General features: G+C 47.2%; 7 protein-coding genes and 3 long non-coding RNA genes across 17 annotated transcripts; 6 read left to right on the forward strand and 4 right to left on the reverse strand.

Moving 5' to 3' along the window:
• Positions 1-17,076: 17,076 nt before the first annotated feature.
• Positions 17,077-35,146, reverse strand: LOC114602648 (uncharacterized). The gene is made up of 3 exons (XR_003707959.2): positions 34,619-35,146; positions 27,235-27,514; positions 17,077-17,367 (listed from the first exon to the last, which is right to left on the reverse strand). It is a non-coding gene; the product is annotated as an uncharacterized LOC114602648 (long non-coding RNA).
• On the forward strand, positions 27,316-31,090 carry FIGLA (folliculogenesis specific bHLH transcription factor). Its single transcript, XM_028741101.2, has 3 exons — positions 27,316-27,531; positions 29,331-29,483; positions 30,860-31,090. The coding sequence occupies exons 1-3, from the start codon at positions 27,316-27,318 to the stop codon at positions 31,088-31,090; spliced, it is 600 nt and encodes a 199-aa protein (XP_028596934.2).
• Positions 35,147-35,328: 182 nt separating the features above from the next.
• Positions 35,329-123,828, forward strand: ADD2 (adducin 2). 3 transcript variants are annotated; one of them, XM_028741093.2, is made up of 16 exons: positions 35,329-35,668; positions 89,294-89,504; positions 90,618-90,753; positions 93,512-93,663; positions 95,456-95,536; positions 97,316-97,465; positions 99,643-99,786; positions 100,269-100,367; positions 103,939-104,115; positions 104,948-105,199; positions 106,305-106,424; positions 106,834-106,923; positions 109,100-109,256; positions 110,330-110,446; positions 111,352-111,385; positions 115,269-115,284. In XM_028741093.2, coding segments are annotated over exons 2-16 (1,893 nt in total). In that variant the 5' UTR covers positions 35,329-35,668; positions 89,294-89,321; the 3' UTR covers positions 115,270-115,284. The 3 variants fall into 3 exon arrangements, with proteins under 3 accessions (XP_028596926.2, XP_028596925.2, XP_028596927.2); XM_028741092.2 differs by lacking the exon at positions 111,352-111,385 and having other exon boundaries at positions 35,330-35,668; positions 115,269-123,828; XM_028741094.2 differs by lacking the exons at positions 35,329-35,668; positions 90,618-90,753; positions 111,352-111,385 and having other exon boundaries at positions 89,396-89,504; positions 115,269-123,828.
• LOC114602643 (transformer-2 protein homolog alpha-like) lies at positions 61,137-62,609 on the forward strand. The gene is given in 3 exon segments (XM_077931235.1): positions 61,137-61,607; positions 61,609-61,821; positions 62,114-62,609. Coding segments are annotated over 3 exon segments (897 nt in total). The 5' UTR covers positions 61,137-61,275; the 3' UTR covers positions 62,466-62,609.
• On the reverse strand, positions 105,778-108,079 carry LOC114602645 (uncharacterized). The gene is made up of 2 exons (XR_003707958.2): positions 107,746-108,079; positions 105,778-106,973 (listed from the first exon to the last, which is right to left on the reverse strand). It is a non-coding gene; the product is annotated as an uncharacterized LOC114602645 (long non-coding RNA).
• A 1,734-nt stretch (positions 123,829-125,562) lies between the features above and the next one.
• On the forward strand, positions 125,563-131,183 carry LOC114602644 (uncharacterized). Of its 4 annotated transcripts, XR_013393564.1 has the most exons (3): positions 125,563-126,470; positions 126,667-126,806; positions 126,986-131,183. It is a non-coding gene; the product is annotated as an uncharacterized LOC114602644 (long non-coding RNA). The 4 variants fall into 4 exon arrangements; XR_013393562.1 differs by having other exon boundaries at positions 125,563-126,806; XR_013393563.1 differs by having other exon boundaries at positions 125,563-126,806; positions 129,011-131,183.
• A 761-nt stretch (positions 131,184-131,944) lies between these two features.
• On the reverse strand, positions 131,945-137,915 carry C7H2orf68 (chromosome 7 C2orf68 homolog). Its single transcript, XM_028741098.2, has 4 exons — positions 137,419-137,915; positions 135,982-136,097; positions 135,576-135,727; positions 131,945-133,163 (listed from the first exon to the last, which is right to left on the reverse strand). Exons 1-4 carry the CDS (start codon positions 137,898-137,900, stop codon positions 133,041-133,043), a joined length of 873 nt encoding a protein of 290 aa, XP_028596931.2. The 5' UTR covers positions 137,901-137,915; the 3' UTR covers positions 131,945-133,040.
• A 1,757-nt stretch (positions 137,916-139,672) lies between these two features.
• USP39 (ubiquitin specific peptidase 39) lies at positions 139,673-153,982 on the forward strand. 3 transcript variants are annotated; one of them, XR_013393561.1, is made up of 13 exons: positions 139,673-139,924; positions 142,923-142,992; positions 143,472-143,566; positions 144,598-144,734; positions 145,094-145,246; positions 146,696-146,921; positions 147,790-147,867; positions 148,624-148,691; positions 149,698-149,886; positions 150,623-150,765; positions 152,689-152,861; positions 153,019-153,105; positions 153,506-153,982. XR_013393561.1 is itself a non-coding variant. In XM_028741095.2 (13 exons), exons 1-13 carry the CDS (start codon positions 139,726-139,728, stop codon positions 153,554-153,556), a joined length of 1,632 nt encoding a protein of 543 aa, XP_028596928.1. In that variant the 5' UTR covers positions 139,675-139,725; the 3' UTR covers positions 153,557-153,982. The 3 variants fall into 3 exon arrangements, 2 of the variants coding, with proteins under 2 accessions (XP_028596929.1, XP_028596928.1); XM_028741095.2 differs by having other exon boundaries at positions 139,675-139,924; positions 152,689-152,824; XM_028741096.2 differs by lacking the exon at positions 147,790-147,867 and having other exon boundaries at positions 139,674-139,924; positions 152,689-152,824.
• A 2,150-nt stretch (positions 153,983-156,132) lies between these two features.
• SFTPB (surfactant protein B) lies at positions 156,133-171,645 on the reverse strand. The gene is made up of 11 exons (XM_028741099.2): positions 171,569-171,645; positions 169,406-169,539; positions 169,096-169,167; positions 166,155-166,280; positions 164,900-165,049; positions 163,355-163,462; positions 162,234-162,417; positions 159,459-159,619; positions 158,037-158,117; positions 157,195-157,299; positions 156,133-156,338 (listed from the first exon to the last, which is right to left on the reverse strand). The coding sequence occupies exons 1-11, from the start codon at positions 171,612-171,614 to the stop codon at positions 156,303-156,305; spliced, it is 1,203 nt and encodes a 400-aa protein (XP_028596932.2). The 5' UTR covers positions 171,615-171,645; the 3' UTR covers positions 156,133-156,302.
• Positions 171,646-176,001: 4,356 nt separating this feature from the next.
• On the forward strand, positions 176,002-226,755 carry SNRNP200 (small nuclear ribonucleoprotein U5 subunit 200). Its single transcript, XM_028741091.2, has 45 exons — positions 176,002-176,177; positions 177,719-177,882; positions 181,220-181,391; positions 182,645-182,837; positions 183,972-184,027; positions 185,461-185,559; positions 185,832-185,984; positions 187,234-187,333; positions 188,301-188,437; positions 189,843-189,926; positions 190,146-190,319; positions 192,031-192,168; positions 192,323-192,478; positions 193,567-193,737; positions 193,931-194,124; positions 196,300-196,423; positions 198,550-198,699; positions 199,126-199,236; positions 199,800-199,931; positions 200,107-200,295; positions 202,010-202,207; positions 204,921-205,073; positions 205,587-205,667; positions 206,047-206,130; positions 207,208-207,314; positions 208,161-208,279; positions 208,533-208,687; positions 208,915-209,104; positions 211,106-211,279; positions 212,811-212,971; positions 213,400-213,627; positions 214,992-215,183; positions 215,428-215,606; positions 216,910-217,061; positions 220,210-220,318; positions 221,179-221,287; positions 221,523-221,712; positions 221,950-222,114; positions 222,242-222,363; positions 223,409-223,552; positions 223,746-223,922; positions 224,048-224,208; positions 224,539-224,620; positions 224,781-224,873; positions 226,305-226,755. The coding sequence occupies exons 1-45, from the start codon at positions 176,133-176,135 to the stop codon at positions 226,446-226,448; spliced, it is 6,411 nt and encodes a 2,136-aa protein (XP_028596924.1). The 5' UTR covers positions 176,002-176,132; the 3' UTR covers positions 226,449-226,755.
• Positions 226,756-227,486: the final 731 nt, after the last annotated feature.

Below are 227,486 nucleotides of genomic sequence, written 5' to 3' on the forward strand. Positions count from 1 at the left end.
GTGAAGAGGTTTCATGAATACCTCTATGGCAGGACTTTTGACCTCATCACTGACCACAAGCCACTCCTGGGCCTCCTCGCCGGTGATCGTCCAACTCCACCGGTCCTCTCACCACGCATGCTGCGATGGACTGTTTTCCTGGCTGCCTACCACTACCGGCTCATCCACCGCCCGGGGAAATTGATGGGCCATGCCGACGCCCTCAGCCGTTGCCCTCTTCCAGCATTTGTGGAAGACCCGGCTCCAGCTTCATCGCTCCTTCTGATTGAGGATCTTCCGGCAGCGCCTGTGTCGGCTGCCACTGTGGCCTCCGCATCTGCCCAGGATCGCACCATCAGCCGGGTGCTCAACTGGGTGTGGAGGGGGTGGCCACAAGGGCCCTTTGCATCGGAGTTCCAGCCCTTCGCAACCAGACAACATGAACTCTCAGCTCATCGCGGCTGTCTGCTGTGGGGAGACCGCGTCGTGATTCCCCAGGGACTCCGTCAGCGCGTCCTGGAGGCTCTGCACGTTGGCCACCCGGGAATTGTCAAAATGAAGGCGTTGGCTCGGTGTTACGTCTGGTGGCCTAATATGGACGATGCCGTCACTGCCTGGGTGTCCGCCTGTCAAGCGTGCCAGGAGTCGAGGCCTGCACCACCGGCAGCTAAGGGATACACGTGGGAGACGCCAAAGACACCCTGGTCGAGGGTGCACATCGATCTGGCTGGCCCCTTTCACGGCCGGACCTTTATGGTAGTGGTGGACGCCTATTCCAAATGGCTGGAGGTCGCCCTGATGCCCTCCACCACTACCGAAGCTGTCATCCGGGTGCTGCGAGGCCTGTTTGCAACGCATGGGTGTCCTGATGTCCTTGTCTCTGACAACGGACCGCAGTTCACATCAGGCACGTTTGAGCGGTATCTTTTGGGACTGGGCATCCGCCATGCCCTAACGGCACCCTTTCATCCATCCAGCAACGGGCAAGCGGAAAGAATGGTGCGCTCGACAAAAGAGGCACTGGCGCGCCTGGACCGGGGAGACTGGCAGGAGCGGGTCGCCGAATACTTGTTCGCGCAACACATCACCCCTCATGCGGCCACAGGGAGGAGTCCTGCGGAACTGCTTATGGGCCGCCGCCTCAGGTCACCGCTCGACCGGCTACACCCAGACTTTGCCGTGGCTGAACCCCCAGGCTGTGCCAACGCACCACGGTCATTTGTCCCAGGAAACCAGGTCTTTGCCCGGAACTATGTGGGGGACATCCCTTGGGTGCCAGCCACAGTAGTGGGAGTCACTGGACCTCGCTCGTACCAGGTGGCACTCGAAGACGGGCGCTTGTGGCGACGGCACATAGACCAACTTAGGCGCAGGGTTGGGGACTTGGACACTACCGAGGTGCCCCCAACTGCGCTTGCGGCTCCAGAAGAGACACGTACAGATGGCGAGGCCCCACCTACACCTCCCTCGCAAACTGCCAGCGTGGAGCCGAACCAAGCCGTCTCAGAACAGACTCAGACCACTCCACTTGCGGAGGCTCCACTCACAGCAGCGGATCCAGGGGAGTTGGTTCCAACGCCACCTAGGGTCGCACCACAGCCTCAGCGAGAACTGTGTGGCCCTCCGGACTTGGCTACCAGTCCCCGGCGGTCTGGCAGAGTTTCCAAGCGCCCAACTCATTTAAAGGACTATGTTGTTGGACAGGTATCACTGTTGGTCTAAGTATGGGAAATGTAACCGATATGCTTTTGTGCCTAATTGAACCATTACGCGTAGTGCTGTATATAAGGAACCATTACGATTGTAACTAACGCCTTATCTCGGTGGGGAGGGGTGTTATGTAGTGTAGTTTCACCCTGGGCCAACAGGGGGATACTGTATATAGTTTTCACTCAGGTCTGTAGATAGTTTTCACTCAGGTCCGCGGCAGTTATTTTAGGCGGGAACTCTGGGCTGTTGTGGTTACAATGTGACAGCCGGCTGCCTATAAATACAGGCCGGCTGAGCTGTTCACTGTCAGTTCTATTCCAGCTTACCATAATAAAGAGCTACTTGAAGAGATCGCTGTGCCGGCTGCTATGTCAACCCACGACTTAACAGTTTTTATATATGTTGGAGTCCCAGAGTCCCATGGACTGCAAGAAGATCAAACCTATCCATTCTGACGGAAATCAGCCCTGAGTGCTCACTGGAAGGACAGATCCTGAAGCTGAAGCTCCAAGACTTTGGCCACCTCATGAGAAGAGAAAACTCCCTGGAAAAGATCCTGATGTTGGGAAAGATGGAGGGCACAAGGAGAAGGGGACGACAGAGGACGAGATGGTGGGACAGTGTTCTCGAAGCTACCAGCATGAGTTTGCGGGAGGCAGTGGAAGACAGGAGTGCCTGGCGTGCTCTGGTCCATGGGGTCACAAAGAGTCACACAACTAAATGACTAAACAACAACATATATGCTGGAAGCCACCCAGAGTGGCTGGGGCAACCCAGTTAGACGGGTGGGGTACAATATTATTATTATTATTATTATTATTATTATTATTATTATTATTATTATTAGGCCTGGCCAATGGCCCATCCATTTCAGCATCCTGTTCTCACAGTGGCCATCCATATGCCTGTGGGAAGTCTGCAAACAGGACCCAAGCACAAGAGCATCCTCCCTTCCTTCAGCAGTTTCCAGCCACTGGTATTCAGAAGAATTCAGAAGCACTGCTCCTTCCAGCTGTGGAGGCAGAGCAGAGCCATCCTGGCTAGGAGCCATTGACAGCCCTGTCCTCCATGAATTTGTCTAATCTTCTTTTGGGAAATGATATACAATGAATTGAAAAGGATGTTTAAAATAACCGTTGTAAAACATACCAGAAGCTTTTCTTTGGGGGATTATAGGGACAGAACTACCTAAATGGTACAGAATTTTTTTTTATGTATGTGATTACAGCAGCAAGAATGCTACTCGTCCCAAAATGGAAAGAAGCAGAAGTCCTAGTAAAGGAAGAATGGATACAAAAACTTACGGAATGTGCAGAAACTTACTGGAAGACTAAGAAATCAAGATAACAAACTCTTTATAAAAGAATGGAAATGGTTTATTGAATATTTACAGATAAATTACAAACAGATAAAAACATTCGCAGGATTATGGTAATAACCTGCAGTTTCATAAGAGTGTATATTTAAAGTAGATAATTAAATGAGCAAATTTAATGAATTTGGATATGAAGAAGATATGAATAAGGAACCGCAGAAAGAGGGAGAAGGAAGTCAAACTTTGTAATGTTAAAATGATTGTAAAACTAATGAAATGTATGAATTTGAAAAGTATAAGTAAAACCTTTTTAAAAAAATCTTCTTTTATAGCCATCCAGGTTGGTGCCCCCCCGCCTCCTGTGGGAAGGAGTTCCATAGTTTAATAATGTGCTGCATGAAGAAACCCTTTCTTTTATCTGTCCCGAATCTTCCACCATTCAGCTTTTTTGGATATCCACGAGTTCTAACATTATGATGGAGAAAACTTTCCCTCTATCCGCTATCTCCCTGCCATGAATTATTTTACCAACTTCTATCATGTCACCTCTTGCTTGCCTTTTCTCTAAACTAAAAAGTCCCAAATGCTGCAACTGTTCCTCACGGGGGTGTTGCTCCACCCTCCAGATTATTTTGGTTGCCCTTTCCTGAACCTTTTCCGACTCTGCAATATCCTTTTTGGGGTGAGGTGACAGTAATTCTGCCCAGTATTCCAGATGCAGTTGAGCCCTAGAGTTGTATAAAGGCATCATGAGATCAGCAGGTTTATTTTTGATTCATTTGTGGTCCTGATCCAGATGGAAGTGGAGAGTCCAAGCACAGCACCTTCGTGGGGTGGGGAGCAGCCAAAGAAGAAGGCCTGCTTCTGCGATGTTTGGGAAGAACAGGAAAAAAGAGGTGCATGTGCCAAGCACACACACACCTTCCTCTGGGAAATTTTTGGGTTTTGTCACCTGTGTCGCAAGAGTCTCTTTCTTGCTTCTGTTTGCTGCTTATGCCCCACAAACATGATGCACCTGGCAGTGCTGGCCCTACCATTAGGCAGACTGCGGCAGCCGCCTCAGGCGGCAGATGCTGCAGAGTGGCCAGCAACGGGGAGGCATTTGAGCATATGTCACACAGCCAGCATCTCTTGGGTGTAGCAGAGGATGCTGCCCCCTGTATGGTGTTGATGTGAGGTGCAACCTGGTTGGCTTTTGCACATTGAATGGGGAGATTGGGAATCTCTTGTTCTTTGCCACAGGCAGCAAAATGTATTGGGCTGGTCCTGGCACTCGGGGCCCACAGGCAACCTTCAGCTCAGTCCTAGGTTGTATCAGAGCTCCCTTTGCCCCCTGCCAAGCTGGGAGGGTTAGGTGGCCCATCCCTGCAGAGTGCCTCTTCCCTGAGTGCAGGCCAAGCTCAACAAAGGCAATCAAAGTTGCCTGGAAGGGACCTCTGCCGTTGGGAAGGTTACCTCAAAGATCTCTGACATTCCTGCTGGTTCTTCTCCCAGTCCCAGGAGGAAGCGCCACTCCCTGCTCTGCTAAGTTATTCACAAGAGGTCAGAGACAGGCAGCATTTGTGTCACCAGGCCAGCTGCCATCAGGCTGAAGAGGTTGCCTATGGTGCAAATTTGCATATGTTGATCTATCTCTGGGCAAATTATGGTAGTGGGTGGATGAGGCTTCAACAGCACTGTGTTTTGCACCTGGTGAGTAAGAGTTCTTTTTAGGAAGAAAAGGAAAGGGGCACAGCACAAAAGACTTTGGGGCCACCCCCTAACAGCCCCTGTGTAAATGTGATCAGACAAGAAGGAGGAGTTAGCTCCAGTGCCTTTAATACCTCTGCTGAAGTGAGAATTTTTGCAAGGGATTGGTCTAGATGACACTTGAAGTCCCTTCCAACGTGACAATTCTATGATTCTGGGATTCTCTGTGTGTGTGTAATAGGGACAGTTGAAGTCCAAACTATTGGTCCAGGCAATGTGGGCTTGGGTTTCCCCTGTGTTATGTCGTAATCACTCGCCATCTCATTTCCTGCATCTTTGCAATTGCTGCCTCAAGCAGCAACACCATTTACTCTAAATAAATACCTATTTTATTTGCATTTATCTTAACATGTATTGGATGTCGCGGATTTTGCCAAATAAGCCAGATGGTATTGGCGTTATTGCCTAAACTGCAAGAAGGAACCCCTGCAGCACACAGCAAAATCCAAATTAAAGATCCTCCAAATTGTGCTTCATGGGTAGACGAAGTGTAACCTGAGAGGTCATGGGGGTTGGGCTAAATGACCCTTTAAAAAGGTAAAGGTAAAGGGACCCCTGACCATTAGGTCCAGTCGTGACCGCTCTGGGGTTGCGGCTGAGGGAGCCGGCGTACAGCTTCCAGGGCATGTGGCCAGCATGACTAAGCCGCTTCTGGTGAATCAGAGCAGCGCACGGAAAGGCTGTTTACCTTCCCACCAGAGCGATACCTATTTATCTACTTGCACTTTGACATGCTTTCGAACTGCTAGGTGGGCAGGAGCAGGGACCAAACAACGGGAGCTCACCCCGTCGCGGGGATTCAAACCGCCGACCTTCTGATCAGCAAGCCCTAGGCTCTGTGGTTTAACTCACAGCACCACCCACATCCCAAATGACCCTTTGGGTCCCCTCTAACACTACAGTTCTATGATTCTAGATATACTTGCAAAATAAGGACACAGGCGAACCTGCTAATGCCCTCAAAGGTGCGATATCCCTTCCTAGGGACCCTGAAGTGCAACATGTTCCAAAAGGCTGATGCTATTTTATCTATTTGTTGAAGAGATTTGTATTCCTCCCTGCACAGGCTTCTCAAGGCAGCTTATGAGAATCCACAACAGCAGTAAAACAAATGCCAGTGCCAAAGTCAGCTTGCCGATTCCAACTCCAAACCCCAAGATGCAAAGCCCTAGCCTTGGATTCCAGGAGAAAGCAGGTCATTTCAGGGCAAGGTTGACCCCAGGGAAGATGGGGAAGGGAGGAAGCAGAGGAGCCAGGGGTTCTCAGCCCAGTCCGGCACCAAGAGCAAGAATGTCCGCTAAGGAAGCCTGAAGGCTTGCAAACATCACAGGCACTTTCTGTCACAAAGCAGCCTGTTTCGAAAATGTTTAGTCCTCCTCTTCCAAGAAACTTTCTAAAACAGAAGTTTTCTATTCTGGTTTTTATCTGCACTGGCTTAGAAAAAGAAGTGCTTATTTTTATTTTGTTTTATTCTTGATATTGTTATTGTTAAATTACTTTGCCAGGTTTTATGGGAAACGATTCATAAATGAATAATAAAATAACTAACAGGGAGCTCCATCACCATCATCCAGAAAGTGACAAATGACCCTCTCACCTGGCTGTTTGGCTGGATTTTGCTTCCCAGCTAAAAACCTCCCCACAAAATGAGCCTCAAATTGCAGCAAACATCCAGCTACTTCCATTGCCTCTTTCCCAGCTGGCAACCCAGGGTTGGATGGCATGCAAAAGAAGACTTGTGCTCCACTAACTTGTAGCCAGATGTGCTGCTTTTAAAAAAAACACTTTTTAAACTCCCCCCAAAGTGCATTTTCCAAATGCAATCAGAGCAAAATTTGCATAATTGACAGCGTGCATAGTATGCAAATTAGGCTCTCGGGGTTTGGGCAACCACCATTAGGCAACCCGCTACATAGAAGATGTCAAGGCAATTATTTCCCTTCTCTTTTTTACAACCTGCTCGATGCAAATCGTAAACGCTCTAGAAAGGTGGCACATACTTCTTGGAAATGATTTCATAACAGGAAGGGGTGTGCTAATCGTGTAATGCAAGAGCAAACTTGCCCTCAGCTTGCTAGCAATGCTGCAGCAGCACCTGTGTTCTGAACTGTTGCCCAGCCTTGCCAAAGGGTGTCAATCCCTGGATGATGACGGAAGGCCAGGAGGAGCTTCTTGCTGAATCTAATCACATCCTATTCCTGCTTCTCACCTCAAGCTTTGACTGGGCAATTTGGGAATTCTGGGGTGCGGTAACAATGGACTTCCCTGTGCTCTTTCTCCACCTCCAGTCAAGACACTTAAGCAACTGAATGTCTTGTACAAATCAGTCAAGCTCACAAGGAAATCTGGGCATTGCAACACTGACCTGCTTTCTGAAATAGGACAGTGTTATCTGTGGTGTATCACAAAGTTCTGTCAAATAGTTTTGTGTTGCCTTTAAGAAACAACTCTGTGTGGTGGGGCTGTCCTTGAAGGCAGTCGAGAGATAATGAATGGTGCAAAATGTGTCAATCAGAGCCAGTGTGGTGTAGTGGTTAGAGTGTCGGAAGAGGGCCTGGGAGACTTCAAATCCCCACTCAGAATAAAGCTCACTGGGCGACCTAGGGCCAGTTGCTGCTTCTCGGCCCATCCTACCTCACAGGGTTGTTGTGAGAATTAAATGTGCCTCCTTGAGCTCCTTGGAGAAAAATGGTGGGATATAATTGCAATGAATAAAATAAATAAATAAATAAATAAAACTATTGACAGGCCAAACAGCGCTAGAACAGCAGTCCTTAAACACTTGCAATGGTTGCCAGTTTGTCACTGGGCTCAATTCAAAGCTTTCACCTTGAACCCATGTATCCTGCCTTGTCCTGCCTGCACTCTGAGGTCAACCAGGAAGGTCCCGTTAGTGAACTACCTTGGAGCGGGCTTTAGAGCTCTGGGACTTGCAAGAGACCCTTCTTGGCAATGGTACCCTAGGCTTGGATCATCCCTACACCTCGTCTGGAGCTTTGGCTGGCACCTTCTTCTCCTTCTCTCAGGCCTATGGATAATAACAGCATTTAAGTCTGCTTGGCATGCTTCCCCCCTCACAGAGTTACAGTTTCCAGCTGTAGTATGCAGTGAATTTTTTTGTAGGGGAATATTAGGGCCAGAGGTGCCAGCTTACGAGGGTGATTGGTGGGCGGGTTCAATGTTGTGTGTGTGACATTGCACACATGAGCATCGCACCTTCTTCCCTAAGCCGGGCAGAAGTTTCCCAGGCTTTGGGAGGGAGGCGTTAGGCATGTGACAGCCTCTGACACCTTCCCAGCAACCCTTAACAAACTATGGCACCCAGGATTCTCTTAGGGAAATTATGTGCTTTAAAGACAGAATGTGAATGGGGAAAACACAGGAGGACAATGATCTTGTAGGAAGGGGCATAAGAACGTAAGAACTGCCTGCTGGATCTAGCCTGGATCTAGTCCAGTATCCTGTTCTCACAGTGGCCAACCAGATCCTGTGGGAGACCCGCAAGCAGGATTTGAGTGCAAAGGGCATTTTCCCCTTCTGTGGTTTCTGGCAACTTTTATTCAGAAGCAAATCCCTTAGTTTAATTAGGTCCTGTTGCTCCGCCATGACCTCCCCGCCAATTTCGATACAATAAAGGAACTGGAGGCCCCTCGACTGTCCTCGGGTCCAGTATTGGACCACTTTGACCGGATATCCCCAGCCGATGTGGACAGACTCCTCCGAGCTGGAAAGCCCACCACTTGTCCTCTCGACCCGTGCCCGTCCTGGCTGATTAGGGCGTGTCCAGACGAGGTGCGGGCCCCCCTGGGGGATATCATCAATTTGTCCCTTGGCACCGGGACATTCCCAGGGGAACTGAAGGAGGCAGTGGTGCGCCCGCTTTTAAAGAAAACATCATTAGATCCCTTAGATCTATCCAATTACCGCCCGGTTTCGAATCTTCCATTCCTGGGTAAGGTGATTGAGAGAGCGGTTGCGGAACAGCTTGGTAGGTTTCTGGATGAAACATCGGCTCTGGATCCATTCCAGTCCGGCTTCCGCGCTGGTCATGGGACCGAGACGGCTCTGGTCGCCTTAACAGATGATCTCCGTAGGCAGCTGGATCAAGGCGGGTCGGGGCTGCTGATTCTTCTAGACCTGTCAGCAGCCTTCGACATGGTCGATCACGAACTCCTGGACCACCGCCTTGCCGACGTGGGGATCCAGGGCACAGCCCTTCAATGGCTGCGCTCGTTTCTCTCTGGTCGGGGACAGAGGGTGGCGCTTGGGGGGGAATTGTCATCCCGCCACTCCTTGGTGTGTGGAGTGCCTCAGGGTGCGATTCTCTCCCCGATGCTTTTTAACATCTTTATGCGCCCCCTTGCCCAGCTTGTCCGGAGTTTTGGGCTGGGCTGCCATCAGTATGCTGATGACACCCAACTCTATCTGTTGATGGATGGCCATCCTGACTCGGCCCCAGACACACTGATCAGATGCTTGGAAGCTGTGGCTGGATGGTTACGTGGGAGCCGGTTGAAGTTAAATCCTTCGAAGACAGAGGTCCTCTGGCTGGGACGGGACGATATGAGATTGAGGGGGCAACTCCCTTCTCTTGCGGGGGTGCAATTAGTGCCAGCACCGTCCGTTAAGAGTTTGGGTGTAATCTTCGATACCTCCCTCTCCATGGAGGCGCAGATTGCAGCTATAACAAAGGCGGCATTTTTTCATCTCCGCCAAGCTAAGCAGTTGGCTCCTTACCTCTCTCGCCCTGACCTAGCCACTGTGATCCACGCGACGGTCACCTCCAGACTGGATTATTGTAACTCGCTCTACGTGGGGCTGCCCTTGAGACTGACCCAGAAACTCCAGCGGGTGCAGAATGCCGCAGCGAGACTCCTTACGGGGTCTTCGCTGCGAGATCACATTCATCCGGTGCTATACCAGCTGCACTGGCTCCCGGTGGAGTACAGGATCAGGTTTAAGGTGCTGGTTTTAACCTTTAAAGCCCTATACGGCCTAGGACCCTCGTACCTACGGGACCGCCTCTCCTGGTATGCCCCACAGAGGAACTTACGGTCTTCAAATAAAAACATCTTGAAGGTCCCAGGCCACAGAGAGGTTAGGCTGGCCTCAACTAGAGCCAGAGCTTTTTCGACTGCGGCTCCAACCTGGTGGAATGCCCTGTCGCAAGAGACAAGGGCCCTGCAGGACTTGACATCTTTTCGCAGGGCCTGTAAGACAGAGCTGTTCCACCAGGCCTTTGGTCAGGGCGCAGCCTGACTCCCTCCTTTGGCAATCTCTACAAAGCTTTAGTCTATGGTTGCCATCAATTTGTATTTTAATTAATTTTTAGAATGTATTTATAATGTTGTATTGTTTTATTGTTGTTAGCCGCCCTGAGCCCGGCTTCGGCTGGGGAGGGCGGGATATAAATAAAATTTATTATTATTATTATTATTATAATTGAACTGCACGAAGAAGTACTTTCATTTATCTGTTCTGTATCTTCCAACATTCAGCTTCAGTGGATGTTCATTGCTGAGTCAAATGATTGGTCCATCTAGCTCAGGATGGTCCAGACTGACCTGCCAGTGGCTTTCCAGGGTTCCAGGCTCTTATGTACTGAAGTTCTCACCCTGGGCCAGCAGGGGGATACTGTAGATAGTCATGCAAATGAAGGATCGAAAGTGACGTTCAGTGATTGGATAGTTTTAGAAAGTTGCTACAGTAACGTTGTACTGGAGCTCTATATAAGCAGGCTGACTGAGCCCTTCAGTTCAGTTCTGTTGTGGCCTCTGAATAAAGAAGAGCTGTTTGAAGAATCGCTGTGTTGTCTGATATGTTCACCCACAACTTAACACAGGCAAGGATCTCTCTACTTGGAGAGGAACTTATCCGCGAAGTAAAAAGAGAGTGGACAAGACATGGCTCCCTTCCGGTAAATACCTAACGGGGAATCAGCTTTTTGAGCTGTTGGCCCAAAAGCAAAGCCTTGTAAGCAATGCCATCACAGTGTTAATTGTGTTATAGAAAAATTTGGGGTTGGCTTTTGCAGCCCAAATCTCCACCAAGGGGTTCAGTGCCCTGCAGTCTGTTATCCCTCAGAGGAAAATGAGTGGAGGCAGGAACCAGTAGAAGGAAAGCAAGAGCTTTACTCCTGTTACAACAAAGTCCCGTCTCCCGCCTTGCAAGGAGGTGAGGGCCCAGAACAAAGGTGTGTGACAGCCCAGCCCCTTAGCCAAAGACCACCCAAAAAGCATCACAGAAAAAGGTGGTCTACACAGAAATTTGAGAGTGCAGTTTGTCTCCTGTTTGTCATGATACTAGATAATGCTAGCTGACTGCATTATCCTGGCCAATCTGGACCATTTTTTGAAATGGTAAATTCCCTAGTTTTCGAAACCATTCCCACAGACATCCCCTATTCATACACAAAATAGGCTCTTTTGACTGGATTTGAAGGATATTTAAGTGAAAAGAACTATTGGGAGAGGTTTTTCCAATATATTTATTTCTGCAGAGGAAATATTTGGGGCCATTCGGAGTCAAGACGGCTTCAGGGTTGCTCTCTTGTACTATTTCAGACTTATGGATGTGTGTTTACCTTGTGCACTTATGAACATTCATTTACTTTATGTCATCTTATAATTCTTATAACAGTTGCAAGAGGACTTCCTGTGCCTTCATTATGATCATGGATCTGGAGCAGGTCATTAATGCGCCTCCAGTACTGGATGAGTGCCCATTTTAAAGTAGGGAAATCATTCTAAAGAGAAGGTGTGGGGGGAAATGAAGACTGTGGATAAGCAAGTGAAAATATCACATTGCGTGTGGGCTCTGTAAATTAAAAAAAAAATCAGTTTTGATACACTTTTGACAGCTGACTTTTTCAAAGTGTAGAAGTTCCTTTGTGTCAGGGTGTAATTCCTCCAGGTCCACAGAAAAGACTATACATGCTTTCCAGAAGTAAGTTCTCATGAGCAGAAGCCACTGAAATGAATGGGAGCTGTGCAAGATTCAGATCTCATGACTCCGGCTCCAAATCTTCCTGGCTTCCGAGATTTCACAAGACTGCAAATTTTATTGCATATTAATAATAGGAAGGAACTTCTGTGGTTTAGAAAACCCAACCAGGACATTAGGGGTGCTGGACTCCGTGCTCGATACTGTCACACAATAGGTGACGTGTTGCAATCTCCAGAATGGTAGGATATTCCCAGAGAGCCTTTTCCCCAGGGTTGGTCCTTCCCAGCAAGAACTGGAGGCTTATGACACCTTTAGATCATTGTATTATGTGTCCATTCATAATAACAGGGATGGGCAACCTTTTTCTGTCGAGGGTTACATTCCTTTGTGTTCATTCCCTACTTGGGGTCATGTTCCAGTTGTGGGTTAGCCCAGAGTCAAAACATGGGTGAGGCACCCTTTTTCTTGCTCCCTTTCCGCTATTCTCTCCCTCCCTCTCCCTTTGGTCTCACTCTGCCACTCTTCCTCTGACCCAGTCCTCCCCCATGTCTCTCTGTCACTTAGGCTGAGAAACAATTGCAGCCCCTTCTCCTTCCCCATTTCCCCCACTAAGGTTGCAACTCAGTTTTAACTACAACCTCTCCCTGCTCCTTTGGACAACTTGTAGGTAGCTCTTCCTGAAAATTCGAAGGGTGTGACATTCTAGCTGCTGGAAAGAGCTGTTACAAATGGATTCTCTCTTATCAGATCCCAGTTGATGCAAAAGCCATGTGGAATCTTTGTGGCTAATGAGCCAGATCCTTATCACTCCCTGCTCTACCTTGGACAGGTGGGCGGGGCCACCCAACTGTCATTAATACGATGTCATATGTCTGCAGGTGATTGATTGGCAGATGGCTGTCCAACCCCTACATGAAAACCTCCAAGGAAGGAGAGTCCGCTATCTCCCGAGGGAGACTGTTCCACTGTCAAACAGCTCTTACTGTCAGAAAAATTCCTCGCGATGTTTAGTCAGAATCATAGAACTAGAGATTTGGAAGGGCCCAAAGAGTCATCTAGTCCAAACCCCTGCAATGCAGGAATCAGAGTTTTCAATTTCACAAGCACTTTCTCCAGTGGAGACAGGTCACACAAGGTCTAAATGGGAAGAAGCCACCAATTTGCAAACCATTTGCAGCCCCTGACTCACATCTAACTCTTTCACATCCCTATTGGGCAATCTGTTCTGACTAGCTGGTCAAAGTAACATTCCCCCTCCCCTTTCTCACTGAGCAAGATAAAAATGAATTGAATAATCTAGCAAATTACACCCTACAATCTTACATAATGATGATCCAGGAAGTCAATCCGATTGCAAGCACTCTGGGGGTGGGGAGGGAGAGAGCGCCTGGCCTGATCTGCTCAACTCATGAAGCAGCAATTTCACTGCGAGTGATGTGAGTTTTCTGTATTAACTACTTCGCTGTCCCAGATACCCAAAGATGGAATCAAATTCCAGCTCACTCATGGACCGACTGACTCAGTCAAGATAATGCTGGGCAGTTTCCACTCCCCACCTTTAGAATAGCAGCAAAAGACACCTGACACAGACCTGGTTCACATTTTAAGGAGAATGCCCATTTTGACCATCAAATCTTACAGAAACTCTGTAGTTAATAAAAACCAAAGGCAGCCTTGTGTGAATGAGCCTAATGCAAGCAGTCAAGTTTCTTGCAAGCCTGGCTCTGCCAGCTGGGTGCATCAGCTCACTGCCTGACGGGGGACGCCAGGACACGTGACCTCAGGGTGCTCCAGGCAGCACGAGGAGCTGCATGCTGAAAGCAAAGACCAGAGAGGCTCCCTTTCCCGCTGGCACATCATGGCTGTAGTTTGACTTTGCCCCAATTAGAACCTTCCGCTTAGACACGTGTCTCAAGGGCAAGAAAAACATGCATCCAGCAAAGAAAGGGAAAGGAAATTAATTGGTCACTCTGCAAGAAGAGGGAAAGGAAGGAGATGATCCAGGAGCCAGGGCTGGTGGTGTGAAGATTTCCCCATCATCATCATCTGATGCAGAAGATCCCCAAGTGCCGTTTGTGCTGCAATGCATTGTCAGAAGCTGGAGTCAGGAGTAGGTCAGCGGTGTCAGTGAAGTTGACTCTTTATTCAAAGAAACCAAAGGAAGCAGTGAGGACTGAAGGTCTCTACCTTCCCACAGTTCTCTTAAGTTTCATCCTCCCCCCCCCTCGAGTCCTTCCCAAGCAATCTGAGGCTCCATCGGCTTGTCTGTTTTTGCTCCTCCCTCTTCATACCTCGTCTGGTTCTGGGAGAACAGGGGAGAGAAGAGCTGGTCACAACAGGAGGGGGAGACAGCCTGCATTATCTCTGCCTCCTGCCTCTGATTCTGGACTGCTCTCTGCCACAGCCTCTTCCTGCTCACTACACCCAGTTGCCTCTTCAAATTTTGACAGCGCTTCTCCCTCTGACCACTTATCATCATCCCACCACCAGTCTCCTGGCTCTGAGCCTTCTTCCCCAGGGGGTTCTCTTGGGGGTTCCCTGGCTGGTGCCTCCCACCACTCCTCTGCATCCAGCTAGTCCATGACATGCATCAGCAAAAAGCCAGAGAAGGGGAGATGATGGGCTGGTGGAGAGGACCATTCAGCCTGGAGTTGCCAGTTGGAATCCCTGCCCAGGTCTTCTCCTTGTCCTGGTTGCTCTGATAATGATCAGGCAGCCTAAGAACATCAGAAGAGCTCTTCTGGATCAGGCCAATGGCCCATTTAGTCCAGCATCCTGTTCTCATTCTTCATGGCCACTGCACACTGGGTTGACATCTTCACTGAGCTATCCACTACGACCTCAAGGTCTCATTCCTGATCTGTCTCATGGCCAATTCAGACTTCATGAGCATATCTCATAGAATTGTAGAGTTGGAAGGGACCCTGAGGATTATATTTGTTGTCGGCCTGTTGTTCCCACCGTGGGGAAGGGCCGCAGCTTAGTGGCAGAGCATCTGCTTTCCCTACAGAAGCTCCCAGGTTCATTCCCTGGCATCTCCCTGTAGGGCTGGGAGAGAACCCTGCCTGAAACCCTGCAGCCAATCACTGCAGACAATACTGAGCTAAATGGATCAATGGCTGGACTTTGTGTAAGTCCTATGTTCCATGTGCAAGATCCAGTTGTTGTTTTTAATACTCTGCTTTTCCAAGGACGCCTTGTGGGGCACAAGAGGATGGCAGCATCAAGGGAGACGTGTCTGTGTGAAGGAGCTACTGTAGCTCACAGAAGGTACCTTCATGTCACCTCACAACCCACTGAACACAATCCTTTCCAAGGACACCTCCTCACATGTTCCACTTATACCAGCCCAGATCGCACATGTATGAGCTCTTCACTTGAACATCAGCAGCTGAGTACGTGGACCACAAAAAACATGGGAGATGAAATTTTAGTGTCACACAGGGAGACACGGCTGAAATTTGAGAAACCAAAGCATCTCAGACCAGCCCCATGGATGTCTTATGACCAGCAGCAGCTTTTTGCATGTACTGCTAAGCCCAACCTGAGCTTTGGGTTTACTTTGTTTTATTGCCTGATTGCAAAGCTTCCTGTTTGTCTCATGTTGAATCACATTTTGTTAGTTTTGGTGCAGTTTCTGTTCTACCCTCCTAGTTTTGTAACACCTGCAGACTCAATGAGGGTTCTACCCCCTTGGTCAGTGGATCATTTCACAATCCTGCAGCTCCACACAGAAGCCAGGTTCGAGACTGCAGCACCATAAGAACCTCACCACACAAAACTTTTTACTCTTTAGGAAGTTTGAGGAAGCTGCCTTATACTGAGTCAGATCATTGGGTCCATCTAGCTCAGTACTGTCTACACTGACTGGCAGCAGCTGTCCAGGATTTCGGGTGGGAGTCTCTCTCCATCCTGCCTGGATTAAGCCTGGGACCTTCTGCTTGCAAGGTTTTGGAGGCAGGATGGGATGAGTAAGTGAGACAATTATTTACGTTTGCTTGAAGCATCTCTAGCCTGTCCTGGTTCTGCCACTTGCATGCTTGCATCCAAGGCAACTTCAGAAATCATGTATTTAAATAGGCCATTTCCCTTCTCTTTCTCTGCCTCAACTGCAGCTGCTATTTTTTAGTGAGCAATTTTGCAAAACAACAACAACAACCCACAACAACCTGGAAAAATCCCTTGACATTCTAGAGTGTTTACTATCTCTTGACATTCCAGAGTGATTCATTCAGTCCCCTCTGGTCTTGGAGTCCTCCCTGCCTTCTTCAAGAGCTCCCAGCAACATTCCTCTAGGTGCCTCCAGTAGGATATTGTTTCCTTTGCCTGTTTGCATTTCTTCAGCCGTGAGCCAAGAGAGCTGCTTGCTCTGCTCCTCCTTTGTTCAAGCGAACAGCCCTTCCACTTTCCTCCAGGGATCAAAGGAAAATATAGCCGCTGCCCTCCCCTGCAAAATGTGTTGCAAGCCATGGGGGGATGGGGAGAGAGAGTAGCAACTGGGGATTCTTTAGCTGTGTTTCCTGCATTGCAGGGGGCTGGGCTACATGACCCTTTGGGTACCTTCCAACTCTACGATTCTGAGATTCAAGATGCAGCTGCAAAATGCATTTATAGGCAACCATCCAATGAACCTGCTGGGGAAATGATGCGGGATGCTGGTGGTGGCAACTTATGGACAGCAGGAAGCGGGGCTTGAAAAGGAGTGGACAAATGCCTGCAGAAGATTACTAGCTCCAGAGTATCTGCCATGGCAGCAAAGTGCAGCCTTTCCCAACCAGCTGCCCTCTGGATGTTCCGAACTGCAACTCCCATCAGCCGCAGCATCTCACAGCCCCGCTGACTGGGGCTGGTGGGAGGTGTCAAATACCCAGAGGGCAACAGGCTGAGGAAGTCTGGCTAAGTGAAACCACCACAGCCAGGAGCAGTCTACCCCTGAGTACCAGTTGCTGGAGGGCAAACAGCAGGAGGGGCAGCCGTTGTCCCCATGCCCTTTGCCTGGGCTTTCCGGCAGCGTCTGGCTGACCCTTGGAAGCAAAAGGCTGAATCTGGTAGGCGCACCTTGATGCGATTTTCTTGTAATGGCAACCAGAAACCATTCTGTCCTGCAGTTTCAACATGACAGCAAGTGGATTCGTATTGGCAAATCTGTAGGAGACGGGCTTATCCATGGCTGTGGGCAAGAATAGCAAAATGGAGGCGCCATCTCTCTCCCAAAGGAAACATTCAGCGTAATACATAATACTTTCCCACCGTATGTTGAACTTATTTTCTCCCTCCCTTAATTAACGGTAACCAAGAAACTACTTCCAGAAAGAGGTCCCTGGAGTAGAAGAACTAGTAATTAAGCCTGGAAAGCATGAGATGGATATGATGAGAAGTTGGTGATTATTTATTTATTTGTGTGTAGCCATTTCCATATGACTTAAAGCAATTTACAGACATAACATACAAACAGCTGAAATAGCTTTAAAGAGAACAAGAAACAACTGAGGGGTTTGAAAACAATACAAAATGTGCACCAAAGGCTGAGAAGAGACATTTTCATTTAACTGGATAAAAACATCTTCCTTGGTTTCTGTAAAGTCCTGATATTGTGTGCCTGGCATATCTCAACGGGGGATGCTGTTCCACAAGAGGGGCCATCACATTGAAAGCCCTGCTCTGCATTCCTGTGGAGAAGGCAGAGATAGTTTGGGGACTTTAAGCAGAAATTCTTCTGCAGAAAACAGTGGCGTCTTAGGTATTATTTATTATTTATTGAATTTATATACCACCCTATACCTGGAGGTCTTGGGTTTAGAAAGAATAACACAGTGAACATACTGATACATACATTTATATGTAGCCCATAAATGAAGAGATATAAAAGAGAGAGTTCAAAAGGATATCGGTAGGAGAATCTACCTTTTCAGACTGTATTAAGAAAGTGTCAAGAAGTTTGTGTAGGCAAACTCAGCCTTGAGCCAAACTGAGCGAAAGCAGGGACTGAATTCTTCCAATTTAGGTATGCTTTTCCTCTGAGAATGTAACTTAATTTCTGAGCATGGGTAAAGCTAAAGCAAGGGAATGCTTCTATATAAGCCTGTGCAATTGATAGTCCTGTGGACACCCCAACAGCTGCTGTTATTCTGACCAAATAAAAAGCTGTCTTAAACATTGCAACTGGAGTGGGTAATTGAAGAAAATCCACATCAGCATTTTCTCAAGAGATGCCAGCAGAAGGACCTTAGCTCATTAGCTTTGCATGAAGCAGTAGTGTAGGGGGGGCAGTGGCCCCAAGTGCAAAATTATGAGAGGGGCGCAACCAGGCTCCCTGCTGTCTTCCGAAGCTGTGGGGAGGCAAGCCACACCTGGGCTGGGCCTTTGCACTTCGGGGCTGGGGTGGTGCCTCCTTCTCCTCAGACACCCACATGTACGAGGGCTCACCTGGTCTGTGAGGTGGCAAGGATGGAAGTGGAGGGGTCTGGGGAGTGTTGGGCGCAGTGGCTGAGGCTCAGGCCAGGGGGGAGATTGCACCTGTGGAGGGGGAGGGCAGCAGCGGCACCCCCTTGGAGGAGGAAGAGGAAGGCAGGAAAGCGCCCAAGGGAGGAAGCCCCCTCCCAGTGCACGTCTCCCCCCAGCTGCCCTGTCCACCAGGGGGCACAACACTTGTCCCACCCCGGGTGCTGCAACCCACGCTATGCCACTGGCATGCAGAAAGCCCCAGGTTCAGTCGTAGGACTCAGAATGCCCTCTGCCCAAGACTCTGAGAAACGGCTGCCAGTCAATGTATACAATACTGAACTAGTTGGTCCAATTGTCTGACAGACTATATAAATCAGCTTCCTGTAAGGAAGAGTCCAGCTAGGAGTGTCCAGTGTCACAAGAGCAGGACACTCCTCTGCCAAACTGCTTCCTTCCTCTCCAGACTCCAGTGTCCCGTCCCCCCCGGACTAGTGGCCTTCTCTGTGCTCCAACTCCATCACCCAGGTCCAACTCCCTGAGCTCCTCCCGATCTGACCACCCTCTTCATGACATCTCCTTGGGACCTGTGGCACTTGGCCATTTCTTTCTTTTCTTTAAAAATATATGAAGGGCGGACTTTGGTGACCTTCTGGGCAACAAAAAAGGAAAGCTGATATTCAAAGAATGCCTGACCACCACCGCTGTGTCAAAGCTCTTGGATAATGTTTTCACTTAAATGGCCCAGAGGAGGCCGAGTAGACCCTAATCTTTGCCCTTTACTTAATTCTTATCTAGAAGATAAGGTTCACCATTTTATGGCTGTATCCAGCACTTGACACAAACATAATTTCTTTGAAGGAGGAAACCCAAGGACAAGTGGGGGGGGGGGGCGTTAAATCTTTGCTCTACCTACCATAACCTCTGACAATGTGACCACCCACGTTCTATCTGTCGGGAAGAGCACCTGCTGTTCAAAACTGGCCACTATCCCACTGGAGTGCGCCAAGAGAGGGGAGGTCCTTTCCTGTTAAATATTAGGCAAGGAAGCACCAATGGAAGACCTCCTTCTGTCTTCAAAGCCTTTTAAACACAGTGGTACCTCAGGTTACGAACTTAAACTGTTCCGGAGGTCTGTTCTAAACCCGAAACCGTTCTTAACCTGAGGTACCACTTTAGCTAATGGGGCCTCCCGCTGCTGCTGCGCAATTTCAGTTCTCATCCTGGGGCAAAGTTCTCAACCTGAGGTACTATTTCTGGGTTAGTGGAGTTTGTAACCTGAAGGGTTTGTAACCCGAGGTACCACTGTAGAGATACCTATCCCAGGTTAAAACAAAAAAAAATCCTTCCAGTAGCACCTTAAAGACCAACTAAGTTAGTTCTTGGTATGAGCTTTCGTGTGCGTGCACACTTCTTCAGATACACTGAAACAGAAGTTGCCAGATCCTTCTATATAGTGAGAAGGTGGGGAGGGATATTACTCAGAAGGGTGGTGGGAATGGGTGATTGGCAGATAGCTGTGATGAGCCTGTTGACGACTCTTAACGACTGCAATAGGTCTTACAGGGAAAAGCAAGGGGTGAGAAGGTGAAAAATGGCTTTGTCATGTATAACGAGATAAGAATCCAATGTCTATCCCAGGTTGCATCTGTATCAGACTTGAGATTGTTTTTATAGGTTCTATTAATCCTAGAATTGCAGAGTTGGAAAGTTCCCCAAAGGGTCATGGAGTCTAACCCTCTGCAGTGCAAGAAACCAGGGAGGAAGCCGGGAATTGGGGCGGGGGAGGGGCAGGAAACCCTCCTGTCACCATCCTCTGCCTGGCTCTGTCCAGCAGATTCGGAATGAAATGTCTCGACAACAGTTGTTTTAAATTACTTTCTTTTGACCCCAATTGCTCAGAAAAATCTGTCAAAATCTTTCATAATTGGAAGACCAGGAAGTTAAATAAAAAACTAAAACCAGGCAGTACCTTTCATGCAGTTAGTGAGTATATTTTGCAAAATTATGAAGAATATGCCATTTCCCATCTTATTTTTAAAAAATCTAAACTAAAGGGTTTGGGGGGGGGGGTTGCTGAAAACCTTTCCAGCATTTCCTTCCCAAATTCCTCCTCTTTTCCAATGCAGTTTTTCTGCGCACACTCAGTACGCAGAGCCCATTGAGATGCTCCCCTCTCATCATCAACCTTAGCCAGGTCTTTACTCTCCAAAAGGTACTGACTGACTGCTCTTTGGTACTACAAGTGTCGCATGGCTGATCAAGAGAGATGAGCAGAGCCTTTTCCGTGGTAGGGGAAAAGATTTTCACCTCTTTTACTAGGTCTGCTATGTTCCTTATGATTATTCCTAAGTGACATCCCTATTGGAATTCATGTTGCCATTAATCACTTTGGGATGTTTCGCGGAAAGCAATTCATAGCTTTTTAAAATGTATTTATTCCATTTATATCGCACGTCTCCCCCTGGGAGCTCAAGGTCTCCCCTCTTCATTTTGTCCTCACAACGACCCTGTGAGGTAGGTTCAGCTGAGAGATTGTGCCTGGCCCCCATCCCGTGAGCTTCCAGGCTCTGTGGAGATAAGTGAAGTAAATAGAAAAGTGCTCCCTCCAACGTGGGGAAAAAGCTGGGCTGTCCAGGCTGCCCCAGCGGGGTTTGGGCGAAGTCATGATTGTGACTGTGTGAACTGCACACCTGAGCTGAGCTCATATTTCTCTCTCTGCTGGGAAAATGTTCGCCTGCTTTTTTCTGGAGCTTGACCCTCTCTTAAAGGCGCAGGACAGGCTCCCTCCGAATCAGCCGGCAGGCCTGGCCACGCACAATTGCCCTGTCCACAGTCCAACTGTCTCAGAGCAGGTTTCTCGTCCTTACAGGCTTTTGTGCGGGGTGGGGCACAAATCCCTCTGCAGGACCATGCGCAGCACAGAAAGGACCCCGTCAGCATCCGCTGCGCCCCCCCCCCAGTCCCCCCCAGGGAGAAGAGGCGCGTGCAGGTCGGCATGCCTGAGAGATGCGATGAGCTGAGAGAATCGGAGAGGCGCGTTTGCCCAGAGATGTCCTACTCCGGCTGAAACAAAGGCAGTTATATAAGCCCTTGCGACAGCTAAGCGCACTCCTAGCATGGGCAACGCGCTGCTGCCCCCTAAGGTGCGATCTGCTCAAAATGCAGCTGCAGCACCAGGCAGAAACCTGGCTAGGGCCACGATGTGGGGAGGCGTCTCAGAAGGTGCCTCTTCTGCCACTCTTTCTCAGGGAGAATCTCTGGGGGGCTTGCTTTCCCCGCCACTGAAACAGCATGCTGGGGCGCTCTCCCATTGTCCCTGGCAAAGGGCTGCCATTCAGCCAGCCAACCCTCCCAGCTGCCATCGCCTCCCCAGAAGGACAGGTCAGACTTTGCCCACCTAGTGCCCCCCCAGATGTTGGGCTACAACATCTGGGGCTGACAGAAGTTGCAGCTGATGTTGAGGCAGCTCAGTGCATTCTAGCTCAGCTCACATCTGTGGGTCGCAGCAAAGGCTATATTGCGCCCCAGCAACAGAAGCAACAACCCAGGGGGCAAAGCTGGTGGGGGCAAAGCTAGAAGAGGCTACCTGAAGTCTCCTGGTCCTTTAACAGAGAAAGCCTCAGGTGTGGTTATTCCCAACACAGGTTTTCAGTGATTTGGAAGCCTTCATTAGGGCAAGCAAGCAATCACCTGAGATATCCTGGACTGGGCTGAGGAAAAAAGGGAGCCAAGGGGTCTGCTGGTCTCTTCAAGTCTGTAAGTACAGGGTCCACTTCAGGGTTTCCGAATGCCTGGCAGTGGTGGTAAAGTACTTGTCGACTTCTCTTGAAGTATGTAATACTAATAATAATAATAGTATTTTATTATTTGTACCGCGCCCATCTGGCTGGGTTTCCCCAGCCACTCTGCAGGCCGAGACTCAGCAACAGAGAAAGGAGATGTTATTATTGTTTAGCCCTGGTAGTTAGGATTTAGAGAGAGACTGGCCCCATCTATGTGTTTATGTATTCTGTGCCCTTTGTTAAGCTCTTGCAAGAATGTGCAATTGTAATGAAAATTATTTAAAATGGAGCAACACCACAGGCCAGCCAAAGATTAAGATTGATAGAGAAGACCTTCCTGCAACTCTTGGAGGGGGGGGGGGGGTTAAGAGTGCCTTCCCAGTAGGACTCCCTCTCCAGAGGGGTGGGGGGGTACTTTTTCTTTACAGCTTCCACTGGCTGCTCAAACTGCACCTTTTGAAAACTGAAGAATTGTATTTTGGTGTTCTCCCTGTAATGTGTAGTATGGAATTACTGTTTTGGGGCTAGAGTGTGGAATTTTGTTTAACTGTTTTAACTGTGTCACATACCTGGGACTTTTCTGGGGTAGGGAAGGTATCAGTACAAGAAGAAACCAGCAGAGAGAAGCAGGCTGGATGTAAAAGTCTGGGAAACTGAGAAAGTCTTTGGCACTGATGGGACACCCAAGTAGTAGTTTTGCTTCCTTCCTAATGGTGGAACTCATGGACATCTAGTGATGCTGATGGTTGCAAGATGCAGGACAGTTAAAAGGAAGTCTTCCTTCACTCAGTGCACGGTCAAACTATGGAACAGGCACCCACAAGAGACAGTGATGGCCACCAATCTAGATGGCTTTAAAAGAAGATTAGTCAGATTCATGGAGGGCTATTGATGGCTGCCAGCCATGATGTCTATGCTGTGCCTCCACAGTTCCTGCTGTTGACAGAAATGCTTCTGAACACCAGTGGAAACCACAGGAGGGGAGGGTGGTCTTGCATTCAGATCCTGCCTGCTGGTTTCCCACAAGCATCTGGTGGAAAAGTCTTTATCAGGTGAAGCTGAGGGGCCACCACTGAGAAGCCTCATTCTGTGGTAGAAGTCATGCAGGTGGGCAATCTAAGGGGAGACCCTCTTTGTAGATGGCATTGCTTCATGTCTTTCAAACACCAGTGTGCCAATTCTGCTGCATTTGGGGGCACTCCTGCCGAGTGAAGCCACAAACTTCTGCCTTAAAGTGTGGCCCAAGCAGCACTATTGCCACTTGTCATGGCTAGGGCATGTTGAATTTTTCAGCTTTCAAATCCTTAGAACGAGGGGTGCTAAAAAGTTGGAACATGACTTGAGAACTCAAAAGATATTTTGATTAAATTAATATAATTTAGTTTTGCTTAGTAAATGCGTAAAATTACATAGAAAAGATTAAAAATGATTGCAAATTACTTGCAGCTATATTCTATATTAATTTTATTTATTTATTATTATTTAGTATTACCTGACATTTTCAGAATGTAAAATTATAATTATAATTCTTTGGTTTTCTGAAAGCAGTTGATGTGCTTCTTCATCAAATGTAGAACTTACCAAGCTAAATGTTGCCCAATCACAAAAATTATAGCAGATTTGGATTCCTCACACCCCAAAGCATATTTTTAAGACCACACCTCATGCAGTTTGGAGACCCTGCACAATGTGTTCTGTTGAAGATCTTCATGTGTGGGAAAGTGGTCCAAAGCTTTAAAGGTCAAAATCTACACTTTGCATAGAGCCCAGAAATGAACTGGGATCTGATGCAGTTGGCATAGTGTTAGTGCCATAGACTCATAATGCCTGGCCCCAACCTGACACCCTTGCAGGTGTCCTTTGGCCTAAAGTTCAGTTTCTGAACCATCTTAAAGAGCAGCCCCATGTACCCCACATTACAGCAGTCTAGCCAGAGTATGAATGACTGATGCCAGGCTACCTCTGTCCAGGAGTCACAGCTGGCAGTAAAAGGAATTGGTTGCACATGGGCAATCTGTGCCGCCAGTATAATAGGTCAGTGGTTCCCAAAGTGGATGGGGAGGATTACGGGGGGGGGGGGTGATGCTAAGAAGCAAGGGGGCAGCGTGGGGGCGCTGGAGGTGTAAATAACTACCAGACTTTGAAAAGCTGGTATCGTTGGGTCAAGTTCATCACTTTTCTTGAATTAATTAAACTAAACAGTTTTAATTGGATTTTGAATAAATGTGCAATTCATTGTTACTCCTTTGAATGTTACTATGCTAATATCTTCCTTAGTGGGTCAGGAAAACCACTGTTCTTAATAATGCTTTTTATAGAGTATGGTGCACTGGGGGTGAGTCTATGGAACCAAGGGGGCAGGGGCCCCCAGAGGTTTGAGAACTTCTGACATAAATGGTCCCAGGATGGACACACACACCAGATTCCAAACATGGGAGTGCAGCCCTGCCGACGAAACCTCAACGGGCAGTTTCCTCCCTATATGTTAAGAAGGGATTACAGTGGTGCCTCGCAAGATGAAATTAATTCGTTCCGTGAGTTTTGTCGTCTTGCGATTTTTTTTCGTCTTGCAAAGCACGGTGTCGGGAAAGTTTTGGAAAAGCTTCAAAAATCACCAAAGTCTTTAAAAACCTCAAAAAAGGCTACCACACCGCGTTCTATGAGTTGCTCCTTGAAGTCAAGTCGCAACTGTATTAACGGTGTTAAGAAAAAGGAAACAAACTTGCAAGACGTTTCCGTCTTGCGAAGCAAGCCCATAGGGAAAATCATCTTGCGAAGCAGCTCAAAAAACAAAAAACCCTTTCGTCTAGTGAGTTTTTTGTCTTGCGAGGCATTCGTCTTGCGAGGTACCACTGTAGTTAGTGCCCTGTGTGAGCTCAATATATCAGTAAGTTTTCAACCAGTGTGCTGTGGCACCGTGGGGTGCCTTGAATGATGGTCAGGGGTGCCACGGGCAACACTGGCCTCTGTCCCCCTTTCCTTCCCTCCCTCCTTTGATTCCCTCTCACATCTCTGCCTCCCAAAGGCTTGCACAGCTGTTTGTTGCAGCAGCCCTGGCTACAAGCTCCCCAGGCGAATGGTGCCTCTGGGGCTGGCCAGGGGGTGCTTCCCAGGCCCCTGTGGGGCAGTGTGAGGAGGCACCTCTCTTTTGGATGGGGGTAGGGGTGGGGCGTGGGGAGCTGCTAAGAGGCCAAGGGGCGGCAGCAGTGACTGCCGAGAGGACTCTTAAGGAGAGGAGGCTGAGGGAACACTCCATAAGGGAAGGTGTTTGAAAAAGGGTGAGATGTTGCCAGCTCGGCAGGCATGGGGTGACATAACTGGGCTCCTGAGCCCCACAGGGGAGCTACAGAAAGAAGGTAGTTGGTTAAGGGAGCCATGGGCCCCAAAAGCTTGAAAACCTCTGCACTATATAAATACTGAAGGGTTGAGCAGCAGTCTCCTAGTGACACCTTCAGGAGCTTGTCATTCACTGCAGAAACAGGACCACTGAAAGGCAGCGTTCCCTGCATCCAAGTCACAGCTCGTCCAGACTTCCTTTGGTGACACACTTCTAGGTGCCGGTCCAGCCTTTAAAACTCCATGTTTGAGCATTCGGGGGGGGGGTGTCCCTGAACTTTGCCCAGTTAAACCTGTGTTTTGCTGCTGAATCAGAGCAAACAGCAATAAGGTTTTCCGTGGATTGCCATTAACTCAAATTAGGCGGTGAAATTCAGATTTTCCTGTGGAAAGCGCTGCCGCAACAACAGCAAAACTGCTTGGACACAAGGCTTTAAAGCCTGGACAGCACAGCGCAAAAGGAAGTCTGGATGAGCCCCCAGACTCTTATCCTGGAAGACACCAGGAGATCCATCTGGTCAGACCAGCCTCTGGGGCTGGTCAGACTCAGGGGTCAGCAATGAGATGCATTTTAAATAAAAGGACACATTCTACTCATGTAAAAACACACTGATTCCCAGACCGTCCGCAGGCAGGATTTAGAAGGCGATTGGGCTGGATCCGGCCCCCGGGCCTTAGTTTGCCTACCCATGGACTAGCTGAATTCCCCCCCCCCCCAACACTCATCATTCCTGGAGCCTAACTGCAATGGGCCAAGATCGGCTTTCCTGGGCCTGCTGCAACCCTCACCAACCACAGCCAGCACAATGGGGGAGGGGGGGGAGAAGACCCCACCCCCGCCACCCCCGCCCAGCCTTTTCCCCTCCATTCTGAATGTTCATAGGCTTTCTTCTTCCTCTTCTGTCTGTCTTCTTCAGAGCAGAAAAAGAATACGCAGCAGAGGTGTGGGTGTGGAACACCTACACATGTAAACATGGATGATTTATCCTTATTACTCGGCACTTGTTGGTTTGAACTGGTTTGGATTTAAACACTTGTTGAACTCATTAGCAAAAACAGAGCTAAGGTGTTTTTTTTAATAGCTTTAGTTGAGCTAAGTTCATTTTAATTAACAGAGAGAAGAGATAAGGCCAATCATTTCGTGCAGCTAAGAAATACATTGGTTAGATGCCTCAATGATGAAATTAAAAATGTTGGCGTGAATAAAGCAGCCTTATCTGACAAGTTGACAATAAGGGAAAGCTGCATTTAAGAATTTATAATAAAGAGCCAGTGTGCTATATTGGTTAGAGTGTAGGGCTAGGGCCTGGGAGACCAAGATTCAAATCCTCGGTAAGCCATGGTGAAGCTCACTGGGTGACTTTGGGCCAGTCACTGTTGTGAGGATTAAAGGAGGAGGGGGTGAAACATGTATATGCCACCTTGAGCTCCTTGGAGAAAAACATGGAATGTAAATGCAATAAATGAATATATATAAACAATATAGCTGGTCGCTAGGGATGGAAGGGTCAAGTTTGGTTCTGTCAGAGTCTCATTTTTCTATTCTTAAATTTTGTTCTCCATATTTCTGCAATTTCAGAGTTATTTCCCCCCTCCCCCGAAAAATAGCCCCCTGAAACTTCATCAGCATTTCACTGCAAATTTGTCCTAATCAGCACATGTTTGGATGCAGCTTTGCATACAAACTAATGCACATATTTTTTTAAAAAAAACAATTCCTCCTAATATATTCACATTTGGTTTGTTCTGACAAATATATTTGTATGCAGACTTTCCCCTAATTTGTGTGTTTTCATAAATGTTTTTTAGCTGGAGAACTGCATTGCAAAATGTGGAAAAGTGCAAATTCCAAAAGTTAGCTGTGTTTTGGTTCTCTTTTTTTTAAAAGTGTGGATTTAAACATTAAGTGCTGCAACTTTCTCCTCCATCCCTGGCTGGTCCCCCCTCCCTGAAATGTGGCAAGGTGGGTTTTACCTGCAGCTGGTGACTCTCTTGCCATGACGAGGCTGCTCCTGATGCTCATCAGCTCTGCTTTGTCATCTCCAGGGAGTGAGGATGGCGAAGCAAGAAACGCAGCAGCTGCCTCAGCTTGCCCCGGCACCTTCCGCTGTGATCCTGGGTGAGATGCTGAATGAACACTTTGGCCCCATGCCTGTCAAGGCCCCCATCACCCGAATGAAGAAGAAGTCCTCTGGTGTCTACCTTCCCACGGTGAACCAGGATCAGGTCCTGGGAAGGAGGCAAGCAGCGAACGCTAAAGAGAGAGAGAGGGTAAGCAGACACAGAGACTGAGGTTTGAGAGTGAGCCCTATTGAACACACAATAGAACTTAATTCCAAGGAGCTGTCCACTGTATGAAGCCACAAGAGTTTCTGACCTCCTAGTTACAGAATAATAGGATAGTAGAGTTGTGCCATCTAGTCCAGGCTCCTGCAATGCAAGAATCCTGCCCAAAGCTGTCCCCAGGTGGGCTCAAACCGCCAACCTTCTGGTTAACCCATTGCACCACCTGCAGGAATCTCAACTAAAGCATCCATGACAGATGGCCATCTAACCTCTGCTTAAAAACCACCAATGAAGGAGAGTCCACCAACCTTCCAAGGAGGTCCATTCCACTGTCAAAGAGCCTCTTCCCCTCAGAAAATTCTTCCTAACGTTTTGCCGGAATCTCCTTCCATGCCATTTGAATCCATTGGTTCAGTCCTACTCTCTGGAGGAGATGGTCATTGAAGCCTTGCAAGCTGTATGGAGTGGTCATTGCATTTTACAAGTTGATTCCTTGGGGCTTGGTAGGGAAAGAGATGTTCTTTTTCTGTACCCAGATGGCCATTCCTCGGTTGCCACCAGCCAACGCTTCCTGGAATATTTTGTCTTCTGGGGGAAGGACTGTTTCCTTCTGCCAATTCCTCCAGGAAAGCTGTCAGGACACAGCAATAAAATAGCTTTTATTCTCTTAGAGAGCATTCTTATCAGAAAATCAGCCATTGCTAACTGTTTACTCTAGATAGCTTGGGTAAACTTTGAGGTTAGTTCAGCAACCTGGTTGCATCAGACTTTGGCAGAAGGCAAATGGCAATAGCTTTTGGGGAGTTGAAGGGAGGCTGAAAGAGGCTCATAATGTCATACTCATTCCACTTCTGTCTCTGGCAGGTATTTGTGTTGTGTCAAAAATTAAAGACAAAACCAAGGCAAAATCTATTTAATTAAAGACAAAAACAGGGGGGGGGGTGCGCACGCACACGTGCAAAGAGTTGTTTTAAACTGTGTTTTAATTGTTGTAACTGTTCTGGGGCCTTAGAGTGAATAGCAGGTAATTAGAATACTAGAATTGCAGAGTTGGAGGGGATTCCAAGGGTCATCTATTCCAGCCCCCTGCAATGCAGGAATCACAGCTAAATAATCCTAGACAGGTGGCCATCCGACCTCTATTTAAAAACATCAAATGGAGACACTACCTTCCACTCTCGAACAGCTCTTACCGTCAGAAAGTTATTCCTAATAATAACCATAGTAATGTGAAGTGAAACCTCTCCCAAACCACTTTCATCTCTCTTAAAAACTCTGCTGTCGTAAGTGTTGTTTGACATCCCCAAAGCTGCAGCAATTACAGCAACAGCAACAGGATTATTAAGCATATGGCAAAACTGGAGTTTGAATCTCTGTCCCTCTGCCCTCAGGCCAAATCTTGAAAGTAAACAGGGGTGTCTATTGTGGGCCTCCAGGTGCTTTTGAGGCTCCATCTCTCATCACCCCGATGGTTGGCCAAGTTGGGCTGGTGCTGATGGAAAGTCAGCCCAGCATCTGGAGAGCCACAGGTTAGCCACCCCAATATCATCTCCAATTAGCAGGCAGCCAAAGTGAAGAAAATGAGTCATAATTTGGTTTCATGAACAGGTTAGTAAAAATGCACATCTGGAAGGACAGGTGATGGGAGGGAGGGGGAGCTCTTCCCAACTGCTCATCACAGGATGAGTGCAAAGGAAGGAAAAGTTTCTCCGGCTTGAAGGGCTCAGGAGACACTAATCTCTCGGCTTTAATTGCTTGCTTTTAAAAAAAAACCCCACACACAGATAAAGAACTTGAACAGTTGCTTTTCCAAGCTCAAAGCTATCGTGCCACTGATTCCGAAGGACCGGAAGCCCAGCAAAGTTGATATGCTTAAAGCCACTTCTGAATACATTCGCCTGTTGCGCTCAGTTTTGGAAGAAACTGGAGGGTGTGAGGTAGGAGCAAAACTAACTTTGCAACCCCCCCACCCCTGCTGAACTTCCTGTGATCCTCATTTGAGGCCCTTCTTCAAGGGTCTGGAGGGTGGCAACACGAGAACAAGCCTTTTCTGCGGTGACTCCCCATTTGTGGAAGGCTCTCCCCAGGGAGACTCGCCTGGCACCATCATTTTATATCTTTAGGCGCCAAGCGAAAACTTTTCTCTGTAACCCAGGCCTTTGGCCTTTAACTATCTGTGGCCTTTTAGAAATGGGTGAGGTGTTTTAAAAACGTTTCTTTCCCCCCTTGGTTTTAATGTATCTGTGTGGGATGGGTAGATTTCCTTGGGCCAGATAAAGCAACAAAGAACCCTGCCACACGGTGCGGTCTGCTGAAGAACCTCCTGAGTTTGTTGCAAAACCCTGTGCTGTGCGGGTTCCAGGGCATCCCCTGGAATGCACCTGTGGAGCTTGGGCCCTGCTCACTGGGACACCTGTGGCACTTTAACTGCGGCTGCTTCCAAGCAGGTTAAAAAGGTAAAGGTACCCCTGCCCGTACGGGCCAGTCTTGCCAGACTCTGGGGTTGTGCGCCCATCTCACTCAAGAGGCCGGGGGCCAGCGCTGTCTGCAGACACTTCCGGGTCACGTGGCCAGTGTGACATCGCTGCTCTGGCAAGCCAGAGCCGCACACGGAAACGCCGTTTACCTTCCCGCTAGAAAGCGGTCCCTATTTATCTACTTGCACCCGGGGCTGCTTTCGAACTGCTAGGTTGGCAGGTGCTGGGACCGAGCAACGGGAGCACACCCCGCTACGGGGATTCAAACCGCCGACCTTTCAATCGGCAAGTCCTAGGCGCTGAGGCTTTAACCCACAGCGCCACCCGTGTCCCTACCAAGCAGGTTACTGCAACCCTGTCCTTCCCTGGAAAACTACAAGCAGAATTGCAACTGACTTTCCACAATGTGGGGTGATTGATTTGGGGTGGTGGAGGGTATACATCACACTACGTTTTGCCTAAATAAGTGGGTGGGGAAGGTATCTTCCCCACCCCCACCATCATTAATTTTTCCTTGAAATAAATAATTGAATTTGCACTAAAGCACTTATGAGGCAATAGCAAACTTTAGCCATACCTGGAATTGTACAGCGAATACATTACATTCACTGTGTTTATTATTCATCTATTTAATACTTTAATATCCCACCTGAGTTCAAAGTGACAGAGATGGTTCTCTCCCTCCTTATTTAATCCCTACAAAAAAACAGCTAATGCTCTGCCCATGAAATCATCCCAGCTCTTTCCCAAGCACCCCTTTCTTTGCAATTTTTCATATGTATGTGGTCATCCAAGCTGTCTCACTACTGATCTGTTTTCCTTTCTGCTTCCACAAGCTGAAAGATCCAGCAGGTCACGGTCCTTCTGGGCCCTCTTCAGTGCCAGCACCTCTAGAAAAGTGCTCGCCAGCCAGTCCCAGGCCCCAGAGACCCAACAACTGCATCAAGATGGAAAATGGGATGGAAGTGGTGTGGGCAAACCCAGTGGTGCAGAGCCCAAAGTGGGCCTGGGAGGAAACACTTATTCCTACCTATGTGGGAATTTTGGAACTTCACACAACCGGATAGCAGGTTAGGTTTTCTCCAGGGCTTGGTTTTACCTTTTACCTTTTCAGTGGTTCCCAAAACAAAATTTTTTTCCCCTTCCAGTAGCACCTTAAAGACCAACTAAGTTAGTTCTTGGTATGAGCTTTCGTGTGCATGCACACTTCTTCAGATACACTGAAACAGAAGTTGCCAGATCCTTCTATATAGCGAGACTTTGGCTTTGTCACCTTCTCACCCCTTTTTCACCTTCTCACCCCTTGCTTTTTCCTGTAAGACCTATTGCAGTCGTTAAGAGTCCTCAACAGGCTCATCACAGCTATCTGCCAATCACCCATTCCCACCACCCTTCTGAGTAATACCCCTCCCCACCTTCTCACTATATAGAAGGATCTGGCAACTTCTGTTTCAGTGTATCTGAAGAAGTGTGCATGCACACGAAAGCTCATACCAAGAACTAACTTAGTTGGTCTTTAAGGTGCTACTGGAAGGGGAAAAAAATTTGTTTTGACTTTACCTATCTGTAAGTGGTTCCCAAAGTTCGCGATGCCGCCCTCTGTGGGGCTGTGGGATTCGGGGGGGGGGCACTAAGAGGCAAGGGGGCAGCAGCGGGCGCTGGAGATGTACCGGTAAATAACTTTGAAAGGCTAGTATTGCTGGATCAAATGCACAAATTTTGTGGAACTGGCTAAGCTAAACGGTTTTAATTGGATTTTGAATAAATGTGCAATTAATTGTTACTGTTTCGACTTTTATTGTGTTCAGCACCTGCTGAAAACATTCTTGTTTAGGCAAGATGCTACCCAGATGCTTATAAATGCCAATGTGAATTTTAATCTGTTTTCGTATTTTAAGTTTTTGTATGTTTTAAAGTATTGTAAATTTTTCTTGGTTTTATCATTTTTTCCTTTTTGTAAACTGCTTTGAGGTTGGTTGGTTGGTTGGTTGGTTGGTTGGTTGGTTGGTTGGTTGGTTTTTACAAGCAAATGGTGTATAAGTTTTATGAAATAAAACAAACAAATAAATAAGATAAAGAGTAGCTCATGTACTTACCCGGGTAATCCTATGCCCCCCCCCCCCCGAGGCAGTACAGTAGTGCCCAATTTGGAAACAACTGATTTAAGATTATACATTTTATGTTGCTATTTCATTGCTATCCTTTACCTCCTGTTTTCATTTCATTCCAGTTTAATCCTTATCCTATTCTGCATGCTGCCTTCAGAATGCAGGATGGAAAATCAAGAGCGCAGGACTGGAATAAATCAGCAAAGACGCAGATGCACTTCCACACCTGCGAACAATTCGTCTTTCAGAGCCTCCTTTGGTGCAGATGGAGGGTCAGCTCTTCAAGACGCAGCACTTACAGAAAGGAACCCAAACTGGGTGTTCTTGTTTGATGAGTTTTCATTTGTTCTGTTTAAAATTAAATGAAATCTGCCACAATGATGACTCATGCTTTGCATCTTTGCAGTCTAGTCTTTGGACCAAAATTCATTGTGGGGAGCAAAGAGCTTCACAGGGTAACTGAAAGCTTCCCCTAAATATGGGAGGGTGTTCTCGGGAAGGTTCAGTGCAAGAGAGAAGCCAAAGCAGGGAGTTTTGTTTGTTTTTTGCTCCATGGACCTGATCCTTATTAGGAACAGCCTCATGAGCTATTTGACAGTGAAATACACTACCTCAGAAGGCAGTGGAGGTTTCTGAACCTCATTGGAAGTTTTTAAGCAGATGTTGGATGACGGTTGTCTTCAGCTGAGATTCCTGTGTTGCAGGAGGTTCAACTAGATGAGCCTTTGGGTCCCTTCCAATTGGGTCTACAATTCTATGATTCTAAGGTATGTATGGCAATTTAAAGTGGATCCAATGAACCCCAGCCAGGGGGGGGGGGGTGTGTGCTTGCATCATCCTCATCTAAATGGCAGCCCATACTTTCTTCCCCATTTAGTTTACCTTTTCCCGTTCTGCAGATAATGTGATAAGGGAAAATCGTGTTCCATGGGCAAGTGGGTTGGGTGGCCAGGGGTTTTTTTTGGGGGGGGGGCTTTATGTGTGTTGGGAAGTTTTGCTGTGTGCCATCTAGCTCCATGCCCTTCTCTTCCATTTTCGCATCACCTGAGCACAACCAAACCATTTTGTTTCCATCAGCCCCCAAAGAAAGGATGCACCGTGCTTATTCCTGGCATTTGCAGAGAAAGGCACATTTGCTGTGATTTATTTTTACTCTTAAAGCAGCTGTTTTGTACAGAACTGCTCTTCTGCAAAACTGCAGTGGTCAAAAAGAAAAATGGCCTTTGCAGAGGAAAAGTGGGGAAAGAGGAACGGCTAAGGGAGCTGGGCATGTTTAGCCTGGAGAAGAGGAGGTTAAGGGGTGATATGATAGCCATGTTCAAATATATAAAAGGATGTCATATAGAGGAGGGAGAAAGGTTGTTTTCTGCTGCTCCAGAGAAGCGGACACGGAGCAATGGATCCAAACTACAAGAAAGAAGATTGGTAAAAGTTTGTTATTGAAATACTCTGTGAACAAAACCATTTATGAGAAAGGGGAAAAAACCAGGTGTGCATGCACAGGTAAACTAATCCTTGCATACCTGTCCATAATGGACGTCTAGTTCCTGTAACTTCCAGAGGGCAAAGAAGTACTAACTGAGGGTGGGGGGGGGGACAGACAACAACACATAGCATGGAGGCATCCCATCAAGCACCACACACTAGTGTGGGAACATCAAGGCGGATTTCAATGGAAAGTCCTCAGAAGCAGAGAAATCAGAACTATGTGACACAGTTGTGCATTAGCCCCCTGGAGTGTGCACAGCCTCACACCCATACAGCAACAAGGAACACAACACAGAGTGGGATAACAGACTGTCACAATTTGCATGTGGGATTCCATCACATACCAGCAAATTCAGGTTGCCCAATTAGCGCAGAGGGGTTTTTTTTGCCATTTTTTCTGCTTCTTCCCCCTGCCCCAAAACTGTTTACAGGTCAAAAGCGATGGGAGAAACGCCTTTCTGCATATTACCTGTCCAGTAAGTGCAATAACCGGCAGTTGGTACTTCTAGGAGGCTGGAGAGGAGACTCGCCATCATTGCCTTCTCCGACATTTGCCTTTTGCTGCTGTGTCAGCCTCCTCTGGGGAAAGGATATGGGAGCCAGCTGAACCGCATTTAAGCCAGGCTCCTTGGAGAGCGGCAAGAGCAGAAACTTCATCGTTGCTTAACTCTTGTTTTGCTCTGTGGTTATGTACTTAAGCCTGGATGATTGGGGGGTTTTGTGGGCGTGTTTGTAACGTTGAATTTATTCTGTGATTGCCAAATGGTTGGTTTTTGTGATTTCTGAAATCACTGACTTGCTCTGCATTTTGTTTATTTGCATTTCTAGTGCTCTGCATTGTGATGTTTGGCGTGTTTGCTGTAAGCCGCTCTGGGCGCAGCTCACTGGGGAAAAGCGGCATCTATCCGCGCAGCAGAAAAACCCCGAATGAGCGCTCAATAAAGAATCAGTGTCGTGTAACCTCCCCGCGAACTCGAAGCATACAATCCAGTTACTTACTTCCATCAAGGATCTCATCGGGCTGGGCGAGATCGTTTCACAAAAAAACGTGACCCCTGATCGGCAGAGCTGGTCCTGGCTCCTTGCCTCTTCCCTCTCCCGCAGCCGCCCCGCGTCCGAGGCTCCAGTCTCGCGGGCCACAGAGTGGCGCCCTGCTCCTCCCGCGCCAGCGCCAGATGCGCGCTACATTTCAAAGGCAGCATCTTCCCACATGCGCAACGAGGTCTGTTGATCGCCGCCGCAGCGCACCGACTCAGACCGTTGGGTCCCTCGACCCCGTGCTGCCTACACAGACTGGCAGCGGCGGCTCTCCGGGATCTTGGACGGGCGTTTCTCTCCCCGCCCTACGTGGGGTGCCAAGCAGGTGCCCTTCCCCTGTCGACTCCTGAGCAGCAGCCTACTCCTAAGTAACGCCATTAAAAACAAGTGCCGCGCAGCCATATAAAGGAGGGAGGCCAGCTCCATCGCCGGCTTCTTCTTCTCCTTCCAGCCCCTTAAAGGAGAGGGGCGCATCCTTCCGGCCCACCCGGCTGGGGGGGCCTCCTGGTGCCAGCGGCCCATTGCGTCACCGCTCCTCCCTGCAGCAGAAGACGAGGCAGCGCGGCGGCTCGGGGGCCGAGGGACGCGGCGCCTCTGGCTGTGCGCGCAGCCGTCCGGAGGGGGGCGCTCGGGGCGCGGGGGGGAGCCGCCCTTTTGTCATCATCCGAAGCGGACGGGGCGAGGCGGGCAGGTTGCCTCCGCCGCCCGGTTGCTGGGTCTCGGGTCCCTTTTGGATGCTGCTGCTGCTGCCGCCGCCTCCTCCTCCCCCTGCCCGGCATCTTCCCCACCTCCCTGGGCGGATCTCTTTCTCCGCGGCGCGCAGAGCAGCGAAGGCGCCTAAGGAGACCAGGAGGAGGAGGCGCGAGGCGCGGCGAGGGACAGATCCGGAGATCGCAGGATGGGCTCCTCCGGTGGGCTCCTTTGACTGGGAGGAGGAGGAGGAGGAGAAGGGACCGCACTGCCGGGGAGGAAAGCGAATAACCGCCCCTGCAAGGAAGATGCGCTAAACGGGTAAGGAGGAGGCAAACCTTTCGGATTTCACCCGCACCTTCGACAAGTCGGCTTTCCACTTTATTGTCTCTGCTTCTGTTGTTGTTGTTTTTTTAAAGATATAGGTAAAACCAATTTGGTATGAATGTTTTCACCGGTGAATTTGTGAGTCGAAAGGTGCTCCCCACCCCACCCCATCTTGCAGCAAAAAGGAAAACCCCAATGGGCTGGGGTTGCTGCTGCTGCTGCTGTTTTTCGTGGGCTGCTTGCTCCCTCCGCCAGCACGCGAGTGAATTCCGAAGAGCCCAGGTGGTGTTTCTTGAGCTGGAAGCGGAATATAGGTGGGGATGGGGGGTGGAGGTTACTCTCTTGCACGGTTTGCATAAACCAGATTGGCCTGTTTTTGCAACAATTTTAAACCGACCGTGGCCAAAAGCCCTGTATGCTACAACGCAGCAGCAGCCCATTGGACAGAATTGGCTGCTGGTCATCTTAAAGTGCGTGTGTGTGTGTGTGTGTGTGTGTGTGTGTGTGTGTGTACACAGGTGTATTCTGGATACATTGATCCCTACAAATGAAAACCTTCTGATCTGGCTTTACATGCCATGGAGATTCTCTGGCGTTTGATCTCTGGGGATTCCTCTGGTTTCCTAGGCAGCGGGTTCACACATAGATACTTGGCAACAGAGGTGGGTCTTAGCTCTGCACTTTGAAGTGACTGGAAAATGCTGGGAAGTGTCCCTGCGGCGGCTGATACTCTGGGCCGGATCCAGGGTCCTCTTTGTGTCTGTGAGGTTCTCTTCCTCCACCTTGCGTGGGTTAGGAAGGAGGACGGGAGGGAGGACTCCCGAGCCACACTTAACCTGGGCTTGGCCTCATCCCTGCTGAATATTCATCTCTTTCTTTTGTTTTCTCACTGTCAAAGCAAGCTCCTCATCGTGAGGGCTGCTGCAGCCATGGCTCACCCAGTCTCCTCTTCCAGGAGGTCTCGTGAGTCACAGCCCCTGCGAAATAGGCGGAACATGCTCAGTAGGTCTAAGGAGGAGAGAGAGTGTTGCAGCCCTGAGCTTCACTTTGAAAACAATCCTACTTCCCTTTCCCAACTACCAGGTCTGTGGTTGCTCTAGGCGCTGCTGTCTATCAACCAGGGTCATCTGTATTTATGCATTTATTGCATTTATATCCCAACTTTTTCATCCAAAGTCCTCAAGGTGGCATATGTCGTTCTCCCCCTCCTCATTTAATCCCTACAACAACCCTGTGAGGCAGTGACTGGCCCCCAAGGTCACCCGGTGAGTAGGGATTTGAACCCTGGCCTCCCAAGTCTTAGTCTGACACTCGAACCACCATTCTTCACTGGCTCTTGTCAGTACTCAAACTACATAATTCTGTGATGAGACCCCGTAGTCCCTCTTTCAGAATGCTTTGAGGTGGGGGCATCCTTTCACCCCCTCCCTGTTTTCACGAGAATCTTTCCAACCTCTTTCAACCTCTGTGGCTTTGGGCCTGGAGGACGAGGAGTGTCTGCTTTGTTGACTCAGGCGATGTTCTGCTGGTGGGCCATGTTTGAATTACAGGGGAACAGAGCGGGGTCCGGCTGTCCTCCTTAGCCACAGTTTTCAGAAGGTTGTGGGAGCAGCATGGTTTCACTCCAGTAGGAATGAGTCACAGATTGGGGCCCACGGATTGCAAGGACGATACCCTATTCTTTCGCATCTTCCCTGTAATTTGAGCATTGAACCTTCTCTTGGTATTTCACAGAGTAACAGAAGCAAAAAGGTAGGAAAGGGGAAGCCTCTGCCCCAAAGAGCTTACAAGCTAAGTACTGGGGCTAATGGGAGTCGCAGTCAAAAACATCTGGTGGGCATGATGAGACATCAGTAATGTAAAGCACTCATCCTGGCTTCCTGCCCAAAGAATCCTGGGAGCTAAGAGTGGTTAGGCGACACTTAGCAAACTAGGCTTCCCAGGTTACATTATGGGGGAAGCCATTTCTCATAGGGCAGATTCACAACGTGCATTTAAAGCACAGGACTTCTAGGGCTGGGTGATATGTCGCTATATCATCCGATTTTCGGTGTCTGCGTCTGTGCAGACACTATTTCCGGTGCCGCAGAAACGAGTCCGCGCACCGCGCTGTGCCGATTTAGTGCAGCATGCGGGGACTCGCCAAGCAAGCGACTCAGTTTGAGGGCGGCTCGTGGGCCAGTTAAACGACCCCCATGGGCCGCTTGTGGCCCATGCGCCTTAGGTTGCCGACCCCTGGTTTATGCTATGCAAATATAATGATGCAGGAAAAACCGTGAAGCCACCAGTGCCTCTACATAGCTCCATCCTTATTTCAGACATCACTGAAAACCAGATATGACTTCCCACAAAGTATCCTGGGCACTGTAGTTTGTTAAGAATGCTGGGAATTGTGTGTTTATGAGGGGGAACTACAGTTCCCAGTGTTATTTGGGGAAGGCATGTGCATTAAATCTATGTTGGGTATGCTTTAAATCTAGGCTGTGGCTTTGACCAAAGTCTGCTAAATACCTCTTCAAGCATGTCAATGTTTTATCAGGCTAAATTACTGTGGGTGGGCCTGATTTCCTTCACAGGGTGAAGGGAGTTAACCCTTTTTTTGCTTACTACCATCCCCCTTCCCCAACTCTGTTTGCGGCAGGAGGGAAGTCTCTGTGGGTGTCAATGGGATCACTCTCCCTCGACTAACAGCAGCATTCAGGAGAAAGTCCTCATTGCGGGTGTGGGATCAGAGGAAAGTGTTTACTGCCTCTCCCTGCACGCTGCAGACCCAACCCAAACATACAGTGGTACCTCTGGTTGTGAACTTAATTTGTTCCGGAGGTCTGTTCTTAACCTGAAACCGTTCTTAACCTAAGGTACCACTTTAGCTAATGGGGCCTCCCGCTGCTGCCGCACCACCACTGCGCGATTTCTGTTCTCATCCTGAGGTAAAGTTCTTAACCTGAGGTACTACTTCCGGGTTAACGGAGTCTGTATCCCGAAGTGTTTGTAACCCAAGGTGTTTATAACCCAAGGTACCACTGTAGTGGGTTTGGGGTGGGGGCGAGGCACCTACAGCTGCTGCTTATAGTTGTAAAAAGAGACCCTGCCCTTGAACCATTAAGCATCATGTCACGTTTAGCTGCAAATTCTGACAGCGCAGGCAACTGTGAGTCAAAGGTAACCCGCAATGGAATGGGAGCCAATGCCGGTGCATGCACTATCCCTGTGCCTGCCTGTCTCTGTTAGGCATGAGGACTAAAGGGTGCGGGCAGCATCCCAGCGAGAGACGTTGGGTAGCCGGGTCTCCGGGTTTGACCTCAAGTGCCAGGTGTGGGGAAGAGGGGGTAGAACATTGCATCACGCAAGGAAATACCCTCGAACTGATGGAACATAGGAAGCTGCCTTAGATGAGTCAGACCATTGGTTCATATTGTCTACACTGACCGGCAGCGGCTGTCCAGGGTTTCGAGCAGGCGATCTCTTCCAGCCCTATGTGGAGATGCCAGCAGGGACTGAAGCTGGGATGTTCTGCATGTGCGGAAGATGCTACAGCCCTTTCCCTCAGCACTGTGTTGAATACAACACCTTGTTGTGCTCCTTGCTGCCCAGGGCTCCTTTGGGAGGAAAGATGCGTTAGAAGAGGGAGGGAGGGAGGGAGGGAAGAAGGGAAGAAGGAAGGAAGGAAGGAAGGAAGGAAGGAAGGAAGGAAGGAAGGAAGGAAGGAAGGAAGGAAGGAAGGACCAAAGGACCAAACAGTGGTTAGGGAGGCAGGAACCGCTCAGTTAGATCGCTGAGGTGACAGAAGGGAAGATTGCCCTTGTTTTCATCCATGAAAGGTCTGTTATCACCAACTTTTCAGTTTATTTATTGTTTATTTCCTTATCTATTTCATAGCATTTATACGCTGCTTGATTGTTAAATGAAAACCCTCAAAGCGGTATACAAAGAGAATAAAACAATAAAATTATCAATAAAAATCACCCTTTGAAACATTCAAAAGATAAGATCAGAAATAAACTAAAAACATACAGCAACATTTACATGTCTGGATAGACTTGTCTTTAAAAGCTGTTTTTAGCAGGCACTGAAAGGAGTACCGGGAGGACGCCTCTCTGATGTCAGTAGGCAGGGAGTTCCAGAGTGCAAGTGCTACCACAGTAAACGGGCCATGGACTTGTGCAAGCAATCTTCCTGGGAAAACTGTTGACATTGCAACTTCTCGGCCCCAAACACACTGACCAGATGCTTGGAAGCTGTGGCTGGATGGCTGCGTGGGAGCCGGTTGAAGTTAAATCCTTCGAAGACAGAGGTCCTTTGGCTAGGTTAGGATGACATGGGGTTGGGGGGCCAACTCCCATCTCTTGCGGGGGCTCAATTAGTGCCAGCGCCTTCTGTCAAGAGCTTGGGTGTAACCTTTGATGGCTCCCTCTCCATGGAGGCGCAGGTTGCAGCCACAGCAAAGGTAGCATTTTTCCATCTCCACCGTATCAAGCAGTTGGTCCCTTACCTTTCTCGCCCTGATCTGGCCACAGTGATCCATGTGACGGTCACCTCCAGGCTTGATTATTGTAACTCGCTCTACATGGGGCTGCCCTTGAAGCTGACCCAGAAACTCCAGCAGGTGCAGAATGCCGCTGCGAGGCTCCTTACGGGGTCCTTGTCGCAGGATCACATTCATCCAGTGCTTTACCAGCTGCACTGAATCCCGGTGGAGTACAGGGTCAGGTTTAAGGTGCTGGTTTTGACCTTTAAAGCCCTATGCGGCCTAGGACCCTCGTACCTACAGGACCGCCTCTCCTGGTATGCCCCGCGGAGGACCTTAAGGTCCACAAATAACACCACTTTGAAGGTCCCAAGCCGCAAGGTGGTTAGATTGGTTTCAACTAGGGCCAGGGCCTTTTCAGCAGTGGCCCCGACTTGGTGGAACGCTCTGTCACAAGAGACTAGGGCCCTGCGGGACTTGACATCTTTCTGCAAGGCCTGCAAGACAGAGCTGTTCTGCCTGGCCTTTGGTTTGGACTCAGAACCGACCCTTATGTTTCCCTCCCCTTATGGTTTTGATTTATGGGCTACTATTAAAATGAGGCTGCATTTTAAATTGTATTTTAACCTGTATTTTAGTAAATTGATTTTTGTTTGTTTGTTTCCCCCATTATGTTTTATTGTAATTTTATTAGTGTTAGCCACCCTGAGCCCAGCTCTGGCTGCGGAGGGTGGGGTAAAAATAAAAATTATTATTATTATTATTATTATTATTATTATTATTATTATTATGACTATTATTCATTCCTACGCTCTTATTAGTCAGAGGTGGATTTAGGGAAGCGCGACCAGTTCGGTCACACTAAGTGCGGATCCTCAGGGGCGCTGCAACTATGATGTGGATGTTGGTTTCTGCTTTCCTTCACTGTGCAGCGAAAGGGCTTGTCACGAGACAGGTGTTTACATTCCACAGTCTGTACTGTTGGAGTTTCTCACGGGAAAGGGAGACTGGATGTGACGTACACTGGTTTCCTGTTTTTCACTGTGTGTTTCTCTCCAAGCTGTCGAGGAGAGAGGATGCTTTTTCTGCTCCTGCAGAGGCAAGATGTCTTTCTGTAATATAACTGCTTTGAACTGTAAATAAAGCAATATTGAGTATGTAGTACGTACTCCTCATCCTTCCGCTGGGCACGGAACTCTGCTTTACACCAACACGTGGTTATGGGCTCCAGAAGTCGAATCGGAGTGCCGGCAAAGGATCGGAATGCAGAGGGACAGATCGGATTGGAATCTGCTCTGCGCGTAAAAGTGATTGATGAGGTATGTACTACTGCTCCGGGCAGCCTGCCAGCTTCTAGTTAATGGCTTTATGGCTGGACTTTGAACTTTTAAAGCCGTTTTGCCGGGAATAGGCAAAAGGCTCCCAGGCACAAGTTACTATGCTGGGGAAATCGAAAGTAACTTTTAAAAGTGCGCCTTTGGAATAAGGCAGCTGCAGCAGTGACGCAGCAAGATTTAAAGCAGCATATATAACGCTGAAGGCTAATGCCAGAGTCATGATGGCCCTTCAGGATGCTTGTGGAGTTCCTAAGCTCAACAAGAAAAACTATGCGGACTGGGTTCAGTATGCAGAGGCAATTCTGCGGAAAGAGGGTTTGTTTGAGGTGATTACAGAAACCCCCCCAGCTCCAGTTACAGATGCATGGGCAGCTAAAGATTCCAAAGCAAGGGGAACTCTTACATTGATAGTATCCCCAGAAGAGCTCTGTCTATTGCGTGATAAGACCTCAGCCAGAGAAATTTGGGGCGCTTTGAGAGAGGCTCACTTAAGGACAGAAGCTGGATCTACTATGTTTTACTTTAACAAGCTGCATAATATGGCTCTTGCAGAAGGTGGAGATGTGCGTTTACATCTGATGGAGATGCAAAATCTGAGACATGAGCTGCAACAGAGAGGACTCAACTTTCCAGAGGCTGTGTATTCTTTCATGATACTACAATCTTTGGGTTCAGGTTGGGAGTCTGTTGCAACCCAGATTGCTGTGCAGCCAACAGCTCAGCTGACAGTGGACTTTGTTACTGCCGTGGTTTTAAATGAAGCAGATCGCCGCGGTGCTAGCTGCATGGGCAAGGGGGAGTCTTCACAGACGTCGTCCCATAGTGCAGTGGAACCACCAGATGGCGCCAAAGCTTTGAAGGCAGTGAAATACTACTCGTGTGGACGTCTAGGCCATATGAAGAGGGAATGCAAATATCCCAGGGCCAAGACAGAGCAGCGCAGCGAAAGCTCATCGCGTGGAAAAGGCCGAGGCAAAGGCAAAGGTCCGGTGTGTAGGACAACGCAGCACAAGGCTATGGTTTCACGCTTCACTCCAAAGGTTGCAGAGGTCCAGAAGACGTCTAGATCTTTCTTCGTTGTTGATTCAGCGGCGACCCACCACATGTGCAACGATAAGAGACTGTTTGTGTCTTTTACACCGCAGGAAGGTGCGATTCACCAGGCGGATGACCACACTATTCCCAGTAAAGGCTACGGAACTGTTGTTCTTCACAGTTTGGACTTATCGATACAGAATGTCCTTTACGTGCCAGACGCCAAACATAATCTTCTCAGCGTTGGACAGCTAATTGAGCGGAACATTGACGTGTCCTTCAAGAACAAGAAGTGCATCATCACAAAGAAAAATGACTATGTATTGCATGCTGAATATGTTGATTGTTTGTTTGTTTTATATTATGATGATGATGTTGTGCAGGATGACACTTGTTGCATTGCAGGTTCTAACAAAAGTTTGCATGCAGAATGTATTCATGATTTTCATCGAAAATTTGGTCATTTGCATTTTGAGGCAGTATCTAAAATGCCTGCCTTGGTTGAAGGTATGACTATTAAACCCTGCAAGTACCACATGAAGTGCAAAGCATGCGCAGCAAACAAGGTGAAAATGGCTGCGAAAGGTAAGGTGTCTAGTAGGCAAGCTACGGAACCATACCAAATTGTTCATGCTGATTTGGTTGGACCAGTATCGCCCTCTTTGGGTGGAAATAGGTACTTCATGGTTCTCATTGATGCATTTTCTAGATATATTTTTGTGTACAATCTCAAGCAGAAATCAGAGGCTTTTCCTAGGTTCAAGGAATTCTGTGCTTGGTTGGAAAATGTGCATGGTAAGAAGATAAAGACTCTTTTCAGTGATCGCGGGGGAGAATTCACTTCTCAGCAGTTTGAAGCTTTTCTGACTGAGAAAGGAATTCAACACGATTTGTCTAGTCCTTGCTCGCCATGGCAGAATGGACTTGCGGAACGGGCAAATCAGACATTGCTTCAAGGGTTAAAAACCTTGCTGCATGATGCCAATCTTCCAGAGAGTTATTGGGCCGAATCTCTCTCGTGTTTTGTTTACAGTTACAATCGCAGGTTATCTTCAGCGATTGGTTGTACCCCCTATGAGAAGATGTTTGGCAAGAAGCCATACATCAAACACATGAAAATTTTTGGTTCTGACATGTGGGTTCACTCACCACAAAACTCCAAGTTAGACAAGCGTGGATTGCATGGTATCTTTCTAGGTTATCAGAAAGGGTCTTACAGAATAATGATGACTGACTCTAAGACAATTAAGCTCACGAGAAGTGTTGAGTACAATGCAAAGTGGGGGGAGAATGTGGGAATTTTCCAATGTTATCCTGATGACGGTGATGAGACTGAGGATAGTCAAAAGCAACCACAACAACCCACTGATGAAGGTTCTGAGTCTGAATCTGAAACTGAATCAGGTGATTCAGAGGATTTCAAGAGTGCGAAAGCCTCTATGCGACCCTCTGAAAGCTCTGATCAAGAATTGGAGGAACCATTGTTCACAATAGGTCGTTTTTCTCCTAAGAAGGAAGAGGAGAGTGTTGAAGACTTAAGGCTCATTCGTAGGTCACAGAGAGCCACAAAAGGCAAACCTCCAAAGAGATTTGCTGATGAGTTTGCTACGATAGCAGTAACAGCTGTTAAAAGCTCCAAGAAGGTATTTGAACCTTCAAGTTTCCAAGAAATCCAGGGTTTGGATTCAAAGGAAGCTGAGCCATGGTTAAATGCCATGAAGGCTGAGCTTGATTCCTTGGAAAGGAACAAAACATGGGAACTAGTTCCAGTAGTTCCAGGAATGAAACTGCTTGGAAGCAAATGGGTCTTCAAAGCGAAGACAGATCAAAATGGCAAGATAGTCAGACACAAAGCCAGATTGGTAGCCAGAGGTTTTGCACAGGTACCAGGTGAAGACTATCACGAGACCTACTCACCCACAGTGAGGTATGAAAGCATTAGGCTTATGCTCAAGCGAGCTGCAGAGGAAAATCTACACATTAGTCACCATGATATTAATACAGCTTTTCTGTACGGATCTCTAGATGAATCACTTTATATGCTTCCACCTGATGGCGTACAGGTAAAACAGGGATTTGTTTGTGCTCTGAAGAAATCCCTTTATGGTCTCAAACAAAGTGCACGGTGTTGGCACACAAAACTCACTGAAGTATTGTTTTCTCTAGGTTTTCAGCAAGGGAAAGCTGATCCATGTGTATTTGTCAAAGAGGAGGGGCAAAAGAAACTGTACTGTTTGTTTTATGTTGATGATTTATTATTCTTTTGGAAAGATGTCGCATTGTACAATAACGCCCTAGCTCAACTGAAGGAGCACTTTGACATGAAAGATCTTGGTGAGGTAAACAACTATCTATCTCTGGAAATAGAGAGAGATCAAGATGGTAACATTCTAGTACACCAGTCACGGAAAATTGCTGATGTGTTAAACAAACTAAACCTGATGGATGCTAACCCTGTAGACACACCGATGACAACAGGTTATCAGGTAGATGACACTGAAGAAGCATTTTCTGACACTACACTGTACAGAAGTGTGCTAGGCAAGCTAAACTTCATTGCCAGATGTTCAAGACCAGACATTGCTGTTAGCTGTAATTTGCTAAGCAGACAAGTCAACAATCCTAGTGTCAAGGATTGGAAAGCTCTGAAACGCATAGCGCGGTATTTGAAAGGCACTATGCATTACAGACTGAGATTTAACAATCAGAAGTCTGGTGGTCTTGAAATATTTGCAGATGCAAGTTTTGGAAGTGACACTGCAGACAGGAAAAGTATGTCTGGAGTTTGCTACATGTACAATCAGGGTCTGTTTGATTGGTCATGCAAGAAGCAAACAACAGTTAGCTTAAGTACTTGTGAAGCTGAACTGAATGCACTGTCTTATTCACTAAAGGATTGTGAATGGTTGATACAATTGTGTGTTTACCAGGACAACAAAGCATGTTTGGCTTTGCTGAAGTCTGAAGGTTGTAAGCAAAGCACGAAGCACTTGCAATTAAAGTTGCAGCATGCTAGGGAATGTATTCAGAAGGGACTTGTAACGGTGTCCTATATGCCAGGTAATGAAATTCCTGCTGATGTATTGTCCAAGATTGTATCAAGGGATCAACACTGTACCTATGTGCAGAAGTTGGGTTTGTACTGATATTGTACGAACACGCTGCCCAGTGATGTTCACAGAAAGGGGGAGGATGTTGGTTTCTGCTTTCCTTCACTGTGCAGCGAAAGGGCTTGTCACGAGACAGGTGTTTACATTCCACAGTCTGTACTGTTGGAGTTTCTCACGGGAAAGGGAGACTGGATGTGACGTACACTGGTTTCCTGTTTTTCACTGTGTGTTTCTCTCCAAGCTGTCGAGGAGAGAGGATGCTTTTTCTGCTCCTGCAGAGGCAAGATGTCTTTCTGTAATATAACTGCTTTGAACTGTAAATAAAGCAATATTGAGTATGTAGTACGTACTCCTCATCCTTCCGCTGGGCACGGAACTCTGCTTTACACCAACACTGGAATGGAAGGCAAGAGGTGGGACGGTGCCAAATTTTGGTGTTGTACCACTGACTTGGTCTTCTTCTACCTGGTTTAATATTTCTCTTGAAATGGGCAAGAGCAGCCTACTCCAACCTGGTGCCCTTCAGATATTTCTGGACCACAATTCCCATCATCCTGTGCAGTGCTGGGGCTGATGGAAGCATGACAGTGCTGGCTGGAGCTGATGGGAGTTGCGGTCCAAGACATCGGGGTCGGGGCAGGTTAGTTCCATTTAGCGTCTGGTATGCCCAGGTGGTTGCTTAGACCATTTCCTCCTTTTATCTCCTTCCCCTTGTCACTTCTCCCTGAATAAATTGTGTGCCCATCTTTGGAAGCTCTTCCTAATTGCAGGCACATCTCCTTGCTCTTGTAGGCTTTATGTTCCAACGCTCTACGTGGCTTAGAAAAAGCTACATCACTGTTTCCATGGTTATGTTTGGTGTTAAATTCTGCCTCATCCAAGGATGCAGCAGACCGTTTCCAGAATTCTTGGATATTCCCTCTTGCTGCTGCTTTTGAGGTGAGGTTTCTATTTCTGTCAGATGCAGTTGCACAAGCGTTATGGTCAAATAACAATAAGAGAACAAACTAGAGGTGGATGAACCCTCCGAGGCTCTACTCGGAATGGATTGGGATTGAAGGGGCAGGCATTCCTGGGGAAATCCCGGGGGGGACCCCAAATCAATGCAATGATTTGGAAAGGTGCCATCTAGCTACCTCTTCCTTCTCCTTCTCCTTCTCCTTCTCCTTCTCCTTCTCCTTCTCCTTCTCCTTCTCCTTCTCCTCCTCCTCCTCCTCCTCCTCCTCCTCCTTCTTCTCCTCCTTCTCCTTCTCCTTCTCCTCCTCCTCCTCCTCCTCCTCCTCCTCCTCCTTCTCCTCCTTCTCCTCCTCCTCCTCCTTCTCCTCCTCCTCCTCCTCCTTCTCCTCCTCCTCCTCCTCCTCCTCCTCGGTTCAGGGTTAGCGATGGCAGCCATGAAAAGCTATTTTTAATTCCTTGTTGCTTCCTTCCCTTCTTCAGTCTAGAGCCACCTGAATACTAGCTCCATGTAAAATTAAACTTGAAACTAGCATTCTTTTCTGGGTGGCTATTCCCAGGGAGCACATCTATTTATGTATTCAGCTTTCAAGGCATGCTAAAATTAGGATGTGAACAGTTTTCAACACCTTTGCATTACTCCTTAGGCTACAGGCCTAGTCACTACATACTAGGGAGCCAGCCTCATTTAGCTCAATTGGACATTATTATAAATCAGCCTGCATAGGAGTGCATTGCTGGTGGCCCTGTTTGCTCTTATCATGCAACCATTGTTTACTGTGACAAGGACAGGCCATAGTAAGTCTCAGGTTTGCACAGTCCCACTTCCCTTTCCTCTTACTTGGGCTTCTGTTTTAGGTTAAGCATCAATAGGAACCCTAAACGGTGGTTTATCGTAACTGTGGTTTGTCAAAACAAGCCAGCTTCTTAGATTATGGTTGAAAAACAGCTTGTTTTAACAAGGCATATCTCAGGTTAACCTGAAATCTATCAGGTTCAGACAAAACGGCAAACTGTGGTTAATCTAAAACAGAAGGCTGACCAGAGCAAGAGGGGGCAGTAGGGAGGCCTCAAGTCTGAGTCTCACTGCAGCTTGTCCACAGAAAACTAAACTATGGTTTAGTAACTACCTTTAGTGGGGGGGAGCCTTTTATAGATTTATAATATTTATATCCCACCTGGGCCTCCTGGAAGCTGTCAGCATGCAACAGTGGCCACATCCCGGGAACGGCTTCGATTGGCTGGCTAAACCAGGTAGCTTGATGGGTCTCAAACACCTGCTGAGTTAAGGGCTTCCCCTGCATGCAAAGTCAGGCTCTGGCAGATTGAGCAGACGAGACCAATAGTGGGTCCAATGGTCAGGAAGGCAGTTTCTGCATGTGCTGTAGAGGGAAGTGAAGGGCAGATGGGGCTTGTCCACCTGAGAAGGCAGCCAGTCTAGGAGAAGGAAGACTCTGATCCTGAATGTGCAACTCCTTGCAGGACATCTTTGGAAGAAGAAAAGGCTAAGGAGTAAACCCTACACAAAGGGTTTTCTCAAGACAAACGGATGCCCAAATATTTAAATTTTGTGCATTGAATATGTTTTTTAAAATAGATATAAGGCAACATTCTAAATCTAATCTATATAACATATGCTTGTTCTGCATTATTGTGCTTTTATGTGATCCTTAGATGAAGTTAGATGCTTTTATGTGATCCTTAGATGAAGCCACTGCGCCGCTTGGACTTGCCGATTAGAAGGTCGGCGGTTCGAATCCCCGCGACGGGGTGAGCTCCCGTTGCTCGGTCCCTGCTCCTGCCAACCTAGCAGTTCGAAAGCACGTCAAAGTGCAAGTAGATAAATAGATACCACTCTGGCGGGAAGGTAAACAGAGTTTCCGTGCACTGCTCTGGTTTTGCCAGAAGCAGCTTAGTCATGCTGGCCACATGACCTGGAAAAACTTGTCTGTGGAAGCAGACAAACACCGGCTCTCTTGGCCAGTAAAGCGAGATGAGCACCGCAACCCCAGAGTCGTTCACGACTGGACTTAACTGTCAGGGGTTCTTTTACCTTTGATGAAGGGCAGTATAAAAATGTAATTAATTAATTAATTAATTTAAAAAAATAATTAAAAAAATTAATTTAATTAATTTAATTTTCTCCATTGACGTAAAGGTAAAGGTACCCCTGCCCGTACGGGCCAGTCTTGACAGACTCTAGGGTTGTGCGCCCATCTCACTTAAGAGGCCGAGGGCCAGCGCTGTCCGGAGACACTTCCGGGTCACGTGGCGAGCGTGACAAGCTGCATCTGGCAAGCCAGCGCAGCACATGGAAACGCCGTTTACCTTCCCGCCAGTAAGCGGTCCCTATTTATCTACTTGCACCCGGGGGTGCTTTCGAACTGCTAGGTTGGCAGGCGCTGGGACCGAGCAACAGGAGCGCACCCCGCCGCAGGGATTCGAACCGCCGACCTTTCGATCGGCAGGCCCTAGGCACTGAGGCTTTTACCCACAGCGCCACCCACGTCCCCCATTGACTTAGGGTGGCAGAAAATTTCCCAGTTCAATATTTGCCAGAAAACTCACCATCCCTGGATGGCAGCTATTTGCCGCTAAGCCCACTGAGTTCCTCTGGTGCTCTCAGACTCCAGCATCCTTTCCCAAGAGGGTGCTCTCTCCCATCTGCCCCAGCACTGTATGGTCATGCTGGCTGAGGCAGCTGGGAGCCCAAAACACCCAGAGGGCACCAGCTTGGTTGGGGGAAGCTGGGCAACAGTGTCCCTTCTCACCATTTCCAAGGTGAGAATGTTCAGGGTGGCTGCTTCCTCTGCCTGCAAGCCGGCACCGCCAGATACTCCATGCAACAGGACCCACGGCAAGCTTCTTCACCCCCCCACCCCACCCCCTGATTCACCATCTGCATTATGGAGCCACGTATTGTTTTGTGCCTTGCTAGATGTTACTGGAGAGGCAAGAGGTTGCCGCGATCGGTGGAAGTCTGCCCATGGCTGCTGTTGTATCGATTTACATTCTGAGATCAGCTTGATTTATTAAACTGCAGGCAAATGCATCAAAAGTTGAGGTTTCTTTTTACTTGAGTCAAAAATGGTGCTGTCATTAGGGTCAAAATGCACGAAAGGGTGAGGGGTGGCTGGTTGGTAACCTGGAGAGTGGGTAGGAAAGAGACTGGCTTTATTTTATCTCTGTGGTGCATCTCAAAAAGAGATACCGGAGCAGTAGGGCCTGTTAAATTGTTCAGCTGTCAACTTCCAAAAATGAGGGGTGCTAAGAAATTGTAACATGACTTGGGAATTCAAAAGATATTTTGGTTAAATAATTATATAATTTGGTTTTGCTTGGTAAGTAGAATGTGTGTAAAATTGCACAGAAATCATTAAAAGTGTGTGCAGTTATATCATATATCATTTATTATTTATTTACTTAGCATTACGTGACACTTTCAGAAGGTACAATTATAAGTCTTTGGTTTTCCAAAATCGTTTTTTGTTTTTTTTGTATTTTATCAAACATAGACTTAACAAGCTAAATGTTTTCCAGTCACCAAAATAATAGCAGATTTGAATACCTCACACCTAAAAACATATTTTTAAGACCCCTCACTAAAGAAATTTGCAAAAATTGTTTCACCCTATAGCATGGCATGCCCTACTGGAACAGCCATTCCACCAGACTTTCTCAGTGGGAGAGATGGGAAACAGAAGACTCATTCGCTCAGCTTCACCAATAGACCAGCTCCACCAGGCACCTCCTACCCCTGAATTGTGCCAGCCGGTCATTTTAAGAACTGTTTCAAGATTGGCGCCTGAGTTTGATTTCCTCCTCTTCCTTCCCTGTCCCTATTCCTTTGTGTGCCTGTCTCTTTTAGATTGCAAGCCTGTGGGCAGGGACCGTCTTGTTTTGATTGCTCCCATTTAAGCCACTCTGGAATTGACTGAAGAGCAGGGTACAAATGCTCTAAATAAATAATACTATAGGCAGCAGTAAGAATAAATCAGTTCAGTTTGCATTTTAATTCCTAAGTCACCCTTTCTGAACCAATAAGCAATCCGGAACACTGTTAATCCTTAAAAATCTGCATTTTTCTTTCTTTGTGTGATGTGATTCTTCAGTGCAAAATGCTATTATTATTAGTGAACGTATCTTACAAAGCTACACTGCATTACGATAAAGGGCTTGCAGGAAAACGTGACTGCGTGGAAAAATGCTCCTAGAAACGCAAGCGGGTTTTCATCCTGACTTTTTGCAAAGAAAAATGTGCAAATAGACGCTGAAAGAGGGCAAGTGGAACTTAGGGCTGGGGAAAATGAGAAACGGAGAAAGAACTGAAATGGACAGATTTACCCATCCGTGGCTGCCAGGCATCCGATATGCTCTAAGACAAGACAGGGAGCTCCACTAATAGCAGAGTGTGTAGAGAGGAAATGTGGGCCGCCTTCCGTACATGATGGAGAGGACATCAGTCTTTGTTTCAGTTAATCTGGTTGCTGTCGTAGATGCGAAAACTCTATTCGGGAATTTGCTCCGAGCCAAATCCACCGAGAAGCCTTTCTCTCTCTACTCCCGCATGATGTTTCATTGTGAAGGTACTCCTAGCACCATATCCCAGAATGCCTCCCAGCCCCAGGCAGAAGTGTCAATTATTCCTCTCGCGTTGGCTTCTGCTGCACAAAATTAGCAGCAGAGTTGCAAGAGAGCTTTCGCTCAGAGTCGCAAGGTGCACAGAGGTTTGTGTTGGGCCGGCTTTGCTCAGCCTCTTGGACCTGAGCTCTGCCAGGCTGACCCTGCCATCCATGCTGACCTTGACACACTGGCTATGACTGTCCTGTCGTCCCACTGCTTTCTGTCGTCCTGTCATCCTGTCGTCACTGCTTTCTGTCGTTCTGTCGTCCTGTCGTCTCACTGCTTTCCCTTGGGGAAACCTGCTCAGAGCTCAGAGCAAACAGCAATTTGGGCTTCCCCCGGATAAGCTTTTGTTCCGATTTATTACTAAAGAGTGGTTTTCCCTTGGAAAGGAGCAGGACAAAGGAAAAAGGGCTCAGGCCAGTGCTTTCCAGGCACGGTAGAAGTGGAAGTGTGGATGAGCCCTCAGAGATCGAAGGAACCAGAAAGCATTGCCTGATGGATCCTGCTCAGGTTGTCTTGCCTGACACCAGAGACATGTGGATCTGTGGGATAAGGCTGGTGGCCTCTTTGCTTGATCCTTGCCTATCCTGGCCAGTTAAAAAAGCAAGATTGGGACTGAGTGAGTGGACCTCTGAGGCGGTTAATCCCTCTTTGAGGGAAGAAGTTGTTCCTGACAACCTGAAGAGGCCACTGGGAAAGTCGCACCTTTAACAAGTCAAACTTGGTCTATCAGTTGTTGTTGTTTAGTCGTTTAGTCGTGTCCGACTCTTCATGACCCCATGGACCAGTGCACGCCAGGCACTTCTGTCTTCCACTGCCTCCCGCAGTTTGGTCAAACTCATGCTGGTAGCTTCGAGAACACTGTCCAACCATCTCGCCCTCTGTCGTCCCCTTCTCCTTGTGCCCTCCATCTTTCCCAACATCAGTGTCTTCTCCAGGGAGTCTTCTCTTCTCATGAGGTGGCCAAAGTATTGGAGCCTCAGCTTCACGATCTGTCCTTCCAGTGAGCACTCAGGGCTGATTTCCTTAAGAATGGATAGGTTTGATCTTGCAGTCCATGGGACTCTCAAGAGTCTCCTCCAGCACCATAATTCAAAAGCATCAATTCTTCGGCGATCAGCATTCTTTATGGTCCAGCTCTCACTTCCATACATCACTACTGGGAAAACCATGGCTTTAACTATACGGACCTTTGTTGGCAAGGTGACGTCTCTACTTTTTAAGATGCTGTCTAGGTTTGTCATTGCTTTCCTCCCAAGAAGCAGGCGTCTCTTAATTTCGTGGCTGCTGTCACCATCTGCTGTGATCATGGAGCCCAAGAAAGTGAAATCTCTCACTGCCTCCATTTCTTCCCCTTCTATTTGCCAGGAGGTGATGGGGCCAGTGGTCATGATCTTAGTTTTTTTGATGTTGAGCTTCAGACCATATTTTGCGCTCTCCTCTTTCACCCTCATTAAAAGGTTCTTTAATTCCTCCTCACTTTCTGCCATCAAGGTTGTGTCATCTGCATATCTGAGGTTGTTGATATTTCTTCCGGCGATCTTAATTCCGGCTAGGTATTCATCCAGCCCAGCCTTTTGCATGATGACTTCTGCATATAAGTTAAATAACCAGGGAGACAAAATACAACCTTGTCGTACTCCTTTCCCAATTTAGAACCAATCAGTTGTTCCATATCCAGTTCTAACTGTACCCTTGTACTAATTTTCCAATTTTGGACAAGGCATTGTTGTGGGCTGTGGCCTTCCAATGCCAGACGGTCTTGGGTGATGCTGATGGTTTAGATCTGTCTTAGTCTGATTTCAGGTAAGGCTTTGGGATGGAAAAGGCATCCTGGTGGGTGACTTATGATGGGAAATAGGCCATGGAGATGCTGCTCTCTCAGTGCTCCTGAAGCTCTTGGTGGCTTTTCGTACGACTGACTGTGGATTGTCTATCAGAGTTTGGCTTAAGGGATAGTGTTTTGAGATGAGTTGGCTAAGTTTGTTGTCTCAAATCACTGTCATTTGGAATTTATTATTCCTGTTGTGGTTCTTAATGGTGTCAGCCGCTTCACCGAAGAGCTGGATATCCAAAATTGTCTGATAGGGAACCTGTTCTCGTATGCCAGCAAAATGGGACTGTCTACTCAGAGAAGTGGAAGGGAACATACCCGAAACCAGCCCAACAAAGACTGGGCATGCTCAGCTACCATGCAATGCTAGCTGGCTGGCTGTGTGTGTGTGTGTGTGTGTGTGTGTGTGTGTGTGTGTAAAAAGAAGGGGGCAACCTGGAAGAAGGCACATCTGGCTATACGACTGGAATGTTTCGGACTACATCTCCCATTAGCCCCAGCTTCAAACAGCCTTGCAGGCGGAGGCTGGTGGGAGTTGCTGTCTAAACTGCCTGGAGGGCACCAGGCTGGGGGAGGCGGACTTATATTCCATAATAAATTAGCTGCTTTTTAAGGTGCTGTTGCAAGACTCTTTGTTGTTCTTAACTGAATCACATGCATTTGGAACTTCTGACATTTTGTGTAGATAAAAGCAAAGATCGCATGATTTTTTAAAAAATGGGTTCAAGTAAGTGTCTGTGAATTGGGCATTAACTCTGTCCCCACCCCCACCCCAACACAAACACACACACATGAGCAGAGAGCACAATGGTTCTCTGCAAGGTGACTTGGCTGCCTGCACTCAGGGGCAGTTTGAAATGACGGGTCTGTGGGAATGTTCTGGGGTGCAGGAGAGGATATATTGACTAATTATATCCTTATCCAACTTGTGCTAACAAGTTCCCAAAATATCAGCAGAGTTTATAAACATTCCCCTTTAAGTGCGCAACGGTAACGTGTGCACAGGTTCGCTAGAACCTCTGTAATAATTACTCTGGTAATTTCCCCTTTTGTTCCCTCTTAAAATACAAGACACGACACAGTCTTTATAAAAGTATAAAAGAGTTTACTCACGTTCTGTTCACAATATGATCCCAGAAGGCAGACAGGCTTAAAAAGGTTACATACATTTAGAATCTATCTTGTAGCAAGATAGTCCTTATCTCCTCTCTTGGCTGGGAGCCAAGAGAGCATCCTTAGATGTTTCCTCATCGAAGGAAGATGGCAGAGAGAGAGAGAGTGGCTGCCTGCCCTGTGCTTTTGTCATTACCTGCACAGGTGAGGCCACACCCACCTCTGGTCACATGCGGAGGAAGTCCGTCCCCAGGAAGTTTACCTGCTTGCTGGACAGACATCCCTCCCCATGTTCTAACATGTACACTCTAGGAATGTTGTCATTGACTGCTCCTGTGTTTACATCCCACAGGGTCAAGTATCAATACTGTATATCTCGCAAGCCATGTTCTCCCAAAACAGCCTCGTCTCCAGGCCCTTAAAATGTCGTGTCTGTCTTCACCCTAAAACAGCAAATCCTTTCCTGGAAAAAAGGACCATCTCTTTCCTTTCTGGCACCAAATAGATTTTCCCCCTCAAAGAGAGCCTCCATATTCCTCATTTAATTTTTAATTTTTTTATCAATCAGGAGAGTACAAGAGAAAAGAGGCCTCCTGTTTTGCAAGATGAAAAGCCTTGTTCCTTCCCAATGAATCAACATTAGCAGTTAAGTGGATTAATATGGCTCTTTTGGCTGGTTTATGCCACGTTAGACCCGGGGATGGAGATAATTCATTCTGTTTCAGGCCAGCTCCTGGCAATTCTTTGATGGGGCAATATTTTTGTGTGGAAAATCACAGCAGGGAGGGTTTTTAAATGACCAGGCCATGACTCCTCCACTTCCCTATCGATCCCCGCTGGCTTCCTCTCTCTCCCATCTGTTTGATTAGGTCACAAAATACATATCGATTTTTCTTCCTCTTTTATGTAACTGACATTTGAGAGATGATTCACAGCTCCATCAGAAAACTGTTGCATCCAAGGGCCAGAGGCAAGGTGAGGCCAAGATGCTTAGATGCCAGAAATGGGACCCTCCCCTCCAGCTGACTGGCTGTTGCAGGAAGGGTACTACTTGGCAGTGCTGTGATTGGTTGGTTGGTTGGTTGCATTTATATCCCACCTTTTTCTCCAAGGAGCTTAAGGCGGTATATATGGTACATGGTTCTTCCTCCTCTCATTTAATCCTCACAACAACCCTGTGAGATGTAGGTTAGGCCAAAAGGTGCTGCGCTGCATCATGGCTCCCTGAGAATTTGAATCTTGGTCTCCCAAGTCCAACACTCCGACCAGTATAGCGCATTGGCTCTTTATTATAAATTCTTAAATGCACCTTTCCCTTATTGCCAACTTGTCAGGTCAGGCTGCTTATCTGACTGCCCTCAAGATAACAAGGCAGTCTTCTTCACCTTGTACACTCCAGATGCATTTTTGTATATTATTTCCACCAATATATGCATTTATGGGCACTAGTACAGGGGTGCCCAAACTTTTTTCAAAGAGGGCCAGATTTGATGAAGTGAACATGCGTGAGGGCCAACCTTTTTTTACGATTTTACTCCAAAGTTGTTGAGCTTTTTCTAGGAGTGAACTTGTTGAGCTTTTAGGATTTGACACCAATACATAAACTGCCACGGGGGCCAGATAAAACCATAAAACCAGTCGGGTGGCCAGATTAGGCCCCCAAAACGGACTTTGGACACGTCTGCCCTAGCATGTGGACTTTTATACACATGATTTGGTTGGAGAACTGCAAGACAAGATTCAGAGGAAGGCTGTGTTTTGGTTTGCGTATTGCTCTGGGAAGTGTGGAAAGGATAAGGAGTTATGTACAAATAAGTTTTAAGTTTTAGGGTCTTTTATGGTAAGATAAGGTTAAAATAAATTAAGATAATTAAATGACAGGAAATAGTGAAAGATGGAAAGGATTTGCTGAAATAATTAATAACTAGAATACAAAAAAGGGAGGTGTGAGGAGGTCGATGAAACAAGTTAATGAAAGATAAAGATATGGAAATATTGGATCTGTTTTTAATTGCTTTTGTTTTTGTTTTTGTTTTGATGTATTGTGTGTTTTGTTGTTTTTTATATGTATTGATTTGTATTGTTGACTTTTTTTCCTCTTTTTTTCTTACTTTTTTCTGTAACTTTAAACTTTTAATAAATATCATTTTTTTAAAAAAGGGGGGAAGTGTGGAAAGGGTAGTTTTGCCTTTTAAGTGTGAAGTTAATTAAATCTGAAGTTATGAACTGTGAAGTTTATTTAATTAGCCATGATTCCTGCATCACAGGGGTTGAACTAGATGACCCTTAGGGTCCCTTCCAGATCTACGATTCTATGATTCTATGACTACAACTCCCAGCCAGAGCCAACGCAGTAGTATGAATCCTGGGACTGATGGGAATTTTAATCCAAAGCATCTGGAAGGCTTATTATAGGGAACTCCCTTCGCCTTCAGCATCTGGAAAGTCTCCCCCCCCCCCCAGATATTCAAAGGTTTGGGAGGAAGTATAGTGTCCTGCCTGTTGTCTTTGTCCATGGAGTTTTCTTGGCAAGGATACTGGAGTGGCTTGCCGGTTCCTCCTCCAGGTGGATCACGTTTGGTCAAAACGCTCCACTATGACCTGTTCATCTTGTGTGCCCTGCTCGGCGTAGTTCATAGCTTCTCTGAGTTCTTCAAGCCCCTTCGCCACGGCAAGGCAGTGAAATTAAAAGACGCCTGCTTCTTGGGAGAAGGGCAATGACAGGCCTAGACAGCATCTTGAGAAGTAGAGATGTCACCTTGCCAACAAAGGTCCGTATAGTTAAAGCCATGGTCTTCCCAGTAGTGATGTATGGAAGTGAGAGCTGGACCATAAAGAAGGCTGATCGCCGAAGAATTGATGCTTTTGAATTATGGTGCTGGAGGAGACTCTTGAGAGTCCCATGGACTGCAAGAAGATCAAACGCATCCATTCTTAAGGAAATCAGCCCTGAGTGCTCGCTGGAAGGACAGATCGTGAAGCTGAGGCTCCAGTACTTTGGCCACCTCATGAGAAGAGAAGACTCCCTGGAGAAGACACTGATGCTGGGAAAGATGGAGGGCACAAGGAGAAGGGGACGACAGAGGACGAGATGGTTGGATAGTGTTTTCGAGGTTACCAGCATGGGTTTGACCAAACTGCGGGAGGTAGTGGAGGACAGAGGTGCCTGGCGTGCTCTGGTCCATGGGGTCACGAAGAGTCGGACACGACTAAACGACTAAACAACAACAACAACATAGTGTCCTGCTGCCTCTTCTTTTAACGGCATTTCGCCTCTCTGATTACATTAAAAGCTGCTTCTTTCAGATCAATGGGATAATTCCATTTGGCCCCATCCATCACAGTGTGCTTAATAGAACCCAGCCCAGTTCATTTGCCCAGAATTATAGGCATATTCATGCTTAACCTTTCTCCCCGCTCTTTGCAGCACAGCTCTGCGCTTTAAAGCTTCATATCTGAGCACCCTTTTTTTTTATCCAGAGCTGTCTCCCCAAAAACTTGCTCTTTAAAGCTCAATCAGAGCAAACAGCTATTTTGGTGTTCCACATATTGCCTTTTGCTCTGATTCAGCTTTCAAAAGCGGGTATTTAGTGTAGCAGCTTGACCCGAGACATGTTTACTTGGAAGTGAATCTTACAGTGGGACTTACTCTGAAGTAAGAAAGCATAGGGTGCATCTTTCACTGCTTGAACTAGTGGCTAAGACTTCACCAGCTCAGCAATGAAGAACCTGGAAAAATCTGCATTTGTCTTTGTGGTATAATAACTTATAAACTTTGTACACATAAATAGTGTGTTGGGTGGGTGGGTGTGAAGGATCCAGAACACGGTTACATCATCCAGGGGGACTTTATTCAGTTTCAAACTCCTGATAAAGGGATGGGAGCAAACCAGACAGGTGTGCTTGTTTGTTTCCTTCAGGTCTAAAGTCACAGCACGCAGCAATTGCTAAGCATCCTGTGCTGGTCCAAAGAGCAAGAACTGTTCTCCAAGACACCCCTGGTTCAAATGTCTCCTCGCCAATCAACTCTCCCTGGCTTGACTGTATGCAAGGAGGTATCTAATGGCTTCAGAGTGCCATCTGCTCTGAGGGAAGGATGAGCTATTTGACCTTCCTTACAGGAATGCACTAGGATTGTTGAAATTATTCACGTGAAGTGGTCCGAGGAGACTAAATGCCAAGAGTGGTGTAGTGCTTAGCCTGTTGGGCAAAGAGTGGGGAATCCGTGGTTCAAATTCTGTTCATTGGGGTGGATGCACCAATCACTACCACTCATCCTAACATACCTTACAGGGTTGTTGTGAGGATAAAATGGGAGGTGGTAGGACCATGCATGTGTGTGCCCGCCCACCCCATCCTTGCAGGAAGAGTAGAATATGAATGCATAATACTATTATTAAGCAGCTTCCCCCTGTTTCCCCCTCCATGCTGTGCTGCCACCCAGTCTGAGTCAGCAGTGGCTAGCTGGGGATCAAGCACGCAGCTGGCATGACTCAGCTAAGATGCCGTAGATGCAAATGCCACATTGACGAAGCAGCACAGCCAACCGTTTAACCTTCTCCTGAGATGTTCTGGTGCTTTTAAATGTAGCTCTGGCATTTCAGTGCCTTGGCATTTTCCCAATGGATGGTTCCATCAGTCATGGCTGGCATGTTGCTCAGCTCAGGACAAAAGCTTCCCACCCAGTGGAAAAGGAGATTGACAAGCTGGAAGGTGTGCAGAGCAAGGCAACCAAGAGGCTCAAAGGTCTGAGAACCAAGCCTTAGGAACAGTTGAGGGATGTTTAGCCTAGAGAAGAGAAGACTGAGAGGTGGAAAAGAACTTTCTGGCAGCAAGAGCCATTTGACAGTGGAACAGACTGTGTCAGAAGGTAGTGGACTTTCCTCCACTGAAGGTTTTTAAACAAGAGTTTGCATTCCCTTCTCCTGCCAATCTAGCAGTTCAAAAGCACAAAGTGCAAGTAGATAAATGGCAGGAAGATAAACTGTGCACTGCTCTGGTTCGCCAGAAGTGACTTAGTCATGCTGGCCCCATGACCCGGAAGCTGTACGCCGGCTCCCTTGGCCAATAAAGCGAGATGAGCGCCGCAACCCCAGAGTCATCCACGACTAGACCTAACGGCCCTTTACCTTTACCTTTTTTGCAGTGGTGGACCTTGAGGTCTCAAATTTCAGTGGTGTCATGTACCATGGCAAAATTTGGCACACGCCCCTCCCTGCCTCTCACCTTCCTTTCTACATTATAGTTGCAGTGCCCCTGAAGTTCTGCACCCAGTGCGACCAAACTGGTCACACTCCCCAAAATCTGCCTCAGAGTTTGGATGGCCTCTACCATGGATTCCTTAACTCTACAATTTTATTATTCTATTTGCAGAGCCTGGCTACACATTAAATGCCCGATTCTTCTACATCTGTGTCTTCTTCGGTTGTTCATCTGCTATGCTGAATTTGGTTTCTTGCAAAATGCCGCTGATCCAGTAGGAGAGATCTCTTTAGAGTCAGACTAATGGTAGCACTTCCTGCGCTTGGCTGGACCTGCTGAGCCGAAGCTGTTGGCCTCCTGCTGGTACCAGGACCAGAGTTGGCATTTGCCACTGGGCAACTCTCTGGCAAGCTGGATTTAGAAGAGGCAGAGGAACCAGAGACCAAATTGCAAACATGCGCTGGATTATGGAGAAAGCTAGAGAGTTCCAGAAAGACATCTACTTCTGCTTCATTGACTATGCAAAAGCCTTTGACTGTGTCGACCACAGCAAACTATGGCAAGTTCTTAAAGAAATGGGAGTGCCTGATCACCTCATCTGTCTCCTGAGAAATCTCTATGTGGGACAAGAAGCTACAGTTAGGACTGGATATGGAACAACTGATTGGTTCAAAATTGGGAAAGGAGTACGACAAGGCTGTATTTTGTCTCCTTGCTTATTTAATTTATATGCAGAATACATCATGTGAAAGGCTGGGCTGGATGAATCCCAAACTGGAATTAAGATTGCCGGAAGAAATATCAACAACCTCAGATATGCAGATGACACAACCTTGATGGCAGAAAGTGAGGAGGAATTAAAGAACTTTTTAATGAGGGTGAAAGAGGAGAGCACAAAATATGGTCTGAAGCTCAACATCAAAAAAATGAAGATCGTGGCCACCGGTCCCATCACCTCCTGGCAAATAGAAGGGGAAGAAATGGAGGTAGTGAGAGATTTTACTTTCTTGGGCTCCATGATCACTGCAGATGGTGACAGCAGCCACGAAATTAAAAGACGCCTGCTTCTTGGGAGAAGGGCAATGACAGGTCTAGACAGCACCTTGAGAAGTAGAGACGTCACCTTGCCAACAAAGGTCCGTATAGTTAAAGCCATGGTTTTCCCAGTAGTGATGTATGGAAGTGAGAGCTGGACCATAAAGAAGGCTGATCGCCGAAGAATTGATGCTTTTGAATTATGGTGCTGGAGAAGACTCTTGAGAGTCCCATGGACTGCAAGAAGATCAAACACATCCATTCTTAAGGAAATCAGCCCTGAGTGCTCGCTGGAAGGACAGATCGTGAAGCTGAGGCTCCAGTACTTTGGCCACCTCATGAGAAGAGAAGACTCCCTGGAGAAGACACTGATGCTGGGAAAGATGGAGGGCACAAGGAGAAGGGGGCGACAGAGGACGAGATGGTTGGATAGTGTTTTTGAGGTTACCAGCATGAGTTTGACCAAACTGCGGGAGGTAGTGGAGGACAGAGGTGCCTGGCATGCGCTGGTCCATGGGGTCATGAAGAGTCGGACATGACTAAACGACTAAACAACAACTCTCTGGCTAGCATGCAATCTGTAAGTCAAGCCAAATGGTCAATGGCTATGGGAGGCCTGACCAGCCTGACAACAGCCATCCCTTAGTTAAAGGCCAAGTTCCCATATTTATCCAGTTCTGAATGTTCAGTTTTATCATGTTGCAGGTGCCCTGGGGGCTGAGGGAATACTGGGTTATCAAAATGTAATTTTCCTGGTCAGGCGCAGACCTTACGGAGCGAGGCGCCATTTTGCGCTGCTGCTGCTGCTACTGCCGCCACCTCCGCCGCCACAAGAGGGTAGCTGGTTGACTGAGGAGGCAGCCTAAGGAGAAGGTCGCGGGGCTCAAATGCTCCTCGCCCGGGTTCCCGCTCGTTTCGTCCGCCTGCCGGGTTGGGAGGAAAGCGCCGCCATGAGTGACATGGAGGAGAACAACTTTGAGGGGAGGGAGTCGCGCTCCCAGTCAAAATCTCCAGCTGGGAGTCCTGCTCGTGTAAAATCTGAGAGCAGGTCAGGATCACGTAGCCCATCAAGAGCTTCTAAACATTCTGAGTCACGCTCTCGATCAAGATCAAAATCCAGGTCCAGGTCAAGAAGGCATTCTCACAGGTGTTACACTCGCTCTAGATCCCATTCTCATAGAAGGCGATCACAAAGCAGATCATAGATCATACACTCCAGAGTACCGGCGTCGAAGGAGCCGCAGTCACTCTCCAATGTCTAACCGAAGAAGGCACACTGGCAGCAGAGCTAATCCAGATCCTAATACATGCCTTGGCGTGTTTGGCCTCAGTTTGTATAAAACTGAGAGGGATCTTCGTGAAGTCTTCTCTCGTTACGGACCTTTGAGCGGTGTCAATGTGGTTTATGATCAACGAACTGGACGATCAAACGCATCCATTCTTAAGGAAATCAGCCCTGAGTGCTCACTGGAAGGACAGATCGTGAAGCTGAGGCTCCAGTACTTTGGCCACCTCATGAGAAGAGAAGACTCCCTGGAGAAGACACTGATGCTGGGAAAGATGGAGGGCACAAGGAGAAGGGGGCGACAGAGGATGAGATGGTAGGATAGTGTTTTCGAGGTTACCAGCATGGGTTTGACCAAACTGCGGGAAGTAGTGGAGGACAGAGGTGCCTGGCGTGCTCTGGTCCATGGGGTCACGAAGAGTCGGACACGACTAAACGACTAAACAACAACAACACTTTGAAAGAATAGATGATTCTAAAGAGGCATTGGAACATGCAAATGGAATGGAGCTGGATGGCAGGAGAATCCGGGTGGATTATTCTATCACAAAGAGAGCACACATGCCCACCCCTGGAATCTACATGGGTAGGCCAACCCATAGTGGAGGTGGTGGCGGAGGAGGTGGAGGAGCTGGCCGTCACCGTGATTCCTATTACGACAGAGGATATGACCGAGGCTATGACAGATATGAAGAATATGATTACCGTTACAGGAGGCGATCACCTTCACCTTACTATAGTCGTTACAGATCATGGTCAAGATCCCATTCCTACAGCCCAAGGCGCTATTGAAGAAGAGAAGCTAGTCACAGTTGCAAATACAATTTTTAAACAGCAAGTTCCGAACTTCGCTTTCCCTATAGATCCCCTGCAGTTATCTGAAACCCTATTAAAAGTTCCTTGGTTCATTTAGAATATATGTGTTTTCAGTTGAAATACCAGTTTTCCATCTCTTCTTATTGTAATACTCCAGGTGTAATTGTTGTAGCTTTATGTACTTAAATATCTTTAAGGTAAAGTAAAGGTAAAGGTACCCCTGCCCATACGGGCCAGTCTTGACAGACTCTGGGGTTGTGCGCCCATCTCACTTAAGAGGCCAGGGGCCAGCGCTGTCCGCAGACACTTCCGGGTCACGTGGCAAGCGTGACAAAGCTGCATCTGGCGAGCCAGCGCAGCACACGGAACGCTGTTTACCTTCCCGCTGGTAAGCGGTCCCTATTTATCTACTTGCACCCGGGGGTGCTTTCAAACTGCTAGGTTGGCAGGCGCTGGGACCGAGCAACGGGAGCGCACCCCGCCGTGGGGATTCGAACCGCCAACCTTTCGATCGGCAAGTCCTAGGCGCTGAGGCTTTTACCCACAGCGCCACCCGCGTCCCTAAATATCTTTAAGTGGAAACTAAATAGGAAACCCAAAGTGGTAATACGTTTTGTGAATTTTTTTTTAAAGCAAGTGGATTTTTGTTGAACGTAATGGGGAAGGAAAACAGAAGTGTGTTAAAGCCCTGCATGTTGTGTTTCAGTAAAAATCTACTATTTTAATGAACTGTTCATCTTTCTGCCTATTACTTTTGGGGAAGAAAGTGTTGTTCTGTATCTTCAGTTATAGCCCAAGTCAGTGCATGCTCTTAAACCAGAGCATTTTCACTCATTTTCTCAATGCAGTGATTTAATAATAATAATAAAAAAACATTGGAGGGAAGTCTTTGAAAAAACAAAATTCTCGTATACTACAAATTTCACCTTGGCATGTGTTTAATATAATCACAGTGTTAATATGGGTGACATTTGAAATTTGGTTAATATTAAATTGACTGGAACACATTCTTATGTTTGCCCCATAATCAGGACAGGCCTAATTTACTGGGCGTAGAAAATATTTGATCTGTTCTCAGCAGTTCTATATGGAAATAAAATTATGGTTAAGCAGGAAAAAACAAAAGAACAAAACAAAACAAAACAAAATGTAATTTTCCTATCCAGTTTCTCTCTCTCTCTCTTTCTCTCTCTCTCTGTGGTACTGGGTCAAACCACTGGATGAAACTCCTAGCCCAGTGCTGACTTTGCTTCAAATCTGCAGGGAGCTCAGGCGTGGCTCATTCCTACTGCTGCTAACTGTGCTCATTTAACAGCAGATGACCAAGACTAAAGATGGGACCTGCTTCCCACAGACCAGGTCTTCAGCTACCATATTCTTCCTCCCCCACCTCCATTGATGAATCTGGTCTCTTATCAGCTATTTTCAGTTTGCTTTGCCATTTTTATCGAGGCAACGATGTGAGTGTGGGGCTTTTGCTACTCGTCCTCAGAGGAACCAGGTCAGCATCCAGTAAAGTGGTACCCCCTGGAACTGAGAAATTGGTTGCCATAGTAACCCCTAAGAGTCTAGCAGGCCTGAGAGTGCTGCGGTGCGGAAGGCAAGTCCACAGAGATGGGCAGCTGGCGAGGAGAGTGAGTGTCTGTTAGGAGAGTTGGAGAGTAGGTTAAGTCATGGCAAGCCTGAGAAATAAGCTCTTGCTTGCATCCCCCTGATTGTAGGCATCTCTCAAGGGCCAGTGGGTTAATTGTGCAGCCACAGGGCCAGGACTGGTTGTGTGGGTCCTCCCCAGAGAATTAGGTCTCCTCCTACAACCTGCAAAGGGCACTGAAATCCTAAGTGTAAGCCTGAGGATCTGCATAGGCCATCAGACAAACTCCCTTCCCTTCTGTGGGGTCTGCCTCCCTCCCGCCCCTCCCTTTAGTGCTACTGATCCACTTTAAACATTTAAGGTTGTGGCAAGGATGCCAGCGAGATAATGTACCTACGCTGGTGCACTGTATATGCAATGCCAAAGCAGAGGAGCAGATGGGGTGAGGGTCAGGCGCATCGTAGAGCCATGAAGCAATAATGTGGGGAGTACTATTCGAACTGGCATGCTCACAGTTTCCTCCAGCCAACACTGGATCTCTTCCGTTTTTCTTTCCAGCTGAGGTCTGTCCACCAGCAGCAGTTTTCCGTGGGTGTATGCAGTTGTGCACTAATCACACAAGAATTCAATTTAAATGTCTTTTTGCTGTTCTTGATCGTAATTATGTAAAGCCATGTTTAAGATTCTGGCAGTCCCCTCAGGAAGAAAGCTACAAAGAAAATGCCTAGGTGCTGCATTGCGACCAAGTCGAGGCAAATTGGAGCCCTGAGGTCTGGGGCAAAATTTGGAGGAGGGGGATATTCAGAATCATCCCTCTGGGTCAGCTCTCAGGGGCCGAACTGCTGCAGAACTGCTACAAAGGGCATAATCCCTGATCTGAATTAACGAGACCCCAGTTTCATTTGCTGTCCTGAACAGTCAATCTCAATCTTTTAAAAAGTACATAAATCAAAGGCTTTGACTTTTCATCAGCTCTTAAGCCAAATTTCCCATTGAGACCAATTAAAAGTGCAGGGCTCTATTCTCAGTGGGTACAAGATATTACCATATAATTAAAGTCAGCTGAGGTACTGAGGCTTGCACTAGACAAAGGTCAGTTTCTGGAAGGATGGGCAGAGATCGTCATTTCTAAGGAGAGCAAGCAGCCAGTATGTCATAATATATATATAATAATATTGCTCTAGCCTACTTTCTGCTCTTCTTCAACTTTTTCTCCGCTATCCATTTAGGCTAGCTCCCCCAACCAGGTGCTGGGTGCGGCTGATGGGAACTGTACTTCAAAACTAGCATGGTAAAGGCTGCATATACCCAGCCTGCTTTGTCTCGTGTCCATTAGCCACCCTGCCTCTTGACCATCCTCCCTGACCCTCTCCAATCCCTGCCCCATAGCGAAGCTTTGCCCAGACAGGTAAACAAACACCTTGTGCCCATGGGCACAAGGGAGCTCAGGTTCCTGGCTTGGAAAACACATTTTTTTGTTGGTGGTGTTTTTGAAAAGTGAGTGGGCCCAGGGAGCATGGCTAACACGGACACGAAATCTTTTGCTCCATGAACTCTTGGATGGAATCAACCTTCCTCATGTGCTTCAGCTATAGAATTGGTGTTTATGTTTCCATGCACCTTATTTAAGGAATGTTACACAGCTCTTTGAAAAGCAAAGGAAGTGTGTTGATGTCATATTTTATCCCAACTGAGCAAGGCGGCCTCGTATCATCTGACAGACCATGATCTGGCAATATGGCCCCCAGCCCACAGAAAACCTCATTCAATGGGGTGCAAGATGGCAAGAACAGCCTCAAAGGGGGACTAGTAGGGGACTAGTCAACCAATTTCAAACATTTGAAAAGGAACTGACTGCACAGTGGGAAGAAACCTTGAAACCTTTGGTGGAAATAAAATGCAGAGTTTGACTCCTGCCTTGATGCTTTGGCAACTTCCACTTTCAAAGCTCTGGACGTCAGCCTGGCCAAACACAGAAGAAATTCAGCTCTTGAGAAGGGAAAAATAAAAGAATTAAATCAAAACTGGAGGAACTCAAAAATTGCAGCCAAAACCTGTGGTTTTGTTTTTGTTTTTTGCAGAAGGAGCAGACGAATATTCTACATCAATTAAAGAATTTGTTGTGGATTGGCTGTGTGCCACATTTCCTGGCTTTGAAATTGTGGCTGAAAATAATTAAATAGACATTAATAATACCATGATTGTATTATTATATGTAAATCAACATTATTATTAATTTGAAAATAGAAGGTCTAAATTATTGTCCAATGTAATAAAAAGAATACAGAAAAAGAGGGTGATTTTGCTCAGTGAACTACAAAGGATAAGCACAGAATTTGGAAATCATGTTAGGGATTTATATACATTGCATCTCATGAATCCTGACACTTTTCAAATATTTTTCTAACTTGTTTTTTTACATGGATGTATTGTGTAAGTCGGAGATTGTTGTTCAGATTTGAGAAGGTGTGTGTGTGTTTTTCTCCTCTTTTCTTGTTAACAAACATTTCAATTAAAAATGTGTGGTTTTTTTAAGTGAGGTGGCACTACTATGCAAACATCCATTTTCATGCCCACAATGAAACGTCTGGCGAGTGGGAAAGTACTCACAGCACAAATTTGCCCCTGTTTGTATGGATGGGAAATACTGAGGTAGATTTGGGAGCCATAAAATTGAAAGCACTCACGTGTGGACAAAGGTCCACGAATGCCTACATGGAAACAGCAAGCCGTGTGCACATTTTTGCCCATGTGTGGACGCAGCTTGAGTGAAGCATAGCCATTCCACATTAAACACTTTCAGGCGGGTGTCTAATGTGGAATTGGTGCCCCCAACAGGGGTTGTTGTTTTTTGCACCGTGCACATGATATCATCAGCATCAATATGCCAGCTCATATCTGCCTCCCCCCCCCCCGGGTTTAATCTAGTTTTGACCATTCCTGAGAAAATCCTGTAAGTTTTTAAAGAAGAAGAAGAAGAAGAAGAAGAAGAAGAGGAGGAGGAGTTTGGATTTGATATCCCGCCTTTCACTCCCTTTAAGGAGTCTCAAAGCGGCTAACATTCTCCTTTCCCTTCCTCCCCCACAACAAACACTCTGTGAGGTGAGTGGGGCTGAGAGACTTCAAAGAAGTGTGACTGGCCCAAGGTCACCCAGCAGCTGCATGTGGAGGAGCGGAGACACGAACCCGGTTCCCCAGATTAAAGAAGGTGTTGCCAACCCACCAGCAACCCATTTCCAGTATTACATCCCCCTTTGGAAGCATCCCTGGTGTGTAAGCAGCCTTACTTTCAGGAAAATGTGCATAGCATTGCAGCCTTAGATTTCCATAGGACACAAATCGCTGGGAAACTGGAATATGGCAGTTCTACTTTGGAGAGCCCTCTGAGCAGCCCTTTCTTGCTCTGGTTCCTTATCTCCTCTGCTTTTCTTCTCAAAGCCTTCCATCGCTTTGCATCAGGGCTCCCAGATCCTTAGCCTTCTTGTGTCCCAGCACCTCTTCCCAGTCCTCAACCCACCCGCTGTGTGAAGTTTGGAATCTCACCCAAACTGATAAGTCCCCTTTCCATTGCAGGAACTGGATTCCAAATCATGACATTCCTTGTGCAGCCAGGCATCATCATCCTAGCAAGGAGGATCCAAGCATAAATTAATGTAGATTGAAAAATATTTAAAATCTGGATTCAACAAACACCCCTCATTCTTAGCTCTCCAGATTGGGTTTACTGCAGTGTCGTTGTTGGGCGGGGCGTGCTAGCCAGTTGTTTTTTTTTGGCCCAGGTAAAGTCTCCAGAGCAGAGCCACTGAGGCTCCCAGCCAGTGTGTGTGTACAGAGATTGGGGGCGGGGGGACTGGGCCTGGGTGAAATAAAGCCTAGTATCGCCCCTGGTTTACTGGTTCCAGTTGTCAGGCTCAGCAAAAAAGAAAGATCCATTCTCTCAAGGCATTTATCCAACTCTGCGTCCCTCCTCATCTCTCTCTTTCAGAAAGCTTTTAGTCTGCTGTGTATTAATTTTTGCATAATGGGGGTGGGGGGGTGGAACTGATTGGATTTGTGATAGCCCCCAGGACAAAAGGAGGAATAAACATATAGAGACTTGAATCTAGAGTGCTATGGAAGACAGATCTTCAGCAACCCAAGTGCTCAGCTACATACAGCCCCAAAAAGTTGCTCCTTGTATTGAGTTACACCTTCAGGCTTTCATTAAATGTATGTACAAATTCTGTCCCCCTGCATTTTGTGGTGCGATGAGATACGAGAAAAGGACCTGTAAGAAATGGCCTTGTGTAGGGTGCTCTTAGTCTGCCTGATTAAAACATGCCCCATCTGACAGCTTCTCTGGCGCTCAGCCAGGGGGCTTTGGGGGGGGGTCTCTCCTGATTTGCATGAAAGGGAGGAGAGCTGCAGCTGTTGCCCTGATCTCTTTCTGTATCTCTTTCCCTCCTTCATTAAAGTCTTGCTGACCAAGATAAATGGATCTTGGTCAGCTGAAATCATCATCAGCGGGGGCTGCCCTGCTGGTTTTTAACCTTAACAAACAAGAGTGAAGCTAGCCAATAATAAAACAGACAAGATATTATACTTGTTGAGCAGTTCCTCCTAGTGTCTTACTTGTCATGAACAATCTCTGTGTTTGTCATTGTTATAAAATTATTGCTTGAGAGGAAATACATGGAAAATAACCCAAGTATCCCGTCCGCAGGACTGGTGTTGTCATGCACGCAGCAGAGGTGTTTAGGGAAGGGGAAAGACCCATATTGTGTGCTTTGGAGGATCCTCCTTCCACCACACAGACCCTGGCCTTCCCATTCACATATTATGATATTTCAGGACACACCGGCCAAGGATGTCACCACGAAGCATCATGATGGACGGCTGACTCCATCTAGTTTCCTCCCCCAAAGTGGCTGGCCTTCATGAGCCAAAAATCACAACCCAAAATCCTCTGTAACGTTGTGAAATGCCTTGAGGTTCCTCTCTGACTGCACCCTACTTCCTCAGGGGCCCCTACAACCCTACAAACTGCCTGTGGGTTTGCACTCCCTGGCCCTGATTGGAGTAACTGTGCCCCTAAAGGACCAGTTGCACAGCCTGGGGGTCATTTTGGGCTTCATGGAGGCTCAGGTCAACTCTGTCCAGGGCAGCTGTTCACCAGCTCCATCTGGTACAATGTCTGAGACCCTACCTTCCTGCACACTGCCTCACCAGAGTTGTGTATGTTCCCGTTACCTCTTGATTAAACTACTGCAATGCACTCTACATGGGGCTACCTTTGAAGGTGACTGGGAAACTACAATTAATCCAGCATGCAACTGCTAGACAGGTGACTGGAAGCAACTGCCAGGACCACATAACACCAGTCCTAAGGGATCTACATTGGCTCCCAGTAGATTTCTGAGCACAATTCAAAGTGTTGGTGCTGGCCTTTAAAGCCCTAAACACTGAGATTCAACTCTGAGTGTCTTCTGGCAGTTCCCTCATTGCAAGAAGTGAAGTTACAGGGAACCAGGGAGAGGGCCTTCTGGGTAGTTGCACCCACCCTGTGGAATGCCCTCCTGTCAGATGTCAAAGAGTTAAATGACTAAATGACTTTTTGTAGACATCTGGAGGCAGCCCTGTTTCAGGAAGCTTTTAATGTTTGATCCACCCCCACCCCACCCCCGGCAGTTTGTTGGAAGCTATCCAGTCTATCTGGAGTAACCCACTCAGGTGGGCAGGGTATAAGAAATAAATATTATCACCACCATCATTTGGTGCTTGCCTAATTTATCAAACTTACAGAACTGCCTATGTGTTCAGAGACAGTTCCGCCCAGTGGCATAGAGCAGCCTTCACCAGTCTGGTGTGGTCCAGATGTTTTGGACTACGACTCACCAGCACCCGTCTTTTGGAAAAGTAATAAGGAATAAACTGGGCATAAATCTATGGGTGTTAGTGTGAAACTTGGATGCGGCTTAACATGTGTGGGATTCTGTCCCCGGGAAGAAAATGTACCTTTTGTATCTAAATAAATAAAGGCTATAAAAAATGAAGTGCCATTCTTGCTCTGCAGTATCTCTGGAGATTGGCTGTTGCAGCCATGGGCAGCCAGCCCTCTGCCTGCCGTCTCCTGCAGGTCCAAGTGGCTGTTTAAATGCCAAGATCAACATGAGGAGGAAAAGCCGGGCTGATGTGTCAAACAGTAATGTTGCCTCTGAAGGCATGAAGCCCACAGACCTTGCTTTGTGTTTCAAGACCTCCCTGTATGACGAGCGGCTCTCCCAATTGAATTGTTCCTCCCACGCATTACCCTTTTGTTAACAGGGTTGGTGCAATGATGGCCTTCGCTTCAGAATATGAGAGAGGAGGAGGAGGAGGCGAGTTCCTGGGGGCTGTTTTTTAACAACATGTACAGGCAGAAAGCTGAAAGTGGCCTCTCTGCAGAGATGGGCTGCTCAAGAGGTTGGATCTGCTTCCTAGTGAAATTTTAGAGCTGGAATAAGAATCACTCCCCCCAATTCTCCTCTGCAAATTTAGATGTTGAATATTTACTGAATATCCCCTGACTATTTCACATCTGAGGACATAAAGAGTGGAGGGTTTAGGAACTGTCCAAAGTACCTGCCTAATCAGGGGCCAAGCTGGATGTTCGTGTTACTTCCAAATTCATTCATCTTTCATTGTCAGTATGCAAAAGTGCACACACAAATACAAAAGCATCTTCACACCAGCTATGTAAACAGAGAATAGGAAAATGGAGCCAGTCTTACTAATTTTTTATCTGGATACGGCTCTTCCCCCTCCCAGAGAGTGGAAGGTGATGGGAACGAAGCATAGTTTCCTATGGTGCGTGCAGCCTTTGTTTTCATCTTGCTGCTGTCTCTGGCCAGTCTGCTTTTGCAGGAGTTTGAAACAGTAGAAAACATGCTTTACTAGAAGGAGAAAGGAAGGGGCACTCCGTAATGCCATCTTAAGCACAAAAGCACCAAGCCCTGTCCCAAAAGCCTGCAAGAATAGTTCAGCTCTAGGTTTGCACCTCTTCCAAGCCAGTCCTGACTCAGCGGCACAAATGCGGCTTCTGGTAATCCCCTGTGTCAAATGGCAAAGTTTTCCAGTACAACTGTTGGCGTTGGCTACTCATTAAATCGACCTTCCCCAGTCTTGTGCCCACTGGATTCTTTGGACCACAACTTCCATCAGCCCCAGCCAGCATGGCCAATGGTGAGGGATGGTGGAAATTACAGCCCAAAACATCTGGAGGACAGAAAGCTGGGAAATCCATCAGCTGCCTGTTGACACTCATTTGCAGTAAACACCTGATGTAGGCAAGTCCTGGACCTCTGGCCCTGTTGATGGCTGATGGCATGAACATAAGAGCCTACTGGATCAGGCCAATGGCCCATCTAGTCCAGCAGCCTGTTCTCACAGGGGCCACCCAGATGCCTCAGGGGGAAACGCGCAAGCAGTATTCGAGCGCAAGAGCCCTCTCCCCTCTTGTGGTTTCCAGCAACTGGTATTCAGAAGCATTGCTGCTTCCAACTGGGCGCAGAGTAGAGTCATCCTGGAGAGCCAGTGTGGTGTAGTGGTTAAGAGCGGTAGTCTCATAATCTGGGGAACCGGGTTCGCGTCTCCGCTCCTCCACATGCAGCTGCTGGATGAACTTGGGCCAGTCACACTTCTTTGAAGTCTCTCAGCCCCACTCACCTCACAGAGTGTTTGTTGTGGGGGAGGAAGGGAAAGGAGAATGTTAGCCTCTTTGGGACTCCTTAAAGGGAGTGAAAGGCGGGATATCAAATCCAAACTCCTCTTCTTCTTCTTCTTCTAATAGCCATCAAGAGTCTTCTTCTCCTCCATGAACTTGTCTAATCCTCTTTTAAAGTCATCCAGGTTGGTTCACATCACTGCCTCCTGTGGGGGCTCCATAGTTTAGCTACGCACTGCATGATGAAGATTCACACATGAAGAGGCAGAAATAATGCTTTTGCAACTTATCTTTTTATGCCACCGTTTCCTTCCCCTCCATTTCTTTCTGTTCACTAAGGAAAGACAGATTGGTTGAGACTTCTGGATGAATTTTTAATAACTGTCTGGTGCGCTGCACACAGTAAACACGCTGTTCCTGCCTTCCAAATATAGAATTCACTCTGCACCAGTGGGAACTAATAGCATCAGATTTTCTTCTTCTCTCTGAAATAGCTCTTGCTATTGATCAGTATGCAGGTGTTGCGCCCTGCCTGTATTGCAATCTGCCACCTAGTCACCACCTGTGTCTCGGCCCCCATAAAAACCATGGCGTCTGCTGACCTTCTCTTTGCTTCCCAGCCCTCGTTCCTCGTTCTCTGGTGCTGTTCCAGAGAAGCTTGCCGGAAGAGGTGCTGTCTCCCTTGTGGTCGCAACTGTGCTTGTTTTGCTTAAGACTGGAGATGCCTTAGCTGATGAGGAGCTTAAGGTTGCAGCACAGATGCTGTGTTTCCATCTCATGACTCCCATTGGCAGGCAGGAAGGGCGATGATGGAAAGGCTCCCAGGAAGACAGAACTGGCAAGGAAGATCGAGGATGCAGATGAGACTAACAGCCCCAGTCAAAGGCAGAGATGTTGTTTCTCACCTGTACAGACAAAAGCCCAATGTGCAGCACAGAGAACAGCGCTGAGTGCCACAATCCTGAGGCCACGGTTGCTGTACCAGGAGGCAGGGTGTGGCAGGTAGGTGATTTGGGGTATCAGTAACAAGCAGAATGGGAGCCAAATCTAGTTGCTTGGGGCACAATTCACCAGGAAGTCTCTCTGTGCGTATTTGTATTTATAACTGTCACAGTGGCTAACATTATAAAACAGTAACATGCAAAATAATAGCAAGCAATGGCAGAGACAACATGTCAAAAAGCAAAAAAAATAATAATGCCAGGGAGATAATGTCGCAGCACTGCAAGTCAGTTGTATCTTGTTTTGCCGGGACTGGAAAAGTGATAGGGATTGCCAGGGCAAGGCAGATCAGGACCTCAGGCACTTCTCAGTGGGCCCTGCTGGCTGTTTTTATTTTTTATTTATTGCATTTATATCTCACCGTTTTCCTCCAAGATGCTCAAGGTGGCATACCTGGTTCTCTCCTTCCTCCATTATAATCCTCACAACAGCCCTGCAATGTGGGCTCGGCTGAGGGGCAGCGACTGCCCCGAGGTGACCCAGTGAGCCTCAGGGCCAAGCGGAGATTTGAACCCTGGTCTTCCAAGTCCTAGTCCAACGCTCTAAGCCACAAAACCACACTAATGGGTGGGAGGCACTGGCTGCTTAAGCACCATACAGGTAAAGCACCCTTGCTCACCCCCAAGAACTCTGGGAACTGTAGTTTGTTAAGGGTGCTGGGAATTGCAGTTCAGTGAGGGGTAAGCTACAGTTCCCAGGATTCTTGGGCAGGGGGCAGGGCTAGCTTTACATGTGTAACCAGAGTCAATTGAAGGCTTTTAAGAAAGTTGGCAGGCTCTTCTCTTCCAGTGGTTCCATCCCCTTGGAAGAGATATAAGCGTTCCTTGAAGGGAACAGTAGCCAGTTCTGTAGCCACACAAGCTCCTTCATGGCTGTGAAACGGGAGAAGCTGCAGGGGAGTCATCATGTGTGAAAACCAAATCTTCTTTTTTTTAAAAAAAAAAAATTTATTAAAGTTTCAAAATTTTTAAAAAGACAAAACAAAACAATACAGTAATACAAACAAAAAAAATAAAAACAGGTATAATTTCAACCCTTATTTTCTTATAACTTACTTCTCCGACTTCCTCATACCTCCCCTTTCTGTATTCCACTTTCTAATTTATTAATTCAGCAAATCCTTTCCCTTATTTTTCATTTAATTTTTAGCCTTTCTTTTCTTTTTTACTTATCCATTACAGCTGGAAACCACATAATTTCTAAACCAACGTCATTCTAACATTCATTAATTTTGCAATATTTCTTAAGATAGTCCTTGAATTTCTTCCAATCTTCTTCCGCTGTCTCTCTTCCCTGGTCTCGGATTCTGCCAGTCATCTCTGCCAGTCCTATATAGTCTATCACCTTCATCTGCCATTCTTCCAAGGTGGGTAGATCTTGTGTCTTCCAATACTTTGCGATGAGTATTCTTGCTGCTGTTGTAGCGTACATAAAAAATGTTCTATCCTTCTTTGGCACCAATTGGCCGACAATACCCAGAAGAAAGGCCTCTGGTTTCTTCAGAAAGGTATATTTAAATACCTTTTTCAATTCATTATATATCATTTCCCAGAACGCCTTAATCTTTGGGCACATCCACCAAAGGTGAAAGAATGTACCTTCATTTTCTTTACATTTCCAACATTTATTATCAGGCAAGTGATACATTTTTGCAAGCTTGACTGGGGTCATGTACCACCTATAAATCATTTTCATAATATTCTCTCTTAGGGTATTACATGCCGTAAATTTCATCCCGGTGGTCCACAACTTTTCCCAGTCAGCAAACATAATGTTATGACCAATATCCTGTGCCCACTTAATCATTGCTGATTTAACCGTTTCATCCTGCGTATTCCATTTCAACAGCAAGTTATACATTTTTGACAGATTTTTAGTATTGGATTCTAACAATTCTGTTTCCAATTTTGATTTTTCCACCTGGAAGCCAATTTTCCTGTCCATCTTAAAAACCTCCATTATTTGATAATAATGAAGCCAATCTCGCACTTTATCTTTTAATTTCTCAAAACTCTGCAATTTCAATTTGTCCCCTTCTTGTTCCAGAATTTCCCAATATCTCGGCCATTTGGGCTCCATATTGAGCTTTTTCCCAGGCTTGAAAACCACATCTTCAAGCCAGAGCTGTAGAGAAGGGGTTGCTGAGGGCTCCCCCTTTGCTTGGGGGTGACTGGGGCATTGCCCGGATCTGACACCTCAGGCCAGCCCCCAATACCCACACTGGCACATCACATGCACACCAGGGAACACCCAGGCACACAGCGTATAATCTTGATGTCTGCCTGCCACTCCCTGAGGAAACTGAGGCACAGGCTCTTTAGGAAAAGGCAGAGCTGGGGGAACAAATCTACTGCTTCCCCCCCTCAATGGATGTGTCAGTTTGCCCTGAGAAAATTGTCACTATAGATCAGCGTTTCCCGAAATTTCTCAGGCCGCTGCCTCCTTGGTTCTACAGACTCATCCCCAGAGCCTGCTAGCCTACCCAAAGCCTTATTCCAAATAGCACTTTGCACAGCCCACTAAGGAAGGCAACAACACAATAAAATAGCAACCATTCATTGCACATTTATTCAAAATTCGATTAAAACTATTTAGTTTAATTAACTCAACAAAATTGATGAACGTGGTCCAGTGAGAACAGCTTTTCAAAGTCTGATAGTCATTTACATCTCCAGTGGCCCCCGCCCCCACCTTTCCTCTTAGCACCCTCTTAGTACCTAGTACCACCCACTTTGGGTACCACTGTGGTGTGGGAAGGGTGCTGGGGGCATGGAATGGGCAATGAACTTGGGGAGGCGTTCCCTTGCTTCCATCTCTCCTGTTTGTCTTCAAGGCGCACCGATGCATTCGGAGGAAGCCCTGCCATGTTGTGTGTCAGACAGCATCTCAGCCTGCCCTTTGCCCAGCTGGGCTGTCAGTTTACCCTGGGACAGATGGGAGGTGCTGATCATATCCCACAGCTGATCTGCCAGTGACCCTGTTTCCTTGTTTCATGGCCTCCACAAGAAATGGAGCTTTCATCCCTCCAGATTTGTTGTCTTAGCATATCTGGAGATTTTAGATGCGTTCTGTCGACATGTTGTAAATTAGCTATTTTTGTTCCCTTCCACTTTGTCACCTTGCTAGACTGGGGGGTTTTGAAGGAGACCATCGCAATCCAGCCATAACAGACTGGGATTGTCATCTTTACATTTCTTTTGTGATCCTGAACCTCTTCGTTTTCTCTGCCCTGATTGCTCTCATCATGTGACCTGCACAATGGCTTTGTTTTGCTGTTTGAAGTGCCACTTAAGAGCGCTAAGCTTATCCATAACAGACCAAGGAGGGACAATAACTATTAGATTAAATTGAATCAAATTGGAATAATCAGAAGAGTGGGGGGGGGGGGGAATCCCTGGTTGTTCTGTAAATGCCAAGGCAAAATTTCACAAAGAGCAAAATGAAAAGGGCAGGCGTGAACTGGCAAGGGAGCCCAGTTGCAGCTTCACGCTTTGAATTCAGAAGATCCCAGATTTTGTCCACAGGATCTCCAGTTAGATGGAGCTGATATGGAATCAGTTGCACTGGTTGTCGGGGGCTTGTCCAGGCCCATTTCAAAGTGCTCTTTATTGCTAGGTTTATTACTCCTTTTCACTTTCACAAAAAATCTGTTTTATGGTATGGTTACCAGTGTGTTGTGTTGTGTTGTGTTGTGTTGTGTTGTGTTGTGTTGTGTTGTGTTGTGTTGTGTTGTGTTGTGTTGTGTTTGAAGCTGAGTAGCAACTGGGAGTCAGTAATGGGGATGGTATGGCCAAAGACCCTGGGCCCAAGCACACATGCATGTTGTATAAATGTGCAAAGCCCTTCTTTCGCACCCTGTGAAACATAAATGTGCCGACCCGTGACTCCCGGGCCTTCCCCGATCTCCTGCCCTCTTCCCCCTTAGTTTTGACAGATTGGGGGAGGCTCGGGAGTCGCAGGTGGGCAACCGTTGCCCAGGAGGGACACCAGGTGCACGGTTTCTCTGCCAGGCAAAGTGCAAAGCTCTTCTTTCACATCCTTTAAAACATAAATGCGCAGAGTTTTTAAAAAACTGGGCAATGGCCACCAACCCACAACTCCTGAGCCTCCCCCATCAGTCAAAACAAAGGGGGAAGGGGGCAGGAGATGCTGTGGCACCCACCATTTTTCCTCACCGGAAGTCCTCATATGATGTGTTGCTCACATGACACATGATATGGGGACTTCCGGCGGGGAAAATTGCAGGTGCCATGGTAGCGAGCAACTCCTGAAGCCAGCCAGAGCCAACTGTGCTACCAGGCTGGCTCCGGGCTGCTGAGGCTGCTGCTGCCATGTTTCCCAGGGACAGATTTTCAAATCTGGAGACATTCCGGGGATGGAATTTATCCGGGGACAGATTTGCAAATCCGGGGACTGTCCACAGGAACCGGGGACGTCTGGTAACCCTATTTTATGGCCTTGTCAGTTTCCCGTTTGTGGAAGCTATGAGACTGAGCAGTAAGGATCCATTTAAGCCAGCTATCTCCCCCCCCCCCAACCATTTCTGACTGCTAAGGAGTCAGACCTGCAAGAAGAAAGAAAAACCTGCTCCTGATTATAGCCCAGAGTGACTCTTGTCAATGAATAATCTCAGCACACCCTAAAACAGCTCAACGTGGGAACGTCAGGAGCACCTTGGAAAGCCATAGCAGAAAGAAATACAAAATGCCTTGGTCTTTTTTTTGCCCGCTTTAAATTGTTTATGGCCCAAATGCCTCCAGAGACCTTTTAATATTCTGCCGCCTGAAAAATAATCCCTCTGTACATTATGGCACTGCAAGGGAGGAGTCTGAGGATGTGATTTGAGGGTGTCAAATCTCTGGCAACAGCTGATGTGGCAGAGAGAACAAGAAGGAGATAGGAAAATAAGGCTTAAAAGAGGCTAACAACAGTGAAACACTCACATAAAAGTGGAAAAATAAAGATTCCCCCCATCTCTCTCTCTCTCTTTTATTAACGCTATCACAATTCATTGCCAAAACTATTAGACACCCTTGTTTCTACAAAATAGAAAGGGGGAAAAGAAAGTGATATTTGATGGGGGAAGGGACTATATATATATATATATAGTGTTGTGAATAAATAAAAATGAAAAAATATTTAGATTTTATCATGAAGATAGTTTGCCAGTTATTCCTTGCCAATCAGTTATGGTGGGGGAGCGGGGAATCTTTATTTTCCCACTTTTATGTAATACAGTGTTTTGCTGTTGTTAGCAGTATTGTAATCAGATGAAAATCAGTACTGATGAACTCGGAGTGAAGTAACCAAAGGAGAGTTTTTTTTTAAGGGATTCTTGGGATATCATCACCTGCACTTATTTTTGTATAATGATCAGTGTTTCTGTCCAGAAAGGTATTTTTTCCCCAACTCCAAAAGGTATACAGTGGTACCTTGGTTTAAGAACAGTCCTGTTTACGAACGATTTGGTTTAAGAACTCCGCAAAACCGGAAATAGTGTCTTGGTTTGAGAATTTTACCTTGGTCTAAGAACGGAATCTAAACGTTGGAAGGGCACCAGCGGCAGGAGGTCTCAGTAGGGAAAGCACGCCTCGGTTTAAGAACCATTTTGGTTTAAGAACGGATTTCCGGAACAGATTAAGTTCATAAACCAAGGTACCACTGTATATTAAATCCTCCTCAATTCTGTTACGCCTAAAAGAAGTTAATTTTTAAGGAACTCGGGGCCAGGCCTGTTTTGCACTAACAGCATCTCTTTCTCTGTGTGCCGAGCGCAGTGTTTGCACTTTCAAGAAACCTTTTGGCAGGAGTGTCTTTTAAGGTGTAAAGGAAATAGAGCTGGGTGTGTGGAGCAAGCAGTTTGTTTCACTGGCAGGTAATCTTTATAAGCAAGCTGGGAGCTGGCAAGGTGGGTCCGCCATGTCAAGAGATGGGCAGACAGTGTGGGAGACAGATCCGACCCACAGGGCACAATCTATGGGGAGCTGGAATGAGAAGACCTGTTTGCCTACCATTGGTGTGGGGATGAGGGTGCCACGCAAGAAATATTCCCGGCTGATTCCTGATTGCTAACCAAAATTAAGTTTTCTGCAGGGGTTTTTTGCAACTAAAGCTCAAACGTCCACCCCTGAGGATGGGGCAGCCTTGCTTCATGTTGTTTTCCTTAGAGTGTAGCAGGACCAGCTTTTCAACAGCACCTGCAGGCTGCTGTGTGTGGCTTTTTGATTGCTCTTGTCTATTGATCTGGGTAGCATCTATCTAGTCTCTTTGCCTCCTCGCCTTGTGTCTTTCAGAGGGGGTGTCTGGCAGATCATTTTACAAATCCCCCTGGTGAAATCAGCTGAAATGCTGAACCCTTTGTTCTTCAACAACTTCCCTCCTTCTGTGCATTTCTGCAACATTCCAAGCTAAGAGTCTCATCTGTTGCTGCTCCCACTGTTTGCCTCTCCCCCCACCCAGCACCGGCATTTGCCCTCACCCACAAAGGACACTGGAAAGGGTTGCTGTCCTGGCCGCTTTACAAGGACAGCTTTTCTTACTCTGCCAAACTAAGGTGCAGTTGATGCTCTGTGCTTTCCTTTGGCCAACCCAGGACCTGTATCCCTCCAGCTGCTGTTGAACTCCAACTCCCATCAGCCCCAGGTAGCATGACCAATGGAAAGCAGTGATGGGAGCTGGAGTACAATAACTCCTGGAGGACCAGCCTAGCAGTTCCTTTGTCAAGATGATGGCTTTGGCTGGCCAGAAGTACTGCCGGGGGTGGGTGGTGGGAGAGGGGTGGTAGCTCTGTGGAGGACACATCATGCTCCATCTTTAGTCCCCAGCATGCACTAAGTTCTCACAAGTGCCTCCTGGAAGCTGTCAGCAAGCAACAGCGGCCATATCCCAGGAACAGCTTTGACGGGCCAGCTAAACCAGGTGAGGGGAGTCGATGGGTCTCAAACCCACAGTGAGTTGGGGACTTCCCCTGCATGTGGAGACAGACTCCAGCTGATTGAGTTGACGAGACCAAGAGTGGGTCCAACAGTCAAGAAGGCACTTTCCACAGTAGAGGGAAGTGAGGGATAAATGGGGCTCATCCACCTGGGAAGGTAATCCATCTAGGAGAAGGAAAACTCTGATACCAAACTTCCACTGCCTTGCAGGACATCTTCAGGAGATGAAAAGGCTAAGGAGTAAACCCTGCCCAAAGCTGGAGTGGAGTCCCTAAGGCAGTTGGAAGGCACCTTGTATGCCTCTATCTGGCAACTCTTGCAGCCAAGCTGGTGCCAAACGCCTTGCTCTGCTTTCCTTTGGACCCCATCAGTGAGGCCAAGAGGGGAGTCTTGTCATCTGAGCAGCCTAAGACCTCCATACACACTGGCCAGGCTTGTGTCCTGGGGAGGTCACTTCAGTGCTGCTGACACAGTGGTTTGATTTCACCCTCAGAGGCACACTCCATTGTCTCTTGAGCAGTGGCGTAGCGTGGGTTGTCAGCACCCGGGGCAAGGCAAGTAATTTGCGCCCCCTAACCCGTGGATTTTAGCACTCGAGTGCGAGTGCGCCCCCCCATGTTGCGCCCGGCCCCCCTGCACCCCCCCACGCTACGCCACTGGGGCTGGGGGCGAGCGAAGGAGCCAAGGACCCCCCCCCCAAAGGCTCAGCAGGAATTTATTAAATTTATTATTTGCGGAGCCCCCGCGGGCCGAGGCAGCCGAAGCCCCCTCCCCTCGGGCGCCTCCCCGCCCCCTCCTCTCCTTGGGCTGTAGGTGGAGCCCGCACTCCGAGGCGCTCCAGATCCGGGCTTGGCGAGCGCCTCTCCTCCTCCCGGCCGGGTCCGGGGGCTTCCAGCCGCGCTCCGTCCTCGCCCCCCCCCCCCCCGCGGCTGAGACTTGCGCTGAGAGCCGGAGCCAGCGGCGCCCCCTTCCGCCGGCTTCCTCTTGGAGGGTTTTGGGGAGCGCAGGACGCGGCGAGGCCCCTCGGAGCTCTCCTCCCTCCCAGTCGGCAGAAGCAGCCGCCGCCTGTGGCTGGGCCGAGGGGATGGCGGCGTCGGCAGGGTGCGGAGGCTGCCCGTGCCCAGCCAGGCGTCGGTGGCGGCGGCGGCGGCGCTGCTGCAGCGGCTGCTCATCCTGCGAGCAGTTAGTGGAGCGCAGCTGCAGCGGCGGCGGGGGGCGCGCGCGCGCTAGGGCGCAAGGCTGGCAGTGGCGGCGGGGAGCCCGGCGGAGGAAGGAACTTGTCCCTTCCCTCTGGACTCGCGCCCCCCCCCAGATGTTGCGCCCGGTGCGGCCGGCACCCCTGGCACCCCCCACGCTACGCCACTGCTCTTGAGACAGGCGGCTGCCAATTCTGCCATTTGTATGGGCAAAGAGAAAAATGGGTGGGCCTTTTCTCACCTCACCTGGCTGGATGCCACCTCATTCTTGGATGGAGAGCAATAGGCGATGCTGGGCTGTGTGAGAATATTGGCTGATGCTGGAATCTGGATACACAGAGGCTTCTCTTGCTCTGTGCTGGACCTGTGCTGACTCTGGGGCTTCCCTGGGAACAGAATGAGGAAACAAGATCTATGAGTGCGCTAATGCTGTGAGCCCCTCCATCCTATGCTCAGGTCGTATGTCTGTGTAAATAAAACCATATATCCTAAAGACACCACAGTCTCCACTGAGCTTCATGCTAAGGAAACCAAACCCTGGGTAAGTGCAGGAACTCCTAGAACCTCTCGCTGCTCAGAGATTGGTGTGCATGCAACAAGATTTTGAACCAAGTTGTAGCTTATCTCAGAGGAGGAAGGAGGTTGCTTTCCCTGACCCTGTAATAGCATGAGGTTTTCAGGGACAGGCAGATTGCATTGACACACCAAAGAAGTGCGCCCTGTGTAGAGGCCCGCTCTGGCTGAGCATGCAGCAATGGTTGTGCATGGAAAGAGACGCATGATTGATGCTTAATTTAATTGCCTTTATTGGTTCGTCTCTCCTGTTTGGCAATTCCATTAATCCACTTTGAGGCCCGGCTCAACTTCAACTTCAAAAAGGCTTACCAATGTTTGGTGCCAAGAATCCTGTCCCTCCAGAGAGGTCAAGCAGCAGAAGGGGGGTGGGGCAGAGGGCAAAAAGAGATTGCTAAATTCACAAGGGAAGGGGAGAGAAGAGGGGTGCCATAAAAGTTGCCTTAAAAATAGATACAGAAAAGAGGAAATGGTTTGTTTTATTAAACCAAAAAAGATGCCTGGAACATTGTATGTTTAGGAAGTTTAGAGCTTCCTCATGCTGCCATGATCTCCTTTTCCTGAGTCTCAAGAGTTGCATTTCTTACGCATTGTCATTAATGAGAAACGGATGTAGGTGCAATTTTGCAAATAGCAAGTTGTTCTCAGCATGAGTAGCAAAAAGGAGGGTTTTTTTTTTTAATCCCCCAAGAAACTCTGAGCTCCCTGAATTTTATTTTGCAACTCCCTCCCCCATTTTTTATTTCCTTCCTTTTGACAAGCTTTCACATTTTCTAACATTACAACTGCAGCTATAACAAAACAGGCTGCTGGAGAGGATTCTAGAATTAAACTCCTTATGAAGTGTGTGTATGTTTCTTTGCATGTGTAGATGCCATCCTGTTATGGAACGGCATCTGTGGAGTTGTTGGTGGGGCAATCCAATAGGGCAGAAAATGAAAGCATGCAGATAACTGAGCCCTATCATTTGCTAAGAGAATCCCAGGATGGGAATCCCAGATTGCAGAGCCCCCGGCTAACCCAGAGGGCCGCGCACTCCCACCTTCCCTAGGGTCTCTGCTTTGCAGACAGAATTTCCGACTCCAGCCGAGGGAAGGAGAAGCTCAGAGAGTCTTCCGGGCTCTCGTTGTTTCCTCGCTCTTTGCCTTCCACCCCCCACTCCCAGGGGACTCTTCTGTAAAAACTCCTGCTCTTCCCCCAGTGGGCAACTCTGCTGCACTGTGTAAGACAATCTGGCTGCCGCCCGCTGCCTGGCACAATGAGATTGCCAAAGCACCATATGCTAGAGCTGGCTCATACGCCAACGTGCCCTGTGGCCCCAGGCTGCTCCCAGCCCTCCTTGCCTGAATGCGCTGCTGTCACACACCCTTCTGGGCTGTGGAAGCCTTTTCGTGATCTGCCTGATTGTCTTCCGTCCACATATGCCATCTGCGGATTCCTCCTGGGTTTTCAAGCGACGCGCGGAGAGAGACTCCTCCTCATCTGGGATCCTTGACAATGGGCCCTTTGTGTCTGGGAGTGGAGGCACATGGTTGCCATGGACAGAACTGGGCAGCCTAGCCATGTTCAAGCTGCCTGGGGTGACAGATATTTAAAAGCTGGGGAGAGCAGCAGCCTGGGTAGCAATGAATTTCTCCTTCCCAGACAGAGCCCCCAAGAGACAGCGGAGGGAGGATGAAGGGGTGTTGGGCCAAAGCAGGGGGGTGTTAGGGCCAGGCTGGGTGCTTAGCTCCAGGCCTGGTGGGGTGCTGTTCCTTCCAGAGTCCTGGAGGCCAGATGCTGAATCCAGAGCTGGCATCACAGGTTGGTAAGGTGGGGCACCTGCTGAGCTGCCACTGCCAAGAACTGCCCATTTCTCCTCTTCCCCATGGCCGCCTGCTTCTTACCTCTCTCAAACTCAACATGTCAGCACCTCCCACCATGCCTCAACCCTACCTTTGGGGCTGCAATTCCACATCTCTCCCCCAAAATGGGGAAGGTGGAAGCAATGCTGGGGAAACATGGAGGATTCCAGGATTAAGGCTGCATTGTGTGGAAACTTGTCACAGTCGGTGCTTGGTGCATTGTTGAGAGGGAGGTGGCCTCATGTCAAGTCTAAGAAAGTTCCACCCCCACCCTGGCATCAGTCCTGGATCTGGCTGCTCTCCTCTTTGTCCTTGCTTCCTCTCCGCATGTGACAGTCCCTCAGCTCCCCTTGCCTCTGCTGCCCCTTCACCCAGCCTGGGTCGCTTGGTCCCCCTTTGTGCTGTGACATCCTGCATCACCCCCTTGGTCTCCTCCCCACATCTACCCTGGAGAGTTGTGGCAACCCTTGGGGCTTGTCTCTTTCCCCCTTAAATAGGGGCACTAATCTATGTGGGACAAGAAGTTGGAACTGGATATGGAACAACTGATTGGTTCAAAATTGGGAAAGGAGTACGACAAGGCTGTATATTGTCTCCCTGCTTATTTAACTTGTATGCAGAATTCATCATGTGAAAGGCTGGGCTGGATGAATCCCAAGATGGAATTAAGATTGCCGGAAGAAATATCAACAACCTCAGATATGCAGATGACACAACCTTGATGGCAGAAAGTGAGGAGGAATTAAAGAACCTTTTAATGAGGGTGAAAGAGGAGAGCGCAAAATATGGTCTGAAGCTCAACATCAAAAAAACGAAGATCATGGCCACTGGGCCCATCACCTCCTGGCAAATAGAAGGGGAAGAAATGGAGGCAGTGAGAGATTTTACTTTCTTGGGCTCCATGATCACTGCAGATGGTGACAGCAGCCACAAAATTAAAAGACGCCTGCTTCTTGGGAGAAGGCCAATGACAGGCCTAGACAGCATCTTGAGAAGTAGAGACATCACCTTGCCAACAAAGGTCCGTATAGTTAAAGCCATGGTTTTCCCAGTAGTGATGTATGGAAGTGAGAGCTGGACCATAAAGAAGGCTGATCGCCGAAGAATTGATGCTTTTGAATTATGGTGCTGGAGAAGACTCTTGAGAGTCCCATGGACTGCAAGAAGATCAAACGCATCCATTCTTAAGGAAATCAGCCCTGAGTGCTCACTGGAAGGACAGATCATGAAGCTGAGGCTCCAGTACTTTGGCCACCTCATGAGAAGAGAAGACTCCCTGGAGAAGACCCTGATGCTGGGAAAGATGGAGGGCACAAGGAGAAGGGGGCGACAGAGGACGAGATGGTTGGATAGTGTTTTCGAGGTTACCAGCATGAGTTTGACCAAACTGCGGGAAGTAGTGGAGGACAGAGGTGCCTGGCGTGCTCTGGTCCATGGGGTCACGAAGAGTCGGACACGACTAAACGACTAAACAACAACAACAACATCCTACTCATGGTCTAAGCACCAGGGTGTAGCTGTAACCATGTAGCCATTTGCAAGCCTTTCAGATTATTATATACTGTTAAGCCCTTTAAGGCTGCAAAGGTGTCAGGAGAGGGCAAGTCCCACAGGGGACACAGGCCTTCCTTCTCCTCATGCATTGGAACAGTACAGTCAGAGGTGGCCTTTGACACTGCCAGTCTCCAAACCTTGCTGGAGGGAGATGGGGTCCAGTCTGAGTTCATAAGGCAGTCATGTGAGGACAAGCTTTGAACTAGTGACCATCCTGCAGTGCGGACTAAGAGCTGTTTGCAGGACAGAGAGGCTTGCAGGCAGCCAGCTAAAAGCAATCTGGGTCGACAAGAATGTGCAAGCGCAGCTCTGTGTCAAGGGCGACACAAAAGAGGGGTTTTGCAGACACAATTCCCCCTGCCGGCCCCTATTGTGGGAAAATTTCTAGCAGTTCTGCTTGCTCAAATGCTGGGGGATTTTATTTATTTGTTTGTTTATTTTGCAAGCATGCAATAACCTTGCATGAAAGTTAGATGATGGCTAAACCATGTGAGCAGACCTGCCCAAGGCATATTTTTTTTTTACTTCTCTGATATCATATATCATGTATATAACCCCTTTTCCATAGTGCCCCTTCCCATCACAACTGGCACCTGGCTGAAAGGCAGGAAGACCTTTCCAGCTTCCCTCCTCTCTTAATCCTACTCAGATCTTTATTTTTAAGTCCTGGTTACCAGGCAACGGTAACATGGCACTGCCTTGGAAGAGTAAGAGGCGAAAAGGAAGTGGTTGTTCTGCAGAGTTCAAGAGAAGTCTCCATCCAAACACAAGCTGACACTGGAGAGGAATGGAAAGCAAAAGTGTTGTCTGAATTCAGGATCCCCAGAGCAGGTCATCTAATGTGCCAGCCTGGGGAATGACATGAGCACCCAGGCTGAGGGGTTCAAAGCAGGGCGGAAAAGCACACGGCAGAGTCATAACTTTTCATTATATGTGCCTCTTACTTTTAAATTCTCAATAGCCTCTTCCATGTGTGTTTTTCAAATCTCGACATTTGTGACTGCAGGAGGTTGGGCTATATGACCCTTGGGATCCCTCCCAACTCGACAATTCTGTGATTACCCACAAATGCATTACACTCCCCAACACTGCGGCTGTGTACACAGTGACTTGTTTGTCACACAAAAATGTAATTTTTTTACTCAATCCAGCATTGTTCATGCTCTTCATCAGCATGCTGTTCTCCATCCAGGTTGAGTCTAGCTCCTGCCATCCACAATGCTGGGTTTGGTGACTTGATAGGCAATAAAAATCCTCCCTTTGATGAGGCTATCCTTGCTTTTTCCATTTGCCCCAGGTGAATAGAGAAGGAAGTGGGGGTTGTGATCTTGGTTTATGCTCACCCACAACATCATTGGGTAGAGGTAGAGACACCCCCCCCCCATTGCCCAAACCACCTACACCTGCCTTCCTCTGTTTTCAAATGGATGTGCTGCAGGGTAATGCAGAATCGAGCTGAGTTCTTATATTAAAAATGAAACCAGTTTCTCAGGAAGCAGTCTTCAGGGGCAAGAATAATGTGCAATATATCTGGATTGTGAACGAACTATGTGGGAAAAACAAGCACTCCGCCTCCATTGATTCTAGAAGGGAATGTGTGAACGCAGCGTGTGTTGGGTTGTTGGTCCATACATCAATGCTAACAGGCAGCATGTGTTCAAATATTTAGATGGAAGAGTGAGAGATGTGCCCCAGACACATACACATGCAAACCCAGAGGCCCAAGGAATGAAATTCTGCTCCATAGTCCTGTCTGGCAGGGGATGTGCTACATAAGGCCTTGTCAGCACACGGCACTGTTGCTCAGGGTCTTGCACTGGCTGCCAGTTTGCTTCTGGGCAAAGTTCATAGTGTTACTATTAGTGTGTGTGTGTGTGTGTGTGTGTGTGTGTGTGTGTGTGTGTGTGTCTCTCTATATATATATAGTATATTAGTATAATAGCTTGGGAGCAGTTTACCTGTGAGATCGCCTTGCCCATGTATGCCCACCTGACCTGACAGCTTCGATTGGCGAGACTGGCTCTGTTACAAGTGTCACTTAAGACCCCTTCTGCATTTGTATGGAACCAATTTTTAGTGCAGCAGCAGTAGCAGCTACCCTCTGGAACTCCCTGCCTCTTGACAGCAGTCAGGCTCCTTCACTGAACTCTTCTCAGCACTTGCTAAAACCTTCTTGGTCAGACAAACCTACCGGGACATTTGGAAAGTTCATACAGGTTTCGATCTGTCTTTAGTCTACTGTTATGTCAACTTTTCAAATGTCTTGCATTTTTGCTGTTAATTCTTCATATTTTGTTCATTGATTTTCAGTGCATGAACACAGTTAAGTCTTCTTACTAACAATGTTGTTGTTTTTTTTACAGTCAAGCAGTATATAAATTTTCTGAAATAAATAAGTAAAACACACCTTTCCTGTTTGCAGCCCTGTTTGTCAGGAGCTGGCCATACCATGAGACCAAGGGAAGCAGACCCTCTCAGCTGGCAGATTATGGATGCCATGAGGGATGGCAGAAGGGAAGGGAGCAAGTCTGACCTAGTGCAAACAAGGGAACAGCATATCCTCCTAGCAGCCTTCACGGACATGGGGCGGGGGGTGACTGTGCTGGATGCTCTGCTGCGAGGGAGAATCATATGTAGCACCAAACACTTAGGCTGGTCCAGCTGCTTCTAAGTAGTGCAATAAGAGCATTAAAGGGTAAAGGGACCCCTGGCCATTAGGTCCAGTTGTGACCGACTCTGGGGTTGCGGCGCTCATCTCGCTTTATTGGCCAAGGGAGCCGGCATTTGTCCGCAGACAGCTTCTGGGTCATGTGGCCAGCATGACTAAGCCGCTTCTGGCGAACCAGAGCTGCACACGGAAACGCCGTTTACCTTCCCGCTGGAGTGGTACCTATTTATCTACTTGCACTTGACGTGCTTTCGAACTGCTAGGTTGGCAGGAGCAGGGACCGGGCAACGGGAGCTCACCCCGTCGCGAGGATTCGAACCGCCGACCTTCTGATCAGCAAGTCCTAGGCTCTGTGGTTTAACCCACAGCACCACCCACAATAAGAGCATTACAACCGTGCAAATAACGTTCTCTTCCTCCCTGACCACATATACTTTGAGTAAGTAATTTGTGGCTTTTTGTTAGGCTTGGTCCCCTGGAGAAGATTCTTCCTCGCCACAGGCGACCAGATGAGTAACGGTTTCAGGTCTCTCTAGGTTTTCTGCCTACTCTTCTTGCTGGAAGGAAGAGACTCACGTGCTTTTGCCTTCAAGCCACATGCCATCTGGGCTCCTTGGTTGTAATTAAACGTTTTTAGCAATAATGAACAGAGAAGATTTGCTGCAATGTGTAATTTACGCCGGGGCTTTCTGTCAGCCTGATGTCCCGATAAAGCTGCAGTTGTTTGTGACTCAGCCTGCAGCTCCCACACACACACACCCTGCCCACTTCCCCCTGTGATCCTAGAAGTATATAAACCCCCTCAAGCATTGTCAAGAGGTGCATTCTGACATTAAAGTTCTGGATTCTGGGAAAGGGGGCTTGGGCAATTTCTTAACATTGCTGTGTTAGACATATTAGAGCTGGAAGGTGTGCGGAGGAGGGTGACCAAGATGATGAAGGGTCTGGAAACCAAGCCTTGGGAGGGAGCTGGGTATGGTTAGCCTGGGCTCATCAATCAGGTTTCCTGTGGGTTGACTTCTGTTCCGATTCAGCGGTAAACAGTGGGTTTTCTCGGGGAAAGAGGCGGGACTAAGGGAAAACCTCTTCGACTTGTGCCTTGAAGTCACGGACCAATGGAAGAAATTGTGGGACAAAGGGAAGTGTGGATGACATACTGTATTTTTTGCTCTATAAGACTCACTTTTTCCCTCCTAAAAAGTAAGGGGAAATGTGTGTGCATCTTATGGAGTGACTGCAGGCTGCGCAGCTATCCCAGAAGCCAGAACAGCAAGAAGGATTGCTGCTTTCACTGTGCAGCGATCCCTCTTGCTGTTCTGGCTTCTGAGATTCAGAATATTTTTTTTCTTGTTTTCCTCCTCCAAAAACTAGGTGCGTCTTGTGGTCTGGTGTGTCTTATAGAGCGGAAAATACGGTAATAGCCACCTTCAAATATCCGAAGGGCTGTGCCACATGGAAGACAGAACAAGTCTGGTTTTTTTGCTGCTCCAGATGGTAGGATTCAAATGACACGGAAGGAGATTCCAACTAAACACAAGGAAGAACTTTCTGAGGGCAAGAGCTGTTTGGCAGTTGGAGGGTGATGGACTCTCCTTCACTGGAGGTTTTTAAACAGAGGTTGGATGGCCATCTGTCAGGGATTGTTCAACTGTGATTCCTGCATTGCAGACATTTGGAGTCCCTTCCAGCTCTGCACTTCTATGGTTCTAGGATTCTAGAGAGAGAGGATGCAAATAGCCTTTCCATCTTTGTTTGTGCAGGCCCCCAAAGTAGACTAGAACATCCAAAATGAGCAGCGAGACCATCCCCGAGGAGGTCTCCTCCCTCCCCACCCAAAGCCAGCATTACTTCGACCGGTTCGCAGAAGATGACCCGGAATACCTGCGCATCAGGAACATGGCTGCCGACCTGCGCCAAGACTTCAACCTGATGGAGCAGAAGAAAAGGGTCACCATGATTCTGCAAAGCCCTGTGAGTATCACCCACCTCAATGGTGCAAGCCAGATTTGACAGGGTGGGGGGGACATTGTGCAGCAAGGCAAGAGCCATTCCCCTCAGGAACAGCAGGGCTCAGCTTGAGCCGGTGAGCATGTCTGACCTTGAGGCAGGGCCACATGACCTGCTCTGGGCTACAGGCAGGGCCAGATTTAGGTTTGATGAGGCCCTAAGCTACTGAAGGTATTGGGGCCCTTTATATGTCCAACTGCCCTTTGTCAACAACAAATTGTCACTGTTTTTTGTGTTGAATATATGCTATATGGTAATTTATGGACCTAATAGGATCTAAAGCCATTTGCACATAACAAAATATGCATTTTATCAAAGTAATTCTTTACATTCTTTTGTTCAAACTTTCCTCCTGTGCTTGATTCAGGACCTGTGCTTATTTGGGTCTACTAGCTGATCTCCTGAGTGATTTGCAGTTGATCAATAAGGGTTTCTGACTCCTGGCAATAGGAAAGCCCCCCCCCCTTTACCACAGACACACGGCTATGGAAACCAATAAATGTTACAATTCCACTTCTCATTTCCCCAAATTATGTGGGTACCTTAAAGATTAACAATGATCCCAGCGCTGTGAAGTTAATTAACAGCTGCAGTGGGATAGAAAGCCATTACTGTGATTGAATCCAGAGTCCTTCAGTGGTTCAGGGATGATTCATCCCATTGCACCATTTGAGGTGAAACAGGAAATGCTACGCTGCCCTGCCGCCAAAGCACCCCTTACCTAGCTGAGCAGAGGTTGGTTCTGGCGAGATCTTGCGGGACGTGGGTGAGATCTCACAAGATCTTGCCCAAAAAAACAGTGGCACCACTTCTCATGGATGGGTCTGCCCTGCAGTGGTTTTACAATGAAGTCTCCCTTTATTGTAAGACAGGCCACTTTCGGACCAGCCAGAGAGTCTTCCTGGGCAGATGAAAGGGTCTCTCTCTGGTTCCTGAATATCCAAATGAATGAAGTGGTCATTCTTGAGCAAACGAATGTCAGAGTTTGAAGGGTACAGAGGAGGAGGAGGAGGAGGAGGACTCAGAGCTGCTGCAGCCTGGATCATTCAGGGTCTCTGTGGGTTTCCCCCACCCCAGTCTTTCAGGGAGGAGCTGGAGAGCCTCATCCAGGAGCAAATGAAGAAAGGAAACAACTCCAATATCTGGGCCCTCCGACAGATTGCAGACTTCATGGCCAGCACTGCCCCTTCCGTCTTCCCACCTTCACCCTTGAGTAAGTTGGCATCCCTTGTATGAATGGCTCTGGTGCCAAAGCACCTTCTCCATCTCCTGAGCCCCTTTCCTCCCTCCTCTTGCCTAGAAATCTGCCTGTGCCTCACATCAACACAAGCCACCTGGCCACCACACAGGTGTCATTCACACCATTACATCTGAAGGAATGTCATACCACTTTTTAAACACATACGGCTTCCCCCAAAGAATATATATGGGGCTGAGTGTTGTGAAGAGACCCCTATTCCCCTCCCAGAACTACAAGGCCTAGAGCGGTCTAATAATCAGCCCCTCTCCACGGAGAACGGTAGCTCTGGGAGGGGAATAGGGAAGGGGTCTCCTAACAATGCTCTTAACAAACTACAGCTCCCAGAAGTTTTTTGGGGGAAGCTGTGACTGTTTAAAGTGGTGTCACAGTGGTTTAAATGTATGGTGTGAATGCGGACCCAGTGACTCCAGCAAGGCCTGACTGTGCTCAGCCTTTTGCCCCACACTGCACCCTGGCCTGGCCGCCTCATGGGACGCCTCCCCCCCCCCCCCCCACACACACTTTTCAACCTTGTTTTGAATTTGGCGGACCCACGCATTGCTCTCAGCATTCACTTCTGCAGAACCCCCCACCCACCTGACACATGAGCCGCCAGCCCCAAAAGGGATCCAGCTCTTCGTTCTGCAGCTACCCCCACCTCAGCCACAATTCCTGACCGCCTTCCTCTCTCTCCATCCTGTCCCTTGAGATACTTGACACCCAGTGAGGGAGGGTCTTTCTCCTGAAATGGTAGGAGGAAGTGATGGTTTGGCCTAGCCAAATGGTTGTAAGGTCACCTGATGGTCCAGAAGGTCAGGATTAAATCCCGCATTGGCTGCTCATGCCTGTTTCCAGCCAGGAACAGGTGCCTGTAACCAAAGCAGCAGGATTTACAGGTGAAACTCGGAAAATTAGAATATCGTGGAAAAGTTCATTTATTTCAGTAATTCAACTTAAAAGGTGAAACTAATATATGAGATAGACTCATAGCATGCAAAGCGAGATATGTCAAGCCTTCATTTGTTACAATTGTGATGATCATGGCATACAGCTGATGAAAACCCCAAATTAACAACCTCAGAAAATTAGAATATTAAATGAAACCAGCAAAACAAGTACTGCAAATAGAGCAATATTGGACCTCTGAGAGGTAGAAGCATGCATATGTACTCAGTACTTGGTTTGGGCCCCTTTTGCATCAGTTACTGCCTCAATGCGGTGTGGCATGGATGCTGTCAGCCTGTGGCACTGCTGAGGTGTTATGGAAGACCAGGAAGCTTCAATAGCAGCCTTCAGCTCTTCTGCATTGCTCGGTCTCATGTCTCTCATCTTTCTCTTGGCAATGCCCCATAGATTCTCTATGGGGTTCAGGTCAGGTGAGTTTGCTGCCATTCAAGCACAGCAATCCCATGGGCATTGAACCAGGTTTTGGTACTTTGGGCAGTGTGGGCAGGTGCCAAAGTCCTGCTGGAAAATGAAGTCAGCATCCCTATAAAGCTCGTCTGCGGAAGGAAGCATGAAGTGCTCCAAAATCTCCTGGTAGACGGCTGCGTTGACCCTGGACTTAATGAAGCACAGTGGACCAATACCAGCTGATGACATGGCTCCCCAAATCAACACAGACTGTGGAAACTTCACACTGGACTTCAAGCATCTGGCATTGTGTGCCTCCCCAGTCTTCCTCCAGACTCTGGGTCCTTGGGTTTCCAAATGAGATGCAAAATCCATGCCACGCCGCACTGAGGCAGTAATTTTCTAAGATTGTTAATTTGGGGTTTTCATCAGCTGTATGCCATGATCATCACAATTATAACAAATAAAGGCTTGACATATCTCGCTTTGCATGTCATGGGTCTATCTCATATATTAGTTTCACCTTTTAAGTTGAATTACTGAAATAATGAACTTTTCCACGATATTCTAATTTTCGGAGTTTCACCTGCAACTCCCTGCCCGCCAGCTGACCAGTGGGGTGGGGTTGAGCCCTGCTCAGTTTGACCAGATTCCATGCCAACGCTTTCCTGATTCAGAAAGTCACCTGCGGCAAGTCCCCGGCTAAATTGAAGTGTTCCCCTCCATTTTAGCAGGGCATCTGATGCCAGCCCCTTCAAGACAGATAAAGGAAAGTCCTCCTTCACACAGCACAGAGTTAAACTATGGAACTCACTCCCACAGGAGGCAGTGATGGCCACCAACTTGCATGGCGTTAAAAGAGGCCAGGGCAAAGCCATATCGCTATGAGCCACAATGGCTCTGCTCTGCTTTCACGGTCAGAGGCAGCAATGGGAGAACAGTATGCTGGACTAGATGGGCCATTGGCCTGACCCAGCAGGCTCTTCATATGTTCTTCCAGATTCATAATCGTTTGCTAAAGCCAGGAGGGGGTCTTCATTACAGCAGTACCTTAAATAGTGCGTTGAAGTCCTGATTTCAGAACTTCAAGGCACCTTGGATCTGGCGTCATTGAGACATCAAGCAATTTCCCACCCACCTGTCAAATTTGGTCTGCAAGGCCTATCTGGATAAGAAGGTGTCCTGTGGCGTCAAATAGGTTCCCCACCTCTGTTTCAAAATTAAATCACCCACAAGGAATGGAGGAAAGTGAGAGGCAATGTGCTTTTCCAGAGCCATGGGTGGAACATGCAAATGGACCGTCTCACCCAGCTCCAGTCATGCCTTGATTGTGTTTGTTTAACCAGCTGACCCCTCCTGTGCGCTTTCTCTCCCACAGACCTCTCCACGGTGACCCCCATCAATGACCTCCAGGGCATTGACTCGACGTCCTTCGCCAAAGGGGAGAGGCTCATGCGCTGCAAAGTCAGCAGCGTCTACCGGCTGCTGGACCTCTATGGCTGGGCGCAGCTCAGCAGCACCTGTGTCACGGTGAGGGGTCCCTTCCCTGCCACCCGCCACCCACTTTGCTCAGGGGCTCCTTCAGTGGCCAGGAAACAAGGCGCCTTGAAATCTCCTTTTTCTTGGTCAATGCCCACTTTATCCCCTTTGGCTCAAGGCAACGGTGCACCAGTTTGTTTCCAGGCCCAAAGTGAGGGTTAAAATCTAACAGGTGGTTGCCGAACTGGTCAGACAAGTTTCTTTTTAAGACAGTGACCTTAACTGTCCCAAAAGAATGAGCTAGGGTGTAAAAGCTACAGCTAAGTGAGATGGCCCTCCAGGCTAAGCCGCCTCTTTCCTCCACCCCCCTCACCCAGCTCCTAGGTAAGAAAACAATAGCCAGAGTGTGTGTGAAAGGGCTGAGCTGGAAGCAGGCTGGAAGCTGGAGACACAGGGACCTGCTTGCTCTGTGCTGGATCCAAAGCCGTGACTACTAGAGAAGCAAGATCTGTTGGGGTGGCAATGCTGTGAGCCCCTCCATCTTATGCTCAGGTTGTAGATGTTTGTAAATGAAATCATACGTCCTAAAGACACCACAGTCTCTGCTGACCTTCCTTCCAAGGAACGCAAGCGCCTGGAAACCCCTGGAGTCAGTCTTTCAACACTCAAAGATTGTGGTGACGTGTAACAGTATTTAAAGCCCTGAGCGGCTTAGGCCCCAAATATCTGAAAGATGGTCTCCATCTCTGCTGACCCTCTTGGATGTTCCGCCCGGGAAATGGCAGCTCAGGAGAGGACTTCCCCTGTGGTAGCCACTAAACTGTGGACCTCCCTCCCCACAGAGGTGTTCTACCATCTTCATTGTCTAGGTTTCACCAGATACTGACACCCTTTGCAGTTAGGGTGTGTTTTGTTTTGTTTTGTTCTTTGTTTTGTGGGACCCACCTCTTTGGCATAATTTACACTGTTCTGAGCTGACTGGAACAGTTTTACTTGTTTTTATACCTGTAATTGTTTTATCTGTTTTTATAACGGTAAATTATATTGTCATAAGCCATCCTGGGATCTTATACAGTGGTGCCCCGCAAGACGAACGCCTCGCAAGACGGAAAACCCGCTAGACGAAAGGGTTTTTCGTTTTGGAGGCGCTTCGCAAAACGAATTTCCCTATGGGCTTCCTTCGCAAGACGAAAGCCCATAGGGAAATCTCCGGGACAGTGGGGAAGCGCAGCGCGTCTTCCCCACTGTCCTCGGACCTCCTCCGAAGGCTGGCGGCGGGGCGGAGAGACCTTCTCCCTGCGCCAGCCTTCGGATGGCTGTCCTGAAGACTTGCGGTGGGAGGAGGGTTTTCCTTCCCACCGCCAACATTCAGAATGCTGTTCTGAATGTTGGCGGTGGGGAGGAAAAACCCTCCTCCCACCGCAAGCCCCGGGAACAGAGGAGAAGCGCTGCACGCCTTCCCCTCTATTCCCGTACCTGACCTGAAGGCTTGCGGTGGGGAGAAAAGCCCTTCTCCGCACCACCAGCCTGGCAAGTGGTCTCCATAGGAACGCATTAATTGATTTTCAATGCATTCCTATGGGAAACCGTGCTTCGCAAGACGAAAAACTCGCAAGAAGAAAAAACTTGCGGAACGAATTAATTTCGTCTTGCGAGGCACCACTGTAGTAAGAAATGGCAGAAATAAACAGTGTCTTAAAGGTGGGTGAAGACTCAGGGGGAAATAACGAAATGAAGGGAAGAGCCTTCTGATCTTAATTTCCCTAGGGAAGAAGGGAGGCCACAGGAGCCCAAGGAAATGAAGACTTGAGCTCACCATTCTCTTCTGGTCTTCCTTTCACAGCTGAGAGTCAGCAAAGAACAAGACCACTTCCTGATTTGCCCTGTGGGCCTTTCATGTCCTGAAGTTACAGCTTCTAGCCTGGTGAGCACACAAGATTCCTCTTCCTCTCTCCATTTCCACAACTGGCTAACTTGAGGGTTTGAGCATCTTCACACTTAAGGCATTATTAATAAATAAGTACAACACCTCCCTTGAGGGTCAGACAACACATCATGAGAGGCATGGGGCGGAGTCTTCGCCCCCAGTTCCCTTGGCATCATGGAGGGCAAATGACTTGGTCAGCTGATAGGAACTGGAGACTAAAATACCTGGAGGTTGGAGGAGGCAATGTAAGCCTGATAAAACCCAAGGAATCACCAACTGCAGAGAGGCTTGGAAGGGTGAGGTCTCTGTTTCATATTTTGCTGTCTGATGTGCAAAGGATTGCTGGGGCCGGGTGTGGGTTGAGAGGGGGTAAAATGAGAAAATGCAGAATTCTGATAAAAGGGCACACTCTGGGTCTGAATTAAAATGGGAAGTACCTGTCACTCTTGTGACTGAAAATATTTCTTCTTAGAATGGGTAAGGTTAAGACACCTGGCTTGAGAGCAGTACATGTGAAAAGGATCTAGGAGTCTTGGTTGACCACAAACTTGACATGAGCCAACAGTGTGACGCGGCAGCTAAAAAAGCCAATGCAATTCTGGGCTGCATCAATAGGAGTATAGCATCTAGATCAAGGGAAGTAATAGTGCCACTGTATTTTGCTCTGGTCAGACCTCACCTGGAGTACTGTGTCCAGTTCTGGGCACCACAGTTCAAGAAGGACACTGACAAACTGGAACGTGTCCAGAGGAGGGCAACCAAAATGGTCAAAGGCATGGAAACGATGCCTTATGAGGAACGGCTAAGGGAGCTGGGCATGTTTAGCCTGGAGAAGAGGAGGTTAAGGGGTGATATGATAGCCATGTTCAAATATATAAAAGGATGTCACATAGAGGAGGGAGAAAGGTTGTTTTCTGCTGCTCCAGAGAAGCAGACACGGAGCAATGGATCCAAACTACAAGAAAGAAGATTCCACCTAAACATTAGGAAGAACTTCCTGAGAGTAAGAGCTGTTCGACAGTGGAATTTGCTGCCAAGGAGTGTGGTGGAGTCTCCTTCTTTGGAGGTCTTTAAGCAGAGGCTTGACAACCATATGTCAGGAGTGCTCTGATGGTGTTTCCTGCTTGGCAGGGGGTTGGACTCGATGGCCCTTGTGGTCTCTTCCAACTCTATGATTCTATGATTCTATGATAAGAATTGTCTGTCCTTGGGGGGGAGGGGATTCCAGTCCTCTGTATTTCTGCAAAGTTACTGCCTTGGGCTTTCCTCTGCCCAGCCAGGTGGCACTCGCAGATCAATGACTCACACAAAGATACAGCAAGCAGAGCATATGACGGCAGAGACTTCTGCCGCATCTCTAGACCTGAGTGGAGGTCTGCAAGTCTAGAAGAGTAACATGCAGAGTTGGAAGAGTCAGCCTCCAACGAGGTTGAGAAGCTCCACTGTGTCTCTGCATGAGGTGCAATTGGATCACTCATTCACAGTGGGTATTATTGGAAGCTCACAAAACCAGAGCAGTGACTCATGCAGAGATGCAGCAGGCAGACTCCCTCATGAGAGGATTGTAGCTGGGTTGCCATGAGCCTTGAATATTGTCAAAAATGTATTTATCATGGCACTTGTCAACCTATCTTGCCACCTGGTTTGGGAAAGACTGCGTCGCCTACCCCCTCTATCCCCAAAAGGAAGCTGCCATCCAGGCATCACCTTTAGGGTGCAATTCAGCACCCTAACATCTCACCCATCTGTGCTTCCACCTTCTCTTTTGCACTGCAGGTAAAAGTGAACATCCTGGGAGAAGTGGTGGAGGCAGGCAGCACCAGCTTCCCAGTGGATACCCGTAGGTTCAGCCTGCACTCTGCCATCTATGCAGCCAGACCAGACGTGAGATGCATCATCCATCTGCACACGCCAGCCACTGCTGCAGTAAGGAACACTATCCATTCATCTTGCTGACAGAGCAACGAGAAACAGCAGACAGAGCCTCCTGCCCAGTCTCCTGCTCCGAGACTGATTTATAGAAGAGCATTAAGCTTGGAACAGCTTGGCCTCTCCATCCCTCCTTGTGCACTGCAGAGACTCTGGGAGACTCTGAATGGGAGAAGGTCTTAGGAATAGTCAGGGGGACCCCAGTTTCACAGTATCCAGGATGCCCAACACGGAACCCAACAGTGCTATCTGGAAGGCATCGTGTAAACCAGGGCATCTTTTGAGTTTATTCAAATAAGAACAGCAGAAGCGCCTGCTGGATCAGACCAAAGGCCCATCTAGGCCAGCATCTTGTCCTCGCAGGGGCCAACCAGACACCACTGGCAAACCAGCAAGCAGGACTCAAACTCAAGAGCGCTCTCCCCTCCTGTGGTTTCCAGCGACTGCCTCCAACTGTGGAGGCAGAGCCCAGCCACCATGGCTCGTCGCCACCAATAGTCCTCTACTCCTCCATGAACTTGTCCCATCCTCTTTTAAAGCCCTCCAAGTCATCACTGCCTCCTGTGGGAGGGAGTTCCATAGCTTAACTATGCACTGGCTCTGAATTTTAGGGAGAATACTCGCCAGCAGTACAGAGGTGACAGGAGAAGAAAAATGAGATGTTTAGAGGAAACCACAAAGCAGCAAATGAGACAGGGAAGAGGAACAGAATCCCTGCACCTGGTTCTATGGCCAGGAATCAGGCAGGGTCCAGTCAAAGTCTAGGCTCAGTCAAGATCAGGACCTTGGACAGCTTCTGAGTCAGCTATGGGGGCTGTAGTCTCTGCAAAGAGCTATAGCCTGCTGAAGAAGCCTTAAGTAGATTGGCTGGTAGATTCCACCTCCCTGAAGGAGCTGGATGGATATAGGACTCTTGCACTGTTTTGCAGTCACTGGGAAAACTGCAGGGGACTGTGTCCTCTGGCCAGGAGGTCCCCAAATAAAGCCCGGGTGTTTCTCCCTCTGAGAAAGTAGCCTGACTCCATTGCAAGACCCCCAGGTTGTGGCTCATATCGCCCAGAGGGGATGTTGGTGAAAGGCGTTGGAAGGTGTTAAGCCAGGCATGTCCAAAGTCCGTTTCCATGGCCTAATTCGGCCCACTGGTCGGTTTATTTCCTGGGGTAAAATAAATAAATAAAAGCTCAACAGCTTTGGGGTAAAATCGTAAAAAAGCTAAACAACCTGGTCGGCCCTCATGCATGTTCACTTCATCAAATCAGGCCCTCTTTGAAAAAAGTTTGGGCACCCCTGTGTTAAGGGAAGGGACAGAAAATGGCTAGATTCCAGGCTTGTGGATGGTTGGGAGGAGAGAGAAACTCATGACTCCTATGCAACCACCAACAAGGCTCGCAACAACTTCCTAAGCATCTGGGTGGGCTTGTCTAAACAAAAAAATGTTTTAGCAGGCGCCCGAAAGAGTACAGTGAAGGCTGATGTCAATATGGAGGGAGTTCTAAAGTGTTGGTGTTGCCACACTAAAAGATGGCATCCTTAGAGATGTGGAGGGGGTATAATGTGGCCCCTGTAACAGTGCCAGTTCCAGTCAAAGCAGTCAAGCGGGCACAGGCGGGGTAAGGCCATCTCACATATAGAACAGGTCCCAAGTTGTTAAGGGCTTTATATGCTAATAGTCACACCTTGAACCTGGCCTGGTAGCAAATTGCCAACCAGTGCAGATCTATGAACACAGGTGTTGTTTGCTGACAAGGCCTCGATCCTGTCAGCAATCATGCTGCAGCATTGCACATTAACTGAAACCTCCGTATCAAGTACAAGGGAAGCCCCACATAGAGTGCATTGCAGTAATCCAGCCTTGAAGTAACCAATGAACTACTGTACCCAGGCTTTCCCAGTCCAGGAATGGCCACAACTGTTGAAGCAACTGCAGTTGGTAAAAGGCCCTTCTTGCCACCAAGTGCTTTTGCCTGGCTGGAAGGATGCCTCTCGCTTGCCTGGAAGGGGGGGTGGAGAAATCTCTGACTCTGGCATGCCTGGGATGTGACCTACAGTGCAAAGGTCAGGCCCACCTCTGTTGCCCATCCAAGGCACAGTGGAGATGCGTCGATGGAAAGACAAGGGATGGCTCTAACCTGCTCATCTTTGCCTCTCTGTCTCTGCTCTCTCTTCCTTCCCAGGTGTCTGCCATGAAGCACGGCCTCTTGCCCATTTCCCACGATGCACTGCTGGCAGGGAACATGGTGTACTTTGACTTCAATGGGGAGATGGAGGAGGAAGCGGACAGAATCGAGCTGCAGAAGTGTCTAGGACCCACCTGCAAGGTGAGGGTTGAGAGGTAGCATTCAGGCTTCAGCGTCCTCTGGCACTGTGGCGTGTCAAACAGCCCTTAGGGATTGTCCACACTGCTTGTTTTGTGCCCAGAAAGCCCAGGGGCAAGAGGGTTTCTGCTTGCCCCATGCATTCCAGGCAGGGGTCCAAGTGGTTTTCTGTCTGTTTGCCTCACGACTTTCCCCAGGAAAACCTGCTCTTTAACACGGAACCAGAGGAAGCGTCAATTCACAGAAAACCTGACTGATGTTTGCTCTGATTCAATGGTAAAGTGCCAGTTTCCCTGGTGGGGGGACGGCGGGACATGTGGAACTGTGGAGGAGCTGGCATTTGGGATCTAGACATCTGAAGTAGGGCTTAGCCAGACTTTTTGAAATCCTCGGGCAAGAGGCAGTGTGAAAAATTATACAGAATTGAGAAGCACTTATGGCTTTCCCCATTTTTACTGACCCTTTCTCCTTCCTTCTCTTGGCAGGTTCTAGTGTTGCGGAATCATGGTGTGGTGGCCTTGGGAGACACGGTGGAAGAAGCCTTCTACAAGATCTTCCATTTGCAGGCTGCCTGTGAAGTGCAGGTGAGCAGCAGAGCACACCCACACCCACCCACCCACACCCACACACCCTTCTTTTAGTCACCAGGCATGTTTTATCTAATCATATAATTATAGAGTTGGAAGGGACTCAAAGGGTCATCTACTCCAACTGCTTGAAAGCATTAAAGGTAAAGGTAAAGGTAAAGGGACCCCTGACAGCATTAGAGACACCATTATTATTTCAATTTGTGTGCCGTAGATTCTGGCGTATTAGGCGACTGGGCGTATTAGACGACCCCCCCCCCCAATTGGCAGCTTCAATTTGGGGGTTCGTCTTATAAGCCCAGTCACCTAATACACTGGGCAGCTCTGCACTGGGAGAAAGCCACCCGGCGCGGAGCAGAGCCTGCTGCTGCCGCCGCTGCTGCTTCCGAAGCAGCAGTGGGTGGGCTCTGCTCTGCGCCGCCCATACCCGGCATATAAGACGACCCCTGACTTTTTAACCTCTTTTCTGGGGTTAAGAAGTTGTCTTATACGCCAGAATTTACGGTATGTCCTTTCCCCATGTAAGCATGTCCAAAGCAGCCACAGTAACAACACAGGAGCAAAAATGCACATCAGGGCATCCCCACTCTAGTCAGTCTAATGCCAGTTCATTTAAGTTCACAAGGAGGCAACCAACCCAGATAATTCATTCTGAGAATACTCATGTGACAGTATTTAAAATCATTCTAAAGTAAGCAATATCCATTGATGTTGATAGTTTGTATCAGTTACTATTGATAGTATATATGTTAATGCCTTTTGTTTGGCATCCACCTGTCTTGGAAACAATGGAAGAGGACGCCTTTGGGGGTGAGGTCCAACTGTTGGAAGGTTGCAGCACCTGCTCTGACTCGAGAGACTGTTATGGGAGATACCTGTTTTGTTGCAGTTGGAGCAGATGAAGGCATCTGGTTGTGCCTTCACACACATGTCGCACATATGACACACACACACTTACTCCTGTTAAATTAGCAATGGTTTATTTCCAATATTAGCCACATTCCAAGTAGACCCCATGGAATTAGGGGACATAACTGATGTAGTTTCCTTCATTCTGGTGCACCTGCTCTGAGTGGATCTTAGCTGGCTCCAACCAAGTAGCATCTTAGTAGCTTCAGCTGCAATAATTAAATTTTTAGGCACAGGGAAATGATGTTTTTCTCCTTCAGAAGTTGTGGTATGGAAGGAACATTGTGTCCCTAACATGCTGCAGAGTGAAATTTGGCAGAGTATGGTGGCTCCTGGCAGCTGTGAAGTCCCCAGTGAAAATCACGCTTCTGTTCTGAACTCTCTGGGACGCTTTAGGAAAGCCTGCTTTTCTCAAGCTCAGCTTCACATTTGCAGCTTGGGGATGGTAAGAGCCTTTGAAGATGGGAAAGTGCTGGTTGAACATTGTCCTTCCCCAGCCTGGTGCTCTCCAGGCATTTTGGACTACAAATCCCACCAGCCCCAACATTTCAGGGCCCTGTCACCTAACCTACCTCACAGGGTTGTAGTGATGATAAAATGAGGAGGGGGAGAACTATGTATGCCACTCTGAGCTCCTTCAGGGAAAGGTGGGGTATAAATGTAACAAATAAATTAGCAATTAAGCCAAGAGGGGCACTATTTCCACTGCAGGGAATGGGGTGAAGTTTAACCCTCCATGCTCCAGTCATGATCCTAAAGAAAATCCCTACCCCGCTCCATGCTGATGAATCTCAGAAGAAAGGGAAAACTCCCCCTCCCTTCCTCCAAGCTGGTTCCTGCTAAGATCTGCAAAAAAATTAAAAAGTTGCACCCATTTTCTTGCTTTGCACAATTTAATAATAATAATAATAAAATTTTATTTATATCCCGCCCTACCCAGCCGAAGCCGGGCTCAGAGCAGTAAAATAATACAGCATTCTAAAATCAATTCATTATAAAATCAGTTCAAATCAAATTGATGGCAACCATTGGGCTAGAGTTCTGTGAAGAATTACCAAAGGAGGGGGTCAGGCTGTGCCTTGGCCAAAGGCCTGGTGGAACAGCTCTGTCTTGCAGGCCTGCAGAAAGATGTCAAGTCCCGCAGGGCCCTAGTCTCTTGTGACAGAGCGTTCCACCAGATCGGAGCCACAGCCGAAAAAGCCCTGGCTCTGGTTGAGGCCAGCCTAACCTCTCTGTGGCCCGGGACCTCCAAGGTGTTTTTGTTTGAAGACCGTAAGGTCCTCTGTGGGACATACCAGGAGAGGCGGTCCCGTAGGTACGAGGGTCCTAGGCCGTATAGGGCTTCAAAGGTTAAAACCAGCACCTTAAACCTGACCCTGTACTCCACCGGGAGCCAGTGCAGCTGGTATAGCACCGGGTGAATGTTATCCCGCAGCAAGGACCCCGTAAGGAGTCTCTCCACAGCATTCTGCACCTGCTGGAGTTTCTGGGTCAGTCTGAAGGGCAGCCCCACATAGAGCGAGTTACAATAATCCAGTCTGGAGGTGACTGTCGCGTGGATCACAGTGGCTAGGTCAGGGCGAGAGAGGTAAGGAGCCAACTGCTTAGCTTGGCGGAGATGAAAAAATGCCGCCTTTGTTATAGCTGCAATCTGCGCCTCCACGGAAAGGGTGGTGTCAAAGATTACACCCAAACTCTTAATGGAAGGCAATGGCACGAATTGCGCCCACGCAAGAGATGGGAGTTGCCCCCCCAATCCCATATCGTCCCTTCACAGCCACAGGACCTCTGTCTTCGAAGGATTTAACTTCAACCGGCTCCCATGAAACCATCCAGCCACAGCTTCTAAACATCTGATCAGTGTGTCTGGGGCCGAGTTAGGATAGCCGTCCATCAATAGATAGAGTTGAGTGTCACCAGCATACTGATGGCAGCCCAACCCAAAACTCCAGACAAGCTGGGCGAGGGGGCGCATAAAGATGTTGAAAAGCATCAGGGAGAGTATCGCACCTGATTTATTTAGTAATGTTTACTTTTTTGCATAGGCAGAAAGTTAAAGAATAGAACGTCAAGCTTCATAATCCATAAATGAATCAATTGTATTATTATTTACACAGGTGGGCTTCATCAGCTGTTTCCTCTTCTGGGGCTGTAAAAATGTTATCCCCCAAAGGCAACAGTCTTCCCCGGCCCCCTTGTCTGTCTTTCTGGCTCTGCCCACCCTTGTCAGGAACTAATAAGCCCTGCAACCCCAGGCAGGGTGGGGGTGGGGGGAGGCAGGTTGGACTTCCTGCAATTCCTGCCTTTGATGCTCAGTGCCATTGTCTGCCCCTCTGAGCATCAGCCTACTTCTTCAGCTGGAAAAAACTAGGTCAGCCATGTGCCAAGGCCCAGCGCATGAGCGCCGTCTGCAGGTGGAAGGGTGGCAATGCATGGGCTTCTTCCACACTTCCTTGATGACCAAAGGATGCTACTGTCTTGCCCCCCTCCCCGCACCCTCGGGCTCCTGCTGGGGCTGCAACAAATTGGCTCCCAACTGGTTCTCCCCTGCACTTTTTGATCTCTGAAGTATTCTCCAGATATTCTCTCAGTGCTCAGATATTTTGCTTGGACACCACATGTGGATAAATGGCCTCTCTTGTGGTTTGCACCTTTCCAGGTCTCAGCCTTGTCCAGTGCCGGCGGAGCAGAGAATCTGATAGTCCTGGAGCGAGAGAAGCACCGGCCCCATGACGTTGGCTCTGTCCGATGGGCCGGCAGCACCTTTGGACCCATGCAGAAGAGCCGGCTGGGAGAGCACGAGTTTGAGGCTCTGATGAGGATGCTCGACAACCTGGTGCGTTTGCAAGCGCAGATGCCACAGCGCCCATTTTCCTGGACATGTGTCCCATCCTCCCTTTCTCTGTCTAGTGCAGGGGAGCCTCTTCCCACCTGAGGGATGCGTTTCCTTCTGGGGAACCTTCTGGGACCCACATGCCAGCGGTGGGTGGGGCCAGAGGCAAAAATGGGCAGAGCAATTGATGCAGATGTTACCTTGGAACAGTCTTCTTCTTTGGCGATCACTCGGAGATGAGTAAGATGGTCTTCCATAAACATGGTTTTAACAATGAGTCCGTAAGCAGGCTGGCTTTGACACCCCCACACTCCAGGGCAAAAGCACTCCCAGGAGAGGGCAAAGCAAAGAAGGCACAGCAGGGGGTGTGGTGGGGAGAAACCCAAGGGCCACATAGAGTGACTTGAGGGCCACTGAGGTTCCCCACCCTGGCTTTAGCAAACCTTTCCCCAACTTAATTCAATGAGTTCCTGGATGCCGTCTGCCGAAATTGTCTAACAATGGATGGTTACCATTTTATAACTTCAAGCTGAGCATTTGCAAGCTGCCAGATCCCATTAATTAACCCATAAATCAGAACTGCTATCAATTGACTCTTGGTAGATGTTACTGATAGGAAATGTGGTAATCTCTAAGATAGTAAAAATACAAACGTTTTTCATGCATGCCAACAGCCACCAGCACCAGAAACTGGGGTGGGCTTGGGGGACTGAAAATCCTGCTCTACATCAGCAGGTAGTTTCTGTGCAGAAGGCAAGTGGCCTCACAGCTTCAGCTTTTGCCTCTGCGTCAGCATGCAGGAGAGCCTTCAGGGAACCCTCTTTGTCCTTCCTAGGGCTACCGGACCGGCTACGCCTACCGCTATCCGTTTGTCCAGGAGAAAACCAAGCACAAGAGTGAGGTGGAGATCCCAGCCACGGTCACAGCCTTTGTGTTTGAGGAGGACGTAGCCCCCATCTCAACTCTCCGGCAGCATGCCCAGAAGCAGCAGAAGGAGAAGACCCGCTGGCTGAACACACCTAACACTTATCTGCGGGTGAATGTGGCCGAGGAAAGCCAAGGCAGCGCCAGCAGAACCAAAACCACCGTAAGGAGAACACCATTCACTGCCTCTTGTCCCTGCGAAATGCTCCACATAAGCGAAGTGGCCAGCATTTTCCATGCTGAAAGAAAGGCAGGGCCCTCTTCGCCCATCCAATTGGCTACAGCAGAAATTTAGGGGACAGTTGATTGGTTGGTTGGTTGGTTGGTTGACATCTGTCTCAGGAGACAGTGGAGGAGTGCACCTTTGGAGAGTTACAGTGCCTACAGTTCCATAGTTTAACTGTGCTGGGTGAAAAAGGACTTTCTTTTCTCTGTTCTGAACTCAGCTTCAGTAATGTTATGACAGAAGGATAAAAACTTGCTTTCTATCCATGCACTATTCTATAAACTTCTGTCATACTCACCTTTTCCCTACACTAAAATACTGCAACTTTTCTTCACAGGGGAGTCAATCAACCCCCTTGATAATTTTGGTTGCCCTTTTCTGAGTCCCATTATTTGTGTGACAAAGCTCTGTCCTCTTGCGCTGAGGCTACTCCTCCAGGTCCGTCCGTTCCCCCACCCCCAGTAGCAGTCACTGGCTGGTATAGGAGGATGAAACATATTCACCGTGGGGGAGAGTTTAAAGATTCGAAAAGCTGTTTTAATTCAGTCAGGCCATTTAACTCATTTCAAGAAAATTTCTGCCTTGGACTATTCAGAAAATCAGAGGACATACGTTTCAGTTTTCAGTGACAATCAGGAAATAGGTAATAAGAGTTGTGACCTTCAGTAGTGGCAGATTATACAGTTCATGAGGACTAGTCACATGACAGCAGGGCCCACACAGTGAGGTGAGCGAGAGAAGATGAGGGTCACGATGATCTGAAAAGCTCTTCTTGCTGAATTAGGAACCTGAATGTCTGTAGCCTTACATATCTGGGCTCTTTCTCAGTGTGGATGCAAAAGCTGACTCATCAGTTTGAATTCAGAAGCCCCAAATCCCATCCTGCCTCTCAGCTTTGCAGATCATGTGCGGAGTTGGAAGGGACCCCAAAAATCATCCAGTGCCAGAATCACAGCTAAGGAACCCCTCTGTGCCCTTTCTCCACCCTTAAGAGACCTCCCTTTGCCCTTACAATTTGCCCTTGACTTTTCATGCTGCCCAGTGGATGAAAGCAGACGAGGTGGAGAAAACCAGCAGTGGAACACCGATCCGAATTGAAAACCCAAACCAATTTGTGCCTCTCTACACAGACCCACAAGAAGTTCTGGAAATGAGGAATAAGGTACAGCCGCCTCCTTCCCATTTGCTCTTTGGACACTTTCCATTTCTGTTGGTACCGCCTCCGTTGCTATGGCACCCCCAAAATAATCCTGGGAATTGTGTGTTGAGGAAGAATCCCCGCAGCCTCTCTCCCTAGCAGAAATACAATGGGGAGAGCTGGTGTAATGCAGTGTAGAGTCACAGAATTGTAGGGTTGGAAGTCAGCGAGTCCAAACCCCCTGCAATGCGCTGGACTAGGTCAGAACTCCAGCCAGGTATCCCATCAGTGCTGGTAACAGGGAGCCTGGTCCTGATCCACAGCCCCTGATGGCACCAAGAAACTTTGTGCGTTGCTTTCTCTTCTTCAGGGGCATTGCTTCAGTCCCACAGACCACAAACTTTCTCCTCTTTTCCTTCATTTCCACTTGCAGATTAGAGAACAAAACCGCCAGGACGTGAAATCAGCCGGACCCCAGTCCCAGTTGCTCGCCAGCGTGATAGCAGAGAAAAGCAGGAGCCCGGTACTTGTCATTCAGGGAGCCTCCCGGTGTAAAAACCTGCAGGGAATGTCCTGGAATAGAATCATAGCATCACTGAATTGTAAAGTTGGGAGGATCATCTAGCTGCCACACCCCAGTGGCTGTCGACTGGAGGGGGCTGGCTCCAGTGCCATAAGCGTCACTGGGATGGAGACCCCAAATCAGGCGCCATTTCTCTACCACGTTGATCTCACCAGGCTGTTAGGAGGACAAGCATATTTTACTTATTTATTCTATAGACATCTGGGGGGCGGGGATTCAACGTAGCGCTAAGCAGATCACTCTGTTTGTGCAAGCATTCCTGCTTGCCTGATGCAACTATCTGTCCTCTTCACCACCACCACCTCCCTGCAGTTCTGGGGTGTCTCCGGACCCCCAAAGAGCCAATTGTGTGTGCATGGAGGAGGATAGCAGGAGGAAGTCCAGTTGCACTAGCGGAAGTCCTTCATGGGCTCCTTGGCTGAATCCCAGCACTTAAGCTCATTTCAACTAATAGAGGGTTGGGGCTTTCCTGATCTCACTGGGAATTAAATTTCACCCTCAAGAATTTAGCACTGAAAGGTGTAGGAATGGATTTAGGCAGTAGGAGAGGATCCTTGCTCACGTTTATGAGATCAGCAGAGTACCATCCTTTGCAGCATTTAACTTGGAAGCTAAGACAAGGTTGATTTAACTTTATACAGACAAGAATCCAGAATGCTTTAAGGCAGATGGGATTTTCCCTGGTATTACTGCTTTTCTCTCCCTTAAAAATGACCATCACACACGTTGCTTTGTGAAGAAGTGAAAGTAGTATTTGCTTACCTAACCTAGGTCTTGAAGCAGCAGTTTACAGTAGCAAAATGAAGGCAGATTTATAACTACTAAGTTACAAAAGTACAAAATCTAAGTTCAAAATGTTGTCTGAGTAGTCAGCTTAGAGGCATGAGGGAAAGAGAGAGATGCTCAGGCAGGAAGGAAGGATGTAGTGTTACAGCTTCCTGCCAAGGCAAACAAAGGAAGAGATGTCACAGAGTTCTCTCTAGCAAATTTAACAGGAAAGCTCTGTGAACCTCAGCCTCTTCATGTGCTTATCTGACAAAATATGACTTTGACTGTAATAATGTCCCACAAAAGGCCCCTCACAATTATTATTACTATTACTTTTACTATTACTATTATTTGCAAACAATATTGACATTTTTAAAAAAAACCAATTACAAACCATAAAGTGTTGTCTCCCAGGACAAATACATGTACAAATGTTAAGTCTTCTATTATCCATATGGCATCAAAACAGATTTGGAAAATCTTTTACATTCCAGGTTAAGCTCACATCCACAGGATGTACTTCAGTCTAGAGCATTAAGATAATTTCTCCATAGCGGCTGCTATGACTGAGGGGGAAGGGAGATTACTGTACTGTTGTTAATAAACAATATAAATTGAGACCATACAGAGTCAAATGCAACTTTCCTGGCTGATCCTTTTATCGCCCTCCAAGAGTGAGTTAAACGTTCCATAAATGCTATAATGATGGATGACATTGAAAGATATCAGGTCCAGAAATCTTTAAGCAACGGACGCTCCCACCACACATGGAAGGATGTGCCTTTAAGCATAAGGGCAAGGGAGTACAGTGAAGTCTGGAAAGGCATAGGGGCATCCAGTGCCATCTTATAATGACCTTTAAAGAGGCGTCCTGCCATTTAGCCGAAATGTTTTGCAGTGGAGGGTTAGACCATCATCAATGTCCCACCTTTTTCATGAGCCAGGACTCAAGATGGCTTGCACAAATTAAAGCACAGGTAAAATAAAATAAAAATGCTGAAAAGATTGTTAAAAAGTAATTAAACTCCAATAGAATTTAAACAATGTAAAAAGACAAATCTATTAAAATACAAATAATAAAAACAGGACGGTGCTATTAAAAGCCCTTCCCTTCCCTCTCGGTATAAACTGGTACTCAGCTGCCGGCAGAAGGACCACGAGGAGGGAGCCAGTCTAGCTTCACTAGGAAGGGAGTTCCAAAGGTTGGGAGCAGCCACTGAGAAAGGGTGGGATCGAAGCATGATAGGATTGATCCGTGGGCCCAGAGCACCTTTCTGCTTTCCAGCCTCCATGGTTCTGCCTGCAGGCTCCCCCCCCATATTTACCTCATTCTTGCCTCCCAATGCAGTCTACAGAGAGTCACTTGGCAGACGGAGAAATGAAGGATGTATCTCACAACGAGGTTCCTCCGGAGCCGGAGCCACCAAACCCTTTCAGTCAGCTGACAGACCAGGAGCTGGAGGAGTACAAGAAGGAAGTGGAAAGAAAGAAACTGGGTCTCGATGGTAAATATCATAGTTCAGGAGCACAGGGGCTGGTTGCGGCTGAGAACTAGAAACTTGAGTGGGCTGAAAGACCATAGCGCTTGCTTTGGTATTAGCAACTAACGACACTTGATAAAATAGGGGCCACCTAAACACTCTGGGGAGATGAATGCTGTGTCATCAGCTGAGAGAGACAAGAAAGAAGCATTAGTTGGGAAGGATGGGATATGGATGGTTCCAAGGAATTTGTAGGTGGTGTGCTAGAGCCACAGGGGTGGGGGAGAATTTTATGTTTTCCACATTTATTTTTTACCACGTGAATCGTTTCTTTTCCTACAGAATCCCATCTCACAGACATAGCAGCACAGACTTGGAGATGACATCCAAACCAACCCCTCCCCATCCTATAACAGGACTCTCCTTCTCTCAGTCCAAAGTCCACTGCCTTGCTCTGACCCTGGAGAGAGAGAATTATGTATTATAATACCTATCCTATTATATAGTCATCACAGAGTGAAAAATAGTTCATTCCTAGGGCAGTGGCTTCCAACTCTTTTCAGGGCCACCGCTCCCTTGGTTTCATAAACTCATCCCCTAGTGGCAGGAAGTTCCACAGGACTGGACTGATGGCACTAAAGGCTCAGTTACTTGCTGTTGTCAAAGGAGTCTTACCAACGCCAGGAATTATCAGTGCTCCTGCAGTGACTGAGCTGGGATCTAGGGCCTCAGGATCCCTGTGATACCCTGGACCTAAGATGTTCAGGGCTTTGTAAGTTAATACAAGGACCTCAAACCCAGCTCGGTAGTAGGTGAGCCGCCTGAAATGTTGCCTTGGCTGCACAGAATTTTGGACCCCTGTGCTGATGACCACAGCCCCCAGCAAGTTGTGACGCCTCCTTTTGAACTCCCTGTCTTGGGGGGTTGAAAGACCTCCTTCTCCTTGCAAAGGAGCAAGGAGGACACCTGGCAGTCTCCTTCAGCTCTGTGTCCAAAACAGTTTAGAAACAGTGAGATGGGGGGATTTGCTCCATCCTTGTGGACATCCAGGCATCCTGAGACATGCTTTCTTCCATTGTATTCCCATCTCCTCCCAGGTGAGAAAGACACAAGCCTGGAGGAAGAGGTGACGGCCCCTTTGGAGTCGACTGCAGATCCCACAGTCCAGAGCCCAGCCAAGCCTCCGTTAAAAAGCCCGCCCAAGACTTCAGAAGGTAAGCGAAGCCTCTGCAGCGCTCTGAGAATCAAGCACCTGCTTCTTCACACCATGAAAGGTTAGGCTTTGGAACTCACAGCAACAAGATGAGCTGGTGGCCACTGGATTAGATGCTTTTAATAGGATTGGAGAAATGGGGGTGGCTAAAAACGCTGAAAGGCAGGAGCAGCCAGGCTAGCTCATCCCACAAAAACCACTTAGAACAGTACCTATACCTTTTGCTTCATACCTGAGTCTAGGATATATGAGACTTGCTTCTTTTTTGTTTCTTTATAATGGAATTTCAGCCGGGGGTCCCTGCTAACTAGGCCTGGTACATCTGTTTCCTCTGCACTAATTTCTGGCAAATGCTTGGGTGAACAAGAGAGTCTTGAAAGATTCCCAGATGATGTCTTATCGAGGGGTGGGGTGCAGCTCCTGAAGGCTGGGCGGCACAGCGGAAAAGGTCCACCCCCTGGTGCCTGTAAGATAACAAGATGTGCAGCAGCTAGCTAATTCTAGCAGCTACTGGCAGGGGGAGAATTAAGGCCTGCCTTCCCTCCTGGCCCTGCTCTGGTGGACCCTCCTTCCTTGGGTGGCCACCTGCCAGGGACTCTTTCGCTATAATTCCTGCATGGCAGGGGGTTGGACTAGATGACCCCTGGGGAACCTTCCACTCTAGAATTCTGTGATGCTGTGAAATCTTACTCTCCCCAGGATGTGATGCCCTGCCCTATTCAAGGGTGTAGTGGAAGTGTGGCCCTGATCCGAGAGGGGCATGGTTTCTTGTGGCTATGGGGGGGGGGGGGTGTCGTGTTGTTGCTTCCCCCCTCCCCTGCATTGTCTCATTTGTGCCTCGTTGTGTTTGGTGTGCTTGTCTCCACACTGTCTCCTTTCTCTTTCCATGTGTTGCTCTCATCAAAGGAGTTCCCTCTGATTCTGAATACTTGTCACTTTAGTAAGTATAGAGAGGCTGTTTTCTCAATTTTCAGCTGCTCCCGGAGGGAGGGACGGGGTCCTCAATCCAGCCTCCATTTCAGCATCTCAGGGCTGAGCAACCCTTTCATTTTTGGAGCTGCAAACGTGTGTAAAACAGTTGCATGATGCCAAGAGGGCCCACAGGGCAGTGACAGGCCATCCGCTTTGCAAGCAGAGTTTCAGGATCCATCCCCAAAAGCTCCAGTTAAACAGGGTCTTGGCTAAGCATGGTTAGGAAAAGCCTCCGCCAGAATCTCTGTGTAGATAGGGGCAGCCAAACTGCTGGCTGGGGTTCCCTTTGGATTTCTTTTAACCCATTTCAAAACAGCTGCTCTGGTTGCCAGTTCGTTCCTGGGCCCCATTTAAGCTGCTTACATTAGTGTTTAAAGCCCTAAATGTCTCAGACCCCAAATAACTGAAAGATGACTACCTTCCCTACAGTCCCCCTTGGGTGCTATGATAGGCAGAGGGGGGCCTCCTGGTGGCTTGTCTGCCCTCGGAGGCTTGGTGGCCCAGGAGGAGAGGGCTTTCTTTGTGGTGGCCCCTAGAGGTGTGTCTGGCACCATCATTTAACAGTTGCCCGAGAATGTTGAAGATGCACCTCTTTATTCTGGCTTCTGACACTTGAGGTGTAAGTTTTTAGGACCCACCATTGCCTTGTGATTGTAAGTTGTTTGGAACAGGTTTCAATGTTGTAACCCACCCTGGGACCTTAGAGTGAGCGATGGGTAAATTATAATAACAAGATAATAATAATAATAATAATAATAATAATAATAATAATAATTATTATAAATTTTATTTATATCCCGCCCTCCCCAGCCGAAGCTGGGCTCAGGGCGGCTAACAACAATAAAACAGTACAAAAGTATATAGCAGGGATGGGGGACCTGTGGCAACCATCGTGGTAGTTTGGCCTCTTTTATTGCATCCTGATGAATGTGACGGGAGGATTTGAATTGCCTCTTGAGCAGCCTCTCTGAATTGCCCCCGTCTCCGTTTCTGATTCCACTCAGGGGAAAGGAAGGAGGCTTTAATAGAGGACTGCAGCCTACATTTGTAATAAATTTGTACTGAACAGAACTGAATGTTGGACTTTGTTGCAGCTCTCATCATTGTTAAGACTTTTCCTAATGGGTTGATGGAGTAGGCCCACCCTGTAGCAGTATAGAAACCTCTCTATGGTTGGGGGGGGGGGCTCCCCTACATCATATGCGGTCTGCTGATTAGCAAAGTTTTCTTTGCAATACATTGTGTTTTTGTGGCATATTGCAAAAATATTTAGTGTAACATGTAGTACAGAATATGTACAAGAACTGGTGTAGCATAAGAGACCCAGGAACAGACCAGGAAGCCCCTTCTTCTCCACTCCCATCGTTTAGCCCGGACACTGAGGTTCAGACCAGCGTTCTAAACGGCGTTCTGTGTGCTGCGCTGGCTCGCCAGATGCAGCTTGTCACGCTGGCCACGTGACCCGGAAGTGTCTGCGGACAGAGCTGGCTCCCGGCCTATAGAGTGAGATGAGCGCACAACCCTAGAGTCTGGCAAGACTGGCCCGTACGGGCAGGGGTACCTTTACCTTTATTAGTAGTATTATATTCAAATCTCACATGCGCTGGGAACTTTCTAAGTTCCTTTAGTGCTTGCCACCATCCCTAAGCCTGAACCCCATGCCATCTGCAATATACCTAACCCCTACCTGTGGGGTTGTTGTAAGGGTTATAGATAATGTGCGCCTATAGATTGTACTTGGAACACTTTAAAGCTCTGTTTAACACCAATATGCTATTAAACATCTGTAGGAAAGAAGTAGAGGGCTTAATCTGAAGAGGCTGTATGGGCTGCATGAAGGCCAATAAGCTGAGGAAGGATCTTGGTAAGGTGGAAGCTGTGGGGGTTCCTGGATCTGAGAAATCCCTAGATGGCCTGTTCCGAACCAGGCAGCCTTCCCCTGAAAGGAACAGATGTGCAGCTTGGACCGCAGCTTAGTGGGCAAGCGGAAGATCCCAGTTCAGTCCTCAATGGCAGCTCCTGATAGGGCTGGGAGAGACTCCTGCTTGAAATCCTGGACAGCTGCTGCCAGTCAGTGCAGGCAACAGTGAGCTTGATGGGCCAGCAGTTTGACTCAGTATAAGGCACGTTCCTGTCTTCCTCTGTTCCTAGATTCCAAACTGCTGACAGAGACTCATGCAGCATCCGCAGCTAGGAGTCCCTATGCCCAGCCCTAGCAGGCCCTCCTACCGCCCTGTGGAGACTAGCCTACCCACGGTAGTTCATGCTTTGCTAACCTGCTGCTTGGATTACTGCTGTGCGCTCCCTCGAAAAGTGGGGCAGAATCCTGCTGCGCGTCCAGTAGGGTCTGATGACGCTGATCATGAAAGCATTGCAGTGTCGACAGCAGGACCAGTTCAAGATGGCGGCACTTGGAGCCAGCTGCTTGAAGAAGCGCCTCTTCTCTCTGCAGCCCCGGCCAGCCCCAGGCTTTTGCAGTCTGCAGGAGAGGCTCCAAGTGTGGAACTCTCTTCCTCTTGAGACCAGCTTGTCCCTCCCCATCCCAATGTTCATTCGGGCATCCGCTCCAGGGCTCTGCTCAGGCAGGCCTTTGGAGCAGGCACCAACATGACGGTTCTTGCTGTACAAAGTATTGCAGTAGTTATTTATGTGCTCATTACATTTACAGCCCACCTTTTCTTCCAAGCAGCTCAAGGTGGTTCTCCCTCTCCCCATTTCATACTCACAACAACCCTGTGGGGTAGGTTAGGCTGAGGGGGTAGCGATTGGCCCAGCTTCATGGCTAAGCTGGGATTCGAACCCGGTTCTCCCAGGTCAGATTCCAACACTAACCACTGCACCACTGCTGGCTCTCCAAAGGAACGACAATCATTATGCATTGTAGTTCTAACCTTTGCTAATGTTACAGTTTTATTGTTAGCCATTCTTAACAATAAAAAAGTTATTTCTTTTAATACGGTAGTACAGTGGTGGCCCGCAAGACGAATGCCTCGCAAGACGGAAAACCCGCAAGACGAAAGGGTTTTACGTTGCGGAGGCGCTTCGCAAGACGAATTTCCCTATGGGCTTGCTTCGCAAGACGAAAACGTCTTGCGAGTCTCGCCCTTCCCCCCCCCCTTTTTCAAAGCCGCTAAGCCACTAATAGCCTTTTAGCAGCTTAGCCGCTAATCCTTTAATAGCCGCTAAGCCGCTAAATCGCTAATAGCGCTAATCCTCTTAGCCGCTAATGGGGTTGCTTCGCAAGACGAAAAAACCGCTAGACGAAGAGAATCGCGGAACGGATTCTTTTCGTCTTGCGAGGCACCACTGTAATATAATAATAATAATAATAATAATAATAATAATAATAATAATAATAATAATAATAATTGCATTTTGGTGAGGAAGCAATATTAGTTACTGGTGTTTGTTTTCTTGAATGCACCTTATTGATTCTCTCCATCCCCTCACTCCCAATCGTATTGTCACCCATCTGTTCTAGCCCTTTATTATTGTTTCACACACACCCCTGTGCCCCTTTCTGCAGAACAACCCTGTGAGGTAGATCAGGATGAGAGACAGGGACTGGCCCCAAGGTCACCCAGCAGTGGCGTAGCGTGGGGGGTGCGGGGGGGCCGGCCGCACCGGGCGCAACATCTGGGGGTTAGGGTTAGGGGGCGCAAATTACTTGCCTTGCCCCGGGTGCTGACAACCCATGCTACGCCACTGTCACCCAGTAAGCCTCCTGGCATGAGCAGGTCTCTCCCGTCTATGTCTTGCTCTTGAACTACTTGTTTTGCAGCACTCCTGGTGCAATCCAAAGACAACATCGGTTGAATCTTCAGCTCTCATTTCTTGTTTCTTTTGGGAAGGTGGGAAGAAGGCGGACGGTGGCCAGGCGCCTGCCGAAGCTGACCAGAAGGCGGACGACCCAGGCACGGTGGTGGTGAACGGCAAGGACGATGATCAAAACATAGAGGACCTGCTCAGCAAAGGAATGAGCCAGATGACCACCAACGCAGACACCGACGCCCCTAAGGACAAAACAGAGACGGTCACCAGTGGACCTGTGTCACCCGAGGGCTCCCCATCCAAGTCTCCTTCAAAGAAGAAAAAGAAATTCCGGGCCCCGTCCTTTCTGAAAAAGAGCAAAAAGAAAGAGAAGACAGAGTCTTGAGGTCCTCTCCTGGATGCTTCTCCCTGCTCTTCTTCCTCCTCCTCTTCTTCTTCCTCCTCCTTTCTCCTCCTTTTCTTCTCTCTCTTGCCTTCCGCTACTCCCTCTGCTCTTGCCACCACAGGGAAAACTCCTCCTTACAGTGGCATCTCTTTCGACGGCGAAAAAGAGAGGCTGAGGACCCTGGAATGTTTTCCCCCCATGGGATTTGCTTGGGAAGGTGAGGAAATGCTTTCTGAGGATTTGTGAGACAACCCTCCTCCCGGCCACAAATCCAAGGATATAACCAAGATAGTCTGTCCTTTTAAATGCTCCCTTTGGGACGGAGAGGGTGCTTGCCACTGAATGCCAGTCACTTCACAGCGCAAACGTCCCAAGCCACGTCAGGCCCATGCGTGGAAGTTTCCCATGGACTGCTTTCTAGTGCACAGCGGGTCACTTTCAGAAATACTGGTGTGCACTGGGGAGAGTGCTGATCCCTTGCTGAAGCAGGGAACCTGCGGAACGGGAGGTTGGACTGGTTTTTTGGATGCTTGATCCAATTGCCGCTATTAATCTCTGACGGAAATTGCTCTGGACTTTAAAGCAGACAAGCTGTTTCGGCTGCCGAGAAGCCCTTGGAGAAGGGTATGGGATTTCTTGGGCAAGGATCTGACCCAGGAGCCAGCTGAGCACCAGGGACCTTCTTTCCGTACGAACGAGTGACACTAAATGCCTTTGGGGAAGGTGGGTGTTTTAATATAAGGACTGGCTCCCCCTGCGCCAGCGGATTGCCCTGCAGGTGGAACAAGGTTGGGCAGGTGCCATTAGGCTGGCAAAGGGGAAGAGAACAGAGCTGACCCCTGGGGCACAATCCAACAAGAAGCTCTTCCTCATTGGAAGTTGCTGTGAGGTGTACAAGAGGATGGTGAGTCTCTTGCACATCTCATATTCTTTTTGATGGGGCTTGTGCAGGAGAACTTCTCAATGTACTGGGGGTACCCTGTGGATTTTCTGCTCCAGGCTTCAAAATGAGCAGGGGGCTGGTCCCCGGTTCACAATCCAGGCTAACAAATGGTGGAATGATTTCCCTTGTTTTGAGGACTGTCTACTGGTTCTGGATTGAAACCCGCTTAGATTTATGGGCTGCAATATCCCCACGCACGCACACGTCTCCTCGGGGGTAGAGCATGTGCTTTGCATGCACATGATCCAGGGATCAATTTGAGGTGTCTCGGGTGAGAAAAGGACACCAGGTCACAGGACCAAAGGAGGTCTCTCACCTGATGACGCCTCTGAGATCTGTTGCCAGTTGGAGTGGCTGAAGCTTGGTGAGGTGGATCAGGGACCTGGCTTGATCTAAGGGAACTTCTTGTCCTTAGATGGTCAGCTGTGGCCACCCAGCAGCTCCATCAGATCTAGAGAGGCCTCTCTGTTCCAGCTGCTGGTAAAGTGCTGATGCCCTAGTGGGAAATAAATCAGATTCTCCCAAGTTCCACCTGCACTACATTAAGGAAAATATGTATTACGATAACTCCATTTCAGCCACGTAAGTGCTAGTTTGGTTGTCTGGACTATCAAGACAGCCACAAACACTGCCGATAATGTCACTTGTGTAATCACAACGGATAATACGATGGAAAGCTTACAAAAATACTATTTTCTCACTTACTGCACTATTAAGGGATTTTATCACGCTTGAGGTGTTTTCACAAGTGATTGTAAAATTTGCTGCAGCTGTAAATTGCTTTTGAGAGCCACTTGGATAGGGGTGCAGTTTCTGCACAGAAATGGCCTGCCTCTGCTCTCTCTACTGCATTCACATTTAGAAGTGATCTGAGCATCACTCGCGATGCTTAGCTGGGACACAGATACAGATTTTCAACGGAAGTTAATTAGAGCTCTTAGTGTTTTCCTTTGTTTGGCTGGATCGGGGGGGGGGGGCAGTGGCTGGGGACCCACCAAAGAGGTCTGCTGCAATCTTTGTTCCTCCCAGGCAGGGTTGGGGACAGCCAGGTGCAGTCTGGCTACAGTTTCCATCATTCCTGCCCATTGGCCATGCTGGCTGGGGCTGATGGGAGTTGTGGCCCAAGACGTCTGGATGCTCCTGCCCTTAAATTCTTCAAGCCATGCTAAGCATTACAGGCACATCATGGCAGTTTCACCTCATCTGAAAATAAAGCTGCTGCTTCTGGTGGAGTGATCAGGACTGAGAAAATTGGGGGGGGGGGGCTGAGCAGTGCTTAACATTTTCCCTGCCAGTCAGTTAGTTCCCTGTTCCAATCCAAGCCTCCACTCTGCTCTGCATTTTGAGACTCAGCAAGAAGAAAGAAACATTTGGGGGGTGATTTAAGAAAGGTGAAAACGTTAGGTGGATATGTGAAGCCACTTCTCTTATTGCCCCACCAGAAGTAGGTTTTTCTAAAGTTAAGAAAAGAACAGTTAGGATTAGGTTACACACAAATGTGATCCTTCACTAGCACTGGGGCCAAACTAAGCACGACACCATTGCACAATTAGCAAAAGTGTGACTGATGGGGGTTTTTCTGTGGGTGTTGTTGGGGTGCTGTGGGTGGGGGGAACAATCCAGATCAGGATTCTTGGGGGTATTGCAGGAGACTTTAACACTTCAACCCCTGCTATTTCCCGCTCCAGAACAAATTTGTGTGTTCTAGCACTAGAGATGGGGGAAGAAATATGATTCAGTTTGCATTGAAAGGCAACACTACCAATTCACACTTCCCAAAACAATATACAAATTGAAGAACAACTATCCTCCAAATTTTGCATTGCAGTTTTCTGAGAAAGTGGTGTGTACAGTAATGCGTCTACAGAGGTAAAGTTGTGTTTGAAGAAAATATGCTTTGCTAAAATTTGTTATTAGGCAAAATGGCATACAGAAATGTGCGTGTTAGAGGAAATTCACACTAAAATGCTAATGAATTTCCAGCAGGACTTAAAAAATACATTGCAAACTGATGTGGAAATGTGAAGAACTGGATTTAAGATTGGAATAACAGAGAGAAACTGAAATTGACAAGAGTCCCCTATGCATTACCTCTGCCACTGGCCAGTTAGGGAGACTTAAGCAATGGCCTTTTGCTCTCATGTGAACATGCCTATGCAAAGAATCACAAGGGTAATGCAAATCTATTTGGGCACAATCTACGTGCATGTTCTCCTGCACAAGACACACTGAAATGGGTGAGAGCTGCTCACATGGAGTAGATCAGGTCTCTGTGTCACAATACCCAGAAAGCAACACCTTCATAAAGGAACCATCTCCTATCTGAGCCAGAGAAGTTGCTTCTTTCATCCCATTTGTTAGAAAGTGGGGAGTGTGTGTCCACACAGGGGCTCCGCTGGTGCATACAAGTACATTTTGAGAGTAAAATAACCAGCCCCATTTCCATAGCTGTCAACCTTCCCTTTTTTTGCGGGAAATTCCCTTATTCCAGCGCCGCTTCCCGCTGCTATCCCGGATTATTAGATATCCCGTAGACTGTTCCTGGGACAGGTGAGGCTGCTGATCCCTTGTTTTCAAATCTGAAAGTTGACAGCTATGCATTTCTTCTTTTAAACTCACTGATGGAGAGATTTCACTCTTCTTGTACCTCAAAAATTATACTGGTGCTTTGCATAGAGAAACTCATTTCTCTTGTAATAAGGACCAAATCCTCCCCTTTTCCTCAACAGATGAAAGGGAATGAATATTTTAGAACTCAGTCATTTTTATAAAGAATAAGTGACTGGAGATGTCCTGCTGTTATGAAACTACTACAACAAAAGGCTTCTCTGGTTCTGGTGCTTCCACAGACCAGCTAATAACATCAAACAATGTTGATTATACACAAACGTTGCTTAAATGGTAGGTTGAATGGACAGTTTATGCAGGAGATCCCTTTGGGAAGGGTTGGGGCCATGTCTCCTCCTTCCTGGAAAGCCCTCCAATTTCTGGGCAACTCACTGGTCCTGCCTGCTGCAGCCTCGATTTCATTTGCCAGGTGTGCATGTCAAAATCATGACAACTGAAGGTGGCGGAATTACCTGATTAGCCTGAGCTGATAAGTTTGCTATAGCCATTCAATGCAAACAAATGCAAAGTGTGGGGAGGAGCCACAGCTTAGTGGCCAAACATCTGCCTTGCAAGCAGAAGATCCCAGGTTCAAATCCCTGGCATCTTCAGGACTGGGAGAAAGTTCTGCCTGAAACCCCAGAGAGCTGCTGCCAATCAGTGTAGACAATATTCAGCTATATGGAATCTGTATAGGGCAGCTTCCTATGTAAGCCACAACCAATGCTCTCATATATATCACTCAATGTAATCTTGAATTTATTCATTGCTATATTTGTATCCCAGACCTTTAAACCTCACTGAGAATCTTCCTTCTCCCAGCACTGAAATGGCACCTCCAAAGACCAAGTCGCCAGCTCAGACGGTGAGTCTGAAGAACGGCTGCTCGATTTCACCCAGGGGGTTGGAACAGATGACCTATTGGGTCCCTTCCAATTCTACAATTCTATGATTCCAGGCAGTGCAATTTTTCTAGAAAAGGAGGTGCTGGAAGCAATGGTGCCCACCTGAGAGGTGCCAGAACTGAGTTCTGGCGAGTTCCAGCTGGGGGGGAAGCCCTGATTCTAGGTGTGTAGTCAGAATCTGGCGGACTGAGGCCACGCAAGGTCCAAATTCTCTCCAGGAAAGGCAGTTGCTGTGAAACAGAGCAGATCTGGTCAGGAAAATAATATTTAGGAGCAGAAGCGGACCACCATATAAGCTCTACACTTTACAAGTTTCCACATGATGTGTGAGGAAGGGGTGGTGACGACACTGTGTTTGCAGAATGTTGTCAGTGGAGATGTGAGCAGCATATCATTGCTGAGAGGGACTCAGGGGCTCATGAATGCTATGGAAAGATGCTTGGGGGCTCATATTTTCTGAGAGAGATTCAGTTGGGAGTCATGCCAGCTACCCTGGAAGGAAACTGCTCTTTTGATTCCAAAGGCCAAAACAACTCTGTAAAGAATCCTGTTGCTCTCTAAGGACTGCTGCCTTTGTTGCGCCAACAGCTTTCATTGCGTGACACACTCCCTTCAGTTTACAGAGGCATGGGCAGAGGAAAGAAAAGCAAGGCTTGCCAAGCACATGGGGAACCACTGCTAAGTGGGGAGGTCATGGCATTCTGCGGTTGCTGCCAGAGGAACTTTCTCTTTTGTTCCCCTCTTCCCCAAGTCTTTAAAGGGGCTATAGGGAGAAAAGGGGACGCGGGTGGCGCTGTGGGTAAAACCTCAGTGCCTAGGACTTGCCGATCGCATGGTCAGCGGTTCGAATCCCCGCGGTGGGGTGCGCTCCCGTCGTTCGGTCCCAGCGCCTGCCAACCTAGCAGTTCGAAAGCACCCCTGGGTGCAAGTAGATAAATAGGGACCGCTTACCAGCGGGAAGGTAAACGGCATTCCGTGTGCTGCGCTGGCTCGCCAGATGCAGCTTGTCACGCTGGCCACGTGACCCGGAAGTGTCTGCGGACAGCGCTGGCTCCCGGCCTATAGAGTGAGATGAGTGCACAACCCTAGAGTCTGGCAAGACTGGCCCGTACAGGCAGGGGTACATTTACCTTTACCTAGGGAGAAAAGGGTGTTGAGTACATGGAGGGAGGCTGGTTAAACAGAGGGGCTGAGCAGAGGCGGGGCTTCAAGGAGACCACAGGAAGGCTAGAAAATAAATGCCGAAGCCTTGCAGAGGACACAGAGTGAGGCGAGAAAGGGTGGCTCATTACTCTGGCCAGGTCTCACGAGTTATTCAGCTTTCCCCAGCTGGGAATGCTCCAAATGTTTTGGACTACAGTTCCCAGTCAGAACAAGTGTGCTGGCTGGAGCTGATGAGAGTTGTGGTCTAAAATATCTGGAGGGCACCCAGTTGGAGAAGGTGGAGTGAGAGCCCCTCACAGCCAACTGGGATAGTTCAGCTGGTAGAGCATGAGACTCTTAAGCTCAGGGCTGTGGCTTCAAGCCCCACACTGGGCAAAAGATTCCTGCATTGCAGGGGGTTGGACTAGAGGACATTCGTGATCCCTTCCAACTCTACAAATTTATGATTTTGTGAACTGGAGGCTATTGTATCTGGAAAGCAAGAACCGCCTGAAAGCCCAGTTTGCCAGCACATTGGGAAGCAGGCCCAGCCCATCTATCCTACAGCATTACCTTTATTCTTGTGAAGGGAATGCCCTGGATGCATTCGGGGTTTGTCTTGGGTTCATTCCTGATGAAATGTGCCCCCATTTATTTGAGCATAGCAAGCTCTGAGTAATCAAAGATTATCAAGTCCCAATTCTTATTTTTTAAAATAATATTTAGAAGAGAAGTTAGCGGAGAACAGACTCCCACTCTCACTCTGTAATTACACAATATTCACTTAGTAATTATTCATTTATAACTGGGCATCTGATCACAAGAGCACTTATTCCATGTAAGCAGCAAGGCATAAGCAAATGCTGAATTATGATGAAGCAAGCCTGTCATCATCACCATCCTTATGCAGCTGATCTGTGGGCATTCACTCCCTGAGGAGGAAAAGTGGTTTTCCTAGGGTGTAAAAGTAGCAGTTTTGTGATGGGTCATATCTTTTCCCGCCCCTGCCCCGGGTTTACAATGGAAGATTGGGAGACAATGGATATATTTTGATGGGTGCAGCTAGGCAGCTTTTGAAAGAACGGCATTTTGGCTCCGTCTTCCACCCCACCAAAGTTACTAGGAGAGCCTATTAATTGCCTTCTTTCAGCCTAGCCATGGTTACTGATTGCAGGGGCTGGACTAAAGGACCCTTACGGGCCCCTCCAACCTTTATGATTCTACGTGGGGGTCAACTTGTAGCCTCTTCCCAGAGAGGGGCTGCACCTCCCAGGCCTTCATTCCCCTCTAGATTTCAACCAGCAATCAACAACTCCTGAACTTGGTGCAGAGGTGGAAGAGTCAAGAAGGTGAGGCCAACTCTGCTGAGCTGCAAGACCTGCGCTGGGAGGAGGGAGTCTTTGAGGTGAGCTGCTCACAGGTTACTAAGGTCAGAAGCTAGCCCTGATTTGTCCCCCGTCAGCAGCCAGTGCATCCAGTTTAGGGATGGTGTATGTAAGCTACTCTCATCTGCCCACCACACCCAGGATTCCTAGGATGCTTCGGTTCTGGGGCCAATACCACATTTCACAGCTGGAAAGTGTGACCGCAAAACATACATAGCAGAATTTGGTCCCGCGGCCATCTCAGGAGAGTTACACGTAGTGAGGCTGAGTGTGTGGATATAGCACCGGTTTCGTGGAAGAGCAAGGGAAAGGAGCAAAGGCAGCAATAGGCGCCTTCCAATCGGTAAAGCCACAATTCCCACACTGGGACTCCACAGTAACTCCTTGGGATTTTGCCCACTGCCACACACTGACATTAACAGCAGCCCTGATCACAGCTGGCCCATGTCCTTGTCGATTGGCAGGGCAGGGGTCCACCAAGCCCAGCCCCAGTGCAATCCCCGACTCCCCTCCACACACTGCAGATCTCCAAGCTGCCTCTCTCCCCACCAAAAAGGGATTGGGGCCAGGCCTGGCCCAGATTAGCCAGAAGCAGAGGTCACAATAACGCTCTGTGTTATCAGTCGGGCTGCAAAAACTTCAGTGTCTGTGTCTGACAATCGTTGCTTCAAAGTGCTATTTAATGTTGCCCTCTGTAAATAAAGCCCCCCGTGTTTGGCCTTTGACTGATATTGTGAAGTCTGCCTTTGAGGTTCTGGTGTAAATAATCTTTCTCTGGCAACTTAAGACTCTTCTCTTTATGTGTTATGACACAAAAGCCTCTACTTTTCCTTCTTTCTTTTCTGTACTTGCCACAACCATGGCTCAGACTGGCAATTTGGTTTGTTTTTCGTTTGCAATTTTATATCTTCCTTTTTGTATTGTACTTTGGTTTTTAAACCTTTGAATACTTGCTGTCTTCAAAAGAGTTTGACGAGTCAGCAGCTGACTCCTTCCCAACGGTGCCGCCTTCTGCTACTGCTGCATGTTCCTCCGTACAGATGATGGTAGATGCTCTTCTTCTTGACCTAATGGATAGTGCGGTATGAAAGCGACTGAGCTGAGTCAGGCGAGAGGCCTGGGCTGCCATTGGGTTGCCAAGCAAGATACGACTGCTAAATATCTGCATCTGAAACTCCTTAAACAGCTTTTGTCTCCTTTGATTGCTCTTAAAAAATACACAAAAAAGCAAAAAACAGCAAATGCAAATAAACTTTCACCTGAACACTGAAAGCATTTTTGGAAATCTGTTTTTACTATGAACCAGCACATGTTATTGTTGTAAACAAAAATTGCACTTTTTCCCTTATGGGGTATCCAAGAGCCCATATAGAGTCCCTACATAGGTTCCCTATTGGTAGGAGAAAATAACAGAGGCCAACCAAAGAATATTGAGAAGCAAAGCAGCTAGTAAGCTTGATCTTTATTGATCTGCTGTAGCAGGGTGCTCCCCTCACTCACAGGAAAGGAGGAACCCAGAACAATGCCACACAAGGCCTTATAAAGACTTTTGAAAATGCCACCCTGTAGATCAAGACACAGGTGGCGCTGTAGGTTAAACCACAGAGCCTAGGACTTGCTGATCAGAAGGTCGGTGGTTCGAATCCCCGCGATGGGGCGAGCTCCCATTGCTCAGTCCCTGCTCCTGCCCACCTAGCAGTTCGAAAGCACGTCAAAGTGCAAGTAGATAAATAGGTACCGCTCCAGTGGGAAGGTAAACGGCGTTTCCGTGCGCTGCTCTGGTTCGCCAGAAGTGGCTTAGTCATGCTGGCCACATGACCTGTACGCCAGCTCCCTCAGCCAATAAGGCAAGATGAGCGCCGCAACCCCAGAGTCGGTCACGACTGGACCTAATGGTCAGGGGGTCCCTTGACCTTTACCTAGATCAAGACCACCCCCAGAAACATCATACATACATCACAGAAGGGGTGTAACCTTAGACCACCCTTCAGATACATCATACCTACATCACAGAAAAGGTGGTCTAAAACAGAAATTTGAATGTTGTTTTTCTCCTGTCATTGTTTATCTCCTGTCTGGCAGGTTACTTGACTGGATTGCCTGGGGAGCCTGGCCACTCTTTTGTAATGATAAATACTTAGTTCCTGGGCCAGGTCACAGGCTCACACCCTATTCATATCTTAAATGTGTCCTTAAGACAGGATTTGTGAGGAAAGAAACAATGGGGAGGTTTCCCACTTTGACCTTGCAGAGAAACAATTTGCTCAAAATGAATCAAAATGGTTCCAGGTTGGTCTTCCTGTGCTGATCTATGTACGTGCTTGGTGTGTACACTTATGAACATTACCATATATCTAAGACCTCAAAATTCCTATCACATTATGCACATAGATCAGAGCCACAATGCCTTACTGTTTGGGGAGCATAACTAGAAGGTGATCTCCAGACTTTGTTTTCAATTCTTCTTAAGTTGTTGCAGAATTTGAAAACTACACAGAGAGGTCCCTTCAGGGCTGCCCGGCATGACAACTGTTATGGACCCCCACAGACACATTCAAATCTGGCCTGGAACTGCATTAAGACCCCTAAGCGCTGAAAATACCATGTTGTTGTTTAGTCGTTTAGTCGTGTCCGACTCTTCGTGACCCCATGGACCAGAGCACGCCAGGCCCTTCTGTCCTCCACTACCTCCCGCAGTTTGGTCAAACTCATGCTGGTAACTTCGAAAACACTATCCAACCATCTCGTCCTCTGTCGCCCCCTTCTCCTTGTGCCCTCCATCTTTCCCAGCATCAGTGTCTTCTCCAGGGAGTCTTCTCTTCTCATGAGGTGGCCAAAGTACTGGAGCCTCATTCATTTCCTTTCTCTGGGGGGGAAGAATAGAAGGCAGGTACTACGACTCCCAGAAGGCAGTGGGCGAGCCGGCTCCAACCCCTCTTTCCTTTCTCCCCCGCCCGCTCCGAGGCCTCCCCATTGGCCGGCTCTTCCGACTCTGTATCTGGGCGAAGCCCGGGTCTTCTCAGCCAATGGGAGGCGAGAGTCGGGCGCGGGGGGCGTGGCAGGGCGGGGAGCCGTTGGCCGCGGCAGTTGGCCGTTGCTTCAAGATCTCGGCTGTTGCCCCCGAGCCCGGGACCCGCGAAACAGAGCCAGAGCCTCTTCGCCGCTCCCTCCTCGCGTCCTGAGGATAAAGACAGGGCTGGGGGGGGGGAAACGTATATTCCATGGCCCTTGGGGGGTCCTATGTATGATATTGTGTGTCTCCATAGCCTCTCCCTTTCACCCAGAGACCCCCGAGCCCGGGACCCCGCGAAAGAGACCCAGAGCCTCTTTCGGCCCCAGAATGAGGCGTCCCACTCGCAACAGGAAAGACTGCCGGTCCCTGCCCCCAAATGTATGGAGCTAGAAAGGGAGGCTCCGACCTCCAGGCTCCCAGAGGCAAAGTTAGGAGCTTCTGGAAGGCCTCGCATTGCAGTTCTACAGAAGAAGGCCCCCCTGCACTAGTTAGCTCGGTTGGTTAGAGCGTGGTGCTGATAATGCCAAGGTTGCAGGTTCGATCTTCGTAACGGCCACCTGCATTTTCCTGCATTTCAGGGGGTTGGACTAGAGGACCCCTAGGATTCCTTCTAATTCTGCAGGTCTGTGATTCTAACATCTCTAAGGGGGGGCACACGTCTTGCATCCCCAGCTAAAAAGAGCTAGATGAGCAGCTTACGATAACTCCATGTGGTCATATTCTGGGTGCACGTAACTGTTGCTGCACTACTGACCTGCATTTACTACTGACCTGGACCCTGTGCCTTTGGAGTATAGTCAGGCAACTGGGGTCTATAAAAAGACTATTAATCTTTGGTCTATGGTGTAACCCTGCAGGACTCTTCAACCAAACGTTCGGCCCCTGTCTCCGGATGGGAAGAGTAAGTCCAAGGTGCAGGGTTCTTGGTGTTGGCCAGGGTTATCCTTGGGCCTTCTCAAGTCTGGGCTGGTTTGTTTTTCTTCATTAAGAGTTTTTTTCTGGGCTGCTTAAGCTTTTTTTTCTTTGGTGTTGCTTTCATTTCCTCTTTTGTAAGAACAACTTGGACGTTTTTCTGATCTTGTCTGCTCAATCTCTAGGAATTTCCAAAGAGAGGAATTTTTGAGCAAGACACCTGCTGAAAGTTCAGAAAGGGGAAGTGAAGGCGAAGGTGCCTGCAGCTGCTGCTCCAGACCCAATGGATGCCTGGAAAAGTACAGGACAAGTGCCTGGGCAGCAGGTCGGTACAAAGATAAGAAGTTTATTAGCTTTTGAAGACTTCTTTGAAAGGAGTAGCTGAACCCAGAAGGGCATGTTTTCTTGGTAATGTCTAGCCACAACTCCCAGTCATGCTCTTCAAGAGGCATCACATAGAAGGGGTACAAACACTTTGTTCATTTTTTGTGATCTGTCCCACAGGCCTCTGTTGGCAAGAAATGGCAAGCTCTCAGAGGGGAGCCTTCGCCAATTCAAAGTGGCACCTAAGGGGATGGAGAAATCCATGTGTTCGAAGAGGTGAAAGGGATTGGTTCTAAAATCACTGAAGAATGCCTTGTATTTGACGACTTGGCTAGCAGCCCCAGGCAACCAGGAATTTCATGCAGGTGACTGAGCAGCCAGCTCACTTGATTTCTTGGCTAGCTGTTAAGGAAGAGTACTCTTATCTCATCCGCAGTCATCACAGAAACACAGTGGACTATCAGAGTGTCTCTCCTCCACCATCCTTCATGGAAGAAGCCACTTTTTTGCTGTGTTTCCATGCTGACTTTGGAGGAGGGGTTAGATGATCTCCGGCGGGCTAGGGACAAAGGTGAGAGCTGTTTCCTAGTTCTGCTGGATCGCTCAGCGGCCTTTGACACCATCGACCATAACATCCTTCTGGACCGTCTAGAGGGGCTGGGAGCTGGGGGCACTGTTATACGTGGTTCCGCTCCTTTCTCCTGGGCCGTGTCCAGAAAGTGGTGGTGGGGGATGAGTGTTCAGACCCCTGGGCTCTCACTTGTGGGGTGCCTCAGGGTTCTGTCCTCTCCCCCATGCTTTTTAATATCTATATGAAGCCGCTGGGAGAGATCATCAGGGGGTTTGGGCTGGATGTTCATCAGTATGCAGATGACACCCAGCTCTACCTCTCCTTTAAATCAGAACCAGTGAAGGCGGTGAAGGTCCTGTGTGAGTGCCTGGAGGCTGTTGGAGGATGGATGGCGGCTAACAGATTGAAGTTGAATCCTGACAAGACAGAAGTACTGTTTTGGGGGGACAGGCGGGTGTGGGGGATTCCCTGGTCCTGAATGGGGTAACTGTGCCCCTGAAGGACCAGGTGCGCAGCCTGGGAGTCATTTTGGACTCACAGCTGTCCATGGAGGCACAGGTCAATTCTGTGTCCAGGGCAGCTGTCTACCAGCTCCACCTGGTACGCAGGCTAAGACCCTACCTGCCCGCGGACTGTCTTGCCAGAGTGGTGCATGCTCTGGTTATCTCCCGCTTCGACTACTGCAACGCGCTCTACGTGGGGCTACCTTTGAAAGTGACTCAGAAACTGCAATTAATCCAGAATACGGCAGCTAGACTGGTGACTGGGAGTGGCCGCCGAGACCACATAACACTGGTCTTGAAAGACCTACATTGGCTCCCAGTACGTTTCCGAGCACAATTTAAAGTGTTGGTGCTGACCTTTAAAGCCCTAAACGGCCTCAGTCCTGTATACCTGAAGGAGCGTCTCCACCCTCATTGTTCAGCCCAGACACTAAGGTCCAACACCAGGGGCCTTCTGGCGTTTCCCTCGCTGTGAGAAGTGAGGATACAGGGAACCAGGTAGAGGGCCTTCTCAGTTGTGGCGCCTGTCCTGTGGAACGCCCTCCCATCAGATGTCAAGGCAATAAGCAGCTTCCTTACTTTTACAAGGCATCTGAAGGCAGCCGTGTTTAGGGAAGTTTTTAATGTTTAATGCTGTACAGTGGTACCTTGGGTTGCAGACGCTTCAGGTTACGCATTTTCGGGTCGCGCACCACACCGAACCCGGAAGTGCTGGAACGGGTTACTTCCAGGTTTCAGCACTCGAGCATGCCAAGTGCTAAATTGCGCTTTGCGCATGCACAGAAGCACAGAGTTGCGACCCGTGCATGCGCATATGTGGCGCTGCAGGTTGCGAATATGCCTCCTGCACGGATCACATTCGCAAAACAAGGTTCCACTGTATTATGTTTTTAATATTTCGTTGGTAGCTGCCCAGAGTGGCTGGGGGAACCCAGCCAGAGGGGTGGGGTATAAATAATAATAATTAAAAAAATAATAATTGCTATGAAACTCACACGAAATAAATACATTCTTATCTGGTGCTGACCTTTACATGCTGTAAGATAAAAGACTTATGGGAAATGATTTATAATGAATTAAAGAAAATGTTTAAAAATACATTTGTTAAAAAACCAGAAGCCTGCCTTTTAGGTTTAATACGGGAAGTACCAAGAGAAGATAAAAGACTTTTTATGTATGCAATGGTGGTGGCGAGAATGTTATTAACCCAAAAGTTGAAAGAAGCATTACCAACAAAGGAAGAATGGCAGACAAAATTGATGGACTATGCAGAAATGGCGAAACTGACGGGGAAAATCAGAAACCAAGATGACCAAATATTTGTAGAGTGTGGAGTAAATTTGTAGTTTATTTAAAAAACACAATTTAAACAGTTAAAATCATTGGAAGCATTATAATGACATTTGCAATGTGAAATTGATTGTGATAAATCAGGAATACATAATAGTTGGGAAAAGTGTAAGATGCAAAAAATTAATTTTTAAAATTTAAGAACCCATGGGAGGGGGGAAGTCAGAAGATTCAGAGAACCTTGTTATTGGATATATGTGTGAGAGATAAGATGTATAAAATTGGAAACTAATAAAAAAATCATTAAAAAAAATATGTGTTGGTGCTGACCTTTAAAGCCCTAAACGGCCTCCGCCCAGTATGCCTGAAGGAGCATCTCCACCACCATCATTCAGCCCAGACACTGAGGTCCAGCTCCGAGGGCCTCCTGGCAGTTCCCTCACTGCGAGAAGCAAAGTTATAGGGAACAAGGCTGAGGGCCTTCTTGGTAGTGGCACCCGCCCTGTGGAACGCCCTCCCATCAGATGTCAAGGAAACAAGCAACTATCTGACTTCTAGAAGGCACTGAAGGCAGCCCTGTTTAGGGAAGTTTTAAATGTCTGATGCTTTATTATAATTTTAATTTCACTCATTAATACTCAGTGGATTTTCCATGGTCAACATTTGGTGTTTGGAATCCATTATTATTGGAAATTGGACTTGGTTGCCAGTAGTTCCTCATTCATATTAAAGTGGGGGGTTTTTTTGTGGGGGGTGTTGTATGTTCACTAGGCATTCAGACACCTCTTTATTGTCAACAAATTGTCCATGGTGGTTTCTGACTAGGCAGAAGCCAGATCCCTTTTGGGTTCCCCTTGGCAAGGCCTGCATCATACGAGGCCGGTGTAACATGGAGCAGGGACTTCTGGGTGGCTGCCCCTGTTTTGTTCTGCATTGCTAGGGGTTGGCCTTGTATGATGCAGGACTCGCCAAGGGAACCCAAAAGGGATCTGGTTTCTGCCTAGTCAGAAACCACCATGGAAAGTTTGCCAATATCTAAAGGTGTCCAAACGCTTAGTGAACATACAACACACACACACACACACACACACACACACACACTTTCATATGAATGAGGAACTAGTGGCAACCAAGTCTAGTTTCCAATAATAATGTGGTGGAGGCAGGGATGGTGTCTCCAGTTCTCTGACATGCTGGGTGCTTCCCCACAACAGGAAGTTATTGAAGAGGAGCCGCTGGCATCGCTCTCAGTCTTACACCAAGCGATGGAAACCATAATCCGCATGACGCAAGTATGGGGAGGTACTTCTAGTCTCCCGACAGCTTGTCACTGCCCCACCTATTCCTGGAACCTCCCTTGCTATACCCTGCAATTGTACCGATTCACCAGGCACTATTTCAGTCCTCTGCATCACAGCGAGTAGGGAAAAAAAGAGAGGGGCAGGGCTTCCCCCAAAGCTGTAGTTTGTTAAGGGTGCTAATAGTTGTTGGGAGACACCCCCACCCCCTAATTCTCCTCCCAGGGCTACAATTCCCAGAGCTCCTGGGAAAGGAGGATTGTCTGCTAAACCACTCCTGGGAATTAGCTACATTAGTCAAATTATGATGTTTTAAATGCATTTTAACACTGTGGCACCAGATGGTGTTGCAGAGATGAAATCGCAACTCAGTGGTGTACGTTATATGTAGGGCTGTCTCTGAACACAGTTCAGACACTTCAGTTAGTGCAGAATTTGGCAGCCAGGTTGCTCACCGGGGCAAGACGGTTTGAACATCTTACACTGATCCTGGCCTGACTGCACCAGCTGCCAATTAGTTTCTGGATCCAAGAGGAAGTCTCAGGTCCAGCCGCTCGTCTTGCCTGAATTGGTGCAGTGCCAGTCCACAAGGGTTCAGGCAGTGACCAGCAGGGTAGATGATACAAATATTACAGACGTAAGCTCTGAGATTCAAAGAGCAAAGAGACAGTCAACAAATACCTGAACTTGTTTCTGAGGTATTTGCTTCTCTCTTTTTTTAAAAAAGATATTTATTAAGATTTTCAAAGTATTACAAAATGAAAAAAGAGAAAAGAAAAATACAAAATAAAAATAGTTAAAAACAATTCCATCTTTCCATTACTTATCTTTCATTTGCTTGTTTCCCGGACCTCCTCACACCTCCCTTTTTTTTGTATTCCAATTCAATTTGTTAATTCAGCAAATCCTTTCCCTCTTTGTTTATCATAATCTTTAATCTTAAAATATTTTAACCTTAAATTTTAACCTATTAATAATGCATTTTTTAATATTCCTTATAGCATTATAGCAAAAAAACACTTTTATCCAACATCATTCTAACATTCATTAATTTCTGAGGTATTTGCTTCTCATCTACCCTGCTGGTCACTGCCTGAACCCTTGTGGACTGGCACTGCACCAATTCAGGCAAGACGAGCGGCTGGGCCTGAGTCTTGGCCTCCAAGTCCACTTTCCAATAATAATAGATTGCAAACACCAAATGCGGACTATGGGAAATCCACTGAGTATTCATGAGAGTGAAATTCCATTATTACCCCTCTCTCTGCTGTGTGTCTGTGTGCCTCCACCTCAAATTTATAAAATCCCTTCTCCTTTTAGAACTAGCTACTAGGCTAGATGAACAAGTAGGCTGCACTGGCAGAAATAAGCTTCCTGTGTTTCTATAGGCAGCTAAATCTCAAAGCAGATTTATGGAGGATGCTGTAAACTAGATACTGCATTATATTTGAAATATAAAAGGAGACAAAGAATTGCATCAGGAAACATAGGCAGGCAGAAATATATTTTCCTTCCAGAGGAAGGGTCATGGGAGGATCAAAGCCCTTAGAACAAATTCCAGGATTCTCTTCTTAGCTGCAGCAAAGGACTAATGCGAAACAGCAAGTTGCATGCGTTTATTAACAATCATGTGGCGTGCTTTTCAGAAGATTTGTTGATGAAAAGAGCACTGCAGAACAGCATCCCTAGCCCCAAGAAAATCCCGCCAAATGTTGGATGAAACCCAGTCAATTGCCCATATCCTAACAACATAAATGAAAGCTAAAAATCAACCTATGCAGCCCTATTTTGAGGGGAAAGAGTCTACAGGCAGAAAAAATATGCTGTAGAAAGGACATGTCTAATTCCGAACAAGGCTTGTTGACTCCAACAGCCCCCTTGAAGTCAAATACCTTCTGCATAATGCAGCACAGGGACCAGCAGCCCTCCAGTGCTCTTGGAAGACTGACTTGCCAGTCCCACCCGAGAGATGCTGGGTCAAATCACAATCACCCTAAGGCATTCCAGCTGTAAAGTTGTTTATGTCTCCTGCCCAGACAAATTGCAGGGAACTAGTAAGTGCTCACCCAAATGCTACGACATGGGTCCAAGCACTTTTCACCCACAGAAAGATTGCTGAGCAACAATATGAAATGTCCCCCTTGGTCTGTATTCACCTAACACCTAGAGATACAACAGCCAGCAGTTTGGCTAATCCCAAGAGAGGGGAGACAGAAAGTTTGACAGAAGGTTTGGTCATGAGCCAATTGCCCAGGGCTATAACGGAGACGTCTGACCAAGTTTCAACTGGTCTGCTTCTTTCTGTGTAGGTCTCCAAGAGAACGCAAGCTGTTCGCAAAAGAGATTCTCCTACTGCTCCTCCAAATCACTCATCCAGGGCGCAGTGTCTCAGCTGTGTCTCAGGAGGAGGAAGCTACAATGGCCAGTCCCACCTTGTGCCAGGGTTCAGCTAATTCCCTGCCCCTCTTAAAGGCTTCAAACCAACAGCTATGGGACATGTCCCAGTGGCCCCTTCCCAGAAAGTGTTTCCCAGGTAAGCATTAGCAAACAGCACAGGCCTCCAGACGAGTCCCTCAGCGCTTCACCCGCCGCTTCTCCAGCTCCTCCTGCACCCGCTGCCTCAGGGCCTCACGCATAGCTGGTTCCAGCTGGTTCTGAGCACTGACCTTCTCGGCTACCTCATCAGGGTCATTGTCCTATGTGAAAGAAGGAAAGGCCCCATTAAAAATGGCAGGTTCAAAACATCTACATTACCATGCGCAGGGAATGGGAAACCACTAGGCAGATTTCCGAAAGCAAAACCCTTTGCACTCCACCCTGTGGCTGAAAAGCCTGTAAGCTACGACTGCCATATGTCCGGATTTTGCTGGACATTACCAGGATTTCAAAGGCCGAATTGATGTCTGGGGGGCGTTTCCAAAAGGTGGCACTTTGTCCTGGATCTTAAGCAAGTCAATCGAAAAATCACGTTTTTTTGGCATTTTAGGGTTTTCCTTAAAAAAAGGTCAGTAATTTTGGTGGTTTCACAAAAAGAAGCCCAACAATTTTGGGGTGTCCTGGTTTTATGTAAGCCAGCCAGCTTCCTAAGTACTGTTGATTTTGTAAGCTTTCCCAGGCAGCTGAATAGGTTTCTGCCATATACATCCATTTTCTATGGTTTTGAATCTTCTCTTCCGTTGTTGTTTTTAACAGCTTTGGAACTATTTTTACCTGTTTTTATTATATTTCATAAATCACCTTTGGATATATGTGGAAGGTTATTAATACATAATAACTACAGGCATGCCTCCATTTACACAAGTTCTACTTGCACACAACCGCAGATGCTGGGAAAGATAGAGAATCATACCAGAAAATGGCGGAAGAGAGCTGGAGAGTCCTCATGACTCATGAGGAAACCCTCCTCAGACCTGAAGAGGACACTGTGGTGGAAGAAGCCCCAAACAGGCCTGGGGTGCAGAGGGGCTTTATTTAGGCTGCTCGGCTTCCCTGCCTAACAGCTGATGTGTGGGGTAGTGCAGCTGCTGCTGCAGTTTTCCCGCACATCCTTCAGCAAGCTCCAGAGCTTCAACTCTAGATATTTTTGTCTGGATTAGGGAGAACAGGGGAGATGGAGGGAGAGGGGGGTGGAGAGCAGGGGAAAACAGGCATTTAAAGTCTTTATAGAGGGATCTCCCTATGTTGTGCGATTTCACCTACATGCACGGGGACCCGGAATGTAGCCCCATATAAAAGGAGGGATGCCTGTACTCTTGAGTGGAATGAATGCATTTCTTGGGTGATTTGCAAACTTCTGTTTGAAGTGCACTATTTTGGCCTAACCTAGTGCTAAGCTTCGGCATGACAATCTATTTTTAGTAACTTGAAACTGTAGTTTATTTTTGTAAATGGAATTAACATATTTACTGAACTTGTATTACCGTATTTTTCGCCCTATAGGACACACTTTTTCCCCTCCAAAAATGAAGGGGAAATGTGTGTGCGTCCTATGGGGCGAATGCAGGCTTCAGGAGAGCCCCAGCACCAGCCCCACAAGGTCGGGGGACAGAGGGAGGCGGAACGCCGCCATCCCGCTGTCTCCTGAAGTGGTTTGGAGGCTGACGGCGGGGAGACCCCGCTGCCAGCCCCGCAAGCTCCGGGGATAGTGGGGAGGCGCAGCGCGTCTTCCCGCTGTCCCCGGACCTGATCTGAAGGCGGGCGGCAGGGAGAAGAGCGCTTCTTCCCGCTGCCTGCCCCACAAGCTCCGGGGACAGCTGGGAGGCGCAGCGCGTCTTCCCGCTGTCCCCGGACCTGGTCTGAAGGCGGGCTGCGGGGAGAAGAGCGCTTCTCCCCGCTGCCGGCCCCACAAGCGCCTGGGGGGGAAATAAAATTGTTTTTCTTTATTTCCCCCCCAAAAAACTTGATGCGTCCTATGGGCCGGTGCGTCCTATGGGGCAAAAAATACGGTACTTGTTATATTTTTTATTTTCATGTAAGAAAAGAAGAATAAAATGATGGTTCTACATAGCAGTTAATATATAACTATATTCCGCACAAAAATCCCACAATCTCAAAACCAAGATCTTAAGATACATATATTTAGGCTCAGAAGCAAGTTCCTTTTGGTCCTTGAAAGTGTGCTTAAGACTGTAGCTTTCAATTAGCAAAAGTCTTTCCATGCAGTACTATTTAAAATGGGTCCTACTTCTCTCAGTGTTACTGGAATCAACTTCCCATTTCCTCCATTACTGAGACCCATCCTTTAAACAGTAATTTCATTCCCCCCCCCCCCCCAGATAGGGCAATCCTTCAGTTTACTTTTTCTTTCATTTTATTTTGTGTTTTAGCAGTAAACATGCAATGAAATTATTAAGATGAAGAACAAAGGACAAAACTATGGACAGTGGTGTAGCGTGGGTTGTCAGCACCCGGGGCAAGGCAAGTAATTTGCGCCCCCTAACCCGTGGAGCGCGCCCCCCAGATGTTGCGCCTGGTGCGGCTGGCCCCCCCCCCTGCACCCCCACGCTACGCCACTGACTATGGATCTGGAGGAAGAGGCCAGGCAGCAGACATGATGGCAATGCAAAAGGAAACCCAGGTTTGCCCCAGCATGTCACCCAGTCACATACCTGGTGTACAACAATGGAAGTGATCTTTCCACTGTCAGCCTCATATTCCAGGCAGAAGAGAGCTGGTCCAGAAGAGAGCTGGTCTGGTTCTGTACTGGAGCTGCTTTCACTGGATCCCTCATACTCCAGGCCAGATATGGTTTCAGCTCTACCTGAAATGCAAAGAGGAAATAGCAAGGGAGGCAGCTGTTTGTCTTGCTGTTTGGTATCCACATATAAAATGCGGTCCCAGGAAAAGGTATTCACATCTTGGCCCCATCCTATTTGTGCCAATAAAAGCTTCAGCAGAACCTTCAAAGGGCCCTGTTCTTTGAAGCACGGAATATGGACTCCTGACATCTTCCTTTGCCAGAGTAATTGTTACAACAACAAAAACATGAGAAGATGGACAGTTGATTTAACTCACTTCTTCGGCAGGGGTGATAGACCTGCTGATCTGGTTTCTTGGGCCTGGCTGGGGCTGGTGTATGCCTCTTCTTTACCTTTTCCTTAGCTTCCTTCATCTCCTTATCATAGTCATCCCTGGAGAGGAAGTGGGAAAACAACACAGTCTTTTCATAGGACACTTTAGAGTCTTCCCACAATTGCTGGGAAGAAATCTCATGTGGTACTCCAGACCTGTCAAACAGTCCCGTCTCCTCACCAATAAATCCTTTAAAACAATTTCATGTAATATTTTTATTGCTAAAAATTCCAGCTTCATTTATACCCAACCCAGGTTTGGCCAAAACTTTGTTCCCTTTGAGCGCAATCCTGCAAACAGTTAGAAAAGGAATTAACTTGTCAGTTGATACATTTTATTATTACAATAATCGATTAAGGTTTTGCAAGATGAGCAACATCTTTCCCTCCACTGGCTATGAACACCCAAAAGAACCCTATAGGACACATGTTCAGAGACCAATCCAAGTGATTTCAATAAACTTACTCAGAGTCTCAGATAAATGTTTTCAGAAATGAAACCTACTTTTTTGTTTTTACTATTTAATAGCTGTGTAATTCTCTGCATGTGTAGTTAGTAGTAAAGCCCACTGCATTCCACAGGACTTGCAACACAATCCTTACCATGTCTACTCAGAAGCAAGTACTACGCAATTCAATGGGGTTTACTCCCAGGTAAATGGGAGCAGGCTTGCTGCCTTATTCCCTCGGATTTCTATGTAAGATTTCTAAGTAGGATTGCGGTGATAGTATTGGACTGGATTTCAGTCGTGCTTTTTGTATGCAGACAGTTCCATTGTTTTAGCAACAGCAAAAACTGCAAAAGAAGACCAATGACTTATATTCCATACATACCTAGAGAAATCAACATAATATCTCACTTTGATTTTGAGAAAATACTGACCTACCTAACAGGGCTGGCATAAGGTACTGAAATACCACCTGGAAAATGCAACGATCACCAAAAATGGAATTATTCAAGCTGGTGTTATTTATCGCACATTGCAATAGTTAACAATAAAAAGAAGGGTGATGCAGCACAACCGAAGAAGGGTGTGGTCCTCATCGTACCCCAAATACCTGCGAGTAAGACCCGGAGACTGAGCCGGAAGTCTCTGGCCCCAATCTCCTTCTTTGCCATGAACTCACCCAAACAACTACTCCCGGCCACAATGGCCTACTTTACGGGGTTGTGGTGAGCATTCAAACAAGACGGGCCTCCCAAGCGAGGTCTCCTAGCCATCGCTTTCCTGCTGCTGCCGTTCCTTCGCCCCCAAAGAAGAGAGGGCGGCCGGCGGGAGCAGCAGCAAAGCCCCCCTGGAAGTGGGGCGGGCCTCGGCTCGGACACGCGGGTCCGGGGCTCCGCGCTCCCCGCTGGGCGCAGAAGCTCCCGCGCCCGTACCTGGCGATCTGGTTGCGGCGGATGTGCCGCACGAAGCCGTGGCTCATATCCAGGCGCCCTCCCGGCCGGCAGCTGCCCCAGGCCGGGCTCTCCCGCGCCGCCCGCGTCCCCGCCGAGTCCATCGAAGCCGGCCCGCCTCCCTCTCGGCCAACGGAAGCCTCCGCCGCCAGGCCCCCAGGAAGGCCTCCGCCAGGCCCGGCGCCGCCTTCTCCGCTGGTTGGCGCGGGCGGCGGGAGCGGGGTGGGAGGAGCCCCCGAGCCGGCCGGGCCGAGCCAGGAGCCCCCGGGCGAGCCCCGAAGCGCGGCAGGCCCCGCTTGCCAGGCCCTCGGGGCAGGGACCCGCCTCCAGGAGCTCCAGGGGTCGCGAATTTTTCCCCTCTGGGCCGCACTTTCAGAATAGAAAGTTGCTTCTTGCGGCACAGCGAATTTTCTTAGGCGTAAGAAATACACCTTGCCAACAAAGGTCCGTATAGTTAAAGCCATGGTTTGCCCTGTAGTGATGTATGGAAGTGAGAGCTGGACCATCAAGAAGGCTGATCGCCGAAGAATTGATGCTTTTGAATTATGGTGCTGGAGGAGACTCTTGAGAGTCCCATGGACTGCAAGAAGATCAAACCTCTCCATTCTGAAGGAAATCAGCCCTGAGTGCTCACTGGAAGGACAGATCCTGAAGCTGAGGCTCCAAGACTTTGGCCACCTCATGAGAAGAGAGGACTCCCTGGAAAAGACCCTGATGTTGGGAGAGATGGAGGGCACAAGGAGAAGGGGACGACAGAGGACGAGATGGTGGGACGGTGTTCTTGAAGCTACAAACATGAATCTGACCAAACTGCGGGAGGCAGTGGAAGACAGGAGTGCCTGGCGTGCTCTGGTCCATGGGGTCACAAAGAGTCGGACACGACTAAACAACTAAACAACAACAACAAGAAATACATTGGATACAATAGCTAGCGCCGCTTGATTGTCAAAAGTATCCACTTGATGCTCTTGCTCCCATTTTCAAAAGATATCTATACATATTGTGCAAATAATAATAATAATAATAATAATTGATACTTACTATACACTACACCAAAATATTTAAATGTTTAATTGAAACTTCCTGCCACACTTCGCATCCTCTGCCGCCTCCTCTAAAGCAGTGGTGTCAAAGCGGGTGGTGGGTTTACCTAGAGAGGGACATAGGCGTAGCAAATTTAGGTGCCCCCCTAAATCCATAAAAATACATAGCTGGGGTTCTGCCCCCCCCCCAACAAAAGGCCTACCCCCCCCAAATCCTGGATACGCCCATGGGGGTTAGCGCTAAGGGGTGAAGGGATGCTGGAGGTATAAATGACTGCCGGGCTGTGAAAAGCTGGTAGCCCTGGATCGAGTTCATCAGTTTTGTCAAATTAAATGAAATAATTTTATTGGCTATTGAAGAAACGTGTGCAATTAATTGTGACTGGTTTTGAGTTTTGTCACGCTGTTATCTTCCTTAGGGGGTCGTGCAAGGAAACCGCTATTCTAAAAGATGCTTTTTACAGAGGAAGGCCCTGGGAGGTGAGTTTAGAAAGTCAAGGGTTGAGGACGGCGGCCCAAAAAATGTTTGGGAGCCACTGCTAGAAAGCGCCAGGCACTGCAATTGGAACAAAAGCGGCTGACATATATCCAGTACTAGTGCAAGTGCAGCAAAATGTTGCAGCACGGAGAGCTCCTGTTCCGTCGCTGTAGCCATTAGCTTTGCCTTGCAAGCCAAAGCATCAAAGGGCCTTTCATGCAACGCCTACAAGTCTTAATTTCTTATGACAGCGTTTTGCTAGACCCCATCAGATGCAGCTTTGAAAGACGAGCAGGCAAATTCTCGGAGGCTGTGCTCCAAGCCACTTGTCTGAGGCAGGCAGCCTCTGCAGGGCACCAGCTTGGGAAAGGCTACCGCTTTGATATCTTTTTTTAAATATTCATAAATATTTTTATGAATAAAATAAATAAGAAAGAAAGAAAGCACCGGGTAATGCAGCCCACTATGCACTGCAAATTGCTGCTGGCCTCCTGCAACAGAGCAGATGTGGGCGCCCATCTCACTCCGGAGCAAGGCTGACTCAAGCCACGTCCAGCTTCCGATCCGCCTGCGCAGCAGCTCGACAGAAGCTGCAGCAAAGGGCAAATGAATGCGCATGCGCAAATGAACGGCGACGCGCGTTGCGGACGCTCTCTGAAGTGACGCGCTTAAGACGTAGCCGCGACCGTTGCCTTCCACGTGACGGCAACAACGGCGCGCCGGGGGCTCCTCTGCGCGTGCGCCTGCGAAGGTCTCGCTTCCGCGGCGATGTCCGGGCGGGTGAAGCGGGAGCGGGATTCCCGCCCGCTGTCGGTGCGGAGCTCGCTGTCCAGCCGTGGCCCGCAGGAGCCGGGCGGGGAGGGCGGCGCGCCTCGGGGCCTGCGGGTGAAGCGGGAGCCCGCCGACGAGGAGCCCCGGGTCAAGCAGGAGCCCCTCGACGAGGAGGACGACGACGACGAGCCCACCGGTGGGTGCGGGGGGGGGAGCCGCTTGTCCATCAATCAACGCGCGCCAGCCTGTGGAACTCACTGCCACATGACGTGCGCCTGTGGCCGTGGAGCAGCTGCTTTGCCTGCAGAACGCCGCATGCTCGACCCCCAGTTTAAAGGGTTTGGCAGAGGAAAAGGGGAGCTGCTTCTAGAGAGCTACTGCCAGTCTGAGCAGGGAAGAGGTGGATGGGCAAGTAGCCTGGGTGTGAGACAGCTTCCGATACCACTTGCTGGTATCTGGAGCCTCCCTGCACAGATGCACTTTACTTCAGAGTAGTGGACGTTTAAGGGCAGAAGGCATTTTCGCTCTGCTTGTGAGCTGCCTTTTTGGTTGTCCAACTGCAGCTGGAAATAGTGCGCTGGCCTAGAAGGAATCTAGCAGCTCTCCAGGGTTCCACACGGGTCTTTTCCAGATTAGATAGAGATTGAATTGTCTCTGTTTGAGTTATGATCTCTCCCTGCAACCTAGCCACTCTATTGGTAAAATTGAAGCAGTAGTACAGTAGTTGCACATAGTTCTGGCTGACTGTGTGGCTTAATACAATACAGTTTGTAAACCCCTCATAAATTAAAAATGTCAGTCCGTGCTGATGCCATGTCTCTAAATATCAAGTCTTTGGGTATTTCATAAGTTGCCACTTAGTCAATATGAATTGATTTGCTGCCATTACTCCTTTATGTGACCCCTGTGTGGAGTTACAGTTTGTCAAGAGTCCCAGTTGATGAAACACTATGCATGCTTTTGAATTCTACACAACTCTTTATTTAGTAGTGTGGACAGATAGAATCTTTAAGCTTACAGGTAAAAGTTGAAAAATTAGAATATCATGGAAAAGTTCATTTATTTCAGTAATTCAACTTAAAAGGTGAAACTAACATATGAGATAGACTCATGACATGCAAAGCAAGATATGTCAAGCCTTTATTTGTTATAATTGTGATGATTATGGTGTACAGCTGATGAAAACCCCAAATTAACAATCTCAGAAAATTAGAATATTGTGAAAAGGTGCAGTATCTATTCAATCCATAACACCTGCAATGAGTTCCTGAGCCTTTAAATGGTCTCTCAGTCTGGTTCAGAAGGTTCAATCATGGGGAAGGCTGCTGCCCTGACAGTTGTGCAGAAAGCCATAATTGTGCAGAAGCCATAATTGAGAGGAGCCATAAGGCGGGAAAGCCTCAAAAGGTAATTGCAGAAGAAGTTGGATGTTCCCAAAGTGCTGTATCGAAGCACATTAATGGAAAGTTATGCAGAAGGGGAAAGTGTGGAAGAAAAAGGTGCACAAGCAGCAGGGGTGACCGCAGCCTGGAGAGGATTGTCAGGAAAAGACCATTCAAACGTGTTGGGGACTTTCACAAGGAGTGGACTGAGGCTGGAGTTAGTGCATCAAGAGCCACCACACAGAGACGGATCCTGGAGATGGGCTTCAAATGTCATATTCCTCTTGTCAAGCCGCTCCTGAACAAGAAACAATGTCAGAAGCATCCTACCTGGGCTAAAGAAAAAAAAGAACTGGTCTGTTGCTCAGTGGTCCGAAGTCCTCTTTTCTGATGAGAGCAATTTTTGCATCTCATTTGGAAACCCAAGGACCCAGAGTCTGGAGGAAGACTGGGGAGGCAAACAATGCCAGATGCTTGAAGTCCAGTGTGAAGTTTCCACAGTCTGTGTTGATTTGGGGAGCCATGCCATCAGCTGGTGTTGGTCCACTGTGCTTCATTAAGTCCAGGGTCAACGCAGCCATCTACCAGGAGATTTTGGAGCACTTCATGCTTCCTTCCGCAGATGAGCTTTATGGGGATGCTGACTTCATTTTCCAGCAGGACTTGGCACCTGCCCACACTACCAAAAGTACCAAAACCTGGTTCAATGCCCATGGGATTATTGTGCTTGATTGGCCAGCAAACTCGCCTGACCTGAACCCCATAGAGAATCTATGGGGCATTGCAAAGAGCAAGATGAGAGACATGAGACCGAGCAATGCAGAAGAGCTGAAGGCTGCTATTGAAGCATCCTGGTCTTCCATAACACCTCAGCAGTGCCACAGGCTGATGGCATCCATGCCACGCCGCATTGAGACAGTAATTGATGCAAAAGGGGCCCAAACCAAGTACTGAGTACATATGCATGCTTCTACTTCTCAGAGGTCCAATATTGCTCTATTTGCAGTACTTGTTTTGCTGATTTCATTTAATATTCTAATTTTCTGAGATTGTTAATTTGGGGTTTTCATCAGCTGTACACCATAATCATCACAATTATAACAAATAAAGGCTTGATATATCTCGCTTTGCATGTCATGAGTCTATCTCATATATTAGTTTCACCTTTTAAGTTGAATTACTGAAATAAATGAACTTTTCCACGATATTCTAATTTTTCACCTGTATGTCAGGCTCTTCATCTGGTTAAAGCCAAGCTAATGATCAATACTTGGCACCAGGGTTAATGACAACAATTGAAGTGGTTGATGCTTTCCTTCCTAGTTAGTTGCTGTCTTAAACACACACTACTGTGATCATGTATTCAGTATTAGGATACTTATTGACAATTATTGAAAGTGCATCTTTATCCCACTGTAAGGGGTTAAATTGCATGACTAAAGCCCTTTTGTGCTATCTTAGATAAATTTGCACAGGGGATTCTAATACACTGGTTGTCTGTTGCTGGGCTGTGTTTTTATTCTGCTATTAGCTTCTTCTGTGTCACTTTGCTGCTGGAAAGAGTAACTAAGGAAGCTAATCAATACAAATAATTATTTGGCCAAGGACAAGTTCAATTTGCAGTAGTTCAAATAACTGCATATTTTAAAACTACTTCTGTATGCTTTTTATTCTTTCATGCTAAAGACTCCAACATATCTCATATATATATATTCATGTAAATTTAAATATGTGTGTGTGCGTGTGTGTATCTATGCATATATCTATAAGAATGTCAGTATAGCATGTTTCTTGTTTGGTCCCCTCTTTCAGTGAAATATGGTCGATTCGACCCAGAGGACCGACGGAGCAGGCACTGCCCATACTTGGACACCATAAACAAGTCAGTACCAAGATGAAGCTAAGCAGGGAGCAGTATATATTGTCGCAGTGCACATGCAGAGATTTAAAACCATGTTGGTAGTGGTGAAAAATTCAAATAGGCAGTTTGCAACTTTAGCAAAGATGTAGGATTTCTTTAAATGTTCAAACTATGGGGAACAATTAGTAAACTAAACAAGACTAACTGAAATATATGTAATATTTACTTATTGGATCTAAATTGAGGTGGTTATGGGTTATGTACACCATGGTCCAGAAACACTTTAGTGCATTGTATATGTATAAAAAGCAAAGGTGACCTTTTTGGTCCAAAAGAAAAACCTCTGAAATCCACAGCTGAGCAGTACCTTTATAGTCCAGTTTTTTTTTGTGTGTAGTGCCATGTGGACCATTGCTGGCTTCCTCCCGGATTAAGTTGAATAGTGTTTGATTGGGGTATCTGTCTGGTGGGATTAATTTACCAATGTTCTTCCACTGTAGGAGCGTTCTCGACTTTGACTTTGAGAAGCTGTGTTCAATCTCGCTCTCCCATATCAACGTTTATGCTTGTTTGGTGTGTGGGAAATATTTTCAGGGTAAGTGAGTATGCTTTGGCATTATATGCTTCCTTTACAGACAGAATACCAGTTCAGTATGACTACACTACCTCTGTGGCAAATGAACCTGGGACCAAACTAGCAGGAGTAGTTGTCATGTGAAATGCCTTGCATAATGTTACTGCTAATGTGACTCTTGTGTTCAAAGAGATCTCACAAATGAAGCTGGGGTGATGGTGATCTATTGTAATCTTTTTACCATACTGCTAGAAGCCAGTAGTCATGGAATAAATTGATCTGCTGAAATCAGCATTTGAAATGCAGGCTTTAATCTACCCTTGGTTGGTCCTTCAAGTTGGCTGATCACAGTACTGCAGTGGCAAAGAAGTCAGAGGTGGCAACAGTCCCATCGGGGTCTAGATGTCAGTCCTAGCAACTCTGTGCCTCTCTGGTCCATAATCCCCAGCCTTCCAAACCTCCTTTGGCTGCCCCTCTACAAATAGGTCTACTTTTCTCGTTTCCTCTTCACTTCTTCATCTCTGTCTCAACTATCCATTGCAGTCCAGGCCATTGACTGCCCTGTTCCATTTCCTTCAGCCACCCTTCCACTGCCCAGGCTCGCTGGTGCTCACTTTTCCCCTCACTTGCACAAAGTCCTCCAGCCTGTTAAATATGATGCATCTTCTCTCAGTTCTTTGTTGCCTCAGCCCTTTTTCTCAAGCTTCATATCCCAAACAGCTTGGTTCCGCTTTCTGGATCCTTGCTGCTCTCTTCCTTCATCTTCTCTGCCTTTGAACCTCCTCGCTATTAATTTCCTTAAATCTGGACTTCTTTCAAGTCCACAGCCTATCTTTGGGAGGTTTTAAACCTAACCAAGCTGAAAACTTTCCCTTCCATGTGGATAATTGTATCACCGTAGCTTTACTACCACAAGCACAGTATAATACAGATAACAAATATCCATGGGTAGTTCTTAGGATTGCTCAGGGAAGTTCCGTTACTAGAAGCCAGTACTGCAATCCTGTCTTATTCACAGTTTGGTTCTTGTTTGCCTCCTGTTTTCTTTGCAGGTCGGGGCTTGAAATCCCATGCTTACATTCACAGTGTACAGTTCAGCCATCACGTCTTCCTCAACCTTCACACCTTGAAGTTCTATTGTCTGCCAGACAACTATGAAATCATTGACTCTTCACTTGAGGATATCACCGTATGTTGTCTTCCCTATGAAGGATGTGGGGGGGGGGGGGGAAACAGTAGGCTCTTGCCAAACATTGTGACTCTGCCACATTGAGCTTCCATGTGCTTTTTCTGCTGCCCCCAATCCTAGTTTCAGAGGCAGTTTTTGTTGTGCCCCAGAAAGTTGTCTTTACCTGAGCATGTCTAACGTATGTCTGGAATGGAACTTTAGAGATACGTATTTTTGTAGACTTTGTTTTAATCTAGTGAGAACTAAGTCTAACTAATTCTTTTTAAAAAATAAATAAATAAACTTTATCTTAACATAAAGGTCAAACCGGAGTTTTCAGCAGCATATACAGTCCTGTTTATCCTCTCCCCCCCTCACAGTATGTCCTGAAGCCCACCTTCACCAAGCAACACATTTCCAACTTGGATAAGCAAGCCAAACTCTCCCGAGCCTATGATGGCACCACATACCTGCCGGGCATTGTGGGATTGAACAACATCAAAGCAAATGATTACGCTAATGCAATTCTCCAGGTACTGTGACATCTTTGAAATGGAGAAGAAGGAGATACTTCAGTGAAGGTTTGGAAGGTTTGATGGCCACCCATTAGGGATGGTTATATCATAGTTGGGTTTTCTGCCTTGTCAGCAGGGCTGAACTTTCCAAGCCTATAATTCTAAGTATTGAAAGTACTCACAGTAGTCTTAGTCAGCTGTCAGAAATCGGTTCTGTTTTCCAAAAGCTGCTTTAGTTCCACGAGTTTTCTTTTGAGAATGGAATCGTTTTTCACAACTCTCCTTTTTTTCTTGGAAGCATTGAGTGGCTAGGAAATCTATCACTATAACGTCAGTGTAAACTTCTCCATATAAAGGAATTTTGCTCCATTGTGTTGCTGGGATTTGCTTGTTGACCTGACCCTGGGTCAGAGACAAAATGCGGAAGCAAAGGAATATGCAACATAGTTTGTGTGGTTGTTTACGTGTCTAACAGCCTGGTGAACTCAGACTGTCTTCTTCCAGATACTTGAACATCTTATTTGCTTGTATCTGACCAGCTCAAATACAGACACTGAATTCAAGATAATGAGCAGGGTGGGTTTGGGCATAGAATTATAGAGTTGGGAGGGACCATGAGGAATCTTTTGCACTACATAGGGCTCAAACCCATGGCCCTGAGGTGAGGAGTCTCATTCACTACCAGCTGAGCATGTTCAGTTTGTGCCCGGCAATTATCATTCATGCCTTCATAACAGCTACTTAGTGCTACTATTTTCTGATTGGTGCTTGGCAGGATTACAAAATTTAATGCTGGAGTTCCTATAATTCACAGATTAAAATAATACAATGGGTGAAAGGGAATAATCCATCCTTCCCCAACCTAAGCCTTTGAGATGTTTTGGACTGTAACCCCGTATCAACCCCAGTCAGCATGACACTGCTTTCTTTCAGCCCACCATCATACAGCAGTGCTGGCTGGGGAGAGCCAGTGTGGTGTAGTGGTTAAGAGCGGTAGTCTCGTAATCTGGGGAACCGGGTTCGCTTCCCCGCTCCTCCACATGCAGCTGCTGGGTGACCTTGGGCCAGTCACACTTCTTTGAAGTCTCTCAGCCCCACTCACCTCACAGAGTGTTTGTTGTGGGGGAGGAAGGGAAAGGAGAATGTGAGCCGCTTTGAGACTCCTTAGGGTAGTGATAAAGCGGGATATCAAATCCAAACTCCTCTTCTTCTTCTTCTTCTGGGGCCCAAGACATCTTGAGGGTATCATGCATGGGAAGTCTGGAATACACAATGATTAAAATTAAATGGAGCAAGGTGATATGGTGGACTTGGGGTGGCACTCTGATATCTGTATTGCATCTTATATTAACTGAGTGGGTTACAAAATGTTAGATTTTTAACCTGATAAGTTTTTGTGGTGGGAGAGGCTGTACTTTGACATAAGTGGAGTATTTTGTCCCTGATCTTTAACCTCTCCGTGCCTAGGCCCTGTCTAATGTCCCACCACTGCGGAATTATTTTTTGGAGGAGGAGAACTACAAGAACATCAAGCGCCCTCCAGGAGACATCATGTTTCTGCTGGTTCAGAGGTTTGGAGAGCTCATGAGGAAACTATGGAATCCTCGAAATTTCAAAGCTCACGTCTCCCCCCATGAAATGCTGCAGGCTGTGGTTCTCTGCAGCAAGAAGAACTTCCAGATCACCAAGCAAGGTGGGACATGGGGGGGAGCTTATTGTGTTCTGCTGGTACTAAGAGATTAGAGGAATGCTGTGGTGGCCACAGTGGTACCTAGGGTTACAGACGCTTCAGGTTACAGACTCCGCGCAGCAGCAGTGGGAGGTTCCATTAGCTAAAGTGGTACCTCAGGTTAAGAACAGTTTCAGGTTAGGAACGCACCTCCGGAACGAATTAAGTTCTTAACCAGAAGTACCACTGTAGTGGCAGGCAACTCTCTAGAGGGTTTTATTTATTTTAATGGATTTCATCTTCCTCCAAGGAAGTTGCACAGTACCTGATAAGCATTTCTCATTAATTGCCCTCCCCACATTCTGAACCCTCCTTCTATGACCTCTGTTCATAGCTCTAGTGGTTTTCTCCAAACTGTTGTCTGCCTTTTCCACCTTCAGCTCAACTCAACTGTTGCTCCACTTTGTCAACCTACTTTTCACCCCTCTGTTCCCCAGGCCCTTTCTCTATCCCACTCAGTATATCCTTCCTCTTCTTGCATGGTTGGATGCCTCTGGAGAAGAACAGGAGTGTAAATAAATAACGGGGGGGGGGGGGGGGGGACTTGTAAATGCTGAGTGCCTTGGCCCCTTCTTTTGCTAGGACTGAAGCTCATGATTGCCCACCTCATAGGAAGGAGGTTGGCTTTTAACTGTAGAGCAGACTTCCCTGCCTCAGTGCTGGGGCTGATGGGAGTTGCAGTCCAAAAGATCTGGTTACAGAAGGCTGCCGAAGAGGTGAGAGTCCTTGTGCCAAGCAGTGTGCTAGACTTACAGCCCTGATCTACCTCGAACTGCCTTCAGAAGTTGTCACTTTTTCATTCCTTTCATCTCCACCTTTTCCCTCGTTGCAGGTGATGGGGTTGACTTTCTGTCCTGGTTCCTGAATGCCTTGCATTCTGCTCTTGGGGGTACAAAGAAGAAGAAGAAGAGTAAGTAAAAGTGGTTGAGACCTCTGCAATAACCCGTGTGCTGTGTTTCAGATATACATACAGCCGCTCAAAATGCAGGAAAAGATACAACATCATAAAGATGTATGCAGTACTCCAGGTAGCCATTTGAAATCAGGCAGTCAAAACTAAACGACCTGGGTTATTTTTTTTAATTTTTTTTAAGTATTCACCTGGGCGAAGGGACTGTCAAGTAAGCTTCCCTTGGGAGTGAGTTCCAGACGTGGGTGCAACAACAGAAAAGGACTGTCTATTTACACCTTACCACAGGTGGGACCAGTGGAAGGGTCCCTGAATGTCTTACTACAAAGAATGGGCTGGCATTTACCTTTACTGTCTTTTTCATTGCATTTATTGCTTTTATCTCCCTTTTCCTTCCTGAGAGAACTGCAAAGCGACTAATGGCAAACAGAAGAAAATGGAACATAAACTATTAGAATAATTAGTATAACAAAGAAGCAATACAGTGGTACCTCAGATTACAGACGCTTCAGGTTACAGACTCCACTAACCCAGAAATAGTACCTTGGGTTAAGAACTTTGCTTCAGGATGAGAACGGAAATCGCGCAGCAGCAGCAGGCGGCCCCATTAGCTAAAGTGGTGCTTCAGGTTAAGAATGGACCTCCAGAATGAATTAAGTTCTTAACCCGAGGTACCACTGTATATCAAACTTTGAGGAGGTTGGGCTAGGAAAGGATGAAAAGCAACTTCCTTTGCTTTGTTCTTTATGTCTGTAGCCATTGTGACAGACGTCTTCCAGGGCTCCATGCGGATATTCACCAAGAAACTGCCACACCCTGATCTGGTAAGTTCTTTATTGTATGGGTTCGATTCTTGATTACAAAAGGGAAAAGCGCATGGGGTCGGGAAAACCTTGATGGTGAGAGGTGGCTAATACTTGCTGAGCCTATTGCTGCAGGAAAGTGCGTTGTAGAGTTTAATTAGGGACCCTAGACACCCACAAGCAGTCCTAAGTCTGTGTTTGACCATGTAGATCAGTGGGTTCCAAAGTGGGCAATACCATCCTTTGGAGGGAGTGGGGTTACCAGGGGGACACCAAGAGCCTGAAATATCTCAGGACCGCAGGACCTCAAGAATCTCCATTTGAACCTACCTGGACCCTGAGGTCTGGACCTTTTCTGCAGTGGCTCCCTGCTTGTGGAATGCTCTTCCCAGGCCTCTTTACCCAGGCCTTTGACTGATTGAGATCCCTTTTAAATGTGTCTTGGAGGGGGGGATTATTGATTTGTTTTTGTTCTTATTATGTAGTTTGTGTTTATAGTGTAATGTTATGTGAACTGCCCTGAGTTTTACGGGTATAGGGTGGTATACAAATCTAATGAAGAATAAATAATGAGGAGGCTACATAGAGGCGCTGGAGATATAGATGGCTACCAGACTTTGAATAGCTGGTATCACTGGATCAGGGTCATCAGTTGTGTTGAGTTGGTTAAATTAAATAGGTTTAACTCAATTTTTAATAAATGTGCAATTAGTTGCCACTGTTTTGAATTGTGTTATAATCTTTCTTAGTGGGTTGTGCAAACTACGATTCTGAATAATGCTTTTAATAGGATAGGGTGCGCTAGGGGATGAGTTTATGGAACTAAGGGGGTGGGGTCCCAAAAAGGTCTGGGAAACACCATTGTAGGCAGTCAGTAAACACTTCTGTATATATCAAAGTCTGGTGGCCTGAAGGTTCCTCACACTTTTCTTACTGGAGCCTTGCATCCAAGCTGTGTCTGCCACAAGTCTTTTTCTTCTGCACCACCTGCTTTGTTTTCCCCATTCTCTGTGTCTCCCTCTCTCAGCCAGCAGAGGAGAAGGAGCAGCTGCTCCAGAATGACGAATACCAGGAGAAAATGGTGGAATCCACTTTCATGTATCTAACCCTGGACCTCCCCACGGCTCCCCTGTACAAGGATGAGAAGGAGCAACTCATCATTCCCCAAGTACCGCTTTTCAACATCCTGGCCAAGTTCAACGGAATTACAGAGAAGGTAACTATACATTCTCCCCTCTCTGCTTCCACACCCACATCCCAATCCCCACAACAAGGAGGATTGGAGCTGGAAGACACAATCCAGATTGACATGTCCGTGGTGCTGACTTCAGGCATCACACTTTCCAAATGGTGGTACCGTGGCACTCATTGATCAGTGGAGAAAAACGTGGCTTGGAAGGGGGAACATGAGACTGTGTAGGATGTAAATGCAATCAATAAAATAACAAGGGAAACAAAGGGCACTGGGGTGCAGAAGGGAGGAACAAGCTGACGTTTATTAGAACAATCCCAAGAAAGATCCCACAAAAAGGGAATGTTGAAGTTTTTGGTGAGGGAACTCTTGAGACTTGGATTCCCATTTGGGGGAAGGGCTCACTTGGGGCAGACTTTGCCAGCCATGTACCCTCCAGATATTTTGTACAGCTGTAAGAAGGGAGCACGGCTGTGGTGCCTGGAGTTGATGGAGTCGTAGTCCAAAGCATTGGGAGGGGATGTCCACGGTGGGGAAGGTGAGTGAGTGCCCTGGGCCAAGCGGGGATTATCAAGGGAAGCCCAGTGTTCTAGTTCTGTGCCTAAGCATGGTTTACTTTTCTCTGACTTAAAAGTGGTTCTTTGGGTGGATGCAGGGCAATCATGCTAGTTGAAAAGAGACCCCAAAGTGGCAAAGTTCATCACAGTGCAAGATTCCCTGAGAAAAGTATGTTTCCAAGCATTGTTTTTCTCTCCTTCAGGAATATAAAACCTATAAGGAGAACTTCCTAAAGCGTTTCCAGCTCACCAAGTTGCCTCCTTACCTCATCTTCTGCATCAAGAGGTTCACCAAAAACAATTTCTTTGTGGAGAAGAACCCCACCATTGTCAACTTCCCCATCACGTAGGTGCTGCCTTTCTCTATGGGATGCGGCCGTCACCTGTGTCCTGGTTTGTCTTAATGAACTTGAGATGCTGTCCGATGCAAAGGCTCCCCAGAGCTGCCTGCAGATACCAGTGTTGAGTCAGTCCCTGCTCTCAGACTCACAATCTGAAAGACAAAACACAGAAAGGGAAATGGTTTAGAAGGGAAAAAGAAAACCCAGGCACTTTTTCTTAGAGTTCTTAAAATGACCAGTTGCCATTGTGTTGCTTTATACCAGGGATCAGCAACCTTTTTCAGCCACCGTCCCTCAAACCATGTGGTGGGCCGGACGATATTTTGAAGAAAAAAATGAACAAATTCCTATGCCCCACAAAAAACCAGAGATGCATTTTAAATAAAAGCACACATTCTACTAATGTAAAAACACGTTGATTCCTGGACCGTCCTTGGGCTGGATTGAGCAGGCGATTGGGTTGAATGCCCCCAGGCCTTAGGTTGCCTATGCCTGCTTTATACCAACCTAACCCAGCCTGGTGCTCTTAGTGTTTTGGACTACAACTCTCATCAGCTCCAGTATTATATGGCTTTCTTGCTGAGGCTGATGAGATTTGTAGTTGAAAACACCTGACAGCATCAAATTGCGGAAGGCCTCTATATTGAGGCAGACCATTAGTCAATCTACTTTGGTATTGTCCACACTGACTGGCTAGGACTCTCCAGAGTTTCCCCCAGCAGTCTTTCCTCCCCCTGAGTGCAAAGCAGAGCTCACTCCATTGGCTCTGGTGTGAGAGGCTGCCTCCATCAAGCACCTTCTGCCCCTGAACTGTGCCAGCAGCTGGCCATGTATGTCATGTTTTTTAGATTGCAAGCCTGTGGATAGGGACTGTCTTATTTTGATTGTATGTAAGCTGTTCTGGGAGCCTTTGGGGATGAAGAGCGAGGTACTAATGCTCTAAATAAATAATAATACCTGGGGATGTCAAGAATTTTAATTTCCATTTTTATTTCAAGTATTTGCACACCACTTTTCATCAATTTGCTTTTCATCAAGCAGGGGCACTGACATTCTCAGTACAGTGGCAGTGGGGGGCATTACTGTCAGGGACCACCATTACTACCACCAAGTTAATAGCTTGTTTCTCTCCTTTCTGCAGCTGCCTATCAATTCAGAGGCCAGAGAGCCATTTTCTGGAAGTAGTGACAGTGGAAACCATTCACTGGCAGCCCACTTGGGGTGGGAGAGAGCAGCCTGTATATCACCCTCTTAGCCCCTTCTTTAAAACTAGTTTATGGCAATGGCTCTACGGGTGATTGTAGTTTGTGGCACAGACTCTGCCTCTTACTGTACACTTCTCAGTATCGCCTACAGCATTCTGAGCAGGGTCTCAGCAGGAGTGAGCCTTTCCCGCATTTCACTTTTGTTAGTCTCCTGGTTCTCACAATTTTGACCCATCCCATGCTGGCATTCAAATAATTGGACAGTGGCTCTTGAAACTGTCAAGTAAAGGAGGTCGTACCTTCTCTCTGTTTCCTGTTTCTTTCAGCATACAAACCTATATATTTGTTATTAACCCTTGGACGTCGCAAACCTTGAACCAGGCTATCAGACCTGAAGCAGAAGGCGCTCTATTTGGCAGGGGTCCACACATTTTGGCTTGCTTACTAGTCAAAGTGTGTAGCTGTCAACAGCCCCCTTCCAGGGGGCTTCTCCCATGCAAGTGTGACTTTTGCAGGATGCACTGCAGCAGCTCAAGTGGTGGCTGCTGCCCCACCAGCACCACTCGAGCCCAGCAAGCAGGATTTCTGGGCTGAGCATGTTGGGATGGCCACTCAAGGCTGGCAGGCAACTTTCTGAACTGTATGGGCCTCTGTCTTTCAAAAGGGAGGCTGCAGGCACTCCTGTATCTTACAGTTTCTCACTTGCCTCCCTTCCTGCTGTAGGAATGTAGATCTCCGGGAATACCTGTCTGAGGAAGTGCAGGCTGTACATAAGAACACAACCTATGATCTCATCGCAAACATCGTGCATGATGGGAAACCAACAGAAGGGGCCTACCGGATACATGTATTGCACCACGTGAGTCTTGGGTCCATTGCACCATGTATTGCACCACGTGAGTCTTAGCTCAGACTTGTTGACTCCTGAGGTTTTGAAAGTGGCATTCAAAATGCAGCTTTAACTTGGTCTGAGTTCCAGCAGCAAACGCTTTTGCCATGTTGTTCTCCTTGCTAGCCTCTCTCCTGATGTGGCTTTCCTTCCTGGTGTTGCAGGGCACAGGCAAGTGGTATGAGCTGCAAGATTTGCAGGTGACAGACATTCTTCCCCAGATGATCACCCTCTCTGAGGCTTACATTCAGGTTAGTACTGGGTTTTGGTGATGGTGGTAGTGGGGTTTTGAAGGGAGCTGTAGTTTTGTTAGGTCGTGAAATCCCATGGAAATCGCCTGCTGTGCCTTTTGCCACCGTAAGGTCCCAGGGAGCCCTCAAGAGCACAAAAAGACCCTGCAGGGTCCCAACACAAGCAGCAATGAGGTGCCTGCAGGTGACATCTCCCTCTGTGTGCAAGCTTTGCAGATTTTGCTGTTGGGGGTAAAGCATAAAACCTAAACAAGTGGGCTGGAATCAGTCTGGCTCTAACAGGAGTAATTCCTCTCAGTGGCATAAGAAGAAGCCTGAGTGCAGTTGCACAGACAGCTGAAGTAGACAACAAAGTTTGGTTGCATGCAATCTCTGCTTACAATGCGTTTCGATTCCGTAGATCTGGAAAAGACGAGATAGCAAAGAGGAGACCAACCAGCAAGGGGCTTGAAAAGGGAAACGGAGAGCACCAGAAGGATGCAGATGCAATCACAGCATCACCTCTACTGTGAAATGGAGACTGGTGTTTGGTGTTCGATCAGTCAAGCTGGTGTTGTCTTTTAGAAGCCTCTTTCTTCCTGTTGCTGGCTCTGTTCATTAAGCAGCCCAGCAGAGAATGGACTCCTTGGTGCCACTTTGCAGCTCAGTCTTGGCTATGTTCTCATTGGAGAAGAACTAGCAAGAAGACAGGGCAAGAGTGTATTTTCTCAACTTCTTTGGGCACAGCTAACTGCATCCCATTTCACTGTCCAGCAAGTCTACCTAGTGCTGAAATCAATTTCAGGGGGCGACAGGAGAAGGCCTTTCCCTTGTGTTTTGTTCAAGGCTACTACGTCTGAGTCCTGTGTGCATTAAATGTGTATACTTGGTTTTCTAATATGGTGTGTCTTTTCTCCAGAGCAAACCCTTTTGCTGAAAACTGGACTAGCATTCAGCAGAAATGGTCACGTGATGAGCAAGTGATGGCTAAAGTGAGTGTGGCTGAAGGGTGAAAAGGGCCATGTCCTCTTATTAACTTCATTTGCATCAATGACATCCCTAGGCCATGCCCACTCTCTGTAGTTGTTATTAATTTCCACCCCTTCCCTCCTTTGCCACAATAGCTTCCCCTTAATGTAGTGAAGGGGGAGACGCGGGTGGCGCTGTGGGTAAAACCTCAGCGCCTAGGATTTGCCGATCGCATGGTCGGCGGTTCGAATCCCCGCGGTGGGGTGCGCTCCCGTCGTTCGGTCCCAGCGCCTGCCAACCTAGCAGTTTGAAAGCACCTCCAGGTGCAAGTAGATAAATAGGGACCGCTTACCAGCGGGAAGGTAAACGGCGTTCCGTGTGCTGTGCTGGCTCGCCAGATGCAGCTTGTCACGCTGGCCACGTGACCTGGAAGTGTCTGCGGACAGCGCTGGCTCCCGGCCTATAGAGTGAGATGAGCGCACAACCCTAGAGTCTGGCAAGACTGGCCCGTACGGGCAGGGGTACCTTCACCTTCAATGTAGTGAAGGAGGATTATGATGGCAGGTGGAGAATGAACACTCTACCTTCACCACCATCCCAGTCAGGTGCCACTTCCATTTGGATGACCACCAGAAATCCCTTTGGTGGCCGCTTACGGCCTGCAGGCCACAGTTTAACCACCTGAGTTGGAAAGTAGCACTTAACTTGGACACTGTTTTTGCTAATAGTTATAACTTTCATACAAGAGTTCTAGCCATCAAGTAGCATCTCAGAACTTGTGTCTCATTGAGGTATTGCTAACAACCAATGTTTGAATTCATGATGCTTGAAAACTGGAGCATGGTCTTCTGGTTCTCCTTGCTGTAACAGCTTCATGCTCAGACACGTATGAAAATAGACCAAGAGTTTGACCATAGTATCCTCCTGGACCAACTGCTCTGGATGGATATTGGAGGCCCATTTACAGTGTCTTTGTTCCTACCTGTGTGGCTTGAATCCCGAGAGCAGTATGGGGAGGGGGGTTCAGCTCCCTGGCACTTGCGCTGTAGAGTTCCACATTGGTCCCCAATGTTATTTAATATCTACATAGAGCTATTGAGAGCAGGACTTTTGGAGCTTCTTTGGGAGGAAGGGTGGGATATAACTTTCATTGGTAAGACTAATGCTGAGTCCTGAAGCACATGCAGCTCTATTTCTCCATAATATCTGAATTGGGAGAGGATGTGGAAGTCCTGGACACATGACTGAATGCAGTGGTGGACTGAATGAGGGCCAATCAACTAAGTTTGGATCCAGGGAAGAAGGAGGCTCTGTGGGTAGGAGGTTCATGTGTCTGTTCTGGTGAGGGTTGCAGGCCCATGGGTTGGGGTGGTACTCCTGGATTACATCCATGTCATTAGAGGCCCAAGCGACCACTGTGCCTAGGAGCAACTTTGGCTATTTCTGAACTGGGGTAGCCTGGCCTCTGCATTCCATGCACTCTAGTGACCTCAGGACTGGATTATTGCAATGTACTGCATGCAGGGCTGCCCTTAGGCTTGATCCCAAATCTCCAGCTGGTGTAGAATGCAATGGCTAGACTACCGATGGGGGCAAATGGCTGCCAGCATATAACACCTCTGTTAAAACATCTACACTGGCTGCTCATCTGCTGGGCCAAGTATCAAGGTTCCTGCATTAATATACAAATCCTGGAATACCTTGAGTCCAGGATACCTTAAGGATTGCCTGAGCCCTTAAATCCCAGCTCAATCACTGAGATGATCCAGAGGAACACTGTTAGTTGTCCCCTGTGTTACAGAGGCCCAGCAGGTCTCAACTAGAAGTGTCATCAGACCCATGCTGCGGAAGAGTCTTCCAACAGAAATTAGGTGGGTATCCTTGCCTCCTGGAGTCTCTTGAAGACTTTTTAAAATGTCATCAGGCCTGTTCATCAGTTTTAAGTTTTTCAGATCCACCTGCCTTTTTCATGATCATTTGGAATGGTTTTAACAGTATTTTCTTTCTCTTGTAAATTTTGCTCTATGCTGCCCTGCTATGAGCCTATAAATATTTTTTATAAATAAAATCAAACACAAATTGGGGGAAGAGGCATAACTGTAATAGTTGAGAGTATGAGAGCTTCATGGTTTCCCTCATTCCCTGCCACAATGATCAGTCATCAGGAAGATTCCAAGCAAGTGGTTCGTGGGGCAGGGCTGTGTAACCCTCCCCTATTCGCTGTATGCTGCTGGCTCCCCGTTCTTTGGCTACAGCCACACATGATCCTGGCAGTGCTGCACAGCCTAGAAGGGAGAGAAGAGAGAAATTAGACCCAAACCTAAAAGAGACAATGCAGACATTCTGTAGTAGATGAAGCTACAGAAGCTACCTGGGAACTTCAGGGTCTCTGCAGTTTCTGTGCTGGGGGCATGTGAAAGCTCTGGTTTAATAGCTCAAAGTGGAATTAGCTTGTGGGAAATGGTTGCATTTATAGACTGCAAGTGCCGCAAAAGCCCAATCTTATTACATCCTTTCACCAGGACCTCCTGTGCCAATTCCATGCAATATAATGAGTGGGGCTTCCATGAGATTCCAAGCTGTTGTCCTACAGTGATTATCTTGGTAGCCATTGACAGGCGGAAACTTTTGAAACATTGCAGCTAGCTTTGTTTTTCTGTGCGGGGAGGGGTGTTTCACATGTCTACTAATAAACAGAAAAACACTAAAACATGGAAGCGCACAATAATAGCTTTATATCCATCTATCTGTCTCACAGATGCAAAGAAGAGCCTTTGTCAATGGGTTTTTTTCCCTTGTTTCTTAGGGCTTGTCCACACTTGCACTTGTCCCCTTGCTTAGAAAGCATGGGTCCAAGTGGCTTTCCACTTGCCCCACCACTTTCTCCAGGAAAGCCTGCTCTTTAGCACTGAATTGGAACAAATGTCAATCTGTGGAAAAACTGGTTGATGTTTGCTCTGATTCAGTAGTAAAGACTGGGTTTCCCTGGGGGAAAGCAGCAGGGCAAGCAGATGAGCCCTTAGTGAACCAGTCTCAAAGCTTCCTGTTGTCAAAGACCATTAGGGCAAAATCCTGGCATCTGGAGATACATTTCTTCTTTTGGCACATTACAAACCCAAAGAACCAGCCCTCCATTCTCACCTTGCATTCCTCAGCAGTGCTCAGGCTGGAGCACCAATAAGTGGGGCCCTGGGCACAGGCAGTAGTTCCTGGAAAAGGCTTCTCAGCCACGCAGGCTCCTAGTTCCTGTTAGCAAGGAAAAAACTTGCAGGGGGTTAGAACAGATGATGGTGTCCCTTCCAAATCTACAATTCTATGAAGAGAAGAGGCAGAGCAGTCCATGCTGCTTGGCACCTTTACTTGACAGAATGTGTTCACCTTTGTTGCTAGAAACTTCCGGTTTCAATATAGGGATAGTATCAATTGGGGGCCTCTCTGGGAGATTCTGAGATGGTTAGAATGGCTTGAAAAGGGGTTTTCCCCACTCCCACCTCTTCTTTCTCTATAACGTCAAGGAGCTATAGAGGACCATCGCCCTGATGTTCTAGCAGCACCCATTTGGCTTTTCATCTTCCTCTTTTGCATTGATTGCTTTACAGGTCATCTTAAACTTTAGTATCTGACAACTTCCCATATCTGAATTTGGTTCTGCTGGCCATCACTTAAGAGTACCTGCCAGAAGGGCAATGACCAAATGTCAATACAGTACACAGGAGTAAGCAAGGTATGCTGTACGTGGGGAACTGAAGAACCAACTTCCGGAAAGTTTAGTTACATTCAGGAGAGCGTCTGCTGTTTAGTTGGGGACTGATCCACGTGTCTTGCTTGTGTCCAGAAGCTGAGTGTCCGCTTGCTACACTTTCAAAATGCTTTCCAAACCCTCTCTGCTGTTCTCCTCATCTATAACATCTGAAAATGCTACACCAACAGTGAGCAATGTGAAATTGAATGTTGTTGTTCTATCAAGGATGATAGCCTCGTACCTGGCATGTCCTCTGGGCGCTCCAAGGCTTGGCAAGCAGTAGGAACAACTTTGGCTCATGCTGATCAATGAAGCTTTTGCACTACAAAACAGGAGGAAGAGAAGTAAATATTGAGCCTCTGCTCGTCTGGCCCCTTTGGCTTGGCCACCTGTGCACAGAGGGTGTTAGTGGAGTATTGGGACTGGCTATTTCACTATCTATTGTCCATGGGCTGGTACAAGTGAGGTTGGGTACAAATAGAAAATAGGAATCATCCCTCTCTCCACTGTTTAATAATAACCACAACAACATTGAGACTTTAGAGTCTTATGATTGTCCCCATTCCTTGCTACCATCATGTCTTTCTCATGGGCAGGGCTAGTCAATGTGGTACCCAGATGTTGGGCTGCAACTCCCATTGTCCCTGATAATTGGCCATTCTGGCTGCGATTGATGAATCTTAAAAAATCTAGAGGGCACTAGGTTGGGTAAGGCTGTTTTATAAGTGGCAGTAATTATTCAGTCTCCTAGATGTTTACAGTGATGGGAGTTGTAGTCCAAACCACCTGGAGGGCACCAGGTTGAGGAAGGCTGATGTAATTGTGAAGAGTCCCCAAGTAGAATTTTGGGAAGCTGTGATTTTGTCCTTACTCTCTCGCTGCCTGTTATGCATTGGGCTGCTTCCCAGCATATCTATGGAAGACCACCATCTTTCAAATCCCTCAAAACTCACCTCTCTCACAACTTCTTAGCCTCCCCATATCCTCCTGAAACCGAAGCCTAACTGAACTGACACATTTAGTTCTGTCTCCCCTCTGACAAGCCCAGCGAGGTGCCCTCCAGATATCGTTAGACTAGAATTCCTAGTGTGGTATAATGGTTAGAGTGTTGGTCTAGAATCTGGGAGACCAGGGTTCAAATCCCCACTCAGCCATGAAGCTCACTTGGGTAACCTTGAGCCACTCTTAACCTAACCAACCTCACCTGGTTGTTGTGAGGCAACTGTGGGGAGGAGAACTATGTATTCTACCTTGAGCTCCTTGGAGGAAAGCTGGGATATAAATATAATAAATAAATAAAAAGACTCATCATCATCATCCCCAGCCAGCATAGCCAATGGTTAGGGATGATGGGAGTTGTAGTCTAATAACTGTTGGAAGGCACCAGACTATGAGCTTAAGAAAGGCAGCTACTGCCTGGGTCCCCGTTTGTGATTGTGACATGGGGCAAGCCACACACTCATTCCTTGCTGCATCACAGTCAGGAAGAAGCAGTGGCATAAAGGGGTGTGGTGAGGGTCCTGGGCCTCTTCCTCCAGCTAGGAGGACAAGGAAGGCCTTGCAGTGTTCATCTCATGCCATGTTTGTATGGGAACTGGCCTTTGCATATTGTTAACAATCCTTTGAAGAAGGCTGTGGCTTTCTGCTCTTTAGGGTAACCCACCTCTTCCCAGCTCCGAAAGGTGTTGCTGCAGGCTGTCAACAGAGCTGCTTCCATTTCAGCCCTGCTGCTGTTGGGCTTGAGGGTTGCCTTCAACTGGGTCTTGAGAGCCAGGCAGGCTTGGCAGGTGTCAGCTGGGCCAGAGAGTGACAGTGGAGGGGTCTCTGCAAGGGGGAAAACCACAAAGAGGCAGGGCTGTGGAGCAGTGCGGTGTTTTGTGTTTGTGCACACGCACACACAAAAGCTTTATACTTTCCCAGCTACCCACTGCCCTCAGTTGGATCTCAGTCTAAGCAGCCAACCTAGGGTGTGATCACATTACCACCTCGGAGGGCAATGAGTGATTCACTTCTGTTTGTGATTCACTTCTGTTTGTGTACACACCAAGGGGAATCGACAGGGGTGGGAATGTCTTTACCTTAGCTGGAGGCAAATTAGGAACAGCCTAAGGACTTAAATCAGTCCAATTAGTGCAATTGCACTGGGGGAGGAGATGATGCTCTACCTTGCACCCCTAGCAATGTGATGGTGTCCCCCGCCCACGTCCCTTGTCCCCTTGGCAAAGAGATGTTGGCCACTCAGAGAAGCAGAGAAGCAGCCCAGGGAGCATGCACATGGGTGGGTGGGCTCCTAGCCACTCTCAGCCGCCTCCCTGGGCCTGCACCATTGGCAGGGGCCAACCTAGCCAACCCCTAGGTAAGCCTCTGCATCTGTCAAACAGTGGGAGAATACAGGCAAAGTGTCAAAGGATGCTGTTTGCACAGCTGGACTGACAGACAAGCATGCCACCCAATCAAATGCTTGTTCAAACTGGCGGACCCCCACCCTCCACAACCTCCTCTTCCAGCACCTTCTGGGGAGAATTAGTGCCCTGCAGCCAAGTGCACCCCAACTTTGGTGCATGCCTACCTGCAGGGAGCTTGCTCATTTTTGCCATCTGCAGTAAGGTAAAAGGTAAAGGTACCCCTGCCCGTACGGGCCAGTCTTGCCAGACTCTGGGGTTGTGCGCCCATCTCACTCAAGAGGCCGGGGGCCAGCGCTGTCCGCAGACACTTCCGGGTCACGTGGCCAGCGTGACATCGCTGCTCTGGCGAGCCAGAGCCGCACACGGAAACGCCGTTTACCTTCCCGCTGGAAAGCAGTCCCTATTTATCTCCTTGCACCCGGGAGTGCTTTTGAACTGCTAGGTTGGCAGGCGCTGGGACCAAACGACGGGAGCGCACCCCGCCGCGGGGATTCGAACCGCCGACCTTTCGATTGGCAAGTCCTAGGCGCTGAGGCTTTTACCCACAGCGCCACCCGCGTCCCCGCCATCTGCAGTAGGAGGTAGCAGTTAGTGAAAATGAATGGGAGGGAGGCAAAGGGTGTCCACATTACCACCTTAAGGGGTAGCAAAGCCCCCCCCCCATGTTTCACAGCTCTCCCCCTCCTCCAGCTGTCCACATCAGCAGGGCCTCATTCTGTTTCTGTACACAGAAGATGTACACAGGGAGAGGATGCCTTTACTGTTTGCATAGGGGGGTCACACCTTGGCTAGAGACGAATTAGGAATGTTTTAAGGACTCAAGTGTGCAGCTGATTTGAGAAGTAATGCATCAAACAGGCAAAGTACAGGTTACTCCTGCATTTTGGGTAAGATATTGCAAACATGGATTAAAAACCCAGCACTGGGAACACAGAGAATGCACAGGAAACAGGAGTGTGAACAAAGCCAGCCTCTGCTTTCTAAAAGCTCTTTGTTGTTCCCAGAATTGTATGCAAAGCCGGTTTGCCCATTGTAGAGAATAGCTGGGCTTGCACACCAATTGTCATTCCACTGCTAGGGCGTCTCCAGGCTGTCACTATTGGGGGGAGGGATTCAAGGGCATATGGGGAAAATCTAGTTTGGCAGTATTAAAGTGAATAAAAACTCATCCTAGTACAAGTCTACTTGGGAGAGAGAAAAATACAGACTTTTTGCAATTGGGTAAATGACATGGTAATGCATTGAAAAGTGTGGAATAATGCAATGGTTAATGGGAAGATGTGCAAACATCACACAAACCGATCAGGATAGAGGTTCAATAAAGACCACGCAGAATCTTAAATTCTGGCTTCTGCTGGTTTAGCTTAATCTAGGCCTTAGTGTGAAGCAGGGCCAGTGAGAGGTGTGGCCTAGAGAGAGTTTTGAGGGCCACATATTTGGCCCCTGGTCCTGATTTTCTGACCCCTTGACTTAGCCTGATGTGGCCTGTGGAGGAGCAGAGGTGAGTATGTGGCCAGGCTGCTGCTTCTTCTGGATGGCAAGCTGCTACACACAGAACCAGCCAAAATGATGGAAACTGTCCAGAAATTTCTCAGAGTGACAAACATCATAAAGGTAAAGGTACCCCTGCCCGTACGGGCCAGTCTTGACAGACTCTGGGGTTGTGCGCCCATTTCACTCAAGAGGCCGGGGGCCAGCGCTGTCCGGAGACACTTCCGGGTCACGTGGCCAGCGTGACATCGCTGCTCTGGCGAGCCGTTTACCTTCCCGCTAGTAAGCGGTCCCTATTTATCTACTTGCACCTGGGAGTGCTTTCGAACTGCTAGGTTGGCAGGCGCTGGGACCGAACAACGGGAGCGCACACCGCTGCGGGGATTCGAACCGCCGACCTTTCGATCGGCAAGCCCTAGGCGCTGAGGCTTTTACCCACAGCGCCACCCGCGTCCCTTGACAAACATCATAGATTACCACAAAACACTAGTGTTTGATCCCAAAACACCACCTAGCCCACCAAGGTTTTAAGTTGTCTGTACCTGGGCCACAGTTTTCTTCTGTGGCACACATGAGCATCATCCCGCAGATCAGGTTTGGCCCCAACTTGCCCAGAACCGCGTCCACAATGGTCACAGTGTATTTTTCCATCAAGCACTGGCACATCCCAGCAGCGGCTCCTGGGGCAAAGCGGCAGAGCTGGGCCATGGATTTGCCAATAGCATCCTAAGGAAGAAGACAAAGGACTTGGGGTGAAGTTAGTGGCCTGCCCTGCGTTTGAATCCAGACTCGGAGACATCATTCTCAACTTGAAAGCTGCCGCCTGCCTTGCAGTTTAGGACACATGAAGGTGGAACCGAGGAAGATGCCAAGAATCATCACAGGGTTTTATTCATAGGGCCAGTTAGGGTTGTGGGGGGACAGTGGCCTCAAGCTCAAAGGGGGCCCCCAATTTTCAGCATTCAGTAAGTTTCACAGCTGTTTATCATATCAAATTGTGACACGCTCTCTCAGCTAAGAACTGCAAATTTAAGCAAATCAGAGATGTGGGTTTTTCCCTGACATAGATTTTGCCATATACTTAATATCAGCTGTGAGCAGTGGCGTAGCGTGGGGGGGTGCAGGGGGGGCCGGCCGCACCGGGCGCAACATCTGGGGTTAGGGCAAATCCACGGGTTAGGGGGCGCAAATCTATGGGTTAGGGGGCGCAAATCCACAGGTTAGGGGGCGCAAATTACTTGCCTTGCCCCGGGTGCTGACAACCCACGCTACGCCACTGGCTGTGAGCAGTGCTTTGTTTCCTGGGAGAAGAGGCTGAAAGTTGAAAAGACAACAACCTGCCCAATTCACTCATCCCTGGAGCTTCTGTTCCACCTTTTCTATCAGTTAAACTTTTAGCTTCCTGAGCTTTGGTTGCAGAAACTTTCACAAGCTTAATGCTGAGGTCCAGAAACATTTAAAAAATAAAGAAATAAAAGAACAATTTAGAGTCTCATGATGTTGCATTCTGGACCAGAGTTTGGATGTGTAAAGCAGCCTTCTTCAGATGTTTCAGACCAAAATATCCATCAGACCCAGTATGATAGGACTCTGCTGTCTGGGGCTGATGGGCATCGTGTTGGAGAAGGCTGAATTAAGGCACAAAGAAAGGAGAATGCGATACCTTGGGGAGGCTGGATTCAATCCGGCCTACAAGGTTCTTGCACAGCCAACACTGAGGCAAAACATAACGCCAGGGCCAAGGGAAGAGCAGCTCCTCCTTGGGATTATCCTGGGAAAAGAAATAGGAATAAGTTGTGTAGCAGGTAGGCACAGAAATTAATCAAAGGTGCAACAGAGCAGATCTCATTTTGGGAAGATTAACGCTCTGTTCTTACTGGAGCATAAATGTTCCAGCTTCGGCTGCTTCATTGCACCCACCTGAGGGGTGCACTCCCCGCCCCCCAGCTTTGCCACTTATGTACCATAAAAGCCTAGGGCTTGCCGATCAGAAGGTCAGCGGTTCGAATCTCCGCAACAGGGTGAGCTCCCATTGCTTGGTTCCTGCTCCTGCCAACCTAGCAGTTCGAAAGCACTTCAAAGTGCAAGTAGATAAATAGGTACCGCTCCAGCAGGAAGGTAAATGACGTTTCCATGTGCTGCTCTGGTTCGCCAGAAGCGGCTTAGTCATGCTGGCCACATGACCTGGAAGCTGTACTCCGGCTCCCTCGACCAATAAAGCGAGATGAACGCCGCAACCCCAGAGTCAGCCACAACTGCACCTAACGGTCAGGGGTCCCTTTACCTAGGTCAGGGGTCTGCAACCTTTAAGACAAAAAGAGCCACTTGGACCGAAGAAAAAAAACCTGGGAGCCGCAAAACCATTGCGACATTTAAAACAGTGGGGAGTGTCGGGGCACACAATGCGCCTCCTCCCCTCGCTAGTATCCGCCCTGGAGCCGCGGCAAAGGTGTAAAAGAGCCACATGCGGCTCCGGAGCCGCGGGTTGCTGACCCCTGACCTAGGTCTATTGATTCTCCCACGGACCCACCCACTGGACTCTTTCTCTGCCCATTCTCCTTTACCCTTACCTCCTTCCTCTTCCTTTCTATCTCTGCCCTCCCGCATTGCCCACTGCAGTGCAGCTGTAACTGGGTGCTTAGCATATTTTTAGTGGTATTTATTGCCTTATAATGGTTTCAAAGTGATTCTATATATGCTCTTGTGCACCACCCTGTGAAAAGGTTTTTCTAAAAGGCAGGATATAAATGTTTAAATAAATACATTTATCTCATTTATTTATAACATTTATGAAGCACCTATTCTTCCATGAAGCCCAAAGCGCTCCTCAGTTAATCCCCATGACAACCCCGTGGAGTAAGTTAGGCAGTCACTGGCCCAACCTCAGTGAATGTCATGGCTGAATAGGGATTTTTGCCCTGGTTTTCCAGGTCCTGGTCTGACACTCTCTAGCCACTAGAACACACTGGCTCTCTTTTGAAGCCATTATAATTTTATTCTGATGGGAAAGTAGAACGAAGTAGGATGCAAGATGCTTTCCTAGACAACTGCTTGGATCGGCCTTCTCTAACCCAATACCCTGCAGATGTTTGTGGGTTGTACTGTCAAACATATGGAGGTTACCATGTTGTGGAAGGCTGGCTTAGGGGATCGTACAATTTTCTTTCACTGCACTGGAGTTCATGTCATCAGAAGAGGCTCTCCTTACCTGGGTCTTGTTGTTGGGCATAATAAAAGCTTTGCCTTGCAGTAGCTGGATCTGTTCCACCATCTTTTGAACCAGCAGACCAAAGATGTCCTTGCTCTCCAGTGGGTCAGACTGGCAGAGGCCAAACTTTGCACATACAGCGCCGGGTTGCTGAAGGGCAGAAGGGATAAGGCTTGAGAAAGGAATAATTCCTCTCCAGTTGCCTTAATCTGAAAGGCAAGGCAGAGGCATGCCCGCCAAGTGGCCTGATTTTCCAGGGACAGTCCCAGAATTACGAAAGCCACCCCAGCTTCTGATTTGAACCTGGAATGTCCCTATTTCTCCCACTGGCTGCCGCGAAGGAGCATCTTGTTGGCTCTCCTTGGCTGCCGCTTCCAGACTCCCCCCTTGGGCAGCTTGTAGCAGCTGCTGGACTGCAGGTGAGGAAGAGAGGCTGCCACCTGTGAGGGGAAACCCCCCCCCCATGACACACCAGCTCTGAGGTGCAGGCAGAGCACAGGGCTGCCCTGGGCAGGAGAAAGGGGGAGATGAGCAGTGTGAAAAGAAGCCCTGAGGTTGTTTTTTAAAAAAATGATTCCAGCATCCACATCTAATCTTGCCTCTTTCTAAAATATATTTATTATTTATTTTTAAATACATTTACAGTGGTGCCCTGCAATACGAATGCCTTGCAAGACGAAAAACTCGCTAGACGAAAGGGTTTTCCGTTTTTTGAGTCATTCCGCAAGACGAATTTCCCTATGGGCTTGCTTCGCAAGACAAAATGTCTTGCGAGTTTGTTTCCTTTTTCTTAAAGCCGCTAAGCTGTTAATAGCCGCTAAGCCGTTAATAGCCGCTAAGCCGCTAATAGCCGCTAAGCCGCTAATAGCCGTGCTTCGCAAGATGAAAAAACCGCAAGACGAAGAGACTTGCGGAACGGATTAATTTCGTCTTGCGAGGCACCACTGTACTGGTGTGTGTGCTTCTTTTCCTATTTCAAACTGAGGAATGCTGGAGGGTATGAAGAGGTGGTCCTCGCAGCACAGGCCCTGGGGAAGTTTTCCTGCACAAGCCCCATTGAAATGTGCAAGAGCTTCCCAGTGGATTGGACCAGATGTGTCTGTCAGCTGCTTGGCTACCCTTTCAGGGCATCCAAAACCAACTACCTCATGGCAGAGCAGCCTCTCCCTTGCCCTGCCTCCACACAAAAGCCACTGTGTTGTTTGTTGTGGAGAAATTATTTGCCATTGATGTGTGTGGGGAAAGGGCCACTTACAATCTGTCCTTCTAAGGCGGTGATGAATAGAGAATAGTAGGTATCCACAAGCTCCTGGCATCTTGGGATTAAGGTCTGAAGTGAAAAAGCCGCACATTCGTGTTTCAAGTAGTTCTGGATGGCCTTCTGTGTGGGAACAGCAATGTTAAGAGAGCAGAGGGGAGAACATAGGACAAGTCCTGGGTGCCAAGATCCAAGTTTGGGGGAAGTACTCTTTTGGGAGACAACCCCAGCAGATACTTTAAACATGCAGCAAAGTAAAGTGTGGAAATGTAGGCTGTAGCACCTTTAAAATGTGCCCCTCCACATGAGTTCCAAAATGTCCCCTTAAAATGTTTCTTTTCCTTGTTTCCCCAGCATAGGAAAAAGACCACATGTTTTGTAAGTTAAAAAATGGTTTACTTACAAATTCTCCATAGTCAAAACAAAATTTTTTTTTTCTTCCAGTAGCACCTTAAAGACCAACTAAGTTAGTTCTTGGTATGAGCTTTCGTGTGCATGCACACTTCTTCAGATACACTGAAACAGAAGTTGCCAGATCCTTCTATATAGTGAGAAGGTGGGGAGGGGTATTACTCAGAAGGGTGGTGGGAATGGGTGATTGGCAGATAGCTGTGATGAGCCTGTTGACGACTCTTAACGACTGCAATAGGTCTTACAGGGAAAAGCAAGGGGTGAGAAGGTGAAAAATGGCTTTGTCATGTATAATGAGATAAGAATCCAATGTCTTTGTTCAGACCAGGTCTCTCCATGGTTTTAAGTTTCGTAATGAGTTGCAATTCAGCAGCTTCTCTTTCCAGTCTATTTCTGAAATTCCTTTGTAGTAAAACAGCTACTTTGAGATCTTGTATAGAATGTCCTGGGAGATTGAAGTGTTCTCCTACTGGTTTCTCTGTCTTGTGATTCTTGATGTCAGATTTAGTCGTCAACAGGCTCATCACAGCTATCTGCCAATCACCCATTCCCACCACCCTTCTGAGTAATACCCCTCCCCACCTTCTCACTATATAGAAGGATCTGGCAACTTCTGTTTCAGTGTATCTGAAGAAGTGTGCATGCACACGAAAGCTCATACCAAGAACTAACTTAGTTGGTCTTTAAGGTGCTACTGGAAGGAATTTTTTTTGTTTTGACTATGGCAGACCAACACGGCTACCTATCTGTAACTGAAATTCTCCATAGGTGAGAGTCATGTGCTTCAGAAATAGTTATACAGGGAGTAAAACTTTGCCTAGTGGTGAAAGTGGTGAAAGTTCCGACAGGAATTCAAGAGTAGCTCTTGACCGCCATGCGGGTGAGCTGAAGCAATCAAGTACACTGAAGAACAAAGTTCCTCCCAAGGTGGTGGGAAGTGGACATAGCTAAGCCTGGCAGTATAGCTTACACTATGGTCTTAACCTCTTCCTATATTAAATAGGGGGGACGCGGGTGGCGCTGTGGGTAAAAGCCTCAGCGCCTAGGGCTTGCAGATCGTCAGGTCGGCGGCTCGAATCCCCGCGGCAGGGTGCGCTCCCGCTGCTCGGTCCCAGCGCCTGCCAACCTAGCAGTTCGAAAGCACCCCCAGGTGCAAGTAGATAAATAGGGACCGCATACTAGCGGGAAGGTAAACGGCGTTTCCGTGTGCTGCGCTGGCTCGCCAGATGCAGCTTGTCACGCTGGCCACGTGACCCGGAAGTGTCTTCGGACAGCGCTGGCCCCCGGCCTCTTGAGTGAGATGGGCGCACAACCCTAGAGTCTGTCAAGACTGGCCCGTATGGGCAGGGGTACCTTTTATATTAAATAGACATGCATGTTTGTTATATGAGGCTGGCTACCCCACACGAGCCTAGGACTTGCCGATCAGAAGGTCGGCGGTTCGAATCCCAAACGGGGTGAGCTCCCGTTCCTTGGTCCCTGCCAACCTAGCAGTTCGAAAGCACTTCAAAGTGCAAGTAGATAAATAGGTACCGCTCCAGCGGGAAAGTAAACAGCATTTCCGTGCGCTGCTCTGGTTCGCCAGAAGTGGCTTAGTCATGCTGGCCACATGACCCAGAAGCTGTACGCCGGCTCCCTTGGCCAATAAAGCGAGATGAGCGCCGCAACCCCAGAGTCGGTCACAACTGGACCTAATGGTCAGGGGTCCCTTTACCTTTACCCCACATATAGGAAAAGCCTGCTGGGTCATGCCAATGGTCCACCTAGTCCAGCATTCTGTTCATAGCTGTCAACTTTTCCCTTTTCTTGCGAGGAATCCTATTTGGAATAAGGGAATTTCCCTTTAAAAAAAGGGAAACGTTGACAGCTATGATTCTGTTCTCTTCTTTTAAAGCCATTCAGGTTGGTGGCCATCACTGCCTCCTGTGGGCGCAAGTTCCATAATTTAACTGTGTGTTGTGTGAAGAACTTCATTTCATCCAACACCCAGCGTCACTGGATGTTTCTAAGTTCTAGTGTCTGGGAGCTATTTGGGCAAGACTGAGATCTCTGTCCAGCTGTCTCTCACAATGCCTGCCTCTCCTGGGACTATTCATACAATCAGCTTAGCTAAGGACATCAGAAGACCCCCAAGGAAGCCCTTTCTAGTCTAACAGCCCGTTCCCATAATAGCCAACCAGACGTCACAAGCGAGGCCTGAGTGGAATGGCCCTCTTCCCGCTGGTCTGTCCCCTTTAACAGCACCACCCGACACATGTTCACTCATAAGTAAGAACCACTGAATTTAGTGACACTTACTCCCAGGTAAATAAATGAGTATGTAGGGTTTCAGCCTGAAAGCCACATGTTTTAGACTGCAGGTGCATAATGGGTTATTTTTATTTACAGGATTCTCCATGGTATAAAGGGAAATCTGGGTTAAATGTCAACAAAAGGTACAGACTAAATGCTGCTGCAAAAAAAGAGAGACAACAACCTTGTGGACAGCAGCAGCACTAATTCCACACATTCCAGCTACCTGGGTTACCTTAAAGGTTGACTCCTTGGCCATGCGAACAAGGATGGTAACAATCTCTTTGCAGTCTGCACAAGTGTCTTCCTGGAGAAAAAATTAAGGCAATGAGGGCAACCTGAAAATGCTGCTGTCACAAAACCCTGGGCCACTGGCAGAAAGTGGGCAGACAACCACTAGGCTTCTCGACACAGCAACCCAATACGCCAAAGACAGAGACAGTGCAGCTTTCCCCAACTAACTCCACCCCCAGGTTTTAACTTCCTGCACCGAAGTCAAGTCAGAGGAGGGAGAGAGAGAGAGCGCTAGAACAGCAGCTACTCACTTGGGTGTCAGTGTTCCATCCAGCCTGCATGCAGTGTTCCCAGGCACCACACTGGATGGCCGTCACGAGGTTCTTGCACCAATATGTAGGACCTTTGGCACATCCATCCTCAATGGAAATCTTGCCAGCTAGCACTGGAAAAGGGCAGAGAAGGACAGGCCCTTGTGAGCAGCATCATAATGTGGGCAGGATAATATTGTTATATAGGTTTGGTGGGAAATGGTGTGGAGGTCAGTCTGGAATCTGGATGGCACACGTGATCCTTTCCAAACCTGTGATCCTGTATATGTGAAGTTAGAATACACCTGTCATCTGCATCTTAAAGGGTGAGCGCTATTGCCTTAGAGACAAATTAGGAGCCCTTTCCCCACCTCACCTAACTGGATGATTCATCATCCTAGGATGGAGAATAATAGGCCACGGGAGGGCTGTGTATGTGAGAACTGGGCTGATTTGGGAAACTGGAAAGATGGAGACATGTCTTGCTCTATACTGGACTTGGGGCTCCCCTGGAAACCTGATGGGGAAGCAAATCTGCTGATGTGTTAATGCTGTAAACCCTTCCATCCAATGCTCAGGTAAAGGTAAAAAGACCCCTGGACAGTTAAGTCCAGTTAAAGGCGACTATGGGGTGTAGTGCTCATCTGGCTTCAGGCTGAAGAAGCCAGTGTTTGTCCACAGACTGTATACATGAAAATAAAACCATATATCCTAAAGAAACCACAGTCTTTGTTGACCATTCCAAGGAATCTGAACCCTGGATAAGCACTGGAACTCCCAAAGTCTCTTCCTGCTCAAGGAATAGGGTACACACGACAATGCTCATCTTAAAGTCAAGTCTCTGAGTCGTAGACTGCAGGAAGCAGTGCAATGAAATCTCAGTTGACGCACTTGAAAAGCCAGGGAGGGAAACAATCTCAGTATTTCCAGTGTTTGCAGCTCAGGCTCTCCTGGACTAATTTTCCTCAGTCGCACAATGAGGAGGGGCATCAGGGCATGGTTGAGAAATTTTACCACTTAGGTTGTTTACACAGGTTTGTCCAATATTTGGAGTGGAAGCAAAAGAGGCTGCCTGGTTTGCAAGCCAGCTGTGGTCAGAGATTCTTTGGGATCCTAGTGCAGGAGCAGGCAACAGACCTGGCCCTCACCAGGCTTCAGAGGGTGTGGACTCAACCCTACCAGTTGCTCTTACCTTGCCTTCTGTTGCTCTCTTTTTTCTTCCATTTAATCCCTCCTTTCCTCCAAGGAGCTCAGGGTAGCAGTGCCTGCTTCTCCCCCACTCAACAATTTTGGGTGATAGGTTAGCATGAGCAAGTGTGACCGGCTCACGGCTTAACTGGCTCTGTGAGGATTTGTGTCTTTCTCCAGTCCTAGCCCAACACTATTACAACATACTGTCTTTCTAGAGAGGGAGGTAATTCAGTGAGGAGTAAGCTGGATTCTTTATGGCTGGAGCTATTGGATTTTGTCAGGAAGCAGGCTCAGCCCCCACCCAGTGAAGGCTAAACCTGCCCCGTGGGTGACTTGCCTCTGTTGTCTAGTATCAGGAATATAGGAAGCTACCTTACCTTCAGAATATCAGCTCATCTAGCTCAGTTATCTAAATTAAACCCTCCTAAATTAAAGATTGTTATCATCTACTCTTGCTGCCTGCTTATTTTGGGTCCTTTTATTTTTAACTGGGTTTTTTTTTTTACCTATATTTTGATAAATTTATTATATATACTGTTTTATTGCTAATTTTTGCATATTTTATACCATTGGAAGTAATTCACTTAGAATTTCTAAAATAATTGTTGCTGTTGTTGTTTAGTCATGTCTGACTCTTCGTGACCCCATGGACCTTTTAAAATTAAGTGACATTAATAAATTGACATTAATAAATGATAAAAAATTAAAGAACACTATGCAAACCAATGGAGGTAGTGCACACCAAGCATGACTAGTAGCCATTGATATCCCCCATGAATTTGCCTAATCCTCCTTTAAAGCCACTAAGTTAGTGGTGATCACTGCCTCCTGTGTGAGTGAGTACCAGTGTGGTGCGTGAATAAGTTACTTATTTTATCTGTCCTGAATCTTCCAACATTCTATTTGAAGTTCCTAATGGCCGTGGGAAAAAAGGATGCCCCATCCTCCTCCTGCCCCTTCCCCAGTGCTTACCAGCAGGACCTCCACAGAGCAGAGTGACGAGAAGCAGGTGCCACATGGTTGTGCTGTGTAAAGACCCCTGAATACGGTTCTCTTTTATAGTTCTGCTGTAGAAGGAGGGGCTTGTGTGGCACCAGTGGAGAAGATCTGCGGAGATCCTGCCCAGCTGAAAGCATCATGTTACTGACACATCTACAGTTTCACTCACGCTCAAGCTGGGCTTCCTGTAGGGCATGTAGCCCCTCAATTCTGAGATGGGGTGAGGAACTAGAGCTACAGGTACTTTGTGTTTGAGAATTCCCATGTAACTCTACTATGATGGAGGCCCTGATGGGTGGCATAGCATGAAGATACAGCCCTGAATTAGTTGGCACATATTCTTCAGTTCCAAATTACAGTCCATTCCTGCAACCATTCCAGTCCTAGGAACCCTTCAACTCTTCTATTCTGGTGCTCCACACCAGCTGGTTAGTCTGGAACGGGCATAGTGTCTTCTTTCTTTTTACAGAACATTTCTCTGTCTCTCCTTCCTCTCAGGACTTTAAAAAAATTGCTGGAAAATATTATTATGATTGTTGTTGTTGTTGAATTTATTTACCACCCTTTATCCGCAGGTATAGTCAGAAAATTTGACTTTTACATGCAATTTTAAGTGGTAAATCTGTCCTTCAGTCTACATTGGAGATTATTCTTGATTCCAAGCCCTCTTGTCTCCCTCATATTCTTACTGTTCCCCCCTGTAGGACTGATCTGTAGTCTTGTGGATATGCCACACTTGGGCTCCCCCATCTCATGTGGGGAGCAAGTGTCACCAGTAAACTCCATAATTAATAACGGCTTAGCTTTCATAGAACATTTTTTGGAATTTTAAACATTAAACACTGAGTGGTTTAACAGTCAACCCTGGGAACTCTGCAAATTGTAGTTCTGTGAGGGAAATAAGCGTCTCCCGGGACCCTTAAAAAGCTACAGTTCCAGGATTTTTGAGGGGAAGTCACAGTTGCTTAAAATTGTATAGTGGTACTTCTATAGTAAATGATATAGTAGTAGTAGTAGTGCAAATGAGGCCTGTGTGAAGCCTAAGAAGACCACCTGCTGACTTCTGGTTCATCTGTTCATCATTTTTCTACACTGCTTCTTAGATGTAGGGCTCATTCAGGTATTTACAGTGCCATAGGATTTGCTACACAATTTGGCTGCTTGTTGTTTTACCTCTTTGATGACTGGAACTACAGCACTCAGGAGGCTTGGCTATGTGTGGAATGTAGCTGCACATTCTAGAATCAAGGATGGGCGAAGACTCTCTTGTTATGTGGACGTATTGATTCCCACCAGGAGTATAACTGCTCTTGGCTTTTCCTCTTTCAGCTGAGTGGGACTCTTGAAAGGGGACTTATGCAACTAAGCAAATAGCATCTGAATAGAGCCATTCATCCCTTCCTGGACTGGATGACGAGGACCATCATCAACCTCTCCATTAATGAGCATATTGGGACTGGATGCTGTTTGCAGAAGAGGGCAGGGACCCTCTTCCCAGATTGCCATGTTCCAAACCTCCTCTTAACTTAAAAAAATGTGTGTGTATGTGCAAATTGTGCAATGCTGATGTCACACACCTATCCTCGTGATTGATTTATTGAACTAATGGCAACCAAGGTAAATAAACCAAAATAAAAACATAGTCCCTGCCCACACAAGGAAAACAAGAGTACAGGAGAAGGGGGGTGGACAGAGGAAGAAGGGTGGAGACCGCCTCCCCAGCTTGAACCTTCCAGAGAAGAGGAAGACATTATAGATTTACAAAAGTGGTTTGTGGGAGGTCACAGCTCAGAGGTAGATGAGGGATGAAGTTGGGATATAATGGGAGAGGAGGAGGCAGAGCCAGAGCAGCTGGCTGACACGTTATCACTATAAAGCATTCCAGACCCCCCTTCTCCCAGAACCTGGTGAGCATTGAAAGTAAGAGAGCAAAGGCTTGGAGACAAATGGCCCTAAACGGCCACCATAAGGTAGGTGGTGCTGTTGATGATTGAGGAGATAAGGGGGGTGGAGATTACTTGGACCAATGCAATTACTCAAGAGGCAACATTTCTAAGACTCTCTCTGTGAATATTGAATAAAAGACCTTGGTAAGAACTTTCTTTGTTTATCTATTCCTGGCAGTCTACCGTGGGAGGGACCAGGTTCCATGACGCCTGACAGGGGCAGATCAGTGTGAGCATACAATAAAGTTTGCAGCTTTGAGATTCAGAGTAGATTAAAAAAGAAAATATTGGTTGACGTTTTCCTTAGTTAGGGATAGGTTTGGGGTTAGGTTTAAGATTAGGGTTGGGTAAGCATTAGGGTTAGGGTTAGGGTTAGGGTTAGCATTTTAGGATTAGGATTAGGCTTATGTTTAGTTTTAGGTTTAGGGTAAAGGTTAGGGTTTTCCCAGTAGTGATGTATGGAAGTGAGAGCTGGACCATAAAGAAGGCTGATCGCCGAAGAATTTATTCTTTTGAATTATGGTGCTGGAGGAGACTCTTGAGAGTCCCATGGACTGCAAGAAGATCAAACATATCCATTCTTAAGGAAATCAGCCCTGAGTGCTCACTGGAAGGACAGATCGTGAAGCTGAGGCTCCAATACTTTGGCCACCTCATGAGAAGAGAAGACTCCCTGGAAAAGACCCTGATGTTGGGAAAGATTGAGGGCACAAGGAGAAGGGGACGACAGAGGATGAGATGGCTGGATAATGTTCTCGAAGCTACCAGCATGAGTTTGACCAAACTGCGGGAGGCAGTGGAAAACAGGAGTGCCTGGCGTGCTCTGGTCCATGGGGTCACGAAGAGTCGGACACGACTAAACGACTAAACGACTAAACAACAACACCAAGCATTAGGGTTAGGGTTAGCATTTTAGGATTAGGATTAGGCTTATGTTTAGGTTTAGGTTTAGGGTAAAGGTTAGGGTTAGGGTTGTGTCCGGGTTAGGGTTATTCGCAGGGTTATGGTTAGGGTTGCCTTATGGTTAGAGTTAGAGTAAGGTTTAGGGTTAGGCTTCTGGTTAGGGTTACTATTGCGGATATGGTTAGGGTTGGGTTAGGGTTAGAATTGGTTAGGGTTAGGCATTGGGTTACCTTAGGGGTAGGGATAGAATTAGGCTTATGGCAAGGGTTTGGGTTCCGTTAGGGTTTGGGTTAGGCTTAGGTTTAGGTTTAGGGTTATTCTCAGGGTTAGGTTTAGGGGTAGGTTAGGCTTACAGTTGCAGATAGGGTTAGGGTTAGGATTGTGTCCAGGTTAGGGTTAGGGTTAGGGTTAGGGAATACCCCTAAAAATGTTTAGGGGTACTCTCAATTCCTACTCATATGGAAATACTGGCTTAGCCTTTGGGTTACTGTTAGGGTTAGGATAGCCTAAGGGTTAGTGTTAGGTTATGGGTTATGGAATAGGGTTTGGGTTAGGCTTAAAATTAGGGTTGGGCAAGGATTAGGGTTAGCGTTAGGGTTGGTGTTTGAGTTATTCTCAGGGTTAGGGTTATTCTCAGCGTTAGGATAAGGTTACCAAACGTCCCCGTTTCCCAGGGACAGTCCCAGATTTACAAATCAGTCTCCTGACAAAATCCATCTGTTTAGTAGGAAGTCGAAAAGTGTCCCTGGATTAATTGAAAAAAAATATTAGGTTAGATAGCCTTAGGTTAGGATTAGGGTTGGACTAGCATTAGGGTTAGGGTTAGGCATTGGGTTACTTTTAGGGGTAGGGATACCTTAGAGTTAGGGATAGGCTTAGGTTTATGGCCAGAGTTTGGGTTCTGTTAGGGTTTGTGTTTGGGTTAGGGTTAGGTTTAGGGTAGGGTTAATCTCAGGGTTGGATGTTCAGCTTCTGAAAAACATTTACTTTTGGGTTTTCGGCATGCAGGAACCAAGGTTTGACTGTAACACTAATGTCTCAGAACAAATGTATCTGATCTGTAGAAAACACAACCTGAAAAAAGAGACAATGCATGTACTTTTGTAAAATAAGAAATTCTTTAATAAAAAGTATTTTTAAATATTTTTAAATATTTAAGATCTGGGCAGCCAAGCAGAGATATATTTACACATTTGTGTGTGTGTGTGTGTGTGTGTGTGTGACAAATTCCAGAGGAACCATCCTGTTGGGCTGCAATAGATTGTAATGGATTGCAGTCACTTCAGCACCAGATGAAAAAAACGTAGCCCCACCCCTCACCCGCTTCTGTATTTTGGCCGAATCAAGGTGGCAGCCCGAGGCTTCTGGCCCTCTCCGTTATTTTCCATGAGCGGCTGTCACTTTGCACCTTCTATGGAAAGAGAAGGGAGGGAACCATGGCAATCAGAACCCGGAAGTGCAGCGGCCGCTCTAGGATTGGGAACTTATTTCTGCCCTCTATCCCTCCGAGCCAGTTTGAAAGAGGAAGAACTTGGAGTGTTCACCCGGAAGCGGAAGTGTCGCGGCAGCCCGCTGCGTGCGGGCATCGTTTCGCAGCGTTCGAGGAGCGGGAGAAAGCGCCGCCGAGGCCGAGCGGGGCAGAAGCGGCTGCTCTTGCGGGGCGGTAGCGGGGCTGCGGGGCAGCCGCCATGGCGGACGTCACCGCTCGGAGCCTGCAGTACGAGTACAAGGCGGTGAGTGGCGGGCGCGGGGGGGGGTTAGCGGTGCTATAAACCAGGCTTGTTGTTAGTGGGCAATGCTCACCGTTTGCTCTAGTCAGACCACATCCTATGAAACTTGACTGGAGTTCAGTGGGCCTGTTCTGAATATGGCTACAAACGGGGCTTATTTTTTCAACCGGAACTCACCGGAACTGAGTACCGCCCAGAGCTGCGTGTCGGAGGCGACGTTGTAATGCGGCCGCAAGGATGCCGGCAGTTGGGCGGAGAAGCGTCCCTCACGCCCCCCAAAAAGCGTTGTTTCCCCCTACAGAAGGCTTTGGTTCCCCCTAGTATAGTACTTTTTAGGTGCTTTATTATTAATGTTTCATAATAAATTATAAAAATACTGTGTGTTTTTTTAAAAAAAATAATTTTTAATGATGTCCCAATAAAAATAGCCAAGCTATATACATGCACATCATAATCTGATTAAAAACAAAAAACTAAAAAAAAAGAAGACCAAATTGTAGTCCAAATTGTAATTATTATTTTTTCTGGGCTCTCCATAGTCTGGACCTCTGAATCTCCCCAAATCTCCAATCCTGCCTCCTCTAATTGTTTTCATATTTTCCACATCCTAGTCTTAACGCTTTAATGATAAAAATACTGTTGATTGTTAGTATTGTTAATTGTTTATAATATTACTTGGAAAAAGTTGCTGTTTTTTGCGGCCAGAATGAAGCAGCTCTTTTTGATCCCTGACTCCCTTTCCTTGCAGGCAGGAAGCAGCCCAATATGTAAGGCCAGCTGAGAGGTGGCACCTTATCACCTTTTGCATGATGCTGCACTGATCTCTTGGAAGTTGAGCGGGAGGAATTTCTCCTCCCACACCCTCAGTGCTAGCAGCGGCAATTTAAATCTGAAAACTGAGGCGCAGTATACTGCACCAAGAGTTCAGAAACTGCTCGCACTAATGAAATTCCCTGTCACAAAACATGCCTAGCTCTATGGGAGTATTGGACGCTGCTGGGTGATGATGGATTACAACACCCATCATTCCTGACCATTGGTCATGCTGGTTTGGGCTGATGGCAGTTGTATTCCAACAAGTTCCAGAGAGCCATAGGTTCCTCCCCTCCCCATGGTAAAGTAACACAGTTGCCCATTTTAATAACAATAGCAGGAATTACATAACATTTTTACTGTTCAAAGCAAATCATATACAAATCTCTCAGACCAGTTTTACTATCCCCTTATTATTGTGGAGAATAGGTGTCTTCCTGATGCCACCTAGTGAATTTGAGTGAGCTGAAATTTGACTCACAGACCTTGGGATTGTAACGCAAGCTCTTAACCACTACAGCAGGTGCTGTTTTGCAACCTGCTGCTGACAATGATGTGAAACCCTAGAGCTGAAGCCGTCTATTACTTTTATTCTTGAAGCCAATAATTGTGGGAGGGGTATGGCAAAGGAGGCTCTTCTAACAGCAGAATATTTGACAATATGTTTTGTTTCCTTCTTCTTAAACTTGAGATTTTCTCTCCCCCACTCATTGTCTTCTTGATTCTTCCAGAACTCTAATCTTGTACTTCAAGCTGATCGCTCCCTGATTGACAGGACCCGGCGTGATGAACCTACGGGAGAGGTCCTGTCACTGGTGGGGAAGCTGGAAGGAACTCGAATGGGTGACAAGGCCCAGAGGACCAAACCCCAGATGCAGGAGGAGAGACGAGCAAAGTGGGTGAAGACTATTTAATATGTTCTTTTGTCTGTTGTGTAATAGCTCACTGAACTCTAGAGTTGGATCCAATAATTGAATGTCTGCTTATCATATTCAGGCCTTTGTCACTAATCAGCTAAGCTAAGTGCTCAGTTGTTCAGGGAACTTCTTTTTTTAATTTGTGTTTTTTATAATTTTATTTTTGTATTTTCTATTTTACATATACAAACAAAATAAAAACATAAACATAAAATCCCCTTTGACTTCCCTCCCCCCATTGTGGATATTAATATAATGATTTCCCCCCCTCCACATCTCTTTTATAACTCTATTCTTACAAATCCTTTATCATTCCATTGTAGACTTTCCCCATTCTTTATTAAAGTCCGCCTCTTCTTGATTTCTAATTTCTTCCTGCAAGTTTTGCCATCTCAACATAGTTCATCAGTTTTATCTGCCACACTTCCTTGGTCAGAGTTGTACCATCTTTCCATTTCTGGGCTAACAGAATCTGCACAGCTGTGGTTGCGTACATAAGTAGTTTCATCTGGTCCTTCGGGGTCTCTGGACCTATAATGCCTAAGAGAAAACCTTCTGGTTTCTTAGGAAAAGTTATTTTCAACATTTTTTTCAATATCATTTCCCATAAGTATATCATTTCCCATAAGTCTTTTAACATCTTAAATGACCACTACATGTGATAAAAAGTACCCTCTTTCTTTTTACATTTCCAAAATGTTTTAGTATTTGATTTATACATTTTAGCTAATTTTCTAGGTGTTAAATACCAATGATACATCATTTTCATATAGTTCTCCTTCAAAGTGTAACAAGCTGTAAATTTTAATCCTGTTGTCCATATTCTCCCACACTGCTAATTCCATATTATAACCAAAATGCTTCACCCAGTAGACCATAACCAATTTGACCTGTTCTTTAGTTTGCCAATTTAATAGAAGTTTATATATTTTAGAAATTAACTTAGTTTATTCTCTAACAGTTCCCTTTCAAACTGGGAGGTTTTATTTAAACAACCCTTCTTTTTGTCAAACACTTCTTTAAGTTGGTGATATTGCAGCCAATCAGTTACTAATTCTCTTATATCTTCAAACCTCCTTAATTTTAAATCTTGATCTACTTCTATTCATAATTCTTTATATATTGCACGCTCATTTCTCATATTCCTCTTTTTTTTGTTTTTTAACCAGTATTGCTTCAAGTGGAGAGAGCCACCATGGTGTTTTGTGTTCCAATAAATATTTGTATTTGTCCCATACTTCATACACCATTCTTCTTATAACATGGTTAAAAAAAGCTGTATGAACTTTAACCTTGTCATACCACAAATAGGCATGCCCGCCAAATCTGTTACTGTGTCCTTCAAAATATAACATGGAACCACTTTCCAATGATATCCATTCCTTTAACTAGCGAAGAAAAGATGCCTCAAAATATAATTTCATATCTGGTAAGGAGAATCCACCTCTTTCTTTGGCACCTGTCAGTCATTTATACTTTTTCTTGGTTTCTTCCCCTGACAGATAAATCTAGTAATATCTTTCTGTCATTATTTAAAGCATCTTGTATTGCTGATAACTGGTATTGTTTGAAACAGAAACAACATTTTTGGTAGTGCATTCATTTTTATCACATATATCCTCCCTATAAGTGACAAGTTCATCCTTCCCCAAATTTCTAGGCTCTTCTTAACTCTAGACTTTCACATAATTACCTTTAAATTTTTAAAGGTAAAAAATCTATAACCCTTGGTATACTTACCAAAAGTTCCTCTACCGATATCACCACATTGTTGGCAAATGCCTTAAGTTTATATGTTCTCTGCCCCACTGTTAGCCATTTTATCTCTCCATCAGAGCTAATTCTTTTAGCCAGAACCTCTAAAACCAATATAAACAATAATGGCGACAAGGGGCAGCCTTATCTTGTCCCCTTAGTAAATAACGCCTTAACAGAAAATTTTAAAAGAACTATCAGCATAGCATATTGGTTAGAATAAATTACCTCAATTGCTTTCAAGAATGTCTCTCCACAGTTCATCTTTTCTAAAAGTTCTGTCATAAAAGTCCATGAAATGTTATCAAAAGCCCTTTTCTGTGTCTGTAAACATCAGCGTTGCTTTTTATCATTTCTTACTTCAGGGTATTCTATAATATCAGTTATGTTCCTTACATTATCCTTCAACTGCCTGCCCAGGAGAAATCTGGCCTGATCTTGATGTATTATGTCCTTTAATATGGATTTCGTCTGTTTCGCCAGTATAGATGCAAATAGCTTATAGTCAATTGTTCAATAGAGAGATCGACCTGTAATTTTTAACTGACATTAAATCAGAGTTTTGTTTCAGAATAAGTGTAATATAAGCAGTGCCTGGCTTATAAGGAGTGCCTGCCGTGCTCTGGTCCATGGGGTCAGGAAGAGTCAGAAACGACTAAACAACAACAGCAACAAAGCATTAGTCCATGAATCTGGAACATTTCCTGCTACTAAAATTTCATTCATTACACCTTTCAGTAGTTGGATTAAGAAGTCCTATAGTTTCTTATAATATTTTGCTGATAGTCCATCTGGCCCTGGCACTTTACCTATTTTGAGTTGGTTTATTACCTGTTGTATTTCCATCGTTGCTATAGGGGCATTTAAGTTGTTCAGGGAACTTCTAGCCTGCTCCTTTATTTTAACTGACAGCAACTCCTATCTTTCCCCTCAACTACTCCCTGATCCTTGTAGCCGAAGATTAAACCTGGGCCTTCTGCATGCAAAATATATGATCCACTGCTGAGCTACACCCTTGAAATACTGTGTCAGGAAACAGGGTAGTACTCCAACATCAGTAAAAATAACATTATTCTCTAAGATAGTAGTAGCAGTACAGTGGTACCTCGGGGTTACATACGCTTCAGGTTACAGACTCTGCTAACCCAGAAATAGTGCTTCAGGTTAAGAACTTTGCTTCAGGATGTGAACAGAAATCGTGCTCCGGCGGCAGCAGGAGGCCCCATTAGCTAAGGTGGTGCTTCAGGTTAAGAACTGTTTCAGGTTAAGAATGGACCTCCAGAACGAATTAAGTACTTAACCCGAGGTACCACTGTAATAAGAATAATAACAAATTTATATGCCGCTCATCTGACTGGGTTCTCCCAGCCACTCTGAGCAGTTTCCAACAAATTAAAACACAATACAACATCAGACATTAAAAATTTCCCTCAACATGGCTGCCTTCGGGAAAGAAGCATGTGCTTTCTGTGTGTGTGCATGTGCTTATCTCTTCTGGCTATGAATTGGTCAGGTGTTCTCTTTCCTGATTGTGTGCCACCGATCTTCCCATCTTTCTAGGAGGCGGAAACGAGATGAGGACAGACATGACATTAACAAGATGAAAGGTTACACTCTGCTTTCTGAGGGCATTGATGAGATGGTGGGAATTATCTACAAACCCAAAACCAAGGAGACCCGAGAAACCTATGAAGTCTTGCTGAGCTTCATTCAGGCAGCTCTTGGAGATCAGGTGAGTGAAGAGAGTAATCCTCTAGGGGCATTGATTAACTAGATGCCTAATATCCCCATGTGTTCTGCTCTGTGTATGGACCAAAGAGAGTAATAATGTAAGCATAATGGAGCATTTTAAATTTTCTGTAGTTATACCGGTATCCGGCATTATGTGTTCAGTTAACTTAATTGCACAAGCCTAGCAATTAATGCAGTCAGCTAACACTAAATATATATGGCTCAGCAATTAGGAACCATTTCCTTGCTTCCGTGGTGGTGCTGAGATAGTAGAAATGCAAATGAATACAAGAAATAAATAATAGCAAATGGGGACATTTCTCAGAGATGTATTTTATTTCTATTAAGTGATTTTCTGGTTTTGTGTCTGCATGATGTGTCCATCATCTGAAATATTGCACCTGCTTCCCTTGGTGTCACACCATAGAAAAGACAGTGCTTATTCTGAAGTAAACTCAGGTATATGGACCTGTAATGAAATATTGTAGTGTAGGTAAAGGTAAAGGACCCCTGGACATTTAAATCCAGTCAAAGACGACTATGTGGTGTGGTGCTCATCTCACTTTTCAGGCCGAGAGAGCCAGCACTTGTCCACAGACAGCTTTCCAGGTCATGTGGCCAGCATGCGCTACTGATGCACTGAGGACCGTGACGAGTGCTAGAGTGCATGGAAACACCATTTACCTTCCCACTGCAGCGGTGCCTATTTATCTACTTGCACTTGTATGCTTTAAGACTGCTAGGTTGGTAGAAGCTGGGACAGAGCAACAGGAGCTCACCCCGTTGCATGGATTTGAACTGCCGACCTTCCGATCGGCAAGCCCAAGAGGCTCAGTGACCACAGCACCACCCACATCCCCAAGTAAATTATGCTGTGAGATGCTCAGGCAAGGCATATCCCATTTTTCTCTTCCAACTGGTAGTCCGCATTCTGTGACGGCTGGGCATACTTAATTCTCATTGACTTTTTGGGTGGAGAGGGTCATCACAGAATCATAGAATTGTAGAGTTGGAAAGGATACCTAGGGTCATCTAGTCCAACCCCTCAATGCAGGAATATCAACTAGGTCATACATGACAAATGACCATTGAGCCTCTGCTTAAAAAGTACTTTTTATATTTCTGCAAAACTCTGCATTTTCCCAAGCTTGTTGATGCACCTCTTGTTTGTCAGTTACCCCTTTTGGCTCCAATCTTGTTGGCACTCATCACCTGAGTTGGACACTAGAGTAAGTCAAGTCTTGTTTCTTGCAGCCCCGAGACATTCTCTGTGGAGCTGCTGATGAAGTCCTGGCTGTCCTCAAGAATGAAAAACTACGCGACAAGGAGCGACGGAAAGAAATCGATCTGCTGCTGGGACAGACAGATGACACCCGCTATCACGTGCTGGTGAACTTGGGCAAGAAGATCACAGACTATGGCGGGGACAAGGAGATCCAGAACATGGGTAGGGCCTGCAGCCTCAGGATCTTTTAGCTTCTTCTGTGTTTATCAGTTGGATACTGAATTCTGTAAAGAATAATAAAGGTTCTCAGAGCCACTTAAAAATTACTTCATATAATACTGCACCAGCTCTCAGGCTTACAGTCTAAAAATACATGACACGAAAGGAAAGTGGTTTGGGACGGAGGAAAAAAATAAATAAACTCAGGTACAAGTTTTAGTTGGAAGTTCTTCTCATGACTAGCTAGGATGGAAAGGTTCAAGGAGAGGAGCTAAACGTTTGAGATTCCTGCATTGCAGGAATTGGACTAGAACTAGATGACCCTCAGGCTCTCTTCCAACTCCCCATTCTATGATTCTATGACCTGCGCTGATGGAGTGGCCCTGAATCCCTTCTCTCCTCTCCTCTGCTGTAGCATGATGTGGCGGCTGATGCCAGGTGGCAGTTGATGAAGGGAGGAGCCTGATTTCTTAGCACAGCTGGTAGTTATAGTAGTGAAATTGTAAAGTTGTTCCTGAATGGTTGCTATAGGTAGTAGAGAGATTGGAGCTAAGTATTGTTTCCCAGTCCTGGACATCAAATAGCACTGAGATGTGAATAAGTTTGGAAGCCTCTGCTAATGTGTTCTCATGGCAGAATGTGGTGGCTGTTGGGCAGGGTAGCTCACATTGAGGAGACACCATAGTTGACTGATGGAGCACACGTATTACATGTTCAGTCCTTAACAACTCCAGTTAGAGCTTCTTGGGTAACCCCAGCGGGGGAAATTTACTCCTTTGAGGAGCCAATTTCAGTCAGAGTTTAATAGTAGGCTAGCTTCATATGTTGGCTCCCAGATGCCTCCTGCATCTATTGAGGTGTCCACCATGCACTGAATTCTGCTGCTTATGTGCCAGTACAAACCACTTTAAATGTTGGTTAGTGGTAGCATGCAAAGTTGTGACTAGTGCTTTTGAAGAGCACAGTCTAACATTCTGCACAGCTGCATTACAGGTTGCTTATGAGCATGGGTCATTGCTTGCCTGCCTTCATAGGACACTTTTTTCCAAATAAAGCTCAGGATTCTTCTATATAATACATGTGACCTCTTCTGCTCACCTGATGTTGTTTGTTTCTGATTTTTGTCCTCCTTTGTAGATGACAACATTGACGAGACCTATGGGGTGAATGTGCAGTTTGAGTCTGATGAAGAGGTGAGTGATTCATTTGGTGTCAATGGATATGCATATTCCAGACAAGCAGAGGGTGGCCCTTTCGTCTGCATGCACCCCCAAGGAGAAAGGGCATTCCATTTTCTTCACGGTGATGGGAGTTTGAATGTAGGCATCCAATAATCACACAAGCAGTTCTCTCTTTTCCCATGTCCTTTTTCTAAGATTATCTTCCTTTCCAGTTTATGGGTGGCAGACAGTAGATCCATTGGTTAGTGGACTTGACTAGGTTAGGTTCACTAATTTCAGTTGGTCTGCTTTGAGTAGGGACTTAGTTGAATACAACCCTGTGTTTGTGAAGTGTTGCCAACATGTTAGAAAACTCTACGTTTGATGTTTTTAACATTAAAGTGACACTGGTAGCTGCAATACTGCTGTTTATTATTTTGTACCGATTGACTTGATTACACGATATTTCCTTCCTCCAAGGAGTTCAAACAAGTTTGTATTTCTCTCCACTCCTCTCTGTTTTATCCTTCCAACAACCCTGTGAGGTAGGTTAGGGTGAGAGTGAATGACTGGTTGAGTGAGAATTTGAACCCTGGTAGTAGGCTATTAACATTTACATAAGAATTAGGATAATAACACTATACCTTGGAAGTCGTACGGAATCCATTCTGGAAGTCTTTTTGACATCCAAAACATTCAAAAACCAAATTGCTGCTTCTGATTGGCTGCAGTAACTGCTGCAGCCAATCAAAAGCCGCGGAAGCCCTGTTGGATGTTTGGTTTCCAAAAGAATGTTCACAAACCAGAACAATCACTTTCAGGTTTGTGGCATTCGGGAGCCAAAACATCCAGGGTGTTCGGGATCCAAGGTACGACTGTAGCAATTTACAGAGTAATGTATGGGAATATCGTATACCGCATTTTTGCACACACTTTGTGTGTGTGTGTGTGTATTCCTTTTATATGTATCTTTGTTCTCCCCCCCTTTTCCTTTTTTCTGTATCACTTTATTTCTTTTAATTAAAAGCACTTCAATAAAATATACATAACAAAAGAAAAGTCTGATCAGAGAACAATACAGTGGTACCTTGGTTTAAGAACAGCTTAGTTTATGAACAACTTGGATTAAGAACGCTGCAAACCCAGAAGTAGGTTCCGCTTCCTGTTGAGTGTGTTCCATTTGTAAATTGAGTCCCCTGCTGCTATGGGAAAGCACGCCTTGGTTTAAGAATGGACTTCTGGGATGGATTAAGTTCATAAACCAAAGTACCACTGTATCTAGTTCCAAGTAGAGGTTTTCTTCTAGGCCTCAACTCCTGCCTGCCTTTGCTTTAATGTAACATCACTTCTGGTAGATTTTCAACAGTGGTAGTCTTTGGTTCTCCTAACAGAGATATTAGGTTGTTAGAAGTGTTGTGATATGTCCTTGGAAAGGGCACTGAACATGAACTATCTTGCACCCACAGGAGGGCGATGAGGATGTTTACGGTGAAGTACGGGATGAGGCTTCTGACGATGACATGGAAGGAGATGAAGCAGTGGTTCGCTGCACCCTTTCAGCCAATGTGAGTCATGCAGGGAAAAATGCAAAGGCTTTTGCCATTTATTAGGGTGGTGACTGTCAATAGCCTGTGTGCATATGTCCAGAATAATTTAAGAATCTCTGCCACTATGTGGATTAGGAGAACTTCCTAACTGCTTAGGGGAATATGCAGTACTGTGGAGGAAAACGCTAAGCATGTGGCCTGCCTCACCAAGTTCTTTTTAAGCCTTGTGTGCTGCAAGCTTTCATGTCTGTGTGCCAAGTAAGTTGTGCAGATAATTCTGTTTCTCTTAGCTTGTGGCCTCAGGTGAACTGATGAGCTCCAAAAAGAAAGACCTGCACCCCCGAGACATTGATGCTTTCTGGCTGCAGCGGCAGCTGAGCCGTTTCTATGATGATGCCATCGTATCCCAGAAAAAAGCTGATGAAGTGCTGGAAATCTTAAAGGTGCTCTGTTTTCTTCTGTTTCTTTCTGGTTGCTTGCTTCTTTCCTGGACTGGTGCTAGCTCTTATTGTATATTTGTACCTTAATGTGAAAAACAACAATATATTGCGTATGTGGCTTCTCTAAGAAGGGAGGAAGACCTGGATCTACTGTGTGTAATTTCCCAGGTGTTCTGGCTTTTGAATTGCCTTGATTCCTGGAATTGTGCAGGCGTCAACAATGGGTTAACACACTCATACACTGCGGCTTAGAAGAGGCAGGGATCTTTGACTGAAACGTGGGATGGGTGACTCCCTGAGCCTCCTCCCTCAATTTAGTCTCTGCCTTGCCTATATAGAGCTGCATTTCATATTTCTCCTTTCAGGAGACCTGGGATGCTCCTCAGCAATTTCTTTTAAAGGGACTTCAAGTCAGTCAGTCCAACCCTCTGACTTGTTGGACAATATAGGGTTGGCTTCCAGCTGTGTAGCCTACCCTGGAGATCAAAGCAGCATGCTTGTTTCTCTGTCGGACCCCTTGTAGTTCACACAGGAAGGTAGTCCATGCTCCCAGTCTTCCCCAAGAAAAAGCAGTGTGCTGGTCTTTAACAACCCATGTCTTAGACATCCAGTAGTGTCAAACAGCCTAAACATGTGGGGATTTCAGAATTCCAAGACTAGCAAATGCACACAGTTCCCACTCATCAAATTATGAAACTTAAAAATTGGCAGTAAGGCAGATAGATGGTGAACCAGAATTCTGAAAACAAAAGAGCTTGGGGCTCAAAACCTGGTTGCTTCTAACCTATTCACTAAAAACACAGTATTTCTAGTCTACTTATGAGTAAGCAGTGGGAATGGTCAGCTGCCAGTGCATTGTGGACAACATGATTGTGGACCCCTTGATGGAGGGAGGGGACAAAGCTGCATAGAGCAGGTCAGCTTTTGATGATTCACCCCACATTGGAGTGAGTGGTACCTGCCTCCATCTGACCAATGACAGCCAATGTCATGTTTCATAGGTGAGCAGGGAATACTTTTGCCAGAGGCTTGGGAAGGGGACAAACCTCCCCTGGTGTAGAGGGAGATGGGCCATTTCAAGCGTAAACTGGATTTTCCGATTTTCCCGGCATCTTCCTGTCAGCCATTCCTGGGGATTTGAATAACTGGTGGGAGATGCATAATGCCTTTCTTAGGGGAAAATGGAGAAGCAATTGAGCAATGTCTTTTGTCACATGACCTATTTCCACTGCTCCCCTTTCATGTCTCCCAGACTGCCAGCGATGACAGAGAATGTGAAAACCAGCTTGTCCTGCTTCTGGGTTTTAATACATTTGACTTCATCAAAGTGTTGAGGCAACACAGAATGATGAGTGAGTGCTTGCTATATTGTTATTATGTAGAGATCTCAAAATATTGGGTTGACTGAAATCATGGCGTGCACAGAGAGCTTGGAGTTGTATGGAGAAATTTCTTACCTAGCAGTTTCTTGCCTTCTATAAAAAGCAGTGCAAGTGAAATAACACCCCCACCAGCCCTCTGCACATGTCAAAAGACATGAGAGAGAGAGAGGTGGTGTCTTATCACATTTGCACTAAGATATTTAGATAAGAATGGCCTAACTTGGAATGATATGAAGTACAGTGGTATGTTGGAAGTCGAATGGAATCCATTCCGGAAGTCCATTCGACTTCCAAAACATTCGGAAGCCAAGACACGATTTCCGATTGGCTGCAGGAAGCTCCTGCAGCCAATTGGAAGCTGCAGAAACCCCATTGGACGTTCAGGTTCCAAAGAACATTCGCAAACCGGAACACTCACTTCTGGGTTTGTGGCGTCTGGGAGCCAAAACGTTTAACTGGCAAGGTGTTCGGGATCCAAGGTACAAACTGTACATTGTTTCATTATTGTGTGGCTGCTTTTTTTGTGTATTAAATAGCATCTGTGTGTCCACCAGTCCAGATCAGGACTGTCGCAGGGCATAGATAGTGTTAAAATGTGGTTAGTTGTGTGAGTTGAGGACTGTTAATAAAAAACATGGGAGAGAAGAGATAGCAGTGCAGAATTAAAAGATGCTGCCCTATTTTGTACTTGTACAGGTAGTTGACATATTTAAAAATTAAACTGAGCACTAAATACCTATTAGAAGAAAGATAATACAGATCCCTAGGAATACAAATTCTGCACCAGATCATTTGCCTCTGGGAAGTACAGACAAAAAAGTACAGTTGGTCACCACTTGTTTCCTTTGTTTGCCCTTAAGGGGGATTCAGTTGTGTGTTTTGTCTGGAGTTCGCAGAAGTAGAATAAGATATTACAATTATTTGTTTTCTCCCCCAGTCTTGTACTGTACCCTCTTGGCTAGTGCTCAGAGTGAAGCTGAGAAGGAGAGGATTATGGGGAAGATGGAATCTGACCCTGAGTTGTCCAAGTTCCTGTATCAGCTACATGAGACGGAGAAGGAAGATCTGATCCGGGTAAGGATTGGGGATGGAGGTGGGAAGGAATCTGGAGTAAAACTGATTTAATTGTCGTGGTTTGCTTATATATTTTCCCTGAAGGCATCAATGTGGGTTGCAATACATCCTTGTTCCATTTTACTCCAATGATTGCTCTGTGAGGCAGGTGAGACTATGAGAGTGAGTGAGTCTTGGCTGATCGACTTGCACAGGCCCTTAGTACACTATAAGACCAAGCAGCAGTTTCAACTGTAGCCTCCCTTCCCATGCACTCAGTGTGCATATCAGATACTCATGCTGTGTCACACTGTTTCAGAATAGTGTTGCTGAAGCTGGAGATTTTAAGCGCTTAAAAATATTGTTAAACAGGCATCTCTTCCTCTTCACTTCTCCCCCCCGCCCCCCGGGGGAGATTATCTAGAGAGGCACTAAGAAGCAAGGGGACAGTGGGGGGCAGTGTTGTTGCACTGGAGGGGTAAATTACTATCAGGCTTTGAAAAACTGGCATCAGTGGAGCAAGTTCATCAGTTTTGTTGAATCAATTAAACTAAATAGTTTTAATTGGATTTTGAACAAATGTGATTAATTGTTGCTGGTTTGAATTTCATTGTGTTATTATCTTCCTTAGTGGGTCATGGAAACTGCTATTCTGAAAGCTTTTTTTATAGTTTAGGGTAGGGGCACAGGGGAAGAGTTTATGGAACCAAGGGGGCAGTGGTCTGAAAATATTTGGGAACCACTACTCTATTGTGAAGGGACGGGGGTGGCGCTGTGGGTAAAAGCCTCAGCGCCTAGGGCTTGCCGATCGAAAGGTCGGCGGTTCGAATCCCCGCGGCGGGGTGCGCTCCCGTTGCTCGGTCCCAGCGCCTGCCAACCTAGCAGTTCGAAAGCACTCCCGGGTGCAAGTAGATAAATAGGGACCGCTTACTGGCGGGAAGGTAAACGGCATTCCGTGTGCTGCGCTGGCTCGCCAGATGCAGCTTTGTCACGCTGGCCACGTGACCTGGAAGTGTCTCCAGACAGCGCTGGCCCCAGGCCTCTTAAGTGAGATGGGCGCACAACCCCAGAGCCTGTCAAGACTGGCCCGTACGGGCAGGGGTACCTTTACCTTTACTCTATTGTGAGTCTGTAATAGCACAATCCTACTATATATGTCAACATATGGTTATGTCTTAGAAAAAGTATTTATTATTGTTCCTTATAGGAAATGACATAGACACAATGGGCAGTGGAAAGGAAGAAGGATTAGAATTACAAGCTTTTGTAGGGCAAAGTTCAAATCTGCCACACAATTTACTACAAGATGTCAAGGAGAGGAGAAAGTGCTTAGTGTATATAGGAGCTCACCACTGTTGAGCAGCCTGGTATGGATCCTTGGAACAAAAACTCACCCTAACGTGGAGTTTGTGTCCTCCCACTTCAGGAAGAACGCTCTCGCAGGGAACGTGTCCGCCAGTCCCGCATGGACACTGACATGGAAACGATGGATCTGGATCAAGGAGGAGAGGTACTCTTGCTTCATCAAATATTATTAGGTGGGGGGGGGGTCTGAGGTACATGTGAGGTGCTACACGAACTGGGGGGGGGGAATCATTCCTCATCTTAACTCCCCTGCTTGTTTATGAATGAAAGATTGGTGGGGTGGGGTTTTTACGGGTTTCTGTGCTATCACATCTTAATTTAATGAACTATTTTTTGATGGAAATTTCCATTTTGTCCATTTCAGGCACTGGCCCCTCGGCAAGTTTTAGACTTGGAGGACCTTGTGTTTGCCCAAGGCAGTCACTTCATGGCCAACAAGCGATGCCAGCTGCCGGATGGCTCTTTCCGCAGGCAACGCAAAGGCTACGAGGAAGTTCATGTTCCTGCGCTGAAGCCGAAGCCCTTTGGTTCAGAAGAGGTTGGTGATGTGTTTTTTATTTCCCCTCTATGTAGACAGCCGTCTATATAGATCGTCAGGTCGGCGGTTCGAATCCCCGCGGCGGGGTGCGCTCCCGCTGCTCGGTCCCAGCGCCTGCCAACCTAGCAGTTCGAAAGCACCCCTGGGTGCAAGTAGATAAATAGGGACCGCTTACTGGCGGGAAGGTAAACGGCATTCCGTGTGCTGCGCTGGCTCGCCAGATGGTGCTTGTCACGCTGGCCACGTGACCCGGAAGTGTCTCCGGACAGCGCTGGCCCCCGGCCTCTTGAGTGAGATGGGCGCACAACCCCAGAGTCTGGCAAGACTGGCCCGTACGGGCAGGGGTACCTTTACCTATATAGACAGCGCTTGTGGCAGGGGGCTTGTGGTCTTGCCTACACCAAAACACACTCATTCACAAACTAGCAGCCTTGCTGGATGCCTTCAGCAGTCATGAAGCCTTTGCACATCCTACTGTTTCTTGGTCTCTCAGGCTGGTAGCAGGTTGTATGTATATGCTAACTACTGATCTACAGTGGTACCTCGGGTTACATACGCTTCAGGTTACATACGCTTCAGGTTACACACTCCGCTAACCCAGAAATAGTGCTTCAGGTTAAGAACTTTGCTTCAGGATAAGAACAGAAATTGGGGTCCGGCGGCGCGGCAGCAGCAGGAGGCCCCATTGGCTAAAGTGGTGCTTCAGGTTAAGAACAGTTTCAGGTTAAGAACGGACCTCCAGAATGAATTAAGTACTTAACCCGAGGTACCACTGTATTGTCTAGTGTCCTGGTGCTTGCACAGGGGGTCCTTGTATGAACTCAGCCTCTGCTTTCTTTCTGTTGCTCATTAGAGAGACCATAGAGAAAAAAGCAGAGATTGAGATACCAGTCTAGACAATAGCCTGAGACTGTAAACAGAACCAAGCAATAGCAGCAGTGTTACCCCAGAAAAGCTCCAGTTTAAAAATCCTGGACAAATAAAGTCTATAACAGCAGTCTGTTGAGGTGACCCAGTTAGGGAGGTTAGGTGGCACCATTGAGAGAGCAGCGCGACCGGAGCTTTGCTCTCAAAAAAGAAAACCTTGGAAACCTGAGAAATCCATCAAGAGGGTCTTCTGGTTCCCTCACTGGGAGAAGCCAAGTTACAGGGAACCAGGCACCTTCCCTGTGGAGCGCCCTGCCTTCAGATGTCAAGGAGATAAAAAATTACACAACTTTTAGAAGACACCCGAAGGCAACCCTGTATCGGGAGGTTTTTAATGCTTTGTTTTTATATATGCTGTAGGCCGCCCAGAGTGGCTGGAGAAATCCAGCCAGATGAGCATGGTAGAAATAATAAAATGATGATGATAATAATGTTGATGAAGGAGACATTGTAGCACCTAACTGCTGCTGAGCTCTTTGTTGAGCAGGTGATGTGTTAGGAATTTGGGCAAGGCTCTATGTCCTTCCAGTCACCAGGGTCATCTTGGAAGAATTGCTTTGAAATTTGCTGCCCATCTAAGATTTGTCATCCTCTTTACAACTTTAGTCTGCTTAATTGCGTCACTGCTTTTATGGGCCAATGAGCAGTATAGGCTCTTTCCTCTAAAGTGACTTCAGAGTGAATTGTGGATTTGAACTGCTTCTGTTCAAACTATAAGGATTCTGTCACACGAGTTTGTTACTGACTTGCTGGACCAAACCATTATTTCTTTTCTTATTCTCAGCAACTCCTTCCTGTGGACAAGCTCCCCAAATATGCACAGGCTGGATTTGAGGGATTCAAAACCCTGAACCGGATTCAGAGCAAACTGTACCGCGCTGCCCTTGAGACAGATACAAATTTGCTACTCTGTGCACCCACAGTGAGTGTTCCATTTTATGATCTCAAATATGGTGGATCTTTCTGAGCCTCTGCACTGTTCCTTGATTTTTACTAGGGGAAATGTCTTTCTGGTCTCCTGTTTGAGGGGAGGGATGGGAGAGTGAGGATTTTCTTTGACACACTCTTCATTCCAGGGTGCTGGAAAGACAAATGTGGCTTTGATGTGTATGCTGCGTGAGATTGGGAAACACATCAACCTTGATGGAACAATCAACGTGGATGACTTCAAAATCATCTACATTGCACCAATGAGGTCTTTAGTCCAGGAAATGGTGGGCAGCTTTGGGAAGGTAAGAGGCTTGTATAAGAGGGAGTGGATGGAGGAGAACCTGAACTTGGAGAGGTGGTGCCCAGTGTTCTGAGGAGCTTTCCCACTTGTGCTTATTAGGTGTATAAAATACATTATTGCTGCTATCATTTAAATTCGTATGGCAGCCCAACAATAAAAGGATCTAGGCAGCTTATAAAATAAAAGCAACCAAAGTATTTTAAAAATAGAAAGATTAAAACAAAACGGATCAGTAAAAACAAGCACTGTACAAGGAATTACCATATTTTTCGCTCTATAAGACGCACCAGACCACAAGACGCACCTAGTTTTTGGAGGAGGAAAACAAAAAAAAATATTCTGAATCTCAGAAGCCAGAACAGCAAGAGGGGTCGCTGCACAGTGAAAGCAGCAATCCCTCTTGCTGTTCTGGCTTCTGGGATAGCTGCGCAGCCTGCATTCGCTCCATAAGATGCACACACATTTCCCCTTACTTTTTAGGAGGGAAAAAGTGAGTCTTATAGAGCAAAAAATACGGTAAACAGAAAAGTGTTTGCCAAAACAACTTGCAATGTAATAGATGCAGCACAATAGGAAAAAGTAGTGGAAAGAAGAGGAAAACAAGCAAGATTACTTTGTTTGTGGCCATTCCACTAGTTTTTTTTTAACCATCTGTTCAAAAGGGCTGGGCTTATTAGCATTCGTGTCCAGGCAGCCAATGGAAAGAGCTTTGTTTGTCTTGCTTCTCTCTCTCATGGATGCTAGGGGGAAGAGTCGATACCTGATGAGAGCTGATGGAGAATAGCGTCTAAGAGTCTGAATTGGGGGCTTTGGGGATCTTTTTCTTTGGGCCTATTAATCAGTTTATGGCAGCCTTGTTGTTCATGCTGCCTAGAGTTGCTGGGAGTTGTAGTCCAAAGCACCTGGAGGGCTCTAGGTTGCAGAAGACTGTTTTCAGGTGTGCCCCACACTCTCAACCACACCCTGTTGTAATTTAGAGGCAGTACTGACTTGCTGTTAGGGTTTAAACAGAAACGTGTGTGGAATACTTGAAAGCACACTATGAATGCACACCTGTTATTTCTAGCTGTGTTCCAATTTTCCTTCTAGCGCTTGGCCACTTATGGCATCACTGTGGCTGAGCTGACTGGGGACCACCAGTTGTGCAAGGAAGAAATAAACGCCACTCAGATAATTGTCTGCACTCCAGAGAAGTGGGACATCATCACCCGCAAAGGAGGGGAGCGTACCTATACCCAGCTGGTGCGCCTCATTATTTTGGTGAGTTGCCTTGGAAGCTTCTCGTTGAGCTGTGATGAGGGTCTGTGCTTCTGCTACACATGGCAATGCTGGGGATATTTGCTGGGTGGGAGAACATTTGAGACACTCAGAATTGCAACCAGCCAAATGCAATGGTTTCTGGGCTCTATAGGGGATGTGTAAATGGTGTGGTAATGCTTCCTGCATTCTACAGGATGAGATCCACCTCCTGCATGATGACCGGGGCCCTGTTCTGGAAGCCTTGGTGGCCAGAGCCATTCGCAACATTGAGATGACTCAAGAAGATGTGCGGCTTATTGGGCTGAGTGCCACCCTCCCAAACTATGAGGATGTGGCTACATTCTTGAGGGTGGAGCCTACCAAAGGCTTGTTCTACTTTGACAACAGGTATGGTGTGTGTGCTGTGGAGAGTCTTCTTTTTTATTTTTTATGACTTTCAGTTATATGCATTTCAATAGTTTTACAATCATTCTCACATTTCAAAACTCGCCTTCATTCCTCCTATTTCTGCGGTTCCTTAAATTTATTTTTATCATTTCCTGCATATTCTAAATCAACTTACCGTATTTTTCGCCCTATAGGACGCACCGGCCCATAGGACGCACCTAGTTTTTTGTGGGGGAGGAAATGCGCAATGCACTCCCCGCGCTCCGGGCAGCAGCCTAGGGAGCCCTGCGGGAACTCCCACCGGGCTCCCCAGGCTTGCTGATAGCTTCCTGAAGCCTGGAGAGCGAGAGGGGTCCGTGCGCACCCACCCCTCTCGCTCTCCAAGCTTCAGCGAAAGCCTGCATTCGCCCCATAGGACGCACACAAATTTCCCCTTCATTTTTGGAGGGGAAAAGGTGCGTCCTATAGGGCGAAAAATACGGTAACTTACTCTTTTATTCATCTACTTTAAATATATACTTTTATGAAACTGCAGGTTATTACAATAATTCTGCCAATGTCCTTATCTGTTTAGAGTTTGTTTGTAAATATTAAATAAACCATTTCCAATCTTTTATAAAAAGTTTGTTATCTTGATTTCTTATTTTTCCACTAAATTTCACTATTTCTGCATAGTCCATAAGTTTTTGTATCCATTCTTCTTTCATGGGGACTTCTTCTTTCCATTTTTGGGCAAATAACATTCTCGCCGCTGTAGTCGCATACATGAATACATTTCTATACTGTTTAGGTCGTTCTCCCCCTATAATTCCCAAAAGGAAAGCTTTGGGTTTTTTTACAAATTTATTTTAAACATCTTTTTCAATTCATTGTATATACTGTAATTTCCCATTAAGCTTTAACTTTCTGTAGGACCGTCGCATATGATAAAAAAATAACCTTTTCCCCTCTTTGCATTTCCAACACTTAATCAATTTTGATTTATACATTTTTGCTGATTTACTCGGTGTTCGATACCATCTTTATAACATTTTCATGTAGTTTTCTCTTATACCATAGCATGCTGTAAATTTTATATCCGTGTTCTACAATCGGTCCCTTGTTTCCATATCTATATTATAACCAATATCTATTTCCCAATGTATCATTGAAGATTTTATTTGCTCATCCTTTGTCTCCCATTCCAATAATACCTTATACATTTTAGGCAGCACTTTAACATTGCATTCCAACAGATCTCTCTCCAGTTGTGATATTTGTTCCCCAAACCCTTGTATTCTATTTTTCTTAAATATTTCATTCAAATGATTATATTGTATCCATGTTGTTAACTTTCTGATAAATTCTGATAAACCTTAATTTGTTTAATTTAAACTCACCTCTTGTTTTAATATATTTCTATAAGTTATCCAACCTTCTATCATATTCAACCCAGAAGTGCCTTGGCTCCCGGCACACAGCGGCAGCTAGCTGCAGTGAAGGTGCTTGGACTTATTTAAACAGCTTTGCTGAGGTGTGTGCAGCCATGTGCCCCTCAGCAGAGCAGTTTAAAGAAGTGGGACTCGGTGTTTCTGCACGAAGTTCTATTTGCGTATATATATTTGCTCTCTGAGGGACGCGGGTGGCGCTGTGGGTAAAAGCCTCAGCGCCTAGGGCTTGCCGATCGAAAGATAGGCGGTTCAAATCCCCGCGGCGGGGTGCGCTCCCGCTGCTCGGTCCCAGCGCCTGCCAACCTAGCAGTTCGAAAGCACTCCCGGGTGCAAGTAGATAAATAGGGACCGCTTACTAGCGGGAAGGTAAACGGCGTTTCCGTGTGCGGCTCTGGCTCGCCAGAGCAGCGATGTCACGCTGGCCACGTGACCCGGAAGTGTCTCCGGACAGCGCTGGCCCCCGGCCTCTTGAGTGAGATGGGCGCACAACCCTAGAGTCTGGCAAGACTGGCCCGTATGGGCAGGGGTACCTTTACCTTTATATTTGCTCTCTAGGTAAATGACCTGTCTGTGGCTATGGAGGTTTTTTAAAAAAATGTCAAACAAGAAGGGGATGTGCAGTGTGTTTTGTAGGGTAGATGAATATGCCTTTGCTCCTTCACTGCAGATTTCTGAGGAAGTAATTCCTGTCTGTAGATCTTACCTTTCTGCTTGTCACTTACTTGATGCCTGCCACTTTTTGCAGTTTCCGCCCAGTGCCCCTGGAACAGACTTATGTGGGAATCACTGAGAAGAAAGCAATCAAGCGCTTCCAGATCATGAATGAGATTGTGTATGAGAAAATCATGGAGCATGCTGGGAAGAACCAGGTAGGTTCTTTCATTTGGGTAAATTGGGGCAGTGGGTGTGGGGAGAGGGATTGCATCTCAAAGATGCAGGGAACCAGGCAGAGGGCCTTCTCGGTAGTGGCACCTGCCCTGTGGAACGCCCTCCCACCAGATGTCAAAGAGAAAAACAACTACCAGACTTTTCGAAGACATCTGAAGGCAGCCCTGTTTAGGGAAGCTTTTAATGTTTGACAGACTATTGTATTTTAATACTTTGTTGGAAGCCGCCCAGAGTGGCTGGGGAAACCCAGCCAGATGGGTGGGATATAATTATTTATTTATTTATTTATTATTATTATTATTATTATTATTATTATTATTATTATTATTATTATTTTGGAAGAACAACTTGCAAGTGGGTGGAGGCATCTCTGTGCACCCCTCTTTACCCCCAGGCATTCTATTTGGTCATTGCTTTCTATCCCCTCCCCCACTTTGAAATATCATTTCTTAATCTGTTCTTGGCTCAGGGATGCGGTGAAGTGCGTCTTCTCAGGAAGAGGCATGCGTTGTTGGGAATGTCGTCCTGGCTGCTGGGTAGCTGCTGATTTGGAACTGCATTATAGCCTCTATAGTGTTTCTTCTATAACCCAGCTGGAGTTCCCCATTCTGTTGAACATTGACTTTATTTATTTTTATGGGTCTCTTAGTTGTAACTGCAGTGAACTTAAGTGGACAAGAGTTGCAATTTTAACATTGGGTACATTTTTAAACATGCCAAGTCTGACCCAATATAACTTACCTTGACAGGTAGCAGCTTCTTGTGATTTCTCCAGGTGTCATTCTCAGTGTTGAGGTCTTTTTAACTGGTGGTATCTGGGTTTTAGATTGCAAGCCTGAGAGCAGAGGCTGCTTTTGCTTTTTTTTTAGTGACTTTTAATCTACGCTGGGAGCCTCTTCAGCTGAAGAGTGCAGTAAAAATGCTTTAAATGAACAGGACCTGGAATCTTCTGCTTACAAAAACCTGTGCTGCCTCCCCTTTTTTGCCTGGTCCTACAGCTATATTTCATAGTATAGAGAAAAAGAGGGTGGGCTGCCGTCTATCTGAAGCACATAGCAAGCTAATGTCAAGGTATATCTGTTGAGTGCCTGTAAGCCCTTCTAAACTGCTCCCCTCTTGAGCCCTAATTCAGCTTTTCTTTGTACAGACATTTAGGAAAGAGCAGGCAGAATTATGCACATAGTGTTCATCTGTGTTTTGGGGTTCTCTCTTTCCAGCAGATGCTGCTGCTGCTTTCAGGCATGTCAATGCAGTCTACTCTCACACAGTAGAGTGGGAAAGGGGCTGTTTTCCTCTATGCCGCTGTTAATTGACTCTGGCGCTCTCCATTTACTCAGAATGTGTGTATTCTTATAAACCAAAAATCATGTTGCCTCCTTGCATGATTTTAGAACATTTATCTGAATGAACAGGGGTATAAATCGTATCTGGAGCCTACCTGCACTGTAATGCGTATGGGTTGCTCGTGCGTAAGCTGCCGCCTCTCCAGGCTAAATTGCCTTGTTAAACCTTTCTGACTGGACAGCCCTTCTCACCGTGGCTGCCTCAGTCGCTAGCAGAATCCGTCAGTGGGCGTTTCTTAAACCTCTTCCAACATAAAAGTTGTTTGACGCCCAGTCTCCTCCTCCTCTCACTGCACGGAAGTCTTCTGCGCAGGGAGGGCGTGGGTAGCGGAGGACCTGTGCTCTCCCCGCTGGTGTCCAGTGAAGAGTCCTGGAGCCCTCTCTCCGATTCCCCCATCTGCCCCCCTTTATCCCTGGTGTTGCGCTGATTTGCTTCCCCCTCTACTGAGCTGCCTCTCCCCCTGCTGGGCCCTTCTCCAGCATCATCTGAGAGCCTTCCCTTCGCCTCTAGCTCCGATGTCAGTTCCCTGACATGCACAGAGCAAGCTTTCCATCGCAGGCCTTACCCATATGGCTAGAAGAGAATGCAGGGCCAGCAAATACAGTTCTTCCTTTTTCCTCACATGATGTTGATCACATGAGGCAGAACACCTTTTGGACTTTTCCGCTTGTAATTATACTGTCCTCTTTGATCCCAATGGCTTGCTTTCTCATTGCATAGCTATCGTGGACTAACAACTTTGATTTCTGTTATCTCCAATCAGGTGCTAGTGTTTGTCCACTCCAGGAAGGAGACCGGGAAAACTGCTCGAGCCATCAGAGACATGTGTCTGGAGAAAGACACCCTGGGTCTCTTCCTGCGAGAGGGCTCTGCCTCCACCGAGGTCCTGAGGACAGAAGCTGAGCAATGCAAGGTATTTATTTCTGTATTTATTCAACCTTTATCTACCACTTTGTCATATTTAATTTCTATAATGATTAACAAATTAACCCATATAAATTAATACCAAAATAACCAAACCAAAAAATAATTGTCAAGAAACAATGCAGTGATAAAATCTGTGTTAGAACCATAAAAGAAAGTGGTTTGCTTTCAAAGGCCAAGTGAAATCTTTTCTTTTCATAAGTCTTCGAAAAGAGTCCCTTCCCCTAGTGGAAGGTCAACCCAGGCTCCTCATAGGATAGAATTCAGAGAAGGGTTTCACCAGAATATCTTTGGTGCTTGCTAGCATCTCTTTTCTTTCTCTAGAACAAGTTCACATCTCTTCCTTCACTCAGCTGCAGAAAATCAGGAATCATTGGGGGGTTTTGACGGCAATGTTGTTGTTTTTTGCTCACAGAATTTGGAGCTTAAAGACTTGCTGCCCTATGGCTTTGCAATTCATCATGCTGGCATGACCAGGGTGGACCGAACATTGGTGGAAGATCTGTTTGCAGACAAGCACATCCAGGTATGACAGCAGATTTTCCCCAGCAAAATATTTGAAGGGGTCACCCCCTCCAAAGTTGATGGGCAAAGATCATGACAGACATAACATGCTTGACATAGAGGCACACGTGAACTTTGTCATAGTGGAGAGAGAGCAAGACTAGAGACTGGGAAGGGAAAGCAATAGATTCAGGGATGGAAGGCAAATGGAGAGTGGAACTAGGGGTTGGGGAAAGAGGTTAAGAGCTCTGTGGGGAGAAATAGGTTGAGGGACTGGGATGTGGGCAGAAAGATCAAGGGTAGGGACTGGAAGGACAGACTTGGGAGACAAAGGGGTGAGCAAGGGGAGTTTTTCTTTCTCCTAGCACAGCACTGAAGCAAAACAATCTTGCCATGGTTCCCTCCCTCTGCTTTAAACTGATGCAGCGCAACCTGCCTGCTCTTCTCCTTCTTACCACCCAGTCTCCAAAGATGGGTGTTGGGTGCCACTTTTAAACACCCCGGCCCGGTGCATTGCAACATTGTTGGGAGTTCCTTTGAAACTAAGCAGAAGATTCTTTCAACCCTGATATTTTTCCCTTACAGGTTCTGGTCTCCACAGCAACTTTGGCTTGGGGTGTAAATCTTCCTGCTCACACCGTCATCATCAAGGGGACACAGGTGTACAGCCCAGAGAAAGGTCGCTGGACTGAACTGGGTGCCCTGGACATCTTGCAGGTAACTCCTATGGGAGACAGGCACACACTTTAGTGGATTTTAGGATTAAGGACACTATTTCTCTCTGTTTCTTTAGATGTTGCAGAAATATTGTTAAGACACTTGGCTGTTAATTAATGTTAGAAACTCTGTTTGAGGTCTAACTTGCCTCTCTGACTTGTGTGTGTTTTTAAAGATGCTGGGTCGTGCTGGGAGACCTCAGTACGACACCAAGGGCGAGGGAATCCTGATCACTTCTCATGGAGAGCTGCAGTATTACCTCTCACTGCTGAACCAGCAGCTTCCCATTGAGAGCCAAATGGTGGCGAAGCTGCCAGACATGCTGAATGCAGAGGTCGTGCTGGGCAACGTCCAAAATGCAAAGGTGAGGAGGAGAGACCCCAGTCATGACTTGTGGCTGCTCTGTTTTTAGTGTCTCAGCGTAGAGATAAAGGGGGATGCTGTGTTAGGGAGACCATTTAGTCACAACACATGATCAGGGCTTGAGCATCTCTCAGTCGGGTGCAGACTTGAGCATACTGAAGAACCTTGGTGGCATTTTATTAGTGGAGGCCAATTTTCAGCTTATTTGGATTACCCTGATTAGGGATTTTGAGTGTGTGCATAAAGTATAAAGTAACAGTCCTTCAGATGGTTCTAGAGTCACATTTTGGGAGGCTAGATACTAAGCTGTGAATTTGGCACCTAGACTCATGCAGGGCAGTGGTCGTGGTATTTAGTGGGTTGTGTGTGAGAGGAGAAGTTCATCCCTGAAGCCTCTCATCCTAGTTCGTGACAATTTCAGAATTCAGGGCTTTCTCCAGTAGTCTCTGTCAGCTAGCGCAAGGGTTCTTGTGCTGTGGACGGTGAGTTTTAATGCTGCGAAATAGGAATCCAGTGCAACGGCTGCATTAGTGGAAACCCATTATGCAACAGATGGTACAACAAAGAGCCACCTGTTTATGCATTCTCTTGCAAAACAATGTTCTGTTGTTGCCAGACATTTCACCAGTGACATCTTAGTGCTCCATTTGATAAAATCCTCAGTCTTCCCCTCTTCTCTTAAGGCCACATCCACACCATCAATTTAAAGCACTCTTACACCATTTTTAACTGTCTTGGCTCCCTCACCCTGGCCGAATCTTGGGAAATGCAGTTTCTTGCTTTGTGAGGGGTAAACTACAGTTCCCAGGATTCTTGGGGGGGGGGGGAGCCATGACTGCTAAAGTGGTATAAATGTGCTTTGAATGGCTGGTGTGGATGTGACATTAGTTAATGAATCTGCAAAGGTGTGCCCCTCTCCACTATTTTTTTGAAGGACCTGTCCTTTGCAAATTTGCATTTGCATTTCATTTATTATATTTCTATGCCACTTCTCACTCACACAAGTCACAACGCATCTCATACACAGTAAATAATAATATATTAGAACATCACAAATTACAACGTAAATCATATAAAAAATAAACAAATCATTAGTAAAGCAATTACAGATTATCAGTAAAACAACCACTTTCTATAAAACGCTATTAACAAAACAATTTAAAATAGGCTAAACAGCACAACCACAAGAAAAGTCCTATTATAAAATTCACAAAGCACGACAGCACTCATAATCCACAAAACAATATTAACAAACTAACAACCAAAAACAAACTAAGCACTGTTGAATTCACACACACACACACTCTCTACCCCATGACTCATAGTCTTCTACTCAGTTCATCAGAAGACACATACGCAGAATGGTCATGACAGCAACTCCCTTCTGAAAGCTTCCAGGGCTGGAGGATGGGGCAAGGCAGGTGGGAAAAGCCCTTGCCCAGGCATAGGCAAACTCGGCTCTCCAAATATTTTGGGACTACAACTCCCATCATCCCTAGCTAACAGGACCAGTGGTCAGGGATGATGGGAATTGTAGTCTCAAAAACATCTGGAGGGCCGAGTTTGCCTATGCCTGCCCTTGCCTGATGGCCAGCAGAGGTGGCCTTTAAAGCATGCTGTGCTGTCCCTGTGGCCTCTCCCCCATCCTATCCCTTCCAGGATTTGAGGTTGCTGGAAACTGCTGACTCTGATACTGTGTTTCTTGGCCGCTGCAGGATGCTGTAAACTGGCTTGGCTATACTTATCTCTACATACGAATGCTACGTTCCCCAACTCTATACGGGATATCGCACGATGACCTGAAAGGAGACCCGTTGTTGGACCAGCGCCGGCTGGATTTGGTGCACACTGCAGCTCTGATGCTAGATAAGAACAACCTGGTCAAGTACGACAAGAAGACAGGGAACTTCCAGGTGAGAGTGGAGGAGTTCAAACTCTCTTTGCAGGTGCTTTTTGCCAGTCTTATCAGGAGTCTGGCTGCCCAGGACGCTTATTTGCAGCTGCTTTGCCAGCCTCTTTGCGCATCTTCACACGTTATATTCTTATATTCCTATCAAACAAAACTTATTTTGCTGCTTTAAAATGAAATGTGTTACTATTTGTATGCCGCCCTTCAGCCAAAAAGGCTTCCTAGGTGACTCCCAAGAATCAGCAGATAAATACAAATAAAAGAATACAAATACAAAATAATACAAATACCAAATGATGCATGTATATTTAGTATGTAACATTTTGCTCTATGACATATGGCTTCAATTTGTGCAAGCAAAATGGCAAGTATACTAAAAATGACATCCTATATAGGTTTAAAAGTGGTATGCTAAATACTAAAGAGTTGCAAATGGTTCTAACGAGTAGCCCAGCCCATTTGTGCCTTGGGCAACCAGATGCCAAAATTTCCGTGAGTCCTTCTGAAGTGCTGCATCTCCCAGTTCTTTCCACTGTTGTTCATAATATATTTGTTTCTTGCTTTTAAGTAATAATTTATAGTTGTTTCGTAACTGGGCTACCTCAGCTTGTAGGGCAATTGGTTGCATCCTGTGCTATCTAAGCACATTATCTTATTTTTTCCTACTTTTGAGATGCACACACTAAGAAAATTGCAGGAAACAATAGCAATATATGCTCCTCATGAAGATGGCAGCATGCTCTAGGAGCAGAAATGCATCTTTGATCCTAGCATTGTATATTTCTACATTGTTATACATGAGAATTACCAGTTTCTAAAGCTTCAGAATGCATTACATAGAAATTTTCACACTAGACATTCCAAATGAATAAAATTTCACTCATTCCAAAAGAGAAACTGTTTCACAGGAGTGTCTTTTCTTCAAAGATGGGAGAAAAATATGTTTTTGCCCCCTGGGCTTTCACATCTTTAATGCCACAGACTTAAAAGTATACCATCCTAAATTTTCAGAAATGTTGGGCATAACAAGATTGAAGCAATGCACCCTCACTGCTGTTTATCCAAGAAACTCTTAATACATCTACCCACCTTCAAAACAAAGGGTATATTGGAGGTTCATAAAACTTCTGTTATCTATTCTCAGGGAAACTCTAGGTTAGATTACTGCAGTGTGCATTATACATGGGACTGCCTCTGAAGATGGTTTGGAAACTTAAGCTGGAAAATTCAGTGGCCAGGGCAAGATGGTTTTGAGCATAGTACACCAATCCTGGTTTCGCTGCACTGGCTGGCCAATTCTGGGTTCAATTCAAAGTGCTGGTTTTGACTTTGTAAAGCCTTAATCGCAGTACCTCAAGGATCTCCTTTCCCCTACAATCATATTCTGAGGCCCTTCTTTGTGTACGAGAGGCCCAGAAAGTGGCAATGTTCCTGCATTGTGGGGGTTGGACTAGAATCTGACGACCCAACTCTAGAATTCTATGGGAATGGATCTTTTTTGTGGTGGCTCCCTGCTTGTGAAACACTCTCCTCAAGTAGGCTCACCTGAAACCTTCATTACATGTCTTTTGCTGCCAGGTGAAAAATTCCTCTTCACCCAGGCCTTTGGCTAATTAAACAAATATGGCCTTTTAAACTGCGTTTGGGGAGTTATTGCTTGGTTTATTACTATATTGCGTATTTTTGTATTTTTATATTGTAAACTGCCTGTGATCCTCAGATGAAAGGAGGTACAGAAATTAAAGAAACAAACAGAGAAAGAAATAGACAGTGAAAAGTATGGAGAGAGAGAGAGAGTTCCCACTCCTTTCCTCGTGATATAGAACTTGGGGGAGGGGTCACACAATTAAACTGATGGGCAGCATGATCAGGATACAAGGAAGTAATTCACACAATGCACAATAAACGGCTGGAACTTGTTGCCACAAGGAGCAATGGTGGCTATTAGCTTGGAGAGTTTTAAAAAACACGGATTCACGGAGGTTAAGCCTGTTAGCCATGATTACAAACTGAACCACGCTTTACTGAAGTAGCATGTCTCTATATGACAAGACAGGGATGTAGCAAAGATCCTTTCTCCCCTTTCCATCTGTGGTCATTCCAATCAATGTAAAAATACTTCAAATCTCTGTCACCGCTGCCCATTTTTTGTATATTTTGAGTGAAGGAAAAAAACAATTTCATATAGCAGTATTTACAATGAGTGGCTATGCTTGGACACAGCGCCAAGCCGAACTGGTTAAGCGAAGTAGTCTATGTGCAAGTCACATGTTGGTGCACGTAGCTCAAGCTTCTCCATTTTATTCAAACCACAGAGTGGCTGGCTTAGTGTTGTGTCTGAACCAGTTTGTTTCTTGAAGCAGCTGCTCCTTTCACTTCAAAAGGCACCCCAGAAACAGCCTTCAAAAACAATCTCTTTTGTTGGGAAGCAGTGGTCCTTCCAAGTACCTAATTTAAGACCCGGTGGGGCTTCTAAGGTTAAAACTTGCACCTTCAGTTATGCTTGGAAAACAGTCTGGGCACCAGTGAACATCTGTTAAAATTTAAATCTCTTAAAACGTGCTCATTCCAGTGCACCAACTTCCCCACCCTATTTTGAACCGAAGTTTCAAAATATTGAGGGCTGCCCCACTTACGTGTTTCAGTAACCTAAGCCTGGTTTGTTCTTTCCTCTCCATTTTGTTAACCAGAAGTGGCTTTCCTCCCTCTCTCCCCAGGTTACGGAGCTGGGCCGCATTGCCAGCCACTACTATATCACCAATGAGACCATACAGACTTACAACCAACTACTCAAGCCCACCTTGAGTGAGATTGAACTCTTCCGGGTTTTCTCACTTTCTTCTGAGTTTAAGAACATCACTGTGAGAGAGGTATGAATCCGGAGATCTGTTGGGCAGGATACTCACCTCCTGCCCTTGTAGTTCTTTTTGTTAGTGTTTAGTTTGTATCCTCTTCTGCAAGGTCTTGTTTTTACTGGTGGAGTGGAGGAGACATTCCTAGTCCTTGTGACTATAAATACTTTTAAACATGAAGGTACTGGTTCGGCAAGGCTCTAACCAGAGAACACAACTTGTTCTGATTTTGTCAAATTGCCATCGTTTCTATGTTTGTATTTAAACTGATAAGGAACTGAAGGAAATTTGAATAAAGTACTGGTGCTTAGCTTAGTGGAAAACCCGTCGAGAATGAAACTGATATCTGCATACATATTTCTCCATTAATCATGCAAACTTGCTGCAGTTGTTGATCTGTGGCCCTCAGAAATGGATGAGTTGCTTACTTTTTTCATTCATCTTCAAAATGATATTGTGCTGTTGTAGGCTAGGCAGAGTGGCCTAGCCTACTCTGTTCTTTCCTAATTACTGTTTTTAAAACAACTGCAGGAAGAGAAACTGGAACTGCAGAAGCTACTTGAGCGGGTCCCAATCCCAGTGAAAGAAAGCATTGAGGAGCCTAGTGCTAAGGTAAGCCCGGCCTCTTCTAGGGCAAGCTTATATCCAGCCTGAGGTTGGTTCTGCAAGTTCCTGAGTTGTATGAATTCCCCATTTTTTTTGTCCACTGACTAGTTCTACTTTGTTCAGGGAGTCATTTTACCCAAGGGAGTAACTGGCTGCCTGCCTTTGGGAGCTGTTTTGTTTTAAACCAACATCATTTTTTAAAAAAGCAAGCCTATGAAGAAAATCTATGGTGAAACTTGAGTGTACTTGCAAAGCTACATATATATACGTTTAATATGTTGTGTGTGGGTCTGGCCAACCCCAGGAGAATGTGGCTGTGGGCCTGAAAAAGGTTCCTCGTCCCTTCTTTGGAGGATGTTAATGCCCCTTAATGTCTTCTCCTTAGATCAATGTGCTCCTTCAGGCCTTTATCTCCCAGCTGAAGCTGGAGGGCTTTGCTCTCATGGCAGACATGGTGTATGTCACTCAGGTGAGTAACCATTCAGATTGGAAGTGGCTCTTTTGTGCTCCATTTACTAAGTTTTCATGAATCCACCACTTTGAGAAAGACCACATCACACGAAGTTTGTTGTTTAGCTATCACAAGCCTTCTGTTGTGCATGGGTAAAGAGGAACTTTTACTTACTATCTTTGGTGGCCTGTATAGCTTGTTATGGTGGGACGCGGGTGGCGCTGCGGGTTAAAGCCTCAGTGCCTAGGACTTGCTGATCGAAAGGTCGGCGGTTCGAATCCCCGCGGCGGGGTGCGCTCCCGTTGCTCGGTCCCAGCGCCTGCCAACCTAGCAGTTCGAAAGCACCCCTGGGTGCAAGTAGATAAATAGGGACCGCTTACTAGCGGGAAGGTAAACTGCGTTCCGTGTGCTGCGCTGGCTCGCCAGATGCAGCTTGTCACGCTGGCCACGTGACCCGGAAGTGTCTGCGGACAGCGCTGGCTCCCGGCCTATAGAGTGAGATGAGCACAACCCTAGAGTCTGGCAAGACTGGCCCGTACGGGCAGGGGTACCTTTACCTTTACCTTTTATAGCTTGTTATGTGGTAGATCACATACTTTATATATGGAAGGCCCCAGGTTGTATCCCTTTGTTCTAGAGGAGCAGAACTGGGAAAGTCACTGCAGTAGGCATTGTAGAGCTTGCCCAGCCTTTGCCAACCTGGTGCCCTCCAGAGTTTTTGCACTACAATTTCGAACAGCCATATCCAGCGTGTCCGAAGAATCTGGAGGGCACAAGTTTGGCAAAGGCTGGACTAGATGGACCAGTGGCTTAACTTGGTGTAAGATGGCTTCATTCCAAAGGGGTGGCCCTGTAAATTCATTGCAGTAAGGAGTCTTGTAGGTACCTTGGAGGTCTTCTTTGTTTCTTGTGAGCCATTTTGTCAGATGCATTATATTAATGGGCCTGATCACCTGCAGGGTGGAAGCGGAGTTTCAAACGTGGATCTTTAGATGAATGTGGATACATGCTTGTATTTTAATCAAAAAATCAACTAAAACCTCCCTGTGAGGTTTCTTTCTTTGATATTTGACATCTGTTTTGTCCTGCTTTCAGTCTGCTGGGCGGCTCATGCGTGCAATCTTTGAGATTGTCCTCAACCGTGGTTGGGCGCAGCTTACTGACAAGACTTTGAACCTCTGCAAGATGATTGACAAACGGATGTATGTAGTGGCTCCAGAGCATGCTCTTAATCGTTATGTATTGCAGACATTATATCAGTAGTGCCCTGGCACCAGCACTCAGCTAGGCTGGGCACTGGCTGAGGACCCCAGAAGCTTGGCAGGCCCCTCACCAGCCTGATCCAGTTGTGCTGCCTTACCATGCTCCTTACTTCATCCTGGGCATTCTGTTGGCAGTGGGTGGGCAGGGTTTGATTTCATAGATATGTGGAGTCAAAAGGGAGGGATGAAAAGTGATTTCATGCTGTAACCGCCCTGAGAACTTTGAGTGTAGGGTGGTATACCCTTTTTTTTTTAGTGTTGGTTGGGAAAGCAGCTGTAGAGGGGAAAGGACTTGTGCCACCCTAAGGACCAGAAGACTGGAGTTTCTGGGATTTCAAAATTAGCAGTATGTCCTGCCCTAGAAAGCCAGTTATGTGATTGCTTCCGTACTGCTTTCCAGAATCACTTCCCATAAGTGAGATAGACCATGGTGTTTGTTTTTGTGCCAGGGCAGGGGGCAAGAAACAAGCCCCCTATAGGCAACCCAAGTCTCTTGCGATGGCAGTGTGAAGAGCATTGGCTTAGTCTCCTGAGCAGGCTTGCAAGCCAAAGGCACTGGAAATGGGGAGCCTTGTGGGGCTGCGGGTTGGGGTGGGGTTATGCCCAGATGGCCACACAGAGGGCCCATTTTGAGGCTGAAGAGGAACCTCCTCACTTTTCTTCCTCAATTTGAAGGAAGAGTGTGGGGCAAAACACAAGGAACTTAGGAGGTGCCTAAATTTCTCTTCCATTACTTACTAACCACCATTGCTGGCACTACCCTGATGGTGCTTCTTGCTCATGCAGGTGGCAATCCATGTGCCCCCTTCGTCAATTCAAGAAACTGCCTGAAGAGGTGGTGAAGAAAATTGAGAAGAAAAACTTCCCATTTGAACGACTCTATGACTTGAATCACAATGAAATAGGTCAGTGGACAGAGGTGGCTCTCTCTCTCTCTCTCTCTGTGTGTGTGTGTGTGTGTGTGTGTGTGTGTGTGTGTGGCAGCGGAGGGGATCTAAGGGATCAGTGTTTCTTGGCTAAAGGGTCTCTTAGTTTTTCTACAGAATATGGCCCAACTTGATTATGACCTGCTGAGAATCTTGAATGCGTGCAGTTCATCTCAGGTTTCCATCTCTGCGCATGCTAACTCGTCTTTTCTTTAATTCCATCCCTTTACAGGGGAGCTGATTCGGATGCCAAAGATGGGGAAGACAATCCACAAATATGTCCATTTGTTCCCCAAACTGGAGTTGTCTGTCCACCTGCAGCCCATCACCAGGTCCACTTTGAAAGTAGAGCTGACAATTACCCCAGATTTCCAGTGGGATGAAAAGGTAAAGGGACCCCCTGGAGGTCTGAAGTAATGGCCACCAGTAAGGTGGGGTGGGGAGGTTTGCTGGGTAGCTAGTTTGAGGTGGAGGCAGCTCATGGAACAGGGATTGATGGAGACTGAATGGTAGCAGCAGTACAAGTTGCACTCCTTAAACACTACACAGAGAGAGCAAGAATTTTCACTTGGGAGCAGTATTTAAATCCCAATTTTTCTCCTCTCTTGTCCCAGGTGCATGGTTCTTCAGAGGCCTTTTGGATCCTGGTGGAGGATGTGGACAGTGAAGTGATCCTACATCACGAGTATTTCCTTTTGAAGGCCAAATATGCTCAGGATGAACACCTCATCACTTTCTTTGTGCCGGTCTTCGAGCCTCTCCCCCCACAATACTTTATCCGGGTGGTCTCGGATCGCTGGCTGTGTAAGTCCCATCCATTTGCAGAAGAATGTTCTCCAGCTCCCCAGCTGGGGTCTGCAGTGTGAACAGTCTATTGTGGGGGAAGCCCTGACATGTTCTTTGCCTGTCAAGTCTTTTTTCTAGGTGTTTCTGCCCCCTCTTGCTCCCCTGAAGATGAAAGCCCACCAGCACCACCCACATTACACATTGCCAGCCCTGGTGGGCCAAATCAGGACCTCACTTTCATATCTGAACAGCCACAGACCTGCCTGAAATCATATGATAGGGAGGCCCCTCCAGTGTTGTGCCCTCCCCTTCGTCCTCCTTTGCCACACTGAGGAGTTAAAAGCATCACTGCCGTACTGTTTGCATTCACCTGCATAGTTATTTCTGTCCCCTCAGTACTTCATGTTTGGAAAAATGTGGCTGCCCTATAACCTCTTCCAATAGTTCATAACAGGTCGGTTTTGCCACAGGAGTGATGCAGAGTGGAAATTTTTCCATGGGAAGTGTCCCATATCCTAAGTTCATTGGTAATGAAGAATGGATGCAAACTGCAAATGCAGTTTTAAGCAAGCTGGGCAGTTCTGTTTTTAAGCTTTGTTTACTAAATAGAATGAACATGCTAAATTAAGTTACTATTTAGGGCACCAGAAATTTTCATGTTGCAAACTGAAAATTTCCCAATGTATATTACCCTAACTCCTGAAAATTTTCTGGAAAGGCCGCATCACCTGTACTATGCTAGCTAGAGTAGACAAGGTAGATCCAGCACAGACCATTGCTTTGTACTAGCCCATTTTATAGATAAATAGGTTAAGAAACCAGGGAGTGTGCTATTTGCAGCTTTCATAGACCTGAAAGCTGCATTCAAATCAATCTCTTGAGTAAGACTGGGGGATAATTCAAATTCTTTGAGAATACATAAAATATTGTTTTTCTTGGTTAAATGTCTACATAAAGACACCACGCTGAAAGTGCGTTGCTCTACAAACGGGCAGCTCGCAGGTTGCATACCAGCTACAAAGGGAGTTAAGCAAGGTTGTATCCTAGCTCCTGCACTATTTAATTTATATATAAATATAAATTAACGTCCCCAGAGTATCATGCCCCTAAATTGGCCGCAAAAGCCATCTATTACTATATGCTGATGACACGGTACTGCTATCTCAAACAACAGTCGGCCTAAGAAGCTTGACGAGGTCATTCTCAGGATACTTCCAAAAGGAACAGCTGGCTGTGAATTACCAAAGTCTTGAAGACACCACAGGGCCCACAGATGGTATACGGATAACCAGTTAAAGTCTTTAAATGTGTTGGTCCAAATTTTCAGTCAACAGGGCAGCACATCAGAAATACACAAAGGAAAAAGTGTCTCAGAGTGCCAAAATTTGGACATGCTTTTTCCATACAAAAGGTGGCAATCATGTATCTTCAGCACCAGAAGTGTTTAAAGTTAAAGTGTTAGGACAGTTACTATGTGGGGTGCAGATTTGGACAGATGCTCACCTTGGATCTACAGAAGCTGTCCAGTCCAAGTTCTTAAAGAATTTTTTTCTGTTTATCCTGTGTTCCAAACGCTTCATAGCTCTTGGAGGCCAATCTTCCCTCTGTTGAATGACAGAATTGGCGTAGGACAATTATTGGCTTTGGGGTAGTAGACCCCCACCGGTCTACTACCCCTAACTACCGTCATGAGAATGCCTGGATTGCATCTGAGTATGCAAATATCTTTGGAGTCTGCTGCTCAGGGTGCAGAAGCTACAAAAGAAAGATGAACACCCTGATGTTCCAGGGTTTAGGGGACAGACCTGGGATCCTGTTGAACATTTGCTAAGAGCACCATATCCTGTCACAAGCACAGCCATGGCTAAAATGTGACTCCCCCAGGCCCTCTGACAACATTCTGGGTCCGACCTCTCTCTCTTGATCTTCTCATTCAAAGAATACCTCTTTTAAAAGCAGAGAACAGATCTAGATCCTCTGTTCTCATCTTCTTTGTGTTTATGTGCTTGATTATTTCAGCCTGTGAGACACAGCTGCCTGTGTCCTTCCGACATCTGATCCTTCCAGAGAAGTACCCTCCACCAACTGAGCTGCTGGACCTGCAGCCACTGCCTGTCTCCGCTTTGCGGAACAGCGCCTTTGAGAGCCTCTACCAGGACAAGTTTCCCTTCTTCAATCCTATCCAGACTCAAGGTGGGCAGTGCAGCCGGGTCTTGAGTCAGTGAAGAGGAGGGCTGCCAAGAAAATAGGAACCATCTTAGCAGGGGTGGGGGTGAGGGAAGCTGCATAGGATTATATATTAGGTGCCAACAGCCTGGAGCATACAACACAAAATGGCATAATTCAGAACTGCAGTCTTAATTGTCAGACATACCATCACATAGCTGGGGGATTCAGCCTTGTGAACATCACTTTGGTATGTGGTGCTTGTTTGAGACGTGGTTACAAGTTCAGATGCTGTGTCTGTTGCTGGGGAAGTTCACTACTAGCCATGATGAATGCCAGTTGTTGGAGGCCAGAGGAAGGGAGTCCTTTTGTGCCTGGATCTCACTTGTGAGTTTCCCACAAGCATCTGGTTGGCCACTGTGAAAATAGGATGCTGAATACGATGCACCATTGGCCTGATCCAGCATCATCATGATTTTTTAATTTGTATACCGTCTTTCTATCTTACAATACTCAAGGCAGTTTACAAGCTAAAGAAAGAAAAAATGTACATCTTATAACAATCTAATGCAATACAAAAATGTGGTAATACTTTAAAATAGGCAACCTACATCAAAAAAGTAACACTCAACAATCGTTAGAATAGTATTAAATAATAATAATAACATATAAAAGTTAAACAGAAATCCACTCAAGAGTTACAATAAATAATTTCTAAACTATGATCAATAAAACAACGGCAAGCCACAGTACATAAAATAATAGGCTCTTCTTATTTTCTTAAGTAACTAGGGACGCGGGGTAAAAGCCTCAGCGCCTAGGGCTTGCCGATCAAAAGGTCGGCGGTTCGAATCCCCGCGGTGGGGTGCGCTCCCGTCGTTCGGTCCCAGCGCCTGCCAACCTAGCAGTTCGAAAGCACCCCCGGGTGCAAGTAGATAAATAGGGACCGCTTACAAGCGGGAAGGTAAACGGCGTTTCCGTGTGCTGCGTTGGCTCGCCAGATGCAGCTTGTCACGCTGGCCACGTGACCCGGAAGTGTCTGCGGACAGCGCTGGCCCCCGGCCTCTTGAGTGAGATGGGCGCACAACCCTAGAGTCGGACATGACTGGCCCGTACGGGCAGGGGTACCTTTACCTTTACCTTTACCTATTTTCTTAAGTACCGACACTTCTAGCAACGTTCACCAAACTGGTGTCCTCTACATAGTTTGAACTGCAACTCCCATGAGCCCCAGCCAGCAAGCCTCTGAGCTCAGCCAGTAGAACATGAGACTTTTAATTTCAGGCTCATGGGTTTGAGCCCCACGGTGAGCAAAAGATTCTTGCATTGCAGCGGGTTGGACTATATGACCCTTGGGGTCCCTTCCAACTCTACAGTTCTGTGATTCTTATGATGCTCCCATCGACCCCAGTTGTGTTGCCTGGATTTGATGGGCTTTGCAGTTCAAAACATCTAGAGGGCACATCTGGGGAAGGATACTTTTCGGTTCTTGTGGGTTCTGGAGTAACTGTTGCTGGCCATAGGGAAATTTTCCTTTGCCTTTTCTTTCTCGGTCTAGTTTTCAACACCGTCTATAACAGTGATGAAAATGTGTTTGTGGGAGCTCCCACAGGCAGTGGAAAAACAATCTGTGCTGAGTTTGCCATTCTGAGGATGTTGCTGCAGAATTTGGAAGGCCGCTGTGTCTACATCACACCAATGGAAGCCCTTGCTGAGCAGGTACAGCACTCCCTAATCATTTTTAAATCTGCCCTTTCCAGGAGGGTGATAAGAATAGCTTTAATCAATTGCTCTTCCCAATGAAAGCTTTGCAGGCAGAAAAACAAAAGAAGAGGGTTTGGATAGGGTGTTCTGAGGGGTAGCTGTTGGCCTTAGCTGGGACAAGTACTCAAGTATATTTCACTTGTCTATATCTCTCTACTTCCCCATTGTCCTCCTTATTCTCTTTGCTTTGTGAATGAATCTTTGCAGATTCTGCAAAGATGGAATAAAAGCATTGCAGAATATATGTGGATAAGTCTGGATGGTCACTTTGTTGGTTGTAAGCTAGAAAAACTAGAGAAGGTGTGCTTTGTGTGTGTGAGGAAGAGAGTGCTTGGAAGGACGGCTGTTAAGAACATTGTCTGCTCTTCCTCTTGCCATGGAAGATCTTCCTGGATTGGTATGAGAAGTTCCAAGAGCGCCTACTCAAGAAAGTTGTCTTGCTGACGGGGGAGACCAGCACTGACCTGAAGCTGTTGGGCAAAGGCAACATTATAATCAGCACTCCTGAGAAGTGGGACATCCTTTCCCGGCGCTGGAAGCAGCGCAAGAACGTGCAGAACGTCAACCTCTTTATTGTGGATGAAGTGCATCTCATTGGTGGCGAGAATGGGGTGAGTCTCATGGGGGAATGCAGCTTGCCACAAAGGGGCTCGGAGGGAGAAAGCAGGACACTGACCTTTCTATCTTGGAGGGTTTCCCACGCAGAGCTGCTGCAAATCCTATGTACTGAGGAGTTTCTCGTTCTGGGCAACAGAAGGAGACAGAAATCTGTAACCGTTGCATCCCCTAAGCACCTCTCTCCTTCTCATCATCTTGTGCAGCACCTGACATTGCACAAGGGGTTGCAATTAGAAGTAGCTCCCACAGCCAGTGTGTGCTGAGCAGAATGTGAGGCATCCAAACAGGTCCATGTATTTTATTGCGGATGGTTTTCAAAGATAACTTACCCAGGGATAGGAAGACACCTTCTGTCAGCAGGCATTTGAACCACCTATCTCAGCATTGTCTATCTACACAATCTAACAACAGCTCTTGAGGTTTTCGGAAGGGAGCTTTTCCCAGACCTACCTGGAAATAGTAGGGATTAAACATGGGGACATTTGGATGCAAAACTCAGTTCTACCACCCTCCCCTGAGTAATAAATATTGCCAATGAACCAGTTGGGCATCAAAAATGATGACTGAAATTGTCAATTTTAGTAATTGTTGATTGGCAATAGCAGGTGCCAGCTGGATGTGAAGATTGTGGGCTTTTCCTATAGAGCTGTCACCTCTCTGTTGGAGGCTTTCTGCCTACCCAGCTAGTCAAAGTCAGGGTCCTTCAATCATCTCGAAATCTGCCTTCCAGAGGGTGGACACTGAAGTATTAATGTCAGTGGTTGCATCAAGAAAATGCAAAAACCACTGAGCATTCAAAGTGAACCCCAAAACAAAGGAGAATATATATTAATGTGCTGTCAAATTAGAGTTTTATTTTCAAAAAAGCTCAGTATGTTTTGAGGGATCTGAAAACAAAAGCAATATATCAATATTCAACATTGTAAAAAGAAAGTCAATACAAGTTACATATCTATGCATACTCAAAATGAAAAACAGCCTGCCGAGATCTCTTGTTAATTGTATCACCTGTTCACACTAATTGGTTGCACCGAGGTATAATCACTTGGAATTCTTCCGCAGTTTGCCTAAGAGATTGAAGGGAGGTGGGATGGTTGAGCAAAGAGCTGGAACTGAAGACCCTAGTAGTGGTGATTGAGGAGGAGCGGATGGCAAAAGGGATTGTACCTCTCAGTTGGCCCTTTGTAGTTTTAGTTTCTCTTTAGACTTTTGTGTGACATTTGTAAGGCCACAAAAGCATGTGTGAGGCTCGAGCACTTAATGCTATGTCTTTCCTGACCTGCTGATGAAAATACCTAGATGTGGAATGGCTGAGGGTGCTTGAAATAACCCAGGTGTCTTTGGCTTCCTTCTGCAGCCGGTCTTGGAGGTGATCTGTTCCCGGATGCGCTACATCTCCTCCCAGATTGAGCGGCCCATCCGCATTGTGGCCTTGAGCTCATCACTGTCCAACGCCAAGGATGTGGCCCACTGGCTAGGCTGCAGTGCCACAGCCACCTTCAACTTCCACCCCAACGTGCGCCCTGTGCCCCTGGAGCTACACATCCAAGTAAGTTCCTACCCCCCACCACTCTAGGAACATAGAAAGCTGACATTCATCTAGCTCAAAGGGCCATTCGGCTTGTACAGTCAATACTGGCAGGAAGCAGCTCTGGAAGGTTTCAGGCAGGCCTTCGTCCCAGCCCTGCCTGGAGACCCTAGGGATCGAACCTGGGACCCTTCCATTAGCCTCTTCCAAGCACTGAGGTTTGGCATCATCATCACCCTCTCTCTTCTCTTTCGCTGCTCCTAAGGGCTTCAACATCAGCCACACCCAGACCCGCCTGTTGTCCATGGCCAAGCCAGTCTATCATGCTATCATGAAGCACTCTCCAAAGAAGCCAGTGATCGTGTTTGTTCCGTCTCGCAAGCAGACGCGCCTCACAGCCATTGACATCCTCACCACCTGCGCCTCAGATGTCCAGAGACAAAGGTACGGGCAGGGCATCATGTAATCTGTGCTCCAGATAACTTAATGATACAAGAGGAGAAGCTGAATTTTGCAGCCTGTGTGTGATTCCTTTTTATTGTACCCCTGTCAGTAATTGAGAAGGGGCAAGAAGCTATAAAAGGACACTGGAGCTACACTGGATGTAGCTGTTCAAGAATAGGGAGGGACCTGCTCTTTGGAACGCCTTCCCTCTGCAATCTTTCAGTGACTTTGGCTACTTAATACTTAATAAATAAAATAAAATACAATTTTATTTGTACCCCGGCCGGAGCCGGGCTCAGAGCAGCTAACATCATATAAATAATATAATATGCATAAAAACAAGCAATCAATTGACTAAAATGCATCCCAAAATTAATTCAAATAAATAACAGTTAAAATTAAAACTGGACAAATGACCATCCTCAGGTTAAAATTGAAAGTGGTTAACACTTGCTAGGACCAACTGTTTCCACTGATACTATAAGGACCTGTGAGTGGGCTGGGAAACCTCCTTCATCCTTGTTCTTATACAAAGAAATAATATGAATAATCTGAAAGAATGGGTGTGATGGGCCCCCTTATTTAATTTGTATTTGGCTGGATGTGTATGTGCTTAATGTCTACGTGCTGGAGGATCTGGGGTGAAGGATATCTAGCTCAGTCTGGGGCAGAAGATATGGAAGTAATGAAGTTTGTGAGGGCCAAACATGGGCAAAGGATGTTGGAAGTACAGTGGTGCCTCGCAAGACGAAATTAATCCGTTCCGCGAGTCTTTTCGTCTAGCGGTTTTTTCGTCTTGGAAAGCAACCCTATTAGCGGCTTAGCGCTATTAGCGGCTTAGCAGCTATTAAAGGCTTAGCAGCTAAAAGGCTATTAGCGGCTTAGCGGCTTAGAAAAAGGGGGGGGGAGCGAAAAAAGCCCATAGGGAAAATCGTCTTGCGAAGCAACTCAAAAACGGAAAACCCTTTCGTCTAGCGGGTTTTTCGTCTTGCGAGGCATTCGTCTTGCGGGGCACCACTGTAGACTGGATTTTGCAGAGATGAGAGTTTCTCAACTTGCTACTTTTCTGTCCAGAAATTAAATCTGCTGCGGCAGAATTATTGCTTTACAAAAGCTGTTGAGGGAAATGCGAAGTGTTGATGAGAAACTCTGTCACTGACAGTTGATGGTTCCCGCCTGCTTTTAAGGTTCTGGGGACAGGAGGGGGTCGCCCTTCACCAGTCTCTTGGGTGAGAGGATGGAGGCTGTTGACTGAATGAGGAAGTTTGTCCTGACTTTGGTCTGGCTTGTTGCTCCTTGCCAGGTTCCTGCACTGCACTGAGAAGGATGTGGCTCCCTACTTGGACAAGCTGAACGACAACACCTTGAAGGAGACCCTGGTGAACGGGGTGGGATACCTGCATGAGGGACTGACCTCCATGGAGCGAAGAGTTGTGGAACAGCTTTTTGGCTCAGGTAAAGTGAGGGACGCGGGTGGCGCTGTGGGTAAAAACTCAGCGCCTAGGGCTTGCCGATCGCATGGTCGGCTGTTCGAATCCCCGCGGCGGGGTGTGCTCCCGTTGCTCGGTCCCAGCGCCTGCCAACCTAGCAGTTCGAAAGCACCCCCGGGTGCAAGTAGATAAATAGGGACCGCTTACTAGCGGGAAGGTAAACGGCGTTTCCGTGTGCGGCTCTGGCTCGCCAGATGCAGCTTGTCACGCTGGCCACGTGACCCGGAAGTGTCTGCGGACAGCGCTGGCTCCCGGCCTCTAGAGTGAGATGAGCGCACAACCCCAGAGTCTGTCAAGACTGGCCCGTACGGGCAGGGGTACCTTTACCTTTAAAGTGGGGTGGGAGCAGACTGCAGATTTATGGGTCAATTTAGAAAATGAGGGATTATCAGGCACCATCAAGAAATGTCTCTATTCAGGGGGGAAATTCCAAAAACCCACAAGGTAGTAACTAAGATGTAAATCAGGGATGGCTGTGTACAAGACTGATAATCAGATCAGGCTCCCGGTTGTTGATTTTTATTCATTTGAGATACTTCTTTTAAATTGTTTTTCATATTTTTTTTTAGTGTTTTAATGGTTTTTAACTGAGTTGTAAGGGCATTTTGTGGGATGTACCTAGGAGGAGAGGAGTGAGGAGAACAGGAGGAGCCCCAATTACAGTGGTTCTGGGTAGGGGGAGGTATGGTGTGGGAGGAGGGGCAGGCCAGGTAAGGGGCACACGGCTCAGGCAATCAGTGGCTATACTGTGTGCCAGCCCCTCCTCCAACCTGGGGAATTGTGGTTGTCATATCAGCCAACCCTTGGGTCTGCAGCTGCTGCTGTTGAATGCCAGGTCGACCCAGAATAAAATCTCCCACATCCATGATTTTATGGATGAGAAGGCTGATCTGGCATGTATCACTGAAACCTGGGTGTGTGAACAGGGTGGAGTTGGTCTCACCCAGCTGTTCCCATCTGGGTACTCAGTGCAACATCAGGCCATACTCAAGGGTCAGGGAGGGGGAGTTGCTGTGGTCTATAGCAGTGTTTCCCAACCTTTTTTGGGCAAAGGCACACTTGTGTCATGAAAAAAATCTCGAGGCACACCACCATGCCAGATGGGGAAAGGTCACTTTTTACTTATGTAAAAAAAAATAAAAAAATAGTAACAGCATAGAAGGTAATGGTAGATGACTGTTAGGGTCTCCCCCCAAATGCAGAATTCTATTAATATCTTCCTTAGCGAGCCGCGTCAACCCCTGTAATGCTTTCTATAGAGTAAGCATAGGGGACACTGGGGGATGTGGAACCAAGGGGGCAGTGGGCCAAAAGAGTTCGGGATCTACTGCTTTAAACAGAAATAAGAGCCAGTGGGTTCTTCCTTTTTTAAAGTATCGTTTCAGCGGGGACAGCAGTCCGGATTTCCAAAAAGCGGCGCTTTTTTGCGTCTGAGCAAAGAAGAGAGAGAGGGGAAAAAAGAGAGAGAGATTGATTTGTGGCTGCGCAAAGGGGGGAGGAGCCCAGGAGTAAAAGTAGGAAGGATGAAGGGAGGGGAAAGGAAAGTTAATAGAAGGAAAGGCGGGTGGGAGAGAAAGAGAAAGAAAGAGGGAAGGAAGGGGGGAAGAGAAGTGGAAAGGAGGGAGACCGAGGCGGGGGAGAAGCGTCTGGAGAGTTGCTCCGAAGTTTGGGGGTCCGCGGGGGTGGGCGCGCGTCCCAGGAGGCGGAGGCCAGCCCGGGCTGGGAGCCGCGGCGCGGCCCGGGGGCGGTAGGCGGACCGCGGCTCCTAGGATGTGGAAAGGGGACGGCGGCGCAGGGGGAGGAGACCCGCACGGCTAGGGCAGCGCGCAGGGGGAGGGGAGCGGGCCGGAGGCGGGCGAGGGGGGCCGCGATCCCGCGCGCCGCGAACATGGCCTCCTTCCCTGCGGGCCCCGCCGAGCCCCCCGGCCGGGGAGGGCGGCGCGCCCCCGCCGCCGGAGGAGAGCAGAGGCAGGAGGAGGAGGACGAAGGCGCTGCCGAGGAGGCGCGCCAACTTCTGCCAACTTCGGCGCCCGCCCCGTCGCCGCAGGCTCCTCCCGGCCGAGAGCCAGAGGACGGTGGCGGAGCAGGAGGAGGAGGATCGGGTTTGGCGACGGCTGCTGCGTCCTCTCCAAGCGCGGGGCTGGCCTCCGCCGCGCCCGATCCTCCGCGCTCGCCCGCTTCTCGGCGGAGCAGGTCTCGTGCGGGTGCGAGGCGCTGCTGCAGGCGGGCGACCCCGGCCGGCTGGGCCGCTTCCTGGGCTCGCTGCCGCGAGACGCCGTGCGACTCGCCCGCCTCCCTCCCACGGCACACCAGGCAACGTCTCGCGGCACAGTAGTGTGCCGCGGAACACCGGTTGGGAAACACTGGTCTATAGAGATTCTCTATCTCCAGACTCTTTGTCCAGTCAGGGAAATCTAGAGTGTGTGTTCCTGGCACTGGGGAATCAGGACAGATTAGGGATTTTGTTGGTTTACCACCCGCCTCACTGTTGAAATGTTTCAAAATATTTTAAATAAATGGAGATATTGAGCATTTTATGTTACACCTCTCATGCTTATGTATGTGTTTCCTGAGCTCATGTGTTCTGTATTTGAGAAGCTTTTCTTCCTAAGCATTTCTTCCAGCAACATTGTGAAGTGCCTTGAGACCTCCGGGTATAGGGCGGTATATAAATTCAATAAATAATAATAATGAGGCGATCAACTACTCAGTTTGTGTGCAAAATCAAGTTCGCCGCCCCTGAGAATTCAGTAATTGGCCATCCTATGATGCAGATCAAGCAACCTACATATCTTCCTTTATGCAATATTATTCTCAGTGTATGATTAGGTTTCTTGGTGACCTGTAGGAAATTAGAAATCTAGATTTTTTTCAGATGTAATCTGATATAGTAGAAATGTCAGGGGGTAGCATTGTGGTGGCAGGCTCCACCCCTTCAACTGTGTATGTTCTTTTCTACACCGGATAATATCATGAAAGGGCTTAGGTGTCTGAATCATACTTTGCAAACTGCTGACTGTTCTGCGCTGCTTCTATATGTGTTCTCCCCCTGTCAGCTGGGCTGTGAATTGGTTCTCATCTAGTTCTGTTCTGCTCTTCTGTTTTTCTGTTAGGTGCCATTCAGGTGGTGGTGGCCTCGCGGAGCCTCTGCTGGGGAATGAATGTAGCGTCTCACCTGGTGATCATCATGGACACGCAGTACTACAATGGCAAGATCCATGCGTGAGTGAAGGGAGTTGGGTTGCTGGGTTCTGGGCCCACGGGAAAGGTGAGGACTGTTGGGCTATGCAGTGAGGAATGGGAAAAGAAGCCCAGGGTGGTGAAAGGGAAAGTGAGGCTCACCCCAGACACTAAAGGAGAACATCTCATTTGGGGCTGGTTTTGATTTTGTTGTTAAGATAGGCCTTGTTTAAGCCTGGCTGCTCAGGCACAAGTTGGAATAATCAAGAAGCTGGTCAACCAGATGTATATTTCTTACTCCTAGAGTAACACTGATGTGGAAAAAAATGGGTTTTCATGTGTCTCATGCATTACCTTTATCAATAGCTGCCATTTAGCTATGGTTTACAGAATATAATATCTGACCCAGAGTCCAAGTATTAATTCCTCTGCAGATTGAAACAGTCATATCAACAACACACATTGCTGGTTCTTGTGATTTGGGCAACTGAAAATACGTGGCCAAATACTGGTATTCTCGTAAGAGGCCAGAAGGAATTGAAGTGGGCCTTTCCTTCTTTAAGTAGAACCCCTCAGCCCTTGGTGAAGATTCCTGTGCAATTTTTGCCTCTTCAGTTTTCCAAGCTCCTGCCCTTTTTTCTTCACAAGGGAATGTGATGATTTGGTGCGGTGGAGGAGGGAGATCCATGGATGAGCAGGAGAAGCAACCCATTGGATCTCCTCCATCCCTTGCAGAAAATGAACTAACTAGAGTAAGTCTGACCTTTTAACTTTCAGCCAGTCAGACTGAATCTGGAATTTGTCATGACAATTGCATATTGCAGAAGTTTCCCCTCTACAGAATTCTAAACCTTTTGCCTTCTGCTTCTATTAACATAGTTATTTACTTTCCTATGTGCCAGGTATGTGGATTACCCCATCTACGATGTGTTGCAGATGGTGGGCCATGCAAACCGCCCACTGCAGGACGATGAGGGGCGTTGTGTCATTATGTGCCAGGGATCCAAGAAGGTGAGCAAACAGCAGGGAATGAGTGGACTTGCATGTTCTTTAGGGCTGGGGGGGGGGGGGCTGAAGAAATTTAGGATCACATTTCTTCCCTATGTTCCCTGCATGAGGTTTGCTTGAGGCAGTGTTTCTCTTCCGGTCTGGATTTGAGTATTCCTTTGTTCAGAGCGGAGATCTTTATGAAACTCGTAAATTGTTTGACACACTAAAAATGCCACTCTGGTTCTCCCACTCAAAGGATTTCTTCAAGAAGTTCCTATACGAGCCCCTGCCAGTGGAGTCTCATTTAGACCACTGCATGCACGATCACTTCAATGCTGAGATCGTCACCAAGACCATTGAGAACAAGCAGGATGCTGTCGACTATCTCACCTGGACCTTCTTGTATCGCAGGATGACTCAGAATCCCAACTACTACAACCTGCAAGGTGGGAAAGCCGAATCCCAACCCCTGCCCCTGTTTTTGGTGCTTTGTGCCTCTGTCCTGCCACACGCTTGGACAAGAGGGAGGGGAATGGAGAAGGATTATTTCTTATGTTTTCACACTGTCGTTCCTCAAAGTCGTACTGGTTCTGAAGTAATAAAACACAAAGATTATTTCAAGGTCCTATGTTTCCAGCCCCTGTGGATGTGCAGCATCTGTCTTCCTTTGTCTCTTTGTTCAGGAGTTTCGCACAGGCATCTCAGTGACCACCTGTCAGAGTTGGTGGAGCAGACGCTTAGTGACCTTGAGCAGTCCAAGTGTATCAGCATTGAGGATGAGATGGATGTGGCGCCTTTGAACTTGGGCATGATTGCAGCTTATTACTACATCAACTACACCACCATTGGTAAGGAGCGTGCTGGGAGTTACGGACATCATGGCACCTGTGCATGGCATGCTGTGTGTTGCTTGTTGTCTGAGCCTCATACCTGATGCTACCTTTTCTTTTATTAAAAACCCACCACCACCTCTAGAGCTCTTCAGCATGTCCCTGAATGCCAAGACTAAAGTGCGAGGGCTGATTGAAATCATTTCCAATGCTGCTGAGTATGAGAACATTCCCATCCGGCACCATGAGGACAACCTACTGCGCCAGGTGAGTCAGCTCTTCAGTTTGATGGGCACGGGGGGTGGGGGTGGGGTGGTTGGTTGACTTGGGAAATTATATACAGCCCATTGGCTTCTCTCCAAGAGCAGAGGACCCCAGTCCTTCTCAAATTCTGGTTTAGCAAAACATTAAAAAATATATAGATTTGGAAGAAATAATTTAACACAAGTTAGATGCAGTGCAAGTGGTCCTGATCCTGCTCTAGCATCCACCTGCCTGAGATAAATCCATGAGGATACAGAGCAGGGCTCCATAACTAGGAGTTCCCTCCTAAGGCCTTTCTTGTGCAAAGTTGGTGAAGACTGAATTGTTTAGAAAAGGTTTTTATGTATATATTTTTTAAGATAGGCAAACCTGGTTTTAAAAAACTGGGAAATTGTTATTGTCTGAACAGATTTTTGTGTGGGGTTGGTTCGTTTGTGAAAAGTTCTTTCTGCTTTATGTGCATTCCAAATATTTTTTAAACGTGTGATCTGCTTTAAAAACAAAACAACTTAAAACCAAAATAGAAGTTGGTACTTGTTGGGAAAAATATATTATGTATGTAAAAGTGGTAACATTTCCAGTGGCTGAGAGCTAAGTTTATAGAACCAAATACAGTTAACCTACTGGGCTGTACATGTGTACTTATGTTCCCCAGTCTGTATTCATTGCATACATTTTGTCCTCCGTTTCGTTCGTAGAGAACTTTCACTTCTGTAGTTTCAAATTCTGAAGTCTGTGATGACCTTTTAAAGCTGAATAATAAATATATCCATATACCACTAAATGGTAGATCCGTGGGCCAATGTGGCTAGCAGGGCCTCTACATCCTGCTGGCTACATCTTTGCCAGCTCTAGACTTGTCCTCCGCATGGCAGTGTCGCCTGTCTTTTATGCTGCACCTCAAGCCCCCGCCCCCTCTGGGTGAGAGGGTGCTGATCTTTGGGTTCCAATCTGTCTTGCTCCCGCAAATTGTGTGTGTGATTGCATTTGGTGCTAAGAGATAGAGAACATTACTGTGTGCTGAATGTTGCTTCTCTCCTTTCCTCAGCTTGCCCAGAAAGTGCCTCACAAGCTGAATAACCCCAAATTCAATGACCCCCATGTCAAAACGAACCTTCTGCTTCAGGCTCATCTGTCACGTATGCAGCTGAGTGCAGAGCTCCAGTCTGACACAGAGGAGATTCTCAGCAAGGTATTGGGCGAGAGCAAAAACACAGCTGGGAGGGGGCACCCACAGCTGCCTGCTGCTTCAGGGCGAGTTCACAACAGATGCTGCCCATTCCCATTTGGTCTCGTATTTGAAGCTTGGCTAGCTGAGGGCATTGTTCCCCCTTTTCTGCTGATGTCTGGGATGCTAAGCTCCTTTGTTCTGTCTTTTCTCCCAGGCAATTCGTCTGATCCAAGCTTGCGTGGATGTTCTGTCCAGCAACGGCTGGCTGAGTCCTGCTCTGGCTGCCATGGAGCTGGCCCAGATGGTCACCCAGGCCATGTGGTCAAAGGACTCCTACCTGAAGCAGCTGCCCCACTTCACCTCTGAGCACATCAAGCGCTGCACGGAGAAGGTGAGAGCAGACTCAGGCAGGGAGGTGGGGAGGTTGTTCCACCGCAGCTGTTCAGTGCGGTTACCAGGAACCTGCTCCTTCCTTGGCCACCCAGGCTGGCTTATCCCATGTCTGCCCTTTTGCAGGGAGTGGAGAGTGTGTTCGACATAATGGAAATGGAGGACGAAGACCGCAATGCCCTGCTGCAGCTCTCTGATACCCAAATTGCTGATGTGGCCCGCTTCTGTAACCGCTACCCTAACATTGAGCTTTCCTATGAAGTGGTGGAAAAGGATGGTATTCGCAGGTAATGGAGCATAGCAATGAAAAATAAAGCCAGAAGATGTAAATTTGACCAAGCAGTTCTTGTTACTTAGCTGGGGGGGGGGGGGGGATTATTCTTCATTTTTTGTGCCCTTTCAGAGGGTTTCCTTCAAAATAACAAAGGCTTCCTCCGTTTTCAAAACAAAAGCTGCTGTGGTTGATTTTTCACTGTAGACCATGATTCTGCCATGTGATTTGCTGCCAAGTAGGCTTCTATGCACGTTGCCGCTTGCAGGCCACTTAGCAACCTTTGCATGCTTCCCCTTAGCACATTGTTCCAGGTGTGTGTGTCTAATCTGGTTTGTTTCTTCAGCGGAGGGCCAGTGGTGGTGCTGGTGCAGCTGGAGCGAGAGGAAGAAGTCACTGGACCAGTGATTGCGCCCCTCTTCCCACAGGTATGTCGAGTCCTGCCCAGCCTGTGCTTGATGCCGTCCAGCTGGGCCCACTTGCGGGAGGTAAAGGGTAGGATGGGGCTGGAACCTACAGGGTTGTGATGCAGAGGGGCAGGGAGGATGTCACAAGTTGTCTTCCTCACTTTCCCCCTCTCATCTGCAGAAACGCGAGGAAGGCTGGTGGGTAGTGATTGGAGACTCCAAATCCAACAGCCTTATCTCCATCAAGAGACTGACGCTGCAGCAGAAGGCTAAGGTGAGTGATCGGGGAACAACCGTGATGATCTCATTTCACCTCTACAAGAGCCTTATGGGGAGGCATAATTGCTGCTGTCGTGAGCCTTGTGTTAGGCCAGGGCATCCTCAGCATTGTAGGTTAAGGACCTCCTGCTTTTTGGCCAATGGGACAGAATTATCAAGCAAAAGGGGAGGTTAAAGTGAGGGAGACCATAAGGGTGTGGCTTCTTTGGCCTCCCAAAGGCTGCAGCATTAACAGGGATCCAGGCAATCACTCATGTAAAACAACTGAGATTATTTTCTGCCTCTTAGCAGCAAACAGAAAAATTGAGCAGCTCAAAAAACCTGCTGAAGCAGCAGGAAGGGACATAGTGGATGGCACAGTAAAACTAGCTCCTCCACCCCCAGAGGCCTGGTCTACTCTTGCAACCATGTCAGGAGAGAGCTTTGACTAAGATTCAACCTCTAAACCCCCACCCCATAAACCCGTATTTTGGATCACAGGAACAGTCTATGCTGTGCATCTCTTATTATATAAGCACACCTAAATTCTGTTCAGGCTGGAGCTGGGGGTGGTGGAGGATGGGTAGTGTGTGGGATGTTGGAGGTGGGATCTTTAGCTAACTCATACTCCTCCCAAATGGACAGCTTGACACGCCTTGCAGCAGTCTGATTTTTGTTGGCTTTATTGACCATGTCCTGGTATTACTGGCCTCAACATTTTGTTTAGAATACAAGATAAGTTTGGGATTACTGAAAATAAAATTGTGCTTATTCTCAAGGGTCTGGACTCCTTCTGGCCCCAGGAAATCCAAGTGCATTATGTGATCTATGTAGCACGTGCAAATTGGGGTTTGCTGATCCTTGATTGGGCTGAAAACCCATCTCCTGCAGCTTCTGGGATTCTAGCAGGCTTTGTACACACACTTTAAAACATGGCTTTGCAGGGGTGGGGAACCTGCTGCTGAATTGCAACTCCCATGGGCTGATGGGAGATAGTTCAGCAACATTTGGAGGGCCGCAAGTGCCACCCCATGCAATAAGAGTGAGAGGAGGCAAGACTTGCTAGAAGCAGCAGCTTACGCCCAATGCCAATTTCCTTGTGTTTCCTGCATTCTGTTAAATTGCAGAATACCCACAGTCCTGCTTATCATAACTGTCACTGATTGACAGAAAATATGACGCTTCAAAATGAAGAGTGGTCTGCAAAGGGCCCCCCTGCAAGGAGGTGGGAATCCTGGAATGGGTTGTTTCTCCCACTTGCTCTGCTAGGCAGGTCATATCAATGTCTATACCCTCATATCAGAGGGCGACCTCTCCAGTTCCTTCCTGCCCAGCTCTCAGCACAGGGTGTGCATGGAGCCCCATTCCTCTGAGCTTGCTTCTCACCCCATCTCTTCCTTGTGGAGCAAACCCTTCACACCCCAGTTCATGCTCTGTCTCCTTTTAGGTGAAACTGGACTTTGTGGCACCAGCCACTGGGACTCACAACTACACCCTCTATTTCATGAGTGATGCCTACATGGGCTGCGACCAGGAGTACAAGTTCAGTGTGGATGTGAAGGAGGCGGAGAGTGACAGCGATACGGATTGAGCTGGGCCTTCAGCTTCTGTCTTGTATGAGTGCAGTTCTGAGCCTCCATGGAATGGGATGTCCACAATATCTGCTTCTAGAGACGTTTGTGAACTTCTGCTTCCTGGAGAGTTAGGATACTCCGTACTTAACTGTTTCTGTTCACTTTCAACTGGCATTCGAGGAAATTACCTCTGCCCTTCCTGATTTGTTTTTTTAAACTCTGAGCAGCTCAAAAAGTTTTGTGCACAGTATTTTTATGTGAGTGGACTCAGTTGGTTCTGCTGTGTTCCTACTTGTTTTCCCAAATAAAGATATTTAGGAACAACCTCCTTGCTACTTCTCTTGTGGGAGAGGGAACTAGTTCCTAGACCAGGGGTTGTCAACCTGTTTCCTACCGCCCACTAGTGGGCGTTTCAGGATTCTGGTGGGTGGCAGGGTAAGGTTACCAAATTGTTTTCAATGAATCTGGGGACATTTTCCAACTTCAATGGATTTTGTATGGGGACTGGTTTGTAAATCCGGGGACTGTCCCTGGGAAACGGGGATGTCTGGTAACCTTACGGTGGGGGGTTCTACGGCACAAGCTGAATCCTGCTTCCATCGAGGACTGGTGGGCGATAAGGAAATTTTACCATCAAGAAAGATGCATTAGTGGGCAGTAGGTATAAAAAGGTTGACTACCCTGTCCTAGACTTTCTCTGCATGTATTTTTACCTTTTCCACATGCAGCCTTTTGGGCTGTCCCATTGTCCTCGCCCCGGTTTGAAGTACCGTATTTTTTGCTCTATAAGACTCACTTTTCCCCCTCCTAAAAAGTAAGGGGAAATGTGTGTGCGTCTTATGGAGCGAATGCAGGCTGTGCAGCTATCCCAGAAGCCAGAACAGCAAGAGGGATTGCTGCTTTCACTGCACAGCGATCCCTCTTGTTGTTCTGGCTTCTGAGATTCAGAATATATTTTTTTCTTGTTTTCCTCCTCCAAAAACTAGGTGCGTCTTATAGTCTGGTGCATCTTACGGAGCGAAAAATACGGTATGTCTTTGACACTTGCTTTTCTG

Source organism: Podarcis muralis, chromosome 7, assembly GCF_964188315.1.
Source record: "Podarcis muralis chromosome 7, rPodMur119.hap1.1, whole genome shotgun sequence".
In the NCBI taxonomy this organism is placed as follows: Eukaryota; Metazoa; Chordata; class Lepidosauria; order Squamata; family Lacertidae; genus Podarcis; species Podarcis muralis.

Coding starts and splice junctions, on each gene's coding strand:
- FIGLA (XM_028741101.2), top strand. CDS start 27,316: ATGGCGAAGCAAGAAACGCAGCAGCTGCCTCAGCTTGCCCCGGCACCT. Junction 27,532..29,330: donor ACGCTAAAGAGAGAGAGAGG/GTAAGCAGACAC, acceptor CCCCACACACAG/ATAAAGAACTTGAACAGTTG. Junction 29,484..30,859: donor AAGAAACTGGAGGGTGTGAG/GTAGGAGCAAAA, acceptor TGCTTCCACAAG/CTGAAAGATCCAGCAGGTCA.
- ADD2 (XM_028741092.2), top strand. CDS start 89,322: ATGAGCAGCGAGACCATCCCCGAGGAGGTCTCCTCCCTCCCCACCCAA. Junction 89,505..90,617: donor CCATGATTCTGCAAAGCCCT/GTGAGTATCACC, acceptor CCCCCACCCCAG/TCTTTCAGGGAGGAGCTGGA. Junction 109,257..110,329: donor AAAGAAACTGGGTCTCGATG/GTAAATATCATA, acceptor ATCTCCTCCCAG/GTGAGAAAGACACAAGCCTG.
- C7H2orf68 (XM_028741098.2), bottom strand. CDS start 137,900: ATGGCTTTAACTATACGGACCTTTGTTGGCAAGGTGTATTTCTTACGC. Junction 135,728..135,981: donor CTATCACCCCTGCCGAAGAA/GTGAGTTAAATC, acceptor TTTGCATTTCAG/GTAGAGCTGAAACCATATCT. Junction 133,164..135,575: donor CTTCCATTGTTGTACACCAG/GTATGTGACTGG, acceptor TCTTTCACATAG/GACAATGACCCTGATGAGGT.
- USP39 (XM_028741095.2), top strand. CDS start 139,726: ATGTCCGGGCGGGTGAAGCGGGAGCGGGATTCCCGCCCGCTGTCGGTG. Junction 139,925..142,922: donor CGACGACGACGAGCCCACCG/GTGGGTGCGGGG, acceptor CCCCTCTTTCAG/TGAAATATGGTCGATTCGAC. Junction 145,247..146,695: donor ACGCTAATGCAATTCTCCAG/GTACTGTGACAT, acceptor CTCCGTGCCTAG/GCCCTGTCTAATGTCCCACC.
- SFTPB (XM_028741099.2), bottom strand. CDS start 171,614: ATGTGGCACCTGCTTCTCGTCACTCTGCTCTGTGGAGGTCCTGCTG. Junction 159,620..162,233: donor AGAAGAAAACTGTGGCCCAG/GTACAGACAACT, acceptor TCCCCCTTGCAG/AGACCCCTCCACTGTCACTC. Junction 156,339..157,194: donor GCACTGCTGAGGAATGCAAG/GTGAGAATGGAG, acceptor TCTCCCTTCTAG/GCTGTGCAGCACTGCCAGGA.
- SNRNP200 (XM_028741091.2), top strand. CDS start 176,133: ATGGCGGACGTCACCGCTCGGAGCCTGCAGTACGAGTACAAGGCG. Junction 199,932..200,106: donor GTGCCCTGGACATCTTGCAG/GTAACTCCTATG, acceptor GTGTTTTTAAAG/ATGCTGGGTCGTGCTGGGAG. Junction 217,062..220,209: donor GGAACAGCTTTTTGGCTCAG/GTAAAGTGAGGG, acceptor TTTTTCTGTTAG/GTGCCATTCAGGTGGTGGTG.